Genomic DNA, 288,358 nt, shown 5'->3' with positions numbered 1-288,358 from the left:
AATACAAGTTACAATTATAAATAATTGTGCTATGAGTCGGCTTCATACATTACATAAAGTAATTAACTTTAATTACTTAACCTTCGAGAAATCCTTCGCTGACTGACTTAACTCGGTAAATACTACACAGAAAATAATTCCTATGTTAACCGACTGAGCTCAGTTAATACAGAGAATTTTGTGAAATCCTTCACTGACCGACTTAACTCGGTAAACACCGATTTCTCCAACTTTCCTTTGATGACCGAGTGAGCTCGGTTAACACTGTCTGCTACTTTTCTTCAATGACCGAGTGAGCTCGGTTAACACTGTCTGCTACTTTTCTTCGATGACCGAGTGAGCTCGGTTAACACTGTCTGCTACTTTTCTTCGATGACCGAGTGAGCTCGGTTAACACTGTCTGCTACTTTTCTTCGATGATCGAGTGAGCTCGGTTAACACTATCTAATGACTGATATGACATTTGTGTAACATCAAAGACAATCATGCAATTATCAATTGTATCCAACATATGTATAAGTTGTTCCATGATGGGATTATTGGACAATGAATCTAAAATATCAAAAGCATCTACAAAAATATATTTAATATCATGTGAAACCTATTTTTGGTTATGCTCTCTCCTAATCTTTTCTTGTCTTGATTTATTGATTTTACTAGTGATTTTTTTCCTTATCTTATAGGAACAAGTGGGGGCACAATAGATGTATCTAGATGTTTTTTCTCAGTGGATGGAATCTCAGCCTTAGGAGATTCAACAACCCTGACCAATATAGGATTTGTACATGGAATAGTTGTATTGGTGGATTCTTATTGCAATTTATTTATGTCATCATCACTGAGTCTTGTTGACTCTCTTTCTCTCCCTATAGAGGATTGGTGTTCATCACATTAACATTTGTATTCTCTTGAGTGTCATCATTTTTTGTTTCATCCTTCTCTTCCATTATCTTTGTGGTGAACCCATAGATTGATTTCCAAAGTAATGTACTTTGGATTACCACCTCTTCAACATGATTCCTTAAAATTTGAAAAGATCTATATTTAGGAGAAAATCTCCCTTTGTACTTCTCTATAACCTTTTTAATCATCTGCTTATCAAGAGCAAGTATAGCTTAAGCTAAAGTAGCTTCTCTAATCTATTTTTTAGTCATCGTACTGAACTTCCATTTTTTCTCTACTCTCTCATATAAAATTTTAGGTAATGAGTTAGAAATATCTAAAGGAGTGGTTTTGAAAGTAGCCATCATATCATAAATAGCTTTTTCAATGTTATCCTTATCTCCTCTATCTAACTTATCAAAATCAATATGTAGAAATCCTGACAGATCTGCATTATTCTTTACATTCTCACATAGATTATCTATATAGATGAGGAGTTATGGACTACCACTTTGAATTGACTTATGTCATCTAATTCATCTTGACATTTGTATTTCCTTCTTGGTTTCTTTGTAGGCTAGCTCAGCTCTATAGTATCATCCTTTCATTTGTCTTTACCTTGTGTCTTGTTTGCTAGTGTAGTGGCTTCCCTAATGCTTGACCTTGTCAAAGGTGCAGTAGGCTTCTATTATTTCTTTGTAATCTTCTTAGGCTTCTCCACTTTCTTTTTTTGTGCCTTCTTCTTCTTTCTAGTTTCCTTTGTCTCTTCCTTGACTTCCTCTTCATCATCTAAAACTTGATCCTCAACTAACCCTTGTGTCAACTATAGAGGTCCTTGGACTTCTTCTTCTTCATCATCAGCACCAAATTGTTCTTTCAAATTATTCATCAATTTTTTCTTCTTCCTATCAATGGTGGTAGTTTACAAGTTGATAGTAATTCTTGCCTTTGCCTCTTCATAATTTCCAAATGCCTTAGCATTCTTGTCAATGTCCTCTACTAATAATGCAATGATGGTTATAGATGCTTCATCAAGATTCACCTCATAAGACAAATGTTTCAACCATCTGACCCTTGGAATAACCTCTTGAACATATGTATAGTTGGCATCTACTATGAAAAAAACATCATTATAATTTTGCTCCACTAGAGATATAGGAATTCTTGATCTTTTCTTCATTGACTTCTTGAAGTCTTCAAAGTAACTAGTCATTACTGAATCAAAATTCTCTCTTAGTTGATCAATGTATTCCCCTATTTTTTGGGTAATGGATCGATTGGTCTTCCATACAACTTTACCAAATGTGGGAAATGTGTTTTTCACATAGAAGAATTTTTTTAAAAAAAAGTTATCCAAAATTTCATGAAGACTCCTTTTCTTTTTTGATAGCTTCAAGGTTTTCTAATAGTTGTTGAAGTTGTAGCTTGACTAGGTCATAATTATGATCTCTCTTGACAATCTTGAAACCTAGGTCAACAATAATGCATGAAATATTGTTGAGTCCTCTTTATTTATAGAATCTATGTGCTATCACACATACTAAAAATGCAATAAAAATGTCTGAAACTTTATCAATTGGCATTCCCCTTTTGTTCCAGTTAGCTCTTGTAGCCTTTTTAATTGCTTCCTTGGCATCACTCCTCATGGTCTTGTGTCTATCTAGGGTAGGATACCCTATTACCTTTTGAATTATTTTATTAGTAATTTTGATAGGACCATCCTCCAACCACAGCTATTTTTCATGAATTTGGCTCAACACGATCTTAATCCACTTCATCTTGAAATCCTGCAAAAAATCTAGGGCACATATTAACCCTTTTCATTCAACAATCTTGTTCTCTTCCTTTAGAATTTTATTTTCACATAACTTCTCATATGTCTCCCTAATATCTAGGTCTCCAACCTCTCCTACTTTACATATATAGCAACACCTCACATCATGTATCATTAGACCTTTCGCTAGAATTGTAAACAACGGGCTTGAAGGATCACCCTTGTATGCAATTTTAGGTATGACTCAAAACTTAGGAAGTTCTTATAAATCATTACTAATTAGTTGAACATTCATAAATTCTTTACTTTCTCTCCTCTCTAGTTTTGAAGAGCTCACTTCCATATTCACTTGTTAGGGTTTGAAAATTCTGAAACAATGTGACTCGACACAAGTGAAATACCTCTCAATTTGATGAAAATTATCATGTAGAAGTTGAATCTTGTTTTTAGTCACTGGAATCCTCTTTTAGAAATCACCTTCATGCTCTTTGATCATCTAGTAAATTCAAATGACCTAAAAAATTAACTATATAACCTTGAAAACCTTGCATTTAATGCTTAGTGCCTATGCAACTATAAACTTGGTAGTTATAAGTCTTTATAGTGTACTCAATCTATATAGCTAACTCAAAAACCATAGAAATTTCTCCATTACATGGAAAAAACATAGAAAATCTCATAATGATAGAATAACCCTTTCTTTTGCATCTTAATTTGTGATGATAAATTCTTTTCATACCTTAAAAGCTTGGAACTTATGCAAAATATATCATTTCAAATGGCAGTTCCATACTATTGCCCAAGTTTTAGTTCATATCTTTTTTCTTTAGATTAGAGTCATATTAGAGTGTTAATGTCTCAATTCCAAGTCTAGATTTCCCATAAGATGGCCTTTCTTCTCATCATTCCTTTGAGCTAACCTAATTCAAAAAATCATATGAGCAATGCACCAATCCATGGCTAGGTGATTAGATTTTGGGAGGGTTTGTTATGCATTTCTTGATGAGAAGAAGGTCTAGATTTTATAATGATCCCTCTTTCTTTGTTCCTAATCATGTTAAAGAAAAATATTCATACTATTTTGTAGTTTTCATGAAATATGTTATAGATGATCAAGATCAAAATGCGGAGAAAGCAATTGGTGTTGCTAAAAATGGTCAAAACCCTTGAAATCAAATATTTGTGAATGTGCATCATTGATTTAGTAAATGGATGGTTTAGATGGGATCATGACAAGCTATGTGAGTTGGTAAAAAGTCAAACTGACAAAAGAATGTACATCATTGGTCGGTTAAAAATTCAAATGCTTATCTGTCAGATAGGTCCCATTCATTTCATTTCAGGTGATGATTCAAAGTATTGTGAGATCACAAGCATGATTATAAAGGATTTTTAGTTTTGTATTGACCGCCAAATTTTAGTTGATCTATAGTTGGCATTTCTACACTTTTCAAAGATTGTTTAGGTTTAACTAATGTGGGAAAATGACCATTGGACACATGGAATAGGGGACCCACATTATAAAGTGAATGAGAAAGAAAAGGTTTCTTGAATCTCATATGTCTAATTTCAAGAGATCGACGATGCTTATATTCCCACTTTTTAGAGCTGTGTGAAAGATAATGAATGTAGGCAAACATGGTACTAACACATGTATGTAGAAGTACCCATAAGAGAAATTATAGAGGAAAAAAGAAGGTTTATATATTGATTTAATATGGACCATTGATTTGGAATCAATGATGGAAATTCAAGACTGCAGTGACTGTTGGAATATGAATCATATGGAGTTGGTGCCAAATAACAAAATATAAAGAAGAGGATTTTTTTATAGGATTCACAAAATTGCATGAAGCTAAATAGTCATCGTGTGTTTCCAAAAGTGTCATAGATTCAAAATCATCAACAGAGAAGATGCCACGTATTCCTACTATACTACAAATAAGATATTTTCCATGTTTTATTCTTATTTTCTTTCTGTTATGTGACTGTTGCTCTCCTAGAAATGAGAAATGATAGAAAAATATAAATATAATCTCTTTTGATAATACAACTGTCAAAAAACTTGATGATGAATTGGTCTGTAAGTCCATTTACCCTATTTTCTTGTCATGTTTTGTGGCCCATGCATAGATTAATTCTACATTAAGAGTTGAAAGACAATCATATGTCATTCTGTGAATAATCAGATGATTTCCATTTCACTTTGATGTTTGTAGTATAGTGATTCCATTTACTTTCTTCATATATGATTATGTTTCTTCTCTTTTTGGTTTTATAACATGTAAGATAGTTTCATTGGGAAATAAAAGATAAATGTGTGTGAATCTATTAGTTATTGGTTGGATTCTATTTCATTCAAGGCTAATAGTGAAAGCGATTCCATTTTCCCTCATGTACATATCTCTTCATTCCTCTTCTACATTTAGATGGTTAATCTACATTTAGAATACAAGTAAGGGTTAGAAATATCAAGATAATCTACTACAATCATTCCATTGAGTGTGATAAGTTATTCAAATCCATTTTTCCTAAATTGTTTGTGTCTATACAATTTGGTTTTCCTTTACTACTCTCAAGTTAAGAGCTTATAATGTTAAAACTTCTGATCTCATAAAAATATATTCATTGTGTATTCATTGCAAATCACAAGGGAGTTGTACTGAGTAATTCAGAGAGCAATGATAGAATACATGCGACCCATTTTTTGGTAAACATCCTTTTGTCTCTCCAAAACATTGGGTATCAAAGAGTCAGGTTATAAAATCAAATAGGAGGACAAATTATTAACCAATAGTTTTTGGTGACTCTGCTGGGGAGATTTAGATGAAAGCTCTAAAGAATTTTCCTTCATATTAGTTTACACTCTAGTTCTATATATCTTGAGTTGCAAATTAGGTCTTGTGGAAATTAGGTGTTTTTCATGAGAACTTAATACCAATTTTATAGGCTCAACCTACTAAGAACCAAAAGTTAATTTAAAGTTGAAGACTCGTAAAGTTTCCTTAATCACCACAGTTAAGGTAAACTAAAAAAAAAACCATTTTCTAAAATATTTTATATATCCTGGATTCTAAGTATACTAGGAGTGATACAGAAAGAGGAAGAATTGACCCAATATACAAGCAAATCAAGAAGGTTAACTTCCCTCTTCTAGAAGATATTTGCAAAAAAGGAAAAACATGTGCAAGGGAATTTGTAGTCAAACAAATTCAAGATACTCACTTGTCTGTAGTTGTTCCTACTAGAACAAAGAGAATTCAATCTTCTCCTACTCCTATTACTCAGACTTTTATTCCTCCCATTTTTTATTCTTTATTATTAATTGGCACAACACTTCTTCTTGTTGTTATCTTCAAAACAAATTAGATCATTGTACCAACAATTATGGTAGTCCCTTGGGGAAATGCTATTGGTCCTCTCACCTTCATAGAAAATAATGATTTTCCAAGAGCATCAAGGAAAAACTTTCCAAAATTTAATGGTTATGGAACTATACCTATAGAACAACATCTAAGTGCTTTCCATAAAGCCTATAGTGTAGTGAATCCCCAACACAGGAATGTGGCTATCAGAATGTTTGTAGATACCCTTGCAGATAATGTTTTTGATTTGTTCCAAGATTTACCTATAAGATGCATCATAGATTGGAATATTATGAAACAAAGGTTTGAATAATGTTACGAAAGTATAGAGGATGCACAAGTATTTCTACTACAATTGGCACAAATAAAGAAAGAATTATCAATTTCTATGAGAGATTTTAATAAAAAATTCAATAAAATTATGAAGAGAATACCTACTCTAAGTGCACCAATAGATGATAATAAGAATACCTTCTACATTATCTCTATGCCTCTTGATCTTGGATACCAAATTAGAAGAGCAAATGTAGCAAACTTACAAGCTACCTAGAAACTAGCCATAGAGATGGAGGATGACATGATAACCTCTGATAAGTAGAAAAGAGAACTTCAATCTAGAACCATGGGTAATATAGATTATACTTCAAATAACATAGAATCCATGCTTTAAAAATTGTCTAATGAAGTTATTTCATTGAAGAAACAAATCAATATGCCTACTCATTCTTTTTATCAACCTTATCAAGAAGGTTCTAGGTATCTAAATAGAGGAAAAGCATTGCAAATACCACCTATTCAATAGAGATTAGCAATTGAGGGTGCTCCAAAAAGACAAAATATGTGTGCTTTTCACCTAATGGTAGATCATGATGGAGATATATGTGCTAATATGATCATATATAGACAAATGGTGGATAATAAAGAACAAACAATTGAATATCCTAAAAGTGAGGATGATCATGTTCCTTGTGGCAACTCTAAAAATATTTTCTTGGAGTATGAATCAAATTCAAAGACAGGAGGTGACTGCTTTGCAACTCCTAAAGGACCTTAGTTGATAGTATTGACTAGAGGTTAGAAGACTAGTATTAACAATTCAGTCCCTGTCAAAAACAATGCACCATCAAACAAAACTAATAAAAACAATGGTACGGTACCTTTAACTTCGCAAAAGTCATCTAATTCTTTTGACTTAATACAATACTATGAAGAGACAAGAATTTAGATATCTCCACTAGATTACTTGAAAGCTAATCTTAATTAGTAAAAAAGGTTAGTTGAGCATTGCAATAATAAAGATAGAGGACAGGTTAGTATTAATGCTAATGTTGATTATCTCAGTAAAACTAATACTAGTGGATCTTCTTTGATTAATGAATATTTGGCACTTCCTAGGTTGTTCCAAGAAGAAGAAACCCTTGTATTAGCCACTTATCCAAATAAAAAACTAGATCCTTTCTATATTCTTTGTTTATCAATGGGAATAGATTGAGTAATTGCATCATAGATTCATAAGCTTCTGATAATGTAATGCATGCCTCTATAGCTAAATCCTTAGTCCTTACATTGACTAAGACTTTTTTAAGATTTTATTGAATGGATGCAAAACAAGTGCCCTTAGTTGGACAAATAAAAGATGTTCAAGTTGCCCTAGTTGCCTGTCCTTCAAATAGACCCAAACTCACAATCCTAGTAGCAGACATTCCTGCAAGCTATGGAATGCTCCTAAGCAAAATATTTTGCAAAGCCATGGTGGGGAGATAAAACTAGATTGGTCTTGTTCTACCATTCAAGTTTGAGATAAAAAGATGAAGCTAGAAGTAGAAGAGAAGGAAAAGTTTACTATCTTGAAATCAATTGATCCTACGTCTCAAATCTTATACCAAGAACTATTGTTTGGTAACTATATGTTATTTTTTAATATCCCTGATATTCAAGAAAAACCATAGGAGGTTGATAATGAATAGTTATGGGTTTTGAAATTGATAGCAGTTGTGCTAATGCTAATTCAGTTGTAGGAGTAGTGTTGATATCACCTAGTGAGGAGATGACTTTCTTGGCATATGAATTAGATTTCAAGAATACTAATAATAAAAAAGAGTATGAATCCCTTCTTCTTGGTATAATGGTAGAAAAATAAAAAGGGGTCAAGTTACTCAAAGTTCAAGGAGATGTAGAATTGGTGGTAAGACAAATCAAAAATAAATATGTAGTAAAGAACTCAATATTGAGGAATTACCATAACAAAGTGTAGGATGAAATTGAGAGTTTGGATGCTTTCTCAATTGTATCAGTACTAAGGGAATTCAATTCAAGAGCTAATTCTTTGGCAATCTCTACATCACTACTCTTACCACACCCCGATTTTAAGGATTAGATCTAAAAAGTAAAATTTCTTTCAGACCAAATGTTCCTAATAATGAAGAATCTTGGTAGGTGTTTGAGGATGAAAAACACATACAATAGTTCATTGAAGGAGAAGTACCTTTTGAGGGCTTGTATTTTGAAGGAAGCACTAATTCAAGGGGTAATCCCATGACAAATGATAAAAAGAAAATAGAGCCTGATATGATTCAATTGAAAGGTAATCAGATTCCCCCTCATCTAATTTCTTTGGAAAAACATTTTGGTAGGCATGATGTATACATTAAGAGAGAAAAATATTTAAAAAGGAAAGGCCTATGCTGAGTATGATGGAATCAATATAAGGTCAGAAATCAGTCTTAAAATGATAAACATAGGCAAGTGTTGCACATCGGAGGAGAGGGTAGAAATCCAAAAATTACTCATTAGATTTCAAGATGTATTTTCTTGGAGCTATGAAGATCTTAAAAAATTCATGGGTGGGAAGTTTAAACACAAAATACCTCTTAAATTAGAAGTAACACCATTCAAGAAAAAACAAAGAAACTATAACCCTATAGTTGAAGGAGAAATCTTCAAGGACATTGACAAAATGTTGTAGGCTAGGATTATATATTCTATTCATCATTCTACTTGGGTTGCTAACATTGTTCCTATAAGGAAGAATAATGGAGATATAAACATTTGTGTGGATTTTAGAAATCTAAATTAGGTTTCTCTCAAAGATAGCTTTGCACTTCCCAACATGGATCATCTATTGCGGATTGTTGCAGGGTTAGAGATGATGTCTATGCTAGATGGCTTTTCAAGATATAATTAGATTCAGGTATATGAAGAAGATCAAATTAAAATTTTATTTACCACACCATGGGATACTTTTGCCTACAATAGAATGTTTGTTGGCTTAATCAATGTAGGTGCAACCTTTGAACAAGGTATGAATCTTTTGGTGATTTGAAAGATAGAATCATTGTCATTCACCTTGATGATTTGATAACCTTTTCCAAGAAGAGAAAAGATCATATCAAAGAAGTCATTATTTTGTGTAATATAAGGAAAACTACTTGGGCATATTGTATCTCAATAAGAAGTGAAGATTAATCTAGACAATGTTAAAGCTATTTAGCAATTAAGTCTACCATTGAGCAAAACTAGAGTAAAAAAATTCTTTGGCCTGGTAAACTTCTTAAGGAGATTTTTGCTTGATTTATTAGAGATAGTTAAGTGAATAATTGATGTGATGAAAGGCAATAAAACTTTCAAATGAAGTGATATTGGAAGGAAGGCTTTTGAAGATATCAAAGATGTTATTGCCAATGCCCTTGTTCTTGTTCACCCAGATTACACTAAAGAATTCATTAGATATTATTATGCATAAGAACATACCATGTCATCCATATTGGTACAAGATTATAAAGAAGGAATACAAGCCCCAATTTCTTTTATGAGCATTCCATTAAAAAATTAAGAATTGAGATACTCACAAATGGAGAAACATGCATATGCAGTGGTGAGAGCCCTTAAGAATTTCATATTTTATATTTTGCATTCTCATTTAGTCATATATGTGCCAAATTCTATGGTTAAAATAATTTTGACACAAGAGGTTGGTTGTAATAATAGGGGAACTAAGATAGCAAAGGTTCAAGAATATGATTTTGAGATCAAGCTAACTAAACTTGTGAGAGGAACTGAACTTTGCAAAGATTTGGCAAAAGATCAACAAGTTGAAGAGGAGATACTCCAAAGGTTCTTATGGTAGGCCTTTATGATCCTTGGTTTTCAAATATTGCATACTTTTTGACATATGGTGAATGCCCTATTGGATTGACAACCAAGAAAAAGAGAGATCTAAAAACAAAAGTTTTAAAGTATGTAATTCATAATGATTTCTTATACAAGAGAGCTATTGATGGTACATTTTTAAGATGTGTTGATAAAGAGCATCAAGTGAAGTTGTTAACATCTTTTGATGATGAAGCATGCAGGGGAAATTTTTCTAGCACTGCCACTGCAATCATAATTTTGAGGCAATGTTATTATTGGCCTGGTATGTTTAAAGATGCATATAAGTGGGTTTCTAATTGTGAAAAATGTAAGATGTTTACTGGTAAACCTTAGCTAGTTGCCCTACCTCTTAGGCTAGTAGTGATTGAATCTCCTTTTCATCAATGGGGATTAGATTTTATAGGTCCAATCAATCCTCCTTCTAGTCAAGGACATTCTTCTATACTAAGTATCACAAATTATTTTAGTAAATGGGTAGCAGCCAAGCCAATGAAGAAGACTTCATCAGAAGTGGTATGTAAGTTTCTCATAGAACATATATTGGTCAGATTTGGAGTTCTAGTAAAATTGATAATGGATAATGCATCTTATTTTTCTTCCTCATAAATTATTGATTTTTTTATGATAATGGCATTCAAGTTGGCCATTCCTCTAATTATTTCCCACAAGGAAATATACAAGCTGGATGTAGTAATAAGAATCTGATTAATATTTTGAAGAAATTGGTCTCAAATAATTAGAAAAGTTGGTATAAGAAGATTCATAATGTTTTATGGTCTTACAAAACCACACCTAAAAGAGCTATAGGTATCTCACCTTTTGAATTAGTCTATAGAGTGGAAGCTAATTTTCCATTACCTTTAAAGCTTGTTGCTTGTAAATTAAAGACTATGATTGAAGAGGATGTTTTCAAAGATGGATTAGAGAAGAGGATCTTGTATCTTACCAAACTAAAATAAGAAAGAGAAGAGATGGGTTATTTTAGTGAAGATTCAAAAGGTTTTTTGATAGAAGAGAAAGGCCTAGAAATTTCATGGAAGGTGATTTGGTGTTGCTAAGGGATAAGAGACATGAGCCAAGAGGTATGCATTCCAAATTTCAATATTTGTGGAAAGGGTCATTTTAGATCATACAAGTGAATCAAAATAATTCTTTCAAGTTGGAATATCCCATTGGAGAAACCCTGTCATGTTCTTATAATAGGTAGGATTTTGAGTTGTATCAAATGCAAAATTGAAAGTAGGTAACCCCTGCATAGTAGCTAGATAGGTAAGTTTTCCTTTTTTGCGGTTTGATTTAGCTTATTTGTTTGCGTCCCTAGGTAGTTTATTGTTGTTTTCCTACTTTAGTTTATTATTTTTGTTTCCAAGTTGTCACCTTTTGTTCAGACTAGAGATTGCTAGAGTTCTTTAATCCCCAGACAGAGCTAGTTGTTGCCCAAGTTTCAGTTCATATCTTTTTTCTTTGGATTCAAGTTATATTAGAGTGTCAATGTCTCAAGTATAAGTCTAGATGTCCCATGGGATGGCCTTTCTTCTCATTATTCCTTTGAGCTAACCTAATGTAGGAAATCATATGAGCAATGCACTAGCCCATGGCCAGGTGATTAGATTTTCGGAGGGTTTGTTATGCATTTCCCAATGAGAAGAAGGTCTAAATTTTCTAATGATCCATATTTCTTTGTTCCTAATCATGTTGAAGAAAAAGATTCATACTATGTTGCAATTTTCATGGAAGATGTTGTAGATGATCAAGATTAGAATGTAGAGAAAGTAGTTTGTGTTGCTAAAAATGGTCAAAACCCTTGAAATCAAAGATTTGTGAATGTGCATCATCAATTTAGTAAATGGATGGTTTATATGCGATCATGAAAAGCTACTTAAGTTGGTGAAAAGCCAAATAGATGAAAGAATGCACATCATTGGTTAGTTGAAAAGTCAAATGCTTACTTGTCAGATAGGTCCTATTCATTTCATTTCAGATGATGATTCAAAGTATTGTGAGATCATAGGCATAATAACAAAGGATTTTTAGTTGCATATTGACTCTTAGATTTCAGTTGATCTATGGGTGGCATTTTTGCACTTTCCAAAGATGCCTAAGGTTTAACTAATGTGGGGAAATGACCATTGGACACATGGAATAGGGGACCCACATTGTAGAGTGAATAAGAAAGAAAAGGTTTCCCAAATCTCAAATGTCCAATTTTAGGAGATTGAGGATGCTTGTATTCTAGCTTTTCAAAGATGTGTGAAAGATAACGAATGTGGGAAAACATAGTACTAACATGTGTACATAGAAGGACTCATGGGGTAAATTGTAGAGGAAAACAAAGAAAGTTCATAATGATTTAATCTGGACGATTGATTTCTATAGGATTCCTGAAATTGCATGAAGTTGAATAGTCATTGTGTGTTTCCAGAAGTGTCATAGATTCATAATCATCAATGAAGAAGATGCCACATATTCCTACTATACTGCAAATAAGATATTTTCCATGTTTTATTCTTATTTTCTTTCTATTATGTGACTGTTGCTCTACCAAAAATGAGAAATGATAGAAAACTATAAATGTAATCTCTTTGGATAATAAAATGGTCAGAAAACTTGATGGCGAATTGGTCTATAATTCCATTTACCCTATTTTCTTGTCATGTTTTTTGGCCCATGCATAGATTAGTTCTACATTAAGAGTTGAAATAAAATCACATGTGATTCTGTGAATAATCAAATGAATTCCATTTCACTTTGATGTTTGTACTACAATGATTCCATTTACTTTCTTCATATATGGTTATGTCTCTTCTCTTGTTTCTTTCATAACATGTTAGATAGTTTTATTTGGAAATGAAAGATAAATGTGTATGAATCTATTAGTTATTGGTTGGATTCCATTTCATTCAAGGTTGATAATGAAAGCAATTCTATTTTCCCTCATGTGCATATCTCTTCATTCCTCTTCTACATTTAGAATAGAAGTAAGGATTAGAAATATTGAGATAATCTACTATAGTCATTCCATTGAGTGTGATAGGTTATTCAAATCCATTTTACCTAAAAAATTTGTGTCTACAAACAATTTGGTTATCCTTTACTACTCTCAAGTTAAGAGCTTATAATGTCAAAACTTTTGATCTTATAAAAGCATATTCATTGTGTATTCATTGCAAATCATAAGGGAGTTGTTCCTAGCAATTCAGAGGGTAGTGATAGAATACATGCACTCACCCATTTTTTGGTAAATATCCTTTTGTTTATCCAAAACATTGGGTATCAAATATTCAGTTTATGAAATCTAATAGGAGGACAAATTGTTAACCAACACATACATACCTTTGTTTGCCTAGTTGGGGGTGATGTGATCACCTAATCCATTGGACAAAGTGACCTCATATGGGCTTAATGTGCTACAATATTCCTTTTTTTGCCATGTCTTATTCATCTTCATCATTACCTTTTTAGCATCTGCCTTTGCTTTGCCTTTGTTGAATTCATTGCTTGGTACAGGTGACCAAGTTGGGCAATTTTTTTTTACATGACTAACCTTAAGACAACTAAAGAATACAATCTCATTAATCTCAGTAGTAAGAATTTCCATGATAATGTACCTTTGTTTGTTTTGTTTGATGTTCACTTAGGTTTGGATCTACATTCATATGCTTTGTGTCCATACTTCTAACAATTGTAATAATATCCTTCAAATTTATGAGTGATGATGGTCTTGGTTATACATTCATGTGCTTGATGTCCTTGCTTCTTGCATTTATACTAGTGTCCCCTATATTTCTACTTAGGGTTCTAATTGTTAGTGTAACGTCTTAAACATTTGATGCATGACCTAATTTTCCACAATGATGACAAGTGGGTTTGTTGGTCTTTCCCTTATTATTTCTTTATTTGCCACTTTTAGATGGTGCTCCTTTCTTAGTAGTAGAATATCCCAATCCAGTATTATCTTCATTTGTTCTTGGTGTTCTCATCAATTCTTCAAAGAACTTTATGGCTTCACTAGGCTTATTAAACCATTCAATGAATTCATTTTCTTCTCTGAATTCATTTTGTAGTAGGTCATTCTGTGATTTAAAATTTTTAATCTCAATTTCTTTCCTATTCAATTCTCAATTTGCAATCATTAATTGATTCATTTTTTCTAGTTGCATATTTGCAAATTTTGCATATCTGATGACTTCTCAAATCTATTTGCTAGTAATATTTTATCTTCTTCAATCATAAATTTATCTTCCTCATCTTTTTTAGTTTAGATATCTCACACAACATTATTGATTGAACTTCTTGTTCCCTTTTTAGATTCTTGACTTGTTCATTTAGGGCACTATTCTTTTCCATCAGATCTACAATTGTTGTATCAAATTCTTTGGAGTTCTTATCCTCCAACAATATTGTGGTATCTTCTTCTTGATATTGAGTGTCATTTTGCTAAATGGCCAGATCCTTTCTTCTCTTTAATGATTTTTACAGCTCATCTCTTACCTCCCTCAATTGATGTAGGGAAAGTTGTATTTCAATATTCTAGTTCTCAAGAGTCTTTCCCAATTTGTAGACTTCCATCTTCAAGATCTTTCCTCTCAAGTTATTAAACTTTACTTTCTAGAGAACAAGGCTTTAATACCAATTGTTGGAAATATAAATGGGAAAGTAAGTTTCTAGAAGGGGGGTGGGGGTGGGGGGGGGAGGGGGCTAGGGGGTGGTGAATTAGTACTTAAAACTTTTACCATAAAAACATTTCACCGTCATCCATCTTATAACTTTGTATATAAACTAAAATATGTAAGCATGCATCACATCCATAGCATAATGTAAATTAACACATAACACAAAACATTTTGGTTACCCAAAAATCCTCAAGGAGAAGTGAAACTAGGCTGGGGGTGACACCCACAAATCTTCACTATTGCAGCAATAAAGTGTGGTCAATTATGGCTACAAAGTTTTGATCATAAACTCTGACCTACCCTATGAGAGGTATGTCATGCTAAAGGCTTACAAAGACTATTAGGTCTCACTTTGACTAAAAGATTTAAACTTGTAATTAAGTAAGCACTCTATTTGGAGATTTACAATTGTCTGTTAGGACTACTTTGTTAAGAAATTTACCCTGTATCACCTATCAAAATGATTCTATACTTGATCCTTCAGTTAGCATCCTTTTTCTAGATATTGGATCTCCTCTTTATTGATTATATCTTGATCCTTCTGATCAAATGTATCTTCTCTGACCTTTCAATGCTTGTCTTCTCAACTAGTTTTGTTCTCATCAAATGGTTATGTAATACTTAACCTTCAATTAAGCATCTTCTCCATGTCTCCTTTCACACAAGATACTCCTCTTTGTATCTCTATCATTTCTCTACTCCCCCTTAGGGTTTACCTATTTAAATAGGAATTAGGAGATGATCTTATGTAATAATCAATGACTCTAGTTGATTCTTATTTTCACTTAATGCTTCTCATTTTCTAATTGGTTGCATGGGTCACATAGGGATGTCTGATATGACTTTGTCCTTATCTCTTAATATCAAAAATTCAAGATTATGTCAACCCAAAATGGTTTACATAGGATTTTGTGCCATTAAAAACTCCTATGTCATTGACTTGTTACTTGACATTAATAGGATTATGATGCTTGACCTTAACTATGCTCTTATATTGTTTACTCAGCTCCTAAATGGCTCAACACATACTATTTCTTAGCACTAGAATCACTTGGCACACATTATTTTCTCAGTACCTACTCTTTTCTCAACACCTAAATGACTCAAAAAACATTGACTGCTTGACACATACTAGTTCCCAACACTAATTATCATATCAATTGACATGTATTGTCTAGACACTTATGCTTGGCATGCACTATTCACTTGGTCTAAATAGTAGCTCAATCGTAGTGATGAGAAACTAACTTGCTAGATAATGACTAAGGGTTTTGTCACCACTTTGTCAAAACCACAATGAGATCAAAAAAAATTACTACATCCCACTTTGTTGTTGGAAATAGTTTTTCAATTATATATTATCATTGATGTTTACACAAATTTTAGTATTAATTGAGTAATGTAGAGTTTGTAGTATTAACCTTATATATCTCAGTATTAATCAAGCAGTTGCATAAAGAAGACTTACCAAGTAGTTGGTTAATAAATGGATTCCTACTTGCAATATTGATCGAGTGGTCAAGCATTAAATGGCTTGCAGTATTGATTGAATGGTTAGGGATCAAAGGAGTCACAGTGTTAACCAAGCATTCAATCCTAGTGTTGACCAAGTGACAACAGAATGCATTGTTCTAATATTTAATTGATTAAGGCCAACTATTTGGATGCTTATTGATTATTTAGAAGGGTAGTCAAGCTTACTTGTCCTAGCTTATGATATATAAGAAAGGTCAAGTCATAAGGATAAAATTGTAGAAGTGAAATATGAAATAAGATGGATATTTGAGAAAAGACAAAAGAAGAGCAAGAAATTGTGGAAGATAAGTTGCAAAAAGCATATGATCAGGAAAGATCCAGAGGTTGAGCTGGAATATATATTTGAATATGCAAAGGAAGTTGCTTCATAAATTAGGTCAAAATTGTTGTTACTTTCTAACCATTGTAATAGTAAAGAAATCTCTTAATAGAGTTGACTTAGTAATCACTTTATAAATCCTCTAACAAAGTAGAATTTCATTATTAAAGTGTTTAAAGACCTCTAAACATGCCACTCCTAATAGGGTGATCTGAATCCTCTAATAGGGTCATACTTAATAGTATGTTTTGTAACCTTTAACAGGATTGGATCCTAATAGGGCTCATTTTAGAAGAGTAAAAATTATTGTGACTAGTTGCAAGGTGGTTTTTCCCAAATTGGGTTTTCATGTTAAATCTTGGTGTCATATGTACTCATGTTATTTTCTAATGATTTATGTTTCTATAAATAAGTTACTTAAGGATAAAATAGATTGATAAATATTAATATTGCTTTGTTAACTGAGTATTAGTAATATTCTAATGTTAACTGAGTTGAACAGTATTGCATGAAAAATGGAAGTTTGTATTGACATCTAAAGGAAAAGGATTTTTTTTTTGGTAACTAATTCACCCCTCCCCTCTTAGTTACTCTGTTACATTTCCAACAATTCATATCAGAGATGTTGGTGCTTGTAGGAAAAGGTTTTAAGGACCTAAGCTAAAGATCAAGATGTCTTATAGAAGGGAGCTCCCTAAGCTCAACATAGATAACTTTTCAACATGGTAGGATTAGATGAAGTTTCACCTATCAAGCATTAGTGATGTTGGTTTGTTCAACTTGGATAGAAAATATGTGTCACCACCCAAACCTATGACCTTGGAGAAAATTAAAGAAGAAAAGGATCATATTTAATTGATGATTGATATAGCTTCCTCTTTGAACTATTCTTAATTTTATGAGGTCAAAGATTGTCCTACTGCATTTGATATGTGGAAAAAAATTGTAGAAAGTCAATGAAGGTGACAAAAATGTGCAAAGAGCCAAGGCAAAAATTTTAAGAGGTAAGTTTGACCGATTGAAAATGAAAGGTGAGAAAATTTCCCAATACAGTGAAAGGATCAATGAAATTGTAAGTGCAATTAGAGCTGCAAGAGGTAAAATTGATGATGAAATAGTAACAACAAGGTACTAATAAATCTCCTTCCTATTTATGCAATTAGATTTTTAGCTATTCAACAGATGAGATGCAATCTAGAAAATTATTTAACCTTAGATGCTCTTGTGGGAAGATTAACTACTTTTGAGTTGGATAACTTTGATAAATATGCTTCTACTTCTAACAATCTTGAATATGTATTCAAAGCCAAACTAACTCTTGGTAGAAAAGGAGGAAACTCAAAAATCAAGCAAGTTGATGATGAATAAGAAGACTAATTAGATGAAGACCTTGAAGTCATTGAAGCTCTTCTATAATAATAATAAAAAATAGCAAAAGGGAAAGGAAAATTCATAGGCAAAATTCTATTGATTTGTTTCTCATGTGAAGAGGTTGGTCATATTACTGGAAGGTGTCCAAAAAAATAATATAAAGATAATAAAAGGAATAAAAAATTCAAAGGAAAGAAAGACTTCAAATGCTACAAGGACTATAAAAACAAATTTAAGAAATCATGTTACATTGAAAAAGATTTTGATAGTGATAATGATGTAGATGAAGTAGTCTATATTGTTGTTAAAGATGAATCTAATAATGAGGAAAATGAAAAAATTGAAATTATCTCTCATATTAGAAAAAATTATACATGGATCATAGATAGTGGTTTTTCTCATCACATGATTGGTGATAAAACTAAATTTGAACATTTGGAACACTATGATGGTGGAAGTGTTATATTTGCAAATAATGAACAATGTTATGTAAAAGGAAAAGGAATCATAGCATTAACTGATGGAATCAAATATAAGAATTCCTACTAGATTGAATGATTATGACATAATCTACTCAATGTAGCATAGTTCAACAAAATTGGATACAAATTTGAATTCATGAATGACAAAGATAAACTATTGGATGGAAAAGGAAACCTGGTTGGAACTGGCAATCAAACAAATGGTAATTTTTTTTACCTAGATCTCACTGAAAATATATATTTTCTAGCTCAAATAGAGTAAAGTTGGTTATGAAACAAGAGGATGTGCCACATTAAATTTGATAACCTAATAACTATATTAAGTAAGAACAAATGAGTAAGAGGCATACCTTATCTGAAGAAACTTGAGATGGGCATGTGCAAACAATGTCAAATTGGAAAAAATGAGTAAAAAAAGTTTCAAAAGTAAGTCCTACAATTCTAAATAATTTTTGGAACTAGTTCATATAGATCTTTGTGGGCCAATAAGTGTGTAAATATACCATGGAGATATATATTTCATTATGTTCATTGATGATTATTCTAGAATGATGACTATAATGTTTTGAAAAGATAAGTCTAGTGATTTTCAAAAGTTCAAATGGTATTTGGCTAGGGTTAAGAAAGAAATAGGGAAGAATATTATGTTTGAGATTAGATAGAGAAGGAGAATTCATCTCAAAGGAATTCAATAAGTTCTACAATGAAAAAGGAATCAAAAGACAAGTGTCAACACCTATAACTCTAGAAAAAAATGGAATAGTAGAGAGAAGGAACACATCCATCATGAAGTGTGTAAGGACACTAATGTCAGAGAAAAATGTTGTACCAAAATATTGGAGGGAAGCAATCAACACAACAGTTCATACATTGAATCAAGTTCAACTAAAGAAAGGTACAAATAAAACTCTTTATGAATTATGGTATGGGTATAATCCTAATGTTTATTATCTTAGAGTATTTGGAAGAAAATGTTATGTCTTGAAAGACATAAGGAAAGGAAGGATTGAGGAAAAAATTGAGTAAGGTATATCCCTAGGTTACTCCAATGGAAGAGAGGCATACAAATGTTTGAATCTTACTACTCAAAAAGTTATAGAAAAAGTCCATGTAAAGGTTGATAATTTGCAGAAGGAAGTGAAGAATAGAGTAGCAAAGGACCTGAAGATTACAAAAATTTTGTTTATTATGAAGAGAAACATGAGACTTTACCTCAAAATGTTGAAGCCAATTAGAAACCAATTGTACATAACAACTCACTGGTAGTTCATCTCGAGCAACAAACAATGCAACCCGAGCAATAGGCAATGCAACCTGAGTTACAACCAGATCCATCAGAAGTGCCCAAGAAAAAGGATGAAGATCTTGAAGAATTAGGTGAACCAAATTTAGAATCAAGGAAGAAATATCCAAGACTTTTCAAACATGTCAAAAGGCATCATGCACCTGAACAAATAATTGGAGGAAAGACACAATATATACTAACAAGGAAAGAATTGAAAGGTACATGTTTGCTTAGTGAATTTGAGCCTAGATCTATAAATGATACTTTATAAAATGAAAGTTGGATAGAAGTGATGAATGAAGAGATTGAGAAAATAGAAAATAATAAAACTTAGTCTCTTGTTCCTAGACCTAAGGATAACAATGTGATTGGTACAAAATGGATATTAAAAAATAAGTTGAATGAGAAAGGAGAAGTGACAAGAAACAAGGGAAGACTTGTATGCAAAGGTTATGCTCAAGAAGAAGGTATTGAATATGGGGAAGCATTTTCTCCTATTGAAATACTTGAAGGATTTATAATACTTCTAGCATATGCAACACAAAAGGGATTCAAAGTATATCAGATGGATGTCAAATCAGCTTTCTTGAATGGAGTCCTAGAAGAAGTCTACATTGAATGACCTAAAGGTTTCTTTGATCCAATAAAAAGAAACATAGTATGTAAACTTCATCAAGATTTATATGGATTAAAACAAGCTCCTAGAGCACGGTATGAAAGACTACATGGATATATAGTAAAGATACATTTTGAGAAGACAAATGATAATAATAACTTGTATATTAAAGAAGGACCATAGGACAAGATATTACTTGTAGAAATATTTGTCATTGATATCATATTTGGTGGACATGAGATGTTATACAAGACATTTGTTCAAGAAATGAGAAGAGAATTTGAAATGTCCATGTTTGGTGAGATTAAATTATTTGTGGGTTTACAAGTTCATCATATGAAGGATGTGATATTCATCACTCAATCAAAGTACATCAAGGAGATACTAAAAGTATTTGGAATAGAATATTCCAAACTAGTTGGAACACCTATGTATATTGGACATAAGCTCTCAAAGAACGATGATTCAAAGGAGGTAAACCAGTCTACTTACATATCAATGATTGGGAAACTTCAATATGTGGTACACACTAGACCTAATATTGCATTAGCAATTGGCATAGTTGCAAGATTTTTTGCTAATCCTAAAGAAACTTGCATGATGGTAGTCAAAAGAATTTTGAGATATCTAAAAGGAACTAAAGAATATGAGTTATGGTATAAGAAAGGATTAAATCTTGAGTTGAGAGCCTTTACTGATGTAGATTGGGTTGGAAGCATTGATGAAATAAAATGTACTAGTGGAGGAGCATTCTTTCTTGGAAAGAAGCTAGTGTCTTGGACAAGCAAGAGGAAAAAGTGTATTTCCAAATCCATAGCAAAGGCAAAATATGTTGCTAGAATAGTCAATCATTCTAACATAATGTGGATCAAGTAATTAATGTCAAGAATGAAGGAAGAAATCAAGGAACCAGTGGTTATATATTGTGATAGCACAAGTGAAACCAATTTATCCAAAAATCCAGTGATGCACACAAAGATAAAACACTTTGCAATTAAATATCATTTCTTAAGGGAATTGGTTCAAGACAAAGAGGTGAGATTGGAATATGTGAACACCAAGGAGTAGATAACATATATATTTACTAGGGCTTTACCTAAGGATGCATTTATGTATCTAAGAGGTAAACTAGGGGTTATTCTCCTATTTGATGCTCACTAAAGCAAAAGATATTGAGGCATCAACAAAGATTCATTGAAGATCTATCAAGTTGATAAGGATTATCACACTTTAGGTGTGAAATATTGAGCATATTGCATATGAACTAGTACATAGGTACATTGTAACTTCAAAATTCTATATCCTTTGGTATTTGATGGCAAAGAGGGAGAATTCAATGTCAACATGGAAGATTGAGGGAAGTTTAGTGTTAAAGAGAAAGAGGGAAAGTTTTGTTTCTTGGTAGAAATAAAATATTCAGATGATGAGATGTACAACAAAGAGGGAGAAAATGATAGTAGTTCACAACAAAGTGTTGACAGGGAAGCATTAGAGACAAATCCATGCAAAATCTCAAAGGGAGTTAGTATGGATGAGAATCATAATCAAACTAAGGATATTATTCAATTTCTTATACTTCTATTAGTTTATTTTGACATGTTGTATTTCCATCAATACCAAAGAGGGAGTTTGTTAGAAATAATTCTTTAATTGTATATTGTCATTGATGTTTACACAAAGGTCAGTATTAATCAAGCAATGTAGAGTTTGCAGTATGAACCATGTATATCTCAGTATTAACTAAGTAGTCAAGCAAAGAAGACCTTTCAATATTAATCAAATAGTTGGTTAATAAAGGGATTTCTACTTGCAGTAGTGACTGAGTGGTCGGGCATCAAAGAAGTCATAGTGTTAACCAAGCATTCAATCCTAGTGTTGACCATGTGACAACATAATGCATATGTCTATCTTTAATTGATTGGGGCTGACTATTTGGATGTTCATTGATTATTTAGAAGGGTATTTAACCCAAATTTTTCTAGCTTATGATATATAAGAAATGTCAAATTGTGAGGGTAAAAGTCTAGAAGTGAAATATGAAATAAGATGGATATGTGAACGAAAGAAAAAGTAGAGTAGGAAAGTGTGGAAGATAAGCTACAAAGAACATCTGATCAGCAAGGATCCAAAGGTCATGCCAGAACAAAGATATGAATATAAAAAGGAAGTTGCTTCATTAATTAGGTCAAAATTTTTGTTTCTTTCTAACTATTTTAATAGTAAAGAAATCTCTTAAGAGAGTTGAGTTAACAATCATTTTGTAAATCCTCTAACAAGGTGAAATTTCATGATTGAAGTGCTTAAAGACCTCTAACTAGGCCATCCTAATAGGGTGATCTGAATCCTCTAATAGATTCATACTTAATAGTATAATTTTCAACCTTTAATAGTGTTGACTCCTAATAAGGATCACTTCAGAAGAGTGAAAATTATTGTGACAAGTTACTAGGTAGTTTTTCCCAAATTGGGTTTCCACATTAAACCTTGGTGTCATATTTGTTCATGCTATTTTCTTATGCTTTATTTTTTTGCAACTAAGTTACTTAAGGATAAAATAGATTGATAAATTTTAAGATTGCTTTGTTAACTGAGTACCAGTAATATTCTAATGTTAACCAAGTTGAACAGTATTGCATGAATAGTGGAAGTTTGTATTGACATCTAAAGGACAAGGATTTGTTTTGTGGTGACTTATTCACCCATCCCCTCTTGGTTACTTTCTTACATTTCCAATATTTGGTTCATCCCTCAAGATTATACCAATTTTAATACATGATAAAATATGATACCAATTTACACAACTCAATCAACTATCCCAAGGGTTCCAAGACATAGTTTCTTTTCACTAAATTAACTAAACTAATGAGATCAACCATATATAATCGCATGATAATTTATAAATTCATTTTAGAATCCCAAATTAAATATTTCTAATTCTTTAATCAACCATGATAAAATGAACACATATCAAGAAGTGAACTAATACCTACATATGGCATAGAAGGAATAAAAATGAATCTACCATATCCATACAAGCAAGGAAAAATTCATAAGATACAATGATACATCATGGAATACACTATCATACATCATCCATTGCATATGTTGTAAGGTTATAATCAATAATGCATCAATCCATGATACAATGCAAGTATAGTTGTAGATCACTTGAATTGATGTCACATAAAACTATGTCATAGAATACATGATATTATCTCATGAAGAACTATATGAAAGTATCCAAGTACTAAATAAGAAAATAGAAGTAGTAACAAGGATCTTCCAATAGAAATAACATAAACATTGGACATTAATGGTAAAAGAGTCACTACCACTTGACCATGTGGAACTTGAAAGGTCGCTCCCATTATGTTGATGAGATAACACTAGGCCTTACTAAAAGAAATAATCAATCAAGAAAGACTAATATAAATGGTACATTTTATAAAATGGTAATAAATGGTTATAAGGTTGTCAAAAATAAATTACCAAGACACAAATTAGATCAACCAATGCAATGTAGGAACCTAGAACACATATGAGGAAGTGTCATCACATAAGTCAACTCTAGAGTTACATTGGTAGTCTCTCTAGACCCCCAAACCCCTAGTTACTCAATGCAATATTAATCATCCTCCCATATAGACAAAAAAAACTAGCCATGCAAGACCTCAATCAAGTATCTTTTCCCACTTCCATTGTAGCCTATACTAGCACTCAAGGCATGGAGGAGGCATAAGTGGGGTCTTAATTTTATATTTACATTGATATAATATGTTTTCTAAGTAGGGGAAAAATATAATGACTTACATTTTACACCCCTATTTAAAATGTCATTTTTTCATTTCCCCTACCTTAGCCTAAGATCAAAACCCTTCAAAACCCTATCACTCGCTTGCATTAACTAACTCAAGATCCCAATTAAAAAATCTAGCTACATGGCTCCAATGATTTTGGAAAATTACATGTCATAGAGATGTCAGTGTGACATGCTCACATCCAAAAATACGCAAACACACACAAGTTGTCATTGGAGTGTTACAAACTATCAACCTACATTCCTATCACCACAATGATGAGCTTGTCCAGTAGGATTCCATTTGAATGAATTTTGTAACCAAAATTTGGCCTTATTTGGTCTTCTTAGTTATTCAATCAATCTCTTAGACACTTCTTATCTATTTATCCTTCTTCTTGGGAACATTCAATAGCCATTTTTTTTACTTGCAAGTTACACAATGTTCAAGTTTTAAAGCTCTTATTATTGCAATAATGTGAGCTCTATCACCTTCATTAGACTCTTTTATCATTTAGGGGATTCTTCTTTCTCATGTTGTGTATTGGATAGCATATTATTGTTGGATACAATTGTCTAATTGTGTGTTGTCTTTGATGTTACAAAAATGTCATATCATTTTTCAATCTGTGCTTACTGAGCTCACTTGGTCAGCAAGATTGTTTTTCTTATCTACCAAGCATTCCTAGAGATTACTCTGCAAAGACTATGTATACCGAGCTCATGCAAGAATCAAAGGAAATTCTAGCAGGAAGCAATATTAATCGAGTTCTCATGGTTAACAAAGGAAAGTTGGTCAAAGTTAGTGTTCACCAAGTTCACTGGGTTGACAAAGGATTTTGCAAGTTTGCAGTGTTAACCAAGCATCTATTGGTCAACACAAGAAATCATTTCAGGATCAGTGTTTACTGAGCTGGGTCATTTGTCAAAGGATTTTGTTGATTTGGGATATGAAGTTTAATTATTTCAAGTTTTGATTCCAGCCAACTATGGTAATGATTATTGGTTATTGCAAGTGGTAATTGAGTCGGCTTGATGATTTGGATGGTATAAATGAAAGGTCAAGTAAACACTCTAATGTGTGCTAGTACGCAAGTGTATTGATTGAAAAGGAAAGCGTGTGAGTGAATTTGAAGTATGGTTAGATATCCTTGTGGAGCAGAAAAGTAATATTCAATCAAGAAGGATCAAGCTTTCATGAACTGAACAGATATATAGATTCAACAATTCAGTTGCATCTCAAACAGGTCATTTCATTGTTACTTTCTTATCATTGTAGCAGTGATCCAAAATCTCTTAACAAAGTTGGTTTAATAGCTAGTTGTAAATCCTCTAACAACGTGAAAATTCCATTGAATTGCTGTAAGACCTCTTGCAAGGCCACTCCTAATAGAATGATTAAATCCTCTAAAAAGGTCACACCTAACAATGTGTTTTGTAACTTTTAACCAGGTTGGCTCCTAACCGGGCTCACTTTAGAAGAGTGAAAATCAGTAACTAGTTACATTGGTGCTTTTTCCCATATTGGGTTTCCATGTTAAATCTAGTGTCTCTTGTGTTCATTTATTTTCTCTCATGTTTGCAATTCATTACTATTGATGTTAGATCTGCCAAAGTTAAACATACTTTGCACTTATCGACTTACAACATTTTTCAATATGTTTACCGAGTGATAGCAGTAATTAGTTTTATCAGACATCTAAAGGATTTGTGAGAAAAAAATTTATTCTAACTGATTCACCCCCCCCCCCCCCCCCCCCCCCGCCCCCTCCCACTCTCAGTTACTCCATCTGCATTTCCAACAATTGGTATTAGAGCTTTTGGTGCTTGCAAGAAAGGTTTGAAGGACCTAAGCTAAAGATTAGGATGTCTTATAAGAGAGAAATTCCAAAGCTTAACAGAGAAAAATTTTCAGCATGGCAAGGACTTATGAGACTTCATCTAGCTTCCATTGGTGATTTAGGATGCAAATATCTTGATGAAGAATACACAACTTCTATTGGTACATTATCTGTTGGAGATAGTGCTGAGAAAAAGAGCCATAACACCATGATGATAGATATTGCATTTGCTCTTAGCTATGAAGAATTTGATGAGATCAAGGACTACAAAATTACTTTTGAAATGTGGAATAAGCTAGAGGACATCTATGGTGGTGATGACAATGTGAAGAGAACCAAAGCAGAAAGCCTTAGAGGATAGTTTGATTAGATGAGGATGAGAGAAGATGAAAATATTGCCAAATATGTGGAAAGAATCAAAGCCAATGTCAGTGCAATTAAAGCATCTGGAGGAGAAATCAAGGAAGAAACTATTGTAAGTAAATTTCTCAGAACATTGCTTCCTATCTATGCAATTGGAGTATCTATTATTCAAGAAAGAAGGTGTGAGACAAATCATAAGATAACTTTGGATACCTTAGTGGGAAGATTGATAGCCTTTGAGCTAGACAACTATGAAAATTATGTTCCATCTTCCAAGAATATTGAATCTACATTTGAGGCCAAGCTTTCACTTAAGGAGAAAGGCAAGAAAATAAAGGACATTCAGTAAAAAAGTGAAGAAGAATCAAAGGAAAGTTCTAATAGTGACCTTGAAATTGTTGAAGCTCTACTTGCAAGGAAATATTCTAGCGATAGAGGAAAATACAAAGGTAAAGCTCCCTTAATCTATTTTTCCTATGAAGAAGTTGTTCATATTGCTACTAGGTGCCCAAAAAAAGATAAGGATGAAAAGAAAAGTCACAAATACAAAGAAAAAAGGGATTTCAAAGGTCATAAATCATTCAAAAACAAAGGTAAGAAAACTTTTTTTATGGCTAAGGATTCTAATAATAGTGAAGATGAAATAGTTTGTGTTGTTGTAAAAGATGAATCTGATGATGAAGGAGATAAGATGGCACTTATCTCTCATGTTAGCAAAAATGATACATGGATCATAGATAGTGGATGTTCACATCATATGATTGGTGAAAAAAAAAAATTTTGAACACTTTGAAGACTACGATGGTGGTACTATAAGGTATGGAAATAATGAACCTTGTTGCATAAAAGGGAGAGGTCAAATCTCAATAACCAAAGAACTTGTATGTGACAATGCCTATTGGGTTGAAGGACTAAAACATAATCTGTTGAGTGTGGCATAGCTAATCAACATTGGATTCAAGGTGGAATTCATGCATGGCAAGGAAAGACTGCTAGATGACAAAGGAAAACTGATTGGATCAGGCAAACAAACAAAAGGTAACCTATTTTATCTTGATCTTGGTCATTGCTCATGTTTTATTGCTTAAGTTGAAGAAAGTTGGTTATGGCACAGAAGGTTATGTCATGTAAATTTTGATAACATGGTGAAAATAAGAAAATTCAAGAAAGTAAGAGGTATTCCTAGTTTGAAGAAACTAGATGTTGGTTTATGTAAGAATTGCTAGATTGGTTAAATGGGAAAGACTAGTTTTAAAGGAAAAAACTATCAGTCTGAAGATATCTTGGAAATTGTGCATACTGATTTCTGTGGACCTTTTAGAATAGAAAGATATAGTGGAGAAAAATTCTTTATTCTTTTTGTTGATGACTACTCTAGAATGATGATTGTTATGTATTTAAGAGAGAAGTTAGAAGCATTTAAAAAATTCAAATGGTATTTGGCAAGAATAGAGAAAGAAATAGGGAAAAGACTAAAATTCTTAAGATTAGACAGAGGTGGTGAATTCATCTCAAATGAATTTAACATTTTTTGCATTGAAAGAGGAATCAAAAGACAGGTATCAGCTCCTGAAACTCCCGAGAAAAATGGAATAGCCGAAAGGAGAAATAGATCCATCATGGATTGTGCAAGAACTTTGATGATTGAAAAGAACATTGCTATCAAATACTGGAAGGAAGATATCAGCATTGTAGTTCATACCTTAAACTGAGTACAGTTGAAGAAAGACTCATATAATACTCCCTATGAATTATGCTATGGCTACAACCCCAATGTAAGTTACTTGAAAGTATGTGGAAGTAAATGTTATATCTTGAAAGAATCTAGAAAATGCAAATTTGATGTAAGAGGTGATGAAGGTATATTCTTAGGATATTCTCGCAGAAGTAAGGCATATAGGTGTTTGAATTTGTCCACTCATAAAATCATAGAAAGTACACATGTAAGAATTGATGATTTTGTAGAAAGGACTGAAGAAGAAAGCAAAAATGAACTAGAAGACTATAGGAGATTTGTTTACATCAAACTTGATACATTGCCAGACACATCTGTCAATAAGGAGAATTCTACTCCCGAGTCTTCTTTAGTCACCGAGTTAGAAGAAGTTCAAACTGAGTCACAATGACTCGAGACACAATCTGAAGCTACCAAGCCAATGCCTACTGAGTCTGAAGGACCCGAGCCACAAACTAAACAACCAGAGCTAGAAGTTGAAATTCAAAATGAAGATAGTGGAATTCATTCAAAAGGCAAATAACCTATATTATCCAAGTCTAGTAGGAGGCATCATACACTAGACTAGATTATTGGAGATAAATTAGAAGGTACTATGACAAGAAGTAAGTTAAAAGGTACATGTTTACTTGCTGATTTTGAACCTACAAATGTTAAAGATGCATTGGAAAATGAAAGTTGGATTGAGGCTATGAATGAAGAAATAGAGCAAATAGAGAAGAACAAAACCTAGACTCTTGTACCTAGGCCTAAATATAAAAAAGTGATTGGAACAAAATGGGTATTTAGGAATAAGTTGAATGAAGATGGTAAGGTATCAAGAAATAAATCTAGATTGGTATGTAAAGGCTACTCTCAAGAAGAAGGCATTGATTATGGTGAGACTTTTGCTCCTATTACAAGATTGGAAGGTGTTAGGACCTTACTTGCATATGTAGCACATAAAGGATTTAAGGTATATCAAATGGATGTTAAATTTGTATTTCTCAATGGTATTCTTGATGAAGAAGTCTACATTGAACAACTAGAAGGTTTTGTTGATCTAGATAAAAGGGACATGGTTTGCAAGTTACACAAAGCATTGTATGGTCTAAAACAAGCTCCTAGAGCACGGTATGAAAGATTAGATAACTACCTTATACAGATTGGTTTCCAAAGAACTAATGATAACAGTAGTTTGTATATCAAAGAAGGACTAGATAACAAGATTGTATTGGCAGAAATATTTGTGGATGATACTTTATTTACAAGGAATGATTATCTATGCAAAGAATTTTCAAAGCAAATGAACAAAGAGTTTGAAATGTCTATGTTTGGTGAGATTAAATTCTTTTTCGGATTACAGATACAACAAAGCAGGAATGGTATCTACATCACTCAGTCTAAGTATATCAAGGAGATACTCAAGAAGTTTGGTATGGAAGATTCAAAACCAGTTAGAACCCCCATGTGTACTAGATTAAAACTTACCAAAGATGATAATTCAAAAGAGGTAGATCAGACCTTATATAGATCAATGATTGGAAAATTATAGTATATGGTTCATACCTGACATTGCTCTTGCAGTTGGTATAGTAGCAAGATTCTCAACTAAGCCAAGAGAAAATCATATGATGGCAATCAAAAGAATCTTGAGATATTTGAAAGGCACAAAAGACTATGGGCTATGGTATAAACTTGGAGGAAATCTAAATGTAAAAGTGTTTACTAATGCTGATTAGGCTAGAAATATGGATGACATAAAGAGCACAAGTGGTGGAGCATTCTTTCTTGGTAAAAGGTTGATATCTTGGACAAGAAAAAAGCAAAATTGCACTTCCCAATCCATAGCAAAAGAGGAATATGATACAGTAGCAATGAATTTTTCTAATATTGTTTGGTTTAAATAGTTGTTGGAAGGCATGAAGGTTGAGATCAAAGAACCAATTGTCATGTTTTGTGATAACATAGGTACAATTAACATATCTAAGAATCCAATGATGCATTCCAAAACCAAGCATATTGCTATAAAATATCATTTTGTTAGAGAATTGGTGCAGGACAAAGAAATTAGATTAGAATATGTGCATACAAAAGAATAGATTGCAAACATATTTACCAAGCCATTACCTAAGGATGATTTTGTGTATCTAAGAGTTAAGTTAGGGGTCATTTCCTTATCTGAAGCTCACTAAGTAAAGCTTTAAGTGATGCATCAACAAGAACTAAGTTGAAGATCAATTAGTTGATACTGCATAATCAAGAGAACATTGCATATGAATCAGTACTCAAGGTACATTGATACTCATTTCGTATGTGTTGTATTTGGCATGTGTTGTCAAAGAGGGAGAGTTTACTGTCATATCTTTCTGAAATTTATTTGAAGAAAGAAGTTATGTAATTCCTTCACAGAGGGAGATTACTACATGAAAGCAAAAGAAGCTTTTGCTAAAAATCTCATATTTTCAAATTTCATTGTGCTACAACATGTTGTGTTTCCATCAATGCCAAAGAGGGAGATTGTTGGATACAATTGTCTAATTGTCTGTTGTCTTTGATGTTACAAAAATGTCATATCAGTTGTCAGTCTATGCTTACCAAGCTGACTTGGTCAGCAAGATAGTTTTACTTATCTACCAAGCATTCTTGGAGATTACTCTATGAAGACTGTGTATACCAAGCTCACTCGAGTGTCGAAGGAAATTTTTGCAAGAAGTAGCATTAATCGAGTTCTCATAGTTAACGAAGGAAAGTTGGTTAGAGTTAGTGTTCACCGAGTTCACTCGGTTGCCAAAGGATTTTTCAAGTTCACAATGTTCACCAAGCATATGTTGGTCAACACAAGAAATCATTTTAGGATCAGTGTTTATCGAGCTAGATCGACTATCAAAGGATTTTGTTGATTTGGGATATGAAGTTAAATTATTTCAAGTATTGATTCCATTCAATTGTGGTAATGATTATTGGTCATTACAAGTTGTAATTGAGCTAACTTGATGATCTAGATGGTATAAATGAAAGGTCAAGTGAAGACTCTAGTGTGTGTGAGTATGCAAGTGTATTCATTGAAAAGGAAAGTGTGTGAGCTAATTTGATGGATGGTCAGATATCCTTGTGGAGTAGTAAAGTGATATTCAATCAAGAAGGATCAAGCTTTTGTGAACAAAATAGAGATCTGGATTTAGCAATTTAGTTGCATCTCAAATAGGTCATTTCATTATTACTTTCTTACCATTGTAGTAGTGATCCAAAATCTCTTAATAGAGTTGGTTTAACAGCCAGTTGTAAATCCTTTAACAAGGTGATAGTATCATTGAGTTGTTCTAAGATCTCTTGCAAGGCCACTCCTAATAGGGTGATTAAATCCTCTAACAAAGTCACACCTAACAGTGTTTTTTGTAACCTTTAACTAGGTTGGCTCCTAACAAGGCTCACTTCAGAAGAGTGAAAATTAGTAACTAGTTACATTGGTGGTTTTTCCCATATTGGGTTTCCAAATTAAATCTGGTGTCTCTTGTGTTCATTTCTTTTTTCTAATTTTTTCAATTCATTACTATTGATGTTAGATCTACCAGAGTTAGACATACTCTACACTTACCAAGTTACAACATTTTTCAATATGTTTACCGAGTGAGAGCAGTAATTAGTTTTATCAGACATCTAAAGGATCTGTGAGAAATGTTTTTGTGCTAACTGATTCACCCCCCCTCTCAATTACTCCATCTACATTTCCAACAATTATACTCTTTCTGTACTTCTTATTGTATTATAGTTTTTATCTTTTTGGTTATCTATCACTAATTTTTGTGTCTATTGGGTTCTCGCGGAGGTAGAGACACCAAAATAGGGATGCAAATGAGGTATGTCTCTAAACATCCACCTAATAATATCCTTGATTTCTTTGTGCATATGCTTCTTACAAGGACAATATCAATAGATTACTTCTTCAACCTTTGAAATTTGGTTTCATCTCATCTCCTTTCTCTTTTTCATTTACACTAGATAAAATATACTTCCATTATATCATAATTTTGTCTACTTGTATTGTACACTTTAGAATAGTATTCTATTATTATTTTTTTATATTTTTTTTCCTTTTTTCACCATGTTTGTACAATGTGCCAATGCATTGCATTGTGTCCAACTTTTACATTGTTGTACTAGACTCACAGTATTGCCCAAGACAATGAGCTTACAAAGTTTAATACTTACTCTTCATAGTTGGCTCTTTCATTTTTTATAATCTAAATATTTTTTGTTGTACATTTAATTTATCTATAATCACTTATTTTCTTTCAATTATTTAATCTTCATTGAATAGTTGCACTTAACACTTAGAAGTAACCAAGTAGATTTCCTATAATCAACATAGTTAATATCTATAGAGCTATGTGCTAGCATAAGTGAGGTGACACAAGAGAATATTCAATCCCTTAAGACTTTAATTGATCTATAGGTTACATTTTTTCCGTCTCCACAACAAAATACCAATCAAGCTTTACTTAAGCTTAGGAAATTACATAGGAGTAGTTGAAGCATTTCCACTTTGTGTGGACTTGTCATATTATCAATTTATCACTCTTTGACTTTGTTAAGATTATTTTATTATATGTTGGAGGATGATCCAATTCTACTAAAAATGTGATTCAACCTTAGGTTGGTGATAATTTGTCTCTTTATTATCATGTACAATATAATGATACTTGTTATTATCTCAATAACTCTAGCATTTTCAGCTTGGTCCATTTAATCAAGGGGTCTCCTATGCACTTTCAATTATTGTATTGCATTTTGTATGTGAATATAGTTTATTCTTGTCATGTTCATTCTCTCTTGTTATTTTGCTTTATGTTGCCTTTAGATCTTGGGTGGTTACCATTGTAGCAAAATCTTACACAACTTCGATCTTTTAAAATGTGTCTAGTTTATCATTTGAGAGAATTTTGGTACATCTTGATATATCTAGACCATTTTAAGGAGAAGGGTAATTGTCAGTCCTAGTAGCAATTCTAAACATTTTGGGTTTGGATGAGAATTTCTATTGTGTTCAAAAAGGCACAAAACCCCATAGTTAATTTTAAACTTTTCTAATATGGAGCATTTGACTAATGTCATAAAAAAAAGTTTCTCCTACCCAATTGTAATGACATAATGATTGCATATATCAAGTTTTCTAAAACATAAAAATATTTTATTCATTTTTGTGGGCTAATTTATTTCGAATCAATTTTTGTGAAAAAATTAAAATTTCAAAATTAGATCTTGTGAAAAAAATAGTTTTGATTTTAAAGTCACCAAGAAGGTACACTAATACCTAAAAATTTGTGCAAGGTACCTATTTGTAAGACCCCTCCTATTATGAACTCAGTAAAATTCTAACCTTATGAATATAGTCCTTATTGGAGAGTTAAATTATTCAAGAATTGGAGATAGAACTTGTATTGGGTTATAAGAGTTTGTGTGGTAAGGTTAGTGTATGATGTTAAATATGTCAAGTAAATCATTGAGTTGGTTAGGCCATGAGGGATATTTTTTATGGGATGTCAAAACTACCATGTTAATTTTTTTGTATGCTTTAGGTTATATGGACATCATAGGATATAAATTTTGTATCATTTGATTGATTAAAAAAATAATGTTGACATCATTATGCATGTATCCTGATTAACTGACTTAAGTGAATTTATAGATTATGCATCTTTTCCTAATATTTTCTATCTCATGATGGAAATTAATTTTCTTAATGATATCAATTAATTGATTTGAAAATACATCACATTGTAATGAATATGACCTACATGAGATGATTGAGATAATTATGAAAATCATAATTCAAAGCCCATTATGAGATTAAGATTCAACTGTAAATTATTTATGGTTATGCACCTCATCCTATAATTTCTATCTCTTGATGATAAATGAATATTCTTAGTATATTGCATTATGACTAATTGATTTGAATAAATCTTATAATGTGATGATTTTCATGTGATGTTATTAATCATGTTAGAACGTACTTACATATTTGGATTAAGATTTGTTTGTCATGATTATTTAATGGAAAGGAATTGAAATTCTGCATTTTATGTTTGATTCCTATATTGTCTATGTATATGTGAGGTGTCCTTGTAAATAAAAATAAGTAAGAATGATCATGATGTACTATATTTTGCAATAAATATTAGAGAATGTCAATGAATGTGAGAGATGTGATGCTAATTTATGCAACTTGATTTTGAGATGCTATAGTGACAAGTTTACATATTGTTTACTTTATCATGGAAATTGGGTTTTATGAGTTTAATGCTAGAGTTTCCATGTTTGTTGATTATATATGTCTCATATTGGACTACTGATATTTTTCATAAGTGTGCACGAAGTATAACCATGGACATATGGAGAACCTTTGCTAGGTAACTTGTGTGCTATCCTTGTGAAACCAAGGTTGACACTAAGGAAGTACATAACCTAATTGTAATTGTAATTGTATTTTTATTTTTGAAAATTATATTGGAGTGAATTATGTTCTTTGTTAAATATAATTGTGAATACCCATGTTGACATGCCTAGTGTTTGTAAAAGTGACGTGTTTAATGTGGTCTTAATTGACATGTGTATTGCGATGTGGCAAGTCATGTGAGTTGGGTAGGTAGTAGAGTGACCCTTGAGTGACCATATAGGTGTCCTAAGTGAGATTTCTTGTTTATAGAATCAAGATGGTTGTCTCATCACCCAATTTAGTAGGTCAACACTTAGTGAAATTTTGGAGGGCAAAAAATGACTCTAGGGGGCATCGTAGGCTTGAAATGACTGGTCTTATGGGTATACTATGGGTTAGGGGGTATTTCTAGGCCATTTGAGCTTCCCAAAGTCCAATTATGGCCTTCCAAAAATGCCTTAATAGAGAATGATGAATCTTGGGGTTAGAAAAAAGGGGTTCTTACCAAAACCAAGAAAAGTCACTCTCATGATGAGTAGTAGGTAAGAGTGGTTGGGAGCCTTCTTAGAGGTGTTATGGAGGAAATGGTAGGCTAATTCCCACTCTCCCATTTAAGAGACCACTAGTGAAGTTAGTAGATCTTAGGATGCAATGGACCTTGATTAGTATTCTTATTATTTATAAAATAATTGAATATCATATTGTTATAAATAAAAAATGAATCTCATTATGTTAGATTTAATATTAATTAGATCAGTTAAATACTAATATGGAAATTATAATATTAAATTATAATAATGCATGGAATATTGGTATACTAATGGTAATATAAATCATACATTACAAATCATCAATGAAATGGATGCAGTACATCTTTTTGACGTGGCATTCTACATGGCAATAAAAGACAAGCCACAAACATATTAAAGGTAGAAAAAGGAAAAAGGTGTTGTGGAGAAAAGGACACAAGTCAAATAGCAAATTTTCCACCTCAACAAGATACCACTCCATGTACACCTTCCAATCATCAAATTTGCAAGCACATCAACAAGGACACCTTGCCATTCACATTGTACTAGTCATGTCATCAGTCATAGTCAGCACTGATCCACCACAAGAGGTATAGACAATATTATTTTCCATGGCCCATACATATATTTGAATTAAAATTTATGTTAGGCATCCCCAAAGGTGATAGTTATTAAATGTTATAAATATTTATTAAATTCAGTTATAAATAATGCACATTAGTGGTAATCAATCCTATGCATGGAAAAATAAGCTTTAAGATCAAGTAATAATATATTAATCTATTAGGAGAATTATAAGACTCAAAGCATGGAGGTAGCAAGGTATTAACACCTTGAACCAACCACCATGGCTGAGAATTCTATGTGTTGCCAAAATATTTTGACATTGTCAAACATATGCATATGTCATTGGCCTTGGATAGAGGATGCCCATCCAAGAATAATCTTAAGGGGTGCACTCCCAAGATGATGGTGAAGTAGCTATGAGCTATGAATCCCAATCTGGAGAGATCCTTAAGATTGGGATTAACTTAGAGGGTAGAATAATATAGTTAGTTTTATTATTATAATGTTTAATTTTGCAGGTATTACTTCTCCTTAACTAACCCTATTAGTGGGGACATTACATAGGATTCTTAAGAATTTGGATAAGTCAAGGAGAAATATTGGAAAGGAAGGAGAGAAATCTTGGTAGGAGAGAGCTCAAATCAACCCCTATCATGTACATTTTATGTTCAAGAAAAAATTATGGCATTATACTCTTGTGTTTGTGTTGTATTCTCCTGCGTATTGCTACAAATATTTGTATTATGGTTGTTTCTTGTGATTTTTTTTAATCATGAAAATTTTATGGTGTTCATGTGAGTTTTCATGATATCTTTCCTTGATTTTACCAAGTGTTCAATGGGTTACAAGGTGAGACTCAACCTTGGGAGGGAAGAGAACCTTGTTGGTTGAAGGGTGTATGGGGAATGCATTTGGGTGGAGATTCTCTCCTTGTGAAGGAGATGGATTCCATATGGGTATTATGGGCCCCATATGCCACATTTTCTTGGGGGCCATAAGGGATATTTCTTGGGGGCCATAGGGTTTTGAATAAATGCCTTGTGAAGGCATGTGAGAGTGTATGTGTAGACTTATGAAGGCATCTATTTTTATATTCAATGTGGATTCTCCCCATTTGTTCATTTTCACCTTCACCCTTGAAATGGATCAATAGTTATCCTAAGTGCAAGCCTTTATTGGGAGTATTGTGTTGTGGTGTAAAATACACTATGTAAATATGTCTGTATGAATGGTTGCAATATATGTGTTTCCCCACCTAGCTAAGTTTCTCTCAGCTTGGGGGTGGCCTTGAAGAGCTCTATGACCAGGAGGTGAGCTTACCATGGGCATGTGTGAATTTGCATTGCAAGTTACTTATGGAGTTCATAGAGCTTGGGAGTGAAGATTGTTGTTGATATTCCTATTTTGTGCAAGAAAGTCAACAATTGTATTGTGTAACATAAATGGGAGAGTCTCCCATTATGTGTACCCTCTTTTGGTTCTTTTTTTCCAAGTATTTAAAAGAGTCTAGTTGCATTTTTTTGGGAAAATGAAATGTAGGAATAGACTTATTATTCTATTTCATTGAAAATACATAGTTGCAGATTTATAATTTAAAATGTTGGTAGATTTATTGTAATAACAATTTGTAGTTGTTGTCAAGTAGTAAAAAGGATAGAAATAAAAGATCCATATTTTTTAAAAGGAATGTAAAGTGTTGTATTAAAACAAATATGGTAATGTCTTCTTGCTGGATATAAAAGTTCTTATCATTTATATTCTATTTTTTTTTAAATTTTTATGTTTCTGAATTTGTTGTTCTATTTTATAAAATGAGATATAATGGATTTGATCTTTTTGTTAATATGTATGTTGTATAATAAAAGAGAGTTAAAATTTCCTTGAAATAGTACTATGAGTTATTTTGTTATTGTTTTACGAAAAAAATGGCAAGCAGTATTAGATAGTTATAGGCAACGTAGAAGGAAGCAAATACACTTTCTAGTTGCTAAATACATAACAAAAAGGAATTCTACAGTTAGTTCAAATATGATCGTAGTTCTTAAAAAGGGAAATAAAAATAGAACTTAGATTACATTTTAGTTCTTAAACCTCTGGAAATTAAATAGTAATCCAATTTTTTTATTTTTTTTAAATACACTTGGGGTATGACACTCTTGTTTTGTAGATTAGGTACCACTTGGCATGTTTGAATTGCACACCATTCAAGGTCAAAATGCACATGTGGTGGTATCTTAGCCAATCACGGTGGTTACATCAATAATAAATTTCCATGTGATGTTCTATTGTTTAACCACGTCACCATAACAACCCAATGTAACTAGTTGGGGCCTATATTGCACTTTTGTACATTCATCCTAGAGATGCACTTAAGAGGGATGTTAATGCATTTTTACTTTTTAAATTCACACCTAGATACTAATTACACTTTACTTAAGATTACTTATGGAATTGCATAGGAATAGTTAAAGCATTTCCACTTTATGTGGAATTATCATATTATCACTCTTCACCTTTATTATACATACTTTATTACACATTGGAGGATGATCCACCTCTAGTAAAATTGTGATTCCACCTTAGGTGGGTGATGAGTTATATCTTGATTATAATTTAATAAGATGATTTCACTTGTATTTCTCTCATTTACTCCTATATTTGTTTTTAGTCTATTAAAGATGGGGTCTCCTATGTGTAGACACATAAAATTGGCATGTCACCTATTGTAATTACTTGGAAACAAGTTAATCTAACTAAGAGGCCTCACTCAAAAAATTAATCAAAATTTCCTTAAATTAAATCAATCTCCTAACCGTGTTAGTACATTGAATCAATTTACTTGCATAATTCATCAAAAAAAATTAATCAAATAATCAGGCATCAAATCATAATCAAGATGATCAATCCATTAATTAATACTCCTATCCCAATTAATCAAATACCATAAAATGCATTGAAAATAGGTATAAATAAACTAAATTGATTTACATATCCTAACTTCCATCTTATCACTTGAGGAAAAATGACTTAAATCCTACCAAGCAAAGGATGATCACTTGTATCACTCACATGGATCAAGTGACAACTAATCTTAACCACTCTTTAAAGATAAATCCAAACCATGCCAATCAATCTCAAATATATTAAATAATCCTACTCAAAGCTCAAATCATTTAAGTTTGTATTACAAATGTTGTCAATTCACATCTAGCTTAATCATTACTTCATTATTGGCATAAACTAGCTTACTTTCTTTCTCATTTCATTCTTATAATAATATTTTAATGACACAATTGCATAATTACTCATTGAATCATCCATTCTAAGTTGTCTAGTCACTAATCTAGATTGAATTCTAAGAGCATAGCTTCATTAGTTCACACTCTTATTAGTTGGGAATTAATGAGATGGTCTCCTTTGTTTCATTTCTATTATTTGATTTCAATTCACTAACTAAGTAATTAATGTCTCATAAGTATTTGTGTCAGCAAGTGTAGGGGTAAATATAACACATTTTTGTCTCCCATAGTTGGGCCAAGCCCTTAATTTTACACATTTTTCATAATCATTTCCATGCCATTTTAAGATTTGACTATGTAGAGAGTCATACCTGATATCCTAAGTTGCATGAGGTTAATCATTAGTTGCATCCTAGATATCAACTCTTGCATGAGGTAAAAGTCAGATGTGTTGGTAGTATCTAAGCATCCCTCATGGGGATTCATAATTTGTTTAAAATCCTCCTCTATCTTTGATAAGTTTATTGCTTGTATTGATAATTAACATCTTGATCTTTTTCTACAATGAAAACTACCACTTCTAACAAGTAGTATTAGAGCTTGGTCAGAGGTTCAAATCCATGACTATCGAGAAAATTAAAACCAATAACCATCACAAGGATTCACAACATGGCTTGAGAATCTCTAGTTTCTTATATAATTCTAGTAGTTATAATAAGCATTAACATGTCAATATTTTGTTACAATGACAACTACTACTTCTAATAGGGTCATTAGGAAATTGGATCCTAGATTTATTGAGTCACATCTAGGGTCGTAATAGATTTTATTAATTTGATTATTATTATTTGGGACTAATGCTAATCATATGATGGTGTTTTATCCTTTACTGATTTACACAACTTAATTTTGTCTACTGGGCAATTATCAAAGACACGCTTACCAAAGAATCAAACACAAAACCTAAGAATACTAATGAATTCACTTGTAGGTTGCCTAGTGAAATAAAAACAAACCATGTGTTTTTATTAAATGATTTCTTGGTAACCTAATTGATACTCATATTTAGGGTTCAATTCAATGTTAGGGGAGTATGCCTATTTAGATAATTAGAAACCTGTACACATTAAATTGATTATTACAAATGGATTTGGTAAGTGGACATGCATCCATGATGTATTTGAGATTTCATTGAAGTATGAGAGTATTCTTTTTTCTTGTAAAATAAAATAAAAAATCCAAACATTTATCTTTCTCTATTTCGTTTATATGCTCACCTTTTAGAGGGATTACCATTGAGGAAAAATCTCATAGGAATGACCGAAGTGGGAACAAGAAAAGAAAGTTATTGAACTTATGCTAATAAAAAGCCTCTTAAAGATTAAAGGCTCAAAGGATGTGATTATCTTGTACCTTGTCTCATATAACTATAGACCTCATTCATGCTTGCATTCCTATGTTGCCTTGTATTAAAATTACAAGATGTATTCAAGAAAAAAAACTTACTATGAACTCTTAGGTTAGTAGATAATTGAATAATCTCTCAAATGTTGATCATATTTGTGCAAGTAATTTCCCCAAGACACTCTCCATATTATGCCTCTATTTAAAATTTGGAGTTATATAATACAACATTTTAAGACCCATTGTACGGTCTTCAATGACCATATACTAATTAGGTCTTAAGAGTTACCTAAGTTAGTGAGCAAAGGTTTTCAAAATATCTCAATTCCTATAGGGCTAGTGAAATGATAATGTTGAGCAAGGAACGAGAAACAATCCAAGTAAGTTAAGTGTGAAACAATGTTACCATAAGATAAGCAAACTCCAAGAGCATACACCAAGATGGTTCAACAATGGAGACAAGGATTTATAAGGGGAAAGCAAAGAAAACCCCTTGTGAGTATTATGAATGAAGGCAAATGCCTAGAGAAGAGAGAGAGAGAGAGAGAGTGTTGGAGCAAAAGTAGCTCAATACAATAACATCAAGTGCTAAGAGTGTTGAAGAAAGAAGGAGGAGCATCTCTTATATAGAGATGAGAGAGGAGTTGCATTTGTAACTCCCATTTCTATGAATGCCACATTCATAATAGGTGTGTACAAAGTGTCACAATCCTCTTAAGGAGGATAAACTAAATAAAGAGATAAACAAGAGTTGTCCTTACATGTGGAACAAAGGACAAATAATGACATGTCCTCCACATGTGTACAAGTGGACAAACTACATTTAGGGACCCTTGGAATATCCCAATTAATATATCCAAGGAAAGATTAACCTTTCTAACACCCCCCCTTAATCTTTACTTGGGGAGTTTACATCAACGTGTTGTAAACCCAAATTTTTACAATGAAACTGAAATCTCTCTTTAGAAAGTGGTTTGGTTAAAATATCAGCCACTTGATCTTCTCCTTTACAATAAAGAAGAATAATTTGATTTTCTTCAACTTGTTCTCGAATGAAGTGATGTTGAAGTGAAATATGTTTGGTGCGTGCATGATAAACTGGATTCTTTGCCAAGGCAATAGCACTTTGATTGTCACAATGAATAGGTGTAGGTGATTGTTGAGGTAGACCCAAATCGTCAAGAAGTCTTCAAATCCACAAAGCTTCCTTAGCAGCATTGGTACACCCTTTGTATTCAGCTTCAGTTGAGCATAGGGAAATAGAGTGTTCTTTTTTGCTTTTCCAAGAAATTGGACCTGAACCAACAAAGAAAAAATAACCACAAGTGGATTTCCCATCATTGGGATCTCCACCTAGATCAAAATCAATATAGCCATGTAAAATAAATTCATAATTTGCATCATAAAATAATCCCATATTAATAGTTCCTTTAATGTACCTTAAGATGCATTTAGCAACTTTAAAATGAGTTTGTTGAGGTTTAGACATAAATCGAGAAGCTAAACCAACACTATAAGCAATATCAGGTCTAGTAAGAGTTAAATAATTTAAACTTCCTACCAACTGTCTATACAAAGTTTCATCAACAAAAGGAGTATTCATATCATTCATTAATTTAGTTCCTAATTCACATGGAATTGAAACATGGTTAGAGTCATTCATCTTAAATTTTTCTAAAAGATCATACGCATACTTGCTTTGAGAAACAAAGATACCTTTAGGAGTTTGAAAAATTTGCATACCTAAGAAATAATGTAAGATACCTAAATCTGTCATTTGAAATTTTTGTTTAAGTTGGAATTTAATATCAGAAATCAAAACGTCTAAACTAGAAGTGAGTATTAGATCATCTACATAAACAATAACAATGATAATATCATCGTTAGTATGTTTAATATACAAATTAGGATCATTCTTACTTCTAGTAAAACCTTGAGAAACAAAGAAAGAATTAATTTTAGAATACCATTCTCTAGGTGATTGTTTAAGACCATAAATAGATTTGTTCAATTTGCAAACCAGATTTTCACTACCTTTTTTAACAAATCTAGGAGGTTGAGCCATATAGATTTCTTCATGTAAATCACCATTTAAGAAGGCACTTTTAACATCCATTTGATGAATGGGCCAATTCATTTTAGATGCTAAAGCAAGAACTAATTTGATAGTAGGCATCTTAGCAACAGGAGCAAAAGTTTCATTATAGTCTAATCCTTCAATTTGTGAAAAACCTCTAGCAACTAGTCTAGCCTTAAATTTACTAATTTCATTATTAGTATTCAATTTTGTTTTGTATAACCATTTACATGAAACTATATTCTTTCCATGAGGTAATTTGACTAAGTCCCAAGTTTGATTAGCAAGTAAAGAATCATATTCCTCTTGCATGGCTTTCTGCCAATGAGGTTGAGAGTTAGCTTGATCAAAAGACTTAGGATCGTTAGAATTCATAATAGTAGTCATCAAAGCATAATTACAATAATTAATCCTTCTATGTTTAATTCCACCAGATTTAGAAATATAATCATCAGCTTCATTGATTAGGTTTTGAGCCCATTTAGGTTTACGTTTAGTTGTAATGGAATTATCACTAGAGGAAGAATCATTAGTAATAAAAGTATCATTAGTATCTACTTGAGTATCATGAGTTGTAGGAGCAGAAATAATCGGTGGTACTTGATTTGAAGGACTAAGAGAAAGAGTAGGGTTAAAAGAAGGAGGTTGGTCCTCCACCAGCACAATTTTAGTGCCATTGAATTCTTCATCATGTGTAGTAGAGCAATCATGGACTCCATTTTTTGCAATACAAACATCTCTAGCAATTTGAACTTTGTTAGTAGTGGAATCATAAACACGATAACCCTTAGTGTTTTCATCATAGCCAACAAACATATAAGGAGATGACTTAGCATCTAATTTATGCCTTTTCTGTTTAGGCGTATGAACATAAGCAATAGAACCAAATATACGTAAATGATGTAAATTCGGTTTCCTACCAGACCAAGCCTCTTCTGGAGTGATAGCCTTGAGAGCTTTGGTAGGAGTCCGATTAAGAATATAAGTTGCACAAAACATGGCTTCAGCCCAAAATTTATAATGCAGATTCTTAGCATGCAACATGCTTCTAGCCATTTCAACAATGGTCCGATGCTTTCTTTCCGCCATACCATTTTGTTGTGGTGTATAAGGAATAGTAAGCTCGTGTTTAATTCCACATGATTTCAAATAAGAATGAAAAGCATTATTCACATATTCCTTCCCATTATCAGTTCTAAGAATTTTAAGTTTATACCCAGATTGCCTTTCAACATATAACTGAAATTCAATGAATATATCAAGAACTTGATCCTTGCTATGCAAAAAATAGATCCAAGTTCATCTAGAAAAATCATCAACAAAGGTAAGTGCATACCGAGAACCTTGGATGGAGGTATTCTCCATGGGGCCCAAAAGATCACTATGGACAAGATGCAACTTATGATTTTCCACTTGGAAAGGGCTCCCTATGCATCTTACCACTCATACAACCTATACAGGCAATCTTGGAAGGAATAATGTGAGGCAAGCCATCAACCATATTATGCTTTTGCATGAAAGTAATATAATCGAAATTTAAATGACCAAGTCTTTCATGCCATATATTGAAATCAATAGAAGTATGTAAAGAATATCGTGAACTAGCAAATTCATGGAATTTAAACAAATTGTCATTATCCATTTTAGCATGAGCAATCACTTTGAGAATTTGAGGATCTATGATATAACATGTATCTTTGTAGAATTCAACTTTATAGTTCTGACATAACTGTGAAATAGAAAGCAGATTAGTTTTCAAGTCAGGTACATATAAAACATCATGAAATTTACCATTAGGAATAGTAACATCACCTAATCTTTCAACTTTACAAGTCTGATTATTAGCTAACTGAATAGGAATGTTAGCAATATCAGGTTGTAAAGAATCAAAAATTTCTTTATGAGAAGTGACATGTTGTGATGCACCACTATCAACAATCCATTCTAAAGGTCTACAAAGATTAAAGCTACAAGTAAAAGCATGACAAGGATTAGAACTAGTCGAGTTACCTTTTTTATGGTTTGAGGTTTGATGATTGTTACTATGATTCATAGGTTTTTTATCATTTTGCTTTTTAAAACAGTTATTGACAAGATGACCATCTTTGCCACAATAAGAACAATGAGGTTTGGAATTGGAATGATTCCTTTGATTATTAGTATTACGAGTATTATTAGGATGATGGGTATTATTATTATATTTGGCATGAAATTTATTGTTGGAGTTATTTGAATTAGAATTATATTGTTTGTGATTATTATTATTATTATTGGAACGAAAATTATTAGTTGAATTTCTAGACACAAATGCATGTTCAGTTGATTTGAGGGTACCAAACTAAATTAGCTTAGCTTCTTCCTGTCTTAATAAAGTTTGAAAAATAACATAAGTTAACTAAGAAGTTAAAGTAGGAATAGCAAGCTGTGCATGAATATTAGTTATAAACTGTTGAAACTGTCTAGGAAGACATTTTTTAAGAATAAGATGAATTAAACGAATGTCCTCTAATTGAACACCTAAAGCCATAATTTGACTTTTAAGAGAATCAAATTTTAAGAGAAATTCATCCATACTTTTAAAATCTGCATACCTGAGATCTTCGAGTTGATCCTGCAATTGTATTTTGCGGTATTCATCGCCACTGTCATACTTGGTTTTCAAGATGGACCATGCATCATGAGCTTTAGAACAGTGAGCAATTAACACATATAAATCTGGAATAATGGAAATACCAATTAACCCTAAAGCTTCTTCATTTTTAGCTTTCCAAGTATCTTTCTCGTCTTGAGTAGCCGCTGAACCGGGTTCAAGAGAAGGGTCAGTGGCTATTTCGAAGAGGTGTTTAAAACAAAAAATAAATGAGATATGAGTTTTCCAAGAATGATAATTAGAATAATTAAGTTTGATTTCTAGAATTAATGTTGACATGATTAAGAAAAAATTCTTCTTTTTTTTTAAAAAAAAATTCCTTAATTTGAAAATCAGATTAATTGAAAAAATGTTGTTAAATGAGAAAAAATAATTTTAATTTTATTAATTGAAAAAAAAAAATTTTTTTTTTTTAATTTTTTTTTTTATAAAATTAAGAATATATTTTTTTAAATTTCAATTATTTATGTGAGAGAAAACAAGAAAAAATTATTTTAAAAATTTTATTTGTTAAAAAGAATAAAAACGATAATATAAAACACGTTTTATGAGTTTGATTTTTGTAAATAAAACAAAATTTGAAAAAAAATAAAAAAGTGGGCAAAGAGGGGGAAAAATTTTTAAAAGGGTTTAAAAAAAAGAGCGGAGCTTTGGCGGTGGTTGCCGCGTGGCCAAAGGGTAGCCCTGGTCGGTGGAAATGGCGGGTTAAAAGAGTTTTAAAAAAATGCGAAAAAGATAAGGACGCGGGCGCGGCTGCGCAGGCGGCGGTTGCCGCGTGGCCTGGTCGTAGGCCGCGCCAAAAGATTCACGCCGAGTTTTATGGGAGCGACGAAAGCGGGCAACGGGTTTTATATTGCGTGCGGTGTGTTGCAGACTCGCGGCGGAGGCAGGCAGCGACACAGACTCGCAGTGAAGAGGGCGTCGGCCGCGGTGCAGACTGGTGGCAGTGCGCGGCGGCGCAACTGGCTCGCGACGGCGAGAGGGTTTCACGCGATGGCGCGGCGGCTTTGCAAACTTGTGGCGGTTGTGTGCGGCGGTGCGGGGGCGCTACTGGCTCGCAGCGGTGACACGCAGTGGTGCGAGGGTGGCACGCGGGTGGCACATCCGCCCAACAAAAGTAATGCAAAAAAAATAAATGAGTGCTTTTTTTTTTTTTTTAAAACAAAGTTAATAGATTTATAAGGATGAAAATCCTATAAAAGATGCATGTTGTATGCTTGAAATTTTCAAGAGCATACATTAAATAAATGTAGAAGAATATATTAAAAAATTGTAAAGAGTAGGAAAATTTTTGTTTAAAAGTAGTATAAAAATTAGAGAGTTATTTAAAACTTTACTCATGTAATACTTTTTGTTTTGGTGGCATGCCATCCAAAACAAGAAAAAAAAATTGAAATTTACCAAGAAAACCCTTTGGCGGCAAGCCTTCCAAAGAGGGTTAGTAAAAAAAATATGAAACTTTACAAGAAAATCCTTTGGCGGCCAGCCTTCCAAAGAGGGTTAGTAAAAAAAATATGAAACCTGCATACACAAGATTTGTTAAAAAAGAGCTAAAATCACAACACAAACTTCTTCTCTCAATAACGTCTCCAAATAAGGTGTGCTCCAATGAATGGCAACCTTCACCACAAAATTTAAAACAAAGATTAGATAACCAAGCTCTGATACCATGTAAGAAATGATAATGTTGAGCAAGGAACGAGAAACAATCCAAGTAAGTTAAGTGTGAAACAATGTTACCATAAGATAAGCAAACTCCAAGAGCATACACCAAGATGGTTCAACAATGGAGACAAGGATTTATAAGGGGAAAGCAAAGAAAACCCCTTGTGAGTATTATGAATGAAGGCAAATGCCTAGAGAAGAGAGAGAGAGAGTGTTGGAGCAAAAGTAGCTCAATACAATAACATCAAGTGCTAAGAGTGTTGAAGAAAGAAGGAGGAGCATCTCTTATATAGAGATGAGAGAGGAGTTGCATTTGTAACTCCCATTTCTATGAATGCCACATTCATAATAGGTGTGTGCAAAGTGTCACAATCCTCTTAAGGAGGATAAACTAAATAAAGAGATAAACAAGAGTTGTCCTTACATGTGGAACAAAGGACAAATAATGACATGTCCTCCACATGTGTACAAGTGGACAAACTACATTTAGGGACCCTTGGAATATCCCAATTAATATATCCAAGGAAAGATTAACCTTTCTAACAGGATGTGAGTATCTTGTACCTTGTCTTATATAACTATAGACCTCATTCATGCTTGCATTACTATGTTGCCTTGTATTAAAATTACAAGATGTATTCAAGAAAAAAAACTTACTATGAACTCTTACGTTAGTAAGATAATTGAATAATCTCTCAAATGTTGATCATATTTGTGCAAGGAAGTAATTTCCCCAAGACACTCTCCATATTATGCCTCTATTTAAAATTTGGAGTTATATAGTACAACATTTTAAGACCCATTGTACAGTCTTCAATGACCATATACTAATTAGGTCTTAAGAGTTACCTAAGTTAGTGAGCAAAGGTTTTCAAAATATCTCAATTCCTATAGGGCTAGTGTATTATTGGTTTCCATTAATCACAAGTGTTTGATGTCCAAGATAATTGAGAATTTACTTAAGAACACCTTGAGACAATTCAAAACATCTCAAAGATAAATTGGAAACATCAAACAAACATGTTAAAAAAGTGGAAAATCAATTCTCTAACCACAAAAAATTAAACCTAGGATCTTGAGTTGTACCTATTAATCTTGGACCACATTGAGTAAAAAATTCATACATATGAAGTTTATAGTCGCACCCTAAGTTTCTCAAGTTACAAATTGGATAATATCTCAAATAATGGGTTTTTCCATATAGTTTGCAGAGAATTTGGTCCTTGATTTAAGTACCATTTTGGAAATTTTGTTAGGTCATATCATCACACTCAATAAAAAAAGGGGCTTACAATATTATTGTCATCATGTTCTATCCTATTATTGACTAGTTTCACATCCTACCTTTTTCATTTTCTTTCACATCATATTAATTAATCTAATTCTTAGAAGTCAATCATCGAAGCATACTAACCCTCATCTAGACAATTAAAACTAACATTACCCTCTCATCTAATCAATTTAATCATTCCAATCCTTGGCAAAAAAAAAATCAATCTCAACTACTTTACTCCTTATTAAGTGGGTTATACTTTGTTGGAAATATAAGAGGAGCAACTAAGAGGGGAGGGGTGAATCAGTTACTACTAAAATAAATCCTAGATCCCTTAGATGTCAAATAAAATTCAGATTGATAAAATTGATTGATGTTGATACTTGGTAAGCATACAGAAATTGTTGTAACTCAATAAATGCATAATGTGTTTAACTTAGCAAATCTTAAGATATTGTTAGTAATTTACTTGCAAGCATGAAAGAAATAACATGAACACATATGACACCAAGATTTAATGTGGAAACCCAATTTGAGAAAAACCACCAAATATAACTAGTTATTGTTTTTCACTCTTCTAAAGTGAGCCCTGTTAGGAGCCAACCCTGTTAAAGGTTACAAAACACACTGTTAGGTGTGACCTTGTTAAAGGATTTGATCACCCTATTAGAAGTGGCCTTGTAAGAGGTCTTGAAACAATTCAATGGAATTTCCATCTTGTTAGAGGATTTACAAATAGTTGTTAAACCAACTCTGTTAAGAGATTTTAGATCACTACTACAATGGTTAGAGAGTAACAATGAAATGACCTGATTGTGATGCAGCTAAATTTTTAATTACAAATCTTTGTTCTAGCTTATACTTGATCTTTCTTGATTAAATAACACTTTTTTGCTCCATAAGATACTTGCTTATCCTTCAAGTTTGCTTCTTCTCTTCTTATCTCTTTCAACTCATTCAACTTGCATACATTGAAATCACAAATTGACCTTTTAATTATACCTTCGAGATTATCAAGCCAGCTCAAATACAAATTAGAATAACCAATATTCATTACCATAGTTGGCTAGAATCAATAGGTAAAATAATTAAGCTTTACATGCCAAACTAAGAAAATCCTTTGGTAGCCAACCCATCTCGGTAGAAACTAGTTCTAAAGCAATTTCTTGTGTTAACCAACAAGAGCTCGGTTAACATTGTGAACTTACAAAATTCCTTTGGTAACCAAGTTAACTTGGTTAATACTATCTGAGTTCAATTTTCCTTTGATAACTAAGTGAACTTAGTTAACACTCTTTTCTACATAAATTCCTTCAGTGCTCGAGTGAGCTCAATAGATACTACCTTTTGTACAAAGTAGACATAGGAATGCTCAGTAGAAAAGGAAAACTATCTTCACTAACCAAGTGAGCTCGGCATGCACTGACTGTCAACTAATATGACATTTATGTAACATCAAAGACAACACACAATTAATTAATTGTATCCAAAAATACTTAACCAATAATCACAATTCTTAAGTTCCCTGTTTAATATAAGAACCAATCAATACCTCTTCACAATCCTCAAGTTCTCTGGTTAATATAAGAACCAATCAATATCTTGAATATCCTCCTTGACTAATCACTTTTCACCATGAAAAAATTCAAGAGCTAACACTTTGTTTGACCAAGAATATCCTAATTCTCAAAATCAAAAAGATAAAAATACTCCCTTAATTTCAAGCAATGAATATGATTGGAAAAGACACAACAACCAATATAATCAAGATGTGAACACAAAATTCAAGATAGTTTAGATAGTGATGCAAAACCAATTGAATATGAATATAGAAAATATCAATAAAGTAAGATATGAAAAACCAATTGAATATGAATATAGAAAATATCAATAAAGTAAGATATTAACAGTAATAGATTTCCACAATCCATTTTTAAAGTACTAAGTTTTCTAAAGTAAGATATTCCAAAAGATGATGGAAAATATTTTAGATGTTGACAAAGAATGATACTTTATGCACTCAACATCCTTGGGAGTTTAACTTCCTAAATATTTTGATGTCAAACAACTAAAAATAAGAGAAATGGAAACACGTTTTTCCATTATTTCTAAACAACAACTACTACAAATAGAAATGAAAGACCTCAAGAAAGAAAAGCACAAGCCCATGAAGAAACATTCATTGGAACTCATATGTCCTTTCCCATTTTATAAAGACTTACAAATGATACCATTTACAACTAATGTCAAGATACCAAAGTATGACAAATACACAAGAATATAGATCCTCAAGACCATGTAAGAGAATTTTTCACTCTTCACATGGATTTCATGCATGAGAATACATACTTGATGAGGTTGATTCATAGAGTCTTGGAAGGACAAGCTATAGAATGGTTCTCAAAATTACCACATGGAATCAAATTATTTCAAGAATTTATGAAGAAATTTATCTAGTATTATTTATACAATATACAATACACTAGTGCAATGCTATATCTTTTCAACTTAAAATAAAGAAGTTGAGAATCCTTTATTACTTTCCTACAAAGGTCGAGTAAAATATTTGTAAGATATCCCAAAAAATTACTAAAAAATGAGACAATGGACATATATGTCAATACCTTGATTACTAAGATGAACTATGTCTAAAATTAAAATTTTTATGGTCAAGTAAGGAGAGATTACCATCTACAAAGACACCAAGTAGTTGAACAAATATAACAACAAATGTAAGTTCAATTATGGAATCAGAATAAAAATCTGGTGAATGATGGAGTTGTAGAAGCACCAAATGTACAATCTAAAATAATTGTATTCCATCTTTCAACTAGTATTCAAGAAAACAAGAATTTAAACACTACAAAAGCTCCAAGAGTAAATAATGAATAAAAAATGAAAAACATTGGTTTACAAATACCAAGTGTAATATTACTCCTCTCATATAGTATCTTGAATTATTATTTTAGAGACTCTTTTAGAGAACAAGATTATAACTCTACAAAAGTCCAGACCGTGGGAACTATAAGTTATGCCAAAATGGTGGAATAGTAAGTATTATTGTGATTTCCATAGGAACAAAAGACATAAGACGAATGAATATATAAATTTCAAACATGTGATTCAAGACTTGATTGATAATCATAACATCAAGGTGTATGTATATCAATCAAATAGTGATCATACAATAGTCAAACTATAATATCTTGCTTGAGGACATTATTTATTTACCTTTTAATTTGTATAAGTTGGAAAATATTTATATGATATCCTTTTCATTGTTTGATATTCTATATAAACATGTGTATTTCAAAGAGTCACGTCCTCTCATAATAATAATTAAATTATATTAATAATAATATTATTATATTAATTAAGTATTTATTTTAGTTATATTAATTAATATCATAAGATATATTACACTAATAATTATAGCATAACATATATTATTTTAATAATATATCATTTGATTCTTTAATAATATATTATATTATTAAATGTATTTTTATAATTATATTTATTCATCATTGTAATATATTTATATATAGTCATTTGCTCTAATAATTTAATATTTTTATTTATCTAAAATAATTAAACTATTTTATTTCATTCACATATATTACCATAATTAGGGGACATCACACAAACAAATATTACCTAATTATGAGAAAGGAGAATATTCGATATCCAAAGGTATCAATATTAGCTATACATGATAAACTAATGATGGTAATGTTATCAACATGCTAGAACCAAGTGAACAATTAGTGAACGTGATTATCATCAAAGGTAGAGATGAAAATGATAAATCTTCCAACATGGTTACAAAAAGTTAAGAACAAATTTATAATTAAGGAAGTTGATTCCTCATCTAAGAAATTGAGTATTTCTATCTCAAATACATCTACATCTAGACAACTTGCTATATTAGTTTCAAAAATGTCGACATCTAAACAACTAATAAATTCATCATCTTCAACTAACTACAACTTGCTAGAGTAGTTACAGTGTAATTATTCTTAAATATAAATATTTCAATTGCTAAAAATATCTTCCAATCACAAAGAGATGATTGACCAAACCCTACTTGTAACTAGTGTTTGAAAAGATTTAGATGTGGATAGGTTCCAAGAAATGGTTTGTCACCTAACCTCACCTCATTATTTGTATTTTTCTAACGAATATGGAAAACCCTTGAATCATCCACATAATCAATTTTTTTAAATTGAGGTTCTAATTCACTAATATAGAGTCCAAAATATCTTGATAGATGGAGGGACTAGTTTAACCATCTTCACATTTAATCTTGTCAAAGAATTGGGCATTTCAAAACATGTAATTGACCCCAAGAGAACTATGAAGAAATGTGATGGGGAATAGAGAACATCAAAAGGATTAGTTTTATTTCCTAATAGAGTGGGACTAGTGGAAAAAGATGTCATTTTTCAAGTACTATATTTACCATTGGTCTAAAATATCTTACTAAGAAAGCATTGGATGCATGCCATATAAACTATCTTGTTAACATATCATCAATGTGTGAAGTTTCTATATAATGGAGTAAAGATTACCATACCATCAAGTATGAGCTACTCTTGAAAAATCATTAAAAAAAAGATTATAGTTAATGCAGGTAATGCCCTCCTTTGCAAGGTGTCCCATATTCATAGTGATGATTCTTGCTTTATCTTAAATCTTTATGCTTCCAATTCTAAAAGGGAGAGAAAGGTCTTCTGGGCTAAGATTCTAGAGGTTATTAGCATTAATAACATAAATAAAGGGATTGTAATGAGGGATTTCAATTCCCCCATCTCTAATGCTGATAAATGTGGAGAGCTTGCCCTAGATCAAGAAAGTAAGTTAGACCTTTCGAATTTCATTAACAATTCAGCTTTTATGGATGTCGATCTCCTGGGGGGTAGATATACTTGGTCAAATAGGAGAGTTGGGGGCAAACGCATTCAAATCTATCTTGACAGAGCCTTTATCTCCCCTATTTGGTTGCAAACCCAGTCCTATAAACTCTCCCTTCTCTCTAGAGTGGGATCAGACCACTCCCCCATCAGTCTTTGCAACTCTTTCTACAAAATCATATCCAAAGTCCTAACCACCAAGATCCTTAGTGTTCTTTACCTAATTATCTCCCCTCAGTAAATTGGTTTTATCCTAGGGAGATAGATTCTAGACTCTATTATCATGGTGCATTAGGTTATTCACTCTCTTGAAGCTATTAAGAAGGAAGGTTTTTTTCTCAAGCTAGATATGTCTAAAGCTTATGACAAGGTGGACTGGAATTTCTTGATGGCTATCCTCCAAGCTTTTGGTTTTGATACCCAAGCCTGTAAACTTATCCTTTAGCTTGTTTCTTCCCTTTCTTTATCTATTTTGGTTAATGGTTCCCCTTCCAATTTATTTTTCCCTTCAACAGGGCTAAGACAAGGTGATCCCCTATCCCCTATTCTCTTTATCATTTTGGTTGAATTCTTGGGAAGGCTAATTATGAGAAAAAGATAGGACTAGAGTTTGAAAGGTCTCAAGCCTTCATCTAGTCATTTTTCTTTCACCCACCAGCAATTTGTGGATGATACTATTCTGGGGGGAGATGCTTTGGTCCAGGAGGCCAGAGTGTTTAAGGGTTTGTTGAATACTTATACTAGGGGTTCTAGCTAGGCTATTAACTAGGATAAGAGCTTAGTCTACTTCATCAACACACCATCGAAGAGACAGAGTAATATTGTTCATATCCTGAGAAGTGGTATTGGGACCCTTCCAAAAAGTTATCTTGGTATGCCTTTGGGGTCCAAACCCCCAGAATCTTTTTGGAACAACATCATTGATAGATTCAACAAGAAATTAGTTGGTTGGAAAGGTGCCACCCTTAGCCAAGTTGGCAAATGCACTTTGGTGAAATCTATATTCCAAAATCTCTCCCCTTATGCCTTAAGTCTCTTTGGGATACTGGCTAATAAAGCTGATAGAATGGAGAAGATTTAGAGGAACTTTCTCTATACAAGGGTTGAAGAGCACAAGAGATATCATCTTGTTTCTTGGGACCATGTTTGCCTCACCAAATGTTATGGGGGTCTTGGTATTATAAAATTTAGACACCTCAATAATGCCCTTTTAGCCAAACAAATCTGGCTTATTTTTTAGAGCACCGGAGAATGGAGGGAAATCATGATTGAGAAATACCTATGAAGGCAGTCTCTCATCTTTTTGCTTCATGAGGTTGAGATTCCTCAAGGATCTTACGTATGGAATAGGATCCCAAAAGAAAAATCCCTGGCTAAGTCCAAGGCTAAATGGAAAGTTGGAAAAGGTGAAAATATCTTATTTTGGCAAGACAATTGGATGAACCAAGGTCCTCTTATTGATCACCCTAATTATGGAAGATGGGCAAAGCCATGCATAAGAAGATATGGTCTGAAAGTCAATGATTATAGAACTGGTCATGGATGGCAAGACCTTTCTTTGATATCCCTAGACCTTAGTTCTTTGATATCCCCAGACCTTAATTCTTTGATGATTAGCCTGAATGCTTTAATCGTTAATAACAAGAAGGATGAAGTCATTTGGGGAGATAACTTGAATGGACAATACTCTGTCGCCTCTGGGTATTTTTTATTGTGGGATAGAATGGAGAAACCCATCTAGGCTAAGGCCTGGACTCCTACCCTTACCCCAAAAATTAACATCTTCTTCTGGCTTCTGGTCTAAGACAAAATCCTTACTTTGGATAATTTAGCTAAGAGAGGTCAGATTATCCTCCAAGGCACCTTCTAACCAGGGACTTTAGGGTCAGCTGGTGTCCCCCAACTAACATCCAAGAATTCTTCAACCAATGGAAGAGCTCACACTTTGGTATGATAACCTAGTTAATTTTCTCATGGTCCCTTCTACACTTCTGTTGGGAAATTCGAAAAGAATGGAATAACCAAATTTTTAGAGATAGGGAATCCCCTGAGTTTGTTATTGCTGAGAAAATTGAAGGGTTAATGAAGGAGAACTTTTCCATCACAAAGGATGGAAACATTGAAGAAGGTGGGAATAGCAGAGAAAGGAAAAAGGTCAGGGACAGGAAAAGATAGGAGGCCAGGTGGTTCTTCCCCCCTAAAAATTGGTACAAAGCCAATTTTGATAGAGCTTCCAAAGGGAACCCTGGCCCTTCTAGTAGTGGAGGCATCATTAGAAATAGATTTGGAGGAGGTGTTGTAGCTTTTTCCTACCCTCTTGGACATCAGACAAATCATTTCACATAAGCTAGTGTGGCTAGTCACATTGTTAAACTGGCCCTAGCTTATGGGATTAAGAACCTCTGGCTGGAGGCAGAATCTTTAAATATCATAAATTGTCTAAATGGTCACTCTATGCCTTCTTGGACCATAGTGAATGTGATCAAGGAGTTAAAGTCCAACCTGGGTAAATTCAACAAGATCTATACCAGCCATGTGTACAAGGAGGCCAATTCAACTAGTGACTAGTTCGCAAATGAAGTGGTCGCCAAAAATTTGGTGATGACATGGCATGTCGATGACAACTTTTTGATGGTAGTGAATAATTTTATTCTGATGGATCACATCCAAGGAAGTACTAAAATAATCCAAAATTAATAATGGGAAGATTTGGAAGATTGTACATCAGATTGGGAGTTAATGAAAATCATGCGAAGCTCTTTTCAAACCATAATAGCATATACGTATGGCATGCTTTATGGGTTGTCTTGTATACTATGATTCAAATTGATAAATGCAAAAACATTCTCAAGTTTCACATTTTGTAGGAGGCCAAAGTCTGTAAGAGAACTGTGAGTAGGTGGGGGCTTAGTGAACCTGAGGAAACCATGGTAGGGGAGAGAAGTAGGAGGGAGTTATCAGAGGAGGCAGAGAACTAGAAGGAGAAACAGAAGGTTTGGCATAAGTTGGAAAAGGGTAGTATCACTAGATTCTTGGAGAAGCTCCATGGATTTGATGTGGGCATCACCAAGCTTATGGTGGATTCCTAGAAAAATGGGAGAGTTAAAATCAATGGGGCCACCCACCAAGTCAATGTGGAATTGATAGCCCAAGTTACGGAGATCCCTCTAGAAGGAATTAACTTCTTCAGAGATAAGAAAATGTCGACCAATGTTGTCAAAGATTTTGTGAAAGATGAAGATGAGAGGAACAAACTCGTAAAGGCAGAGACGTATTATGAGATGGAGTCAATCAAAAAGCTTTGGAGGTATGTCTTAAGGGTTATCATTGAATATATTTCTCTAGCTCCTAGATTTGATAGGATTAGAATGCATCATTTCGTTCTGCTTAATCATTTTAGGCATGGAATAAAAATCTCTTTTCCTTTTTATCTTTTTACCTCCATGAGAAAGATTATCGAGGGTTTTAAGAGGAAACCTATTGCCAACCCAGATTTTCATGAGAGATTACTTCTCTTGGTCTATAAGTATCTGAAGATTCAAACTAGGGGAAAATCCCTCAGTGATACTAGGTGTTCTTCTGAGGAAACTGGGAGTTCGGATTTAGAGGATGAGCATTGCATAAAATTGGAAGAAGAGGATAATACTTCCTCTAAAGGTAAAACCCCTAAGGAGGAAAGGAAAGTCACTCCTTCTACTCTCATTCCCTATAGAAAAAGCTCAAGAGGCTTAACCCCCAATCCCCCTAAGCTTGAGCTTTAGGAAGAGGAGGAGGATAATGATGAAGAAGAGGATACAGAATCAAAGGAAGAGAAGAAGGGGGAGGATGATATGGAGGAGGAGAAGGGGAGGGAAAGTGAAAAGGAGGAGGATTTAGCTTCCATGTCTGGGAATCCCAAGAAAAGGAAAGAAAATGAGGCTTTGCTACTGGAAGAAACCAACAACTAGATTCCTGAGACTCCAGGCCCTGACCCCTCTATTTCTCCATTTGAGGGGAAGATAGAAATTATGGTCAAAGAGAGTGGGGAGGTGATAATGAAAAACAAGAGGAGGTCTTGGAGAAATTTTAATATGAATACTGTGAAATTGGGGATAGTCAAGGAGCTAATGAATCTCCAAGTAATGGAAGACAATGATGACAAAGCCCACTTTGATGAGCTCATAGACCCTATTCTATATGTTATCTCTGATAATGCGAGGGAAACTGGGCTTAATCTTCTAAACAATGCAAAGAACAACATGATAGACAATTTTTGATCTATCAAATGGTTGTTCCATGAAATTGAAGATCTTAAGGGGAAAAAAAGCCAGGAAAGAAGCTAGGGAATCAGCAGCAACCAGGGGCACAATGAAGAGAAGAGAAGCTAGGATGGAAGCCAATGGCATTGCAACGTCCAAGGACACAATGCTGACCAAGAGGATAGAATCACCAAGGTTGAACAAAGAGTCCAAAGGATGGAGTTCTCCCATCAAAACCTGGATAATCAGGTGATTGCTACATTGAACACCCTAAATGAGAATATTAATAGTCTGGGTGAATCACTGATGAGTGCTAGGATTGGTAGGGATAAGATAGAGAAGGCTACCTTGGACATTGGGCAGGTTGAGGATGATTTGAAAGAAACCAAGGATCTGGTAGATGCTCAAAACCAGGACCAGGAGGACGTGGATAATCAGAAGACCAATGAAGCTGTAGAGACCCTGCAGGTTCTTGATAGGGAGAACTAATATTTAGTGCTTTCTTTTTGTCTCATCTATTTCTAGTGTAGCTGGTTTTTTGTATCCTGGCTGCAGCCCTATCATGGGTTTGGCTTTTGATAAGAAGATGTATTGTAGCTGGACTTTATTTAATATTTCTATTTCATATATGTTGTAAAAACTTTTGGGTTTTAGGATCCCTATAAAACCTATTTTACTTAATCAAAAACATTGTTGAAGGTTCTAAACACTAGTAAACCACCATAAAGAAAGTCACCCTTTAGGACCAAATGAAAGCAAGAGTTATAATAGATTCACATTCAAAAGAGAACTTAGTGTCAATAGAAATGGTAGAAAAAATAAAATTGAGAAAAATCCCTAACCCATTTCTATATAAATTCTCTTGGATTACTAAAGGAAAGAAAGCCTTGGTAGAAGATAAGTTATGGGTTGAATTTCAAAAAGGTCCATACAAGGATAATGTTCTATTTGATATTATTGAAATGGACGCATGTCATCTTCTTTTTAGAATTCCATGTCATAACAATCTCAAGGCTCATCATGATGGATAGAGGAACACTTATTCCATTAAAAATATTGGGAAAGTAATTGAGTTGCTACCAATATCTTACAATAGTGAATATCACAAGGATAAAGAAGCCAAAATCATGATTGTAGAATACATAGATTTCCTTAAGGTAATCAAGGAAGAAGGATCACCCTATTTTGTATTACTTCTAATACTACATCAAGAAGAAGAACCTATTATTGATGGGATAGTAGAGAAGAAGAAAGTGTTGGTCCTTCAGGTGATTAAGGAAATTATATACAAGAACCAAGATATCATTTTAGAAGAGTAGCCAAAGGCACTATAACCCATCAAGGAAATGAGCCATTACATAAATTTCATTCATGGTACCACTTTTCCAAATAAACTTTCATACAAAAAGACCACACAAAAAAATGAAGAAGTTTTAAGGAAGACTGAAGAACTTATTGATAAAGGTATTATAGGGAAGATCTTGAGCCTTATGGAGTCCCAATTATCTTAGCAAAAAAGGAGGGATCATGGAGGCTATGCACTAAGTCTTGGACCATTAACAAAATAACCACCAAATATATATTCCATTTTCCTATAATATAATAGTTTCTTATTATTTAGGTGGTGCAAGGTATTATTCTAAAATTTATTTAAAAAGTGGCTATCACTAAATAAGGATTATGAGAATTAATGAGTGGAAAATATCCTTTAAAACCAATGGCAGGTTGTATGAGTGGAAAGTAATACCCTTTGGGCTATCCAATTCCTTTAACATGTTCATGAGACTCATGAATGAAGTGTTGAAGGATTTCATTGGTAATTTTGTTATAGTTTATATTGATGAAATTTTGGTGTTTAACAAGACAAGACAAGATAATCTAAAACATTTGGATGTGGTGTTAAGAAGGTTGAATAAGGAGAAACTAATTTTAAACATGGAAAAGCATATGTTCTTGTAGGAATAACTGACTCATCTTGGGTTTTATATTTCTTACGGGAACCTAAAAAGGGACTTTGACAAGGTGAAGGAAAATCTCTCATGGCTAACTCCTAGGACTTTTCGAGATTTAAGGAGCTTCTGTGGCCTTGATACATTCTATAGGAAGTTTATCAAGAATTTTAGCCAGATTTGTATTCTCATTCTATAGACCATCAAAGGTGGAAAACAATGCAAATTATCATGGACCAAGCGAGTAAATGAAGCTTTTCAAATTCTAAAACAAAAGATATACCAACAACATGTTCTAAATTTTCCCAATTTCAACAAGTTATTTAGGTAAAATGTGATGCAAGTAAGTTGGAAATAGTGGTAGTAGATGGCCAAGAAGGTAAACCAATTGCATTTTTTAGTGAAATTCTTATCTATAAATGTATGCATTGGTTCAAGCACTAAATAAGTGGAGGAATTACTTGCTCCCCAATTTTTTTTTTTATGTACAAAGATAATCAAGAACTTAGCTTCCTAAAAATTTAAGAAAAAATTAAGTCATAGGAAGATCAAATGGGTTGAATCACTCTAGCATTATACATTTACCATATAACATAAGAAAGGTGTTTCCAATAAAGTTGATGTCACTCTTAGTAGGAGGGCATTTATGGTCTCATAAATCTAGTTGGAAAGTGTGAGAGTTAAATCTCTCAAAGTCATGTATGTTGCATATGAAGACTTCAAAGAAATATATAAGGTATGAATTGAATTTGGTAGAAGGTATCATACTGAATACTCTAATTACTTGATTCAAGATGGTCTTTCTTTCCAAAGGTTGTCATTTATGAACCCCAAAATGGTCAATAAGGGATGATATTATATAGGAAAAACATAGTGGTTACATGGGGGGACACTTTGGGTTAGATAAGACCCTCAAATTGGTGAGAAGATACTATCACTAGCCAAAATTGTAGAATTATGTCAAAAAAATTATGGATTCATGTATGGTATGTCAAAAGGCCAAACAAAAAGAAACAAATGCAAGACAATATTAACCACTTCCCATTCCTTCAAGACCATGGGAAAGTTTGAGCATGGAATTTTTGTTAGGTTTACCAAAAAACTCAAAAGGGGTTTGATAATATTTGTGTGGTTGTGGACAAGTTTAAAGCAAGATGACAAATTGCTTGCCACGTAAAACTATTAGTAATGCTTCATATGTTGCCAATACCTTCTTCAAAGATATAGTGAGGATACATCACCTTCCTTTGAATGTTGTGTAAGATAGGGATGCAAAGTTTTCTTAGTAGTTTTGGAGAACTTTATGGATAAATCTATGTAAAAACTCATCATCTATTAAAGAGAACAAATTTCCACAATCCATTATATTGTACTGATATGTTTCTAGATTCAATTGTGTTAAGATTTTTACCATCAACGTTTTGAATCACACTACGTGATCCATCATCAGGATGAAGAGAAACTATGTTTTTTGCATCTCTTTCTCTTCATCTTGATGATGGATCATGTAGTGTGATTTGAAACGTTGATGGTAAAAATCTTAACACAATTGAATCTAGAAACATATCAGTACAACTCATCATCTAGTTCATTTTATGACCCCAAAATAGATCGCCAAACAAATTTGGTCAAATATATGGCCAAACAAAATCGGCCAATTGTTAGAATGTTTAGAATAACTGAGAGTTGGGAGGGGGTGAATCAGTTACTCAAGGTCTTTTTGTCAATTAGGATTGTTCCTTAAGAAAGATTAAATATCTAGCTATCCTATTCAAACATGAAAACTCTCTCGGGTGGTGGGTTATCCTAAAATGAGAGATAAATCTTTGGGAGCTAGGTTAGTTCCTATATAGTGATCACCTAAAAAACTTAGTTGTATGTGGGAAAAGGGATGAGAAGTGAATGAAAATAATGAATGATAAACCAAAATGAGGTGATACACTAATTATTTGTATGCAACTTCAATTAAGTCAACACAAATTACCCACAATATGAATGATTCATAATACCCAAACAAGCGTGCAATTACAAAAGTATTTCTATGCAAGGACCCATAAACTTTTTCTTTGAAAGGAAAACTTAGGCTTTACCAATTTCTGCAAAAAATAATGACACAAACATAGACCTACAATTACAAGTATTGAGATTATAACATTCAATAAGGAATATAGATTGAATGAAGGATGAACACAACATAAAGGCAAAGAACCCACAATATTGCAAACAAGAATCAATGAGAAGGAATCACTGAATCTGTATAATCAATGCTGAAAAAATATCTACTACAAAGTACTCCTACAATCAACTCAAAATTTTGCAATGTACAAATAATTTGAGTGAGAAAGAAGGGACCTTGAAAATGAGGTGAATGTACAATAAATAGAGCTCAAAACCCTAATTTGGATATGAGAAAAGTGCATGAAAAATAAGACTCAAAATTACTATAATCTTTGAAGAAACCCTTCAAATCTTCCCTCAAACACTTGTCCAACTAATAGGCAACTGAAAAATTATCTCTATCTTCTCAAAAGCATGCACAAAACCCTAGGTTAGATCTCAAAACTAACCCAAAAAATAGCATGTCAAACTACTCAAAAATATGAAAAATATGTATAAAAGAGGCTCCCAAAATGAACTGCATGTAAAATTGGCCTCAACTGCATCATAGTTGGCTAAAATAGCACTTAAGTGCTCAATAATTATTGACACAAAAGCTTTGACAGATTCAAGCTAACCCTATTTATTTTGTTGTAAATATAAATTTTTGGGTCTCTTTATATAGTTATTGGAATGAGGTTTCTGATCAAATATATCCAAGTTTTGAATCATACTCAAATACTATGTATTGCTAGGAAGATATCCAACATTAATAATGTCAAAGTTTTAAGGAGCTAATGAAGGTATGAATATATTTATCATGATGCATGACTTATTTTAAGTTATGTAGGAACTATTAGAAACATTTGGGTATTTTTCTAGGGCTATCATTAACTTATAAAGATGTTTGTATTTTTTTACTAACCATGTTGTTTATGAAGTCAAGGAGCAGGGATGAGTGATCTGCTTGGCAATGGGAGGAGTGTAAAGTAAAATGGCAAGACTAGTTCTTCTAAAATTGGTCACATCTACTTTTAAGTACTCCTAATGATTGTATTGATCTATTTTGTAATCTTCTCTATTGTAAACATAAAATATGTTGTAATTTGACTAGGGTATGCCCTTTTTATGATGTAATAATAAAGGACATTAGTCCAGAGCTAGACTAGAGGTTTTCTTCTCCTTCCTTTCCTATCAGTGCCCATTTGAACAGAGAAATGTTGTTGTAAATTATTAATTTGAATTAATAAATATAATCAAGGCCTTCGTTGTTTATTGATAAATAAAAAATAGTCACACAAAAGTTTGTACCCTTGCTTGAGGTATGACCCTCAAGTGACCTTGTGTAACATGGAAATGACCTCCAAGTGTGGGACTTATGCTCTGAGGTTGAACCTCAAGAGAAGGTCAGCTTCCTTACAATCAGGATGCACCTAACTACTCTTGAGAGGAAAAGGGAGAAAGAATGTATGAAAGAAAACTACCTAATCTAATCTAGAGGGGGGTGATACACCAAAATAGTTTGTTTGGTCTTATCTCTACCTAACAATGCATTATTCACTAATATAATCTTAAAATACATTGATTCAGCCTTTACATTAGTTCAACAATCACATATAGATCAAAAACCAAATAAGATTCTATAAGGATGGAACTTCACTCTATATTATTCAAGGTCAAATAGATATTTTCATGTAGATTGAAGAATGGAGGTAATACACTAACAAAGGAAAGAAGGTTTTGTACTTATATTAATGGGAGAACAAGGTACAACAGAGAAATGCATCCATTCATAGGCAAAAGGAAATTATAGTAATAGAGAATATGATACAATTGCTATGGAATCAAAGAAAAAATACTGACCCTTGGAGGGATTAGAAAACTTGCTTTTATAGTTCAAGCATAATTGAGAAACTTCTTCCTTAAGCCAAAGCTCAAGTATTATCATTAAATTCCTAGAGAACAATCACTGTTTATCCAAAGAAGATTTGATTAAGTGCATGCCCATACACAAAAATCATGTCTTCATACTGATTTTGACCTTGAAGAGATAGAAATGATGGTCATAACTGCGTAGCTCACTAAGAAAACTAACTTAGAGTGGTGATGGGGTGTCCTTTGTATCAAATAGGCTTGGAGATCAGCAAAAAGTAGTTACAGATGATCAAGGAATTAGTTCATCATTAAAGAGCTACCTCTGAGAGTGATTTGATGCACCAAATTAGATATGTCATCAATTCAACCATCAAACCTTCCCACATGGATCAATAATACAAAATCATTTTGCCACCTTGTTTAGACATTCAACTATTTGTTGACACATGCTCATCACTTATTTCATGGTTTTGCAACTTATTTCCTTCATTAGTTGTCTAACCCTGTGAAACCATGAAGTACTTCATTTTATGTTTATTGTTGGTTCATAGCTTACCTTTGCTATATTCCCTTTAATGTCATGACCCTATGAGAAATGTACAATTGGTTGTTTGCACCATTGCCACAGTTTAGACTTAACAACCCTCTAACCATGCGATGGTGTGAAAATAGTTAGTTTTCCCTTAGTCACTCCTTCACAGTCTATTTCCTAGCTGACATCAAATGCTTGTGACCCTATGATTGATGTTATCTTCATTGCATGTGTTGCCTTTCGCATGGTCGTGACTTAAACATGAACCACAAAATAAATACATGCAACTCCATGAAGACTACCATTTAACCATAATCAAACCATTGCAACTTGATCAGTTAAATTTGATGTTAACTCAGCAACAATGTGATAAAGGCATTTTGCTACTTCACAGCTCTAACTCTAGTTATCCCCTAACTCCTTGTGATTGTGCAACCCATAGCAATTCGCAACATTGTTGCTTGAATTGTCAACCCATCTCTTAACTCTATAAACATGTGATCAAGGCAATCACAACATCATAGCCCAAACTAGGGTTTAGCCTTTTAACTATGCGATGAGGTGACCAAAGGTTTTTTCCATGTCATAGTCTAAACTATGGTTATCTATTAACCCTTTACAACTGTGTGATCCATAACCCATTAGTAGCATCACCACTTGAATTGTTAACTCAGATGTCAACCATGTGAATGAGCGATAAAGGGAATCATTGCATTGCACCCTTAACCATGGGTTAGGCTTAACCACTTGTGACCATGCAATGACTGACATCATGAATTGTTGGAGTTAGAGATCATGACATCACACCTTGAAAATGAAATTTAGCCTTTTGACCTATGAAGTTGCATTAATGGTTTGAGCTAACTATTTTGCACCTTCATGACTTGATTGATAGTTACTCCTTAATTGCCTACAACCATATAAAGAGGAATGATCACATTGTTGTAGCTCAGAAATGCTCATTCAGTATAAAATTTCTAAGGATTGGGAATAAAATAAAATTCAAAGACTTTTTTCATATTCCCATTGGCCTACGTGGAAGAACGAATAGTTCAATGAACATGAACATGGCTACCACCTTGAAAACTGGATCTTGGAAGGAGGGGAAAAAATGGTGAACATTTATGGTGTACTCAGAGAGGATTCTTATCAACTAAGCATGAGATCAGTGGTCTTAAGCAATTTGTTGGGCTAGAGTCACCAAAAAATGAACCTTACATTTTGTCTATATTCTCACAAAAAGTTGCCTCTTCTCTACAACTGTAAAAGCTTCAAAACTTTTCTATCTCCTACAGAGAAGCCCATGCCAATGCACTTATTGAAAAAATGAAAACTAACCTACTATATATAGAAAACCTTAACCTTCTCTAGAAGTAAGGCTTAAGGTAAATTCCATTTATTGGAATTGGTAGAATATCACCATTAGGCCTAGATAGCTAGAAAGCATTGGCCTATTTATAACTAGTGATAACATAAGAACCACTCCACGTAGCATCAAACTTGGAGTGCCTACCAAGTTTAGCTCTATCTACATCCCACTTGAGAACAAGGTCTCCTTCTTTGAAAACTTTGGCTATAGCCCTTTTATCAAAGCTTCTCTTGACCTTTTGTTGATGAGCCTCAAGTTTATGCATAGCTTGTTGTCTCTTCTCTTCTAATTCAATTAGTTTTACTAACCTGATTGTCATGGGGTCATTTTCCTCTAGCTCCAATTGATAAGCCAACTCAAGAGAGGGGAACTCTAGTGGAATAGGAAGCCTGGCTTCTCTTTCATATACCAGCATGAAGGGTGAGTTCCCAATTGCTCTCTTGGGTGTAATTATATCATCCCAAATGGAAATCTTCAACTTGGCATGCCAACTCCTTTGGTTATCTTCAATTTTCCTCTTCATGATTTTGATGAGGTTCTTATTGGAGGATTCAACCAAGCCATTCCCTTGGGGATAGTAATTTGAGAAAGGGCTCAAATATATCCCATGTTCTAGAGCCCAAGAGCATATATGAGCTCCAACAAAAGATTTGGCATTATTAGATATGATAGTTGATGGAACACCAAATCTGGTCACAATTCTATCAAGGAATTCAACCACTGAAGCTTCTATTGCATCTTTCAAAGCCACTATCTATGTCCACCTTGTGAAGTAGTCAATAGCTACCAAGATCCATTTGTGACCAACACTAGAGGGTGGATTTATTGGGCCAATAAAATCCAAAACCCATTGAGCAAAGGGTTGGTCAACTTGGATGGAATGGAGAGGAAGGGCAGCTAGTCTTCACTTTCCTGAGAAGAAATCCCATTTATCACATTTCCTCACCTACCTATTACAATCATTGAATATGGTTGGCCAATAATAGCCAACCCTCATTATTTTCATTGCAGTAATTATGGCTGAGAAATGACCACCAACAGGGCCATCATGGAACTCTTTTAACAATTTGTTGATCTAGTCAGTCTGTATACACCTTAGTAGGACTCCATCAAAGTCCTTCCTAAATAATATTCCATCCACCAAGACATAGGGAATGGACTATAATCTGAATTGTCTTCTATTGGCTCTATCTAGGCCTTGGGGATATCTTCCTTCTATAAAGAAGGTAGTCATGTCATGCAACCAATAAATCTGGTCTTCATTCTCCACTACTTGCTCACCTTGAATCAAGAGGGTAGCCTCTTCACATTTCAAAAGATGAAGCCATCTACTTACACAATCCCTTGCCTCTAAAAAGCTTGGTGGTCTTGATATCAATGTCATATTCCATGACTTTGGTAATCCATCTAACTCTCTTTTCATTGATATCCTTGTTCAGCAATAACTCTTTCAGACTAGCATGTGGGACCAAAAGTTTGATCTTATTATGAGACAGAAGATGTCTAAACATTTTTGGATCCATTACAATAAGAAGGACTTTCTTCTCAACATACTTGTATCTACCCTCATAATCTTTAAGCCCTTCACCAAAGAAAGAAATGGGCTATATTCCAAATTCTCATCATTTGGCTATGTGAGGACAATTGAAATGCTTGATTCTCCTCCAAGAGAGTAGAAGATGAAATCCCTATCAAAGTTGGGGTTGACAAGAGTAGGAGTTGATGCAATTGATTGCCTGGTCTCTTCAAAGGTAGTCTTCCCTTCCTTAGTCCAAGTGAACATCAGATTCTTCTTCAACATAGTTGTGAGAGATTTCACCATGGAGGTGAGATCAGGGAGAACCTTCTTACAAAATTGATCCTACCAAGGAAGCTCTATAATCCCTTCTTATGGCTAGGAAATGGGAGAGAGAGAATTGCTTCTACCCTCTTTGGATCTATTGTTAGCCCATTTCTTGACATAATGTGTCCTAGGAGCTTTCCTTGATCAGTGACAAACACACACTTCTTGGGATTCAGGGACACACCATACTCTCTACATCTGATGAATACCAGTCTCAAATGATCAAAATGATTTGCTACATGTCTAGATAAGATAGTTATATCATCAAGGTCAACCAACACAAAATTTTCCAATACACCTTTGAAGGCCATCTCTATTGTCTTCTAAAATGTGGCACCTACATTGGTTAGTCCAAATGGCATTCTACAATAAGCATAGGTACACCACTTGGTAGTGAATGTTGTCTTATACCTGTCTCACTCCTAGACTAACAAGTAATTGTAGCCTGATAAACCATCTAAGAAAGAAAATCTTTATGAACCACTAACCTTGGATAATATTTTTTCCATAGAAGGAAGGGGATGGTGATCTTTAAAAGAAGCCTTATTAAGGTCCCTAAAATCTACACATAGTCTAATTTCTCCACTTTTCTTCCTAATAGGAACAAGATTAACCACCCATGAGGAGTGCTTGACAGGGAAAATAATGTTAGCCTCTATGAGTGTTCAACCTTAGGGTTAACTGGCCTTTGTTTCTACCTAACAAGCTTAGCATCATGGTTTAAATCTATGGTATGCTGAAATAAACTTGGGTCAAAACCCTTTAAGTCTTCATATGTCCAAGAAATAACATCATTGAATTCTTAACATAATTTAATGAATACTTCTTGTTCAATATTAGTGCATACCTTTCTCTAGTTAAGAGTCCTTCCATCAAGAATAGTGACAGGTGTGTAGTCATCCTTCCTTGCAGTCAAGTTTGAACCATTTCCTCTTGCTTGATCATCAGAGTTGAAAATGCCTTCCAAGGTGATTAGACCTTTAGGTGGTTTCTTGGAGCTAAGGTTCATGATTTGGTCCCCATACTAGATTTGTAGCTTGGACTAGTTTCTAGCAGAGAATTCTACTTCATTTTGCAAGAAATTGACAATTTGTACATTAGAATCAAACACTTGCCAATTTGTGCAATTTTTGGGACAATAGGCCTTATAAAAATTCTAATTTATTGCTCCTTTTCATCAACAATGTGCTCTGGTATATGTAATGGACACCCAGGAATGCCCAAAAGCTGAACCAAGGCTGAAATTATATTAATGTTGAGAATGCTGCAATCAATTACAAAGAGATGTATTCCAAAGGCCAAACCCTAAGGGAATGACGTCTAGAATGTTACAATAGAGAATGAATGTCCTATATTTCCCAAAAAGGAGTGTAATTCACACATCCAAGATCTTATCAAATGCAAGTCATAATCATTTGATGATTAGCAATGAGACTTTTAGCCCTATTTATCCTTTTCTTCATCCTTCTAGAAGGAACTAAAATATTAATTAATTGCAAGAGCTAGAAGCTTCTCCTTCCAATAATTAATGCATACCCCAAAAATTCCTCCTTGGCAATAATTAATTAAATCACGAGAGGCTTCCATCCTTCCAATAATTAATACATACCCTAGAAGCTACTCCCTTGTAACTAATATTTAAATTAATTAAATACAAAGTCACCTTTAAATTGAATGACTTTATAAGAAATTAATTTAATTTCTTCTTATCCTCCACTTAGACTTTGGAGAACATGAAGGGAAAAAGATGAGATCATTACAAATCCGCCCTCCTTGAAATTGCTTGTCCTCAAGCAATTAAGTAACATAATGGACTCCAACCTCCACCTAGATCCCAATATGTGATATCCATATGGAAGTTAAACCAACTACAAACCTGCATCATCAAGACCAACCCCTGTAGCCTAACATTCAAAACTTGTGCTAATGAAGTTAGAATGTCACCATAAGGCAACTCCATACAAGATTTATGAAATGTCTTCTTCCCTATATCCATCCACATAGTATATATTGGTCTGGAATGCATATTATCACCATCATGCATTGAAAAAGATGTAGTTGTAGGTGAACCATATGTACTCTTGCTATCTATATCAACAATAGGTGTTGCCGCATCGAAATATATGGACATAGGAACAACATTAACTGTTGCAACAAAAAATTGAACCAAATTTGTAGTTGATGAAAACTCATAATCATCAACATGTGTGTCTGCATTAGAAAATAAATCAACCATTGCATTCACCTTTAAATTGAATGACTTTATAAGAAATTAATTTAATTTCTTCTTATCCTCCACTTAGACTTTGGAGAACGTGAAGGCCAAAAGATGGGATCATTATAGTATATCATAATGAGCACCAATGGTTATAAGCCTATCAGCATGTTTATTTTTATTTCTTGGGACACTTTGAATATTGAAAGTCTAAAAGCCTTCAAGTATATCCCACACTCTATACTTGTATGATTTTAGAAGGTTGTTCTTTCTGACATTCCAATTTTTTATTTGATTAAAAACCAACTCACTATCCCCAAATACCTTCAAGAGCTTGATGCCTCTTCTTTGTGCAAGTTAGAGACCTTGGACCAGAGCTTCATACTCTACCACATTATTGGTGGAGCTAAATTGGAGTCTATAAGAAAATTAGTATTTCTCTAATTCAGGGGAAATGAAGACGACACCAGCTCCTAAACTATTTTTGTTAATTGAACCATCAAAGAACATATTCCACAATCCACTTGTATTTTCCTTTTTTTCATAAGATTGGGAATAGGGACATTCTCCTCAAATATGCAATAGGTTCCAAGACCCGTCTCCCTAGCTTCTTGTATTGGGTCAAATTGACAAGCAGTGGCCCACTCATCTAAAAGATAATTAGGCACTTCTACCAAAGAAGTAGTAGGCTCATGTGTTATGCCTTTATCATCTACTTCATGAATTATGAAATTCATGTTATGGGACGAGGAGCATAGGTTTCTATATGATTGAGGGGTAGAGGCTCTTCCCTTATGGAAGCTTTTGTTCCTTAACTTGTTCTAAAAAACATGTAGGACCAGTCAAATGCAACATAGCCACCTATTTGTGCAGAGAAATCCCTAGAAAGGCATATGGCAAAGTGTGGTTTGACCTTAGCTACTGATATGTCTTGTGTGATAGTACAACTAGGGCATGCATGCAATGTAATTTCCATATTCTTTAATATTCCTAATGTCTTGATAGAGCTACCATATAACTGAAGCACATCCTTAACCATTGGCTCATATTTAATACCAAGGAAATCAACTATAAACTTAGGCGTTACAAAACTACTAACCCCTGAATCAATCATGCAATTACAGACTAGCTTGTCCCCTATGGTCAAAGAGACATAAAAAAGAGGAGGTCTATTTTTCTTACTTGATTCTCCTTCTTTTATTGGCTACACCAAGCTTGTTGCATTATCTTTTCTGATTAGTTGATCTTCCACTCCTATTCCTTCTAACTCTTGCTGCAATTGTTTCTTCTATGATGGTATAGTGGCATCAGCATCCCATATGAACCATAGCCTAGACACATGTGACTCTACGAAGACTATCATTTAACCATAATTGTGCCATCATGACTTGATCTGTTAACTTTGATGCTTACTCAAGGATGATGCAATAAAGGTGTTTTGTTTCTTTGCAACTACAACTCTAGTTAACCCCTAACTCCTTACAACCATGCAACCCATAACCATTCACAACATCATGGCCTAAACTATCAACCCATCTCTTAACTTTATGAACATGCGATTAAGGAAGTCATAGCATCGCAACCCAAACTAGGGTTTATCCTTTTAATTGTGTGATGATGTGACCAAAGGTTTTTGCCACTTTGTAGTTTGAACCATAGTTATCTATTAACACTTTGTGACTGTGCAATCCATAACCCACTCGCAACATTGCCACTTTAATTGTTAACCCAGATTTCAACCATGCAAATGAGAAATAAAGGGAATCTATGCATCACATACCTGACCATGGGTTAGGGTTAACTACCCATGACCATGCAATTACTGTCATCATGAACTGTTGGAGTTAGAGATAATGAGATCACACCCTCAAAAGGAAAGTTAGTCTTCTAACCTATGAAGCTACACTGACAATTTGAGTTGATTGCTTCGCACCTTCACAACTTGATTGGCATTTACTCCTTAACTACTTACAATTGCATGAAGAGGAATGATTTCATTATCACAACACAAAAATGCTTATTTGATATAAACTTTCTCAGGGTTAGGAATAAAAGAAAAGTCAAAGACTTTCTTTGTATTTTCTTTGGCCTGCATGGCAGAATGAACAATTCAACAAATGTGAACATGGCTTCCACCTTGAAAAATGGATTTTGGAAGGAGGGGCAAAAATGGTGAACAATAACTACATAAGAAAGTCAAACTGCCCCTTGACTAAAAAAGAAGTCCCTATAATATGTAGTTGACTGGAAAAGTATTCCTTTGCTGAAAATGGAACTCTATGCTAAACTCCAAGTCAGTTTACATCTTCTTTATTATTATTACATTCAAAACTCAACATTAACAAATCTATTCATATTTTATCAATTCATTAATATTGATCACATATTATCTACAAATAATAATAAATCTATTCCTTTTGAATGAATACTTGTTCATTTTAAAATTTATTATTATTAGTTGACTTATAGAATATCAACTAAAATAATATTTACAAAAAATGTCATGCGACAAATATCTGATAAAAGTAATTACATGTTTATTAATATAATAGTATGTGACTTATATATTAATATAAAGTCATATATTATTACATTAATAAATATATAATTCCTTTGATCTCAAAAGGTCAAACCCAAAAAGGCATTTCAACTTGTTTGAGGAGTATATTAAGACTCAAAAAATGAGAATCATTTGCTCATCTGCAAAGCATGAAAGTTAGGAAGATGAAATATTGAATAAGGGTTTAGAAATGCTTGTCATAATATGGAGACTTACTGGTTCCATGGGACTATTTTCTGGCATTTTCAACACAAGTTATGGAGATGTTCTTCATTTGAACTAGAGACCTATACTCATGCTATGAATCATCTTTATATGTTGTATGTGATGGCTTGAATTGTTATTATTTTGGCCTCTGTGAAGGAGCTAAATTATGGGTTTTCTTTGCATTCATCTATGTTGTTGATAACTCCATGACAAGAAGGTCTTTCTTATAGTTGTGAATTGATTTTGATGCTTTAAGAACTTTTCTTTCCTTTCCCTATGAGATTTTGATGTAATGAGTCTGAGGATGCTTTCATTTATTTCTCATTATTGAACAAATCTACTTTAAAATCATTTCATCTATTTTTCACCTATAGCTGGTCATTTTAAGCTATATGCTTATTTTTCACAATTTATAGCTTAGTTGTAATAAAAAAACTAGTGAATGTTGCACTCAGAAAATAACTAAAATCTATTCACCCATTGATCTTCTGATGATTCTTCTCATGCAATGCATGTTATTTTGGACAAAACACAAAAAAAAAAATTCATGATTCTTTCTCAGTTGCCCAAAAAATTCCTCTAAATATGACTGCACTATTTTGTTACTGATTTTCTTATTTTAAATAAATAAATCTTATGTTATTTCCTCTAATTGTATTTCAGTCATCTTGTCATGAGGGTTTTGAATTGCCTTTTATTATTGTAAATCATAAAATCTAAAAGTCTGTTTCATTATTTGTTCTAACTGGACAACTCTAGGTATGCTTTTGGAGACTCAAGCCTACACCTATAATGATGAATGGCATGTTATCTAAACAAAAAAAATAAGGAAATTTTATATTATTGCAGCATCTCTAAGATCTAAGGTGTTCTTTTTAGAATGTTGTTCTTGACTAGAAATAAACAAATACTATCACTTTTGGTGATGAACTTGTATTTCTTGATAAATGTTCACTAAAAACACATGTATTTCCATATTACATTGATGGCCTTGATGTTCACATATATTACAACCTTTATGTGTCTTGATGCATTCCTTCATATAGCTGGAATAGTTGTTCTCTAAATGCTCTTTGATCATTTAATTATGCTCTTGAAGCTTTTATTTCACTAAAGCATGAACACTTTCTGATTGAGCAATAGGTAAACATTCATATGTCATGATGGAGAAATCTTTCATATAAGAAAGATTGTAGTGTTATTCTCTTTCTTGTAAATATAAAGCTGAAAATAGTTCCTTACTTTTGTAGACTTCACATTCTCATGTAGATATATATTTGTTCTTGATGTGCACATTATTGCTCTAAAATTTATACTTTGTTAAGTCTCTCTTTTATTTTGGATTTTGCAACTATACCATTCTTTGATGTTTGGAAGATGCTATAATTCCTAATATTTGAAAAAAACTCCTCTAATGAATATATTTTCTTGGAATACACTAGTTTCTACTACAAGTTGCAGAGACTCATTTAAAAGATGCCATGTATGTAATAAACTTGATATACCTGTGATTTCTCCTTTGTTGTCTTTTAACTACCATTATGATTATCATTTTTTCTATAATTGTATCATTTTCTGAAATGTGCTTCCCTCTTACTATTCTTTCCTATAAGTACAAGTTGAAAACAATCCTTTAATTCATGTTCAAGGATATAATGCAATATTTGAACTGTCTATTTGCAATGCTCTTCCTATAGCATATTGTTTGTCCTCTAGGAATTAACACTTCATGTAGCAATAAAAACTTTATATAGTTTTATAAACTAAGCCAAAAGGTTTCATGAAAAATTGTCATGTCCCTTCAACAACCAGTCTTATACAACTCATTAATTCAGTTAGAAGGTATCATGCCTATAATGTATGTATGCCCCCTCTACAGCCTTCTTAATCAATCTTTGCCTCTACATGACTTCAGTTAGAAAGTTTCACGCCTGTATGTATGTGTGTCCCTTCAACAACCTACTTGGTCTTCATACCTAAATCTACACATGAAGCAAACAACATTAGCATAAAATCAATTTTCTTTCTTCTTCATTCCTTTATGCATATGGCTAATGTATGCTACTCTTGTTCAACAAGAATAGAAATATTGATTGATATTTCTTTTTTTCCTAAGCACGGTCATTTCATGTGACTAACACCATTCTTCTTTTCTATATAGGTTGCAATAAGGATGTGGGAATCTGAGTACTTCATCAAATTCAACATGGTTCCCTCCCTATTAGGCATTGACAAAAACATTGATCTCTTTCAATGTTTTTTGTTCTTTTTTGAATGATCAGTGTTCATTGCTCATTTGTAGATTTTGTACTTTCTTGAGAATGTATTCAAAAGAATCTAAAGTTGAAATAAAACTTGTTTGTTTTAAAATAACTACCACGACTTGTGTGGAACAAACAATATGAACTTTCCTATAATGAAATTAAATATCTTTTGTTCATGTATTATTTTCTAATTTTTTTACAAACTTTAGACCTTCTAGATACTTTGAAATTAATAATGTTCAAAACTATTTTAACAATTCAAATTAGCATGAAACAATGCAATTCCATAACCTATTGTGCTTAGCCAGCAATGATGTTTGAATTCAATCTAGAGCTATTTTCACATAGGCAATAAATTTAAGAAAACTTTAAAATAAGTTGCATATGTAGTAAAAATAGTTAACATTTTTGGTGACCTCTGAGGGGTGTTTGCCTACTAAACAGTAATATACCAATTGCCTTATGCATATCCATTGGGCATGGAGTCTTTCTCAATATTAGAAAATTGAACCTTCTTAATTTGTAGAAAACTATCAAACTTCTAACAACTGAAAATCTTGCTGAAATAAACACACAACACCACACCAAATTGAAATTGAAACTAAAAACTAGAACAAATTGAAACTTGTAGCTATGGTAGGGAACTGCATTTGCTTGCCATTATTGGCATGATGTAGCTAGTGTACCCGATATGATGAAGTGAGTGTTACCTCCTTGTTGTCGTCTTCTGTTTTATGGGTTTACATCAGCCACCTTATGATGATAGTGATTGTCATGTGTTGTTTCCTATCATTTCTTGTAGAGATTGTGTTTGTAAACACTTATTGAAAAGTTATAAAAAATGACTACTTTGGAAACAAAACATGAATCAATCTTTCTATTTATGAGATTAGATTGATTAGAACCATTTTATTGATGTAAGATAGAAGAATAGATTCCATGCCTTATGTTGATGGACTTATTCTAACCAATGGTGTCTTATCTTGTACTAGCAATGTTATTCTAAAAAAATTGTTCTCTAACAGCTAAAAACTAAAAGTTATGTTATGTCATTGCTAAACTTCCATGAAATTATAGAGTTATGTATAGTTCTAAACATTGGAATGTGTTCCATTCTCTCTATTATATGTAATTCTTATTTTATTGTAGTTTGTCAACAATGTAATGCAACTTCTAGTAATAACTAAAAATTGAAATAGAACATGCAAATCTATACTTATTGAAATCTTAAACTAATTCACACCCCTAACCTACCCTAAGCTAATCAATTAGCAAGATCTTCAAATACATCCATTTACTGACTAATTGAAATAGATTCCTTTTCTAATCAACAAAGGGTAGGTTTCATGAATGCATACAGCTAAAATGGTATAGCATGTGACTAAAACTATCAGCTATAATTGAATCATATTCTAAAAGTAATAGGCTAGTTCACCTACCTCTTGAATTTGATCAAAATCAACACATGTCTGAGATGTGTATGCAAGTGGGATCTTCTCTTTAATGTTTGAAACTCTATGTTTGAGATCCACTTGAGAAAAATGTTTGATTGGCAACCCCTTGAAATGACAAAGTTTGGAATATGATGGCTAGTTTTAACCTATTTGACTATTATTTCCGTTGACCCACTAATTTGACCAGCCACAATCAGCTCATGAAAATTTGCATATTTTGAATTATTTTGCTCAATCTCATCTTTTACGTCAAATAGATGAAATCTTTATTCATGGATCAAAAATTTATTAATATTATTTTTCTTAACATGTTGATCACAACTAAGAAAATATGTTATCTCATGCATGTTTTTCTTATTATTGCTATTAGATAGAGAGGTTTCGATAGACAAAATAACTTGTTCTTTAGACTTCATGTCCAATTTTTTAACAACTTTTTGTTCTTGGTTTGTCCCATCCAATTATGATATAAAAAATTCTAAATCATCCCAAAATGCAACATCATCATCATCATTTTCAATCTTAGTAGAAATAGGACTGTTACATACATTATGAGGACTATCATGAATTGCCAGAATAGTTAAATCATCATCCTCTTCTTATTGTCCTAAAGTCAATGTGAGCATTTTTTTGTTTTCCTCTTGTTCAACATGAACCTCATCTTCTTCCTCACTCAAAAAACTAGGAAACTCATCAAACTAATCAAGTGGACCTTGAAAACTGTCAACTTTTTCTATATGAGAAACTTCTTGTGGTGGATCATATTTTTCAATTTCAACATGTTGTTTAGGAAGGAAATAATTAAAACTTGAAAATTCAAAATTATAAACTTCCTTTATATGTTGATTTCAAACATCTAGAACTAATTCAACTTCTAGAATGATTCTTTCATATGTCAATATTTGCTAAAGTACTGGTTCTTCTTCCTGATTAGGCTTGATGAAGCATGGGTAAATTGAATCTTGAGTTTGATCTCTTTCTTTAAGGGATCTTGCACAAAATTTGGAATTATAATCATGGAAGATTGTTTCTCAGCAAGTTTTACTAGTATATATGCCAATGTTCTACAATTTGATCATCAAGATTCTTTTCAAATTTTATTTTTTATACTTCATATTGCTGATCAAAAATTTGAACTAGCATTAAAGGAGATTGAGCCTCCTCTTGAGTAGATGTATTCTTTTGAATTGGTTGATTATTTGGGGATGTGCTTTGTCTTTCTTTACTGATTTAAAATATTGTTACTTGTTTGAGATTCCTTTTTTTTTTTATATGAGGCAGCCAATCTTTTGATCATAATCTTTTGATCTTATAGCTCCTCATGGAATTCCTCATGTTCTCTCAACTTTCTTTTAAAAATTTCCTTATACTTCCACTTTTGTGCTTCATACTAACATTTTTTTTAGCAAGAATCTCTTTGTATTTTCTCCCTTCTTCAACCATTTGATTACCAAAAATTCCATTCATTTTATCACAAGTTTCTTTCATTTCTTGTTCATGGATATGTACTTGATGAGCTAACCAATCTTGCTCATGAAGATATGCTTGATAAGAACACTCATCCAGTTGTACTTGAAAGTCTTGTTGTTTTCTAGACTTGATTATTCTGAAAAATTATTGTTGTAGGAGTAAAACTAGCATTTTGACTATGTGTATATGACTAATAAGGATCTTGATATACATTTTTGTCATAATATGGAGATGGGTATGTTGACTGATCATAATAATTGGACATATCTTCTCATATACCAAGCTAGAAATATGAATAAAAAATAGTTTGAAAATACCAAGAATTGATCTTGAAACCAATGAATTTTTCCTTTTTCGAGTCTCAAGGTGTGTGTGAATTACACCTCCAAAGGCTATAATATTGATCTTCACACCAAAAATCAATAAAATTATGTAACTCAAATGAACTAAGAATTAGTGTGTGTCCCACCAAGCGTGCCAAAAAATTGTTGTCAATCAGGATTGCACCTTTAGCAAGATTAAATGTCTAGCTATCTTATTGAAAAATGGAAACTCTCTCGGGTGGTGGGTTGTCATAAAATGAGAGATTAATCATCAAGAGCTAAGTTGTTTCCTATACAGTGATCACCTAAAAAACTTAATTGTATGTAGGCAAATGGATAAGAAGTGAATGAAAATAATGAATACTAAACCTAAATGAGGTGATACTCCAATGATTTATATGTAACTTTAATTAAATATACACAAATTATGCACAATATGAATGATTCACAATACCCAGACAAGCCTACAGTTACAAAAGTATTTCTATGCAAGGACCTAGAAACTTTTGCTTTGAAAGGAAAACCTAGGATTTACCAATTTTCTATGAAAAAGAATAAGAAGAAAAACAATAGACTTGCAATTACAAGTATCAAGATTCTAACATGCAATAAGAAATATAGCTTGAATGAAGGATGAACACAACATTAAAGCAAAGAACCCACAATATTGCAAATAAGAATCAATGAGAAGGAACCGTTGAATCTGTATAATCAATGCTGAAAAAATATCTGCTACAAAATGCTCCTACAATCAACTCAAAAATTTGCAATGTGCAAAAAATCTAAGCAAGAAAGAAGAGACCTCAAAAATGAGGTGAATGTACAATAAATAGAGCTCAAAACCCTAATTCAAAAATGAGAAAAATGCATGAAAAATAAGACTCAAAACTACTCTAATCTATAAAGAAACCCATCAAATCTGCCCTCAAAAACCTATCCAACTAATAGCCAACTAAAAAATTGCCTCTATCTCCTCAAAAGCATGCACAAAACCCTAGGTCAAATCTCAAAACCAACCCAAAAAATAGCATCTCAAACTGCTCAAAAATATGCAAAATATGCATAAAAGAAGCTCCCAAACTACATGTAGAATTGGCCTCAACTGCATCATAGTTGGCTAATAATAGCATTTAAGTGCTCAATAACTGCATGAGAAAGTCAAACTACCCCTTAACTAAAAAAGAAGTCCCTATAGCATGCACTTGACTGGAAAGGTCTTCCTTTGGTGAAAATGGAACTCTATGCTAAACTCCAAGTTAGTTTAAGTCTTCTTTATTATTATTGCATCAAAACTCAACTTTAAAAAATTGTTTCGTATTTTATCAATTCATTAATATTGATCACATATTATATGCAAATAATAATAAATCTATGCCTTTTGAATAAATACTTGTTCTTATTAAAATTTATTATTTTTACTTGACTTATAGAATATCAACTAAAATAATATTTACAAAAAATGTCATGAAAAAAATATCTGAAAAAAGTAATTGCATATTTATTAATATAATAGTATTTGACTTATATATTAATATAAAGTCATATATTATTATATTAATAAATATATAATTCCTTTAATCTCAAAAAGTTGGACCCAAAAAGGCATTTCAACTTGTTTGAAGAGTACATTAAAACTCAAAAAATGAGAATCATTTGCTCATCTACAAAGCATGAAAGTTGGAAAGAAGAAATATTGAGTAAGGGTTTGGAAACCCTAGCCATAATATGGAGACTTACTGGTTCCATGGGACTATTTTTTGGCATTTTCAACATGAGTTATGGAGATGTTCTTCATTTGAACTGGAGAGTTGTACTTATGCCATGAATCCTCTTTATTTGTTGTATGTGATGGCTTCAAATTTTGTTATTTTGGTCACCATGAAGGAGATAAATCGTGGGTTTTCCTTGCATTCATCTCTATTGTTGATAAGTCCATGATAGGAAGGTCTTTCTTATACTTGTGAGTTGATTTTGATGCTTTTAGAACTTTTCTTTCCCTTTACTATGAGATTTTGATGTAATGAGTCTGAGGATGCTTTCATTTATTTCTCATTATATTGTATACCTTTGCCTAAAAATCATTACATCTATTTTTCACCTGTAGCTGGTCATTCTAAGGTATATGCTTATTCTTCACAATTTATAGCTTAGTTGTAATGAAAAAAATAATGAATGTTGCACTCATTAAATAACTAAAATCTATTCACCCATTGATCTTCCAATGATTTTTCTCATGTTACTGCCTAATTCACACTATTCTAGACGAAACCCATAAAACATTTTTCATGACTCATTCTCAATTGCCCAGAAAATTCCCCAAAATATGACTGCACTTTTTTCTTACTGATTTGCTTATTTTAAATAAATACATCTTATGTTATTTCCTCTCAAATTATTTTAGTCATCTTGTCAAGAGGATTTTGAAGTGTCTTTCATTGTTGTAAATCATAAAATCAAAAAGTCTATTTCATTATTTTTTCTAATTGGATAGCTTTAGGTATGCTTTTGGAGACTCAAGCCTACAACTATAATGATGAATGACATGTTATCTAAACAAAAAATTAGGAAATTTTTTATTCCTGCAACATCTCTAAGATTTGAGATCTTCTTTTTAGAATGTTGTTCTTGACTAGAAACAAATAAATACTCTCACTTTTGGTGATGAACTTGTATTTCTTGAGATATGTTCATTGAAAACACATGTATTTCCATATGATATTGATGGCCTTGTTGTTGACATATATTACAATCTTTATTTCTCTTGATGGATTCCTTTGTATAGTTGAAGCTGTTGTTCTCTTGAAGCTTTTATTTTGCTAATTCATGAACACTTGCCAATTGAGCAATAGATAGACATTCATATGTCATGATGGAGAACCCTTTAGTGTAAGAAAGGTTGTAGTGTTATTCTCTTTCTTGTAAATATAAAGTTGAAACGGTTCCTTACTTTTGGAGCTTTCACACTGTCATGTGTGTGTGTGTATTCTCTTATTGTGCACATTATTGCTCTACAAATTATACATTGTTAAGTCTCTCTTTTGTTTTGCATTTTGCAACTGTATCATCCTTTGATGTTTGGAAGACATTTTAATTCCTTATATTTGAAACAAACTCCTTTGATGACTATATTTTCCCAAAATACACCAGTTACCTTCACAATTTGCAGGCACTCGTTTGAAAGATATCATGTCTATAATAAACTTGATATATCTATGATTTCTCTTTCATTGTCTTTTAACTGCCATTATGATTATTAGTTTTTTTTTGTAATTGTATCATTTTCTAAAATTTTCTTTCCTCTTACTATTCTTTCCTGTAAGTACAAGTTGAAAATAATCCTTTAATTCATGTTCAAGGATATAATGTAATATATGAACTATCTACTTCTAACGCTCTTCCTTTAGCATATTGCTTGTCCGATGGCAATTAAAACTTCATGTAGCAGTAAAAACTTTTATGTGGTTTTATAAATTAAGTCAAAAGGTTTCATGAAAAATTGTCATGTCCTTTCAATAGCCAGTCTTCTATAGCTCCATTAATTCAGTTGGAAGGTCCCATACCTTTAATGTATGTATGCCCCCTCTACAACCTCCTTAATCAATATTTGCCTCTATATGAATTTAGTCAAAAAATTTCACACCTGTATGTCTATGTGTCCCTTCAATAACCTACTTGGTCTTCATACTTGAATCTACACATGAAGCAAGCAACATTAGCATTAAATCAAATTTCTTTCTCCTTCATTCCTTTATGCATATGGCTAATGTATGCTACTTTTATTCAACTGGAATAGAAACATTGATTGATATTTCTTTATTTCTTGAGCTCAATCATTTCATGTGACAGACATCATTCTTCTTTTTTATGTATAGGTTGTAGCAAGGATGCAAGAATCTAAGTACTTCATAAAATTCAACATGGCTACCTCCCTACTAGGAAATGATGGAACCATTGATCTCTTTCAATGTTTTATGTTCTTTGTTGAATGATCAATGTTCATTACTCATTTGTAGAATTTTTACTTTCTTAAGAATGTATTCAAAGAATCTAAAGTTGAAATAGAACTTTTTTGATTTAAAATAGCTACCACAACTTGTGTGGAACAAACAATATGAACTTTTCTTTAATGAAATAAAAATATATTTTGTTCATGTATTATTTTCTAATTTTTCTACAAACTTTACACCTTTTGGATACTTTGAAATTAATAATATTCAAAACCATTTTAGCAATTCAAATTCACATAATACAATGCAATTCCATAACTTTTTGTGCTTAACCAGCAACGATGTATGAATTCAATCTGAAGCTATTTTCACATAGGCAATAAATTGAAGAAAACTTTAGAATAATTTGTATATGTAATGAAAATAGTTAACAAATCCATAAGTACTAATTGAATAATCAAATAATTAAACACTTTTATGTCTTACTTATCTTGTTGCAAATCGGTCTCTACTGTAAACTTAGTTAAAAAATTAACTAGTAGTTTATTTGTCCTAATACAACATACTCGTTGAACGTAAACATTTGAAATGTAAAACACATAAAACATTCAACACAAGTGTGATACTAGGATTTATCATGGAAACCTAATTTGGGAAAAATCACCTGTAACATGTCACCATGTTTTTATTCTTCTAAAGTAAGCCCTGTTAGGAGCCAACCCTAATAAAATTTTGCAATACACATTGTTAAATGTGACCTAGTTAAAGGATTTAATCGCCCTATTAAGAGTGGCCTTGTCAAACAACTTTCAATCATTCCATTAGAACATCATCTTGTTAAAGGATTTACATAGACTATTAGGTCCTGAATGATTGTTAGGTCAACCTTTGATTAAAAGGATTTCAATACAAAGTGTTTATAATGATTAGAAATAAAATAGTAGGGTTTGATCTGTATGAGTATTACTCACTTTGCTATTTTAGATCTCTATTTAGTTCATGTGCTAATTATCTAATAATCCTTCCTTGTCACCTCTATCTTTGATTTTCTTGGCAACCCCTTCAAGAAATCAACCTGCTCTTCACAAAAGATTTAAGCATGCTGATTAGATTTTCTTATCAACCTTAGTAGATTTGTTTCATCTTACTAGAAACATGTACAGCTTCTCTATTGTATTCTCTTCTTTGCATATCTCATTTCACTTTTCTCACCCTTTCATAATTTTTTTTTCTATATACCTTCTTAAATAGGTAATTTTGGTCCTTTTTCATTTTCACAATCACTGCAGATCTTAGGGTTTATGATTTGATTCATCAGGTTTATTGTATCTATTCATCTTCCTTCTCTTCTCAAAATTTCTCATCGAATTCATTCATTAGGTATCTTACCTAATCCTCTCATTTAATTAAATGATCCAACTCATCAATCTTATCTTAAATACACTTTCCATATCCTAAGAAATCAACCGAGTCGGCTAGGAATCAAGATTTCTAATATGCATTCAAAATATTGTCACTCAACAATTACCAAGTTCTAACACTCGGTCATTGTTTACCATTTTTTTCCTCCTTCCAAAATTTGAATATCTAGGGTGATAGCCACATTCACATCCATTATCTCATTCATTAATCCCCATACAAGCCAATAGGGATATGCAAAAAACTTTGACTTTTCCTTTTTTATCCCTAAAGCCTTATATATTTTCATGTCAAAGGACACATTTGACTTGTGATGATGTAAAACCTTATTTTTGCTCAATTGCTCTAGTTAAGGCTTAACTATTAAAGGTGGTCATGAAGGTTTGATGCAGTCAATTTAATTACCTGTGCAGCTTTGTAGTTCAAAAGACTAGCATCCAGTTCTAGGTTGTAATGAAGCGGATTAACTTGAATCTCATGATCGTAGGTAGCTTCAAGTTTAGGTAGATCCATGCTATGACTGTGTGAAGTTAACTACAATAGTCAAGTTTTTTGTGCTTTCACATCATCACAAGTGGTCAAATCTAACCCATAGCTAAGGTTTTGATACAATGATTGTCTTGTTCATTCATTTGCAGGGTTAGAAGATGAGTTAATAGTCCAAGTGGAAAAGTTGTGAAAAGGTCTTATTCACACTATCGCAAAAATTAAGGGGAAAACTAGAGTTGAGGCAAAATAATTAAATACATGGAGCACACCATTGTATGGTTAATATTGAGGTTGATAATTTAAGCCATGATGGCAGTTAGTCTGATGGTTGTCATAGCATCGCTTGCAATTCAGCTTGACCAAGGATTCAAGATGCAAAACAACAATCCCCTCCATTGCATCATCAAAAGGTTATGAGATAGTTAATGTGATCCATTCAGAGAAATTCCATTTTGATAAATATAGCTTAGCTTCAATCGATATCACTCCATCAATGAGATTTAGTGTTTCAAGTTGCAACCATGCAATATTCAACATCCCTAGTCAAATCCAATTTTTGCACCATTGCACATGAGTCAAGGCAAACCTTGGTTTAGGAAAAAAAGTGGTGATTCCCCTTTATCATGTTCTTCCATGGTCAAATGATGGGTTATGAGTAAAGTTTTTGGTAGAGTGATCAATGCTCAAAGATAGAGGCTTCAAAGTTTTGCAGGTAACTAAATGTTAAAGCCCATACTATTGTGAGGGTGTGAAGTAGACATTTGATGGTCATCCCAGGGTTGCAACTATTTATGAACTAAAGTGTTTTCAATCTACAAAGCAATGATATGGCATATAGTGAAGTGGTCATAGTTTCATATGACCAAGCCGATAATGAAGGAGGGTCGGTTACGAAGTTGTGAACAAAGAAGGCAACAATCAACATAATAGGAAGAAAGTTGGGAAAGGTGGAAAAATGTTTGAAGGATAGGGCCATGTGGTAGAGGTAAATGGTTGAATGAAATTGATTTCCTAACATGGCTGATCTGGCATGATGTACATACATTTCATGCAACAGTTGGAAAGATTAAGGAGAAGAATTATTTGTTTGTCTGCAACCATTTTTTGATACCCTCAGCATTGTTGCACTCCATGCCTCTTAAATGCATATCATGATCAATTCTACTTGGATTTGTTCTCTTGCGGCTGAGTGCACACTTTCCCTTGTTCTTTATCTTATTTATAGTGGGTAATTGCACTTCATGACTGGATTTCTGCATAAGAATGTGCACCTAATCAAGTTTCTTCTCTGATTCTTAGTTATAGCTCTCTTCTATGACTTAACCCCACTTGGTTGGGGTTTAAACTCAATATAACATCAGAGTTATGCCTAAACTCTATAAAAGGAAATTGTACATATATTTTAGGGGTTCTGCTATGTTCTTTTTTGGTTCATGACAATAGCCTTATGCTCTATTTTTTATAATCTTTTTACCTTACATGAAAAGGAATTTCAATTTTACTTCTCACATCTAGTTGTATGTGCATATTTCTTGACTTTCATTGAATGCCTTCTTCTTGTCTTTCCACTTTAGATGTTGTGTCAACTGTCTCATGAATGCTACATTGTAAAAGTTATTTTCCTTATATCAGCTCATTAGTTTTGACATGTGTGTGGGTTTTGCGAGATAAAAAGAACTATGATTTGTGTATTTGGGCTTTGTATTAATATTTTATGCATGTATAGGAAGAGTTGTAACCATTGTTCTATCTTGGTGCATCACCCCCATTTCCCTTTTAGCATTTTAACTGTTTCTATCTCTCTCCCTTTTCCTCTCAAGTAATAATTTAGGTGCATCTTGATAGTAAGGAAGTTAGCCTCCTCCAAAGATTCAACCTTAGAGTGCAAGTCCCACATTTGGAGGTTTTTTTCATGTTACATGAGGTTTCTTGAGGATCATACCTCAAGAAAGGGTGTAAACTTTCATGTCAACAATTTTTGGCACACCCGGTTGAACATACATTTCAGCCACATAAGTCCATTGGTTAGCCAATTGATCTTTATCCATTGAGAAATTGGATGTTTTTCTTAGTTTCATCAACCTTTGGAAGCATTCATTCAACACCATGGTGACTCTATGTATCTACTAGTTTCAAAATGAAACAATTCTGGTATGTAAAATCATTCTTGATCTTTTGTGTTTTTTTTGAAAGTTTTTTGTGAAATGTAGTGTTTATGAAACTCTAACCATGGACCCATTTCATAGAAAAAATTACTATTTTCCCCCATATCATGAAAATTCTATTCCTCAGCCCTCACATGGCCAATTTCAATCTCAGCCCCAAGTCAATTATAGCTAGTATGCTCAAGGTTATTCCTATCCTCCTCCCCCTATTCCACCAGTCCCAACATACCCATATGAGAAGCTTAAAGATATGATATTGGAGTTCCAAAGGTAGATTGACTGCAAATTCTAGGAGAAGAGTATGAGAATAGACCAAATGATGCATGAGCAAGATAAGCAATTTTTGTCATGTGATAGGTAGCTTGATGAGGTTGCAAGGTAGAAAGAGATAGAAACACAATAGGAGGAGATGGCATACGAGGCCTATCTCCAACAACAACAAGATGAGAGAGAGAAATAGAGATATTTTGAGGAGAATCTTGAAAGGAAAGTTGATATAGTAAAAGAAGAGAAAATGATGCTCAAGTTATCTCATTTTAAAACCAATAAAGAAGAGATAGCCCCTTCTCCAAAATATGTCACCCCAAGCTTCAAGAAGCCCACCCCCTCCATTACAAAAGCCTATTGCTATAACTTCTCCACTCCCTGTGCAAAAAAGATGGTCTCACGAGCCTTCCATAATTATTACCATTTTACTCTTTAAGGTTGGACTGACTATATGAACTCCTAATGGTCCAACAATAGAATATTGAAAGAGAGTAGCAGAGCCTGCAAAGCTTTCATTAGAGGAATTATAGGCTACTGAGGAGAACAAAGAGGTAGCTATTGAGAAGAAGGGAGAGGACCCAATCCTCTTATGTCAAGAGCTCCCCTCTTTTGTTGAGGAAGAAGAGGAATAAAATGTTGTTGCCTCTCTTGAGGAACAAGTCATGGCTTTTTAGCCTTTACAAGAGAATGAGGATCTATTGCAAGCTGGGCAAGAAGAAGATCATTCATTGTAGCAAAAATTCCTCCATGATATGGCTGAGGGAGAAGAGGATTTCAAGGATAACTCTATTCTTGAGGAGGAATATGTTGACATGCATGAGGTTTCCACTCAACCTATGCATATTACTACAATTATGATGGAGTAGATCAATGATGAGGATGACCTTTTGGATGAGTTTGATGCTTTCTTCTCTTCCATAGAGGTTGAGTGATTATCTCCTATGAATGAAGAGCATGTTCTTCATGAATAGAAAATGGAGAGTCACACCATATCAGTAGCCCCAGAGGAGGTGGTTTATGAACAATATGAAGACAAGGTAGAGAGTTTTTCTTCACATGAAGAGGAACCACTTCCAAATCATTTGGATGCTACCATTGTAGAATACATCAACATGGTCAAGATTGATTTCCTAGACTTTACACCATCAAGAGGATGCCTCGTAAGGCATCTAACTCTACAACAATGCAAGTTGCCCCCACCCATGCTTACTCATGAGCATGATGATGAAGATAATGAAGAAGAGCTAGAATACTTTTCTCAAGTCATCAATGTCCCAATGTTGGAAAGCTTCTGGAAAGATTCATTGTTTTCAGTATTGGAAAGGTGCTTCAAGTTGTAGCAGCATGTTTGTCATGCTTGTTTTTTTTTTAGCTGCTCTTGTGCATGAAACAAGAAATCAATTGGTGAGCAAGGGAAACTACTTCAAAAAACCAATCAATGAGTTTTTTTGGTTCTCATATCTATAAATTTTTGTACATAATAGAGTAGGTGTTTTCTAGTTTCTCAAGAAGTGCACAAGCACAAGTTGTTTCTCTGTGAGATAGAAAAGTTTTGAATTTTCTTAGTTGCAAGAGGTTGTAGTTTTCTTGTTTTTTGGAGAGAAGGTTCCATTTTTTGTGACTCTATAGCCCAATGGATTGCTTAAGGCCATTGATCTTATGCTTAGCAGGCAAGCATCCCCCTAAGTCACTAGAAATGTTTACCATTTTTTCCCCCCTTCCAAAATTTGAATATCCAAGATTACAGCCATGTTCACATCCATTATCTCATTCATTAACCTCCATACAAGCCAATAGGGATATTCAAAAAGCTTTTCATTTTCCTTTTCTATCCCTAAATCCTTATAAATTTTCATGTCAAAGGAAGCATTTGAGTTGCAATGATGTGAAACCTCTTTTTTACTTGATCACTCTAATTAAGGCTTAACTGTCAAAGGTGGTCAAAAAGGTGTGATGCAATCAATTTTAATGTGAGTGCAACTTCACATCTCAGAAGGCTAGCATCCAATTTTAGGTTGTGATGGGGTGAATAACTTGAATCTCATGATCGCAGGCAACTTCAAGTTTAGGCAGATTCATGTTGTGATCGTGTGAAGTTAACTGCAACATTTAGTTTTTTGTGCTTGCACATCATCACAAGTGGTCAAAGCTAACCCAAAGTCAAGGTGGTGACTCAAAAATTTTCTTTTTTGATCATTCATAGGGTTAGAAAATGGGTTAACAATTCAAGTGGTGAAGTTGTGAAAAGCTCTTGTCCGCACTATCTCAGAAGGTTAGGGGCAGACCAGGGTTGAGGTTGTGAAGAAGTGAAATACATAGAGCACACCATCATAGGTTAACATTGAGATTAATAATTTAAGCCATGATGGTATGATGGTAGTCATTTTGATGGTCATTACAGCATCACTTGCAGTTAAGCTTGACTGAGGATTCAAGATGTGAAACAAAGATCCCCTTCATCACGTCATCTCAAGGTTATGAGATAATTAATGTGACTAGTCCAGAAGAATGCCCTTTTGATAAATACAGCTCAGCTTCAATCAATATCACTCCATCAATGAGCTTCAGCATTACAACCATGTTATAGTAAACATAACCAGTCAAATCCATTTTTTTCACTATTGCACATGAGTCAAGGTAGTGAAGTGGAGATTCCCCTTTATCATGCTCTTGCATGGTTAAATGATGTGTGAAGAGTTAAGGTTGTGACAAAGTGATCAATGGTCAAAGATAGAGGCTTTGTAGTTTCACAAGTAAATAAATATTAAAGCCTAGACTATTTTAAGGGTGCAAAGTAGTCAGTTGATGATCATTGCAAGGTTGTAATTTTCTATGAACTAAAGTGTTTTGAAGTTGTGAAGCAGTGATAAGGCATATAATAAAGTGGTCATAGTTTCACATGACCAAGCAGGTCATGAAGGAGGGTCAGTTATGAAGCCACAAATAAAGCAGGCACTGGTCAACATAATAGGAAGAAAGTTGGGAAAGGTGGTAGAATGTTTAAAGGAAAGGGTCACATGGTTGAGGTAAATTGTTGAATGCAACTGACTTGATGACATGACTGATCTAGCATGACATAAATACATTTCATGCAGCAGTTACAAAGATTAAGGAAAAGAATGATTTGTTCATCTATAACCATTTTTTGATATCGTCAACATCACTGCACTCCATGCCTTTTAAATGCATATCATGATCAATTATGCTCAGATTTGATCTCTTGCAATTGAGCACACACTTTCCCTTGTTCTTTATGTCATTTCTTGTGGGCGATTGCACTTCATGACCGGATTTTATGCATGGGAATGTGAACCTAATTAGATTTCTTCTTTGATTCTCAATTATTGCTCTCTTTTGCAACTCAACCCCACTTGGTTGGGGTTTGAACTTAATGTAACATCAGAGTTATGCATGAACTCTATAAAAGGAAGTTGTAACTATTTTTTAGGGGTTCTTCTCTATTCTTTTTTTGTTCATGAAAATAGCCTTATGCTCTATTTTTTTATAATCTTTTTGTGTTACATGAATAGAAATTTTAGTTTTACTTCTTCTCACATTTAGCTATATGTGCATATTTCTTGCCTTACATTGAATGCCTTCTTCCTGTCTTTCCACTTTACATGTTGTGTCAACTGTCTCATGAATGCTACATTGTGAAAGTTATTTTCCTTATATCAGCTCATTAGTTTTGACATGTGTGTAGGTTTTGGGAGATAAATAAAATTGAGATTTGTTTATCTAGGCTTTGTATTCATGTTTTATGCATGTATAGGCAGAGTTGTAACCACTATTCTATCTTGGTGCCTCAACCCCCTTTCCCTTTCAGCATTTTAATTTTTGCAATATATCTTCCTTTTCCTCTAAAGCAATAGTTTAGGTGCATCCTGATAGTAAGGAAGCTAGCCTTCTCTAGAGATTCATCCTCAAAGAAAAAGTCCCACACTTGGAGGTTGTTTCCATGTTATATGAGGTTGCCTAAGGGTCATACCTCAAGAAAGGGTGCAGACTTTCATGTCAACAGTTTTTGGCACACCTAGTGGGACATATATTTCAGCTACATAAGTATGTTGGTTAGCTAGTTGATCTTTATCCATTGAGAAATTGGGTGTTTTTCTTAGTGCTATAAAATTTTGGAGGCATTCATTCATTATCATGGTGACTCTATGTATCTACTAGTTTCAAGATGAAGCAGTGCTGGTATGTAAAGATCATTCTTGATCTTTTGTATTTTTTTTAAGTTTTCTGTGAAATGTAATGTTTATGAAACTCTAACCATGGACCCATTTCATAGAAATAATTACTATTCCATCGCATATCATGAAAATCATATTCCTTAGCCCGCACATGGCCAATTTCAATCTCTACCCCAAGTTGGTTATAACTAGTATGCTCAAGGTTATGCCTATCCCCCTCCCCCTGCTCCACCAATCCCAACATCCCCATGTGAGAATCTTAAAGATATGATGTTGGAGTTTCAAAGGCAGATTGCCTGCAAGTTCCAAGAGAGGAGTATGAGAATGAACCAGATATTGTTTGAGCAAGATATGAAATTGTTGGTCTGTCATAAGAAGCTTGATGAGGTTGCAAGGCAGTAAGAGATAGAAAGATAGTAGCAAGAGATGGCGTACCAAGCCTATCTCCAACAACAACAAGATGAGAGGGAGAAACAAAGTGATTTTGAGGAGAATCTTGCAAGGCAATTTGATACAATAAAAGAAGAGGAAATGAGGCTCAAGTCAGCTCATTTTCAAACTAGTAAAGAAGAGATAACCCCCCTTCTCCAGAATATGTCATCCCAAGCTTCAAGAAGCCCCCCACCCATTGCATGACCCTACTATTTTAACTTCTCCACTCTCTATGCAAAAAAGATGGCCTCATGAGCCTTCCATACCTATTACCATTTCACTCATTAAGAGTGGATTGATTGTATGGACTACTAATGGTCCAACTATGGAATATTGGGAGAGTCTAGCAAAGCCTACAAAGCTACCATTGGAGGAATTACAACTTGCTACAAAGAACAAAGAGGTAGCTAATGAGAAGAAGGGAGAGGACCCAATCCTCTTATGTGAAGAGCTCCCCACTTTTTTAAGGAAGAAGAGGAAGAAAATGTTGTTCCCTCTCTTAAGGAACAAGTCATGGATTTTGAGCATTTACAAGTGAATGAGGATCTGCTACAAGCTGAGAAAGAAGAAGATCATTCATTGTAGTAGAAAATCCTCCATGATATGGTGGAGGGAGAAGAGGATTTCAAGGATAGCTCTATCCTTGAGGAGGAATATTCTAAACCTATGCATATTTCTATAGTTATGATGGAGGAGATCAATGATGAGGATGACCTATTGGGTTATTTTGATGTTATCTACTCTTCCATAGATGTTGAATCATTATCTCCTATGAATGAAGAGCATGTTCTTCATGAACAACAAATGGAGAGTCAAACCATACTAGTAGCCCCAGAGGAGGTGGTTCCTGAACAATATGAAGACAAGGTGGAGATTTTTTCTTTACAAGAAGAGGAGCCACTTCCAAATCAGTTAGATGCTATCATTGCAAAATACATCAACATGGTTGATGAGAGCCAATTATAACCTATTTAATGCTCCATTTTAATCTATCTTATGCACTTTCCTACATACTTCTATATTCCATTTGTATCCCATTTCATTCCATTTTACCATTATAATGTTGCATATAGTTTAATATAATTAAGTAGTATTTAATATTTTTTTGAGACTAAAATATGGAAAATTCAATATTGATTATGTTTTACTAATCTTTACTACTACAGCATGTTGATTCATTGTTGTAGATCTTCCTATTATTTAACAACCTCCTATCGCCTGTCAGTTAGGACTGCAACTTCCTGTCGCCTTCTTCACCTTCTATGGAGGACTCTTATTGGTATTTATTTGGAGTATTTTCTATTCCATCAATATTGACTAAGGAACATGTTGAAGAAAATATAATGATATTATTAGAATTTTGCAAGAAATCACAATTCAAACATTTTCTATAGTCAATATTGGGTGGCAGTTTCTGAGAAAATGAAGACGAATCTGAAAAATCCGTGATATGGGTTTTGTCCAGAATAGAGCCAATTTGGTTCTCGCACAAAAAAATCTTCAGAAAGTGAACAAAAAAGGAGTTATGAGTGGTTCTCTAAAGGCCAAAATTTCAGACTTACCATTTCGGCCAGATTTTCATATTGTTTGTTTGTTATATTATTAGAAAATTAGTTTGCAAATAATTAGTATATTGTTAAGAAATTAGTTTATTGTGTTATAGAAAGAGTGGTCATATATTTAACACTCTTTATTAAAAATAAAACAATAAGTTTCAGCCATAAAGACTGAACTTCCATGATAAAAATGGAATTGTTTGTTTTATATGTAAAAGGCTATATAAGCCATCACATATTCAAGAGAGGAGGAGAAGAATGTATCAATTATAATATCAGAAATATATTATTGTGCTGAGCTGATTTAAGAGTTCTTTGAGAATTTTCTTCAATCAGTTTGTTGGGAGGAAGGGCGCCCACTCTCCAGCAGCTGATAGACTGTAAATAATTTATTCTAGTGTGTTTGGCATTTGTTTATTATGTTTTATATTGTTATGTTTGATAGTTTAATAATTTTTGTTGGTTAATATCATATTTCTAAATTCAATGAGTGTTAATAATCTATTTTTATTTCAATGTTACAGATCTAGTTAATATGGATTTCAAATTTGATTTCTATTATAATTTGTCTTAATTTGTATACTGTAGTTCCTGTCGCATTCCTATATTGTAGTTTATGTTGAATTTTCATCACAGAATTAGAAGAGAAATAATTGTGCATTAAGCAATTATGTTATCAGATTAACCATCCATATCTTATGCACATTTATGGTTTGTAGATCCATATGGTTTGTATTTGAGAGTTTTGTTTTTAGATTATTAGATCTATTGAAACTATTATTGCTAGAAAATTATAGTTCTTTTCGCCAGGAAGTGACAGTTCCTGTCGCCAGAATTACTTTAGTTTGCTACAGATTTATTCTTGTGCATTCTAGATGCATTCATAATCCCTCATATCATAAGCAACATCCCTTGATAGCATATTGCTCGGACACCTTTCACAAGCTTAGGCTCTAGAATTGACACGAATAGACCAAGCTGAATTTCATCATAAATTGTTAATTATTTCCTAATTATTTGCCCCAGTGTTGGCCTATCATTTTGGCACCGTTGTCGGGGAAAGGTTTCAAAGGCATGTTAGTTTGATGATTTGAGTTAGGAACAATGCATTAGGATGAAAGCTTTTGCAATTGCTAGCCTTGCTTAAGTAATTAATCTTAATTTGTGTTCGTTAAATCATATAGATGCATTGCTTTATAGTTTTTTTTGAGAGTTTGCATGTATGCATTAGAAATTAGATTCATTAGTTTCTTTAGAAGTTAATTAAATTTTACATTATCATAAGTTGTTGTGAGTTATTAACAAGCAAATTTTGAAGAAAAATGATTAAAATGATGCCTTTTCAATGTTGTTCAAGTATATCAATTTTGCTTGAAAATTGTTTCAAAAATGCAAAATCTAAAGGGAATGCAAGAGGAAAAATGTGTGAGTGCACCTTGGGCACTACCCCAGGACCCCACAAGGGGCTTTACCCCTTGACCCCACTGGTGCCTGCCACCCCCAGGCCCCCTCCTTCAAATTTAAAAACAAATGAAGAACTTGATAGGGAAATGATGCTGACCAAAAGTGATGCTTTAATACCCTCTCTACCTAATGAGTGCATCCTAAACGATATTGATCTTCCATCATCACATGTATGTACAAATGATATCCTTATTGCTAACCAAGAAGATATCATTGATGAATTTTTAGAGCAATGTAATTTTGATGATGCTAATTTAACCACTTGTTGTTCTCTTTGCTATAGGAAAGATGACCAATGCATATGCCTAAACAATCAAGAGCAAGTGGTGAATGAAGTACAATTCTTTTGTGATCCCTATCAAAATAAGGGAGGAAGTGACCAAGTATTCCTTATAATGGATGAACAATCTCAAGTACCAACCCAAGAAGATCAAGGTATGCATTATGTTGGTAGCATGTATTGTCACTCTAATTCATTACAAATTCAACATATTTCTTCAAAATGTACTTCTCCACCTAACATGCACAATGAATGTAATCATGCATGCTCAAAACAACCCATATATACCTCTTATATTCCACCATATCCATCCTTACCATCTACCTTTCAACCATCCTTCTTATTCCCATCTACTTTATCTCCTCCACACTTCTTACCATATTCATTATCTCATTCATATCATATTCTACCCACTCCACCATATCCACCAAATGAAACTATATTGCCTCATACAAGACTTCATAATAAGGTGGTTAATAAAGTTTCACGGATCCCTTTACCATATAATGATGTGCTTGAAATTGATAAATCAACATTGGAATATATCGATGGACTTAAGGAATGGGATTTTGGTTTAATTAAATTAGAAGAACAATATTATTATTTATTGAAATATAATCAACTTTGTTCTTCTTTTCTACTTAGTGAATTCTAAATACCTACAAATGAGCCCATACTTCAAATTGCATCAATTTTAATTAATGGACTCATGAGTAGTTGTGTTAATATCAATCACGCACTAAGTAATATTAAACCATATGTATTCCATATTCCACAAATGTGTTGCCAGATACTCCAAGATCTATATTCTATTACTTTTGTACTTACACATATTGATATTTGGAGGCCTATGATTAAACTGTGCATTCCTCATATACTTTTTGATCTGGGACCAATAATTGATTAAGCATTATCATAAGGGATTCTATGCATTAATGGCCAAAATGTTAAAACCTGGATGATTGTTAATCCTCATTGTTGATACTTCCCATTGTCCTAAGAAGACCAAGTAAATTATGGATGATTCATTTATTTAACAAGGATCAAAGTATTAATATCCATATTTTCTTTATTCTTGGTTCTTGTATCTTATAATGATCATTCATTGATTATACATGCTAATTTCTTGATTCCTTGGATGAGGTGACTTCTTTCCGCTTTTATAGCCTATAGTTCATTTGGGAATCCATCCATTGAATTGTTGAAATATTTGATTTATCTATCATTCAATAAGGCTCACAAAATTCTAAAGATGTGTTACCTCTTCAGGTTACCTAATTTCTTTGGTTATCCTAATGATTTCATGACCTTGTAGCATGAAGTTAAGTTGGGGGGGAATCCCTCGAATCTTGTGGTACTTGGATGATTTCAAATCAAGCTTCATTGATTGTTTTGTTGGTCCTTTTTGCAAACCTCAACATGTGATGTCTCCACAATTCAAGGTATGTGCTCTAGTGTTAAATTTGCATTGCTATTATATGAACAGAAGAATTTATTTTTATTTATCCATTCTATCAAGTATCTATTCATAGTAATAACTTTATCTATCATTTGTAAAACTAAATAACCTACTTAATGGTAGAGTTATTGAATGGATGATATTTATTTACTATACTTGATATGCTTGGTTTAGAGAATGTGGTTACAGGTCTCTTGTTGTGGTGTGATAATCTTAGAATCAATACCAATTGATGATGCTTCTCTACACAAGCATTGCATAACACACTATGTTGGCTTTGTTCATGTTGTGTGGGCTTGCTAGCTATCTGGTGCATGTATGTTTCACTTGTGGTTCACTATTCAAGATCACAAGAAGATTATGGCATAAGGTGTTTACCACATGGAGATGAGATTTATTTTCTTTGGTGATTTATCACATGGAGGAAAAATATACAACTTGGTCTATGAGATTCATGATTATTCCACAACACATCATACTTTGAAGATATGTACAAGAATCTAGAGCATCTTGCTAGCTACCACATTCCTCTCTAAAGTTCTATGGACACATTGGAGACTATCATTGGTATTTCACTCTATGACCTTGTCCTTGATAATGAAGGTGTGTTTTATTTCAAAAAGTGGATATCTCTCATTCTTTACAAGGATTGGATATGTAGCACAACTTCATGCCAAGTGATCCAGTTTTATCATCATCAAAACACTATGTCATATAAGTATCATCATCCTTGTGAGTACTTCTTTCATCCAAGTGTGCCAATGTGTTCTAAAGTTGTCCAAGAAGCTTTCAAATTCAGTGGCATGAGACACATAGATCAAGGTTGATTGGTGCAGTGTTCCCAACTTTGTGGAGATTATTCTTGGTCATCATTTCAAGTTCCTTATGCACTCAAGTTTTAACAATGCCTTCTACGAGGTCATGGACAAAACTCAAACTTTGGATGGTATCATTTTTCATCATCCATGTCAGGATTTCATTTCTTTGGTCATTCTATGTAGTTATTGGAAAATTGAAAAAAAAAAAGGAAAAAAATAATAATAAAAGATCCAACAATGAATACCTTCAAGCGTTGTTGGCCAGTTAATATCTGAAAATCAATTTTCGGCAGATGTTAACTGCAAAATAAATTCTTAGTGGTGAAAATTTTTTTTACAGTACCATTAAGCAGTGAGTGATTGAAAACTGGCTTGCCAGCAATCACATGTCGTTATCAAAATTTATTCAAAAAAAAAAGAAGAAGCAATAATTGGTGTTCTTGGTTTTTCTACTAATCATTCTTTTCAGGAACACTCATTGGTTTCAGTGGTTTTTTTCACCTCTTGTCACTCACTTCTACAACTCTGCTCCTCTTCAACATGATCCTCACATCTTTGATCACCCCGAGTACGTGTTGCAAGATCTGTTGAGGTGTTTCAGTGGATTTTGGTACCTACTATATGATCTCCAGTGCTTCATTTGATAATGGTGGCCCCACAGATTGCCCTCTTTGTCCCATGTTCTATGATTGCTTCCAATGGTCTTCTCTTTGCTACTTTCAGTCAGATTGTGGTCTTCTGTAGTGTTGCAATATGGTTTTGGGTGCCTTTCTCCATTCATTTTTAGTTGATTCATCGCTTTTGGTGGCGATAGTTGCTGAGTTACTCCATCTTCCCACCTTGGTCTCTCTACTCATGCATGTTGGTAAAATAATCGATTTTGTTTTTTTTCCTTATTTTATCTCTTAACTTTATTTGTATTGCTTATTATATTGATCACTAGGCAACACACCTACATACCCTCTCCTTGTTTCCCGTGGACGATCAACCTTTAAGTTGGGGGGAGGAATGTCACCCTATTATCTTCCATCTATCACCCTTACTAAACCCACTATATTATACATTATATCCATCCTATAAGAACCTTTTCTTAATCTCTCATCTCTCCTATTTCACCCATTTAAATTCCTCTTGTGCAAATTGAGATAAATTCTCCTATATTAAACCTTTTGAACCATGATGATATAAAAAATGAAAAGAAATGAAAAAGAAAAGAGAAAAGAAAAATAATTTATGAGATATCCCTATTGAGGAAGAAAAATAACAAAGCTTGTCATGTAAGGCAAAGAAAGAGATTTGTGTTTGTCTATGAGTTATCATGGTTTAGAGTGCAGACAAAGTCTAATCCAAGTGCTTTTAATTCAAACTAAAGGCCTCATGATCATAATGATTGCATGAGGATGTGCAATAAGCTAAGTTGGGAGGAATGATGAGAGCCAAATATAACCTATTTAATGCTCCATTTTAATCTATCTTATGCACTTTCCTACATACTTCTATATTCCATTTGTATCCCATTTCATTCCATTTTACCATTATAATGTTGCATATAGTTTAATATAATTAAGTAGTATTTAATATTTTTTTGAGACTAAAATATGGAAAATTTAATATTGATTATGTTTTACTAATCTTTACTACTACAGCATGTTGATTCGTTGTTGTAGATCTTCCAATTATTTAACAACCTCCTATTGCCTGTCAATCGGGACTGCAACTTCCTATGGCCTTCTTCACCTTCTATGGAGGACTCTTATTGGTATTTATTTGGAGTATTTTCTATTCCATCAATATTGACTAAGGAATATGTTGAAGAAAATATAATGATATTATTAGAATTTTGCAAGAAATCACAATTCAAACATTTTCTATAGTCAATATTGCATGGCAGTTTTTTAGAAAATGAAGACAAATCTGAAAAATCCGTGATATGGGTTTTGTCCAGAATAGAGCCAATTTGGTTCTTGCGCGAAAAAATCTTCAGAAAGTGAATGAAAAAGGAGTTATGAGTGGTTCTCTAAAGGCCAAAATTTTGGACTTACCATTTCGGCCAGATTTTCATATTGTTTGTTTGTTATATTATTAGAAAATTAGTTTGCAAATAATTAGTATATTGTTCAAAAATTAGTTTACTGTGTTATAGAAAGAGTGGTCATATATTTAACACTCTTTATTAAAAATAAAACAATAAGTTTCAGCCATAAAGACTGAACTTCCATGATAAAAATGGAATTGTTTGTTTTATATGTAAAAGGCTATATAAGCCATCACATATCCAAGAGAGGAGGAGAAGAATGTATGAATTATAATATCAGAAATATATTATTGTGCTGAGCTTATTTAAGAGTTCTTTGAGCATTTTATTCAATTAGTTTGTTGGGAGGAAGGGCGCCCACTCTCCAACAGCTGATAGACTGTAAATAATTTATTCTAGTGTGTTTGGCATTTGTTTATTATGTTTTATATTGTTATGTTTGATAGTTTAATAATTTTTGTTGGTTAATATCATATTTCTATATTCAATGAGTGTTAATAATCTATTTTTATTTCAATGATGCAGATCTAGTTGATATAGATTTCAAATTTGATTTCTATTATAATTTGTCTTAATTTCTATATTGTAGTTCTTCTCACATTCCTGTATTGTAGTTTATGTAGAATTTTCATCACATAATTAGAAGAGAAATAATTGTGCATTAAGAAATTATGTTATCAAATTAACCATCCATATCTTATGCACATTTATGGTTTGTAGATCAGTTTGGTTTGTATTTGAGAGTTTTGTTTTTAGATTATTAGATCTATTGAAACTGTTATTTCCAGAAAATTATAGTTCCTGTCACCAGGAAGTGACAGTTCCAATCGCCAGAATTACTTTAGTTTGCTACAAATTTATTCTTGTGTGTTCTAGATGCATTCATAATCCCTCATATCATAAGCAACATCCCTTGATAGCATATGGCTCGGACACCTTTTGCAAGCTTACACTCTCGGATTGACACGAATAGACCAAGCTGAATTTCATCATAACTTGTTAATTATTTCCTAATTATTTGCCCTAGTGTTGGCCTATCAATGGTCAGGGCTGATTTCCTAGACCCAACACCATCAAGAGGATGCCCCATAAGGCATCTAACTTTGCAACAATGCAAGTTGTCCCAGTCACACTTACTCACGAGCATGAGGATGAAGATAATGAAGAAGAGAAAGCATGTTTTTATCAGGTTGACAATGTCCCAATGTTCGAAAGCCTCATTATTTTTAGCATTGGAAAGGTTCTTCAAGTTGTAGCAGCATGCTTTTCATGCTTGCTATGTTTTTCTACTACCCTCATGCGTGAAAGAATAAATAAACTAGTGAGGAAGGGTAGCTACTTCAAAAAACCAATCAATGAGTTTTTTTAGCTCTCATATCTATAAATTTTTGTACATAGTAGAGTAGGCATTTTCTAGTTTTTCAAGAAGTGCACGAGCACAAACTATTTCTCTATGAGATAGCAAAATTTTGAATTTTTGTAGTTGCAAGAGGTTGCAATTTTCTAGTTGTTTCCAGAGTGAGTTCCATTTTTTGTGACTTTATAGCCCAATGGATTTCTTAAGGCCGCTGATGTTATGCTTAATAGAAAAGCATCCCCCCTGAATCACCAGAAATGTTTACCATTTTTCCCTCTCTTCCAAAATTTAAATATTCAGGGTGACAACCATGTTCACATCCATTATCTCATTCATTAATCACTATGCAAGCCAATAGGTATATGTGAAAAAATTTGACTTTATCTTTTTTATCCCTAAAGCCTTATAAATTTTCATGTCAAAGGAATCATTTGAGTTGCGACAATGTGAAACCTTCTTTTCACTCAATCACTCTTGTTAAGGCTTAACTATCAAAGGTGGTTGCGAAGGTGTGATGCAATCAATTTCAATGTTAGTGCAACATTGTAGCTCAGAAGGATAGCATCCAGTTCTAGGTTATGATGTAGCAATTAACTTGAATCTCATGATCATGTGTAGCTTCAAATTCAAGTAGATTCATGCTACGATCATGTGAAGTTAACTACAATAGTCAAGTTTTTATTGCTTTTGCATCATCATAGGTGGTCGAAGCCAACCTAGAGTCAAGGTGGCAATGCATTTATTGTCTTATTTTCTCATTTGTAGGGTTAGAATATGGGTTAACTATTCAAGTGGTGAAGTTGTTGAAAGGTCTTGTTTGCACTATTGCTGAAAGTTAGGGGAAAACCAGGGTTGAGATTGCGAAGTAGTGAAATACATGGAGCACACCATCACAGGGTTAACATTAAGGTTGATAATTCAAGCTACAATGGTGTGGTGGCAGTCAGTCTGATTGTTCTCATAGGATCGCTTGTAGTTAAGATTGACCAAGGATTTAGGATGTGAAATAATGATCCCCTTCATCACATTATCGTAAGGTTGAGACAGTTAATGTGACCAATTTGGAGGAACACCCTTTCGATAAATACAACACAGCATCAATCGATATCAACCCATCAATGAGCTTCAGTGTTACAAGTTGTGACCACGCGATAGTCAACATCCATAGTCAAATCCATCTTTTGCATCATTGCACATGAGTCAAGGAAACCCCTAGTTTAGACAATGAAGTGGCAATTCCCCTTTATTGTGCTCTCACATGGTTAGATGATGGGTTAAGAGTTAAGGTTATGAAAAAGAGATCAATGGTTAAAGATAGAGGCTTCACTGTTTCATAGGTAAATAAGGTTTTAAATCCCAAATTGTTCTGAGGTTGCAAAGTAGTCAGTTGATGATCATTGTGGGGTTGCAAATGCCTATGAAGTAAAGTGTTTTCAAGTAGTAAAGTAGTGATATGGAATATAATGAAGTGGTCACAGTTTCACATGACCAAGTGGGTAATGAAGGAGGTTTAGTTACAAAGTCACAAAAAAAGTAGGCATCGGTCAACATAATAGAAAGAAAGTTGGGCAAAATGGAAAAATGTTTAAAGGATAGGGCTACGTGGCAAAGGTAAATGGTTGAATGCAGTTGAATTGCTGACATGACTAATCTAGCATGACATAAATACATTTCATGTAGCCATTGGAAAGATTAAGGAGAAGAATGATTTGTTCAGCTACAACCACTTTTTGATATCCTCAATGCCACTACACTTCATGCCTCTTAAATGCATATCATGATCAATTATGCTTAGATTTGATCTCTTTCAATTGAGTGCATGTTTTCCCTTATTCTTTTTGTCATTTCTTGTGGGCAATTACACTTCATGACTACATTTTCTACATGGGAATGTGCACCTGATTAGATTTCTTCTTTAATTCTTAGTTATTTCTCTCTTTTGCAACTCAACCCCACTTTGTTGTGGTTTGAACTTAATGTAACATCAGATTTAGGCCTAAACTCTATAAAAGGTAGTTCTAAATATGTTTTAGGGGTTCTTCTTTATTCTTTTCTAGTTTATGACAGTAGCCTTGTGCTTTATTTTTTGTAATCACTTTGCATTACATGAATAGAAATTTCAGTTTTACTTCTCCTCACATTTAGTTGTATGTGCATATTTCTTGCCTTACGTTGAATGCCTTCTTCTTGTCTTTCCACTTTACATGTTGTGTCATCTGTCTCATGAATGCTACATTGTGAAAGTTATTTTCCTTGTATTAGCTCATTAGTTTTGACTTGTGTGTAGGTTTTCGAAGATAAATAGAACTAAGATTTATGTATTTGGGATTTGTATTCATGTTTCATGCATGTATAGGCAAAGTTGTAACTACTGTTTTATCTTAGTGCATCACCCCCCTTTCCCTTTCAGCATTTTAATTTCTACAATCTCTCTCCCTCTTCCTCTCAAGTAGTAGTTTAGGTGCATCTTGATAGTAAGGAAGTCGGCCTTCTCTGGAGGTTCATCCTCACAGCACAAGTCTCACACTTGGAGGTCATTCCATGTTACACAAGGTTTCTTAAGGGTCATACATCAAGCAAGGGTGTAGAATTTCATGTCAATAGTCATCACTAAATTTCTCAGTCACTGTAGAACTTCTAGCTTGGCATCAACATTGTTTTCTTAGTCGATATTGATGCTCAATCAATAGTAAATTTGCTTGGCACTTACTGTGGCTTGGTTAACACTAGAATCACTCAGAATAGACTATAAAATTCCTTGATCTTTTACTTCGTTTCTCAATCTAGTCTTACATAAGTGATATATCTTGACTTGTACTATCAAGGCTTGAACATAAACATGAATTAAACAATCACTTTGGCTTGTCAAATTCTAACTAAGTAGATCTCTATTGTAGCTTCCCTTTCATAACTCAACCTTTCCTCTAGGTTCTTTTGTTATGAGAAACTTCTCAAATCCTCTTCATCAACCAAATAGATATAACATTTAGATCAAATAGAAACATGTCTCATTAGTAGATTTGACATAAATAATAATACAACAATTGTTCCTATTGTAGTTTCCAATAATCTCCCTCTTTGGAATTAATGGCAATACCTCAAATATTATATAAATACAATCTCCCTCATTTTTACCATGCAATCCAAAAGATTTCACTTCCAATATCCTTAGTTTTATTTTGATTCTCATTCATAGAAATTTAGAAACTCCCTATAAGTTTTGAGTTCATACTTTCTCTTATTACTGGTATACATACTCTCCCTCTAGTATTTTATACATCAATCTTATAAAAAAAATTATTCAAGTCTCTCCCTTTTACATCTATCATGCATATTCTCCTAATTGCATTATGTATCTCACCCTCTTTGAGAACAATGCCAAAGACACTATCTTTATACTTCATACATCTTGATTATGTAGATATTTGCATGTCTGGTTGAAATTTGTTACTTGTCATCTATCTATGACTGATCTTTTCTTCATCTTCTTGACTAATTTAGGCACATCCTAGAGTAGAACTATTTAGGTATTCTGATTAGCACATTCGATGCAATGCACCATTTCTCCTTAAGTTGCTTTGCTTAGGGGAATCACCCCTAGTTTACCACTAAGATACTCATGAGCATCTTTAGGTAAGGATTTAGTGAATATGTTAGCAATTTGTTCTTTGGTGTGCACATATTCTAACTTCACTTCTTTGTCTTGAACTAGTTCTCTCAAGTAGTGATACTTGATAGCATTATGTTTTGTTTTAGTGTGCATCATAAGATTCTTTGGTATGTTGATAGAACTTGGGTTATCACAATAGACAACCATTGGATATGTAATTTCTTCTTTATTTATTGTTAGCAATTATTTGATCCATGTAATGTTTGAATAGTTCATTGCAGCTACCACATACTCAGCCTTAGCCATTGATTGGAAAATACAATTTTGTTTCTTGTTTTTCCATGACACCAATTTCTTCCCTAGAAAGAATGCATCTCTACTAGTTTTTTTTGTGTCATCAATATTTTTGGAAATGTAATATAAACTAGGTGACTGAGAGGGGGGGTGAATCTAGAACCAATAAAACTTTAAACTTAATTCACCAATTAGATATTCACCATGTAATTTGATCTACTTGCATGCATGAAAGACTGAAAGCAATAAAACATTCATAACACTTTGACACAATATTGGTAATCCAAAAACCTTCCAAATAGAAAGTAAAATTGGAGTGGGGATGATACCCAAAAGCTTTATTGCTATAGTGTAAAGTTAGTCTGTTAAATCTTATAATTGACCACTTCTGGTGGTTTTCCCTGTTAGGAGCAATAAGGATAGTTAGGTCCACCTTGTTAAAGGATTTACGAACATACAACAAAATATGAACTCTATTAGAAGATTTGGAGTGAGACTGTTAAGTCCACCTTACGAAAGGATTTGCCTTATGTACCTGTTAGGATGAATCAATGGCTGATATCTAATCTACAACATAGTTTATTGAATGAGATTCCTTTGAATAACAATGATCACCTAACTGTGATAGATAAGTCTCTACTTTTCCTTATATTTCTTGTAGCTTTCTTCAATTTGCACTCATCTACTTCTTACTTGTTTTCATACATTCTACTACATATGGATATGATATAATACATTACAAATATACCAATCCACTTAATTACCTTCTAGAGTCGGCTACAATACCAAATTTATCAATATTCACCAAGTCAGTCCACTACTCTAATTCAGGTTCTGAAGACAACTCGGTGATGTTGTGACACTCAATAAACACTATCAACACTTGATAGACTTTGGCACTCAATTCAGATTGAAGCTCAGTCCATACTGATCACTTCGAGTAGTAGGAACTCGATCAGTACTATATGACTCAATGAACACTAAGAAACATGGTGTATATTGAATTACTCACTTGATTCTGCATGGCTCAATCAACATTGTATTCACTTTGTTAACACTCTGAGCTTAGTAGAAATTACAAAGCTCAGTAAACATTGTGCTCTGTTGCAAATGGTTGGTAGACACTATGAAGATTGGCATGAACTACAATCTATTTGACTGGCTCAATAGCAATTGAAACACTTGTATAACATTACTAGAGTCATGGTAAGCTTGGTAGCAATTGTAGAGCTCAATAGCAATGAAACCAACTGACTAAGTGTTAACTCACTAATAGAAAAATGTTTTGACCATAAGGTCAACAATCTCCCCCTTTGGAATTAGTATAAAAAAACTTATCACACAAATATTTGAATGCTCAAAATCCAAGTCAAAACTCCTTATGTTCACAATCTGGGTCTTCAACTTAGTTTTGACTGTTGTCTATTATTGTTGCTCAGTAACCTCTTACTCTATTTTTTGATTTTTCAAAATTACTTTTGTAAACATATTTTCTATTATTTGTACATGTGTTTTCTTTCTTATTACAACTCCCCCATACATGTATATCTTTCCCTTATACATATATCTAGAGTAAGATAATATTCTCCCCCTTTTTGACATAAATGTCAAAGGTGCAAAATATTTACCAGTTAATATCAAAATGTGACAAGAAATCATTGTGTACCTTCAAAATGATTGTCATAGTCTTGTCCCAATTTTCTTGCAATACCTTGGATGCATGTAAGGCTATCTACACTTTTGCTGAAAGTCCCATCATATGATCAGCAATGGAGAAATTATTGTAATGGATTTATGTCTTTGCATGTGCAATATGTTTTTGCATTGCATCCATGTTGGGAAGGATTATGTTTTGAATATTTGCAAGTTGAGCCCTTATCCTGGCTTCTTCCCTTCACAATTTTTCCTGAAGATCTATCAAGTATCTAATCTTCACAAAATGTGCAAAGCTGCTACTAGGATCAAGTGACAATTATTGTGCATTTGCCTTCAAGTCCTCATCTATCTTGGATAGTTTATCCTTTATTTTATTAGTGAAGATAGATGTGTCACTTAACTTAACAAACAAAGAAACAACATTACTTATAGAAGTTTTAAATGTAGCAAGAATAGTAGATAATTCTACTTGGTCGATAACTATCTTCTATGCTACTTGCTCCAAAACTTTATTATCAAACTTTCTTTCTGATCTCTGTAGAAGTTTTTCTTGTCCATTCAACTCCTCATTATACTTTTGAACAATATCAACAAGTTTATCCAAAATTGGTTGTTTCTCATCAACCTCAATGCTCAGTGCATCGAAAAATATGCATTTTATATCCTTAAGTACTTAGTTCCTCTATTTCCTTTCAGCTTTGTTCACTTGCTCTTTTCTTTCAAAGCTCACCAATGGTATTCATATCTTTAGAGGTGAGGTTAGATCTATCCCAATTTGGAATAACAATGTCCTCATCCAGATTAATCTCTTCCTCTTTACCATTTTCTATAGCAGAAGAAACATGTTCATTTCCTTTGTTCTTGACTTCTGCACTCGGTTGAGGCTTGACCTCAACTATCATTGCACTTATTGCGGATATACTCAGTATAAAAACAATAGTTTAATCAGTAGAAACAACAAAAAATGTAGAAGAAACAATACTAACAATAGGAATACCTTGTTGTAGCTTGGTAATACTTGATGTTGCAATAATTAAAGCCTATTGCTTGGTAGATGAGGTGACAATAACTTCACTCATTATAGCACTTGGTAATGTTACTCTAGAGATTAGTTGGATGAATGGTGATGTAGTTGTTACCACAAAAAACCTTGTAGAAGCCTTCTCAGAGCTAGGTTGCACTAAGGCTTTTCTCAGAGAATTGGAAAGAGAGACCATTACCTCTGCAACTATCTTCTTACGATCTAAGTCTTTAATAATCTAAATCTTAGGAAGATCTCCTCCTATAGCTTCTTACTCTTCTTCACTATTAGCATCATTTCCTTCTACATTATCAATCTCATCAATTTCTTCATCATCTATTTCTTCATTTTCTTTCTCAACACCTTCTTCATCATCAATTTGCACAACCTAATCACTGGGTTTGTGCAGCCCATAAATGGTCTTCCATGCAATAGTATTTGATTTCACAACAAATTTTATGTCTTTTGATAGGATTAGTAATGCATTGAATCTAGGGAAAAGCTTGTGTTCGTTATCCTTTAATGATTCCTTTGTTTTCTTATCAAAAAGACTTGGCATAAGATGCCTGAGAGTTTGTTATCTGATGTCTTGGGCAATTTCCAATGTATTGTCTCATTGTAGTACAACTTCCTTCAGTAAGTCATCAAGAACCTTTGATTTTGGCTCATTAATGGAATACTTCCACTTATCCATCTTTTCCATAAGGGAATCCTCAATTGGTTTCTTCTCTTCCTTGGTTATGGTTTTGTACTTTACAAATATGAAATCAGCTATACCTCCACCTTCTTCAAGTCTTTTTAATCTATGGTCAAAGGTGGGTGTAGTTCCTCTCGTATTTGCAGTCTATACCTTGTTATATTTTGATCCAAGAGATACTTGTTACTCATGTTATTTTTATAGTTGAGATGACCTAAGGGTCATATGTTATACTTTGATTTCTAGTATCATAGATGTTATATTACTATGTTGTTTAGGTGATCATATTTGCATGATGATACCATTTTGAGATGACAATAGGTTTATGATGATATTTAGTTATCTAGTATTTGGACATATCTCTAATTATGTTATGTATTGGATTAATGGTATGGTAATTTAATTCATTCCTACTTTTTTATGCTTTATGCAAACATGAGTGATGTAAATGGGTTATTTCAATATAATTAAATAAATGGCTAAATTAGGTTATATAATGCATTTATTGCTTTGGCTATGTTATTATATGCAATTGCACTTGATCATGTGTTTTAGTGTGCAGGGTTTATATCCCTAGCAGTGGCACATGGAGTTAGTGATTTAACTATTCATATTAACCAATCTCATGCCTGTATGGTCGACATATCTTATTTAATTATTTAAATTAAACCCTGTAGTGATTTGATAAATCTTGACTCATTTGCATTATGTGAATCAACCCATGAGCATGTCTGTGCATTTTGAGATTCTCATTTGTTGCGAAAGTTGGTAAGAAATTTCTATGATTTTGGGTTTTCAAGCTTTTTTTTTATTAATTTTAATTTCTGGCAACTTTTCCATGGATGAATTCCAATTGGTTAGAATAGTCTATTTGTGTTTGGGTTGATTTGAGATTTAACTAGTTCTCTTGGTTATTTGCTCTAATCAATTATTCACTCAAAAAGTGAATAAGTATCCAAAGAGGAAATTAATTCCTCACTTCTCACTTTTGTAAATTAATTATTTCAGAGCTTTTTCCAAAAACCTATTATGAAGGATTGTGTTTTTGTTCATTGTGAGAGCTACGGGTATGGGATCTTCATGAGATTAGTCTCGTTGGATCCAACTCAAGGAGACCTTGCTTTGCCACAAATTTTGGCAGCTTCCATGAGATATTTATTTTATCATGTTGATTCTTGTTTTAGCCCTTTTGGTTGTTAGGTAGGGTACTCCTTCTTTTGTATTTCAGCTCTATTTCTATTTCTAGTAGCTGTATGTTAGGAGGTTGAGAACTAGTGTTCCCTCCATTTTTTATTGTTAGTTTTTCTTGGTTGGATGGGTATGAACATTTTCCTAATTTTTGGGATGAGGGTTTGGGGTTTTGCACCGTTATGCTAGTCATTTTTCCATACAGTGTCCAAACCTAAATATTATTGGATTTTTGTGGCTTATGTGCCCAAAGACCAAATGAGTTTTATTTTCTAAGTTTTTGAGTTTTGGGTTTTCCACCTCAATTTGTGTGTACCCAGTTTTCTCAAGTTTTCTTGGCATGAAGTTGGTTGTGGACGTAGATTATCTGTAGGATGTTAGTCGAACCATTGTTGTACTTTTATGTTGCATTGGGATGTATGTTGCATCCATCCTCCCAAGCTTGTATTCAGTTGAGTGTTATTTTGCTTGTGTTCTCATTTAACCCTTATGTTATGATCTTTGTGATGGTGGTGCACCACACACAAGCATGTGCACATGCATTTTTTGGGTGACGTGTGAGGCCCAATCTCCCATTTGTATTTTAGTCAAGTTATGTTCATTTGGGGCTAAGTTGGGAATATGCATGCCTACGGGCACTCATCGTTGGATTAGTATGGGTAGGGTAAGGTAGCATAAAGGGGGCTTCTCTCTCGCAACCTAGTGATCATTGTGCCTAGAGGGTTAGCGAGAAGAAGTTCTAAACAAGTGATAACTAAATAAATTAGTTGGGTAATAATTTAAGATAATAAAATGTTGTGAGCACCTGGTTAAGTCTGAAGACTTAGGATTGTACTCCTCGCCAAGGAGTGCGAGCTGCCATTACTAGCTTGGGCTACACAATGCCAAGCTATTTCCCCTCCAAGTGAGCCCCAATATAGTTACCCATTGAGTGTCTAACCAAGACCTATTATACTTGCATTTTCTCCTAATCTTGGTTTCAATTTTCATATTGTTTAGCATAGGTTTTAGCCATGGATGTTTGCTTTATGTGTGTTTATGGTTGGATCCTTATCTCCATTGGCATGGTGGGAGTGGACCTATGGGTTCCACATGGTTGGGAGGCATATCTACCTATACTACTACTAGGGACTAGTGTATAAAGATGGTCTTTTATTCCAGTGTAACAAGTTCTTGATGTTTCACTTGGTATATTCGAGATTTCAGAGTATACTTCCTTGTGATTTATGCTTTTATTGGAATGCTTGAATATCATGTTTAGATGATGTTAATTTATTTGACGCATTCCTATATTATGATCTTTAGCATATGATTAGATGGTGTAATTTACTTAGTTGGAACATCTATTGTTTTACTAGATTAGTATGTTAGATTCCTTGTTCTTATGATGTTATTACGTTTTAGTAGTGACGTCCTCTTAAGATAGCTCTAACTATCTAATCAACAGTTTGAGATGTTATGCATGGGGGATAGCTAGGAACTTCAAGGTCTCATAATGCTATTATGGTTGGGAGGAACTTCACATGAGTTTGGTTATATTTTTTCATTGCAATGTTGCTTTCAGTACCTTTCCTTTGTTGTTATGTTTTAGATGATTAGTTTCTTGCTCCATCGTACTATTTATTTCACCTTGCTATTATGGGGTTTGAGTGTCCAAGCCTCTATTTGTGGATCCAGTACTCCCTAGTGTGGAGGATTTTTTTCCCTATCTTTTCATCCTCTATTTTCCTTGCTTTTTGTAGTGATTGCTCATGAGAGATTGTACTCTCTCAAGTGAGAGTTTGTTGTCTTGCATGGAGGCTTGCAATTCTTTGTGTTGTTCTTTGTACTTCCTCACATGAGCCTCAGCATTAGTGTAGTGCTTTTGGTGGCTAGGCCAAGCATTCCTTCATGTGAGAAGGTAGTTCCTCATATGGCCTGGTGCACTTCCTTGCACAAGACTATCAATTATGTTTACTTGCATGGAAAATAAGGGGCATCTTCGTTATTTTTCAAAGAATTTTATTTGGTGTTTCGAGTACCCTTTTGGATTGTTTGAATTTCCAAGCTTTGATAGATCAGAGATTTTACATTCTATTGTCGTCCTAGGTTTTCATCCTTTAGTTTGAGTATGTTAGTTGGTAGTGACATTTGGAGATTCATTTGTCGTCAGAATTATTGGTTAAGTCCTTCCATTGTGATCTTTATGATCCTTGAATGTTGATTGTCATGTGCATCCTATTGGGCATTCATTTTACACAAGGTCAATGGTAGGAATCCATTGCATAATTCCTCTCTTGAAAAGAAAATCTTTTAAGAATCCACTCCAAGGTTCAGTATTTGTCTTGTGACGTACCAAAATCCACTTAGTAGAAGATAAATGTGAGTGTTCACAAGGAGGCCTTTGCTGGTTCTAAAAACTCTTTTATCTTGGAATTGAAGTAAAATATGTTCGTTGTCTCAAAATATCACACCAAAAGAACAATATTTTTCTATTTTTCTATTTTTTCAATGCATGCAACTCTAACAATGTAGCTACTATGAGGTCCTATTCTAATAGGGGGTTAGCAAAGCAAATAACAAAACTGAAAGCAAATAACATGAAATCAAATGACTTAAAATTGAAATTCCTAAACGGGCATAAGCTACAAAACACAACACGCTGCGAGTTAAACCTTTGAAGAAATCGGTAGAAGACCAATGAAAATAGGAGCAACGCTTCCTAGAATCCACTGAGGCAATCGTCGATGAGAATCTTTAACAAGTCAAATGATGTTTCACTCTTCATCAAATTACAAGGCCACAAAAAGTGAGGTCATGCGAGACAAAAAGCTATGTAGACACAATTGAGTGATCTCTTCTCAAGCTCGTTACATCAATGGAATTCATATATTTGTAGCAAACACCAAAACTAAAAGATCACACAACCAAAAACAATGCAATAAACCTTTGGCTCAATCACAATCTCATGAATAAAAATCCACAAAACAATGACTCATTCAGGCAAGAATAACTACACTCTGAATGCTAGCACCACAAGCATGATTTTATTGCATAATAATGGTGGCCTTTGTTACATTTTACAATGGGGTATTTATAAGAAATCATCTCCTCAATTTGTGTTGAGAGTGAGAGATATCTCGATGCAATAAAATTCTTTTAAAACATTAAAACAAACTAAATATATACGAACTGACAATCTAACAGGTGCTTAGAGGGACTCCATCTATATTTTATTCATTGATTGGATGCGTGAGCCCTTTACATGTCAAAAAAAATAAAAGCATGAGAGAGAAAGTAGGAGACAGCCATCAATCGAAGTGGAAGTGCATGGAGACAAAAAAAAATAGAAGTTGGTCCTTCACTAGGTGTGTGTCGGAGTTAAACTGCCATCAGAATGCACTCCCAATGCATGGAAAGTGCTATTTTTGGAATTGGAAATCAACTTTCGGTGCACCTCTGAATCGCAAAGATATGGAGCTATAGATCTACTGGGCTATGGAGCTATGGACCTCAACTAGGTCAAAATCTCAAAATTTTAGTAAGTGTCAAAATTGAAATTCTGGCATCTGGGTTTTGTTCATCTTTATCCTAAAGCTATGTTTGGATGTTTGCCCTTGAATTTCTCTATAATCTCAGTAATATTAGTAGAATGTAGAAGATCCAAATCCTCATACTTTTCTTTGAGCTTTTGTTTGTAGTTGTCCACCTCAATTCTAGTCTGCCAAATCTCTGAGTTTGGTGTCCAAGTCTAACAGTGCTTCCTCTATCCTGAAGGCTTGTCTGATGTCTTCATCATTGGATGCTTCCTCTAAAGTCTTTCTAAAATTTTCCACAACTACCTCAACTAGCAACAACTTCTCTCATTCTTCATCTTCAAAAATTTCCAAGCATGCATCACTGTATAACTTTTTTGCTTCCAAAATTTTCTCTCGGGCTTGGTCCTTGAGCCTATGTATCTCATCATGCAATGTTTCCATCACTTTATTTCCATTTGCAATCTTTTCTATCTAATCATCTATCATGTCTAACTCCTCTCTGGTATATACATCAATTAGAATGCGGTACCTTTGCCCTTTTATGGCTCGTAGAGTTTGTAAATCCTTGCTCCATGCCCGTACCTCATCCATTATGCTGAAGTCCTACCTCAAAATAGCCACGATCTTATCAACATTATCTTGTGTAGCATGCAATAACTTTAGACTTCCTATGATTATAGTGACACCATTATCCTCAAGGCTATCTTGCCAATCCTGAAAAGCTCTCAAAAATGGACTGAGCCGTACACCTTCCCTTTCTCTAAGAATGGTATTCAAAGTCTCCTCAGGGTGTTCAGAATCAAGAAGTCCAATAACTTCAGCTAGATATCCCTTTAAGATCTCAACTTGCCTTCGAAGTGTTCTGATTTCAATTTCATCCTATTCCATATGGTTGAGAACCTCCTTGACTCCCATAGTCATCATTTGTTGAGATGTATCTAGTGTAGGCTTTCCTAACATGACATCTTTCACTTCATAGTCCTCAAGGCTAACAGCTTCTGCATCTGTACCTTCGAAAGGGTGAGCCACTTGTGCAAATAAGTCCTACTTTCGTGTAGGAGTAATGAATGCAAATGGTGTTGCATCATGTAATGAAGAGTCAGACTTGTTCAAAATCTTCACAATGTCACAAATATCATCCTCTGAAGCATGAAATTGATGCTTGGCACTTCTCATTATTTCCTTCTGAAACCATCTTGGAATATGTCTTTCTATAATCTTGGCTCTAGATGATGAAGGGATGTGTTCAACTACCTCCTTCCCTCTATCACTCTTTCTTGGAGTCTCCTGTTGTGGGGATTCTTCTTCCGTAGTCTCAATTTTTGTAGATCTTGTAGTTTGATCCTCAACTTCCTGAGAAGGTTGTTGTATACATTCTACTATCTACACCTCTTTTGATGGCTCATCAGTAACCCTTGGTTCTAGTTTCCCTTGTAATGACAGTTCCTTCTGAACATGTTCTTCTGAACTCAAAGGTGGAGATGTTACTAAAACCTTATCTACCATCATAACCTGAGGTGAAGATGGGGGAGTGAGATGAGGACCTTCTATCTCAAGTGGCATTTGCATCCAATCTTATTATTGAAGTTCACCTGTAGGGGTATCTCTGATCTTATCTCCAACTAATTCTATACCCATAGGCATGAAATCAAAATCTTGGATGGAGAGAACATCATCACCTAGCTCCCTTTTCTCATTCACCCATCATTGTACTTCATCTTCTGAAGAAGAGAGTTCTACCATTTTAGCTTGGGTGGGTGGTGGGGTATTTGTGACATTCTTCCTTCTTTCCAATTCTGTGGCTTTGGCCAGCCGAGTTCTCCTTTGTAGAGGCACTTGCTCCTCCTCTTCATCTAACTCTATTTCCCCCTCATTTGATTCTTCCTAAGGAATGGTTTCAGGAATAGATGGATTAGGCACCAATCTTTTACGAACTCTTTGCCTCTTGTTCATTCTAACCTTGATCCTCTTTTGTTTCTGTGGAATCATAGGAGAAGCAAGCTCTTCATGCACCGAATGAATGGATGTCTCTAAAATCTCTCTCTCTTCTTGTTGACTCAACAAAATAGGAGGCAATGGAAATTCAACCTGAATATGAGAAGCTCCACCATCTTGGGGCTCTTGGGGACTGGATCCCAATTGCTGGGAAGGGGCCTATTCTTCAACATGCTCTGCTCGAAACCTCTGAGGAGAGGCTTTCTTCCTCTTTCCCTTCTTCTTTGGAGGGTGGTAGTATCCCACTAGATGATCAAGCTGGTAGACTTTTTCTATCTTGATAGGAGATTGGAGCACAAAGATAGGAACTATGACTTTCTTTCCCTTTCCCCTTTATGGGGCGAGCATGTGCATGGAAGATCACTATATCTGGAATTGGATCAAGTGGAAAGGGTTTCTTGATCCAACTCTTTGTCATTCTAATGACATGTCTCGCTTGATGATTAATATCATATCCTTCCTCTATCAACTTTTACAGTTAGAATGGGCCTCTCACCAACTTTATCTATATCGAATAAGGGATCCAATAGCTCCTGCGAGTCTTGTAGCCTTATCTCATCTGGGATGGTCAAATGGAGAGCCTTCTCTGCTAAATATAAATTCATTCTACAATAGTCTCTGATGCAAACATCATAGTCATTTGTGGCGTTCATCCAATGATCTTCAATGGCATCCTCATGATAGAACTCTTTTCCTGCCAGGTTTTCCACTTTACCAATATTGTCAAAGAATGGCTAGGGAGAGTTATATTCTTCAAGAGGATAATTCTCCCATTCCCACTCGAAAGTCGAGATATCCTATTTTCTCTTTACTTGGTATGCTCCTATTACAAAAGGTCATTCCCAAAAAGGCCTCCATTGTCTTTTGATCCTCTCATAAGCTGACTAAATCTATCAGGATATTTTCATCAGGACCAAATTTTCACTTGGGTACCTTGGGAGTTTCTTTGGATTGATGGATGCACCACCTACCCGAATGTATGCAAATTTCTGGAACTAGATGAAATATGCATTGAGAGTTGTGATATATGTCTTGGCCTCATCGGACAATCTCTTCCCATAATCCCCTTCAATGAATTGAATGATGGCAAAGATGAAGGCATCATTCACAATTCTGTACTCCTTGCTCTGTGGTGAGAGCTTCATCTTCACCAGTTGAGGATAAACTATATACAGCCATGCATTAGGGTCCTACATACTACCCTTCTTGTACAACCTGGGATAGTCGGTTGTCCTTGCTACAAGTAGATACACCACATAAGAAGTCATATAGAACTTCTTCTTGTCCTTTACCATCCACAATTGGTCACACAAGTTCTTACTAAGTGTAGTGGCCCAATCCAGTGGCATCTTTGCATGTCTGATGGTCTTAATGAAGTTGACCATGAATGAAGCGAGATGACCCACTATAGGAAATCTCATAACTTTGCTTAGGAGAATGATTGAATATCCGATGTCATCCTTCATGTATCCTCGAGTCATATCCACTTTGTTGATTGTCTTCCCCCTGAGGTGGCTTCTCAATGAAGTATAAGGAATATATGATGTTGATGGCCTCCTGGTAATGATCTTTATGCCACCTCTCAGCTGCTTCATGCGAAAGTCTAATGAACTGATTGGCTCTGGGTAGATGAAAAACCCTCTCGATATTATCAGGTCACAAATCTAAGACCACTTCCCCAGTGACACTCTTTACCACCCTTTCATCAGGAACAAAATGCCAAGATAGGGTCATAATCAATTCAGTTGACTGTACAATCTTGAGATGTGATGCTACATTTACTAATCCAAAATAGATTAGAGCGGACCTCAAGGATGACCTTTTGGTTGGACTGTTACAAACTCTCAAGAACTCTCCCAAGTCTGTGTGTCTGAGGTCCATGTCTTCGATCTCAGCGTACTCATTGTGTAACCATGATTTTGGGGTTACGCCTTGGAACTTGTAAACAACTAGTTTTGCTACTGATCCAGATGTGGACACCATTTGATTATATTACCTGCGCATCACAGGAAAAAAAATATATGATTAATCATTGGATATTGAAAAAGAAAAAACGTAAAAAAAGGAAAAAAAAAATCACCCTTAGGGACTTTTTTTTTTTGTTTTGTTTTTTTTTAATTTTAATTTTATTATTTTATTATTATGTTTATTTAATTTCTTTTTTGATTTTCTATATCTTATATTTTAAAATTTTTTTTAAAATAAAAAATAAAAGATGGAGTAGGCGTAGGCGTGAGCGCATGTACAAGGGTGTGGGCGCATGCACACAGCACTGCAAGGGCACTCGCACAAGTGCTAGCGTGGCGGCACAAAGGCTTGGCACCACAAGCACACCCAAAAAGGGGCATGGTTGGGTGCGCCACACATTGGCGCTTGCACGGTAGTGCATGGGTGAGGGTACCGTGCACGTATCGCGCATGCACCCAAAAAGGGGCATGGGTGCAAGCACTGTGCGGGCACCACTCATGTGCGTAGAAGGGCATGACACACCACACGTGGGCATCGCGTGTGCGCCCAAAAAGGGTGCTTCTTGCAGTGCTGCTGAAGCATAACGCACACCTATGAGGGCACACACCTAACTAGAAAGGGGGGAGGGGAGTGTTCTTACCTCTCCCTCCCTGCTTTAGTGAAAATGAGTAAGAAAAAAGGGGGAGGGAAGGTTTTATAACCTTCTTTCTCTCTTGTAAAATGTAAAGCGCGATGTGCCTCGATGCACGTGCATGAGAGTTTTTTTTTTTTTAAATGAATTTATTTATTTATTTATTATTTATTTTCTGACTCTAAAACTCTAATTCTAATACTAATTTCTTCTCTCGACTCTCAAATAGTGAGTCCGAGAGTCAAAAATGGTAGGGGGTCCCCATTCCTAGATGAGGAATGGGGCGTGTGTTGTGGACACCACAACACATCCATCCTTGTTTTAAAAATATATATCTTAGTTTTTATTTATCCTTGTGCCAATGATCTATGGGCAAGGTATTACATGTGGTATCAAAGCCCATGTTGCAACATTGGGATCTCTATGTTATGCTTCCACTATGTTATTGTTTTCAGTGTGTATGTTGTTATCTTATGTATACTTATTATGATAGCTTGTTGTGGCTCATGCTTGTGACTCTTATGTTTTGATATGTGATTATGACCTTATCTTGTTGCTTCCATAGTGATACCTCATGTATGTAGGCCTGGTGGTCAGAGTTGTAACCGATGGAATAACCGTGAAGAAGAACACCATGAGGATGAACATCAGGATGGTGGGGGAGAGTAGGGTAATTATGATCAGGGTGGCATTGGGTCACTTATGCCCTTGCTACAAGAGATCATAGCTTGGTTGGGACCTCATATAGAGGAAAAGCAATGCAACCATAGTTAGGAAGAGGGATCTCATCATGGAGATTCCCACATGTCTAAGCATAGAGAAGAGGAATGTGAGTGTGAATGCTCCCATACACCACATAGTGATAGAAGGCACCATCAGGGTGGTAGGAACTACAATGATGAAGATTCCATCCATTTGGACATTATGAAGTCTCTTTAGTAGTTTAAACCACCACTCTATGATGGCAAGGGAGGTGGCCTTAGGGCAGAGACTTGGTTATTAGACATGGAACATTATTTCTCCATGTATCCATATGCAACCAATCTAAGGTCCCATTATGTAGTTATGTATCTAAGGGACCACACATCTATTTGGTGGAATATTGAGGTGTAGAAACTTCAGATTAGCATCACAGATCTCACCTAGGAGATTTTTGATGAGAGATTCAAAGAAAGATTTTTATCTCCTCAGTTTAGAGAGGCTCGTGCAGATGAGTTACATGAGATTAGATAAAGGAACATGTCAATGGACCAATATGAGATTAGATTCTTTAAACTTAGGTATTACTCATGCTATAATTATGATAAGATACTCCTTACTTAGCATTATGTCTGAGGTCTAGAGGACTCCCTTATTGGAGAGGTTCGGATGTATCAACCTAGGACACTTATCCTTGTTGTAAAGAAGGTACAGATTATAGAGAGTAATTTGGCTAGAGGTTTCAATGGTAACTCAAGTTTGCAAAACCACATTGCATGGTATTCAAGGTAGGATGCATAGTTTACTCAGTCCTCTGGAAAGAGCCAGACTCAGTCAACACCCTCACAAGGTGGACATTGTCACAAGAATCAAAAAGGGTTTTGGTCAAAGGGTGTATAGAATTTAGGTGCCTCAAGGAAGAAAGGAGATGAATAGAGTCAAGGAAAAAATTCTTAGCATGATCACCCTCCTTAGAGTAGTTAGAAGAACTCTAGCAAGGGAGGTGCAACATATTCCGGTGCTACTCAGGGTGGTCGTGGAACTATTTCCAGCTTTGTGGAAAAATTTTACTCTAGTGGCCAATCCAGCCATAAAGCATTGGGATGTCCTATTAAACCTTCTTTGGGACCTAAGAGGTGAAGCTAGATTGGAGCCTACTATGGGAGATGTGGGTAGAAGCCATCAAGTCTTTGTGATGGTTGATAACTATCAAGCTGAGCACCAGGGTACCATAGTTGAGGATATAGGTATGTTGCATGGTATTTCATCTTCAATATTATTTGACTTAGGTGTTTTAGATTCTTTTATTTCACCATCTCTTGTTCAATGATATGGGCTAGTGGCAGCATGATAGGTCAATAGGTGGCAAGTTGAGTTAGCCATAGGATCCAAAGTGGTCATAGACTCCTTGGTCAGTGGTTGTAGATTGAACTTAGGTACCTTCACCATCACAACGGATCTTCATATCCTACCTTTGGGATCATATGATATTGTGTTGGCCATGAATTGGTTAGCCACCCATCAAGCGAATATGGATTGTCACTGTAAGTCGGTGCTTTGTGTTGATGACATAGGTGGGTAGGTGGAACTTTTAGGAGTCTAGAGACTGTCTCACTTCAGATGATTTCAGCTAACTAGCTAAAGTAGGGTGTGTGGAAGAGATGTCAGATGTTTGTTATTTATGTTAGTGATCTTGAGAAAGTTGAGAGTCATACGGTGACACTTGATGATCACCCACTCCTTCATGAGTATGCAGATGTATTTCCTAATGAGATACTAGGTATGCCACCATAGTGTGACATTGATTTTCGGATTGATCTCATATCAAGAGCAGAGCTAATTTCACGAGCTCCTTATCACATGATTACTCAGGAGTTGAGTGAGCTCAGATTGTAGCTAGAGGAACTATTGGCAAGAGCCATATTCATCCTAGTGTATCCCCGTGGGGTGCACCAGTCATCTTTGTGAAGAAGAAAGATGGATTATTGCATTTGAACATTGACTACCGATAATTAAATAAGGTGATAGTGAAGAACTAGTGTCCTTTGTCAAGGATAGATGACTTGTACGATCAGATGAAGGGAGCATGAGTGTTCTTGAAGATTGATCTTAAGTTGGGATACCACCAGCTTTGTACTCAGGAGGTTGACATTCATCAGACAGCTTTTTGTACATGATATGGGCATTATGAGTTCACAGGTGTACCCTTTGTGTTAACCAATGTGCCACCAGTGTTCATGAGTTTGATGAATGGGGTATTTCTTACATACCTCAATTAGTGTGTCATTGTATTCTTGGATGACATATTAATCTATTTGAAGACTCTTGAGGAATATGAAGTCCATTTATGCCAGATGTTGCAATGCTTGTGAGATCATTAGTTGTATGGCAACTTGGGTAAATGCAGATTCTTCTAGTTGGAGGTGAAGTATTTGGGGCATATCATCACTATGGATGGTAGTGTGGTTGATCCAGAGAAAATTAAAACTATCATGGGTTGGTTAGTGCGCACCAATGTTTCTAAGGTTCGTAGTTTCATGGGATTGTTAGGTCATTACAGTCACTTTGTGAAGGATTTTTCATGTATAGCCCATCCCATCACTTCTCTTCAGTGAAAAGGGAAGATTTTTGGTTAGACCAATGTGAGATAGCATTTATTACTCTTAAGGAGTGTTTGACTAGAGCACCAGTCCTTGCAGTGCCTAATCTTGTAGGCAATTTTATGGTTTCCACAAATGCTTCATTGGAAGGTGTTGGTGCGGTGTTGATATAGGATGGTTGAGTAATTGCATATGAGTCTAGAAAACTCAAGCACCATGATCTTAACTAACCCACTCATGATTTGGAGCTCATGGACATAGTTCATGCTCTTATTCATTGGAGGCATTTCCTTTCAGGACACAGGTTTGAGTTGCATACTGATCATAGGAGTGTGCAATATATCTTTACTCAACCAAACCTGAATGCATGATAGCATCGCTAGATGGAGTTCCTGTGTGAGTATGACTTTTATGTTCACTACATTTAAGAGAAAGAGAATTTCATAATGGATGCTTTGAATAGGAGTGACATGAGATATTAGTATTGTCATTGGGAGTGGATTTGTGAGGCCGTATCTTGGAGGCCTTGCCTAGTGAGACATGGTATCAGGAGGTGAGGGCAAAGATCAAGTCTAGATGTACCCTTAAGGAGAGGTTATCATGTTACTTGTTAAATTCTAATGGTCTACTGAGACACTTAGGGCATATTTATGTACCAATTTTGGGTGATCTTTGTACCTTGGTTTTATCGGAAGTGCATTGTGCATGGTATTTTGTACATCCTAGCATCAAGAAGATGCATGTTGATCTTAAAAAAATGTACTTTTGGGTAGGGATGAGGTATAATGTTGCTGATTTTGTTGTTCAATGTCTTGAGTGCCAGAGAGTGAAGCCAGAGCATCAACATTTGGTAGTTCTTTTATAGCCACATACCATTCTAGAGTGGAAGTGGGATACGATATCTATTGATTGTATCACATGGTTTCCTATGTCATCACATCAATATGAGTGTATCATGGTGACAATGGACAAGTTGTCCAAGGTAGCACATTTTTCACCCATGAGTACATCCTACACAGCTTCTATAGTAGATGTTTTCCTAGAAGATATTGTTCGATTGCATGGGATCCCTCGTCAGATTATTTTGGATAGAGATCCAGTGTTTACTTTAGCACTACGGATGTCTCTCCAACATGCTTTCAGCATGTAGCTCAATTTTAGTTCAACTTATCACCCAAAGATTGATGGTTAGACTAAGAGAGTGAACCAAGTTTTAGAAGATATACTTTACATGTATGTGATGGACAAGCAGGTGAAGTGGGATGATTATTAATACCTTGTTGAGTTTTCTTATAACAATGGGTATCATAGTTTTCTTGGCATGTCACCTTTTCAGGCCTTGTACAATAGACCGTGTCATACCCCTTTAAGTTGGGATCATTTAGAAGATCAAGTAATTCTAGGTCTAGAGATGCTTGAGGATATGGAGTAGTAGGTTGTTTGTATTAGAGAGCATTTATTTACTACTCAGGATAGGCAGAAGAAGTATGCAGATGCCCATAGGTTGGATCATCACTTTTTTGTTGGTGACAGGGTATTTTTGAGAGTGCATCCAAGGAAGAGCCCCATCCATTATGGGAAAGGGTCTAAGTTGGCGCCATGTTTTTTTGGACCAATTGAGATCCTTGAGAGGATCGGTCTTGTTTCTTATCGACTAGCATTACCACCTAGCCTATCGCGCATTCATGATTTTTTCATATTTCTATTTTGAGATAGTATATTCTTGATGTGAACCATGTTCTTGATTGGGATGCTTTATAGGTGGAGGACATGAAACTTTCTTTGGAGCCCATTCATATCCTTTAGCATCAGAGACTGAGTTTGTGAGGTTGGGACATAGAGCAGGTAAGGGTCTAGTGGGACCTGAGCAATGAGACCTATGCTACTTGGGAGGATGCTACACAATTGAGAGGATTGTACCCCTATCTTTTTATAGGCTTCTAGGAGTAAGCTTATGCCTAGTGGGGGAGGATGTAGTGTCTCTCGTGTTTGTAGCCTGTACCTTGTTATATTTTGATTTGAGAGATACTTGTTACTCGTGTTATTTTTACATTTGAGATGACCTAAGGGTCATATGTTATACTTTGATTTCCAGTATCATAAATGTTAGATTACTATGTTGTTCAGTTCATCATATTTTCATGATGATGCCATTTGAGATGATAGTGGCTCTATGATGATATCTGGTTATTAGGTATTTGGACATATCTCTAATTATGTTATGTGTTGGATTTAATGCTATGGAAACTTACTTCATTCTTTCTTTGTTATGCTTTATGCGAAGTGATGTAAATGGGTTATTTTAGTATAATTAAATAAATGGCTAAATTAGGTTATCAAATGTATTTATTACTTCAGCTATGTTATTATATGCAATTGCACTTGATCATTTGTTTTAGTGTATATGATTTATATCCTTGGCAGTGGAACATGGAGTTAGTAATTCAACCATTCATATTAACCACTGTCATCCCTATATGGTCGACATATCTTATTTAATTGTTTAAGTTAAACCTTCCAGTGATTTGATAAATCTGGACTCATTTGCATTATGTGATTAGACCCATGAGCATGTTTATGTATTTAGAGGTTCACATCTATTACAAAAGTTGCTAAGGAATTTTTGTGATTTTGGGTTTTTGAGCTTTATTTTTATTGATTTAATTTCTGATAGCTTTTCCATAAATGAATTTCAATTACTTAGAATATTTTGTTTTTGTTTGGGTTGATTTGGGATTTAACTAGTTATACTGGTTATTTGCCCTAATCAATTATTCACTTGAAAAGTGAATAAGTATCCAAAGAGGAAATTAATTCCTCACTTCTCACTTTTGAAAATTACAAATTTGAGAGCTTTTTCCAAAATCCTATTCTCAAGGAATGTGTTTCTATTTTTTGTGAGAGCTACAAGTGTAGGATCTTTGCGAGATCAGTCTTGTTAGTTCCAACTTGGGAAGACCTTGCTTTGCTATTACTCTTGGTAGCTTTTGTAGGATATTTATTTTGTCTACTTGATTCCTATTTTAGCCCTTTTGGCTATAAGGTAGGGTACTTCCATTTTTTTATTTCACCTTCATTTTTGCTTTCATTTCTAGTAGTTGTATGTTAGGAGGCTGAGAACTAGTGTTTCCCTCCATTTCTGATATTAGTTATGCCTAGTTGGATGAGTATGAACGTTTTCCTAATTTTTGGGATGAGGATTTGGGGTTTCACACCGTTATGCTAGCCATTTTTGCATACAATGTCTAAACCTTAAATTTTATTGGATTTTCGTGGCTTTTTTGCCTAAAGACCAAATGGGTTTTATTTTTTAATTTTTTGAGTTTTGGGGTTTTCACCTCGATTTGCATACTGCCCAATTTTCTCAAGTTTTCTTGGCATGATATTGGTCGTGGACTTGGATTATCTATAGGATGACAGTCAAACCATTGTTGCACTTTTATGTTGCATTGGGATGCATGTTGCATTCATCCTCCCAAGCTTGTATTCGATTGAGTGTTAATTTTCTTGTGTTCTCATTTAGCCCTTGTGTTATGATCTTCGTAATGGTGGTATGCCATACATGAGCATGTGCACATGCATTTGTCGGGTGACTTGCAAGGCCTAATCTCTTGTTTGTATTTTGGTTGAGTTATGTTCATTTGGGGTTGGGTTGGGAATATGCATGCCTATGTGCACTCATCATTGGATGAGTATGGGTAGGGTAGGGTAGCATGGAGGGGGTTTCTCTCTTGTAGCCTAGTGACCATTGTGCCCAGAGGGTTGGTGAGAAGAAGTTCTAAACAAGTGATAACTAAATAAATTAACCAGATAATAATTTAATATAATAAAATATTGTGAGCACTCAGTTAAATCCAAAGACACAAGATTTTTCTCCTCCTCAAGGATTGCAAATTTTCATTACTAGCTTGGGCTATGCGATGCCAAGCTATGCCCCCTCCAGGTGAGCCCCTACATAGTTACCCATTGAGTGTCTAACCAAGACCTATTGTACTTGAAAAGTCTCTTGATCTTGGTTTTAGTTTTCATACTGTCTGGTGTGGGTGTTAGCTATAAATGTTTTATTTATGTGTGTTGGTTGTTGGATCCTTATCTCCATCAGCATGGTGAGAGTGGACCTATGGGTTCCACATGGTTGGGAGGTGTAGCTACCTATACCACTACTGGGTATTGGTGTACAAAGATGATATTTTATTCCAATGCGACCAGTGCTTGATCTTTGACTTGTTATATTTGGGATTCTAGAGTATGTTTCCTTTTGATTTATGCTTTTATTGGAATTATTGGATATCATGTTTAGATGATGTTAGTTTATTTGACACATTCCTATATTATGATGTTTAGCATATGATTAGATGATGTTATTTACTTAGTTGGAATATCTATTGCTTTATTGGATTAGCATGTTAGATTCCTTGTTCTTATGATGTTATTACATTTTAGTAGTGGCATCCTCTTAAGACAATTCTAACTATCTAGTTGGCAGTTAGAGATGTTATGTGTGAGGGATGGCTAGGACCTTTGAGGTCTCATGATGCTATTATAGTTGGGAGGAACCACTCATGAGTTTCATTATATTTGTTCATTTTGATGTTGCTTTTAGTACATTTCCTTTTCTGTTATGTTTTAGATGATTAGTTGCTTGTTTCATCTTACTATTTATTTCACCTTGCTATTATGCTTTTGGAGTGTCCAAGCCTCAATTTTTGGATCCAGTACTCTTGGGTGTGGAGGAATTGTTTTCCCTATCTTTTCATGCTCTATTTTCTTGTTTGTTGTAGTGATTCCTCACGAGAGATTTTACTATCTTGCATGAGAGTTTGTTGTCTCGCGTAGCTCTTTGTACTTCCTCACATGAGCCTCAGCATTAGTGTAGTGGCTTTTGTGGCTAGGCCAAGTATTCCTTTGTGCAAAAAGGTAGTTCCTCGTGTGGCCTGGCATACTGCCACATGCGAGACTATTATGTGTGTTTGCTCATACAAAAAATAGCAAGCATCTCCATTATTTTTTGGAGAACATAATTTGGTGTTTTAAGTACCCTTTAGGATTACTTGAATTACTAGGCTTTGACAGATTGGAGATTTAACATTTTGTTGTCATCCTTGATTTTTTTCCTTCAATTTGAGCATGTCATTTGGTAGTGATATTTGGAGATTTATTGGTAGTCAGGATTGTTGGTTAAGTCTTCTATTATGATGTTTATAATCCTTGTATGTTGATTTTCCTGTGCATCCATACTTGTTTTAAAAATATATGTCTTGTCTTTTATTTATCCTTATGCTAAGGATCTTTAGGTAGTGCATTACAATGGGGGTAGATCTTTTGAATGTGATATGCTCATCTTCATCATCATCATCACCTAAGTTTTGTTTCTTTCTGGATTTTGATGATCTTCTTGTGAACACAGTAGGGGAAGACTTTTCATGTTTGGTTATAATTACCTTCCCCTTCTTCTTGGGAGGTTCCTCTTCTTCAGATTCTTCTTCCTCTACATTCTCTTCTTCCCCTTCTTTTTCCACTTGGTCATCCCCTTGTCCTTCAGTTATCAAGAGATGAGAATTGGATGATTTGGTGTTCGTTAGTAACTTATCCACTTTCTTTCTTCTTCTCTTCACTGCTTGGGAAAGCTTGATTTCCAGTTCAATTCTAGCCTTTGCTTCCTCATAGGTTCCAAAATATGGAACCTTGGGATCTATTGGATCATTCAAGAGAGCTTAAATTACGTCTTTAGTGTCATCAATATTGACCTCATATCCTAGAGGTTTGACCCATGCCACTCTAGGCCTAACTACTTGGATATGAACCTTGTCAAAATCAACAAGAAAAAAAATATCCTTCTCATAATACTCTACAAAATTCCTTGGTATTCCAAATCTAACTTGAATTTTCTCTTTGAAGGACTCAAAATAGTTATCCATTATACTTTCAAAATTTTCTCCCATCTCTGCTATAAATTCATTTATTTAATATAATACTAGAGTCTTTCTTTCATACCACATTTCCTTTTGAAGGGAAAAACTTTTGCACGTAGAAAAATAAATAGGTTAACAAGGAACCAAACTTACATGGATTATTCTTTGAAACTTTGATACTTCCCATGTTCTTGCTAAATTGGCTCAATTGCAGCGTGGCAAGCTCGAAGGATAGATTGTTCTTCACCACCTTGTAATCCAAATAAACAACTTTGCAGGAAACGTTCTTTAGACAGCTTGAGTTGTATATCTTGTGCATAATAACATGGATTCCAAACTTAATTTCCATGTCAATTACTCTATTCAACTCCATGCCTCTGCCATCCCACTCAGTAAGAGTTCTCTTAGCTAGTTCAACCTGACCTATGGTTTTTGTGGTCTTTGCCTTGTTTAACATCGGCAATCTAGTTATCTTGTGGATCATATTCTTTGTAATCTAGATAGGGTGATCCAACCACAAATGTATTTCATGGACTGGCTCACAATGAACCTAATACACTTTCCTTGGAAATCCCTTGACATATGTAGAATATACGTTAAACCCTTAGTCTCCAAATGCTTGTGCTCGAGTTTCAAAACACCATCCACACATAGCTCATTGAATGTCTGGTTCATTTCTAGGGTTCTGAGTTCTTGAATTGAACAATGGTAAAATGACTAGATATCATGAATAAGGAGTACCTTTGGAGGAATCTATGATTGCTCACCAGTAGGATCAAGTGCTTCTGCAACTGCTAGACTTTGAACGTGGGAGCCTTACAATCAACTCCTCAAATTTGTTAGGAATAAGGTGTATCGATCTTGGATAATTCCTATTCTTATTATTTGTTTTGTAAATGTATTTTTTGCAAATAATGTAATTAAGTGTGAGTGTACATGTCTAGTTGTCATGTTGATGTGTCACTCCACTTGTATGTGTCGACATCTTGAATGGTGTGTAAGGAGATCATGGTTTAAATGATTATGATGGATTCCTATGATGCATAAGAGCTATCTCTAGAAGATTCAATGATTGGTGAAGACTTGAAGACATGTGGAAATTGATCATTGAGTATTGTACACTTGAGCCTCCAACTCACACGCCCTAAAAGGGAAAGCACATGATATAAGAATTGGAGTGTGAGAAAGTGTATTGTTGGTATGGTATGTTGCTACTGGATTGGTCTTCTTTGTTATTGTTCTCCTAAAAGAACTGGTTGTAACCTTCTATGTTGAAGATAATACATTGTGCAGGTTTTGGAGGGGTGGGGTTGTTTTACCAAAAGGTTTTTCCCCACTAGCATATCTTTGTGTTTATGTGTTTTCTTTCTCTATCTATTTTTTGTATCCATGGTTGACTGCAATATTATTGTTTACATACTATCGAATCTAAAATTGTAAGGATCTAATGGGAATTTGCACAATACTTTCCTTAAGGGATTAGTGTAGGAAGTTGTTTTTGCACTTGAGTTTCCTTATAGAATCAACATCTCATAACCCTTTTTCACCTTGCTTCTAGAGGATGTCATTCACTCAGTTAAAATTTGAACATGGAAGTAAAATTCAACAATTATTGCTTCAAATCGCTTGAGGGCTCTAAAATTTCTCTTCTCTCCTAGCTCTAAAACTTCACAGTGAAATGATTTGATTGATTTCCTCCTTTTAACAAAATTTTATCTTTACAATCACCATTAATGCTTCGTACGAATTTTCACTCGATGACAGGCTATCCTCCACTTGGTTTATTCTTCAATTCTTAGAAGACACCTTCAACTTGGGAAGGAATCTTGACTCAATAGGAACTATCAATTTAGAGAGAACTTTGAACTCAATAAAGTTACCACCACTCAATCTAAACTTGGTACTTGGTAGAGTCACCAACTCGACATCTGCATCCAAAAATCTGTAAGGTTATGAATCCTGACCTTACTCAGTAAGGTCTTGCAACCTAACCTTTCTTGTTAAGGTCTTCAACTATCATCTTCACTCGGTGGTCCTCGTGCATTTTGAATGTTGGTATGGATCTTTTTCTTGCCAACTAGAATTGATATTAGATGTCTTCTTATGAATCATAATTCTAGTAATATCTATATAGAACTAGGTTTAAATGGTTGATTCACCCAACTCATTGACTTGGGTGTCAACACTTTCATTACTTTGATTTTCATCCTTAGGATATTTCCTTACCCATTGTTTCCTCATTTGTTTTATAATATTGTCAACCTTAACTTTCTTTTCATCTTCAACTCTTTCTCGATTCATATAGTTCTTGGCAAGATGTCCAATTTTTGTACATACAAAACATTTCTTTGTAGTATCTCTCTTCCTTGTGTAATGTTTTATGCAATTTTCTCCAATGTGCTTGAACTCACCACAGTAGTGACATCTACACCATGTATTGTAATCCCAACCAAATATAGCTTTAACAATTTGTTCTGTTGGGTGTCATTGTGATGCAAGGAGGGTAAGGAATCACCAGGGCCAAAGGCACACCCAACAATCCAAACCAACCTTGCAAGATTCAACACACTGGAAACAGAACACAAGAATGGCAACCAATGGAGGGAGAAGAGAAAAACACTTTTATTGATTCATCAGATAATCAGCATACATGCCCAGCTACAAGGCCTTCTGGGTTACGGCCAATTACAATATATGACATACAGATCCACTATCCAACTTCAAGTTCGCATTTCAGACTCATATCCCTTTCAATCCTCTGAGTTCTAAGTTCTACCTCCTTGTCTAAAATTGTTGGTGTAAATAATTAATTATTATTACACTTAAGTTTACTTAGGTTAAATGCATTATTTTATTATTTATCATTTAGACACCTAGGAGTATGCGTACTCATATGAGTTGTCTTGTTGACAAAACAAGAGTTAGCAACTCATTTTAGCACATGGTGTCTACAACATAGGAGTTTGCATAATCAACTAAGTTGTCATGTAGACAACATAGTTGTTCACACTCTAATTAAGCACATGGTGCCTACAACATCTTTTTATGTGAGACACCTATGTAAGATTATCCTCTCATCATCGCACAAAATTCTATGCTCAATGGAGGATAATCCATTCTTAGTGGACATGTGCTTAGTTGTGAGGCTTATCACTTTGCTAACTCCTAGTCATTCTATAGGCCATTATATACAAGTACTTCTAGTGTACATGTACATTCATTCATTCTCATATTTTTATTATGATCATACATCATTTGGTCCATATTGTGCTTTGTTCTGAGCTTCTTGATCTTGGCATCATTTTTTCCTAAGGAAAATTATTACAAAAATTCAATCCTAGATCTCCTTAAATACTTGCCAAAATGGCTTATAGAAGATTCTAGAACATAGGAAATCCACAAGTTAGCTCACAATAGTTATTAAGTACATAAATTAAATACAATCAAGGTTGGCCCAAATAGGAACCAGATACAGATAACTCAACAAATGAAAGCTTCACAAAACATTGGCACTCAACATTTGAACAACCACTTGGCATCCACATGAACTTGGCATCAACTATGAACTCGAAATCCTGCAATTCTTAGTAACCAAAGTAATGACTCAACATCCAAGGGAACTCAACAACCAAAAGAATAATTTGGAAACCAAAGAATCACTCAACATCAACTAAACACTCAACATCCACTAAGAACTTAGTAGCAACTAGCAGAATAAATAGAAGTGCAGGATTACAAGGAACTAGACATAGATAACTTAGGAAATGAAATCTTCACATAACACTGGCACTCGACACTTGAATAACCACTTGGCAACCACATGAGCTCGGCATCCACAAGAATCACTTGGCATCAACTATGAAATTGGCATCCTCCAATGCTCGGTAACCAAAGTAATGACTCGGCATCCAAGGGAACTCGACAACCAAAGGAATCACTCAAAAACCAAAAGAATAAATTGGCAACCAAAGAATCACTCAATATCAACTAAACGCTCGACATCCACTAAGAACTCGGTAGCAACTGGCAGAATAAATAGAAGTGCAGGATTACAAGGAAACCTAGGATGCTACTAGGGAATCACCAAGGCCAAAGGCACACCCACCAATCCAAAGCAACCTTGCAAGAGTCAACACAATGAAAACACAACACAAGAATGGCAACCAATGGAGGGAGAAGAGAAAAATACTTTATTAATTCATCAGAAAATCAACATACATGCCCAACTATAAGGCCTTCTAGGCTATGACCAATTACAATATATAACATACAAATCCATAATCCAACTTCAAGTTCGCATTCAAGACTCATATCCCTTTCAATCCTATGAGTTCTAATTTATACTTCCTTATCTAAAACTCAATCCTAGACCTCTTTGAATACTTGCCAAAATGGCTTACATAAGATTCTAGAACATAGGAAAGCTACAAGTTGGCTCACAATAGTTATTAACTACATAAATTAAATACAAGCAAGGTTGGCCCAAACAAAAACCAAACATAGATAACTTGGCAAATGAAAGCTTCACAAAACACTAGCACTCGACATCTGAACAACCACTTGGCAACCACATGAGTTCGTTATCCACAGGAATCACTTGGTATCAACTATGAACTCAACATCCTCCAAAACATGGCAACCAAAGGAATGACTTGGCATCCAAGGGAACTTGATAACCAAAGGAATCACTTAGCAACCAAAAAAATAATTTAGCAACCAAAGAATCACTCGACATCAACTGAATGCTCGGCATCCACTAAGAACTCAGTAGGAACTAGCAGAATGAACAAAAGTGTAGGATTACAAGGCAACCTAGGATGCTCCTACATCAGATGACCAAGGTTGGAAGAAACGATTCTCCTAAATCATCGAGATGTCACAACCTAAGTTGAATCCAACTCAAATTAGTAAATCCATGAAGCATCTTTAATAGGTCTCTTCTTCCACTTCGCCAAATATTTATAGTAATATTTTCCTCTTGTGCTCTTACAAACTCTTTGATCCAATATCTATTTAACTTCTTCAATCTACTTAGGATAATCATCTAATATAACGACTTCATCATCTGACTCGTGATACTTATATAAATCAACAACATTGAACATAGGAGATATATCTATGTCATTAGGTAACTCAACTTCATAAGCATTACCACTATCAGACTTCTTCAAGATCTTACAAGGTTCGAACTTCTTCATCTTCAACTTACTATATGTTCCAACAAGAAATTTTTCTTTCTTCAAATGAACCATCACCTCATCACCAACTTCAAAAATATAATGTCTTCTAGACTTGTTAGCATTCTCCTTATACTTCTAATTACTTTGTTCCAACCTCAACTTCACTTCCTTATGTAAAGAATCCATAAAATCATCAAATTCTTCTCTTGTAGCACTTCTCTTTTCTTTGCCAGCAACATCTCTTAAATCTAATACTCCTCTAGGCTTCATTCCAGTAACAATCTCAAAAGGTGTTTTCCCTGTACTTCTAATCACAAAATTATTATGTGCCAACACTACTTCCTAGTTACTTGGCTTATCTCCCACTAAACATCTCAACAACCTCTGTATGTCCATCTATCTCTGGATGGAATGTATAACTAAACTTCAACTCTATACCCATCTTCTTCTACAAAGTCTTCCAAAAATAACCAGCAAACTTACTGTCTCTATTAGAAATGATACTTCTTGGTAATCACTGCAATCTAACAATCTCTTTAAAGAAAATTTCAGCAACATGTTCAGCATCTAATGTCTTCTTATATGGTATGAAATGAGCCATCTTAGAAAATCTATCCACAACAACAAATATAGAATCATACCCCTTCACTATTTTAGCCAATCCAAGAACAAAATCCACATTGATGTCACTCCAAGATTTCTTAGAAACAACAATAGGTGTGTACAAACTAGTATTCTAACTTAATTCTTTTGCAACTTGAAAAACTTCACAACTCTTCACAAATTTTTGAACATCCTTATACATTTGTGGCCAATAATACTTATCCTTCAACAAACTCAATGTCTTATCAATTCCAAAATGTCCAGTCAATCCACCACTATGCTTTTCCTTAATTAGATTCAACCTCATAGAACTTCTAAGAATACACAACTAAATACCTTTGAACAACATACCTTCTTGAATGAAATACTCATCATACTTACTTATGTGATCTATTAGATTTGGTGCTCTACACTCTCTCCATGCCTCAGAATAATCAAAATCAGTATCATACAACTCTTTCATTTCCTCAAAACCAAGAACTTCAACCTTCATCTCAGTCAATAAAGAACATCTTCTACTCAATGCATCAACAACTCTATTAGTAACTCCACTCTTATGCTTAATCACAAATATGAAACTCTTTAAGTACTCAACCCATTTCATATTTCTCTTATTCAATTTGTGTTGACTTCCCAAGTATTGTAAAATTTTATGATTAGTATACAACACAAACTGCTTAGGAATCAAATAATGTCCCCACTTCTTCAAGGCTTGGATAATAGCATAAAACTCTTGATCATACACAGAATACTTCCTTTTAGCATCATTCAACTTTTCACTAAAAAAAGCAATAGGTTTACCTTCTTGACTTAACATAGCTCCTATTGCACTACCACTTACATCACATTCAACTTGAAATACTTTGTTGAAATTAGGTAAAGCTAATATAGGTAATTCAACAACCTTTTGTTTCAAAGTCTCAAAACTCTTATCAACTCCATGTGTCCACTTGAATTCCTTTTTATCTCCTCTCATTGTCTCAATCATAGCACTACAAACAGAACTAAAATTTCTTATGAACTTTCTGTAGAAACTAGCCAAACCATGAAATGATCTTACCTCACCCACATTCTTAGGTGTAGGCCATTCCAAAATTTATTTAACCTTCTCTAGGTCCATTCTCAAACCATTAGCTAAAATCACAAATCTCAAATACACAATCTCCTCATGCATAAAAGAATGCTTTTTATATTAATCAACAAATTCTCCTCTTTCAAGCTCTACAATACTTGTCGAACATGCTCAAGATGTTCTTTCTTAGTCTTACTGATTATCAAAATATCATCCAAATAAGCAATCATAAACTTACTCAAGAATCTTTTCAAAACTTCATTCATTAACCTCATGAAAGTACTAGGTGCATTAGTCAAACCAAAAGGCATAACCAACCATTCATACAAACCATCTTTTGTTTGAAAGTTTTCTTCCATTCATCACCTTTTTGGATTCTGATATGATGATAGCCACTCTTTAAATCAATCTTGCTAAAATACTTTGCTCCACCCAAATAATCCATTATGTCATCCATCCTTAGCATAGGAAACCTATATTTCACTGTAATCTTGTTAATAGCTCTAGAATTAGTACACATTCTCCATTCTCCATTCTTCTTAGGTGCTAATACATTAGGTAAAACACATGGACTCAAGATTTCTTTGATCTAACCTTTCTACAATGCTCAATTTAAATGGTACAAAGGCAAGACAAAGTGGAAAAAATAATAGAACATTCTTCTTAGGTGCTAATACAGTAGGTACAAAGGCAAGATTGAGTGGAAAGGTGGTCATTTTTACTGAGGAGGTACTAGTTCTTACCGAGGAAGAAGTAATTCTTATTCTAGAGGTAATTGTTTAAGATGTGTTAAAGAGGGACACAGATTTTTTGAATATAGATCCTCTAAAAGTAGATTAGGTAACAAAAAATGTTTTGATCCAAGGAGATGATGAGGGTCTGCCAAGTGGACCTGAGGCTAGTGAAAATCTAATGGTGAGAAGAACCTTATATAATAAGGGAAGTGATGAGGAGCCTATTTTGAGAAGAAGTCTTTTCAAGACCAGATGTAAAATGACTAGAAAATGCTACAAAGTGATCATTGATAGTGGAAGTTCTACAAAATTGGTATCAGAAGAGCTAGTTACAAAGCTACAATTATAGAGGCTGAAACACCCTTAACTCTATCATGTTTCATGGGTCAAAGACGAGCAAAGATATTGGTAAGTGAACAATGTATTGTGAAGTTCAAGATTGGACACTATTTTGATGAAGTGTTGTGTGATATTATGCCTATGGATTCTTGTCATATTTTGTTGGGTAGACCTTGGAAATATGATAGATATGCTATGCATGATGGAAGATTGAATCAATATACTCTTTGGGTAAATGGGAAGAAGCAAATATTGTTGCCTTTGATTGAAAGTCTAGATGAGGTTAGTTGTACTACAGTAAAAGTCTACATGGTTAATGGAAAGCAATTTGAAAAGGAAGTAAAGAAAAATAAAGTTTGTTTTGCTATAATTCCAAAGAAATCGAGTTGTGTCAATAGTAACCGAGTACCAGAAAATAGTGTTAACTAAGTGCCAGTCAATGTTGATCGAGTGACAGATGATAGTATTGACTAAGTACTAGAAGAAATTGTAGAGTTGTTGAATGAGCATAAAGAGATTATTGTTGAGGATATTCTTGATGGTTTACCGCCAGTGAGAAGCATAAGTCATTATATGGATCTGATTCTTGGAGCTAGTTTGCCAAATAAAGCACCATATAGACTGACACCTACAAAGAATGAAGAACTTAACAGACAAGTGCATGACTTGTTGTAGAAAGGTTTGATCAAAGAAATCTTGAGTCCATGTGTTGTACTTGATGTATTAGCACCTAAGAAGAATGGAGAATGGAGAATGTGTACTGATTCTAGAGCTATTGACAAGATTACAGTGAAATATAGGTTTCCTATGTCGAGGATGGATGATATAATGGATTGTTTGGGTGGAGGAAAGTATTTTACCAAGATTAATTTAAAGAGTGGCTATCATCATATCAGAATCCGAGAAGGTGATGAATGAAAGACAACTTTCAAAACAAAAGATAGTTTGTATGAATGTTTGGTTATGCCTTTTGGTTTGACTAATGCACCTAGTACTTTCATGAGGTTAATGAATAAAGTTCTAAAAAGATTTTTGGGTAAGTTTTTGACTGTTTATTTGGATGATATTTTGATATTTAGTAAGACCAAGGAAGAACATCTTGAGCATGTTAGACAAGTATTGCAGAGCTTGAAAGAAGAGGAGTTGTTGATTAATCTGAAAAAGTGTTCTTTTATGCAAGAGGAGATTGTGTATTTGGGATTTGTGATTTCAGTTGATGGTTTAAGAATGGATCCAAAGAAGGTTAAAGCAATTTTGGAATGGCCTACCCCTAAGAATGTGGGTGAGGTAAGATCATTTCATGGTTTGGCTAGTTTCTATAGAAAGTTCATAATAAATTTTAGTTCTGTTTGTAATGCTATGACTAAGACAATGAGGGGAGATAAAAAGGAATTCAAGTGGACACATGGAGCTAATAAGAGTTTTGAGATTTTGAAACAAAAGGTTTTTGAATTACCTGTATTGGCTTTACCTGATTTCAACAAAGTATTTCAAGTTGAATGTGATCCAAGTGGTAGTGCAATAGGAGCTTTATTAAGTCAAGAAGGTAAACCTGTTGCTTTCTTTAGTGAAAAGTTGAATGATGCTAAAAAAGGAGTTTGTGTTGTATACTAATCATAAAGCTTTACAATACTTGGAAAGTCAAAACAAATTGAATCAGAGACACATGAAATGGGTTGAGTACTTGTAGAGTTTCACATTTGTGATTAAGCATAAGAACGAAGTTACTAACAAAGTTGTTGATGCATTAAGTAGAAGACATTCTTTATTGACTGAGATGAAGGTTGAAGTTCTTGGTTTTGATGAAATGAAAGAGTTGTATGATACTGATCTTGATTTTTCTGAGGCATGGAGAGAGTGCAGATCACCAAATCTGATAGATCACATAAGTAAGTATGATGAATATTTCATTCAAGAAGGTATGTTGTTCAAAGGTATTTAGTTGTGTATTCCTAGAAGTTCTATGAGGTTGAATCTAATTAAGGAAAAGCATAGTGGTGGATTGGCTGGACATTTTGGAATTGATAAGACATTGAGTTTGTTGAAGGATAAGTATTATTGGCCACAAAAGTATACGGATTTTCAATTTTTTTTGAAGAGTTGTGGAGTTTGTCAAGTTGCAAAAGGAGTAAGTTAGAATACTGGTTTGTACACACTTATTGTTGTTCCTGAGAAACCTTGGAGTGACATCAGTATGGATTTTGTTCTTGGATTTCCTAAAACAGTGAAGGGGTATAATTCTATATTTGTTGTTGTAGATAGATTTTCTAAGATGGCTCATTTTATACCATGTAAGAAGACATCAGATGCCAAACATGTTGCTGAAATTTTCTTTAAAGAGATTGTTAGATTGCATGGATTACCAAGAAGTATCATTTCTGACAGAGATAGTAAGTTTGTTGGTTATTTTTGGAAGACTTTGTGGAAGAAGATGAGTACTAAGTTGAACTTTAGTTCTACATTCCATCCACAAACAGATGGATAGATAGAGGTTGTGAATAGAAGCTTGGGTAATTTGTTGAGATGTTTAGTGGGAGATAAGCCAAGGAATTGGGAAGTAGTGTTGGCACAAGCTGAGTTTACATATGATAATTTTGTGAATAGAAGTATAGGGAAAACACCTTTTGAGATTGTTACTAGAATGAAGCCTAGAGGAGTATTAGATTTAGGAGATGTTTCTAGCAAAGAAAAGAGAAGTGTTGCAAGAGAAGAATTTTCTAATTTTATGGAATCTTTGCATAAGGAAATGAAGTTGAGGTTGGAACAAAGTAATCAGAAGTATAAGGAGAATGATGACAAGTCTAGAAGATATTATATTTTTGAAGTTGGTGATGAGGTGATGGTTCATTTGAAGAAAGGAAGATTTCTGGTTGGAACATACAGTAAGTTGAAGATGAAGAAGTTTGGACCTTGTAAGATCTTGAAGAGGTTTAATAGTGGTAATGCTTATGAAGTTGAGTTACCTGATGACATGGATATATCTCCTATATTCAATGTTGTTGATTTATATAAGTATCATGAGTCAAATGATGAAGTTGTTGTATCAGATGATTATCCTAAGAAGTAGATTGAAGAAATTGAACAGATATTGGATTAGAGAGTTAGTAGGAGCACAGGAGGAAAATATTACTATGAATATTTGGTGAAGTGGAAGAAGAGACCTATTGAAGATGCTTCATGGATTTCTCAATTTAAGACGGATTCAACTTAGGTTGTGACATCTCGATGATTCAGGAGAATCATTTCTTCCAACCCTAGTTGTCTGATGTAGGAGCATCCTAGGTTGCCTTGTAATCCTACACTTTTGTTCATTCTGTCAGTTGCTACCAAGTTCTTAGTGGATGTCGAGCATTTAGTTGATGCCAAGTGATTCTTTGGTTGCCGAGTTATTCTTTTGGTTGCCGAGTGATTCCTTTGGTTGTCCAATTGCCTTGGATGACGAGTCATTCCTTTGGTGTCAGAGCATTGGAGGATGTCAAGTTCATAGTTGATGTTGAGTGATTCTTGTAGATGCCAAGCTCTTTTGGTTGCCGAGTGGTTGTTCAAATGTCAAGTGTCAATATTTTGTGAAGCTTTTGTTTGCCGAGCTATCTATGTTTGGTTCCTATTTGGGCTAACCTTGCTTATATTTAATTTATGGAGTTAATAACTATTGTGAGAAAAGTTGTGGCTTTCCTATGTACTAGAATATTTTGTAAGTCATTTTGGCAAGTATTTAAGGAGGTCTAGGATTGAGTTTTAGACAAGGAGGTAGAACCTAGAACTCAGAGGATTGAAAGATATATGAGTTTGAAATACAAACTTGAAGTTGAATTATGGATCTGTATGTTATTTATTGTAATTGACCATAACCCATAACACCTTATAGTTGGGCATGTATGCTAATTATCTGATGAATCAATAAAGTGTTTTGCTCTTCTCCCTCCATTGGTTGTCATTCTTGTATTGTGTTTCTATTGTATTGACTCTTGCAAGGTTGGTTTGGATTGCTAGGTGTTCCTTTGGCCCTGGTGTTTCCCTACCCTCCTTGCATCGCATTTCTTGGTCTTGCACATTGAAGATTTGTGTCCTTGTTTGCTATAATTGTGACACTTTCCTTCAAACTTAGTTTTCTCTATGCATTCACTTTCTCTATGTCTTGGTATGTTGCAACTATAACACTTTCCATTAAACTTTGATTTACCATTTCTCCAACACTTGTTTGATGTATCTCATATCTTTCCATAATGACTACATGTAGGCCTTTTGTTCTTTTTAGCTCCTTGCTGAGATAATTCATGTTCTTCTATGTATCTTAATCTAGCTTTACCTTTGTGTCTGAATTGAGTTTTCTTATCCACCTAATTCATGCTTTCTTGTGAATTCATTATCCTCCCATTGGTCTAATTTTCTATGCTGAGATCATTCTTCAATCTTTCATTTTTTGTCCTCAACTTGAGAAGCTCTTGATTTGCACCATTAAGTTGATCAATCAAATCTGATTGCTAAAGAGATAGTTAATTAATTTCATTTTCCATTTCTTCTATTTCTTCATTGGCTTTGTCTTTTTGTTCCATGACTTCACATAATCTGATTGATTGAATTTCTTGTTCTCTTTTCAACTTTCTGACTTCTTCATGAAGATTAAGATTATTTTCAAATAGATCTATGATTGTTGCATTGACTTCATCTGAACTTCTTTCTTGACAAATGTCTTCAATTCTTTCTTCAGTGTAGACATTTTCATCCATCTGTGTTACAAGATCTTTTCTTCTTTTTAGAGATTGAGAGAATTTCTCCTTTTCTTTCTTCAGTTGATCCATGGCTAATTGCAGATTCAACTTTTCATTTTCAATAGCTTTCTCTTGTCTATAGACTTCCATTGTCTCTAATATTTTCTCAAGCTATTAAACTTATGATGTGAGAACCAAAGCTCTGATACCAATTATTGGAAATGTATTATAGTTTAGGCGATTGAGAGGTGGGTGGAGGGCGGGGGGGGGGGGGGGGGGGGGGTGAATCAGGAACCAATAAAACTTTACACTTAATTCACCAATTAAACATTCACTATGTAATCTGATATAGTTGCATGCATGAAAAACTGAAAGCAATAAAAGATTCATAACACTTTGAAACAATATTGGTAACCCAAAAACCTTCCAAATAGAAAGTAAAATTGGGGTGGGGATGATACCCACAAGCTTTATTAATGAAGTATAAATTTAGACTGTTAAAGCTTATAATTGACCACTTCTGGTGATCTACCCTGTTAGGAGCAATAAGGACTATTAGGTCCACCTTGTTAAAGGATTACAAACATACAACAAAGTATGCACTCTATTAGGAGATTTGGAATGAGATTGTTAAGTCCACCTTGTGAAAGAATTTGACTGATGCACCTTTTAGGATGAATTAGTAGTTGATCTCTGATTTGCAACTCGATTTGCTAAATGAGATTCCTTTGAATAACAATGATCACCTGACTGTGATAGAGAAGTCTCTACTTTTCCTTATATTTCTTATAGCCCTCTTCATTTCATACTCATCTACTTCTTACTTGTTTTCATACATTCTACTACATATGGATATGATATAATACGTTAGATATATACCAATCCACTTAATTACCTTCTAGAGTTGGATACAATACCAAATTTATCATAATTCACTAAGTTGGCCCATTGTTGTAACTCGGGTTCTGAAGACAACTCGGTGATGTTCTGACACTCAACAAACACTGTCAACACTCGACGAACTCTAGTACTCGATTGATGTTGAAGCTCGATCCATATCGATCACTTCGAATAGTAGGAACTTGATCAATACTGTATGAATCGGTGAACACTAAGAAAATTAGTGGGAACTAAATTACTCAGTTGACATTCCATGGCTCGGTCAACACTAAATTCACTTTGTTAACACTATGAGCTTGATAGATACTACAGAGCTTGGTTAACATTGTACTCTGTCTCAGATGCTCGGTAGACACTATGAAGCTTGGCATGAACTGCAATTTGTCTAAATGGCTCGATAGCAACTGAAACTCTTGGTTAACATTGCTAGATTCATGGTAAGCTTGGTAGCAACTATAGATATTGGTAGCAATAAAACTGACTGACTAAGTGTTAAGTCACTAATAGAAAATTGTTTTGACCATAAGGTCAACAAATGTTTCATGCCCAATTAGAGTCACTGAATACATTTAGTTCAAAGTTGTCACTCCTATTGTTATACAGTTCATAATCTTCTATACCTTTCATATATCTCAATATCATTTTCACTATGATCATATGATTCTCCTTAGGATTTGTTGAAAAACTAGCAACTATCCCAACAACTAATGCAATATTAGTTTTTCTAGGAACAACATTTTGCAATTTTCCAATCGTGGATATGTATAGTGTTCGGTTGACATCAATAGATTCATCATTTTTAGATAACTTATATCATGTAGACATAGGTGTGCTCCTTGGTCTTGATTCTTCCATTCCAAAAGTTTTTAGTATCTCCTTGTTATATTTATATTGGGTAATAAAAATACCTCTTCATTTGACATACTTGCAAGCCAACAAAGAATTTGATTTTACCAAACATTGGCATTTCAAATTCCTTCTTCATTTCATCAACAAATGATTTGTATAATGCTTCTTTTCCTCCAAATATAATGTCATCAACAAAAAATTTAGATAGTAGTACTTCATTGTTCTTACCAGTCTTCAAGTATAGATTTTTGTTATCATAATTTGTCCTTTCAACACCAATCTTCATCAAATAATTGTGTAGGCTTTCATAGAATGCTCTTGGAGCTTGTTTCAATCCATATAGAGCTTTTTTTAGTTTACATACCATATTATTCTTGTCTAGGTCCACAAATCCTTTAGGTTGTTCTATGTACACTTCTTCCTCAAGTATACCATTCAAAAATGTAGATTTGACATCCATCTGATATACCTTAAAGTTTTTGTAGGCTAAATATGCAAATAGAGTTTTGACTCCTTCTAGTTTTGTTACATGAGAAAAAATTTCTCCATAGAAAACTCCTTCTTCTTGAGCATATCCTTTGTATACCAATCTAGCCTCATTCCTTGTAACTTCACCATTTTCATTTAGCTTATTTTTGAAAACCCACTTTGTTCTAATTACATTTTTGTCTTTTGGTCTAGGTATTAGGGTCCAAGTATTATTCTTCTCAATTTGTTCAATTTCTTGATTCCTTGTTTGGATCCAATATTCATTGTCTAGAGCATCTTTCATTGATTTGGGCTCAAATTCACAAAGTAAGCATGTATTATTTCTGAGTCTCTTTCTTGTGAGGACACTAGATTTTGCATCTCCAATGATTTTTTTAGGTTTATGATGTCTTCTTACATAATTGGCTAGCACAGGTGGTCTCCTTCTTTGTTCTTCAACAAGTTCATCTTGAAAAATAATCTTAGGCTCATTAACTCTCTCTTGTTCAGGTTATGGTTATGGTTATGGTTTTTCAAGCTCAACAGTGTCTACCTTATGGTTGACATTGTCTATCTGAGACTCGACATCTTATGCCTATTGCTCAGCACCCACTATTTGTTGCTCAACAACCTATTTTTGTACCTTGTCATTTCATATTAGCTAGGAATTTGTAACTTTTTTTACTTGCTCACTAGGAGTGCTAAGAGCACCATCATCCACATATATGAATGTATTGTAATCTTTAGGTTTTTTCTTACATTCAACATCATTTCTTTCTACAAATTCATCAACTTTCACATTTACACTTTCCACAACTTTGTTAGTGTTAGAGTTTAAACACTTGTAAGCTTTACTCTTAGTGGAGTATCCTAGGAATATAACTTCATCACTCTTGGCATCAAGTTTTCCATTCTTATTATCTTTAAATACATAGTATTTGCTTCCAAAGATTTTGAAATATTTCACATTATGAGCATATCCATACCATAGTTCAAAAGGTGTAGCATTTGTACCTTTCTTGACTTATACTCTATTTAAGGTGAAGACAACAGTTTTGATAGCTTCTCTCCAATATTTTGTGATACATTCTTCTCCATAATCAATGTTTTGGCACAATCCATTATTGAGCTATTTCTCCTTTCAGCTATCCCATTCTGAGGAGGGGTCCTTGGTTTTGACATCTGTCTTTAATTCCTCTTGCTAAAAATTATAAGACTAAAAATATATATAATATAATCTCATTTTGTTCTTTAAATATTCAAATATCATCTCAAAAATACATACAACTTGAACATTATAAATCATCATAAAAAATTTTAATAGCCATATTTTTAAATTTAAAACAAAATTTCTTACATTTATGTTTAACAAGCTAATGTTTCTTCATTTATATTTTTTTCTAAAAAGAAATCTTTTATTATAAAGTTACATTTCCGTTATATATTCTAAAAAAGTTAAAATTTAATGACTTATTATAAGACTAAAAATATATATAATATAATCTCATTTTGTTCTTTAAATATTCAAATATCATCTCAAAAATACATACAACTTGAACATTATAAATCATCATAAAAAATTTTAATAGCCATATTTTTAAATTTAAAACAAATTTTCTTACATTTATGTTTAACAAGCTAATGTTTCTTCATTTATACTTTTTCTAAAAAGAAATCTTTTATTATAAAGTTACATTTCGATTATATATTCTAAAAAGTTAAAATTTAATGACTTATTATAAGACTAAAAATATATATAATATAATCTCACTTTGTTATTTAAATATTCAAATATCATCTCAGAAATACATACAACTTGAACATTATAAATCATCATGCATAAACCAACAAAAAAACTAAAACGAATATAATTTTTTATTAATATATATATTAGAAAATAAAAGCTACCACATTAAATGAATTTGAGATATGTTTGCAATTGAAATGATAAAAAAATCATCATATATACATATGTGTGTGTATATATATATACGTATATGTATACATAATATGTATATGTATATGTATACACACACACATGAATGTATAAACAAATTTTATATGAAAATTGTAAAACTTAGAGGTAATACTTTCAAATTTATAAGAGCATTTCATTGGGATTGAAACTCATCACCATTTTTTAGATGATTGGATAATTTGGGTATCCAACATGGAAAGATTGAAATTACTCTCATCTCTTTCCCATATTATATTAAGGTATTTGAATGAATGCATTCATACCACACTAGAACATATAACTTTTTACGACATAGAAGTATTAGTCTAAATGTGTAGCAAATGGAAAATATCTTCTTTCAAAAGAAAGAAAAAAGATAATGTAGCCACCATCGTCCCAAGAAAATATCGAGACCAATCAATCCAACAATCTCTTTAATTTGTTATCTTGTCTTTCAAATCTCTTGCATAAAAATCAATTTGTAAAAAAATATAATGTTGTTTTTTAAACATGAGACCTAGGTTGAGTCTTATATCTAATATTGCTAATTCAACCTAGGCCATGGTATAATGATCTTCATAATGCATCTTGTAATCTTTCGTAACCCATAAAATTAAAAACTTTTACTTTTGTTATATAAATATATTCCTATAAAATTTGTCAACAAATACACAAACATAGAATATGAAAAAAGAGGTTGAGTATGCAAAAAATAAACCTATATAATTTATGTTTTGAGATTATATTCAATGCCCAAATCTCACTCCTCCAATCAATGTGTGATTTTTTCAAAAAAATTCAAGAACAAATTTGTATGGTAATAAATATTGTTTAGGAAAGCTTATATTCTACAACTATAGGTCTCTATATTTTATATCTTCCTCATAATTCTTGTCAATTCACAACCATGCTATCAACCTGTAAGAACCAAATTTACGCAACAAAAGCCACATAAGCACAATTTACCCAAAAAATGCAGAAATAAAGTTTGAAAGTCAAGACAAACGATATATTGCAAAATTTATTCCATTTAAATTGAAGTTGGAAATTATACATAATTACGACACTTGTCAAATTGAAACTGATATCACATGTCATCATTACATAAGCACAATAATCTTCCAATCAATTGATATTACATTGTTGACCACATGTTAGTTTAAAAAATAAAGAAATGTCTATTCAACTACTATGTCTTACCATTTATATACATAAAAAATGTTAGACTTAGTTGTTTACTACATTTTCCAATACCTAGCTTGTCCAGCATGGAACTTAGAACAAATCTTTTATTGAAAACAGATTTTCCTGAACAAGATTCAATAACTTACTATTCTAACTAATAGAGAATGCTAAAATGAAATAGCTAAGTACTATGGGTTTTCTTCTGACTAAACAAAAAAATACACCCATTTCGTTTCACATACAAACCAAAACTTGCATCTAATAAGAAAATTTGATTGAAACTAAACCATTTAAAGGTTCATTCAAAGAACAACGAAACACATGACAGAGAAAATGGAGTTAAGGAACCTAGAATATAATATGCTTCTATTATTGTCCTTTTGCACACTCTTGCATACTCCCTCCTTCACACACAGGGCTCCTATCAAGCCCTCACTCGAACACAATAGAAACACCCAAGATTGGGTTCTCCTATGAAGTTCTTCGTCACCTCCCTTTCTGCAAAAACCATCTTCTTCCAATGTCAATATTTTGCCCTTCTCTGCTGCTGCATATGTTTTCCCAAAATCCCATTCATGCTAGAAAAATCCCTTCTTTCCCAATTGCGGCTCCTTCATTGCTATATTTTTGATGGGATGATTCATAAATTAAAACTAGAACATTTAATTATTCCACCATTTAGGGTCTTTCAATCAAGTTAAATGTTTATGAGTCATGGAGAGCTAAATTATTATGGTTGTACATCTTTAAACTATTCTCTAGTTTTTAACTCCACTCTTCCAATCACTTTAAATTTTCACACATAACAATAAAATAAGAAAAGAAAATAACACTTTTATATCATACCAATTATTTGTACTCCAACTAATAAACAAACAATTTTTGCCAAAAACATGTTCACCAATCTATCTTTAAAAGTTTTCATGCTTCGAACTAGATTTACGATAAAAGATTGTAATGTAGAGAAAAATAAAACAATTAAGTGTGTGTGTGTGTGTGTGTGTGACTACACCATACAAATTCTAGGCCAACCCTGCCGAGGAGCTAAACTCCTCTAGCTCAACCACTCTTCTGCCTTTAGTACATGCACACTCGCAACTCGACATCACCCATTGAGTCAATATTGTCATCATCATGATAAATAAAATAACATCTTAAATACAATATCTCTTATCAAAATTCATAACCTCATTTACATTTAAATAATACAAATTTTAAACATTCATCATTCATCACAAGATATAAACATGTAAATACAACCAAAATTTTAACAATCATGTTGAAATCTCATAAGCTCAAACATATAACAACTATCATAATGACAAATAAATTAAATTACCCATCTAATAACATCAACAATAATAATCTAATCAGTGTCTATAATGTATGCGACTCAAGTTGAGTCATAACATAGTCAAACATAGTCTAAGAGTCGAACTCATAACATGTCGTAATAAATAACATGTTAAAAAATGAGTCATGACACAACCACATATAATAGACACACACATTGCAACAACAAAAAATATTCATCCAGGGCACAATCTTGACCTCATTCCTTATTGTCTCACTTGATCGTTGGTGGTTCATAACCATTCAAATTCACCAACAAACCAAGATCCATTGATATTTTTTGTATTTTTTTACAGAGGTCATCCACAAAATCTTTTCAACAACCAAGGCGCGATCATGACCCCGTCCATGTTTTTTTTATGTTGGAGCCTTACACTCAACGAGACTTGATATTTGACAAGCTCTTTAAGAACCTTTCAACTTCACCAACAAACCAAGGACCCAATGATATTTTTTGTACTTTAATTCTTCATTTACTTTTATTTCTAATTTGATTTTAAATTCTTTGAATTATGATGATTCTTCAAATAAAAAATAAATTTGAGAAGTCCTTTCAAATTCATCAGACTTAAGAGCATCAAGTAATCTTCTTGTTTAACTGTCAAATATTTTATTATTATTTATGTGAAGTATAGACAATCAATTTTCTTTGACTAAATTGTTTACAACCAAAGTTAATGTCATCATAAGAAATCATTAAGCTTAAAGAGCATTACCATAAGATCTTCCCTTTCTCTTTGAATTTTTTTCAATAAATATATAGCTTTTTAGGATGTGCATCTATATGCTGGTTTGGTGGTATTGCTTTTATGATAATCCTATGTGATAGAACTTTGTGATAGAATCCTAATGATTGGCTTGAAATTCCTCAAGCCTTAAAAATGAGACTATACTCCATTTTCTATTTATGCTTGCACACCAATTTTTGTCTTATATTGTGCTTTATGTCATCACCTTGTATAAGTTCTCATATGCTTTGCCAATGTTGTTACAGTCACCATAGTGTTCAAATGGTTGTTACCTCAACATTTTCTTGTTGTGCTCTTTTTTCTACAAAGTCTTCCCTCTACAATGATACATGTTTGTAGATCGACACTTATATGCAATTCTATTTAATATCTAAAGCTTTACTTATACTTTCAAATCAAACACCTATCGACATATCCGACATATCCCTTGCACCTCCTTCTGATGCAAGTGCTAGTTTAATTTTATTTTCACTTTATATAAAACTATCAAATAAATAAACATTTAATAATCTACTAAATCTCCATAGATTATGTCCTTTAACGGACTCCTCTATTAAGCCAACTACTTTCTATCCATAGAACATTATCTTTCTTTCTTTTATATAAAAGATTACAATCCTACCTTAAGCCAACCACTTTGGATCCATCGAACGTTCTGTTTCTTAATAAATAATAAAATAATATTTAGAGTCCTCTTGTGAAACCAACTACTTTCCCATACATAGAATGTTCTATGCAATTTATGATATGCCGCCTTTTGACTGAAGTGCTACTTCTAATACATATATCGTCGCCTGATTTGAAAGTCAAATCCGCCTGCGAACTTTCGTGCAGGTGGAATTTTTTAAAAACATAAATAGCGTCTCCAGATTGAAAAGAATGTCACACGCTACTACTCAGGAACGGGCTCTCGGAAAATTTTACGGTGCAAGGGGAAGAAGTGATGGGAGGTGCAGAGAGAAATGAAGATGTTAAAGGGGAGCTTGTTGAGGAGATCAGAAATGGAGATAAAGGAGCTGTAAGATCTACAATCCTATTTTTTAGAACTGTTTTTAATTAGCAGTTCAATTTTTAGATGAGGAATACCGTGTTTCCTGTTCATATCTTATTAGCGTCTCGCATGCTGGAATCGAATGGATTGAATGACGTGTTAGACCATAACTGAAACCATGTTATTTTGGCTATTTCGAATTTCTTTATATTCAGATTATTCTATACTCTTTGATCTTTGATGTGAATACAGATTGTGTTAAAAAACATCTCAGGTGTATATAGTACGTATGTATGTATGTTTCAAGGCAGCGTGGGAGAAGCGAGCGTACATTAAAAAAAAACAATTTTTGTGTATGTTGCCTTGGTAGGATCAGTCGAACTTTTTTCCATGATTGCTTTCCCTTAGGAATGTTTTAGGGCAGATGAAGCTTTCAGGTGCCTTCAGTGCGTGTCATGTAAGCTTGGATCACTTGTATCCCGAATTCTTTAAACCATCATTTCAGCCAGGTGCAACCGCGTATGACCTATTTTCTCGGGGAGAAGTATCTTTTTCTGTTTTCCCTATTACATCACAAAATTATTTTGCATTTTTTTTTGGCTTGTTGACTGTGAGAAATAATAAATTTCAATCACTTACAACCCTAAAAGTTAATTTTACCACCTTAAAAGTTGCTCGGCAACAACTATTACCGAGTGACAGTTTTTGCTCGGTAACCAAAGAAACCAAGTGGCAGGAGTGTTTACCGAGTGAGCTCGGTAAATGAAGAGAAAACAACTCGGTAGCCAAAGGATGCCAAGTGAGCTCGGTAGTGTGATTATTGAGTGAACTTGGTAGCCAGCTCGGTAGAAGAAAGCACCGAGTGAGGTCGGTAGAAGAGCAACTCGGTAGCCACAGGAGAGTGGAACTCGGTAGAAGAAGGCACCAAGTGAACTCGGTAGCCACTGCAGAGAAACTTCCACCAAAGACAATACCGAGTGCAGACTTATGATGTAAATATTTTCACCATTAAAACCAGAGACCCAAAGCTTGAAATATTGAACAATAAACTTATCAAATGCAATAAATAAAGAGAAGAGTAATGGATTCAAGTATGCCTACTTGCTTTACTATTCAACTTGATTAAACCATTACAAAATCTGGGAGCATTCGGCTTCAACCAAAAAATCCTAAAATAACTCTAAAATTTCAAACTGGAAAACTTCAAACTTTAAACTTCAAAACTTACAACTCTAATGGCTGCATACTACAATGCTTGGAGCAATCATTGCTTTAACAGGTCGAATCAAACAACAAATTACATACTACAATGCCTGGAGCAGTTACTGCTTTAACAGGTCGAATCAAACAACAAATTACGAACTTACAGGAATGACACAAAGAAAGCACATGCCACTACAGTCACGGAATGAGTTTCCTCTGTCTCTACAACAACCAGATCTGCTGATCACTTCCTTTCCACTTTGTTCTGCTCTACAACTTCTCTGCTCTGCTGAACTCTCTCTTTTTCTGTCTAGTCGAATGAATCTGATCATTCCTTTTTGTCATCTACCACAAATGTTTTCCCCCTCATTTGGAAATTTGAAAAACTCACCTTCTTGTGATAAATGTTTATGACTGTTTTGCAATCCGTCAGGGGTGGTAGGTGGGAGTTTGGCTCCAGGGAGAAATGACCAACTGCATTTAATATTCCAACACTCCCCCTTTATCTCGAGCCAAACAAACAAGGATCACTACTGATCCAAATCAACTACACCAAGACACTCTCTTAGGTGTACAAAAGTTTCAATCCCTAATGGCTTGGTAAAAATGTCTGCTAGCTGCTGCTCAGACTTACAAAATTCTATTTTGATATCTCCATTCTCCACCAACTCCCTAATGAAGTGATATCTGATCTCTATATGTTTGCTTCTCCCATGGAAGATTGGATTCTTGGACAATGCAATAGATGAGATGTTGTCACAATAAATTGTGGTTCCATCCTCTTGCCTTTCATTCAAATCTGTCAAGATCCTCCTTAACCAAATAGCTTGACATGCTGCTGCATTTGCTGCTATATATTCAGCCTCTGCTGTAGATTGAGCAACAATAGGTTGCTTCTTAGATGCCCATGAAATTGCACCCGATCCCATATGAAACATGTATTCGGAAGTGCTCTTCCTGTCATCAATACTTCCAACCCAATCACTATCTGTGTATCCCACCAACTTGAAATCATCATTTGCAGTATACAAAATTCCAAATCCCTTGGTACCTTTCACATAACTTAGGATCCTCTTTCCCGCTTGCCAATGGGAATCCTTTGGTGTTTCCATAAATCTGGAAATCAAACTTACTGCATGCATTAGGTCTGGTCGAGTTGCAGTCAAATACATTAAACTTCCAACCATACTCTTGTATAGTGTTGGATCCACTCTCTTGCTAGAGTCTTCCTTGCTCAACTTCAGACCTACTACTATTGGTGTGGGGGCTGCCTTACTGTTCTGCATTTTGAATCTCTCCAAGATCTGCCCTGCATACTTTTCTTGAGAGATGAAGATGCCATCATGCATTTGTTTTACTTCTATGCCTAGAAAATATTTCAAGAGACCTAGGTTTGTCATTTCAAATTCACTTTTCATGACCTCTTTGAACTCACCAATTAGAGCCTTGTCATTACCAGTAAAAATTAAATCATCTACATACAAGATAATAATTAACACATTTCCATTTGCCACTTTGATGTAGAGAGTAGGCTCACCATTGCTTTTGCTAAAGCCATTGCTCATCAAATATGAGTCAATCCTACTGTACCATGCCCTTGGAGCTTGCTTGAGCCCATAAAGATCTCTCTTCAATCTATATACTTTGTTCTCTTCACCTGCAACTTCATAACTAAGTGGCTGCTCCACATAGACTTCTTCCTTCAATACACCATTTAGGAAGGCGGATTTCACATCCATTTGGAATACTTTCCATTTGTGCAGAGCTGCAATTGTTATGACAGCACGCACGGTTTCCATTCTTGCAACCAGGGCATATGTCTCATCATAATCTCTGCCATACTGCTGTTTGTAGCCCTTGACTGCCAGCCTTGCCTTATGCCTATCAATCTTGCCTTCAGCATTGCATTTGGTCTTGTAGACCCATTTCACTCCAATCACTTGCTTCCTTGGGGGCAATTCAGTTAGCTCCCATGTCTCATTCCTTTCTATAGCATCTATCTCCTCATCCATGGCTTTACACCATTTCTTCTCTTTAATAGCTTCTTCAAAATATATTGGATCACTATGAGAAAATAGTGCAAAATTAACACTCTCATCATAATCTTCATACCTTTCATCTTGGTATATCTCCCTAAGACTCTTGGTCTTTCTTGGTAACAGGGGGGAGAGTGTGAGATTAGAATCTTCGTTGCTGCTGCTTGGCACTAACACTCGCTCATGCCTAGAGGAGCTCGGTAATGACTGAGGCTGCTTGCCTTTTCTTCTATCTGCTCCTTCTTGCTGTTCATTAGCTTCCTCTTCACTCATAATTGGCACTTTACTTGATGTGCTAAGTGACTCATCAATTGAACCATACCAAGACTGATTTTCAAAAAATTCCACATCTCTTGAAAGAGTCATCTTGTTGTTCAATGGGTCATACAATCTGTATGTCTTTGATTCTGAGCTGTACCCTATGAAGATGCACTTCACTCCTTTGTCATCTAATTTCTGCCTTTTCTTTTTAGGCACATGTGCATATGCAACACATCCAAACACCCTTAGGTGTTCAACTGTCCATCTTCCTCGTGACCATGCTTCCATTGGAATTCTATCACGGACTGCCTTTGTAGGACACCTATTAATTAGGTAAACTGCTATTGCCACAACCTCTCCTCAAAATTCAGTTGGGAGACCTTTCTCTTTCATCGTGCTCCTTGCCATTTCAACAATGGTCCTGTTTTTTCTTTCAGCCACTCCATTCTGTTGTGGTGTATAGCTGGCTGTGAGTTCTTTCTTTATGCCATGTTTCCTACAAAAATTTACAAAAGAATTGGAGGTATACTCCTCTCCTTTATCTGATCTTAGGACTTTGATATAGTGTCCACATTCTCTCTCAGCCTAGGCTTTAAATTCTACAAATTTATCAAATGCTTTAGATTTATTCTTTAAGAAATACACCCATGTCCTAGGACTGAAATCATCAATAAATGTCATGAAATAAGTACTCCCCCCAATGGAAGTAACTTGCATAGGATCAACTAGGTCAGTATGCACTAACTTTAATGGATATCTAGCCCTCCTAGAATTTCCAAAATTAAAGGGAAGCCTATAAAAATACAAGCCTCACACTTGTCACATGAATTTCCTATGCGTGGCAAACCTTCTACCATTCTTTTATTTGACAATAAATTTAAACCAGCATAGCGAAGGTGACCATACCTGAGGTGCCATAGCCGTGAGGGGTCTTCAATCACACTCCTTAGAGCTGATTGTGTGGGAGGTGCAACACAAACTTGAGATGAGAAACATGTCTCTATCCTCAAGGGAAACATTCTGTTCTTTGTCATTTGAACTGCTGCAAGTAAGTTCTTGCTCCCATCCTTTTCATGAATGACACATGTGTCATTTTCCATCAGCACTTTGTATCCATTTTGAATGAGCTGACCAATGTTCATCAAATTGTGCTTCATGCCACGGGCAAAATACACATTTTGTATTTCCTTCTTCTCACCTTTCTTGGTGCGGACCATAATAGATCCTTTGCCCACTATTGGTAGGGTTCCATTATTACCCATTTTAATTTCAGATTTGAACTCTTGTCAATGAATGAAAACAAGGTTTCATTACCACTCATGTGGTTGCTACATCCACTGTCGAGGTACCAAACCTTAGGGCTTCCTTCATCACCAACATTACACATGATGAAGGCAGTGGCATTGTTTCCACTTCCCATGTTCACATCAGCCACATTTGCTTGTACTGACTGATCATTTTGCTTCTTCCAGCATTCACTTGCATAATGCCCATATTTATGACAGTAGTAGCATTCTACATTACTCCTATTTGAGTTGTAGTTTTTCTTACCTCCTCTTGAGGTATTTTGTGAGCTACTTGCTCCATCTGCTCTTCCTAAGCTTTCTGTTGCAGCATTTCTTTGTCCTCCATTTCCTCGGCCTCTGCCTCTGGAGTTTCTGCCTGAGCCATTTCTTCCTTTCCCCCTTCCTCTTGGATTTGATTGAGCCTTGAATGCTTGCACTTGGGAAGAAGAAGATGTAGATCTGTTGATCCTATGCTCATGGGTTTGAAGAGTACCCATCAACTCATCCATTGTCAAAACAGTGAGGTCTTTTGCCTCTTCTATGGTCATGACCAAATTGTCATATTTATGAAGTAAACTCCTCAATATCTTTTCCACTATCCTTTTCTCTTGATAGTCTTCTCCATTTGACTTTAGTTGGTTAATCACATTGGAGGTCCTTGAACTAAAGTCTGCAACTGATTCATTTTCCTTCATCTGAAGGTTTTCAAACTCCCTCCTTATGTTCTGTAGCTTTACTGTACGGACTTTATCAGTCCCCTTGAAATTCGTCTCGAGGATATCCCATGCTTCTTTTGCATAATTTGCTGCTGCAATTTTTGGGAATACTGTCTCTGTTATTGCTGCTTCAATCAAACTTAATGCCTTAGCATCCTTCCTCCTTGACTCTTCAAATGAGTCTTTTGTGCATTTGTGAGGGTAGCATACTGAGCTGGGTTTGTCACATCATTGAACCCATTAACTACGAACTCCCACAAATCATTTGCAACCATAATGGTTTTCATTTTCTTTGCCCATGTATCATAATTTTGTCGATTGAATGATGGTGGCTGCTACCAGATCTTTCCTGCATCTCCTGCCATGATAAATATCCCAGAAAACAAATGCCCTAACTCACTGTGGATGTGGGGCCTCAAAGCTCTGATACCATGTGAGAAATAATAAATTTCAATCACCTACAACCCTAAAAGTTAATTTTACCACCCTAAAAGTTGCTCGGCAACAACTATTACCGAGTGACAGTATTTGCTCGGTAACCAAAGAAACCAAGTGGCAGGAGTGTTTGCCGAGTGAGCTCAGTAAATGAAGAGAAAACAACTCGGTAGCCAAAGGATGCCGAGTGAGCTCGGTAGTGTGATTATCGAGTGAACTCGGTAGCCACAGGAGGTTGGAGCTCGATAGAAGAAGGCACCGAGTGAGGTCGGTAGAAGAGCAACTCAGTAGCCATAGGAGAGTGGAACTCGGTAGAAGAAGGCACCAAGTGAACTCGATAGCCACTGTAGAGAATTTTCCACCAAAGACAATACCGAGTGCAGACTTATGATGTAAATATTTTCACCATTAAAAATGGAGACCCAAAGCTTGAAATATTCAACAATAAACTTATCAAATGCAATAAATAAAGGGAAGAGTAATGGATTCAAGTATGCCTGCTTGCTTTACTATTCAACTTGATTAAACCATTACAAAATCTGGAAGCATTCGACTTCAATCAGAAAACTCTAAAATAACCCTAAAACTTCAAACTAGAAAACTTCAAAACTTACAGCTCTAATGGCTGCATACTACAATGCTTGGAGCAACCACTGCTTCAACAGGTCGAATCAAACAACAAAATACGAACTTACAAGAATGACACAAAGAAAGCACGTGCCACTGCAGTCATGGAATAAGCTTCCTCTGTCTTTGCAACAACCAGATCTGTTGATCGCTTCCTTTTCACTTTGTTCTGCTCTGCAACTTCTCTGCTCTGCTGAACTCTCTCTTTTTCTGTCTAGTCAAATGAATCTGATCATTCCTTTTTGTCATCTACCACAAATGTTTTCCCCCTCATTTGCAAATTTGAAAAACTCACCTACCTGTGATAAATGTTTATGACTTTTCTGCAATCCGTCAGGGGTGGTAGGTGGGCGTTTGGCTCCAGGGAGAAACGACCAACTGCATTTAATATTCCAACATTGACTTCTTTGGATTCAGTGAGTTTATAGGCTGGTATGAGTGTGGTGGTCAGGAAGCTTGGACTGCGCGTAACCAATTCATTGAACCATATTAGCATTAATAGGGATTGGGATTGACTCAGTAAGCCAAACGTATAATCAAAATGCTTTTCTATTATAGGTTCATGCATACACACTTTTTAAGCCCAGAGTGTGGTTTGGGGTGGCGAACATATTTGAGGGCCTTTCCCTTGCACATTCTTTGCTGTGATATAGGGTGAGCTTGAGGCCAGAATCCCTGCTATCGAGTCTAGAAAAAGATCTTTCAGCTAAAGGGGTTCTATAATCAATGATTTATAAGGTACAACACTTGTTGAAGGCTTTGCAAATGGGGTAGAAGCTAAGTTGGGGAAAACTCCATGGTTAAGTAAACTTGAATTGGAGTAATAGTGCGATGGGTGACTTCCTAGGAAGGCATGATGCGTGAGTGTCACCTAGATACAATGACCTAAGCGTCCCATTCATTCTTATGAGGGACGAGTTCTTGTGAGCCATTGCTCATGAAATATGTGTCAATATTTTCGATTCAAAAACAAAAAAGTTGAATCCTACTAGCAATATCATAATTTGACTTGCTTTGGAAAATGTCTCCAACTTACCAACTAATGAGCTAAAGAGTCTCTATAATGAATGGTTCATAGGGCACAATGCTTGTTGAAGGTTTTGCAAATGAGATAGCAAGCTAGGTGTGCTTAACCTTGGGAGAAATCCCATGGTTAGTATGCTTGAATTGGAGTAATATTGGGATGGATGACCTCTGAGGAAGACCCAATGCTTCTCTCATATGAGCATGACCTAGATGTAATGAGTGCTAAGTTTTGTTCATTCTTATGGGAGACGAGTTCTTGTGAATCACTACTAATGAAACACGAGTAAATAAGTTTGACCCAAAAACTACAAAATCATAATTTGACTTGTTGTGGAGATTATCCCCTACTTCATTGATTTTATAACAAGATGTCATGCCCTTGGAAAAACTGTAATACAAATTGTTCTTTCAAAACAACACTTCTTTTGAGGATCGATTCCAGTATTATCAGCAGTGATCAGCATGACACACCATTGACTAATGTATTAGACAAAGTTGAAATCAAAGGACTTGTTGGTTTCCAAATTAACATGTCATTAAATCCTAAAGATTAGCCAAGCTTTATGCTGGATATTGCCAACAAACGAGAATCAATCCTGAAAATGATTTACTTCTCTTACACTTCCAATTCAGCTAGACCAATGTGCAAACCTTTCTCATCCTCATGTAATAACTCTCCAAATGATTAAACAATGATGTTCAAGTAAAAATAAAAGCTCACACAATTTTTAGAGGTTTCTTTAATTAAAATCTTCATTGAATACCTCCTTTATTCTCTTTTATGTACTTGGATCTCATCACACTATACTGAAGCTATTAGATTATTTTTAGTATCTTTAGTTCTTTCTATATTTGGTCTGTTCTTGTAGAACCTCAGTGAACCTCAGTTAATTCTTAGTCAATGGTCTTTTAGGCTTTCTTTTTAGTTTTTTTCAGTTAAGTCTATTTTTAGACTATGCTACAATTAGCATTTGTAAACTCTACGAGTTCATTGTTAATGCAATGTATGATGGTAGTCTAAAAGAAGAAGAGCTGTTAGATTGGATAACAAATATGGATGCATATTTTGGATGAGAAGAAGTGCCTGGTGATCAGGAGGTCAGGTTGGCAAAGACAAAGCTTAAAGGACATGCTCTCCTATGGTGGGATCATGAAGAAGCAGATAGGGGGAAAAGAGGAAAAACCAAGATTACTTCTTGGGATCGGATGGTGACAAGTTAAAAGGTAATTTTCTCCCTAAAGACTATCAAGTTCAATTGTATAAGAAATTGCAAGGACTAAGGCAAATAGATCAAGATGTGAAAGCTTATACCGATGAATTTTACAAGTTGAGTATAAGATCAGGTAGGAAAGAAGATGAAGTGGCTAAGGTTGCTAGATACCTAGGAGGCCTAAGTTTTAATATTCGGGATGAATTGGTTGTTGCTAATCGAAGTGCAGTTAAAGAATGCTATCAATTGGCCCTAAAGGTGGAAGAGAAGATGAAGAGAAGGCAGGAAAAGCCTGTCAGAGGAAGAGGTAGCAATAATAACAGAGGTAGGGGTACATTTCCTTCACACAAGCCCACTAATGAAGAACAAGTTGATACCAACAAAGACAAGGAACAATTCTTTTCTGATTTTAGAGGAGGTTTTGGTAATAGTAGAGGCAGATTTGGTAGGGGTTCTAATCAGTCTTCTGGAAGATGTTTTGACTGTAATGAATATGGACATCCTCCCTTTAAATGTCCTAACAAGACAGTAGCATCATCATCATCCTCTAAGAGGGTTGCCTATGCTCAAGCGGAAGAGGTTAATAGTGGATCAAAGGAGGTTGAGTGCCTTTGTAAAGGTGAGTGCTCGATAATCAAAAGGAATATCTTGAAGGCATCTCAAGGACATGAACTCATTCAGAGGAGAAGGCTCTTCAAAACCAAATGTCAATGCAAAGAAAAGTAAGTTTGTACTATTGTAGTTGATTCTGGTTCAACTCATAATATGGTCTCTACTTAAATGGTAGATAAGTTGCAATTGGAAAAAATGTCTCATAAGAATCCTTACAAAATTTCTTAGGTCAATGACAATGTCAGTTTGTTGGTAACAAAACAAGAAAGTGTTGATTTCCAGATTGGTAAGTATAAAGACAGTGTTTTTTGTGACATTTTACCTATGGAGTGTAGCCATATTCTACTTGGTAGGCCATGAAAATATGATAACAATACAATCTACAATGGTAGGAAGAATACCTATACTTTTGAAAAGAATGGAGTGAAGTATACATTGTTGCCTGTAACTGATGATGTCAAGGAGAAGGGTAAGATAGTAGTGTTTGGTAAGAACCACCTTTACAACGTGAGAATATTGAAAGACCTCCTAAGGATAGGAAGATGGAATTCAAACCAGTGCAAGGGAAGGTAGAATGTAATGATGGAGCAGGAGTGGTGATTGGGACAATCTGGTGGCCTATTGTGTATAATCAAAGCAATACACCAACTGTGGAATCTGATTCAAAACAGGACAATAATAAGAAGCATTATGTTACAAGGAAACTGGTTCAAGCCCCCATGAATACTTATGCAACTTCTTCACCAATGAGGATGTTATTTCCAAATCCATATTTGATGAACTGGTATGCTGGTGGATATTCTTTTTATACAAGAATACAAATATTTCCAAGTTCCTATGGTATAGATTACTCATGGGACATGAGTCTTTTCCAGGGGGGGAGTATGGTCAAGAGCACCTGACAAGATTGTTAGCGTCATAGCTTCAGTCGGATTGATGCTCTCAGTAAATCACAGTAAAATATATGTATGACTGCAAGCAAATCATATTATACATATACATATACATAGATAGATAGATAGATAGATATAGATATATAATATGATACATTCAGAGCTTGTGCTTTATCATAAATCAATGGTGTAACTGATTTACTATATCTGCTCTCTGACTTAAACTGCACATTATATTTAATCATGCCCGATCAGGCATTATATTGTAAAGTCACCAAAGATCACATTAGTGGTTTGTATATAGTGATCTGGACTTTACTATTTCAGATTGCCGTTGATTTAAAGGCAAGCATTTGTTATGCAATCATAGCAAATTTGTTTAGTGTTAACCAAGTAATACTAAGGGGCATGACCATGTAAGGTTATGACCCTATGTGGCTCATGCCATGTAAGGGTCGTGCCCTTACGTTGTCATGACCCTTCACATAAGTATATATATGCTGTGCGGTCAAGCAGAAAGGACATCAATCAAATTGACAATCTCCTGTATGCATTATATATATTCAGCAATAATCTTCATCAGCAAATATAACATTATTCTGAATATTCAGAATTATAATTTTAGTGGCAGTAGATATATATATATCCGCTAAAAGGGCAATCACAGACCTCCAGATCCAAGAAGAATTCATTAGTATCTGAAGAACAAACTAAATCTGAAATTAGCCTATCTCTATCTGTGATCTTCCATTCCTTTACAAAGATAAGAGGACACATGGAGTTATCAGCACATGAAGAAAGCATTAAAGGGTCCATAAGACCTAATTATGATACATTGAGGCCAATAATGGCTTTTGAATATATTAAGGATAATAAATTGAATGTATGTCCTAATGGTCCTGAAGGGACCATAGGATTAAAAAGCTGTAATTGGGGAAACTATGTTGCGTGGGGGTTAGAAGGGTTTTAGGGATGATCACTAATGTAATAAGGTCAATTGAAAGGCCTTTGATTTGATTTGAGGTTGAAAGGAATTAGTTTATTAACATTTACAAATTTGAAAATGCAAATTGTAACGGTTAGCTTCTAGTTGGTGGGTGTAACCATATTTGGTTGTTTTGGTTAATATAATGACTCAAACCGATCATAATCTGTTGAAGAAGCTAGAAGAAAAGTCTATAAAGCCTTGGGAAGGCCTGGATGTAAGGAGGGGAAGATTTTATATGGAAGAATCAGTCTGCAATTGAATAAAACTCAGGTTTCTCACATTTTGTGTTTTCATTTTGATTGTTTTTCCCAAATTCTTGGTTAGAATCTGATAACCTAAACAATGGGAAATAAAGTAACAATGTTCTTTATGTTATCTATGTTCTGATAAAGTGATCTAAGTCTCTAAACAGGCAAACTTCTATTCATTTTGGTGATTGGTCTGTAACAGAACACTTCTTTATAACTTTGAGGGTCAAATGAAGTAAGGATCCATTTCTCTTTATTTCAGTACTGTAACTTGAGGAATGGATCTCACTTGATGTAATATCAGAATTACTAACCCTAATAGATGCAGATTTAATAAACTGAAGGTGGTCACCATGAGTTTTGTATTGTGAAATGATCAAGTTTGATGCTACAAGTATAGCAGCAGAAGAAGTAGCATAAGGAGGTGTTTTTGTGGTGGATTGTGATTGGACATTCCCAAGAGGCAGTATAGCAACTTTGATGAAGGCCTGGAAGCAAGTTCTGGGTTGGGTGAAAAAGTGGAAAGAACAGACATTTTGCAGTTTTGCAACTTGCTGAATTTCACCCTTGCAAAATAGTGAAATTTCACTGTTTTGCAACCAGCCTAATTATCTACTTGCAAAATAGCGAAATTTCGCAGTTTTGCAATCAGTCTTATTGCTTACCTGCAAACTAATGACAAGACTGAAGTCTTGAATGCATTGAGCCATTTGGAAGGTTGGGTGAATTTGGGTCAAGGAGTCCAAAGTCAGAAGGGATCACATTGAGACCTAGTAAAGAGTTGAGATCCAGAACTAAATTGAGAGTGATTGAAGGAGTTATGTGAAAAGATCAGAGGGTACTACCTTCGCATCACTTCGATTGTTTCATCATACAATGGGTTTGAAAAAATTTGAAATTCATTCTCAAATATATATATACCTCTTTATTTCATTGTTGATGCATTCCTTGTTTTACCAGAAAAGTAGGGGAAATCTCTATGTGGTATATTCTCAACAACATCTTCCTATTGCATTCTTCTTTCAAGGCGATAATTTGGTTTTCCAAGAATTATTTCATTTAAATAAAAATCTGAAATACCATCGTTGCAGTCTTCACCTGCACATGTCACTTCTATAGGTTGCATTGTATAATTGTTTTCGTCATATCCATTAGTGATATCACCATTTCAACATTATGAGATTTAGCATTGCTGACCTATTCATTCCTGATCTTCTCAATGGTACCAACCAATTCACATATTTGATCAAGAGTAGCCAGCCTGGAAGATTCAATCCAATAAACTGAATTAGGCTTGTATGTTCCCATAAACAATTCAAGGCACATTAATTCATCATGCCTGAAATTATCCGGTATTTGCATATATGTGATGGCTACTCCTGTTTTTTCGTGTTGTTCTGTAGAAGACTGTATTTGACATACAATACTTTGCCAATATATAGGAAGACTAACAATTTGTAGAACACAGTTTTACTACTAAGGAGGGGAGAGGGATGAGTTAGTAGTAAATAAAACTTGAATTTATATCCAATCCAATTTTTAATCAATTACTGCAACTGCATAATGAAATGGAAGCACCAAATTGGAAAGAAGTGAAGCACCACAAGACAAGAACACAGTGCACAAGAATATGATGTCGAAACCTGGAATGGGAAAAGGTTAAAAACCATGGTGAGTAATGCTGCTAGGATCTACTGGCCTAATCCAGCATCACAAGTAATAACTATTACAGTTGTTTTAGGGTATAAACCCAAGGAATCTCCCAACACTTCTTTCTTCCAAAAGCACCAACTTTTCAGATACAAACTTTTCGAGATGAGCGTCAACTTGAATATTCTTAGAGAACCAACTATGAATTGTACAGTAAGAATATGAATCACCAATCTGAGAATTAACTCAGAACTTACAAGTGAAAGATACAATCTTTGAGTTGTTTATTTTACAAATATCAAATAACGATCAAACATCTGAAAATGGAATTCAATCTGAGATATTTTTAAACCTTCTCAATTTAGACAAACATAGTAAGAGTATCTATTAATTTCAGACTCCTTTTCAACTCGTCTGCATATTTAACTATTCAGAAGTAGAATTTCTGCATATGCATAATGCAGAAAACTCGTAATCAGATAAAAAATCAGAACTTAAGTCTTATAATTTTTCAGTCACAATATTCTTCTTTCAGCACATTACTGCATTAGAATCATTAAACACCTGCAATGACTTGTACTCTTCTTCCTTTCATAGAAAAAGTATGTATGACATTATATATTCACACTAACTTTTTAATCTTTTTGAACATAGCCTAAACCAATGCCTTTCTTTGTTCCACACATCATCTTGATCCACAAATAAAGTGCATATAGAAGGTAGCATGATGAAATTAGAACTGTGCGGTTGCAACTATACCTGTCATCATTGTTTTAGCTTGCAAACTAATTACCTTTTATAACATACAAACCCTGTGGATTGCGGTTGTAACTTTCAACTAATTCAATATGTGTGATTGTTGTTGACTAACAAAATGGAACATTTGAACCATGTATATTTGTTTTTGTTTATAATAACTTTGGAAGACAAAACATGGCTCTTAGCTTGGAATTCATGCTGACAAGATTGTCCATTTTTGTTGGCAGAAAGATAAATCCACTATTTATTCAATTTCCAAAACAAGCAAATTACACGAATTCAAACGCATACCTTGAATTGTGAAAGAAAGTAAGAGAGGAAGATCATTAGAGTCATCACTAAAAAAATTTTCACCCCTTAGTGGATTCTCGCCTCCAAAAACATAATCCCAACTCCCTTCCCCCATGAAAAATGGATAAAAGGAAACTATATGCAGTTTTTATAAGGGATGCCTCTCTCCAAAACTAGCCAGTACCATCCCCTTGACCCTGAGAGGTAACACTAGTAAATGCAAAGAAGGATGGCATTGAACACTTCCCACACAAGGATATGAAATGGCCTGCCAGTGGCTAACTAGCCAACATAATTCCTATTATTTCAAGTTAGCATGTAAGAAAGAACATCTTGAGGAAACATATTGATTTAAAATAGCATTCAATATTCATTAAGAACCGAACAATGAGTTAACAACTTACAACTAGATAGAATACATGTTACAATCTTAAGCACGATGATCACTATAGATTCTAAATGCAAAGCCAAGCCATAATTATATGGAAGGGTATTACATGATAATTGTACTCACTTCTACATGCATGAAAAACTTGCAATGGTTTGCAATGATTAATTTTCCAATATGGGTTATGATGAACAAGTATTACTCCTCTAACATAAATAGATGAAATATTAAATATAATTTAATGATTCGTTAGTCATTCATTTATAATTGATTTTATGATAATATCTTGAATCTATATCTTACTATTCATGATCATCATCCACTTAAATATCTAAATAAGTCAATGAAAATTAATTACTCTCATAACATATATTTTAACTAATAGAATGACATTAAATTAAAGTTAATAATAATGGTCGATGATGATTAATGTGCCTTAAACAAATTTGCATTATTCTACAATATTAATAATAAGAATACTTATTATATTACACTAATTAACTAAAATTAAATTATTAAACATTGTGTTGCTAAGCTAACACAAAGAAGACATTAAGAATGTCCTAACTTGAAATCCTAGATGCACTTACACACAAACAAAAAAATGTTTTTCAAGGTTCCAAACTTAAATTAGAAGCATGATCATCTTGAGGGGTACTGCATCCTTCCCCCTTAGAGTTCGACTTACTCCTAGAAGTCGCAAGTCTTGGACAATTTTATATAACACACAATCTATATATAGAGGCTATGATCCTAGATTAGGTGCCATATCAAGATAAAATTATCAATGCAAAAGACCAAAGACGACTAACAATTGAATAACCACAAGATCAAAACAATCGCAAACGTTGCCACCAACTTGACCTAAATGAAATGATCCAAAAGATGATAAGATGACATCAAAATCCAACACTAGCACAACAAACCCAACTAAGCACTCAAATCATCAGCAACTCAACGGGAAGCAATATTAAAGAAAAAGCATAGACAAGGAACAATAGGGATTTGGTGATGTCTACCCAACACCCCAAATTGGTGGCACAAGTAATAAGAAAGATGAGTGGGCTAAGTCACAAAGGTTAGGGTCAAAAGAGCAGGACCTTATGCTATCTCCCTATCAACAACAAGTCCGTTGAGTAAAGGCACGCTCAATCCCGCCAATTTAGGGGAGTTGATGGCTAGTACTTGCAAGTTGCATCACAAAGACGAGAATACCTGCATATGCATAAGCATACAATAACATATAAGGAGGGGGAGCACGACATTATTAGATCTCCCAAAGAAGTGACTATGACTCCCTCCCCACATCCTATAGGCATACCAAACATGATGAACATACAAGGCAAAAACCAAGATATGTTAGTATTCTTAGTACATCAATAATTGCATTCATATATTCATAAGAAAAACATATAAATCATCTTCCATAACATTACAAAGATAGCAGATTAGCATTGAATCCATAATGCAACATATGCATAACTATCAAGTATCTCAAGAATACTAAAGCGATCATGACATCAAATGTAACAATATCAACATAGGTAACAAGACATGAATAATCTAGAACAATCAATATGAGTACCATCGTATGCTTGCAGCTCAAAACAAAAATGAGACTAAACACCTAAAACCTAAACCAAGATAACCACACAAAGGGGCACTATATATATACAATGATAAAAAGATGACATATTGATATAATTGATTGTCTTACTAGTATTCTAACCATAGATTGTTGAAATGATCAAGCAAATACATTTACATATATCCAATTTGAAATTATATTCCTATCACTCACAAATTTTAACCTTATTCTACAATAGGTGGTACAAAAATTTCCTTCCAAGAAAGCAAGGATTAACATCGCAACCGAGTCTATAGATAGGTAAAATGTCAATATATAACAACCAATCATCTTTCTTAAATTAAGACAATAATGGACTTGAAGTTTCACTTTACGTACCTTTCACGTTTGTATAATCCAAGCTTATACTGTAAATGCATCCTTCTTTCTTCAACTACACATGATAAATCATAGTAATGAGACTCGCTGCGAGTCACGTGAGTCACCCAATAATGGACTTGAAGTTTCACTTTACGTACCTTTCAAGTTTGTATAATCCAAGCTTATACTGTAAATGCATCCTTCTTTCTTCAACTACACATATGATAAATCATAGTAATGAGACTTGCTGTGAGTCACGCGAGTCACCCGGTTCGGCGAGTCAAGTTACCCCTGCCCGGTCAAAATGATCCGTGAACCTGACCCGCCAAGTCATCAAATATTTAATATTTCTCTAAGGTTTTTCTATTAATATACCCTGATTCGCCGAGTCACTGCCAAGTCATGACCGAGTCCGAGTTGGGTCACGAGTCGAATTGCCCTTGCCGAGTCAGAGCTGAGTCCGAGTCTCGTTACTTTGTGATAAATACACCAACTTGCACAACAACACATGATTATATTTTATCAATGCCAAATTAAGTAATAACATAAAATGCCTATTTTTTAATACAGGTTATTTTCTTGTTTTTTCCAATTGGACTGTTGTTGCTGTTTCTAAGATTGGATTTTTATGCATGTTATTTTGTATTGCTGGTTTATAATGTAATTACAAATTCTGAGATATTTTGCATGCATATTTTACTGGTCATTTGTTGGTTTACATTTTATTAAATATATGTTTATAGTCTGAAAATTTCAGTAAGAGAAAATTGTTGAAAATATCCATTCGGGTTACTACATATCAAAGCATCGTACCTGCGAGCCTATGGAACATATTTACAAAAAGGGTTTATCATTTTGAGAGCAGGAAATTATTTATTAGAATTTCTTATCTAGTTGGTTTTCCACCAGCATGTGAAGGTTTATCATAAACAAATTTACCAGAAGGTTAATTAGAAGTGGGTTTCCTGCAAGATTTTCAAGTAACAAAAATAAAATCTGCATAGTTCTGATAAATTTATGAGAGTTCTGATAAATTTATGAGACCGAAGAATAAGCAATTGAACTCAAAATATTTAATATTTCTGAGTATTGTAGCCAAGACTGTTTATTGGGTTGAGTTTCATAGCGTTCAATATTTTTTAGTAACCAAGCAAAATATTTATACAAAAACTTGAGTTGAATGTTGATGGTTATCTGGGAAGCTTGATGTATCATCTGAAGGGCAATTTTATTGTTTTTTCCCTAGTTACTTACATTGAAGATATGCATGGGCCTGACTCACAATTATGCTATATGGTGATTTAATTAATTTCTGAATGGATATGTTCATTGAAGAAATAATTAAATAATTCACTGTAAAGCTATGAGAATAGACAGGATATTACAGAAATCTGTTGTGATTTCCCTATGGTTGGAGAAGATGCATTTAACAGATAAATTTTGATTAAATTTATAGTTATACAGTGGAAGATGCAAAATACATTGCCGTCTATGTTATTTATTCAAAACGAAGGATCTATAAGACCCCCTTAAACCGTCAAGACTTCTGGAAGCATGCCTTGAGTGTTTGTATTTGAAGTTGTTTGGGAAATTCAATGGCAATACTGAAAATAGCTACAAATAGTTTGTGGATTGACAGGTATTTTGTTTATAGTGGAGACTCTACAGTCATTCCCAATACCAAATGTAAGCTGCAAGAACATTGCAAACTTGTGCACAACAGTCATGATGTTACTATTTTTTCTGTGAGTGAGACAACTCTAACCGAACCTTGAAGCATTAATTCGAGGACGATTCATCCTGTATCTGTGGGGAGTTTGGTTTCAAAGGAGTGGTGAACAAAACTTCTAGGGTATCAGTAATTACTGGTGTAGTTGGAAGATTCGATGGAACCAGTCAGGTGGGTTGTCTATCAGAGTTGAACATCGTGCCTGAACAAATGATGAGATGTAACTCCTCTTCTTTCATTCGTGTCTCCTTTCAGTAACATAACCGGCCTTACATGGACATAAGCGAACAATGCAACATTAGTTTTATTACTACAAGTGTTAAGAACAAGAACGTAACCGAAGGACGAGATTCTTCATTTTGGCAATCTCGGGTGAAGAAATGGCACATCAAAAATGATGAAGATAATAGTTGGTATTTCTAGCAATCATTTTTGTAAATTGAGTGCATGAACAACTCAATGCTTAATCTTTCATTGGAACCGATTATGGCCTTCTCACAAGACAATAATAGTTTTAGTTCTAAGAGTCTCTTCAATTGATTTCAACAAAGATCAAATTTAGTCACGCCGTATGGAGGTAAATATTTATAGAGTTGATTATAGCCTTTCCAAATACTTGAATAATCGGGTTTAAAGACTTAGCTGGGCATACTCGTTTAGTTTGCAATAGGAGAAGAAAGATGACAAAACTTGGATTTGCAAAGCTTGGTGAATTCCCCATCTTTGGCATTGAGAAAGTGCCCAACTCAAGCTCAATTTCAGAGAAGTTGGAGAATCTTTCAAAATAAATTATCAAATCCTAAGTTCATTGGGTATCCAATTTCTAGTAGTTGATGATGAACTCCTTGATAGTAGCGGTGCATGATGTAATGTCCCCTTCTTGGGACATTAAGAATTCTAAAGTCAAATTCATGAAATATTTGATTTGGCTTATGAGAGCTTAATGCAAATTTATAAAAGGGTCAACTTATATTAGAGGGGCATAAATAAGAGACAAAATGACAAAATGACAAGGAGACAGGGTAGAGGAAGCTGAAGAGTCATGGCATTGGGCAATAAAATGAGGAGAGATGGTTTCTTTTGAGCATGCTTGGGTATGAGACTTATTTTCTGGTTTCTCTTTGGAGAGCTTTGGGAAGCTGGTAGCTTTCTCTTGCTGAGGATCTTGAGGACAAAAACCTTCGGGCCCTTCTTGGGTGGATTGGATGTAGTCCTGATTCATCTTTGTGGTGGATTCATATCAGAAATCACACTTGGGATTACATGTGTATTTTTATTGTTATTTCTACTCTGACTGTGTTTTTTGTATTTAAGATTGGACTTGATATCCAATTATTGTATTGCTGATGTATAATGCAATAACATATTTTGAGTCATTTTAATGAGAATTTACTAGTTATATTGCTGTTTTACATTGCACTATTTATTTGTTTTGTTACCCCACTTTTCATTTTCTAATCGATTAGCAAAAGTGAATACTTGTGTAATATTGAGAAGAGTGAATTCTTGGTCGTGATTGAGTCTAAGTCTAAACCCTCTTAGGTCGAACGAGTCTTCATCTAATTTTCCCTTTTCTCCTTCTCCTCATTCATAGTCAGGTGGTTCTTAATTTTGTCGAGTGATCTTGCGGGTAGGATAGTGTCGAGTCCGATGGAGATTCATGTTACTCATTCAATGATCAATTACAAGTTATATTCGCTTACGGCCTACCACTATTTCAAAAAAATAGAAACTTGCAGAAAGTCAGACATTGCCTTCTGCTTGGCGGGTTTCCTACCCATGAAGATGATTTCCCGTAAAAGACACTAAATGATGCACACACATTTTTTTAAAAAAAACACAAAAATAACAAGGCATCATGTGGCGGATCCATGCTCACTTTGCGATTATGACTTCAGAAAATATTTAAGATTTGTCACGGTTCTCATAATCATCCTCGGTGGAAAACTTAGAACTAACTTCTCCTCTGCGGGTTTTCAACCCATGAAGTTGGTTTTCCAGAAAGGCAGTTTCGAATGAAAAGGGATGATAAGTGGTCTCTTACAAGATCCTCGCACCTTACTTAGACATTTCCGATTCCAAGAAGGGCAATGCTCTAAAGTTTAATTAAGAAAGGAAACGATGGCGGAGAAACGAAAATCGTCTTCTGCTCAGCGGGTTTTCAACCCATGAAGACAATTCTCCGAATCTCAAAGAAAATCAAGCCGATGATGAGGTTAGATTCACAATTCTTGCATAAAACATCTTAGAATGATAATAGAAAGAATCTAACCATTATGTAAAGGAGTTAATGATCAAAATCCAACTTAGCGGACATTTTCCCACGGAGTACTCTATTAGTAACTTCCCGAAACCTAAAGGAAAACGGGAAAGTAAGTTATGGGGAGATAGAAAGTTACCGTTGAACCAACGAAACAGTGAAAAGACCCCTAGATGCTTGTTAAACCCTCACATTTACTATTTCAATGAATCTCTCCTTCAATTCATTCGTGTGGCGTGAATTCTGAAGATCAATGGATGAATCGAGACTCCCATATATATGGAAACATAAACAGTTGAACAAACTACCACTCTTTCTTTGAACTGCTATTTCTATTAGTGTGCATAACTTTTTCAAAAAGCCAGTATTTGTTGTATTAGCCATTCCTTTCATTTTCTTAATTCAAATCTTGCTCTCCAAACCATGGCCACTAGGTTTGCAGGTTTTGATGGTTTGAACGGAATCAAATCCCAATTGCAGAATTTCATAGATACCTCTCTTCATTTCTACGACATAGAGGATTTTCAAAAGAGATTGAAGTATGAGCGGATTCATCCCATAATTGAGAAGCTTCGAGGACGTGGGTTGGTCGAGGAAGCTAGTTTTTCGATTGCAATCCAGGCCCCAGAGTTAATCTACGAATGTATACATCATTACAACCCATAGACAAGGCAAATTGTGCTACCAAATGACATGGTGTTGATTTCAATTGACAGACAAACTGTGGTGAATTGTCTTCGAGTACTGGAACGGGAGGAATTCTCAGACTTGACCTTTGGAGGAGCTATTTCCGAGTTCTCCGCAAAGAAATGATCTAGAGGAAAGAAATCATGCAAACATGGTTCCAGAAAACACAGAGTGCTAAGAGTAAGGTTCCTAAGATCCTGTTTGGGACTAATCTAAAACTTGAGATTATCGATATCTTGGTCCTCCTACACAGATTGAAAGGTAAGGTAGAAGCTTTGAATTTCGTTGAGCAATATTTCTTTTTAGTGCAAGTCATTTGCTTTGACACCCAATATATTGATTGGGCTTATGAGGTAAGCGAAATTTTGTCCAATGCTCTCCATGCTGCAAAAGTTTACAATACTTTCTCATCTATATGTTGGCCTCATTACAATTATGGCCAGATCTCGCAAGAGTGGAAAGTTTTCCCGATGATGTGAAATCTTATGAGTTTTACCCATGCTTACAGTTGGAAAATAGCTATGCAGAGTATGTGAAAGTTAATGATGCATTCAATATGAGGATTTACAGGGAGCTACAGGAATGTCCAGAAAGGAGATTCAGTCCTGAAGCCATGGTAGCCATCAACCAATTTGGGAGTTATTTCATCCAATTCTCATCCTTTTCTTATTTGCATCTTGTAGCTTTCGACGAGTTCCCCTTGAAGCTACCAAGATATCCCAGTGACATAATCGTGTTGATTGAGATCGTGCGGCAGGCCATTCAAGTGAACGTGTTGAGCAGGAGCTTGAAGAAGAAAGGGTATGAATTCCCCATGAAGGTGGGAGCTTTTAGCTGTGACACCCGCTCTGATGCCAAGAACATGTTGAAGGTGTTTGAGGTGAAGTATAAATTGGACATGTACGAAGTCCTGAGGCCCATGTTCGACCCAAATGTGTATGCAAAGGATGTTTTGCAAATTGGGAGCATAATCAAGCACGTTACCACCATTGAAGATTACTGGGCCAATTGCAAGAATGAGTTTGAGAGCCGAGATCAAGCCTTCGCCAGACTAACAGTTGATTAGGTGAAAATGTACAAAGTCAATATTGATGTAGGAGTAGAGGATGATGGCTAGAACATGTATAGCAATACTTACCTGACCAAGCTAAGAGGCACTCCAATAAGCTCAGAGCCTTATTTAGATTTCGGGGAAGAGCTAGATATAATGATGGCTTGAATCTACAAAAGAATTGGAAAATGGGTCGAATGGACCACAGCTAGAAGGAGTCGAAGCAAAGGCACATCCACCCAAGCTTCCCCAAAGGTTGCGGCGGCTTCTTCCTCCCAGGGTGGCACATCAGGTGCAACCTTGGCCATTACCCAAGGATGGGCGCAACCATCAGATGGAGGTGATCAGCCTCTCAACGAAAGCATTCCCCTAGCTAGAACTTGTCTGGATGTTTCTCTACCAGTGATCGAACTCCTATGGAGGCCGAGAAGAAGAATGTGGAGGTATTAAAGGATGGTGCAGTCACTCTTGCTCTCTCACCCCATAGCTGTCAGATCCCATCTGTAAGTGCTGCACTACTCCTTCCCAGTAGCCCCAAGTGCAAGTACTGGATCTTGGAGATGGTGGAAGTAGTGAGAGTGAGTCTACTGAGTCCGACGAGACAACAAAGAAGGCTACAGAGGCAGAGAAAGGAAAAGCTCATCTCACAAGCCTCGAAGAATCCTTTCTCTTCGGCCACGAAAACACTCACCTCGGTCAAGAGAAAGATGTTTAGTATAGAGACACTTGGGACTGCATCCAAGGTGATCAACATAGATTCATGGTTGGAGGACACCTTGGACAGAAATAGAAAGAGGAGAGAGGAAGGAGCTCCTAACAAAGAGACTTTATCTCTGGCTATCTGCTCTGGATCAGCACTGAGCAAAGTCAAAAAGAAGAAGATCTTGTCCATTCTTGGACAAGATCCTGACACAGTGCATCTGACGATGGAAATTGCCAAACCTACTAAACAAGGAAGAATCAAAGATATGTCTGCGGATGACTTTGCCCTACATTTTGTGGATCTCAGGGAAGCCAGACATGACTCTAAAGTTGGCTTATGGAAGTCAACAAATGATGTAATAGAGGCGCAACTTGAAAACCTTAAATTGTCAAAAATCATATTGAAGGTGGAAATCCATGAACTTGTCATGTCCCCAATTTTCGGTGGCAGTCTGATTAATTAATTTGATTAACTTGGTTGTCCAAAATAATGAATATTTTATGAGGACGACTAATTAATCATTTTAATTAAATAAATAAATGATATTAAGTTAATTACTTATAAAGTTATCAAATAAATAAATATTAAAAGATAACTTTATATTTAATTAATTTAATAAAGTGACTTGGATTATAAAATATTTAATAAAGTCACTTAAGAGATAAGATCAAAATTGTTCTAGAAGTCTCTGGAGAAGGTGGAGAGAAAAGAATAAATAGGCACCCCGGGGCTCCATTCGAATCAAGCAGTTGTTTATTTCTCTCTTGTTATCAGATTGTGATTCAATCACATGTGCATTGTGGAACCTAGGGTTTTTGCAATTGTCATAATTGGCCATTGAGAACGATAACTCTCAATAGGTACGCAATTTTGAGGGTGTGAAATATCATCTGAATTATTGCAGATTGGAGGTGACATTCAGTCATTTCATCAGGGCATTAATTTGGGTCTAAGGCCAATTTTTGTGGTTTTTGCATCACTAGTCGTGGAAGGATCAGCTAGTGCGGAATTAATTGCCGCCTACACAAGCATTGCAGAATTGAAGACTTGTAACTCATTGATCAGTCTGAGGGTTTAAGGAAATTATAAACAACAATCTACTCTACCAAGCAGGTAAGAACTTGTTATCCATAATAATTCCGTTATCTTTTGAAGAGCAGCATGGCATCACAGGATTGGAGAGTTTGTGGGCATTTGTATTGAAGACGAACTCCAGTCATCACATCGGTGCATAGATATGGGCCTAAGGTCGGATCACTAGATGGAGACTGCCGCACTTGAAGTGTATATTATGGTCGATCCATATTAATTATTGAAGACGCGACGCAAGGAGTAGCGAAAACAATGAATAGACACGGGTCGGAATATATGTAAGGTCTGACTCAGTATCAACGCAAGCAGAGGTGATAGGTTGCGATTCATAAAATCGTAGAGTAATTGCAGGGCAATTTAACCGAGAGTTAGGCGAGCAATTTTCCTAAGGCCAGCCTCCTATATAGCAGTGCTTCCGTGGAGCATGAAATAAGGGAACGAATTTGCAAGCTGCTGAACTAAGGATGAAGTCATACCAGTTCAAAAATACTGGTTCATCGCATTGTATAATTCCGTAGCTGAAATATACCTTCGCCAAGTGATCAAACTCGGGGGTGAGTCAGCGGCATTGGTTTTTCCTCTACCAGCCGGTGAATTTTTACTGTTCCTATTCCATCCACGTTTTTTCTGGCCATTCCAAGCAGCTCAGGTCAGAATCACCAAACCAAGGAAAGAGTGCAAGTCAGAGACCTGGTGGAGTTTTGCGTGCTCTTCATAATCCAAGAGTTACAACTGCTATGCAACATTGTCCTCTGTTAACTGCATCACTTTCTCATACTAAACGCAGTACCATTATAGTACGTGGTTCTCAGGATGGTTATGCCATCATAGGATCAAGTAAAAATGTAAAATCCGGTTCATTGTCCAATATCCATACAGAAAATATTGGCAAGGGCTCTGCTGTGGCGGACTCAAAAAGGTTTAAGTTCATTGAAAGTTTAGACTGGCAGAATTCCTGTTACAAATTATATCTGGAGAAATTGTGCTCAGACTGGACAGAGGGTGGTAGTAAGTTGGCGGCAATCTCAGGTTTTTATTCCTTACAGTCCAGGTCTATTGTTTGATTATTGAATTATGGTTAAGCATTGAAACATTTGATTGTAATAGGAATTCTTTCCTGAACATCATTGGTATTATTATCTACTACAATTGTCATATCTATATTGGCGAATTATTTGAGATATTACCCTTTTGCATGACAAATTTTATAGTACATTGTCTTTCTTAGTATAACTCAGACTACAAGAATAGAATTTGTCTCAGTTTATCACTGGTTCTTAGCGACCTTGCTTGCAAAGTGTTTGACGAAACGTCTAACCCCTGAAGTATTAAGATTTCGGTGTTAAAATAAGCAATAATCCTGTTGGGGTTATTTCAGTGGTATCAGAGCGGTTTTCTTGCCATCCTGTGGGGTGAGAACCGAATTACATGAGTGATCAGCACTCTACTTCAACCAAGATGGACAGGTACAGCACAAAGTCTCCGAGGACACAATCTTGGACAAGTAATAGACACAGTATTCAGAGTCGGAATTGTGGAAAGGAGGACTATTCAGACATTCAGGATGAGCTCAGGAAAATAAGGCATAACATGTCTGAACTGTTGGTTAAGCACCACCGTATGAATGACAGGCTGTCCGACCCAGCTAAGGTGAATAAGTCAACTGGATTTCGATTCGGAAAATCTTCTCGCAAAACACTAGCTGATACAGTGGGCGATGTTACTAGGAACCTTAATGAGGAGTTCGAGAAACAAGTGTGCAACCGGTCAGAGGTTTCAGTTCGGTCACAGGAAGAAGTGGTGAAGGATATTACGGTGATGGATAGTAACTGTCAACTTGATACTCAAGTTGAGACAGTTGAATACGAGTTTCCCAAGGGTGATGTCTCAGGTACTCAGGGTAGTTTGGTTCCGACAAGCAATGATTACAGTGGAGTGAGTTCAGATGATGATAAGGATGTTGATGGTGAGATACCTGGTAGAGTTGAGCAGCCATTGAGCATTCATGATTTTGCTGACAGAGAGTACCAGGCTCAGTTAGACGCTTTGTCACATGAGGTTGAGACTGGTAGTACTTCACATAAGTTGACTAGTCAGCTAAAGGTAAGCAAAGATAGTGTTGTGACTTCTTTATCTCATCATGACAGGATGCGGGAGATGATAGAAGAGCACATCCGAATGATTCAGTCACAAGGAAGACATAAGGGAGTTCAGGCAAAATCTTCTTGCTTTGACTTACAGGCAATTAGTGAAGGAATGGGAACAATGAAGTTGAGTTATCTACATCTTCTATCAGATCGGGACCATCTTCTTAGACTTGTCAGAGACTACTCAGATGCCTTGAGAAGGAAGGAGGAAATTGACAAGGTTTCTCGCGAGCTTGAGGACACTCGAGCAACTTTGGCTTTACAGGACTGGGAGAGACATGAGAATGAGCATGGCATGGAGCTAAGCTTAGTTTCATCTGGCACGTTTGACACTCAGCTTTCTACATTTGATGGGTCATATGTGGTTGTTGATAATGTTGCGCATTCATCTAGCATTCACATCCAGGATACAAGGACAAGGTCAGACAGGTTTGTAGAGCCAGTTGGTCACATTACTCAGGTAAGGATTTTGCTTGAGTTACCGACTGTCCCTTGTTCACAGATATGGACTCGAGAATGTTTCAGCAGCATTTGGGATTCAGTTAACTGGAGATCTTTAACACTTAATCGTAGCAATGTTTGTTTGAGTGCTATCATGGATTTGATTAGCAGAATACACGGTGTTGTCTTTCCTTGTGCCAGCAGCTTGTCCGATGTTGGTATTGGTTTTTATACACCGGTATTGGGTTTGGTTTATATATGCAGACGACCGTTCTTGCTAGAAGGTGTTGAAGATTTTTCATATTTGGAAGCATGTACAGATGAGTCCTAGGATCGTTTTGGCCTTGATGACATCCGGGAGAATGAAGTGAACAGTTTTGAAGATTCAGCTTCCTTGACAAATTCTTTGGGTACAGGGGAGTTTAACAGCAGTACTACAAATTTTGACACTCCGGATGAGGATATGAGTTTTGGAGATGATTCGCGAGATATGAATGATAATATTCTAGAAACCAGTGACCTTGAGGATACTCTTTTAGAAAGGGCACCAGAAGAGGTTTGTAGGAGACAGTTCAGCCAGAGCCATCATGTGACTAGTCAATTGAAAGTTAGTAAGCGAGACATTGCTATCGCTTGTGAGCATTTTGATACTGCTCGTCAGTTGTTGGCCGTTACTGGGTGGGGTACTGCTATGACAGACGAGTCCAGTGGTGGTTACTTTCCTTTGGCAGAGATTCATGCCTTGAGTGAAGCTGTCCAAATTTTGAAGCAGGATTACTTACGATTGGTAGCCGACCGTGATCACCTGGTTGAGTGGGGGAGTACAGCATATGAGGCACTCTTGGATCGTGAAGAGGAGGTGAGTGAGCTTTCCCAGGAGCTCATAGCGACTACTGAGGCGTTAGAGGACACACAGCGAGATCTACAAAAGTCGCAACTTCAGTTAAAAGAGGTGACCGTGGAGTTGGAGCATTTGCGGTCAAAACCAGCCCCAGACCCAGTTCATTTGACTATTGAGGGGGATGATGGTAAGAACACTTCCGCAGTTGCTACTAAGGAGCATATTGTTGAGGCTGACACACATTCAGGATTTGGTAGTAGCTGGTTCTAATGAGTTCGGGATACCGGTAGAGTCAAGTTTCCAGATTGATTCTTCTCAGATAGTTGATAGTGTGGTACAGTTGAGTACGCCACCCTTACAGGAGGACCATTTGTGGTGTAAAGGGGAGTATGTTAATGTTTCCTCATATAATTTTTACTGCACTGAACCGTTCATGGAGTATTTGCTGGATAGTGCATGTGTTCATTTGGACTCGCATAAAGTGACAGAAGGTGTTCTCATCCAAGATACTAGTATTATTTGCAGATTGGTTGAGAAGATTATAATGGTCCTCTCTACTATGCTACCCCGCAGGGATCTCGAGGAGGGATTTGTTGAGTAGAGTGCACAGGGACCTATCCGACCTACAGTCACTCAGAATCAGAAATTGGAGCCATCTGTTGATTCCCAGTTCAGTGATGATGAGTCAGCAGCAGAGTTTGGAGGTTCTTATCAGCGTTATGCAGTAGGGTACGCTCATCATTTTTCTTTTGACACAGAGATAGAAGATTTTATTTCACGCAGATGTAGATTGGCTCCAGTTTCTTACCATCCATTAGGGGATAGATTGGCACCATCTTTTGAAAATAAAATTGGTAGTAGCAAGTTACTCAGCCTGCAGCATCGACACACCCGGACCAGTTTTTCAGAGATTGGATTTGATGGCAGTGATTCAGGTACCTATGGCTGTTGTCATATCTACAGTGCAGTTGGGTGCAGGTGTCATTTTGACAGGGGTTTGAGTTTTGATAGAGTTGATGTTTCAGTTGGCTTGAGTTCCACAGAATGGTTTCTTCTACCAACATCTACAGTTGGTTTTCAGATGATTTCATCAGAGTTGTCAAGTCGTTTGGTATTGAGTACAGTTTCTCAGTTGTTGATATTGATGATTTCTCCACGGGAGTATGGTGAGGATTGGGATGATACACAGATTTACATTTGGGATCCAGGCAGACTGATTGGTTCATGGTTCAGCCATTGCTTGGGGACAAGCAATTTTAGGAAGGGCGGACTGTCATGTCCCCAATTTTCGGTGGCAGTCTGATTAATTAATTTGATTAACTTGGTTGTCCAAAATAATGAATATTTTATGAGGACGACTAATTAATCATTTTAATTAAATAAATAAATGATATTAAGTTAATTACTTATAAAGTTATCAAATAAATAAATATTAAAAGATAACTTTATATTTAATTAATTTAATAAAGTGACTTGGATTATAAAATATTTAATAAAGTCACTTAAGAGATAAGATCAAAATTGTTCTAGAAGTCTCTGGAGAAGGTGGAGAGAAAAGAATAAATAGGCACCCCGGGGCTCCATTCGAATCAAGCAGTTGTTTATTTCTCTCTTGTTATCAGATTGTGATTCAATCACATGTGCATTGTGGAACCTAGGGTTTTTGCAATTGTCATAACTGGCCATTGAGAACGATAACTCTCAATAGGTACGCAATTTTGAGGGTGTGAAATATCATCTGAATTATTGCAGATTGGAGGTGACATTCAGTCATTTCATCAAGGCATTAATTTGGGTCTAAGGCCAATTTTTGTGGTTTTTGCATCACTAGTCGTGGAAGGATCAGCTAGTGCGGAATTAATTGCCGCCTACACAAGCATTGCAGAATTGAAGACTTGTAACTCATTGATCAGTCTGAGGGTTTAAGGAAATTATAAACAACAATCTACTCTACCAAGCAGGTAAGAACTTGTTATCCATAATAATTCCGTTATCTTTTGAAGAGCAGCATGGCATCGCAAGATTGGAGAGTTTGTGGGCATTTGTATTGAATACGAACTCCAGTCATCACATCGGCGCATAGATATGGGCCTAAGGTCGGATCACTAGACGGAGACTGCCGCACTTGAAGTGTATATTATGGTCGATCCATATTAATTATTGAAGACGCGACGCAAGGAGTAGCGAAAACAATGAATAGACACGGGTCGGAATATATGTAAGGTCTGACTCAGTATCAACGCAAGCAGAGGTGATAGGTTGCGATTCATAAAATCGCAGAGTAATTGCAGGGCAATTTAACCGAGAGTTAGGCGAGCAATTTTCCTAAGGCCAGCCTCCTATATAGCAGTGCTTCCGTGGAGCATGAAATAAGGGAACGAATTTGCAAGCTGCCGAACTAAGGATGAAGTCGTACTAGTTCAAGAATACTGGTTCATCGCATTGTATAATTCCGTAGCTGAAATATACCTTCGCCAAGTGATCAAACTCGGGGGTGAGTCAGCGGCATCGGTTTTTCCTCTACCAGCCGGTGAATTTTTACTGTTCCTATTCCATCCACGTTTTTTCTGGCCATTCCAAGCGGCTCAGGTCGGAATCACCAAACCAAGGAAAGAGTGCAAGTCAGAGACCTGGTGGAGTTTTGCGTGCTCTTCATAATCCAAGAGTTACAACTGCTATGCAACATTGTCCTCTGTTAACTGCATCACTTTCTAATACTAAACGCAGTACCATTATAGTACGTGGTTCTCAGGATGGTTATGCCATCACAGGATCGAGTAAAAATGTAAAATCCGGTTCATTGTCCAATATCCATACAGAAAATACTGGCAAGGGCTCTGCTGTGGCGGACTCAAAAAGGTTTAAGTTCATTGAAAGTTTAGACTGGCAGAATTCCTGTTACAAATTATATCTGGAGAAATTGTGCTCAGACTGGACAGAGGGTGGTAGTAAGTTGGTGGCAATCTCAGGTTTTTATTCCTTACAGTCCAGGTCTATTGTTTGATTATTGAATTATGGTTAAGCATTGAAACATTTGATTGTAATAGGAATTCTTTCCTGAACATCGTTGGTATTATTATCTACTGCAATTGTCATATCTATATTGGCGAATTATTTGAGATATTACCCTTTTGCATGACAAATTTTATAGTACATTGTCTTTCTTAGTATAACTCAGACTACAAGAATAGAATTTGTCTCAGTTTATCATTGGTTCTTAGCGATCTTGCTTGCAAAGTGTTTGACGAAATGTCTAACCCCTGAAGTATTAAGATTTCGGTGTTAAAATAAGCAATAATCCTGTTGGGGTTATTTCAGAACTTAATGGCTTTATCAAGCAGTTAGTCACCTTGTTGGCAAGCATCTCCGGAATTCCAATCACTAGTGATCCTACTACTACTGATGTCCAGGCACTCATCTCTCAGCTCCAAGAAGATAAACATTTTGGGCAAATCGGTAGAGAGTGGAGCAGGAAACTCAAGTTGGAAGGACTCGCCGTTATAGAACAGATCGAAAATGCAATACTGAGGCTCGAAATAGAGAAGGACAACATTTCAGCAAATAGAGCTACGTTGGCGACAGAGAAGATAATAGTGAAGATTGTGTTTCTTTACTAAAGATGATTGTTCATATGAAGGTTAAGGAGGCTATGGAAGTAAAGATTCTGCCTAAGGGAGATGAGCCTTTATTTGAGTGGCTTTAGAGCATGCAATTCAAGTCTGAGATGATCCTGGCGGCAAAGGAAGGACTTAAAGAAACAAAAGCCAAAGTGAAAAAGGATCAAGACAGAGACTATGAACTCTTAAGAGGTCTACATACAGATTCCCAGACTAGTGGACAAGGAAAGGGGATCATTGGAGTATCGTCATGCAAAAGAACTTCTCCAGTTATATAGATGGCTTGACGGGGATATCTTCCGATCACTAGAATAGAGTTTCCGAGCTCCAAAAACTTGGCGCGTGTGTACATGTGGCAATGGAGGAGATAGAAGAGCGATTAAGTGCCATCAAAGATTTAGCCGAAGAGCATTCCAAGTGTCTTTTGAGATACACTAATGTACATGTTCATAGACATGAAGAATTGATTCCAATCATTGTCGAGGCCAAGGCCTATTAAGGTAAAATCAAAAAAAGAAAAGAAGGTGAAGTGATTCATATCCCGCCCCTTTCATATTTTGATGTAATGATTGTAATGGACAAATTGGCTCCTCGCCATTTGTCAATTTTGAGGAGATGAACCAATTTAAGTTCCTTTTTGTAACGGTCATCTCAAAATCCTATATGTACCAAATTGAAAGATCAATAAAAGGTTGGCTAATTTTTGGTGTGAAATACTTGATGTTGCAGAGATAATTGATGGTATTTGGTGTCAATTATTTTCTGTTCCATTTTGCTTTATGTTAAGTTTTACGTTTTCTCTTTTGTTTGAATTTAATCAAGGAATAAACGGAGTTTTATGCCCCTGTTTCGAAACAAAAAACCAAAGATAATAGTATTGTTATCATAGGTTCAAGAGAAATCCCTTTTGTGTTTTCTTTCAAGTTAGTCTTTCAATCTCTGTAGTTAGTTCATGTTGGTATTAGTTTAGTTTTAGTTCGCATGCATTGCTGAATCGTTAAGCTTTACGGGTTCATAAGATTTGTGAATCTATAAAATTAATTAATCTTAAAATACCAACTTTTACCTAAGTTAGTTCCTGTTTAGGCCTAGCTTGGTTTACCTTTCCTGTTCTCGGGTTAAGAACACACCTCATTTTAGATTTAGAAGCAAACAAAATTTATTGCAAATTACTATGCAATAGGGAACTGTACCTAAGAATTCAAAGGGAAGTTATTCATTTCATAACAACTTTTCAACTGTTGTAACCATATGTTGTTCACAAATTTGGGCGTTTAAGAGTTAAATTGAAAGGACAATCTATTTACCAACATGTTTATGTTCTGAAAATTATTTTTGAGAAAGTTTGGAGATAATATCCTACTAGGATATTATAGTTGTATCAAAGCGGTGTATCTTGCCGTCCTATGAGGTTTCATTAGAGTTAAATTTTAAAAGAGAATTCATCAAAAACATTTTTAAAGGAAGGTTTTTTTAGCCTGTAGACAATTAACATTTGCAGAAAATAAATATCTATAGTTCACTGATTTATTTGTCTGCTAGAGGATTTTATGTTGAAGCATTTTCTGAGGTGACTTTCCATCTACACGAATAGTAAAGGTATTTTATATCTTTGTTGGGGAAGAGATGTTTATGTTCCAAATTCTCAAATCCTCTTGAATATTATGAGAGGTGTGTTTGATGTGAATGCATTCAGAATGAGGTTGCAAATAGTTTTATATGCATAGTAGAAATTATAAAATGTGGGACCTGACATGTGGTTGCCACCAAGTTGAGTATGTGCAAATTGATTAAAACTGGTTCACAAGATTAAAATTTTATAACAGGGGAAGTTATACGATTCTACTAATTGATTGGTTTTTGGTCCTACAAGCGGAGAGAGTATTGCAAATACGAATTGTTGGAGCTTGTAAATACTAAATTGTGATTGTGAGGAAACATTTGAAGACAAAATGGTTTAAAGTGAGATATTCAATGAGAGATAGTTAAAGTCGATGCACTTTAAGTCATTACACTTGAGCAATATTAAATTTTGGTGCGAATGCAGACATTGCCAATAGATTTAATCGAGTATCCTGAAGCAACAACTGCTATTTATCAATCAAATTATGTCCATTTGTAACAGGGGATCATTACTTCAGTCTTCCCTGGACTGGAATCATTTGATTTTTGTGTGTGAGCTTGTGCTGAAATTCGACAAATCTCCCTTGAGGTGTGAGTTGTATGGTTGAAGGTTGCACTTGCACTTGCAGAAAATAGTAGATATAAGGATCAATGTCATAACAGACCGCATGGGTCTTGAAAAAAATGAAATTTATTTTTTCCGAAGAAGTAACGCCACCTTCATTTTTAGACTCGGCAGGTAGCCGAAGGAGTTACAGTATGATGCATAGTTTTCCTTGTTTATAGAATGATGGGCCTTGACACGGGCCTTTCACTGGCTGAATCTTGTCATTTGTAATATCATTGTGTGCATTATAGCAGTGCAAGACATAACCATGATTTCCGTATGGCGAAGTGTGTGGAGTTTGAGCCATTTTGCGTCTGCGTGGAGTTGGAAGTATTAAGAAGATTGCAGAGAAATTTATAGAGGGGAGCTACAAGATTTAAACTACTTGAATTAGTGCCACATTTGCATATTGAAGGAACCAACTGCAAATGACCAAGTCATTGAAGTGAAAAACACTTCATACCTTACAACAATGAATTTTGTAAAGCGGCTAAGGCAAGTGGGGGATCGGAAAAATCCAAATATGCCACACAGAACAAATATTGATTGCATTTGAGTTCATGAGGCTAATGTGAAGAAACGTATCATGTCGTGGCATCATTTGTCAATTAGTTACACGTTGGAGATTCGCTTTTTTTCCTGAAACCGATAATGAGAATAAAGGCATTGGCATAGAGGTAGTCACATGTCAATGCTGAGTCAAGGATCCAAAAGTGGCTAGAAAACAAATGATTTTCAATTAGTCTGGAATGCAAAGGGATTAAGCAAATGCTTGTAGTATTTGGCTGCCATCAATAATTCTAAAGGAATAATCAAGATTTATAGCCATCTACAATTTGAGTGGTAAAAAATGTAAGGCTTGCAAATTGGGCTTCCCTATTTGTTGTGGCTATTCATGTGACTCACTCAAAGGTAGAGATTACGGTGGCACAGTGGAAACAAACTATTACAGTACGATGGTCCATCATGCCCAGGTGATAATCACTCAGACTAAGATGTGCGACCATTTAGTAAATTTCATACATTGCTAGATATTATAGGTAACAATATTTTTGTTGTTTGCCATACGTTATCTTGTTGTCCTTGATTGCAGAGAACATATGGAATATGAAGTTTAATATTCAGAAGAAGAGCGTTTCAACTATTGAGGCTTTATTCTACTTTACAGAGCAAGTTAGTGTGTTGGAAGAGTGCGAGTCGTGGTGTACATCAAATTTGGAAACAACTCAATATAGTTCTAAATATTTTGGGAGTTTGAAATCACCAGATTTGCACGATTTAACATCTTGATGTGTATTTGGAAGTCAAAGAGGAGCCATGTTTTGAAATAGACACAAAAGATTAGTGGAAGGGAGCTTCGTGGAGCTTAGAAAAAAGTTATGTATATCGCACAGTATCGTCCAATTTCCCTAGTTTAATCTCAGCAAAATAACATAGTCACAGATTACTTAGGAATTCAAAATACGTATTACTCACTGCAGAGGCCTGCTAATTGTTGACAGAATCCCCCAGTTGTCTTTGGTGAAAGAAATTAATTAAAACTTGTGATAGAACAAGGTAACACCTTGAAGCTGGAAAAATCAAAATGGAGAAATTGGCAAGTTTGAAAAATGATCTTTTTTCAAAATTTTAAATGACAAATTTAACAGTGAGCAGCCAAGGGTTTTGAAGAAAGAAATTGAGATAGGGAATTGGTTGTATATGATTGGCTTACAATTGAAGTTCATGGAAATCCAATTTGACATTTGTTCCAAGCTAGAAGATTTAGAAACATATTTGTCCAAAGTAGACCAGGTAGGCTGCAGGCTTCTTAATTGGGCCTTGCAGTCTTCAATGGTTTCTTTAGTTCGACACAAGTTAATAGAGCATCCCTGTGAAGATGTGAGATTAATAGTTGTTGCGTGCCTTGACAAAACTATTAGAATTACAGCACCAGTTTCACCCTACAACGACAACATATTTAGAAGTGTATTACAACTGATTGTGGACAGCCTATAGGGGTTACATAATGACAAGGATTCTATTTGTGGAAAGAAGGAAAAACTTCTAGAACTAATGAAAAAACCTGATTTTCCATTCTAACGTTGGACTTTGGTTGTGAAGAGATGATTTGACAACTGTTCCAAATTCCCTTAAGAGAATTTAGTAACCATCATCTGGACAATGTGAGAGCTTGCATAAAAACCATCATGTCATTAATTCTTAATGAGAACGATGACATATGCAAGCAAACTAAAGCTGGTTTGTTGTATGTGGAGAGAGGATAATATAATTTCTACCTATGGCTTACGAGCTAGCGCAAGAATTGATTGAACATAAGTTCGACATGTTCAAGGAGTTCATGACTAAGTGGGAGTTAACATCAGCAGGCAAACAAGTTGCAGGATCTTTGAAAATCAGCAAGAACCAAATGAGGAAAGAGAAGATTTGTCTTACTTGCAAGGATTTTTGGTCAGTTGGTCACATTTGTGGGGAAAACAAGTTGGAAGAGATAACTCAAGAAGTGCAGATCAACATTGAGAAAGTTGAGGACTCATTGGTCCAACTTCAACATAACGAGGTGTTAAGCATGAATGCTCATGGTATTCCTATGGGGGAGTATCCTAGCATTGTTGGAGACATGACTCAGAGGTTGTGTGTTGCATTCATGAGAGAGTTTGTCATTGATGTCAACATATTGGTTATACTGTGAAGATTGGTAGAACAACAGATTGAGTTTGGCTTTGCGTGGTTTGAGGAATGAAGATGAGCTTATGTGAACTTGGGGTAAAGTTATACAGAGTATCTACATTCTACGTTTAAGATAACGTACAAAAATATGAAGACTGAACTAAGTTATTATGGATTTAGTAAAGGCAGCATTCTGAAAGAGTTTCTCTATAGCAGTTACCGTTGTTTGGATTGTATCTCCTAACAAAGATAGAATCTGGTCATGCGGACTTGAACATAGGTAGAAGACATGATGAAGATGTTGTGGTTAATCATGCACATCCAGATGAGCATCAAGTGAAGATTTACGAAGATTGTGAGCCGACAGTTGTGTGGAATTGTGAAAATGTTGTAATATTGTAAACGTGTAAAGTAATATCTTAGGTTAGTCCTATATTATTATTGTAAATTGGAAAAGCCTCAAGGTCAACTCAATAATTTGTTTTAGGACTTGGTATAAAGGAAAGATGTTTTCGTTGTGGTAGAGTGTGCATTGTATCACCCAGTGCAAATATTTGTGTAATGCGAGTATGCAAACTTGCATGTGAGATCTAGTGAACTTGGTAATGAATATCTTTTGATCAGAGAAGTGTTTGGTGTAGTGAGGTGTATTTCATTGACTTCTAATAGGGTCCATCCTCTAACAAGGAACTTTTATATTAGTACATCATTTTGTGGGTACCATCCGCATCAGGGTTTTCCCTTTGATCAAGGGTTTCCCCAGTTAACAGATCTGGTGTTGTTCTGTATGGTTATGTTTTTGTTGTTGTTGCATCTACTGTTTACATGTTTTAGAATTAATAAGGATATTAAGAGTTATTTTAGTTGCATAATTGATTCACCCCCACTCAGTTATCTTGGTGGACTTTACTTTCTAACAATTGGTATCAGAGCATCAAGTCCTTGAAGGAAAAGCTTAAAACTTAAGGAGATATATCATGCAGTTCAGGAAAGAAAGTCTAAAGTTTGATGGAGTTAAATATGACAGTTGGAAGAAAAAGATGAAGACACATTTGATATGCATGGGTCTGGGTTATTGGTTGATTACTAAGACTAAAAGGATGTGATTGAAGAAAAGGATCTTGAAAGTTGTTGTGAATCTCAGAGAGATGTATTCATGCTAAATATGCTTGCAAGAGAAGCACTATTATCAGCTCTTCTAGAAATTGAATTCACTCAGGTAAAAACTTTAAGATTAGCTCATGAAATTTGGATTGCTTTGCAAGTTACATTTGAAGGTGATGATCATGCTCAGAAGGTTAGACTACAAAATTGGATATGCCTATATCAAGATGCTAAGATGAATCTATAAGAAGTTATTTTTATAGAATAACAGAAATTGTTGCAGGATTTAAGACTTGTGGAGGATCTAAATTTGAAGATGAGGTTATATGGAAGATAATGGAGACTTTGACAACTGCATACAGACAGACAACACAAATGATTGAACAAGTTATTCCCTTATCACCGAAATTTGCAAGAGAGACTCTCTTTGGGAGATTATAGTCAATAGAAATGTGGATGAGACAGAGTGGAGAATTGCGTAATGTTGAAACTGCTTTCAGAGCATTGAGTATTAAACCTATGTTGCTAAGGAGTGCAAGTACAATGGAGATTATGCTAATAGCATTTGGACAAAAATTGAAGAAGAAAAGAAGATTAAGGAAGGACTTGCCTTGCTTATGAAGAGAGAACCTAAAGGTAACAAAATCTTGAAATGTTGGACTTGTAATGAATATGGTCATTATTCTTCTAAATGTCCTAAGAGAGTAAGAAAGACTATAAATCACTACAAATCAAGAAAAACTAAGGAATGTCTATTTGCAAATGATGGGGATGAATTAAATGCTAAGGTAGAAGAAATATTGAGTGAAAGTGATGATGAAATAGAATTTGTTGCTATTAAGGAAGAAAGGCTTGAAAAAGAGGAAGTTAGAGAAGAAAAAGCATTTGTATCACAAGTTGAAAAGAATAAATCTGATTGGATTATTGACAGAGGTTGTTCCCATCACATGAGTGGAGATATGAATAAGTTTGTTGAATTCAATAGCTATGATGGAGGAATTGTTAGAGTTGGAAATAATGCATCCTGTCATATAAAAGGAAAATGATTTGTTACACTTGATGGAAAGACTAACATTGATGATGTTTACTTTTTTGATGGTTTGAAACATAATATTTTGAGTGTTGGACAGCTAGTGGACAAGGGATATCGGATGCAATTTATAGAGAACACTTGTATTATCAAAAGAAAAGATGGCACATTGATTGGTACTGGTACAAGGACACGAGGTAATGTATTTCAGCTGAATCTTACAGAGATGACATGTTTAGTTGCTAAGGTGGATGATGGTTGGTTGGGGCATAAGAGATTTTGTAATATAAACATTGATAACATTGTGAAGGTCAGTACTCCATTTGCAATTAGAGATTTGCCTAAAATTGTGAAACCTGCTAACATGGTGTGTAAGGAATGTGCAATGGAAAAATAGAAGAAAAGTTCATTTCCAAGCAAGATATTTACCACATTTGTGAAGTTGGACACAGATTTGAGTGGTCCTACTAAGACGAGCATTCTATGGTGAAAGTAATTTATGATTCTTGTTGATGATTTCAGTAGAATGATGTGGGTAGCATTTTTGAGAGAGAAATCTAAAGCTTTTGAGAAATTCAAGATATTTAAGAGTAGAGTTGAAAATGAATCTAGTTTGAAAATTAAATGCTTGAGATTTGATAGAGGTGGAGAGTTTACTTCAAATGAGTTAAACAATTTTTGTGAAGAAATTAAAAGACAACTTTGAGCACCTAAGATACCTAAACAAAATGGAATAGCAGAAAGGAAGAATAGAATAGTGACAGAGGCAACAAGAGCGATGGTGCTTGAAAACAATGTATCTAAGATCTTTTGGAGAGAAGCAATAAATACAACAATATATATTATGAAGAGAGTACAAATCAGAGAAAACACTAGTAAGACACCTTATGAACTTTGGTTTGGACATACACCCTCAATTAAATATTTTAGAATCTTTGGAAGTAAATGTTAATCAAGAGAGATGATGATGTTGGAAAGTTTGATTCAAGGAGTGATGAAGGTATGCTTCTTGGATATTCATTGAAAAGTAAAGCATATAAATGTTTTAATTAGAGAACTAAGACTATTGTTGAGAGTAAAAATGTGAGAGTTGATGAGAAGTTTAGAATTTAGGAAAGAATACTTGATTACGATTTTGATGAAGAGACTAATCCAAGGCCTAACAGAGAAAATGTTGATCAATAATTATTTTATGAGACTAACATTGATTTGTAGAATGAAATTCAGAGAGAAGAACAAAGAGAAGAACCAAGATGTGAACCTAGAGTTAGAGTTGAAGTGGTGACACCTAATAGAAATTTGATAAAGAATCACCCTGTTGATCAGATTATTGGAAGTAAAGACAAAGGAGTTATGAGAAGAAACAATGTACAATAAGAACTATGTTTGATTTCTCAAATTGAATGTAAAAATGCTGATAAAGCTAGTAAAGATGATTTTTGGATTAACGCTATGAAAGAAGAACTAAAGCAGATTGAAAAGAACAATACATTGGAATTGGTTCTTATACCTAAGGAGAAGAATGTTATTAGAACTAAGTGGGTATTCAGAAACAAGATGAATGACCAAGCTAACAAAAATTTCAAAGTGTATCAAATGGATGTCAAATCAGCTTTTTTGAATGGTGAATTAGAAGTATACATTGATTAGTCTAATGGTTTTCCTTTGACAGATCAATGAGATATGGTTTGCAAATTGAAGAAAGCATTGTATGGATTGAAACAAGCACCTAGAGGCTGGTATGTGAGATTGGATAAGTATCGGATAAGTTTGGAATTTGCAAATGGTAATGCTGACAACAATTTATATTTGAAGGAGATTGACAATGGCTAACTAATTATTGAGGTATTTGTGGATGACAATCTTTTGAGGTGATGATTGAGCAAGTGAAGCGTTTGTAGTAGAAATGAAGAAGGAATTTGAGATGAGTATGATTGGCGAGATGAAGTATTTCTTGGTATTGTAGATTGTTTAGAACAAAGATGGTATCTTCATATCACAAGCTAAGTATCTTAAAAACTTGTTGACAAGATTTGGTTTGGAAAGTTGTAAACCTGTTGGAACACCTATAGTAACTGGTCACAAATTGTCTAGCAAAGATGAAACCCCTACTGTTGAGCAAAGAAAGTACAGATCTATGATTGGTAGATTGTAATACTTGACACAAACTAGACTTGATATATCTAATGTAGTTAGAATTGTGGCAAGATTTCAAGCTGATCCTAAAGAAACACATTATGCAACAGTATAGAGAATTTTCAGAGATTTGAAGGGTACACCTCATTTTGGATTATGGTATGATAGATCAAATGATTTTACTTTATGTGCATACATTGATGTGGATTGGGCAAGAAGTGTAGATGACAAAAAGAGCACTAGTGGTGGAGCATTCTTCTTAGGAGGAAGATTGGTTTCTTGGCTAATAAGAAACAAGACTGTATTTCACAGAGCATGGAAGAAGCAGAGTATGTAGTAGCATCAAACAATTGTAATCAGATTATATGGATGAAACAAGTGCTGAAAGACATTGGGATTGAGTTAACATAGCCTTTTATCATACGTTGTAATAACACAAGTACAATGAGTATGTCAAAGAATCTAGTTTTACATTCAAAGACAAAGCATATATCTATTAAGTATCACTTTTTTGAGAGAGAAAGTTGCAGAGAAAGAGATTAGACTAGAGTATGTTAGCACAAAGGAGCAGATATAAAACATATTTACAAAGCCTTTGCTGAAGGAGACATTGAGTACTTGAGAGGTATGCTTGGGGTTATGCCCCAACCTACTTTTGAGAAGTTGATGTAGAGATTGCATCAATCAAGTGGTAATAGAGCACTATCTCTTTTGTTTGGATTGGATGCTTGATGCTTCCTCTATGGGGAGTATCTTTGTTTGAGCTGAGTCATTAAGGATTCTTGGTAACTGGAATTTAATAGTGTCTTTGGACACTTGATCTTATTGAAGAACTTATGAAGAGAATTGACATAATGATACCTTTTCCATCGATGTCAATGGGAGAGAGTAATACATGAAAAACATCCTTGTATACTGATTGATATCAATAGGGGAGAGATACACATGAAATATCCTTGTGTATTGATGTCAATGGGGGAAGAATATCCTTTGGGGGAGAGTTGTTCCTGAAGGAGAGATAAGATTAATGAAGAGGATTTGAAAAGATGCTGATATATGGGGGAGATTAACACCTTCCTCATGCATGTTGGTTATAGTACAATAGTCATTCATGGTCAGCATGAATGGGGGAGCAGTTGCAATAGAGACATTTGGTATTCATGGAACTTAGATATTTTTCATCTATGTTGCCATCAATACCAAAAGGGGAGATTGTTAAGCATGAATGCTGATGGTATTCCTATGGGGGAGTATCCTAGCATTGTTGGAGACATGATTCAGAGGTTGTGTGTTGCATTCAAGACAGTTTGTTATTGATGTCAACATACTAGTTATTTTGTGAAGATTGATAGAACAACAGATTGAGTTTGGCTTTGCGCGGTTCAAGGAATGAAAATGAGCTTAAGTAGACTTAGGATAATGTTCTACAAAGTGTCTACATGCTACAATCTAGAGTGTGTACGGAAATATGAAGACCAAATAGAGTTATGATGGATTTAGTGAAGGCAACGTTCAGACAAAGTTTTTGTGTAGCAGTTACCGTTGTTTGGATTGTATCTCCTTTTAGAGAGAATCTAGTCATGTGGACTTGAACAGAGGTAGAAGACATAATGAAGATGTTGTGGTTAATCATACACATCCAAATGAGCATCAAGTGAAGAGTTATGAAGACTGTGAGCCGATAGTTGTGTGTAATTGTGAAAATGTAGTAATATTGTAATGTAATGTGTAAATGTAATATCTTAAATTGGTCCTAAATTTATTATTGTAAATTGGAAAAGCCTCAAGGCCGACCCAATAATTCTTTTTAGGACTTGGTATAAAGAAACAATGTTTTCCTTGTGGTAGAGTGTGTATTTTATCATCCAGTGCGGATATTTGTGTAATTGAGTATGTAGATTTGTATGTGAGATCTAGTGAACCTGATAACGAATATCTTTTGATTAGAGAAGTGTTTAGTGCAATAAGGCACGATGATTTGAAAAAGAATTGTATTTAGCTTGCTGGACAGTGTTGATGAACAATTGTATTGTTCTGTGAGGATAGTATTGAAGCTCTATGGATAGTGGGTCCATCAGTCTTCCTATTACAACTCCTAACAGGGTTGGCACAACTCCTAACAAGGTTGGCATTGCCTAACAGGGATTCAAAGTCTCCTAATAGGGATTGATATATATTGAATGTATTCCATTGACTTCTAACAGGGTCCATCCTTTAACAAGAAACTTTTATATTAGTAAATCATTTTGTGGGTACCATCCCCATTGGGGTTTTCTTTCTGATCAAGGGTTTCCTTAGTTAACAGATCTAATGTTATTGTGTATGGTTATCTTTTTGTGGCTATTGCATCTATTGTTTACATGTTTCAAAATTAATAAAGAAATTGAGAGTTGTTTTAATTGCATAATTGATTCACCCCCCTCTCAGTTATCTTGGTGGACTTTACTTTCTACCGTGAGGAACATGAGAGGGAACCTGATATGGATGATGGTAAGATTTGTAGTGGCATCTTATTTGGTGAATTGGAGGTTTTTATTGAAAAACATTATGGTAATCATAAGGCTAAAACTGAATCTCTCCATGAGGATGAATCATGTGGAGACAGAGACATAATAGTTGAGGAGACAATACATTTGGAGATGGAGGAAGGTGGTGCTGTTGAAAAGGTAGATGGATCTAGCATTCAAGAACTCCAGCAAGTTGATGTTACTATAGGAGCTGATTTGAAGAACCAATCAAAAATTCCATTTCTAGATGATGATTTTGGAGTGTATAGTTTGGAGGATAAGCTGAAAGTATCAAGTGATATGATTATTGCAACCTTAGTTCATTCTGACACAACCCATAAAAACGTTGAAGAATCCATTTGGGAAGTTAAAGGTGTTGAAAAGGACAATGGAATAATGAATGAAATCAATAGTACATACCTCCATACTCTTAAAGGGGCACTTGAAAGAATGAAATCAGACTACTTGAAGTTGTTCAAAGATAGGGATATAGGTATCAAACATCTTGAAGATTAAGAGGAGATAGATAAGTTATGTCTCCAACTAAGTATGGCATATTACTTCTTATATCAGGCTGAAAATCAGAATCCTATTGCAGCTATTCACAAGGAAGGTGATAAAAAAAATTGAACTATGGAGATGACACAAATTGTTGAAGGAATCAATACCAATCGTGGGCATGAAAACTAGAACAATGTTTCCACCATTCCCCATCCTAATGAGTAATCGTTGTCACAAAAGCTTGCACCCTTGCCTAAACTCTTACCTAAAGGCAGCCTCGTGTAACATGGAAACAATCTCCAAGCTGTGGGACTTGAAAGGCCAACTTCCTTTCTATTAGGGTGCACCTATCTACTCTTTAAGAGGAAAAGGGAGAAGGATTGCATGGAAGCAAACTACCTAATCTGATCTAAAGGGGTGATACACCAAAATAGTTTGTTCAATCTTGTCTTTGCCTAGGAAATGCACAGTTTACCAATATAATCTCAAAGTATACAGACTCAATCCTTGCTTGACTCAACAACTACATGCAGATTAGACACCAAAAGGAATGCTATAAGGAAGAGACTTCACTCTATATCACTCAAAAGGCCAAATAGATACAATTATACAGTTGAAGAATAAAGACAATACATTAACACAAGGCAAGAAGGTATTGCACAATATATTAATGGAAGAAAGAGATACAACAGAGAATTATATTAACTCAGAGGCAAAGGAAATTACAGTAGCAAAGAATAGATTACAATGCTAAAGAATCAGAGATAAGATCGACCCTAAGAAGGGTTACAAATTTTGCTTTTATAGTGCAAGCATAACTCGGATAGCTTCTACCTTAAGACAAAGCACAACAACTCCATTTAAGGTTGCAAATCTGAAGAAGATCCGATCTTGGTACACGTCCAGATGCAGGAAAATCATATCTCTCACCAAATAGAGCCTTGAAAAGATAGAAACGACGACCATTAATGCTTCAACCAAGTAGATGGATAACTAGTCAGTGATGGAGTGTCCCTTTACATTTATTAGGCATAGAGAATGTTCATAAGAGTGGTTGTGGAAAATCAAGAAGATCAGATTTGCCATTAAAATGCTGCTTCCTTTGTTATCAGCATGCCAAGTCAAAAAATTAGCAAGTCAATGGAAGTCAATTTCCACATGGACAAATAAAACTTCATTATTCCGCCGCCTTGCCAGCCCTCATATTTTCTGTTTGACCCTTGACTGCACATGATCACTGCTTCGCAACCCTTTACCCTTATTTGTTGTTATTCCTTGCGAAATCGTGACCAACTATCTATCACTGCTTCGTAGCTTACCCTTAACATCTTCCCCTGACTGTCGCAACCCTGTGACCGCATGATTCTAACCCTTCGCATAGTCGCAGCTGAAACTAGCTCTTGACATAAAATGTCTGCGACCATGCGACTGGTGTTATCTTTATTGGATGTGCTATCTTCGCTTGGTCGCAGCTTGATCTTTTAACTATGATTCTAACCTCACGAATGCGATCAAGACAATCACAACGTCACAACTCAAACTAGGGTTAATCATAACCTTATTGCAACTGCGCAAATAAAGAAAAGCACGGCTTGACCATACTAACCATGGGTTAAGCTTAACACTCTGCGACCAAGCAATCAAAGCAATCGCTCCATCGCCTCTTAACTGGATGTCATCATTTTAAAACCGCGACCTTGCGCCCAACTGTGATCCAAACTGCCACCCGCTCAGTTGCCACCTTAACCATAGTTAATTTTAATCCCTTGCGACCCTGCAAATGAAGGAAGGTGCGGCTTCGCCACTCAAACCCCGAGTTAAGATCATAACCTTGCGACTGAGCAATAAAGGGAATTGATGCATCGCTACTCTTGATTGGATTTTAACCTTCTGAACTGCGACCCTACGGCAACTGCTGAGAAGACCGTGTCGCACATTTGCGGCTAAAAGTATGGAGGAGCCTTGACTGTGTGTGATTGGGTGATGAAGGGTTATCGCATAGTCGCGACTTGTTTGATGGTTAGGACATGATATCCTGGGACTAGGCAATGGAAGGTAGTCACATGGTCGTGACTTAAAACTCCAAGGGATAAAGCATAAAAAACTTGAGACATAGGATAACAAGGAATAAGCCAAAGTTTTAAATGTAAACTTATGTCATTTGAATAATTTGAATAATTGAAAATATGATCGTTGGCCATGCTGTAGGAAAAATTCAAAATTTTGGCGGGAGGGCAAATATGGCTAACAGTCATGTTTTTCTAATGAAGACCATAAGGACAAGCGAGAAGTCAAATACATAAGTTCTGATTTTTACAACAGCAGTGACATTATCTCACCATTTCATGTGGTTGAAAATGAATCATTTCACTTCACTTCGAGAACTATGTGTGGAGGTAATCATTTCACTCATGTAGATGTTGATTTTAGTGATGATACTTATGGTGAAGCAAATAATTCAAAGTTGTCCTTAGTGTGCTCTGAGGGTTTTTACAACTTACCTAGAGATTTATCACCAAGTTCTTATGATTTGGTAGCTGCAAGCTTATTGATCAGTGATTTTTATCTTTTTTCATACTCCAGTTATCAGAGGCTGCCCTACTTGGACTATTAGTACATTTTCAAAGTTGGCTTGGCCTATGTCATGTCCCCTTTCTAGCAACCATAACTTTAACAAGGAATTTGCCTATTAATGACTCTCGTAGGCAAATGATTCTGGAAAGAGAGTCATTTTATTTCCAGATGATTACATTTTTGTTCTCGGAGAATGATAGTTCAGCAAGTGGGACCTACTCACTCTAATATTAAATTAAGGTTGTACTTTAACTTTATAAAGTTATTTATTTAATTTTATAAAGTTTAATAATAAAAGTACATTATAAAAGATAATTCCGGAAAACTTCCGGTAACTTCTCAACCAAGTGAATAAATAGAGGACATGAGGCACCCATTTGGACAGGCGATTTTGTGGATTCTACTTCTTCTTCAGTTGGAGCAATTTGTAGTCATTTTGGTCTGCGAATTCTCAATTTATCTTTGGGAACGAAAACTCCCATCGATAAGCAATTTTGAGGGTGTGAGATATCACCTGAATTATTGCAAAACAGGAGGTGGCATTACAGTCATCTCATCAGAGCGGAAATCTGTGGCCTAAGGCTAAATTGGAGAACTCTTGTTTTTTTTGATTATCTGAAAGAAATCATCTGCCCTCTACGAATCATTGCAGAACTAGGTAAAAATTCGGGTCTGAGCTAGGGTTATTTGCCGCATAACCACATTGGAGGTCGGAGGGAATTCGCATGAGCCGGCGGCTATTTCGGACCCCATTCTCGACTCTGTCTAGGAACCGTTCTTCCGCAGCTAATTAAGGACTGATGGCGGGTGAAGACACATTAACCTTAAGCGGGTTCTTTCACTCAAGCGGCGCACAAAATCATCAGCGATTTTATACCTTGTTGAGACATACGTCCGCAGCGGCAACAATATCGAAGGTTATGAAATATTATTGATTAATCACTGCAGGTGGTCAAATCGGTTTCGAAGGCTCTCAAAACTCTAAGTCGCACCCATTGGCGGCGTCGCAGGACAAAACTCTGGAAGCAAGCAGTATTAGAATAGAACCATTTTCGGGTAACCACGGCTCAGTCAGTTATCACCCAAACCATGTGGTAGGTGATATCGGTGTCAACGCGGTCTGAGAAAGTGAAATATAAATCGCACAAGACCAGGGTTTTCATACGGGAGTTCCCAGGAAGATGGCGATAGTATGAAATGCATGAGTAATTACTGCACGGGTCCAGAAAAAAAAAAAGGCAGTTTGGAATGAATCAGGTTTGAAAATTTCATGAAATGGCAGATATTTAAGTACTGTTTGTTATGGATATTGTTATTCAGTTTGTTAATCTCTGTTATTACCGTGACACTTGCAATAAAATTATTTGAATTTTCAATTACTACTATCAATTTGTATTTGGATAAGTTTTATGCCAAGTGTTTGTCGAAATACTACAATCAGAATTGTTATTTAGTGACTCTTTAAGAGAGGGTCATTTCAGTGGTATCAGAGCAGTATTCCTACCATCCTGTTGGGTAGGACATCTTATGCAATCATATTCCAGATATTATATTCATAAGAGGACTAGATATAAAGGTAGAGATATGGGGGAAAGACAATCACAGAGTCCACCGAGATTTCCCAGAATTGATGATGATGAAACTAGAGAGTTTTACAAAATCATGACTACAAGACAGCAAGAAATAGCTCAGTCACTACAGGCTTTGAATACCATAATGGAAAGAGTTGTTCAGCCCAGGATTCAGGAACAAGGAAGAGGTACATCTGATCATGATAATAGAAGTGTGGCAGGCTCACAGGGGGCTCCTAGGCGCAGATCATGGACATCGAATAGGCCTACTCATCCCACTTTCCTAAGGGAAGAGGCTCAGGAGACAGGAGAAGATGATTTGCCGGATGATTTCCAGGATGATCTTAGGGCTGCTACTGTAGAATGGCAGGCATTACCCCCGCATGTGCGTGAACTATTGAACTTTGATCGCTATCTAAACCAAAGGAGAGAACATATGAGGAACAACCGCCAAAATAGGAGGTCTAGAGGAGGTCATGATAGTGAGTTACAGCGAGCTGTTAGCAAACTCACTTTACCAATTTTCGATGGTAGTGGTCAGATGACAACGCAAGCTTGGGTTCACAAGTTGGATACATTCTTGGCATTGAGGCCTATGACAGAGATAGATGCCATTAGGTACACCACCCTGCATCTGGAAGGCGCAGCTCATGATTGGTGGTCACATGGGATGGTTACCTTGCAACACAATCAGGTAACATCTTACCAAGACTTTGTGGATAGATTGGTTGAGCGTTTTGATAAGAAGGATCCAGAGATTTATTTTCGCGACCTAGCACAGTTGAGACAGTCTGGCAATTTGGAGGTTTATATTAGTGAATTTCAGCGGTTGTCAGTCATGGTACAGGATGTGTCTGAACGAAGGTTAGTTATCTTATTTACAGAAGGATTGTTTGAACCTCTCAAGGGATGGATTAAGGCATTTAACCCACCAACACTGCAGGAAGCTATGAGGAAAGCACGGAGTATGGAGTTTACAGCACCTTCTAGAAGGTTCACCTCTCGGAGTACTACCTCTTTTAGAGACAATAAGAGGTTTGATAAGAATAAAGGGAAGGGCATTGAAACCCAAGGAAAATCTACTATAACCCTGGATGCAGAAACATTAAACGACTTACGCAGGAAAAAATTATGCTTCTATTGCAAAGGTCCATATGATAGGGATCATGATTGTCCTTTGAGACCTAAAGGAAAAGCCAATAGAGTTATGTGGGCATATTACGAAGGATCAGATTCTGACAGTACAGCGCATGAGGATGATCACAGTAATTCAGAGCCTGAGGGAGAAACAGGGAATTCAGAGCAAAAAGAGGAACCTGAGTTGCATTTACAGCAGGGGTGTTTGTCAAGCATTCAGCAGGAGGGATCCTTTAGGTTACGTGGTGTTCTAGCAGGACAGAAGGTGATCACCTTGGTTGATACAGGCGCAACGCACAATTTTATTGATGCACGACTGGTTGAGCGCCGTGGTATTAAGACAGAAGAATTTGAAGGTCTTCGAGTACAGGTTGCTGATGGTTACACTCTTAAGTGTAACAAGATGGTTAGAGACATGCTGTTACGCCTGAATAATTATGAGTTCAAAGCAGATTACCATGTGGTCAATATGGGTGACTTGGATATTGTTTTGGGTATGACATGGTTACGTTTATTGGGTGAGGTCACTTTTCGACTCAAGGACATGGAGATCAAGTTTGAAGTAGATGGGAAACAACATGTGTTGAGAGCTATCCGGAATAGTGACATCCGAACGATTTCTCTCAGACGATTAGAAAGATTGGTGAGACATGAGGATATTGAATGGGCAGCCATGTGTACTCTCATGCCTACACAGGAGGAACAACAAAAGACAAAATATCATCCTGACATACAGATATTGAGGGAAAAGTATAGTAAGGTATTTAGCGATATTCCACCTGGTACACCACCTGATAGAGGGATTGAGCACATCATCGAATTAGAAGAAGGTGCTAAACCAGTCATGATCACTCCATACAGGCATCCAAAGAGGCTCAAAGATGAAATAGAGAAAACCATCAAAGAGCTTCTCGCGATGGGACACATCAGACCTAGTAAGTCTCCTTTTGCTTCTTCAGTAGTTTTGGTTAAGAAGAAAGATGGTTCATTACGGATGTGTATAGATTACAGGATGCTGAATAAGAAAACCATTAAGAATAGATATCCTATTCCACGTATTGATGAGCTAATAGATGAACTACATGGGGCATGCTACTTTAGTAAGATTGATTTGAGATCAGGTTACCACCAGATTAGAGTCAGAGAACAGGACATAGAGAAGACTGCATTCAGATGTCACTGTGGGCATTTTTAGTTTGTAGTGATGCCATTCGGGTTGACCAATGCACCAGCTACTTTTCAATCTACCATGAATAAGGTCTTCCATCATCAGCTGAGAAAATTCGTGTTGATATTCTTTGATGATATCTTAGTATACAGTCGAACATGGCATGAGCACATGGAGCATCTAGAGACAGTATTGAAGACCTTGCAAGCAGAGTCCTTGTATGCAAAAGAGTCTAAATGTGATTTAGGCATGACCGAATTATTATACTTGGGACATATTATCAGTAAAGAAGGAGTACGGATGGACCCTGATAAGATTCGTGCTATTATGGAGTGGCCCACTCCTGAGAACCTGACACAGCTGAGAGGGTTCCTTGGTTTATGTGGCTTCTACTGCAGATTTGTTTGCGGATATTCACGACACGCGGTTCCTATGACTGATTTGCTGAAAAAGGAAGCTTTCGTTTGGACAGCAAAGGCATAGGCTTGTTTTGACAGATTTAAGGAGATCATGACTTCATGCCCGGTACTAGCATTGCCTGATTTCTCGAAGCCATTTGAACTCCAGTGTAATGCTTCAGGAGATGGTATTGGGGCCGTTTTGATGCAAGACAAACACCCAATTGCATATGAGAGCAGAAAACTCCGTGGGCCAAAGAAAACATTCAGCATTTATGACAAGGAGATGTTAGTTATCATGCATGCATTAGCTAAGTTCAGGCAGTACTTAGTAGGTGGTAAGTTTCGTATAAAAACTGACCACAACAGTTTGAGACATTTCCTTGGGCAAAGGGATCTCAATGATAGACATCAGAAATGGGTAAGTAAGCTACAAGCATATGATTTTGATATATCTTATGTTAAGGGTACGTAGAATGTGGTAGCAGATGCCTTGTCACGCAGACCACATCTTAGTTCGATGATTGAGATCTCTGAGGACTGGAAGCATCTGATTATTGCAGAATATGTTAGAGACCCATGGGCATCTGGGATAGTTGATGGGACAATTGTTGATGCCAAGTATACGCTTGTGGATGAATTGATTATTTACAAGAGCAGGATATTTTTAGTCCCAGGATCGAAGGTGAAGCAGTCTATTATGCGAGCTCTTCATGATGCACCTATAGCTGGTCACCCCGGATACTTCAAAACATATAGACAGGTGCGAGAACGATTCACTTGGAAAGGACTCAAGGCAGATGTATTGCAGTATGTCCGTGAGTGTTCTGTTTGTCAGCAAAATAAGCAAGAACACACCTTCCCAGCAGGACTCCTATAGCCACTTCCTATTCCAGATTAGAAGTGGGAATGCATATCCATGGATTTCATTACCGAGTTGCCCAAGGCTTAGGGTCGTGATTGCATTTATGTGGTGGTAGATAGACTAACGAAATATGCTCATTTCTTTCCCATCACCACTACCTATACCGCAGTCCAGGTAGCCGAGGTATTCTTCAGAGAGGTTTTCAGGTTACATGGGATACCCCGCAGTGTTGTCAGTGACAGGGATAGTAGATTCTTGAGTCATTTTTGGCAAGAGGTGTTCTGATTATGTGGTACTAAGCTCACACCCAGTACCAGTTATCATCCGCAAACTGATGGACAGACAGAGATAGTAAACAAATGGGTGGAAGGCTACTTGAGGAATTACGTGGCAGATCAGCAGAAGACATGGGTAAAATGGATTTATTTGTGTGAATATTGCTACAATACCACTTTCCACATGTCTATTCAGATGACACCTTTCCGAGCATTATATGGATATGATGCACCAAGTTTCATTGACTTGTTAATGGGTGATGTTCGGGTTCCACGTGCCGGGGATTTGATTCAAGAAAGTAAAGACATTATTAGCACTCTACGGGATAACATAGCTCGGGCACAGAATCAGTATAAGCAATATGCAGATCAAAAGAGGACGGAGAGGAGTTTTGAGGTGGGTGACATGGTTTACCTAATGCTTCAGCCATTTCGACAATCTACTCTCAAAAATAGTGTGTCAGAGAAGCTTAAGCCTAAGTATTATGGGCCTTTCAGGATCACTAGGCGAATAGGGGAATTGGCTTATGAGCTTGAGCTTCCAGCAGATAGAAAAGTGTATAATGTGTTTCATGTATCATGCCTCAAAAAAGCGTTGGGACAGAATGTGATACCTTTTGCAGTATTACCTCCCTTGGATGATGAAGGGAAATTGATCTTAGTACCGGAATTCATTCTAGAAAGCAGGAAAAAACAGCTCCGCAGAAGGGTAATCAGAGAATATTTGGTCAAATGGAGAGATCTACCAGTTGAAGATGCTACTTGGGAAAATGAAACAATTTTGCAGCATCCAGCTTTGAGATTGCTTGAGGGCAAGCAATTTCAGGAAGGGCAAACTGTCATGTCCCCTTTCTAGTAACCATAACTTTAACAAGGAATTTGCCTATTAATGACTCTCGTAGGCAAATGATTCTGGAAAGAGAGTCATTTTATTTCCGGATGATTACATTTTTGTTCTCGGAGAATGATAGTTCAGCAAGTGGGACCTACTCGCTCTAATATTAAATTAAGGTTGTACTTTAACTTTATAAAGTTATTTATTTAATTTTATAAAGTTTAATAATAAAAGTACATTATAAAAGATAATTCCGGAAAACTTTCGGTAACTTCTCAACCAAGTGAATAAATAGAGGACATGAGGCACCCATTTGGACAGGCGATTTTGTGGATTCTACTTCTTCTTCAGTTGGAGCAATTTGTAGTCATTTTGGTCTGCGAATTCTCAATTTATCTTTGGGAACGAAAACTCCCATCGATAAGCAATTTTGAGGGTGTGAGATATCGCCTGAATTATTGCAAAACAGGAGGTGGCATTACAGTCATCTCATCAGAGCGGAAATCTGTGGCCTAAGGCTGAATTGGAGAACTCTTGTTTTTTTTGATTATCTGAAAGAAATCATCTGCCCTCTACGAATCATTGCAGAACTAGGTAAAAATTCGGGTCTGAGCTAGGGTTATTTGCCGCATAACCACATTGGAGGTCGGAGGGAATTCGCATGAGCCGGCGGCTATTTCGGACCCCATTCTCGACTCTGTCTGGGAACCGTTCTTTCGTAGCTAATTAAGGACTGATAGCGGGTGAAGACACATTAACCTTAAGCGGGTTCTTTCACTCAAGCGGCGCACAAAATCATCAGCGATTTTATACCTTGTTGAGACATACGTCCACAGCGGCAACAATATCGAAGGTTATCAAATATTATTGATTAATCACTGCAGGTGGTCAAATCGGTTTCGAAGGCTCTCAAAACTCTAAGTTGCACCCATTGGCGGCGTCGCAGGACAAAACTTTGGAAGCAAGTAGTATTAGAACAGAACCATTTTCGGGTAACCATGGCTCAGTCAGTTATCACCCAAACCGTGTGGTAGGTGATATTGGTGTCAACGCGGTCTGAGAAAGTGAAATATAAATCGCACAAGACTAGGGTTTTCATACGGGAGTTCCCAGGAAGATGGCGATAGTATGAAATGCATGAGTAATTACCGCACGGGTCCAGAAAAAAAAAAACGGCAGTTTGGAATGAATCAGGTTTGAAAATTTCATGAAATGGCAAATATTTAAGTACTGTTTGTTATGGATATTGTTATTCAGTTTGTTAACCTCTGTTATTACCGTGACACTTGCAATAAAATTATTTGAATTTTCAATTACTACTATCAATTTGTATTTGGATAAGTTTTATGCCAAGTGTTTGTCGAAATACTACAATCAGAATTGTTATTTAGTGATTCTTTAAGAGAGGGTCATTTCAGCCTACAAGGGTTAGTGAGTTGCATGCAAATGACTGGGAACTAACCTTTCCAGTTCAACGACATATTGGTGAAAACATTGTCATTCTTGACGCAGATCCGAGTTATGATAGCCACTTCTTGAGTCATGATGATTTGGTTTCCCTGCATATGGGTAGTGTGTTGGACATCTATTCATTCAGCTGGCTGATTCAGGAGGTTGGAGATTCATCAATCATCTATTTCTACACCTAGGATCGTGTTGATAGGTTGGTTTGTGATCCAGGTGCTAACAAGATGTATGTTTTACACTTTGGGGATTATGTTGTGATGCTACATAGCTGTAGATTTATGATCAGAGTTGTGCAACCTACAAATGTAGCAGTACTTCACATATTGACTTGGGATCTAGGGATCATAGTGATAGACGGGTTGCATTCCCACTTCGGGTATTACAACGTGGCTGATCATGACTTTAGAGTTACTAGATAGATATGGGACCCTGGTATTAGTTTGTGGACTCATGATTGCTTGAGGGCAAGCAATCTTGAGGAGGGAGGACTTGTAATGTCCCCTTTTTGGGACATTAAGAATTCTAAAGTCAAATTCAGGAAATATTTAATTTGGCTTATGAGAGCTTAATACAAATTTATAAAAGGGTCAGTTTAATATTAAAGGGGCATTAGTAAGAGACAAAATGACAAGATGATGAGGAGTTAGGGTAAAGGAAGCTGAAGAGTCATGACATTGGGCAACAAAAGTAGGAGAGATGGTTTCTTTTGAGCATGCTTGGATATGAAACTTATTTTTTGGTTTCTCTTTGGAGAACTTTGGGAAGCTGCTAACTTTTTCATGTTGAGGATCCTAAGGATGAAAACCTTCAGGCTCTTCCTTGGTGGATTGGACATAGCCCCGATTCATCCTTTTAGTGGATTTATATCAGAATTCGCACTTGGGATTATAGGTGCATTTTTATTGTTATTTCCAATTTGACTATATTTTTTGTTTTTAAGATTGGACTTGATATTTGGTTGTTGTATTGCTGATGTATAATGCAATAACATATTCTTAGGCATTTTAATGTTAATTTACTGGTTATACTACTGGTTTACATTGCACTATTTATTTGTTTATGTTGTGAAAATTATTTTTGACAAAGTTTGGAGATAATATCCTACTGAGATATTATACATGAAGAGATTTGGAAAAAGCTTCGATTAACATTAGAGATTGAAGAATTTTGAATACAGAAGGTTCAAACACAATAAAAACTTTTTACAAGTGTTGACAAGCTCCATTGGTATTCTTTCGAAGACAAAAATAAACCATTGCTATTGTTACTCCAAGATTGGGCCATCTTAGTAATATTAATCTCCAACTAGCAAAATTTCAGGTTATGAATTATAGGTAATGAAAAATTGTTGGAAAGGAGATATTGCGGGTTTGTAGACTTACCATGAGTTGAATCTAAAAACTAAGGGGTATGTGTTGAATATTAAGTAGTCTGAAGCCTTCGGGTAGGACATAATTAGTTTGTTAATAAGCCATGGTACATTTTGGGTGGAGTTCATATCTTCACAAGGAGTCATTGATTAATGTTTTCTGGACCTGCGTTTGAAATTGGAGGAGTTTTGAAAAGGTCAATCTGTTGAGACTTATTGGCTCAAAGCTTAGAATTGGAAAGCATCAAGGATTCACGCCGCTGAGATTGACATTGTCACAAAGTATAGAACATTTCCTTTCATAGCAGACCTCGTAGATGCTGGAGCCTTTGTAAGTGTATACAATTTCATAGACACACGCCAACAGATTAGAGAAAATCCAAGAGCTGCTCCAAGCAAGTGGTGTGCAAACAATAATTGTAGGAAATCATTTTGGCAAACTTGATCAGTCAAGGGAAGTGAACTTTAAATGGAGAATTTTTAAGGGTTATGTGGTTGGGAGTCATGCTACAGATTTTCAGTATGCCTATTTTAAACTGGCCTTTGTTACTACTCCTGAAAAATATATGTCATTAATCTGAACATTATTCTTGTCATTACAAATTCATTGTTGAGTATTGATTGGCCTGGAGTGAGAGGAGGTGAAGTCTAGAACACACCAGTTAAAACCCATTTTTCCACATCTGAAAGAAAATCTGTAGCAAACAAAGTTAGAAAACTGGATGTGTTCAATCATGAAAAAACTCAGGGACATTGTTGCTTATTGATCATTGAAGGTGTCTGACAACCTTTGTATTTCAAGTTGAAGACATGATATTTAATTGACCTAAGTAATCAATTTTGAAAACTGGGTGGAGTCATTCGTCCTAAGGCATATTATTATTGGTTCTGGGTTGTTCTTATCTATACTCTGTCTACAATAGTCTAAGATATAATTCTGGAAGTTACTAGAATGGTGCAAGGTTTTTAATCAAATTAGGGTCAGATTTGAATATCTTAGTGCCATCATTCTCATATCTACTTTATTAGGTTTTGTTTTCAAGTCTGAAAGAAAATATGTTTAGGCAACTATCTACATTTGTTGCTAACAACAAGGAACAAATTCTTGAAGAAAAGCTCTTCAATATAGAAAGGAAACTAGCAAATTTGCCGAAATCAAAGCATAAATTACTTTTTGAATTGGATGCAATTGAGAAATGTTTATCCATGATAGAACAACTAGGTTCTGAGAGTAAAAAATTGAGCATCCTTTGTTGTGATTCCTTTTGTTAAGTCTACGTTGTTGAGACATCCTAATAGAGACATAAGACTTGTAGTTACTCTGTGTATTGTTGAGGTTATGAGGATAACAACACCACATGATCCATACAATAGGGAAGTGATGAAAGAGGTATTCCAGCTGATCGTAGAAAGTTTTCAGGGATTAAGTGATATACATAATCCATCCTTCGGTAAGGGAGTTCAAATTTTAAAATCGGTTGCAAGACTTAGAGCTTGTGTGATTATGATAGATCTTGATTGTGAAGACTTCATTCTTGATAAGTTCCATCAATTTCTATTTGTCATTAAAAGAAATCACAAGTGAAATGTTTTATCTTTCATGCTGTCCATCATGCCTTTGATCATTGAGGAAAGTGATGACAACCCATAAGTAGGCATTGTTTTCTTCTTCTTGGGTTTTTTGGAGGTTCTTGCACTTGCATCTGTTCTTTCTCAACTATGGGAACAAGAGGTTGTGTTTGTATCCGAGACATGTAGGAGTAGAAGAAACAATGAGTTGAGGTTGCTCCTCAGTTATTGGTTGGGAATCATCACCCTTAGGATCTTCCATATCCCGTTCTGCTCCTATCTCTCCCTCTTCAAGGGCCTCACCTTGTTCCTACTGGATCTCCTCAGTTATCTCCTTTTCAGGTTCCTATTGAATATTAGGAACTATGCCCTGAGGAGGTTTAACTAACATTTGTGTCTATCTTGCAACCTTGGAAATGTTGATGTATCTTGAGACTTCCCTTGTGCGGACACATATTTAACCACCAGTTCTTGTGTACATTGCAATGCTGCACTAGTAGGTCGAAGAAAATTAGGATTGTGGAACACTCTGGGAGGAGGTGGAAGAGAATCAAAATCTGATACATCAAACATGTCCGATCCCAACCCCTCGCTTGTCTCCTCTCCTTTTGTAGCCTCATCCACTTTGATGGTCTCTCTTGCTTGCTAAGAAGGCATAACAACTTGTTTCTTTCTCTTAGTTGCCTTTGTGGTTTTCTGCTTGATTCTTCTTATCAATGGAACATCTTCTTCCTTTGGCTCCTCCGGCATAACACCCATGTGTGGCGGATCTCTTCCATTTATATACCTTCCCTTGCACCATCTTCTTTGACTCCTATTCTGCAGTAGCTTCTCCTGAAGCAGATGTGGATGTTGAAGTCCCTTTGAATTTTATGATGGTAGACTTATTTGGAGCTATCATAGGGACTTCTTCCTCCTGAAAAAGGATCTTATTTTTCCTCCTGAACAAGGATCTTATTTTTCTTACCCTAATTTCTCCCTGTCTTTGTCCTTACCTCATAAACCACATGCCTTGTGCCCATATATAGTCTCTAGCCTCAAGGGAGTCGTGGGCTTGAAAGTTGGAATATTGACCTTCTCGTGTTTACCCTTGTCTATCTTTGATGGAGCCGCCAATTGTGGCCTCTCTGGCACATGATCTAGAGGAAAAGGCTTTCCAACCCTTCAAAGAGTTAGGTCAGTGATGTGCCTAACCCAATGATTAATGCCATCATTTTCAGATTTTGCCTCATCGGCATTCAACACTGGTTGCTTGTAAGCTTCATCTCTATTGTACAAAGGATCCAATTCATCTTCATAATCCTTATCCCAAGCCTTTGGTGGTTCTCAATTTGTAGAGCATACTCAACCAACTCTAGATTTGTTTTGTAGTAGTCCCTTTTTCAAACCTCATAATCATCTATGCAACTAATCCAATGGTCCTCTAGATGTGGCTCATGCACATATGTTTTCCCTTCCACCTTGCTGAAGAAATCCACAGTCTCAAATACTGGCTTCATGAGCTTAAAATCATCTAATGTTTACCCTATTCTCATGCTATGCTCCTGATGACCTTGATATCCTGAATTGTGTGGACCCCAATGGAGGTAGGGATGTCCCAACAATGTTTCTTCTTTCCTTTTATATTCTCATAAGATTTTTCCAATTGTCGCCCAATCTCTAGTAACACCAGCCTATCCAAGGGATAGCATGGGAGCTTCTTTGGATAAAGAGTGCACCGCGACACTTTGATGTATGCGAAAGTCCGAAATTGGATATAGTATGCTCCAATTTGGCAAACTCTAGCAACAACTTCCACATAGAGTCTCTTTGCGTAATCACCCTCAATATGATGGATGATTGCCAATATGAATGCATCATTTACAGTTCTGAACTCTAGGCTTCTTGCATTCTTTACTTGCTGGGGATACACAATATGTGGCCATGCTTGTGGATCCTAGGTTGATCCTCACTTAGTTAAACCCAGATAATCTTCTCTTGCAGCCAACAAATACACTATGTAAGAAGACATATAGAACTTAGGGTCATCCTTGACCGCCTGGAGTTGATCGTACAAATTCTCTTATGAGGGTGGCCCAATCAATCCTGTTCCTTCTGCTCTTTATCTTTTAAATGAAATGAACAATCAATGGTTCAAATGTTTGTGCAAACGGTAGCCCAAAGACCCTTCTCAGTAATACAACTGCATACCTAGTATCATCCACCATGTAACCACGATGCATATCAATCTTGTCTAGCCGGGCTCTCAGCACTGGGGTGATCAAATACTTCTCATTCACCAACTTGAAAGCAGCATCGACATTTTCCTGGAACCATCTGACAACACTCTCAAAAGTAATTTGGTAGAAGGTGTCCGCCTTGGGAATGTGGAACACCTTTTCAATGATGTTAGGTTGGATATCTAGGACCACTTCTCCAACAACGTTCTTTATTACTTTCTCATTTGCAACATAGTTGTTTTCCAATGCCATTATCAGATCTAAAGGCTGTACTTCCATAGGATGTGCCCACTGATTACATTGTGGTACACATTTTAGATCAGTTGTTTGGTTGAGCACTATGGACAGCTAATCAGTATGCTAATTGATAATAATGATAGCAGATGTCCCCTTACATAAAACCCAGCTCCCTTTAATGTTGATGGTTCAAAAAATATTTACCCCAAGAACAGGGCTTATTATTAAATATTTTTTTCCTTGACATATTTGGATATTCATAAAATTTGGTTGGTAGAAAATCTTGATTGTTGGGATACTAAGGGAAGAATGTCATCTTAAATTTGTTTAGGTTTTGAAGAAAGTTCCCTCGGAAAAAAACTTCTGACATTTGTTTAACGAGTACTTTTTCCTTGGCATGTTTGGATTATTCAAATATCAATACATAGAATCTCTTGATTTTGGGATACCAGTGAACAATATCATCTTAAATTTTCTGCCATGGGCTTGGGTAAATATGCTTTCATGAAAATCTAAATGAACCAATTGGTCTGTTTTGTATTTTTTTCCTTCTTTCTCTTTCATATTGTTTTTAATTTGCCTTTGAACTGGCAATTTGCAAGCATTATTTTTTATGTAATAGCAACAGTTCCCCGTTGAGGTGTTCAATTTATATAATAAAATGTTTTTCCAGGCCTAGATGTAATTTTTTTCTTAGTTTAGTGTATTAGAGACTTAAAAGAGGGGATTGTTGAGGGTGGGGGTAAAGTGAATACTGCTTTTTGGAAACCTTTGAGGAAGATTCAAATGTGCCTTTTAAAGTATAACTATGTAAATTGAAAAGACTGTATAATAGTTACATGTCATTAGGCATTGATAACCAGTTGGAAGCAGTTTCAATCTAATTTAGATTTTGCCTTATCATATTATGTTTGATTAGGATTCAGTGGAGACAAAGAAAAAGAAGAAAAAGAAGTCTGGGGTGCGCAAGCAAGAGCCCCTAGGTTCATCATCTTTAAATGGCACAGAGGAAGTTGTTGCTGCTGGAATTTCGAAGGAAGATGACAAAGAAGTTGGGCAGGTGGAGAATGAAGCTGTAGATAGCCAATCAGGTTGTTTTCTATCTTAGAGCATTTTGCCTTATTGTTTCAATTCAGGAAGATAATGGTTTTTAGTTTTACTATTTCTGCCATGGTAATGTAATACTCTTGAAGAGAGACATTAGAGAACCGCACGATTTAAGTACTGTTCTTGTTGCTAAGTATTAGCAGTTATTTCTGGTTAGTTCTGACAGCCAACCACAGCACTTCTCTTGTTTCTTCTACTCCAATGCTACCTTTTATACAAGGGTGCCAGAGATAGGACATGTACCATTCAATCATTTTTTTGGTTACAGAGGTTCCTACAGGATTCTAAAGATTATGTACAATCATGATAGTATAGGTTAAGTGATTATATTTACAATTATATTCTTAAGTTAGTGGTAAATTATAATGGATAGTTGTTTAGGAAGGAGCAACTCTAACATTGGGGAAAATATTCTACAAGTGGTGTGGACATTTGTAATGTTTGCAGCTGCAGGGACCGTGCACAATATATTCACATGGGTGGTAATCAGTCTATTTAAATTTCTCAGAAATGGCTGTAAAGGATATATCTTTGTATTTAAGCATAATCAGCAAAATTAGTGTATCCCATGCATGTTATGAACTGATTGTTCTCCACAAACAAACATGATAGTGAGAGAAGAGGAGATTGTAGGTGAAGATATCTAAATTGTTAAAATACTGATTTGGGTTTACGTTTGGATATGCTGGTATGGAAAAATATTTGTGGGGGTTTAGTTTAGTTTTGTAACTTCCGTACAAACAATAAATTAAAATCATAAATACATACATATTTGCAGCTTACAAAAAAGAACTAAGTTCAGAATACCACATAACATGCATATAATAAACAACATTACCATTAGAATGTTTTTTTCCTTGATGCCAATTTAACTCAAATGCCATGATAGATATTAGTTTTTCAATATGAAAGTAATAATAAATTCAACAATCAGTGTACATAAGATGATCAAGGTACACTAGAACAACCACAAGGAGCGCCACTAAATTTTAGACTAAAAGTATATTGGCTATTCAACAAATCCAAATAATGAAGATTGTTGGGAAGTGGTAGCATCTAACTCCTTAAAAATCTTTTGATGTCATTTTGTTATGCTTAGTTGGAATAACACTCCAATTCTACTCAGATGAAGATGAAATTAAAATCTATAAATCAAAATTTAAACTCAAAAAATAAATTAAAATTATGAAAATTTGAAACTCAAGTTTAGAGAGTTTCAAAAAAAACTTCCATCTAATAAAACATTAGGTCTTAGAATGCTTTTCCATAAAGACACTGCCAATTGTGAGCATTGTTGTTATGCATGTCACAGAACAACAGTTCTTTGACTATTGAAGTATACAAGATTAACAAACTATTTTGTAACTACATACACTACATGAGGATAAGGAAAGAGTCTTAAAGGCGAAATCCTTTGACATAGGAAGGACCTTGGTGCTATTATATTTTGGAGTCAATGTAAAGACAAGAAGATGTAGCGGGGTGGTCATTTTGTTCCACCACTCAACCAAAATTATTGACTATTGAAGTAGGATTAACAAACTATTTTGTAACTACAAGTACTATCTCTAAGGCAGAATCCTCATTGACATAGGAAGGACCTTGGTGCTATTATATTTTGGAGTCAATGCAAAGACATTAAGATGTAGCGGGGTGGTCATTTTGTTCCACCATTCAACCATAATTATGTGCATTTATTTGAAGAAAGCTCTTTTAGGACCTTGCTCTTTCTCAATTACGATGTTTGCCATTTTTTGAATCCTTGTGTAACATGCTATCTTACCATCGCTAATAAACAATTAAAAGTAAATAAAAGATGCATTTGTATTCATATTCACATGAATGAAGGACAGTTATAACAACTATTTTACATATTCAGTTGAAGGGATTTAACGAATTTAACAATACATGCTAGATTTACATGTTACATCCCAAAATTTGACCTAATTTAAAATATAACCGTTGAGGTTCACATGAAGTTAGTTGATAGTTAATTTGGTTATAATCCTGTGAAATGGTAAGATGGTTAGTCATTATAATTTCAAGTGAAGATAACAAGCTAGTTGATCATTTATCATGAATTCATGGAATTGAGAAGATGGTTAACCATTATGATTATTTATGATTAAGTAATTTATTATGATAGTATAATTTAACTGCGGAGAATTTCCTTCTAGGAAACACGTCGAAGGGGTGGAAGCATTGTCAAAAAAGAATTAGGCAGGAGCATCTCCGTCACTGGGCAAATGGGTTGAGGACCTAGCGACTTGGAATAGGTTACATTTGTGGGACCCGCATGAGCTATTAAATAAATAATTTAAAATGTAAAATAATTTAATTAAAATAATGTAGTTGAAATATAAAACATACCTCAAAGGATTTTTGATCTTTCATCATATTATTTTAATAAATATTTATATACATGCATATAAATATAAAAATGAGTTGGCATTATTATAATTAAATAATTTAATAAAGTGATGTTTACATGTACATATAAGATTATAATAATATTCAAAATATAATAACATTTGAATTATAATATTCGAATTATAATCTTCCAACTCTATTTTTTCCAATTTAATATTCTTGTTTTTAACTGATTAATACTTGGCATGATAAATCGATTTAATACTTGGAAATTCGAATTGACAATAATCTTTCCAACTTTATCTTCCAACCTTGTGTTTTCCTCTTTTTGTTCTAATTGAATTAAACACTTGGGAATTTGAATGGACATCTTGGAAACTGATAGAAGCTGAGGAGTCTCGACTAGCCTTTATGAAGCCGTGAATCGACCAAGGCAGATCAGTCTTCTCTCCTTTTCATTATTTGAAATGTTTTCATTTTAAGCCAAGCATAGTCATTCTCAGGAAAACATTCTTCCAGCTTCTCAGTCCAAAATACCCTGCTCTTCCTTACACTACCGGTGTCTGAAATTTGTAAACAAGTCTCAATTTGCGGGTGAGCAAGAAGCCAACAGGAGTTTTGGCCTAGGGACAGGAGGAGCCACATCAAAGCGCAATCACAGATCACAAATGTATGTAATCGCATGTCATAAATTTCTTCCTTCCTTTAAGTATAAACCCGACTGTAGTTGGCTACACATTGCTAGGGATGAAAGAAATACAATCTAAGCATTTGTAATTTATAGTTCTTCCTTCAATGAGTATAATGTCTGAATTACAGCCAGCTACATAATGATAGGATTGAGAATAAAACAATATATGTTTTCATGATCATAACTTCTTCCTTTTCTAATTAGAATATCCGACTATAGCCGACTGTGCATTGCTAGAGTGAGAATAAATTTATAATGCTTTGCTGTTGGTCCCCTGCATTACATAGAGATCACTGAAGATCTCCATCGAATTTCCTTGTGATTTACATCATTTATGAATTCATATGGTAGCTATAGAAACTTGATTGATTGTGTGAACTGACATCAATGACCTTGCTATCATAATTTCCGAACATGATCAAAATACTTACAAACACTGAGAAATTCACCTGCAAGATGCCATAGAAAGGTGAAGAGGTGTAAATTATATCAGAATGCTTATAATCTTATAGACATTGAGGAATTCACCGGCAAAGAAACCATGAAATAGTGAAGAGGTGGAATGAATCTGCAAGAATGTAGAAGAGAAATCAGATATGATTAAGTTAATTATTTAAACAATAAATTCTGCAATCCTTAAGAATATCCGTTTCAAATTATAAATTGTGAACATATATGTTATTCATGAATTTGTTGGAAATCAATAGACAAAGTTGATTGCTGTGAGATCTGAACACCTAGGATTCACCGGCTATATAGCCATGGAAAGGGTGAAGAGATGAGATGGAGTCTGTAATGACTTAAAATAAAAGTTAGATTTGATACATTAAATCTAGAATAATATCATGCATGATCCTGTTAATGTAACTCCTGCTGTCAAGTCTAGTGGTGTGGTTAGATACTAGGATGCTTAGTAGATGACAGATGATCCAAGTCCAATTCTAGGTAGGGAGGGCCTTTCTCATTGGAGATTGTGTGGGGAATAAGTTAAGGGCCGAGGTTGGGCGGTTAAGCCCCTAACAATGTTTCACCTCTCCCAAATTTGTTGGACATACAACATACAAAGATAAGTTATACGTTCAATTGTTTGTCGAAAATAGGTAATACCACTTTTATGATGTATATGCAAGAGGTAAGATTAATTGAGTTATTTCATCATTACAGTTATTTTACACCTAGATTTGAGGAATAGAATTATGGATTGTTTTTCATTTATATGAATATCGAATATGAGCATATCTTCTAATCTTGAGTTATTGCCATAGTTAAGTAATCGGAAGGAAAGAAATGACACAATGGTATCTGGAAGCCCTAATTGATTTAGTGATATCTGATGCCCTAAATGATCCAGTGGTAATTGAAGCCCTAAACGATACAGTGGTATTTGAAGCCCTAAATGATCCATTGGAAATTGATGCCCTAATTGATACAGTGGTATGAGATGCCCTAATTTTATATAGTGGTATTTAATGGTAATCGTCATTTGATTTTGATATAGCGGTAGTGGATGGAAGTCATTATATGATAATGTTATAGTGGTAATTGTGGACTAATTTGGGTGATTGCAGAAGCATTCTGACAATGACTTATCGATTCAAATTCCATGGTATGTGGATTTTAATTTCTATAGTAAATTCCTTGATGGTGATTTAAGTTCTTAGTTAAGAAAATTTGTTAAATTGTTTTTAACCGTCAATTCCTTTTCACATGAACATGATTGATATAACTGTCTTCCTATGAAATGAAATAATAACTAAATTTATCGAGTATGTTAGTTGTTAATTAAGACCCGAGAAAGTGGTTGTTACATTACATATCCCAAATCTATTGATTTAACTGAAGGAAAATAACATTTCTTTTGAGTCACGTCAAAGACCTTTATAACTGCCATTTGATAAGCATATCTCATGCATACAATTACTTTACATATTCAATTGAAAGATCAACTGATTTAAGTGATTTCTAATACATTGGAAGGAAAAATTGATTTCTAAACATTCAAAGGAATAACTGATTTAACTACTATTTACCGATCCAACATGCATCAAATTGGAAATGCGGAAACATAAAGTACCCAATATGTGTGCATGATTATGTCCTTGTGTTGTGCAAGCCTTGGCATTTGGAAGAGAGAAGCATTGCCATGGGTTTAACTGGTGTAGAGGCACCTAAATTTCAAGAGAACAAGGAGGTTTAGAGTCCTTCAGTCATATGTTAAATTAATGTGATCCATTTATGATATATTTGAGTCTTTTGAGTCAAGATGTAAAGGCCAAAGAAGCCATTTGTAATAAGTTGTCAAAATTGTAAAAGGAGGTCTTAATATGATCAATAATGTCAAAAATTTTATTTAATAGATGAATGGATCTATTTGTATCCATCTAAAGTCATTTCAGTCATAATTTTGGTCTAGGTTGTGTTTATGTGAAAGTTGTAATGCAAAAAAGCATAAAGTGCATAAAATGTCGTCAAAAATGCAAAAGGATTAAAAGAATGTAATGGGTTGGTTTAAAAGGTGGTTGGGAAGTTGTAAACCACCACAACCACTATAAAAAAATTGTATTGGTCGTTCCAAAGGGAAATGAATGAATGAGAAAAAAAAGATCATTTTGAATCAATTGGTTTCTTAAGAGCTTGCCATTTTGATTGCTGTTAACTATTTTTGTGTTGGTTCCAGGTCTTGTACGGCCATTTACAGCTTGGAACCCATGTATATTCTATACATCTGAATAGTAGGATGATTAATATTCCTTCTCTTTTTGGTTTGGAGCAATTTCATTAAGTTTTGAAGAAGTTATGCAAGTTTTGGTAAAAGTGATTATTTTCAGATTTGAGGATGCCCAACTACAGTCGGATTGCAATATTTGGTACAGACACATTTGGATGAAACAAGAATTCTATTTATATTCATTGGTAAGATATGTGAACTAGCTTTCATTTCCAATTGGTTTGAGTCGTTTTCATTCAGATTGTGTAAGTTATGTGTAATTGAGTAAAGACTTTTTTTTTAAAGATCTCCATTGAAGTTGCAGACAATGATTTGTGCTTGTAGAACGATTTATGAATTGGAAGAATCAATGGCTTAAATATTATGAAAATAGTTTCATAGAGGATCAATGTGAAATTGGTTTGGTTTCATTTGGAGTGATTTTGAGGAAGTTATTGGATGCCCTAGTTAGGGTTACTGGTTTTACTTCTAATTTATGACAGAGAAAATGAGTCTAAGTGCAGAGACTATAACTTGTAATGGATTTATTGTTTTTGGCTCAGCTTTGGATATGTTTTAGTATTCCTAATTTGGAACAATTTATCAAAGGGTTTGGCAAGAAAAGTTCAGGATTAAAAGTTATGAATAATGTAATCAAACATAGAAATCTGATTTTTTGAATGAAGATGTTGTCTTAGTTGCCTAAATTTCAGGTTCTCTGTTGTAATCTTTGAGATGTTCTTGGTTCCTTGAGGTTGTACCAGCCTATTGTGAATCCCTTGAGTTGAACTAAGATTCCTTGGAGGTAAATACAAAGGGCACTGCATCATTAACCTCCCAAACCGCATACCCTTAAGTATCCCCAGACATTCTCTATTGAGAAAGGCCCTCCCTACATTGGGATTAGGCTTGGGACACCACTATCCTGCCACTAAGCATCCTGGTGTTAGAGTGTTGACTAGTTAGCTAGCTAGGCTATGGATACCTTCCATCAACCTATCTATCAACTACTAGCACTTTGATCTCTTGTGATCACAAGAAGAAGCATGCCACTAACCTACCTTGGCCAAGGATTTGTGTGGGCACTGTTTACCCAATCACCCACCACTCGACTTGACAAACAAAATCTAAACTTTGGACTACCATGAGCCGACTCAGTTTTTTATTTGCTTACATTCATTATTTTTATTAGCTACTTATTTCGTTCTCTTTATCTTGCAGGATTAGCCCGCTATTCAGTTATTATCATTTCACTCCCTTCATCTTGACCTTATTGGTCATCCTTGATGAATTCCTGTGAGCAAGCATTTTTGCACTGTATATAAACACAACCATTTATATTCAGCCCAACTTGGCTTATGGCTTAGAAAAAGATGTATAATGCTTTGTAAAAATTACTTGTTGGCTCTTCTTGAGTGTGTTGTTGCTTATCTCAGAGGCATATGAGAGATGCCACTGTATAAACTTGCACGGAAAGGAATTCTTTTTAAACAAATTTCGATAAAGATCACAAGAGAAAAAGGTTCCATAATTCTTATATTTGAACTCAAATAATCATGAATAAGAAAATAGATTCATTTTAGGGTTAGACTCTTTCTGTGTTATTGTCACTCTCCTTTTCCAACTGAAAATTGAGAACCTCATGTATCAAATTGAGAGAAACAGAGTATTAGAAAGAAAAATGCATTACCTGAATAAGTATTGCCCCCTTATGGTAGAGGAACGTTGCTTGCAGAGAGTATGTAAGACAGGAATTGTACACTTGTGGAGCTCCAACTTAGCACACGACACAGTGTGTAGATTTCACTCACAAGATATACATCACTGTAGATAGCGATTCCTTGCAGAGATATAAACTATATAGTAAACCAGTTCTATACAATTGCAATTGTGAGACAAAGATCTTCGAGGTGAGAAAATGCAGAGCTAAGTGGCTGTATGGAGAACACACAATTGCAGAGAAAATAGGTGACTTGAGAAAAAATGTAAGGTAGTCTATTCAAGATGAAACAAGACCATCGTGTATGTGATGTGCTCCCTTGCGTTCTTAGTTATGAGCAAGAGCAAGATGGAAGGTGGCATGAGAGTTATAAAGAAAACAAGGGTCAAGGTTAAAACCGGTTCGGGTTATTACAATTTACCACAAATTTAACATATCTCCCACCATGTGTAACTTTTATTTTGTTAATATACTTCCACAATGGTTAATTTGGGTCAGCTTGGAACTAGGTTTGGACCATGGAGCTAGAGTTGGCTATCATTGTAATCCCTATGGCAAGCAGTTTAGAAAACATCATTTGCTGAACAAATGAAAAAAAGAATACAGTTTAATATATTTAGTCTTTTAAACATAGAAGAACAAAATAAAACAAAATAATCGATTTGTATAAGCAAAGATGAAAGTAAACCAAAAAACCTTAACTTTTTTCCAGAAATCTCTGTATGTTCCCCTTGGTAGTGAATGGGCTCTTTCCTATGCAAATGAATAACAGTATATTCACTTTGGAAGTTTGGAGCCTTCAATGATCAATTATCAGCTCTATTTGTATAATGAAAAGCCAAGAATGGAAGACTGGGAAGCTTATATGTTTTTTGTCTTTGGCATTAAGTAGCTAATATATTTTATGTTCACTGTTAATTATACGTATTTACTTCATTTCTCTATTTCCTCAATTAATTTTAGTTATCCATCTCCTAATGTCCTGAATTTCTCAATATTTTGAAATTTGCTAAAAGCTCCAATTCATTGAAAGCTACAGTTTATTCAAGTTCTTGATTCATTCTAGTCTGCAATGTAATAATAATCATATGCAGCTCATTGAAGATGTCGACTCTCTGAAAAGTAAATTACATTATGCAATATGCATACATCAAAATATGATGTGATTTTTCTGTAGTTTATTTCTCTTCCTGCTTAAAGAATGTTAATTAGGCTTACTTTGCTGTTACTAAATTCACTGTATGTATGTATGTTAATTAGATGCTGCAAAGAAGAAGAACAAAAAAAAGAATAAGTGAGTTGTTTTATCTCTGTACCTATTACTTATTTCTAAATTTGCTGGACCCCTTTAAGTTTTAAGGATATGTCATACAGTATCTAGATCCAAGCCCTTTAAAATGTTTAATCAGACTTACTAATGACACTTACTTGGCTATCTTTGATGGGCAGGAAGAAAAAGGAACCTTTACAGCAGACTGATCCACCCTCAATTCCTGTAGCTAGTCTTTTTCCATCGGGAGATTTTCCAGAGGGTGAAATTCAGCATTATAAGGACAAGTGAGTGCATGGCATTTTATTGATAATTCATCTGATCGTATATATAACCATATCTTCAAATTTTCAGTCCATGTTAGTTAATTGTCATATTATCTGTTCATTTCTACAACTTTTACACTTGCTCTCCCTCCTTGTATGACATTGGATTGAAGACTTAAGGTAGCCAGAGCTCAACTTTCATCACTTTGTGTTCCTTAGGTTTTGCATTTGATTTGATTTGGATTAGGTACCTGTTTACAGCAAAATGATTTTTGTCACTTTGTGGCATGATGAAATATGGGCTGAAATAAAAAATGATATTATGCATTAGAGTTGGTTTAAGATGTTTAGAGAAAAGAATGTTGAAAAACCTGACATCTGTCATATTGAAGCTGAAAAATGCATGAAATGAGCATTTGAAGTTTCCATGCTGAATGTGTGCCTACACCCCATAGTTTGATATTAAAAAATGACCAGTGTGTACATTTGCCTGGGAAAGTCTGAGGATTTTCTTACAGGTAGTACGTACAAAGGCTTTATAAACTAAAAACTGCACCCATTATGAAAATTGCCAAATTTTAAATACGTTCTTTTCCTTTGATTGTTGACTTAACCTGGGTTTGACTGGGTATGAATTACCTGGGTGTGTGTATAAGACCTTGCACGGACAGATGATTACTAGTAGTAAACCACCAGTATTTCCTGGTTTCTGCTGCTATAGTAATATATTAAACTCTAATTACATTTTTTATAAGTAGGAAAAAAGAAAAAGTGGAGTAAAGATAACATCTATCATTTTTCTCAACTTTTCTGGACAGGCCCAACTATTGCCAATATTTTGTCGTGCTCAATAGGGAAGATATTAAAGACTTATCATTTTTTTCTATGAATAATTAACAAAGTTTTTAATGCAAATAACCATTTAAATAGCACATGCTAAGATGCAAATAATATCATAGGAGTTTCTATTAGTATTAATCACTTCAATTTTGGGTACTATACTCCATTGTTGGAATTCTAACTCATTGGTGAATCCAAATTTAGAAAAAAATGATGAAGAATTATATAAACTGTTGAAAACAGCCTATAGAGCTTTCTCTGATTTACTACTTGTAGTGCCTCTCCATTTGATTTCTATAAGTCATCCTAATGGATGCAACCTTGTTGATCTTTTGTTGTGATGGATTGTGATTAGGACCATGAGTGGTCTACACCCTTGAGGTGATTGGATTTATGTTATTGTATTAGTTGCTTTGATTATGCTTTTGGCTGATTTATGAGATTATGATGTGTTAGATGGTTCATTGAGGTTTGTGCCAGTGGTTACCAGGATTGATGTGGTATCATGATGATGTTCCATGATTACCCAGAGATGTGTGCAGAGATTGCACTGTGTACTATTACCTTGCTACACTGGACTAGGTTCCTATAGCAATGGTTAGTCATGTTTATGGCTGTGTTCGCTTATGTGTTTTAAGTGCCTTTTCATGTTGTGTAACTACCATTATTAAATACTTAAATAATTAGAAATGGATTGTCCATGTTGGATTCATTGGTTATGTGTTGCGGATATTTACCTTGTGATATTTTGATCTAAGAGATACTTGTTACTCATGTTATGGTTTACATTTGAGATGACTTGAGGGTCAGATGTTATACCTTGACTTCAGTATCGTAGATGCTTTACTGCTATGTTGTTCAGTTTATCATATTTGCATGTTGATGCCATTTTGAGATGATAGTGTGTTTTATGATGATATCTGGTTATCCAGTGTTTGGACATATCTCTGATTATGTTATGTGATGGATTTAATGCTATGGTTATTTACTTCATTCCTACGTTGTTATGCTATATGTGAACATGAGTGATGTAAATAGATTGTTTTACTATAATTGAATAAATGGCTAAATTAGGTGATTTAATGCATTTATTGCTTCGGCTATGTTGTTATATACAATTGCACTTGATTGTGTTGTTTAGAGTGCAGGATTTATATCCCTGGAGTGCTACATGGAGTTAGTGGTTCAGCCATTAATATTTTACCAATGTCGTCCCTGTATGGTCGATGTATCCTTATTTGAATTGTTTAATTAATCTTTTCGGTGATTATTAAATCTAAACTCATTTACATTATGTGATTAGACCAGTGAGCGTGTGCGCATTTAGATATTCGCATCGTTGCAAAAGTTGTTAAGGAAATTTCTGTGGTTTTGGGTTTTCGGGCTTTTAATTTAATTGAATTTAATTTCTGGCAGCTTTGCCATAGATGAATTCCTATTTCTAGGAATAGCCTGTTTTTGTTTGGGTCAAGTCCGAGTTTAACTAGGTCAGCTGGTTATTTTCCCTAATCGATTATTCACTGGAAAAGTGAAAAGTATCCAAAAAGGAATTTAACTCCTCACTTCTCACTTTTGAATTAGAAAGTTTGAGAGTAAACCCCAAAATCCTCTTCATGAGGATTTACTGTTTTGTTCATTGTGGGAGCTATGGGCGTGGGATCGTCGCGAGGTTGGTCTCGTTGGATCCAGCTTGGGGAGACCTTGGATTGCTACAGTTTTTGGCTACTTCTGCGGGATTTTTATTTTATAGTTTAGATTCCTGTTTTGCCCTTTTGGCTGTGAGGTAGGGCTCTCCTATTTTATTGTTTCTGCTCCATTTCAGCTTCTATTTTGGTAGCCGTTTGTTAGAGGCTAAGAATTAGTGTTTCCCTTCGTTTCTGTTTGCTAGTTCTGCCCAGTTGGTTGGGTATGAACATTTTCCCTGTTTTTGGGATGGAGGTTTGGGGTTTCGCGCTGTTATATGGCTGTTTTTGCATACGGTGTCGGAACCCAAATTTTATTGGATTTTTGGGGTTTTTGTGCCCAAAGACCAAATGGGTTTTAATTTCGAAGTTTTCCAATTTTTGGGGTTTTTACCTCATTTTGCATGCTGCCCTGTTTTCTCGAGTTTTCTTAGCATAAGCTTGGTCGTGGACTTGGATCATTTTTTTGGATGTCAATCAAACCATTGTTGCACTTTTTTTGTTTGTATTGGGATGTGTGCCACATCCATACTCTTGACTTTGTGTTTGGTTGAGTGATTTTATACTTGCTGTTATTGTTTCTTTTGGACCTTTGTTATGGTTTCATGGACACTAGGATTCATGTAGAATCTGTACTCCCGGATTGAGGTCAGTTGAGTGAGTTCATGATGTTTGGTCTTGTTACATCATTGGGATTCGTGTAGAATCCATACTCTTGGATTGAGACCGGTTGAGTGGTTCATGATGTATGGTTTTATTGTTCTTGGGATTCGTGTAAAATCCGTCCTCCCGAGCTTGTTTTGGTTGAGTGATATTTTGCTTGTGTTCTCATGCAGTCCTTGTGTTATGATCTTGGTGATGGTGGTGCGCCACACACGAGTACGTGCATGTACATGTGTTGGGTGACTTGCGGGGGCCGATCTTCCATGGTACTTCCAGAAGTTATGATCATTGGGGTTGGATTGGGAATTTGTATGCCTACAGACACTCATTGTTGGATGAGCATGGGTAGGATAGGGTAGCATATGGCGATCATGGCGCCATAGGTTGGCAGAGGGAGCTTGAAGTAAGTGATAACTAAATAAAATGTGAGTGGTAATAGAATTGAAGATAATAAAATGTGTGAGCACTCGATTAAATTTGAGGAGACAATGTGTGAGCACCCGTTTAAGTTTGAGGACACACGATCCGAGCTTAGGCTTGTCGATGCCAAACGACTCTCCATGATGTCAGCTCCTACTTAGTAGCCCATTGAGTGTCTGACCAGGACCTATAGTTTATGCATTGTTTATGTTTTTGGTTTTAGTCATCATATTGTCTGGCATGAGTGTTAGCCATGGACATTGTGCTTTATGTGTGTTTGTGGTTGGATCATTATCTCCATCAGCACGACAGTAGTGGACCTACGGGCTCCATGTGGTTGAGAGGCGTAGCTACCTATACCACTGCTAGGGACCGGTGTATAGAGACGGTCTACTACCCCAGTGCGATTGTTGCTAGATGTTTTCACTTGATACTTCGGGTTCCAGAGTATGCTTTCTTGTGATTTATGCATTCATTGGAATGCTTGGATATCATGTTAAGATGATGCTTGTTTATTTGACGCATTCCTATATTATGATGTTTAGCATATGATTGGATGATGTGAATTGCTTCGTTGGTTTATCTATTGCTTATTGGTTTAGCATGTTAGATTTCCTATTTTTATGATGTTTAGCATATGATAGATGATAAGTTTGATTTGTAGGATTATCTTATGCTTTATTTTTAGCATGTTGGATTTCCTTAGTCTTATGTTCTAGCACATTTTAGTAGTGATGTCCTCATAAGATAGCACCAACGATCTGGTTAGTAGTTTGGGATGTTATGCGCAGGGGATGGCTAGGACCCGCAATGGTCTTATGATGCTATTAACGGTTGGGAGGAACTGCGTACTTAGTTTGGTTGTTCAGTTATTCCGATGTTTTTTTTGTACATTGTGATGTTGCTTCTGTACACTGTTATGTTGCTTTCAGTATGTTCTTTTTACTACTATGGTTTAGATGGATAGATGTTCCTCTTTCTTGTTCATGGCATCTTGTTGTTAATGCACTCGAGTGTTCATTCCTTGATCTACGTGGATCTGGTACTCCCCGGTGTGGAGGTTTGTTTTTTCGTTTCATCCCTTGTTTTGGCCCTTAGAGTAATTCTTTCTTTTTCTAGGTGACCATGCATTAGCATTGGGCGATACTTTAAAGTATCGCACGTCCAAAGGAGAAGAATCGTGCGATATTGGAAAGTATCGCATGCCCTTGTAAACTCTATCGTGTGACACTTTGTTGTATCGCAAGCCTCTTGGAGAAAGGTCATACGATACTGGTAAAGTATCGCACGCCTTTTTGAGAAGTGTCGCCCAAATGCTGATTGTATTGCATGCCTTCATTAGAAAGGTCGTATGATACTGGAAAGTATCGTATTGTGCTGATTTAAAGTATCACTTGGGTTTTGGAAAAACCTGTCTGGGCGGACAGCGGGCGCTTTTTGGTTTGTCCAAAAGTCTTTCTGAGGTGTTTTGGATACTCTTTATGGTGTTCTCAAATATCTTGGGATTGCATTTCAAATTTAGTATGTTATCAGATTTGTATTTGTTTGCGTACTTCCATGGTTTGTCGTTTATGTTTGGTAGTGGTGTTTGGAGATTTGTTGGTTGCTTGGATTGTTGGTGAAGTCTTTTGTTGTGATCTTTGTGATCCCTATATGATGTTGTCATGTGTATTCATACTTGTAAAAAAATATATCTTGGCTTGAATTGAATCCTTGTTCCAAGGATCTCTGGGTGGGGCATTATACTACTCCCTACTACTTTAGCACCCTAGGGCCTATACCACTATAGGTTTCTTTTGATGTGTATGTATTGTTTCGTGATCACTGGGAAAATGTCTCTATGTGTTGAACTATTCGTGCCAGTGAAATATTAAATGACAGATTCAAAACTTTTGTCTATATGTGTGACCAAACTTTCACATGCTTTGTTGCTTGACAAAATCAATACACAGGCCTACTTTAGATCATTTAAGATGATCACTTATATCTGTCAAGGTTATTGGTATTTGTTTAGTCAATTTGATCAGAATATATTTGTGGTTATTCTCACACAACTTATTATGGATGTTCTTCTGAAACAGGATTGAAATAGGCATTGTTTGTAGTTTCTAGCATTGATTTACCCTTATAATATTCCTACTTTGAGTTGATTGTTTGTAGCAATATTTGAATGCTAACTCCATTTAAGAATTAACAGTAATTTATGGCGAGTAACATCTGAAGAGAAGCGGGAACAAGAACGATTAGAGAAGCCTATCTACAATGCTGTCCGTCAAGCAGCAGAAGTGCATCGTCAGGTTGTGCACAATGATTTGAAATGTACTTGTCATGTGGAAGATCTTACTAGTTAATTACTTATAGTATTTGTCTGAATGTGCCACTATCATAATCTTCATATTTATAAGGTTCTCTTGTGAGTAATTTATTGGTAGGCTACAGGCTCATCTATTTTTGGAGATACGCAATTTTTTAACTCTTTTGTTTGGCATCTATGTTTTGGAAGGTCCGAAAGTACATGAGGAATTATATAAAGCCAGGAATCCTTATGATTGATTTGTGTGAAACATTGGAAAACATGGTGCGCAAATTAATTCAAGAAAATGGACTCCAAGCAGGCATTGGCTTTCCTACCGGTTGTTCACTGAACTGGTACATTTAAAAGAACACTTTCTCGGTGTTGAAAACATGTAAACAAATTTGAGATCTTTTTATTGTTTATGATTGTGCTGCCATTCGTGATAGGGTTGCTGCACATTGGACACCAAACTCAGGTGATAAGACTGTTCTTCAGTATGATGATGTCATGAAATTGGACTTTGGAACACACGTTGAAGGTACATGCATGTAAATCACATCTTTGTATTGTAAGTTTCCGTGCTTATTATCTCACAGTATCATATTATTGTGATATAATAAAGGAAGAAATCCTTCACATTGATTTAATTTGGTATATTGTGAAAATGGCTGTTTTGTCACTTTTTGCTCACTTTTCTTGTTATTAATGGCTTCCTTATTTACCCCAGGACATATTATTGATTGTGCCTTTACAGTAGCATTCAATCCAATGTTTAACCCACTCCTTGAGGCTGCAAAGGAGGCTACAAATACTGGCATTAAGGTGTGTCTAACTGGATACTCAAAAGTTGTATTGACCTGTTCACAGAGGCTGGGTGCTCTAGTTTGATTGACTTGACAATTTTGACAGAATGTTATTTCTAAATGTGGAAAAATTAAATATATTGTTCAGGCAGTATAAATAGTTTCCTTCTATTATTTCCATTTTAAGTACACATATGTAATAGCTAATGGTCTCCATCATTGGAGCAGTTGTATGCTTGATGTTTTTTGAATATCTCTAATCATGATAAATTTCTAGCAAAAGTAGCAATGATTGAGAATAAAGGAATTACAACTTTTAGTACAAGGGTTATGTGTATAAGGATTTCAGTGAAAATAAAAGTCGGAAACTCTTACATATACCGCTCATATCCTAGAAGTGGTACAATATTCTACGGCATTTTTATTGAACACCCATAAACTAAAAGTCTTCTTATGAATGTAGCAACAATATACCACCTGCTAAGGGAGGACTTTGGCAACCTCCTCAGGAACAGAATTATAATACAGCCACACTGATCACTCCTCAAGTTAAAGATCAAAAGTTGAGGTGACTGAAGAATGGGTGTTATTCTGTGGTGGCTTGGGTGTGAATATATTGTTTGAGCATAGGTCAAGTTGAAAGAGAAAGAACTTGTGTTCACTATATTTTTTGAATGTGCAGTAAATTGGTGTCAGGATTCATGGTGATGGAGATAATAATTTAGAGCATTGGGCTCCTTGTCTGCCTTTCTGATTGCAACCAAGTTATGATTGGGAACCACAAATTTGAAGCTTGTTAATTTTTGGTGAGAGGTTTGTGATTGAGAAAATAATATATCAACAGTAAAGTATCCAGGTCATCCTTAGAATGGTAGCTTCTGAAATTTTTAAGGAACATGTAAAATGTTGTGTGTCAAAGAAAATTGCAAACTTTAATGAACATTGCTGTCAGGATGAAATGCTTTCAGACAATAATCTTTTGAACAAGAAAATAGAGGATTGAAAGTTATCTGACATATTAAGAGACAATATCCTAGTGAAGGAATTAACATATTATAGGCAGCAATTCAAAAACATGTAAGCAATAAAAGATCTACAATTATTGAACAACTGAACAAAATACAGTCTTATTTCAACAAAGTGTTAAAATTTTGATCAGACTGATGCAATGAGGGCTGTTTGCACATTTGAGGTATACTAATACTTAGTTTTGTTTTGCAGATGACAATCAGATATGTGTGGATCTGAATCGCAATTATATTGCAGACTGTATAACAAATCTGGATGTATCAAACTTGAACTCTTATATTGCTGATCTAAAGAGAATAATGCATTTATATATTTCAATGCTTAGTCTCTTGGATTCTGTCCATATATATATTCATCCTAAGAGACACATAATGGGTGGACTTGTCTGTTCATTATATGTCTCTTGGTGAAAGGGCACGAAGTCACATTTTAATATCTCTAAAAGACCCATTCCATAATTGGACATGATTACTTAATAAACAAATTATTATTGTGACCTCCGATCTACATAAGGAGATGGATCATAATCTTGATCCAATCTAATAAACATTTGATCGATATTTTGTAAGCAAACATTGATCGATCTCCAAGAGAATTATAATCTGACTGCAAAGATTTGGCATGCTTAGTTTGTTATGATAGTTTCAGTACAAGGAGAATCACCTATTATATTCAATGGCAAGACAAAAATAATAACTACATATATGTGTGTGTATGCATGTATATCAGTTCACATAGTGAACTGATATGCATACATCCACATATCTATACAGTTGCCTTAACCAGTTTATTCTTATATCTGGCCGACGCTATCATAAATCAACACTAAGATTTTGCACCTTTGTTACACCATATTTCAAGGATGGGGATGGCAGGGAATAGGGAGAGGTGTTTCTGAGGCAGTTTTTTAGGCAGCCATCTTTTAGGGGATGGCAGGGGATGTGTATTAAAAAATGGAAAAATTTAAAAACTATAGAAAATTTGAAACATTTGTATGATGACATTGACAAGGCATTCGTCAAATACATACTAGACCTTAATAAATACATTACAATTGAATTGAAAATTCACATAAGAGTTGGAATCGTTCCCTATGCTGCTTTAGAAAATTTTAAATGATAAAATATTGAATTGACTTTTAATGTCAACCCATTAGAAGTTTATATAAGAAGAACAACCTAAATAATATAATGAAAAGTCTATTACATTTAAATTCTACCAATTAACTCATCAAATGAGTTTCTCATGCCATTCAATAAATTTGTCAATCTTGATGTCAAATTTAGACTATTACTTTGTCATGTCCCCAAATTTTAATGTAATTTTTAAATAAAATTAATTAATTAACTGGTCTTAGAATTTAAATAATATAAGGACCTTTAATTAATTACTTTAATTAATTAATATGGGGCCCAAGTTAATATTTGTATTTGTGGTTCCGGTTGATTTAATATATCTCGGACCTATTTTTATTTTAGTTTCCATTGGTAAGTGTTGCCATTGGCTATCTTTTTACACCCTCAGAGAGGTTTTCCCTGACGGATATTTAAGCATGGCTTGTAGGTAGTCGTAGATATGCATTCTGATTATTTATTTTGTATTGGGAATTTTCGTTGGGATTCTCTGTTGTTCGCCATTTTGGAAGTGAAAGATCTTCCCTACTTGGCTTATTCGGTTTTGGTGGGATTCAACCCTCACCCTATTCCGTTGCATGTAATAATTCGCTCGGATCTGGCAAATCAGAGCACCATCTTATTGCAAATATTAATTGAAGGATAGTCGCGTTCAATCTCCATTCTTGTTTGGTTTATTAATGAATTCGGATCTATAAATTTATGGTTGCATAACTCAACATTCCTCCTCTATCCGTACACTATCCATCACCCACATCACGAAGTGTATCTTCCGTATTGTAACCGTACGACTTGGACAACTTTGTAAGTGTACTGTTGCTATCATACCATATGACTTGTCTTCTCCCCACATCGTACGGCCATTGCACCTCCATCTCATACAACCATAAATTCCACCGTACGACCTCCAAGGGAGAACCGTACAACCTTCAGGCATCCACCGTACGGTCACTTACACTATTGTACGACTTTTAAGAGAACACTGTACCACCCTCAATCCTACACCATACGGCCATATGCTCTACTGTACGACCATCAAGATAATATACCATACTACCTGAAGCACTAGCCACCCGAAGCACTGAGAGAGAACTACTTGAAGCACTGGCCACCTGAAGCACTAAGGGAGAACTACTTGAAGCACTGGCCAGCTGAAGCATTGACCTGAAGCACTAGCCACCCGAAGCACTAACTTGAAGTACCTAAAGCATACTGCGGGACTTCATAAGGAAACTCTAGAACGAAACATTATAGTGGTATTAGAGCTGGTGATCTTGCCAGCTTGCTAGGATGATTGAGAGATTTTGGTACTTGGATCACACTATGGCTTCGAACAATGATGGAGAGTGGTGGTTGAAAGAACTACAAAAGATTGGCAAAGAGCTCAGTGAAGGTGTTGATCTTCCATTAGATATATTAGAAGTTTGTTTGTGTTAGGTGAACCAATTACCTTCAAGATTTATACAAAGAATCCTCTCCCCGATTAAGGAGGCCTTAAGTCAACCCAGGCTTTTGAGACACCATGACAAGGATAAAAAATTGACAGTTGTAGCATGTCTTAGTGAGGTCTTGAGAATTTTGGCTTGTAAAGCACCGTATGATGATAACACCATGATAGAGATATTGCAATTGATAGTTGACAGCTTTCAGAGTCTTAATGACTTCAGTAGTGACCCTTTTGGTAGGAGATCTACAATATTGGAGAATTGTGCAAATGTCAAAGTAAGTAACCTTCTCTTAGATCTTGAATTGCAAAATTTGGTCCATGATATGTTTCATCACTTCTTGGTCACCATCAAGGAAGATCATGACAGTAGATTTTAGTTGCTATGGAGTGTCTTATGATTTCATGCATTAAAGAGATGGATGAAATATCCCAACCCATCACATCTATGTTATGGATTGTTCGTAATTTAGAACGTATTCCCTCTATAGCAGCATATAGATTGGTCAGTAATGTTTTCAAACATTGTGAAGAAAAACTAATATCTCATTTGCACAAGTGGGAGAAAATGGATGATAATGATATGGGTGATGCTTTACATGAGGAGAATGAAGGCATGATTATAGGGCCGCTCTAGGAGGATTTGCTAAATCTTTCTACTACACCAACATGGGGAGAACACCAAAACAATGAAGAAGTTTCTTGCATGGATCTTGTGAAGACATGGATGGATCAAGTTGTGCCCGAGGCTGTGTCTATTACGGAGGTTGTGTTTCTTGTCGAGGCTATGTCTGTTACCGAAGCAATGTCCATCATCGTGGTCTTTCCCATCGTTGAGGTTGTGTGTCCCTCACCGTCATCGTGTCTGTCACCCTTGTGCTTCTCATCGACGCCAAGTTTGTGTCTGTCACCATCATGCTCGTCACCATCGTGTCCATCACCGTCATGTCTATCACCGACGTCAAGTTTGTGCCCGTCACCACCATGTCCACTGTCATGTCCATCACTGACGTTGAGTTTGTGTCCGTCATCGATGCCGAGTCCATGTTTGTCATCAAGTTTGTGTCTGTCACTGTCGTCGTGTCTGTCACCGTCGTGTTCACCATTGTGTCTGTCATTGTCGTGTTCATCACCGTCGTGTTTGTCACCGTCGTGTTAGTCACCATTGTGTCCATCACCGTTATGTCCGTCACTGACACCAAGTTCGTATCCGACATCGTTGTGTCTGTCACGGACGCCAAGTCTGTGTCCATCATCGAGTTTGTGTTCATCACCGTCATGTCTGTCACTATCGTGTCCATCACCGTCATGTCCGTCACCGACGCCAAGTTCATGTTTGTCACTGTCATGTCAGTCATCAACGAGAGTTCATATTTGTCACTGTTGTATCCGTCACCGACGCTGAGTCCGTGTCCGTCACCAAGTTCGTGTCCATCACTGTCGTTGTGTCTGTCACCGTCTTGTTCATCACCGTTGTGTCTGCCACCGTTGTGTTCATCATTGTCATGTTCATCACCATCGTGTTTGTCACCATCGTATTCGTCACCATTGTGTTTGTCACCATCGTCATGTCTGTCACCGACGCCAAGTTCGTGTCCAACACCATCATGTCCGTCATCGACGCTGAGTTCGTGTCCATCGTCAAGTTCGTATCCATCACTGTTGTCATATCTATCACCAATGTGTTCGTCATCGAAGCTAGGTTCGTGTCCATCGTCGAGTTCGTATCTGCCACGAAAGTCGAGTTTGTGTCCATCATTGAGTTCATATCCATCACCGACGCCGAGTCCGTATCCATCGTTGTAGTTGTGTTCGTCGACGGCATCATGGATGTCTCCATCATCATTGTGTGCCTATCATTGTGGTTGCATTAGTCGCAATAGCTACGTTTGTCACCATTGAGACATTGCTCATTGTCGAGGCTCTATCCATCATCGAGGCTTCAATCGGGGTTTTGTGTGCCATGGAGGTTTTATCTGCAGCTGAAATTTTATTTGATGCTGAGGTACTCTTTGTTGAAATTTTTTCTGTCAAGGTTCCCTTTACTGGGGCTCCCATCATCGCGACACCCTTCATTGAAGCTCCTGACACCTAGGTACTCATAGTCGAGGCCCCCTTCGTCGACATTCTCACCACTGAAGCTCTCTTTGTCAAGGTTTCATTCGTTAGGAATATAATAGTGATCGTTGTGGTTGTGTCAATGGGTAAGTTTGTGCTAGCATCAGTGTTTGTGTGCATGACCATATCCAAAGAGATTTTCGAACATAATGACATGAAAGATTTCATCAATTTGTGTCATTGGGATCCTGGTGAAGGCTACGACAATGTTTATATCAGAGTGACACAACAAATGCTTAATGACAGTGGGTTGCAAGGGGGGTTTGATGACAATTCACTCTTTTCGCCTGTGTCTTTGGTTTGGGATCCTAGTGACTCAAGATACAATAATATTTATATTAGAGTGGCACAATGAAAGTTTGATAGCAATGTGGTGTTGTAGAGGATTGATGTCATTTCACTTGTTTTGCCTACGCGTTTGATTTGGGACCTTGGAGCTCTTGGTGTTTCGTCAGATGATGGATTGCTTGAGGGCAAGCAATCTTTCGACAGAGAGGATTTGTCATGTCCCCAAGTTTCAATGTAATTTTTTAATTAAATTAATTAATTAATTGGTCCCTAAATTTAAATAATATAAGGACTTTTAATTAGTTACTTTAATTAATTAATATGGGGCCCAAGTTAATATTTGTATCTGTGGTTCCGATTGATTTAATATATCTCGGACCTATTTTTATTTTAGTTTTCGTTGGTAAGTGTTGCTGTCGGCTATCTTTGTACACCCTCGGAAAGGTTTTTCTCGACGGGTATTTAAACATGGCTTGTAGGTAGTCATAGATATGCATTCTGATTATTTATTTTGTACTAGGAATTCCCGTTGGGATTCTCTGTTGTTCACCATTTCGGAAGTGAAAGAACTTCCCTACTTGGCTTATTTGGTTTCTGTGTGATTCAACCCTCACTCTATTCTGTTGCATGTAATAATTCGCTCAGATCTGGCAAATCAGAGCACCATCTTATTGCAAATATTAATTGAAGGATATTTGTGTTCAATCTCCATTCTTGTTTGGTTTATTGATGTATTCGGATCTATAAATTTATGGTTGCATAACTCAGCATTCCTCCTCTATCCGTACACCATCCATCACCCACATCACGAAGTGCATCTTTTGTACTACAACCGTACGACTTGGACAACTCCGTAAGTGTATTGCTGCTATCATACTGTACGACTTGTCTTCTCCCCACACCGTACGACCATTGCACCTCCATCCCATACAACCATAGTGACATTCCACTGTACGGCCACCACACTACCGTACGACCTCTAAGGGAGAACCATACAACCTTCAGGCATCCACCGTATGGTCACTTACACTGCTGCACGACCTTCAAGAGAACACTGTACCACCCTCAGGCCTACACTGTACGGCCATACACTCAAGTGTACGACCATCAAGATAATACTATACTACCTAACGCACTAGCCACCTGAAGCACTAAGAGAGAACTACTTGAAGCACTGGCCACCCGAAGCACTAAGGGAGAACTACTGGAAGCACTGGCCACCCGAAGCACTAAGGGAGAACTACTGGAAGCACTGGCCACCCAAAGCATTGTTCCGAAGCACTGACTTGAAGCACTGACCTGAAGCACTGACCCGAAGCACTGGCCACTCGAAGCACTAAGGGAGAACTACCTGAAGCACTGAAGGAGAACTACCTGAAGCACTGGCCACCGAAAGCACTGACCTGAAGCACTGGCCACTCGAAGCACTTACCCAAAGCACTGACCTGAAGCACTAGCCACCCAAAGCACTGACCTGAACTACCTGAAGCACTGAGGGATACTACTTGGAGCACACAACTAAACTACCTGAAGCACACAAGACTACCTAAAGCATACTACGAAACTTCATAAGGAAACTCTAGAATGAGACATTACATACTTAAAATGTTGGACTGTAGAGAAGACAGTAAATATGATATCTCTTAGTTAAATATTAATATTAGTCTAATAGATTTCAATCAAATGTAACACGAAACTGATATCTTTTTGTCAGATAAAAGGAAATGATTTTTTATGTTACGTGAGTAAACATGTTCCCTTATCGAAACACACACATCAACACAATTTACAAACACAATAGTTTGGGATGTAATAAATGTTGTTTTCATAGTCAATCATTGTATGCAATTTCTTGCTCATTCATACATATTGATAGATTTACTAGATTATGAGATTTGCCTATTTTATTTGGAAGCAATTATATTTACATGTTTAGTTATGAAAGGTAGTATATTTGGTAAGAAACCATTGTTGTATAAAGACAACGTCGATATTCTAGTGATGTCCATGCACTATATAGATTCCAAGTACAAGGCTAAAATGACACATATTGATAGCATGCCACTAGCTTAACAAATGAAACATAGGTTAATCTAAGCATTGAATGAATTCACTTTCAATGGTGTCTTCCTTTGCTTTCTTTGTTGCTTTGTTCTATCACAGGCACCATTTGGTGTCCCTGCTACGGGTGGTTTCCCTTGTTTGTAGACTTTCAATCCCTTCGACCCTTGTTGGTGTCTTGTTGGACATTAATAAATTTATCTTATCTTTTAACAAATAGCTGGGAAATAAAGGTCCTATAGATAATTATCATATTTAGGAATAAGTCTGTAGTATTTAGCTAGAATAAGGCAAATCAGTTCCCAATTAGCATTTTCGTTTTTGTTTCAGTTAGTGTAAGCTTTCGCTATTGAGTTAGCCACCCAAGATCTAGAGGCCTATTGGAAAGCACTATGAATAGAGTAAATTGTATTCTTACAAGAATGCAATAGACTAGATGACAGTTAATAGGAGACCCCTTGGTTAAATAGGCCACAGTGAGTCGAAGGAAGGGATATGAGTATGACCAAGTTTTTAATCTTATTTGCGATAACTTATCAGCCACCTAAGGTAACACACCCACCAAAGGTGGAACACACACGTAAGGTGGAAAAGTGAAAGTGATAAGTCCACCAAAGGTAGAAGTCCCAGTTAAGGTGAAAAAGTGATAATGTGACAAAACCATTGGAAATGGGAATATTCCTATGGTGTCCCCAAGTAAAGTAACATGTGTTTAGGACCTATGAGAAGAACTTACACTAGGTACAACACATAAACACACCAACCTCCCCAGCCCCCCAAGTGCAACTTAGGGAGAATGTTTGCAAACAAAGAAAGATGGGTCTTGACTAGTAGACTATATTAGGTTCCCATGTACAATTGCAATACAATACCTTGCAAATAGAGAAAATGAGAAAACCCAATGGACAAAACTCCTCCCCAAAAGAGAGATGAAAATATGCTCAAATAAGAATGAGGAGAATAATGGTCCATGTGAGGAAAAAGTCCCTTCCATAAGAGAGAATGGAGAAGTCAAGTGACCCTCCCTCAATGTAGAAACTCATAAATGTTGAAAATGATCCAATGATGTCGAACAACATTCCTCCCCTTAGGAAGACAGAGAGCTAATGTTTTGATGTCCCCATCCAACCCAAACAAATAAAACATGATTAGAAAAAGAAGGAAGTCAGCGATAAAACAATTATCATCATCAAATTGAGTACAAGAGGACAAAAACTTGAATGTCATATTTAGTAATCCATTAATTGACGTTGACATGGAACAAATATGCTCAACTTGATAAACAAAATCTTTATATATTGACATATCCATAAGATGGCATTCCACATATCAATCACGAAGTTCATTTCGCCAATACTCCCAATACAAACATGGTATTGATAATATAGCTACAAAGGAAGTATGATGCAGGTTTGAAATATTGATTTGTTCATATGATGCAATAAGAAAACATATTGATCTCATCATCTCCAAAAATACAAAAATGACAAACCTCCATAAAATGATATATAATATTCATGTTCACATTGAGTAAGAGGAAGGTTCAGCAAACAATCAATGATGGTGTTGTACCAAGCAAATATCATTATTGCCACCAAAAGGAGGATTATAATGACTACAATATCAATTGTAAGGAATGATTGATTCATTACTTAGTTCAACTGGTTACGAGGATTAATGCTCATCAATGAAGAGGTGTGATTTGTTTAATTAATAATAGCAGGCAACCCAAGTTCATATCTTTTCATGGTATATTAAAAGGTGGCGAAACATCGACTCAAATCATCATCGAGCATTTTCTTATTTTTATTTTTATATCCATATTTGGATTGCTCAGGTGAGCACCAACCTTCTTAGGTTCAGTTGCATACATTGAGAGATATTGATCAGGAACAGCACCAAGAGATTATTGCCATTATAATCAGTTACATCAGTCAAGTGATAACATTAAAGTGAGAGGTCTTATCAGATAAAAACGCATCACGTTGTATACTTATTGAGCACTATCAAAAAGAACAATCATTATTTCATCGCTAAGCAATAAGAAGGAGATCATTTGAATACTCATACATTGATATCTGAAACAAAAATATCCTTTTATTATCCATGAGTTTGCAAGACAGATTCCATAACATCAACTCAATAAGGTTGATATACTACAGATCAGACAAAAGATATCATTGACATACATCTTGAGTAGATATTTGATCGATTTATTGGTATTGATATCATCGTTATATCTTGCATGATACAAAACTCATAGTGATAGAATAATTCAGATGTATCTTTTACATCTGATTATAGTACATTCAATGTATGTATATGTTCACAAGTTCGGATTATTGATTGAGCATAAAGATCATCATCATACAAGAAGTGTCAAACAATCTAATTCTTGCATAGTATAAATATATTTAATTTTTCTTTGTAAGTAAAGATTTTGATAGAAAGAAGTCTCTTGCGGTTGAAGAAAGTAGCCCAAGACCTAAGAGATTAATTAAGTGGACATAACAAGTGGTATCAGAGCTAATGAACTTGATAGATTTTGGGGGAACATTTCAGATAAACAGAAGATAAGGAAAATTCAAGAGTTGGTATCAGAATTGAAACAGACTCAATGATAAAATGAATTGATCCATGGCAGAACATAGAAACACTTAGAAGAGACTAGCTCAGTTGTTGGACAGGCCAACATAAGTAAACAATAAGAACAGTTGTAATGGCAACAAAGGAGGCAATGTAGGAAATGGAGATCAAGCCATCAACAAATAAACTTCAAATAGTCACACTACAACAAATTCAAGGCCAAAAGTATCAACATTCCCATCTAGAGTAGAACATCAAGAAGGCAATGAACCCTCGGTTGATCTACAAGATCAATTTTGACAGGACTGGATAGACGGAGGATTACAACATGGTACACCTCTAAGAGAGTACATAGACCTAAGGATAAAGCACTTGCCTAAAAGAGATAGAGATCATCACTTTGGCCCAAGGAGAAGAATTGGAAAGCTAAATTTGTTGTACTCTGATGGCTCATAGAAGTCTACCACATGAGCTTGGGATCAAAAAGTGGCAGACAATGATTTGTAGTTTTAATTCTATTCTTACCTCTTCTCAAGAGTCAGGGATTGAAGAATATATTAAAGAGATTAGATCTATTGAAGTTAAATTATGTCAGATCTCCTACAAGGAAGACATGGACTCCTCCAATTAGGCAATGATTTGTGATGAGAAGAATACTCCCTCTAATTAGAGTAAATCAAAAGATAGTAAAAAGTTTGATGGCTGCAAGTCACGAAGCCTTAGACAAGGTTAAATCGATAAACAATCATTAAGCACCACAAGAAAATCAGAATATAGTCACTAACATTTTCAAGGAGCCAAAGGTACAAGGAGAGGAAATATTTTTCAACACTACTAAAGAAATATAAACAATTGATTTGTCATGTGTTCCTTCTATCACAAATGAACTAAGTATATGGATTCATAAGATTGTGAGATTGATTTTTATGCTATCTCAAGGATCATGCACTGACGATGTCATGGTATGGATTGAATCTAGGTATCCTAACACTATTGGAGCTTCTTAGTGATAGGGATATTGGGCAAGATTCTCCGTCACCTCTTGAAGAGTACATGGAATCCACTAACAAGTTAAGGGTTGTGAATGAGAAGAGTAATACTTCTAGTGAAAAAGAAGCAGATAAAAGGAAGGTTTGTAAATAGATAGGCCTAATTTTGGAACAAAGGATAAAATTCAATTTGTGAAGTTGATTAAGCTTGAAGCTTATATGTCCTATGAAAATCCACCTTTTGAATTAGATAAGTTGTTATGGAATCTTATGATAAGATTGAAGATGAACATAAAACTTGGGACCTCGATGCATTTCCTATTAATGAAGCGGAGAAATGAACATGGAGCATTGAGACTGAACCTAGTAATGTTATCACCTATAGTTTGCAAACTCTACAAATACCTTTTGAGTTTCTGAGTACTCTATTGTTTTTGTTGGACGAGTTTTTACAAGTTTAACTCTTATGTTTTTATTAACATGGGAAAAGCATGAATAAAGATGCCAAGATCACATGTTTTTGCTATAAAACCATGCATTTCTGTTCCAAGATATCAATTTTTAATTTGTTCCATTTTGTAATTGAATTTTGCAAAAATATATGTTTCTTTAAGAGAATTTAGTTTCTAGTACTTTCTAAGTTCCTAATTTCTTGCTGGGATTTTGTTAGGTTGAAAATTTTGGGCTTTTTGAGTAATGTTTGAGTCCGAGTCTACAAAATATGTTACCACCAATCACTCTCCAATCAAATTACAATAAATTGCGCTTCAGATCTGGTTAATAAAGAAGATTCCTTCCTTCTATCAAAGATCAAAAGTTGAATGTTTGAGATGGGTAGAAAGGAGAATTAACACTTCCTATATAAATCCTAAACTAAATAGTTATTATTTTCCTATAGGGGTTAACAACCAAGTGGTTGTTGCCCCATCGTTATACCTTCCTCCAACACTATAATGATTACAATAAGGTGGAATAATTGGGATTATCCTCTTGACTTCTTGAGGAAATGTAAGTTTGTGGTCCTATGGTTGAACTCAGTATGGATGTGAACACCAAATATTCCCTAGGATTCCATGGGAGGAAAACACAATTTGGGTATGAAAAATATATTGATGAACTCAGAGTAGTATTGCTTCACTATGATGATTCATTTATAAGGTTGACTTGGAACCCTAGAATTATATGGAACTCAATAATTGTTTTTCATAGGTATGTAAAGTCTATCCAAGAATATGACTTGGGAAAGTCCATCCGATATTGGAGTGATCTTCCTATTAGCAAACTTCAAAAGATCACTAGTGTTCAAATCAACTACATTATGAATAAATTGAATGATATGGAACTGCTTCATGATCAAATAGGGTCTAATAAACTTTGTGAATTCCATGTGAAGCAATGGAGAGGCATTGGAACACTCCATAGGTTTAATTGGGATCTAGAAATTGTCATGATGATTCAAGATTGCTTGTGGGTAAAGTAGTTTCAAGGAGGTTTTGAGATGTCATTTTGCACGATGCATAACGATAGGAATCCTTTCGAACTCCTCTCTTAAAAAGCTAATTTGGGATCAACTCCAAGGTTCTGGGCGATCTTGCGACCTACTGGAATCTACTCAATTGAAGATAAATGTTTTTGTTCATAGGAAGGCCTTTGTTGGTTCTGACCAATTTTGTATAAGATGTTCAATTTGCTTGCTGTCTCAAAAAGTAACCACAAAAGAGATATGTTTTTGGTATTTTCTGTTTTATGATGAATGCAATCTAACAATGCAACTATATAAATTCCTAATTTAACCAAGTGTTAGTAAAGCAAATAACAAAGATAAGGTAACGAGAGATGAAAGCAAATAACTTGAAAGGGAAATTCCTAACGGACATAAACCATGGTAACAACAAAGATCAGGTAGGAAACCAATGAAAATAGGAGCAGCGCTTCCTCAAATCGATTGATGCAATCGTCGATGGGAAATTAGTAAAAATCGAAGGATGTTTCACTTCTCATTGAATTGCAAGGCCACAAAAAGTGCTCTCATGCGAGACAAGAAGCTATGTAGGAACAATAGGGTGATCTCCTCTCCAACTTGGTACATTAGCGCAATTTGTCAACACACAACAAACACCAGAATTAAAAGATCACACAATCAACTCAACACAACAAAACCATAGGTTCTATTATTATTCATGAATGAGAATTCTCAAAAATAACACACTCCAAGAATAACTACACTTAGAATGAGAGCACCAGTAGCATATATTATTGCATCAAAATAAGGGCTTGGAATACATGTTACATTCCTGAATTTATAAGAAATCATCTATTCAATTTGTGCTGAGAATGAGAGATCTCTTAATGCAAACATATGCTTAAACTTAATAAAACAAGGCTAATTATATACAAACTGACTCTCTCAATGGTGCTAAGTAGGACTCCACCCTTGTTTTTATCAATTAATGGGTGCACGAGCCTTTACATGTCTTAAAAAGAAAGAAAGGAGAAGTAGATAAGAAGAAGGAAGCTGCAGGAGGATCTAAGAGTCACTGGAAGCTCTAAAAATAGAAGCTTGACCTTCTCTAGGTGTTTCTAGAGTTGAACTATCATCAAAATGCATTTCCAGTGCATGGAAAGCTTTAAATTAGCAATTGGTAGTTAATTGTTGGTGCACTGTTACTTCTTCAAAATTGCCGGCACACCTCTGTGAAAAGCGCACCTTGCGTACCTTGGTGGCAAGTTCAAAAAATCCAAAATTTCCCCAAGTGTCAAAACTGAATTTCTAGCTTTTGGGTTTTCTTTCCCTTTATGCTAGAGCAATGTATGGATGTTTTCTCTTGAATTTATCTATAATCTCTGTCACTTGAGTAGAATCCGACAAATCCAAAGCTTCATACTTCTCTTTTACTACAAGCTGGTAATTACCAACTTCTATACACGTGGCCGCAAAATCCTTAAGTTTAGTGTCCAGCTCCAACAGTACCTCTTTCGTTTTGAATGCTTGTCTGATATCTTCTTCTAACGAAGCACCTTCAAAGGTTTTTCAGAATTGTTGGACAACTGATTGCACTGAAATGAGTTTGGCCTTCGACTCATCTTCAAAAATGTCAAGGCAGGCATTGTTGTAATACTTCTCAACTTCCAAAATCTGCTCCTTTTCTTGATCCTTCAACTTATGTATCCCCTTATGTAATGTTTCCATTACTTTACTACTAGCAGCAATTTTCTCTATCCAATCCTCCAATTTATCAAGCTCTTCTACTGAGTACACCTCCATGAGGGTACGATACCTTTGACCTTTTATTGATTGGAGTGATTGAAGGTCCTTCCCCCAGGTATGTACCTCATCCATAAGCCCAAAATCCTGGTTCAATATAGATACCAGTTTATCTACACTAGACTAAATATGGTGTAACAGGTTCAAATTAGCCTGTATAATCTGTACACCTTTGTCCTCAAAATTGTCACGCCATTTCTAACATGCGCCCAAAAATGAATCTATTTGTACACTCCCCTTATCTCTCCTTTCTAATGCTGCAACGAGAGTAATCTTTGGATTATCTAGGTCAATGGGGCCTACTACTTCATGTAAATAGCCTCTCATAAGCTTGTTTTGTCTCCTCAGCATTATCAACTCAGACTCATCTTCGTCCATGTGCCGGAACACTTCCTTTATATCCGTACTGATTAATACCTTGGTTGTATCTACTGTGGGTCTCCCCAGTAGGACCTTCTTGATTTGATAATCTGTAGCGGTCAAGTCCTCAGGGTCAGCATGTGGAGGAGGGATGGCAATATGTGCAAGCAAGTCCTGATCTCGGTTCTTCATTACAAAGGCCAATGTTCGCACATCACCAGTAGGTGGCTCAGGCTTCTTAATAGCTTAGACTAACTCCTCCATTCCCTTGTCTACAGTTACATTTAGCTGCCTCTTTTGCTGGACCATAACCTCCCACTTCAACTAGCCTGGTGTAGTGCCCATGGGAGACATGTATTTGGCTGAAGAGGAGGTTTGCATTGCTGGCCCTTTTCCCTTATTATTCCTTTCTAGAGTCTTCTCCTTTTGAGAGAGATCTATGTTGGGCATTCCTATATCCGTTGTAGCCAAAGTCGTTGCCTCTATATCATGAGAGGTTTGATGAGGTTCTTCAGGTATCTATCCCTCCTCTGATACTTCGTCAGTAGGCATCTGTTCAGGCTCTTCTTCATCTACTCTTGTGCCTCTTCATTAGTGATAGGAGGGAGAGGAGTGACTGAGCCTTTATCCAAAAAAGACAAGTCCTGAAATGGTGATGGTGGTATACCTAGAGACCCTTGTGGTAGAGGTGGTCTTTGGTTCCAATCCTCTCCCAAAGGTTGGTTTGTAGGTGTATCACGTATCTTATCACCCATCATTTCCGTGCCCACAGGCATAAAATCGAAATAAAAAATGTTAAAGACATTTGTTTCTTGCCCCTCCTGTTCTTCAATCCATTGTTGTTGCTCATCATCTGAAGTCATAACCTGAATAGGTTGCTTAGGAATGGATGGCGGCATTATGGTCGAGCTTCTCCTCCACTCTTCTTTTGTAGCCCTGGCTAAACGAGTCCTTTGACTCAAGGGGAGATTATCTTTTTCGTCTTCATCTTCTTTTGCATCTACCTCAGGGATGGTCTTTGGAATTTGAGGGATGTAAATGACTTTCTTCTGTAACTTCCCTCTTGTCTTTTTCACTGTAGGCTCAACCCTAGCCTTCTTGGCTACTGAAGGGGAGGCTTCTTCCTCTGAACCAACTGGTGGTGCTTCTTGTGCTTCTTCTTCCCACTCGTGTTCTTGTTCTTGTCTAGGTGGGGGCACTTGTTCAGTATCTTGGTCTTGAGCCACCTTTTCATCTTGAGGCTCTCCAGTCTCAAGCTTAGCTCATTTTAGGGACTCTCTTTTACTCTTATTCTTCCCTTTATCTGCCTTAAAGTACCCAACATCCCTCTCATGTTGATATACCATTTCTAGCCTAATTGGGGATTGAGCAGGGAAAGTTGGTACTGTAACTTTAGCACCTTTACCCTTAATTAGGCGTGTTGTGGCTTGAAGGGTAACAACCTGTGGAACTAGGTCAAGGTTAAAAGGCTTCTTGATCCATTCCCTTGTCAATTGAATTATGTGCCTTGCCATGTGATTTATATCCGCATTCATGATCGGCCTATCATAGATTTTGTCGCGGTTGTACAATGGATCCAAGACATCTTGAGTGTCTTTCTGAACAACCTTGAGCGGGATCTTTATTTTTAAGGCCTTTTCTGCCAAATATAGAGTCATCCTACAATAATCCCTTATTGGATATCTTAGTCATTTATTGCATTCATCCAATGGTCTTCTATAGCATTTTTGTGCAGAAATTGCTTTCCTGCCAAATGTTGAACTCTGCCAATATTATCAAAATAAGGGTGAGGAGAGTTGTAATCCTCCAAGGGATATTGATCCTACTCTAAATCAAAGGTCATAATATCTTGTTTCTGCTTGACCTCAAATGCACCTATAGTAATAGGTCATACCCATGTCTTCTTATGTTGCTTTCTCACTCTATCATATGCAAATGTGAGTTGTCTAGCAATCTCCAATAAGATGAGCCTATCCAATGGATATCTCGGGAGTTTCTTCAGATTCGTGACAGTACTAGCTACCCTTAGGTAAGTGAATGTTTTGAACTGGATGTAGTAGGCATCGATCTTTGCGATCCTTTCTGCTACCTCTACTGACATCTGTTTAGCATAATCACCCTCTATAAATTGGCTGATTGCAAATAGAAAAACATCATTCCCTATTCAGTACTCCTTGCTCTAATTTGAGAGCTTCTTCTTTACCAACTGAGGATATACCGCATAAGGCTAGGTGTTGGCATCTTGCATGCTTCCCTTCTTATATAGTCCTGGGTAATCAGTTGTCCTTGCTGCCAATAAGTACCCCAAATATGATGTCATATAAAACTTGGGGTCGGCTTTAACTCCTACTAGTTGTTCATCTAGGTTTTCACTCAGCATTGTGGCCCAATCAATTGGCATTTTGGCTAATTCTAATGGTCTCTATGAAATGGACCATCCAGATATGAAAATGCCCAGTTGTCGGTAGACCCATAATTTTGCTCAAAAGTACAATGGCATATCTGATGTCGTCCTTCATATATCACCTAGTCATGTCTACCTTTCTGGCTCTACATCCTACCGGTGTTCTATCAATCAAAAATGATTATTGTATGATTTTTGTGGCCTTCTTGTCATTCCCCCTATACCATCTTTCTGCTTGATAATAAGTTATCTTCACAAATTGATTAGTTCTAGGGAGATGGAATACTTTCTCAATATTCCTAGGTCTAAGGTCCAGGACTCTCCCCCCCGTGACACTTTTAACATTTCTTTCTTCCAACACATAGTTTTCTGCCAATGCCATGATGAGCTCAGAAGACTGCACCGATGTAGGATAAGATGCTGCATTGACCAACTCGGATCAAATAAGTGCAGAGACCATTGTGGACCTCTCTTTAGGCTTATTGCAGAGTACAAGGAATGTGTTCTAGTCTATGTGTCCCAACTCAGTATCTCTGAATGTCTATCCTGAAAGCATGATTTCTTTGGTACACCTTGAAACTTGAAGACAATAGATTTTGGAGCAATCTTTTCTGCAAGAAGCAAGGATGATGAGGAAGCCATTTTATCTGCACACAAGAGGAAAACATTAGTCTAGAAAGCTGAAAATTAAACCCTAAACAAACCCTAATTACCAAAAAATCAAACCTAGAACACCAAAACAGTAGAAAACCTACTCAAATCCCCTTTTTAACCCCTAAAATGCAAATTTGTGCACCTTGCACACCTTGACAGGTGTGCTAGGTGGTTTAATGACCCTCACATGGTCATTTTGTGCGCAGTTGCGCACCTGCGTAGGTGCGCACCTTGATGGGGTGCGCATGTGCGCACATGCATTTGCATTGTGCAAGATAGGAGAATTCAAGTTATGTTCTCATGGTTTTTGTTAAGGGTGTACACATGCGCACCCTTAATAGTCTTTGTGCAAGGGGGAAAAAATGGTGTGCAGATGTGCACCTTGACAAGGTGCGCATCTGCGCACCATAATCTTGTGTCTTATTATAAAAAGGTGCGCATGTGCACACCTTGAATAGGTGCGCACATGCACACCTTTTCTTTAGGTTCATTAGGTTGCTTTTAGGTTTTTAGGTTGTGAAAAAAGGTGCGCACATGCAGGTGCGCCTTTGGGTGTTAACACTTGGTTGTTTTTGTGTGTGAAGGCTGGATTGCACACCTTGAAGGATGTAGACGTGCGGTTCCGGAGGCGTCGTTGAGAATAATGAAGAAGGGGAGGAGGGGGACCTGGTATTTATAGGCATGGGCAGATTGCACCCTTTGGAGGTGTGCACCTGTGCAGGTGCACATATCCAAAGGGAGATAGAAGCGCACTTGTGCATCTATGGTAGGTGTGCATGTGTGCTAGTGAGGACTTTAGCATTAAATTCACCCTTTCAGCTCAAATTCTCTAGTTCTGACACCTGGGTTTCTCAGTTAGAGGACTAGGGCTTGACCCAGACTCTAGGTGGAGTTCCAAAAATGATCCCAGGCCCCGGACTAGGGGTCTGGGAGACAAAAAAATTTACTAGGGGGTCCCCATTTCTATGAGAAATGGGGCGTGCGTTGTGAAACCACAATAGGAGGGGAGACCATGATGTCCCTATCCAAACCAAACAAAGAAAACACAACTATTAAAAGAAGGAATTTAGTGATAAAACAATTATAACATCAAATTAAGTATAAGAGGACAAGAACTCAAATGTCACATTAAGTAATCCATGAATTGACATCGACATGGAGCAAGTATGGTCAACTTAATAAACAAAAACTTCATATACTGACATATCCATACGACGACATTCCACATATCAATCATGAAGTCTATTCATCGATACTCCCATGACAAACATGGTATTGACAATATGACCTCCAAGGAAGTACGATGCAGGTTTGAAATATTACATTGTTCAAGCAAATCAATCAGCAAACATAACATTGATGCCATCATCTCCAAGGATGCAGAAATAACAAGCCTCCATAAAACGATATTTAATATTCATGTTTACATTGAGCAAGAGAAAGGTTCACAAACAATCAATCATGGTGTCGAACCAAGCAAATATCATTATTGCTGCCAAAAGGAGGATTATAATTGCTATAATATCAATTGTAAGAAATGATTAATTTAGTCTAAGCTGTTACGAGGATTAGATATTCATCAATCAGGAGGTGTGATTTATTTATTTAATTAAGGCAGCAACCCAAGTTTGTATGCTTTCATGACATACTAAAAGGTTTTGAAACATCGACTCAAAGCATCATTGAACATTTTCTTATTCTTATTTTTATATCCATATTTGAATCACTCAAGTGACCAGTAGCCTTCTTAGGTTTGGTTGCATAAATTCAGAAATTTTTATCAGGAACAGTGGTGAGAGAATATCACCATTATAATCAACTACATCAGGCATGCGATAACATTAAAATGGGAGGTATCACCAGATCAAACAGCTGCACCTTGCATCCTTATTAAATACCATCAGAAACAACAATCGTTATTTCATTGCCATTTTATAGGATTATCTCTGATAAAAGATAAAAAGGATATCATTTGCATACTCATACCTAGATATCTGAAACAGAAATATCCTTATATTTATCCAAGATTTTGCAAGGCAAATTCCAGAACATCGAGTTTATATACTGCAGATCAGAATATAGTTATCATATTGAAAAATATCATTTACATACATCTTGATTAAATATTTGATTGATGTATTGATATCAATATAATCATTAAATCTTTGCGTGATACAAGACTCATAGTGATAGACTAATTCAGATTCATCTTGTACATCGGATTATAATACATTCAATATATGTATGTACACACATTTAATTATCAAGATATTTAATTTTTCTTTGTAAGTGAAGATTTTGATAGAAAAAAGTCTCTTGCAACAAGATTGTAGTTTCAAAACCTGAGAGATAGACTAAGGGGACATTACAATTGCTGCACCAAGAATGTCAAAGGACCACTGTATCATCTGTCAATGAATAATTGTTGCAGAACCACAACTGGAATAAAATCAGAAACAAAGAGACACCTGCATGAGCATCAACTGGATACTCTCAAAGTGCAGATTTGTACATTCTATTCCCAATGGGAGACATGTATCAAATATTACAATATGGAGCCTAATCTACTGAATACATGAAGATCACATCAAAACATTCATAAAATGATAGAGTCCGCTAAAGATTTTGTCACTTTATGATAGTGCATTTATAATATAGCTCATACAAGAGATTAAAACAATGATGATGCAAATCTGGAAAGAAGATGAAGAAGTGACACAAAATATTTCCCTGAGGTAGTTGATCATTGAAGATACCTCTGATTGAGATGTTGCCAAAAATTGTCATGCCCAAAATTTCAGGGCATAAACGCAATTTAAAAATAAATAAAAATAAAACCTAGCATAATGCATATGGTTCTATATACTGTCATCATGGTTATCGAGTAACAACTACATTTGCAGGGTTGTGGCATACTGCAACTACTATCTAAATGGTTCTCTAATAGGTTGGTGGACAGTTATTACTAATTTGGCACTATGATGTGATATCTTAATTTGTTAGAACAAAATCTTAAGTTTGATCCATCCAATTATGTTCTTATAAATCCTCATTATCGACATTCACCAAGGGTGGATAGCTTGTCTGCCATGATATATCGACTGGTTGACAATTCTCCAAAGGGGAATTTTTACTAGCAAGGGCTTAAGTTTTTCCTTGACGATAGAGTGCCTAATTAATTGCACCATCAAAAGGAGTATTGAACCACATTGAAATTTGGAACACATAATATGGTATGTGAAGGAGGATTATGCAACAATGTTCAACTACATTCCAGCTTAAGCATTGATACTTAATTATTTATGTTCATAGCATTCAGATACAATCATTTTTCCTACTCAACTAATTGATTTGTTACGACTATGGCTATACACTTTACAACTTGCCAAGTCTAATGCTTCTAATTAACGTATAGGTTTCCTCGTATTTATGTACTACCCATTATGTAGAAAGACAAATAATAAATCATTTTATCTTCTTATTTATTATATATATATATATAATTTTATCCATTAACTACCATGCTTTATACCTTTCATTAAATGTTCTTATAGAATATAACCAATCCATAATTCTTCTACCTTTACTAAATTTCAATATTTAATAACACCATCTTAGCATTACACATTTTATTAATCTCTACTCCATATAATTTTAAATCTCAAATACAAGCATAAAAGATAAGTCCAAATCACCTGATAATCCCTTAATACTAAGCGTTAATCTTATCCATTAATTCATAATCAAAGCTATAATTAGCATTAGCCATGTCAATCATTTATGGTCAAACATACTATTAATACTTTTAATAATTAATCTACTATCATATGTTGCCTACCGATTTGACCTTATGCAAATCTACAACCATACATTTTCCTAACTTTTTCACATGCCATAAATTTACTAAATCCAATTTTCACATTAATATCTATGCTACCCTAACCACATTTTTCTCCTAAACAAATAACAACTAACTAGTTGTCCTAACTAGCAATGTTCCAAATACCCATATCAAAATCACTGACGCCTACCACCTGCACAAAGCTAACTTACAAAAAAAAAAAATCACCAGCCCAAGCGCATGACTTGGGCAGCTTTCCCAAGCGCTTGTCTTGGGTGGCTTTCCCAAGCACCAATCTTGGGTGCATTTTCAAATAGTTGACTTGGGCGCATAGTGCCTTAACCAAGGTTTACCTGCTGGCCTTTTTTTTGCTCTATGACCCGTGAGGGGACATGGCATGGATCGGAAGGGAGCCGTTTTCTACATCGGGCAGCGTACTAGGAGACGTGGCAAAGGGAGGATGGAGGGGACCACTAAACCCCAAAAGGCACCTACTAACTTTTAAATGCATGTTTTCTTTTAAAAAGTATTCTACTATAGGGGTGAATCGACTTCCTTAAAGGACCTATAGAGGTTAAGGAAATATAAAAAAAACTAGTTGTTATTTTATTTTATTTTTAGATAAGTGCCTGCTGATATAGGAGGAAAGGACATATATATATATATATTTATTTATTTATTTTTTTAATTTTTAATTTTTTTTTTTTTTGTTTTGAACAAGAAAATGTGACACAAGGGTCACATGATTCTCATATGACTATTTGTTTGTACTAAGGGATTGTCATAGATTAAAAAGCTATAAGTTTTCTATTATTTTATTAACTTATCTAGGTGAGAAGATGCTTGGGTATATTTCGTTTGAATATAATATTGGACTGTATTAGATAGTAGAATCCTTCCACTTCTCATACAAAATCCAGAGGACTAAATATGCATGTACAGGTTGTCTCTAATAGTATTTGATGTAACTTTCCTATGCATTTATGATGTTGTTAGTGTTGGTTTAGCAATAGTCTGATTTTGCTTCCATATCCCAATATAAATATATAAATGAATGAGTCTCTTTATAATTTGTTTGAACAAAACTTAACATGAATTGCTTGAAACCAAGATCAATCATGAAAAACTATAGATTTGTATTTTATTTTATTTTTTACTAATGGGACTAAAATGGTATCTCTTGCGGGATTAATGTATACTGAAATTTCTTCAAATAATCAATCCTTGAAAAAAAACATTATCTTGAATTGATCTTAATTTCAAATGAGTAAGATGCAGCAATACCTATTTTCCTTCAAAAAAAAAATGGTTATTCTCTAAAATGAAATCTTTCCATACCCAAACTATGATACCAATCAATCTCCCTTTTACCATTACATCTAAATGCATAATCAAGATTTTACAATGAAATCACATATGATAATGTCTCCAAATTCTTTATTCCTTAATGGATCATTTCTTCACACAAAGTACATAAGGTGACAAACTCACTCTTACAATACAATACCATGCACAAGAACACAAGTGAAGGTTACAACTTTTGCAATGCAATATACAATAACATGGATAACTATTTCATCCTTTTAACTGCATTACCAATTGCTGTATTCCTTCCTTGATACTATGCAATCTTTCATTTCAACAACATAAATGAGATGGAGAGGGGTTCTCCATTACGTATATAATGCACAAGGAAAAAGTTTTCTCCTTCAAGCACATCTACAAGATGACCATTTCAAGCTTGTTTCCGTTCCTCCCATGAGTTCAAAATCTGCAAACACATCACAAAGGAAACAACAAGGACCATGGGTGCTCTCCACCCAACCATAGGCCTCCAAAGAGGCCACCCCCGTGCTAGGGGAACAAGGCTCAAACCGGGATTCACATACAATCTTGCAAGAACATACACATTACATCTCAAAACTAGAACAATCCCATCCCAAGGATAAATCACAATGGTTCACCAATGGAACCATAACATAGGGGGAAGGTGTGCTTCAAAAATGGAGATTTGCCATATCAAACAATATCTGCAATAAACAATTTTCATGCCCTTTCGGGGCTATCACAACTCAGAAAATTTCATGCCCTTTCAGGGCTATCACAAATCAGCAAATTTCATGCCCTTTCGGGGCTTCCTCAAATCATCCTCCAACCCCACTACCATCAGTTGTACCTCCTTGGAAACACATACTCCATAAATTTCCTCTCTACACCATACTTCCCTTATCACCCCCAACAAGATATGAATGATTATGGCATACAATGGAGCCCATACTCCAAGGTTCTCAACACATTTTCAAGCCCAGCTAAGCCCTTCACCCTGGACTTCTCTTCCCTTCCCAAAGGGTGAGTGAAGCCCTCACACCCATAACAACACTCATGCACAAATAATGGAAAATCAAGAAAAATAAGAGAACAATGAAAACCCAAACTCCATGCTCATCACAACACAATATGACACAACAAGCTACAAGATGATATCACATAATTCTTCTTACAATGGCATTCTCCTTACCTACATACTCATGAATGCAATACCAAGATTTAATTTCAAAATGGAATCAAACTAACTACATGGTAAGAACCCCATTCAAACATTTACATGAATACTACATCACAATACAATGCCATGAAATCCACTCACAATATGAACTCACACCCCTACAAGCTCATGAATGTAATACCATTATGCAAGTTTGAAAAGAAAAAAAGATACATGGGCAAGAAGAAACCAACCTTGAATCCTTTTACAAAATGGTAATGAATGGTTGTAGAAGATCTCCCTCCCAAACTTACAAACCCAAGAGTCTCTAAAGTTAGAGAGTGGGTAGACAACCCACTAATTTTCTCCCAACCCCTCTAAAAGGCCTCCAAATTCTCACTCAGCTAAAAATGGCCCAAACAAGAAGCCTCCCTTTTCTTACATCCTTGCCTGTTTCTAAAATTGTACCTTGACCAAGTGGAAGAAAACTTGTGAACTCTTCAATTTCGAAATTCTAAGAAAGTGACATGTTTGGAGGGTTCCCAAGGTCATCCAGGCCTACTAAAGGTTAGATTTAGACCCCCAACCCATACTATTATCATGTGGGCACTTATTTTTCACCATGGTAACCCCCTAGGACCACTTTTTGGTCCCCAAAAGTTAATGGAAAGTTGGAATTCGAACCTTAAAGGATAGGGACTTATCCCAACACTTTTCAATGTGGGGTTAACTTGGGTACTATGCTGGGGTTATGTTTAGGTTAGTTACTTTCCCAAAACCCTAAATGCCAAGCCATCCCCACATGGACAAAACAAGTGTCAAGTGACACAACACAACATATTACATTTAAAATGACCTATCTCCAATAATACATACATTCAACTATCACCCACATACCATTCACATTACGAAATAAAACACATTACAAAGAGGTTTGAATCCTTCCACAGATCTAACCTCGGCCATGTCATGTTTCACATGGGTTTGAGCCTTGGCCCCCTGTTAAATCCCATGGTCAATTCCTACACACCAAAATCAAGCATGAGTAGTCCAAGAAAATCATATAAGCAATATATAAAAAAGTACAATAAATCACTTTCTCATTCAACACTAGGCTTGCATATTTCATCATTGCCTATTAATTTTCCCTTTTCTAATCATTTTCTTATAAAACATTCAAAACATTAAACTACCAATCCCTGCATATCAACATTGACTCTTATGTGACATGATCAGATTAACACTCTCAACAACCTCATAATCTATTTTCTATCATGGTGATGAAATATTGAATTTATGACTATTAAGTTACGAGGCATGTGAGTTAGGTTCGTTTGCATATCTAAATCTATCCTTTGGCACTAATTTTCACTTAACATTACAATTGAACATTTTAAATATTTCTACAATTTAGTTTCCATTAAGGCAAGTTGAAATAGTTTAGAACATGAACTGAAATCATTAAATATACCAATTAGGTCCTAATATACAGACATCAATGCGGATCATCAATATGCAGATATTAAAATGACATCACCCTATAGTCTCAAAAGTGTATCAAAACATAGAATTAGAAGTATCCTAATGCAATTGTGTCATCGATACCATGACAGTTCGGGTGAGGCCTCACAAAAATAAAGGAGCAATTGGCCCTTGATGGTTGTTGAGAAACATGGATTAGTTTCTGCAAATGTAATTACACTGCCATTGTTATAAGTGTATTCCAAATGCAGATTTGGATCTCATATAAATATGAGAGGATGAGACATGTCTCTAAGGTTTAATCATCATTTAATTAATATATTTAATAATAATAATTTGTATAATATATATTTTTATAATAACACGAGTATGTATATATAGGAAATGATGATTTACCAATAACTATAATGTATAGCGAATCAGTCCAATTGAAGCTACAACTTTAACACTCCCTCTTAGCTAGGGAGGATTTGTAGAACACGTTATGTTCTCAAGTATATGAAGAGATATCATCTCAGTATGATATTCCATTCAATATAAGGCTAAAATTCTAAACACTCCCTCTTTAGCAAAAAAAAAGAATTTAAGTAATTATAATACAAGATTTGAACACCACTTTAAGTGTGGTCTATGACAGATTTAAGTTATTGTGTCTGGCAAGATCCGACCCGAAGAACCATAACAATTGATTTTCATGGTGTCCGGCAAAATCTGACCCAAAGAACCATGATGAGTTGATTATCAAGGTGTTCGGCAAGATCCGTCCTGAAGAACCATGATAAGTTTGTTATCAAAGTGTCCGGCAAAATCCATCCCGAAGAACCATGATAACACTTGCTCCAACACATTTTGGTGTTAGGAGATAGATCAACTATTGATAAAGTCGTCACCTTACAATAGTTACCTTCTAGTTGATACGTTTGTTATCACAACTTCCAACACTCTGGGACAACTTAATGAAATATGTCATGATAATAGGTCTACCATTTATAAGATCGTCACCTTGCAATGGTTACCTTCTGTTTATATATGTCAATGAAAGATCGTCACCTTTTATTACATATCATATGTGAAATAGTAACCACCATGAACCAAGTCAGAGGGTGGTACAAAGACTTTCACCTCAATTCTATCTCATAGAGAAGAATACATTACAGTAAATTTTACTTAGAACTTCTCCTCATAGAGAAGATATCATTTACAAAGGATTGCACCACAAAATTCTCCCTCTGAACATCAATCCTAAGAAGTCAGGTCCTTTAGTTACTTCCTCAGAAGCTCTCTTCACCCAAGGATGCCTGTCGAACTCACTCTGAATTTGATATTAATTTTCTGATTTTCTGGTTACAAGTCATCACTTCCTCATGATATACATAGGAGTAGGCCCATCAACATCATGCAGTCACACACATGTATTTCTAGACTCCCTCTGAGTATCAATCTTCTAAGCTCCTGCGTTGCCATTAGAAGAAGTGTCATACTCCCTCTTAATGTAGAAGGATCTTATAATCCTAGTCATCAATGATGTTTGCTTCAAGAACCTCACTTTATCCATCTTGATTCTTGATCATTAGGTTCTTTGGAGCTACTATCATTAGATTGAGTCTACCCAATATTTAGTAGTATGTGTAAAGTACCAACATTCTTTTCTTGTAAGAACATCCTCAAACATAAAGGAAAAAATCAAGGCAAATAACCCTTATAGTATGTATAGAATTACAAATAAGAGAGACTATAATGAGTGGATAAATGTAAAAGATAGGAAAATTTATCTGCACATTGGAACATCTCCTTTCTAAAGATGGTTCAAGTGGGAATAAAACATTGTTTATTATATTTCCCCCCTACAATGTGAAATTCCCACTCTTATGCTCTCAAACAATTTTGCATTACATTCAAGGTCTACACAAAAGCCTTGGCTTTCTAGAATACCTAATGTATGATTTGATGATCTCAAAGATCAACGTATTATTGTGAATGATATTGTTGATACAATATCCTGAGTATATTCATGCTTAAAAAGCTCGTGTTTATGAATGACTCTCTTATCCAAATGTACTTGTTTGATTTTATAGTAACATGAGTGAAAATAATAAAAGATAATATGCTTCCCTTCTAAAGCTTCAAGTATACGTAGTATCAACATCGTGTCCTCTTTGTCCAAGGTTGCCTGTAATGGACTATCAAACTCCCTCTGATTCTCAATCTCCCTCTTTCTGCAATAACATTCTAGGAGGAAAAGATTGAGGCACATATCTCATATAGAAATAACAATGTTAACTTTTAATTAGAATGTTAGTAATTTAACTCGTGCTTATTACTAACAATAGCATAAATGGTAGTAACATAACTCTTTATTTTGTATTTTCAATAATGGAAGTAAGATGACAAATTATTCAATATCATTTTGAATTAAAATGTCATCATTTCCTAGTACATCATGATTATTCATTTACTTTGCATATAAATAGAAATCATTCACAAAATGAAATATTCATGCCTTCCTTATAAATAATCTTCCTTAATCAAACATTCATAAAGCAATAAATTATAATGTTCCCCTACATTCTTACCTTCCTTAGTAATAGTGGAACATTTATACCTAAATAGGTGCTCGAAATTGTGCTTGGTGAGACACAGTCTTCTATTAATGTGATGCTCTTCCAATTCTTTCTCCATATTTATCTATGTTTAACTCCAAGGATATACAATCTGCGGTCTGGGATAATGCTCTGATCTTCTCATTAGATATAGGTGAACTTGTGTCTCATTTTATTTGAAATTGTATCCCTTCTTAGTAAAGTTATCTATTAACTAAGCGTCACCAATTTTCTTTGTGAGTTAGTTTTAACTTATTTATGTGGTATCCACGTGGACATGTGATAGTAGAGTGCAATGGCATTTGAGATGGCATGAGCCCGAGTGGAGCTTTAAATTATGTGCCATTTTTAGATAGGATTTCAGTCATATATTTTGGTTCTTTATCTCTGTGCTTTTATCCCATGTCATTTCTATTATGCTATTGAAGCATATTCTGACATTGAGATAAGGTTTTGTGATCTTGAAAGATGTCACTTGATGTGAAATGCCACATGTAAGTGATGCTACCCCATAGGCATGAGTAAATTCTACCAAGACACTACCTCCATCCCCCAACTTTATTATAATGAGATCGGTGTGTTTGAGGTATTTATTACCTTAGAACTGCTTTGAATTCAGTCCCACCAAATTAATAATGGACATGTACCCATGCAGACATTGGAATTCTTTTAACGGTATCCTTTATTTTGAATGATTATTCTTCCATGTTAGTTCCTTCTTTCTCTATGAAAAAAATGTGTGGTGGGAACTTTGTTTGTGTGGCAAGTAAAGTCGGACTTTTGGTAGTATCCACATTGGTGCCAATGCAAGTCAAACTAGATTATGCATCAGCCTATTAGCCACATACATCACCTTTTTATAAATATTATTGTCTTCCTTTCTTCGATCACACTACTTGCCTTGGCATCTATAACGAAATATGCAATAATATCAACTCAAGCTACGAATGTGATTGCTGCTTTGAGCATGTGTTTCATTGTTATCCTCCTTGTGGCTACAAAGCAACCAATATAATTCTTGTTTCCACTATCCTTTATTTTATGGAAATATTCTTGTGATTGGATGGTTGTAGCAGATATGATAGTCATTGACATGTGCTTTGATCCCCGAGTCTAACCAAGACTATGTATGCGATGACTGTATTTGCTCCTCTTTAAGGCTGACTATGCATCGATCTGTACAATGAGTGTCTGACTTGTGTGAAAGCTCCCTTGCTAAATTCTATTAATAAGGTTGTAGAAAGAGACAACCTGTCAACACTATGAATTAAAATCCATGTAGGAATGGTTCCTAATTTCCTACTATGTGATATACCCGACTCTCTTTCTTCTCTAGGTATAGACGTTGGCATTCGAATTATCTTCTACTCCTTCACAAAAAAAAAATACATTGCATATTTATATGGAGTCTCTTAATACAGCATTCGATAATACTTTATTACTAATGGAATTTTTTTTCTGTTTTACTTCCTTTAAGGCTTAGACAATATTGTGATTCCTTTTGAACACTATCATCCCCATCGATTACTCATTACTTAATGGTTGTTGATGAATTGCTTCTACCTAATCTAGACGATAGCCATCATAGCAAATCGATATATTTCTCACTGTCTATTGGGATTTCTAACTGTATATTCCTTAAATCATGTTCGCTACTTCCTATATATTATATCCATTTATGTTACTTCCTCATCTAATCCCACTGATGAATACTCAGAGATGTCTATGAATATCTTTCCGTAACCACTATTTGGATAGTATAAAGTGCATCTGAGATGTAATGGTTTGAATAGTATAATTTGTATACATTATAGTTGTTGCTTAAAATGTGAGAATGTGGGATGCATTAGAAAGTGTCCTTTGTAGATCTATAATGGCTCTATTGAATTGGTCCTCTTATTTTGTCTGCAACTCATGTATATTCTGATTATATGGTTTTCCCTTCCTCCTACACTGTACATTGAGGTGATGCGGCCTGAGAATCTTCTTTTAATGTGGTCAGTTCCTGTCTATGTCAAGATCTCTTTATTCTCTCTTACCACTACTAGTTTTTGTTCTTCTATTAGGAAAGACTTGCAAGCACATGGACCAAATTGAAGTTCATGTGTTATCCAACCTTCTTTGTATGGAAATAATTTTGTTTTGTTGCATTTGTAGTTAGGCTCTGATACCATGTTGAGAAACATGGATTGGTTTAATCATCATCTAATTAATATATTTAATAATAATTTGTATAATAGATATATATGTATATATATGTGTGTGTATGTATGTATGTATGTATGTATGTATGTATGTATGTATGTATATATATATATATATATATATATTATTACATGAGTATGTATATATAGGAAATGATGATTTACCAATATCAATAATGTATATCGAATCAATCCAACTGAAGTACAACTTTAACAATGACTACCACATGGGATATCTAACAGTCACTCACTACGAGCTTAGTAGGTAGACAAGAATTGTTTTTGAATTTGTTTATTAAAAAAAGTAATTTCTTTTAAAAAAATTATTAAAGTTTAAAAATACTTTTAAGTAATAAAGAAAATATAAATTTACTTTTTAAAAACTCTATTAAAAATTATAATAAAGAAAAAATAAAGTTTTGATTAAAATTTCTAAATATATTTTTTAAATCTTTAATTAAACATTAACTAATTTGTAAAGGTTTTATTTCAAAACTAAAAAAGTATTTTTTTTATTAAAACTTTACATAGAAAACATATGTAATAATTTGACTTTAAAAACCTATAATTTTTTTAAAGTGTGGCCCTGCACAGCAATGTGACTTTGCATAGCAGTGTGGGCTTAACTTGTAAGATTTGGCTATGGGGATAGCCACCCAAGATCTCGATATGCAATAGACTAGATAATCATATGTAGGAGACCGCTTGGCTAAAGAGGCCAAGGTGAGTTACGAAGTAAGATTATAACTAGTGTCATAATCTTATGGTACGATACATAAATTGGAAACTTATCATCCCCTTGGTCACCCACCTAAGGTGGAAGAGTGATTGTGCAACACCTCCACTAAAATTCAAAGTCCCACTTAAGGTGGAAAAAGGGTAATGTGATAATGCCACTTAAGTGGGAATGTTCTTATGTGGTCCCTATGTAAACTTGAGTAACATATGTGTTTAGGACCTAGGAGAAGAACCTACTAGGTACAACACTTAAACACACCAACGACTAGAATCAATTTTGTTTTAGTTAGACACCCTTGATGGTGGAATTGATGACCATTGTTGTAAATTGTTCTAGTCTACATTTATATGAAATGGTAATAGGGTAGCTAAGTGCTAGAAATTATTGACAGAAATGATTAGTTAGTTTTAGCTAGATACTTTTAAATAAGGAATTAACTTCCATTAATTGTAGATCACTAGATTTAGGGTGTTATTTAGTGGTAGAAATGAAGAGGAAAGTCATTCAATTGATCATTACAACAACAAAAAAACTTCATTCTATTTTAAAACTTGGGTGCTACCATAGTAGTATGTTTGTGTGAGATGAAGAGATCAAGCTCCAAATCAACATCTCATGAGGACATAAACTCTCCAAGACACTTAATATAACACATGATTGCAACAAGGTTATTTGAGACACTTAGTAGTTCTAGGCAATAGAAAAGAATATACAGAAAGATGGCAGATTCTAAGTAGTAATAATTATTCTAGGATTTTTGGTAGATGTACTTTAGAAGACAAAAGACTCTCTCTCTCTCTCTCTCTCTCTCTCTCTCTCTCTCTCCCCTATATATATATCTGTGTGTTTTTTACATTTTTTTACAAACCAACCCAAACCCACGATCTATATCCATAAACCCAAACAAGGATCAGTACCAGAATGGATAACTTAAAGCAAAAATGTATAAACATATTGAAATTTCTTTCCTTTTTCATAAATATTCAAAATGCTGTCAAAACTGCCACACGATGGAAAGTGCATCCAAATTTTCATACATTTTTTAAGGAAATTGGAAGGCAGTGAGGAGGTGAGGGTGGATGGCAAAGAACAGAAAGACCGTTTTCAAGCTTTTTAAAGAAGTTAAATGAAATATTGAATTCAAGATGAGAACAATCTTTTTGTTTCCAATGTAAGAAGAGATTTGACACAAAGTGTCTTCCAAGATGCATTTTAACTTGGGATAAGACCTAAACAGATAAGTAGTATCAAAGGGGCATTTACTGAACCTACAAATATTATTGTTGGTTATTGGTTTTAATCCAATAATATTGTCATAGTTTTATCAGAAATGCATAGAAGGATGATTATGAAACATTTGAGACTATATATGAGGAACTTTATCATTGGCTATCAGTTCTTATGAAGAAACATTGTCATGGTTCAATTTCTACTCCTTAGGCAGATTGTTGCGTTATAAACAAATCATAATTGCAGAGGCGGTCATGCTGGTGACCACTTTTATGAACGATTGAGAGTCTAAACATACAATTTTTTGTCATTCGAATCTAATGGCTGCAGGAGGGGCTAAAGTGTTCATAGATGGATTATAGTTAATTACAGAGTTATAATGATGGCTTTGGCCATTTTACACCACTACAATATTGGGCAAAATGATAAATTCATATGCTGAGCTACAATTTTGTTTTTGGGTTGCAAGTTGTTTTTATGACTAAGATTTTAGCTGATGTATGACATTTTTTTGGTCTGGGAAGGGTAATTAATGTGTTGCACTTGCAACATATATCATCCAATATAAATTCTAAAGAATTTCAAAACACTCTGATGTTTTAATTTTGTGGGATTTTCGGACTCCCTGCAGCAATACTCGTAACATCCAGAGTGATCAATTTTCCACCAGTCATCTCTTCTACCTTTCTTCATGCATGTTAGAAATACTCACAAAGCAAGGGACTTACACAGCACACAAACATATTTCTCTGCAAATTTTAATATTAACTTCATTTTATATACATATCAATTGTAATAGTTTACTAATTTTCAATTCAGGAAGCTGGCATCGATGTTCGTTTATGTGATGTTGGTGCAGCAATCCAAGAAGTTATGGAGTCCTATGAAGTTGAAATTAATGGCAAGATGTTTCAAGGTACAAAAATCATTTTCAAGGTTAATGTGCGTGTACTTTTCTGCCTTGTGTTTCTATACTCTATCTTAAAATTGCCAAACAGTCTCTGGTTTTGATCCAATCAATATGCCAGTCTGTTGGCGAATATCCAGAATTGACCAAGATACTAGACTGAGGTTTATGAAGGGCAAGTATAGGCTGGCCCAAAACTGATAAGAATTTAGACTCTGTACTGGAGGACACAATGTGAATGTACAATCAATCCTCCTATGCATATTGTCAATTTTACGTCAGGTCAAATTGAGTTCCTTTCCTTGAATCTTCATTCCATTTTCATGCTTTGTTGAAGCATGAGATATAGTTATTCACTTCTCATTTCTCCTGTAGATGCTTTACATTTTAATAATGTATTTGGGCTTCACTGAGGAAATCTTGTGTGCATGGATATTTGCATCCCACATTCTTGGAAATATTTAACGTTCTTCATGGTTTTGGATTATTGTTTTTTTTCTGTACCATAGCTCTAGTTTAGTCCTTATGATACCGCCAATGTGATACCAGTTTCTTGAAAATGTTTTGTGCTAAGGAATAGGGCAAATGTTATGTCAAAGACTCAAAAGTGACATATGAGACACCCGTGGGCAGATAATTTAATATTTCTTTATCACAGACATTTCTATGCAAACTTGTCTTAGTTGTTTGTTTGGTTGAACATATTTATTTTTCTCTCATTTACAATTGTACAGTGACAATGAAGTTCTCAATATCTAATATTTATGCATGGATGATGGTTTTAAAGTTTATGGATGGTATGAGCCTACAATATTTTGATCCACTCAAAATCTGCTTCAACCAACAATGAAACAGTATCTTCTCATGTACCTATAGAAAACGGCATTAGAGCACTTATTTGCATATAATATTTACTCAAGAAACTCTGGATTCATAAATTCCACGGCTCTAGATTCCTAACTTGGAGAAAATCATGTCCTCTTCCATATCACACTTGGTATGCTTTTTAATATGTAGACCTGGGCCATTGTGACAACGAATTCCTCACCTTAGTGATATCCTGCAGTCTAATCAATGTGAGTAGATTTCAATCTTGATTTTACTAATGTGATTATATTGTGCTCCTATCCATGTTTGAGCTTATCTTCTGTCTTGTCTTAATGTTGTGTTTTCTTTCTTTGTTACTATCTCGTTACTGTGTAATTTGATTTCCATTCTGTTACATATTTTAGATTTTATTTTATTCATTTAAGAAAATATCCGATCTATGATGTGCATGCTTTATAAATTCTTATATTTTAAAGAATTCCATACTATCAATTAGCTATAGGTACTTCCAAATTGGCATTCTTTTAGAATTTTCTTATTTTATTTTTTAGAAAATTTGTCATTTACAAAAGATGCAATTATGATACACAGTTCTTAATACCTCATATAATTTTAGGGACTTTTAACTATATTTGTTTAGCAAGTGTTCAAAATCTTTCATGTCTTTAAATGCATTTTTCCCTTCCAAATTATTTCATAGTTTTTCCTGTAAGAATTTGTAACTAATTGAACAAAAGCTGCAGTAATTATTTGAAGAAACCATTCAGTGATAATCTTGCCATGCGCCATCTATGTGGTATTGCCATTGAGCAATAAAGATAAACAGATGGTAGAATATTAGAATTAGATTATAGAGTCAAGATGATTGCTACGTTGAAAATAACATGATATTAGAATTTGTATTGTATGACACTAAGAGGTCAGATGGAACTGTATAAATGTTCAAACCATGTTGTTTGGGTAGTATAAGCTTTAGCTGGAATGAAACCATATTCATCACACATGAAACAGTAGTAAAATTTCTGTTCTAACAATGTTTCCTCCATCAAGACTATTGTTTCATATGAGCATCAAACAACACTTTTGTTGGGTGGATATTTTGCAACCGACAGTTTGTTCAAATTTGCTCACAAAATAGGATGACCAGCCACAGCGTGTGAGACAAAGTCTCTCCTACCTTGAAGGGAAGGCTCTCCCTTCTCACTTAAGGGAAGGCTCTCCATTCCCACTTTTCCTTAGATCAACTCAAGGTAAGCAAGAAGTCAGAGGTATTTTGAAGGGTGTTACTAATATTTTTTCCTCTTGTTTTAGGAAAGAATCCACTTACTTGTGGAGCAGGTAATGGGCAAGGAAAATCTCTAAATAGCACTTCTATCTAGGAGTTGGAAACAATGATACCGGCTTGGATCTAAGTCCTGTTGTTCTATACTAGTAAAGTAAATCACTGCTATTGGTGTGCAAAGGCTTCTAGAAGTAGATGATTTCTATGCTATAATCCTATAAGTTATTTTAGTTAAAGACATGAAAGTAAGTTAAACTTAACAAAGTGCATGAATATCAGATAGTAATATAACCTACAGCCAAAGCTTCTAGTTTTATGTTACCACAATTGCTCCAAGTCAAAGTTTCGGCTTTATTTGCTTCTTTTACTCACTCTAATAAACATACAATAGTAACATGAATCAAAGACAATAGACACAAATCACAGTCAAAGCTTCTAATTTTCTCTCTCACAATTGCTTCTTTGTATTCACTTTTCTTCCAAATTGGTACTATACAATCAAAGTTATTTCTTGCACAAGTTTGGCAGAACTCTCTTGCATAAAATAAAAGATGATTTTTACAATGAGGGGGAACTCCTCAAATAGAAAAAAGGAGTGAGAATAAGCAAAAAAAAGGTGGGAAAAACTCAACCACCTTGACCAAGTCAAACTAGGAAAGAAGATTTATTGGATTACATGCATTGAACATTCGTGTAATCAAATTACATGCAATCGAATTACACGTAATCTATCTTCTGGAACTACAAAGCTGAAAATACACTTGAAGAAAATGTTGAAACTGTTGATTTTGAATGAATCGATCATGTAGATTGCCTGCAAACGCCTTGTACTTGATGATGCAATTGTGGATGATCGCTAGATCGGGAGTCCTTGTATTTCGTGCCATTGCATTCACCTTGATAACCATGGTGTTGCATCTTTTAATAGCCTTTGACTCTCTTTGATGAATTGCTCGTTGTCATTTGAAAACTTGATGTAATCAAGCTTTTCCTCATTTCACAATTGTTGTGAGTTCTCCTTTTTCAAATTTACACATTTTGAAACTTTTGAGACTCTGCAAACCTCCTCAATGATGTCTAGATGCAAACTTAAAACAACTTTCCCATTAGCATCTTTTACTAAAAAAAAATTCGGATCAAAATGCTTGGTGCGTTCCCATAGGAACTTGAGTTCCAAGGATTCCACTGGGAAAATGGAGACTACATGAATAATTGCTTCCTGAGAATCAAAACATGTCTTCTTGACAGGATGTCTCTATTCTTTGAAGAAATTGTGGCAATCTTGACTTGAAGAGATCACTGTAACATAGAATTCTAAAGAGGGAAAACATCTTTTAATGGAATTGAATCCATGAAGGCTTTGGGCTTTTGAATGGCCAAGAATGCAAGTTGGATGCTTATGGATATGCACAAAATGATCGTTTTGGTATTTCAAAGTGTGACCTTTCACCAAAATTGAGTTTATGAGAGGCAATTACATGTGGTAAAAATTCATCATTTTTACTCGAGGTAAATATGCAATCGGATTTGGAAGATGCAATTGCATATGTAGGAAGATGGAGTTGGATTGTATTTGGAAAATGGATTGACATGGAAGATAAAAGAATGGATATGCACTTGCATTCTTGGGTGAAAATTCTTAACTTTTCTCCAAAAACAAACCAAAATAAGCAACAAGATATATACAAAAACTAGAAACAAAAAGAAAGACATACCCCTTGCTTTGACTCAAACTTTGACAACTTCAAAACTTCTCTTTGCATTCAATTTTTTTTTTCAAATGAAAGAGCTTTGCATTTGCAACAAAGATAAAGATTTCAAGATTATTCAATAATTTAATGCAAAAAACTAGGGCCACATTTGAACAAATGGATAGCAATGAGCCAAAGAACGCAACAAATTAGCAAAACAAGTAAGAAATGCAAGCAAAATCGAATCCTTACACCTACTTGGAGATGAATGAGAAAAATCTGGAAGAAAGAGAAGTTAGGATGAATTTGTCTTCTTCAAAATCGAGTTCTCCAAGTGTGTTTGCATATGGTAACCAAAGATCTTTGAAAAATTCAAAGTTTAGCTTCAAATCGTGGTCTCCAAGGGCAAACGCATGTGCATGTAATTGGCCAAATGATTTGAAAATCCTTTTCCCTTCAACGTTTTGTGCAAGGTTGGTGTTAGAATGCCCTATTGCATCAACCTTTTTGGCTTTGGTGCGGCAAATTGTGGTCTTGGAGGCCAAACACATGTATTTGATATGCAAGGTAAATGCATATACTTCCTTCCCAAGTCCAAATTGACTTCTTTGGAGGCTAATACATGTCACTTTTTTGATGTAAATGAATGCCTTCAATGTGAATCCGGGTCTTCAAGCCTCTTAGCATGTTTTAAAATTTGCATTGGTATTGCTCAAGTTCAAACGTTTTCCCTTGGAGAGCAAAAACGGACTCTTGGAGACCAAACACATGCCATGTATTTGCATGGAAAGTAAAAACGATTTCCACAAAGGCATTTACATGCAGCATTTTGAGTGCAGGAGGAGAATCACACTCTCCAAGGGCATTTGCATGCTTTAAAATGTGCAAAGGAAAGACGTGTTTGGGTGTTTTTGGAGTTGAAGGCCGAAATCGGGGTCCCCATATGCAATATGAATGCATGTAAATTATGCCCAAGCCAAAATCGGGTTTACAAGGATGATTCCATGTGCATGTAATGCAGTAAATGCATTTTCAAGACTTTTTCTTTCCAACGTTTTGGGTTCTTGGAAGGTTAAATTAGCATGTTTTAAATATGCAATAAGTCCAAGCATTTTTCTTAAAAGAGCAAAATCGGGTTGTTGAGGAGCCTCTACATGTCATGCATTTGGATTTTAGAGCAAAATGAACTCTCCAGCTCAAACACATGTAGGAAATGGTCATGCAAATGCATGGATTTGACTTGGAAGCCAAAATTGCACTCTCTAGATGCATTTACATGTGACGTTTTTTGGATATAGATGCAAATTTCGGTTTAGAATGGTCAATGCAAGTTTAAAATGTGCAAGGCAAATGCATATAACCCATGTGTAGACCAAAATCGGGGTTAGAAGGGCCCATTGCATGTAATGTTTTCTTGCCTTACATTTACATGTTATGCACTTACATGCATTTTGACCAAAACTTCACCTCCAAGCCAAAATCGCACTCTCTAGGAGTGATTGCATGTTTTAAATGTGCAAAGCATTTACATATCCAAGCCAAAAATGGGTTCTCTAGATGCATTTACATGTAACTCATTTCAAAAAAGAACATGTAATGGAGTTGCACCACTTAAGCTTTCTATTTAGCACATGTCTAATTGATTTATTGAGCAGATATCACTTAAAGGTGTCATATATCATATTTACACCATATATTTTATATGTTCTGTGCAAATATGTTTCAAAAAGTAACATTTCACTTAAATGTTTTAAAATAGAACATTAAAGTCAATCTCAACATTAAATTTGACTAAATTATAACATAAAGTGCACTATAGTCACTTAAATCACTTAAGTGATAAATCAAGAGTGATAAAGTAACTTTAAAACATAACATAAAGTCATTTTAAGTTATAGTTGTCAAAAAGTGCAGCTCAACATTAGAATTTAAGACCAATATTTTAAATATGCAATTGGACTTGGAGATCCTACCTTTTAGGCACTTAAACCTTGATATCTTTTGATTAATAACTCCAATTAAGCTCCAAGAGACATCGAATCGAAGGGAAAACTGAAAGCAAGCGACAAGAGACTGAAGGAAACAAAAAGACTAAAACAATCTAACAAACACTCAAAAACTTAAAAGGGACTTTGAAGGCCTCAAAAATCAAGTATAGGCTAACAAATTGAAAAAACAGAAAAGACTTGATGGTAACCTGAAGCCGATCAAATAATGAATTATCTCAAAGAAACATGAAACTAATTGGAAAAGTTTTGTAATGTTACCTACATTTTTTTAGTGACAAAATGCAGGACAACAACTTCAAGACTAGTTTGTAGATAATATTTTTTAAGTGTCTCCAAAATTGAAATGCTATTTTGAAAAAGAAAAGATGAGATGTTGCATCCAAAATATAAATTATGTTTTTTCATTTTGTTTTTTTCCAACTTTTTTACGTATAAAACATACAAAAGAACCCATACAAAACCTAATGTGAATTATATTTTTCTATATTGTGTGGTAATAGGAATGAAGTTACAGATCTAATGAGGAGCAAAGTTTTCTTATTTTTTATTCTCTTCTTTGATTATGCCAGTAAAAAGCATCCGGAATTTGAATGGGCACAGTATTGCACCTTATCGGATTCATGCTGGAAAATCTGTTCCAATGGTGAAAGGAGGAGAGGCCACAAAGATGGAAGAGGGGGAGTTGTTTGCGATAGAGACATTTGGTTCAACAGGTATATAAATGTATGTTGCACTTAATTTTTATTAGTATGTTCTTACTGCTCAAAAATTGATGTTAACAAACTAATGCTAAGACAGTTCTGCTATTCTAATACATACTTATGTAATTTTTCCTTAAACAGGAAAAGGGTATGTCAGGGAAGACTTGGAATGCAGCCATTACATGAAAAACTTTGAAGCTGGGCATGTTCCTTTAAGATTAACCCGCGCAAAGCAACTTCTAGCGACAATAGATAAGAATTTTTCAACATTACCTTTCTGCCGACGCTATCTTGATCGCCTGGGAGAAACAAAATATCTGATGGGACTGAAGAGCTTATGTGATGCAGGAATAGTTCAGGTTTGTGTGGTTCAATTTGGTTAAAATGTTTTTAATGTGTCTTAAGATGTCCTGGCAGATTGTTTTTATCTTAAATTTATTATTTTCAATTCTTTTTTAAGGTGACAATGAAACTTCATTTTTCATTCATTTCCTTTATTTCATTCTGTGATATTATATTATGGCAGTAGGATATTGCATGATGTGCTGTTATGATATTTGATCTACAAGATTGCAAGGAGGCTGTCAGGCTTCTGGTATATTTGTGGTGTGTGATCTATTAAATTAGCTTTGATTATCTGAGTTCATACATAGCTCCTCCAATTGAGATATTTTCTCTGAGGTTCTGTGGAATTTCTACATTTCAATGTCTATTTTAAAAAATTACGAGTATAAAATGCCACTTGGACCATTACTTGCAATCCATATGTTATGACTGTTTCTTTCTGTTCTTTTTAGTGACTGCTATTTACATAAGTAGTCAAGTCTATCAGTTTGAGTGTAGATTTGATGTTACTAAGAATAAGCTTTGAAAGGTTCGACTTGTCTTCATTTCTTTGTGGCAGTGCATATTTTCATGAGATTTTTGAGTGATGGTGCAGAGCCTGAAGCTCCTTCTGATTTTTAATTGAGTATCTTGTTCAGATCACCAAATTAGATTGTTTATTTAGCTGAGTTCACTTGGATGCCAGAGTGCAATGCTTTGGTATTTTCAATTCAAATTATAAGTTTTTCTCAATCTTGGCATTTAGCTTTGTTCAGACTGTATTGATTCGTATTCTCCTGTAGATGTAATATTACTAGGAAGAAGCTTTTAAAGGTTGGATTTGTCTTCATTTCTGTGTGGTGGTGGTGCATGTTTTCAAGAGATTTTCGAGTGATGATGCTAATCCCAAAGTTTATTGTAATCTTTAACTGAATATCTTTGTTTAAATCACTAAACTAGATTGTGTCTATTTCGCTGAGTTCGCTTGGTTGCCAAAGTGCAATGCTTTAGTATTTTTTATTCAAATTATAAGCTTTCTCAATATTTGCATTGACCTTTGTTCACACTGCATCAGTTTGCATTCCCATGAAGATACTGACTGAAAAATTGTGCCTAAAAAAATTGTTTTCTTGTCCTTTTGGGTACCTTGCTTGGTTGCTTTATATACATGTGCAACATTTTTCACTCAGCTCGATTTTCGCAGATGAGCATTTTTCATTTTGATTTCCCATTCTGTCTACTGATGAAAACTTGTGGCTTGCATGCCTTCTTATCTATCTGCAGCCAAACCCTCCTCTATGTGATATAAAGGGAAGTTATATTGCACAATTTGAACATACTATTCTGCTTCGACCAACCTGCAAAGAGGTTATATCCAGAGGTGATGATTATTGATGAGTTTTCCTTTCCAGTTGTCATCTAATACTTCACAAGCATCTATTAAACGTTGCTGAGTGGGCATTTTAAATTGTCACACTGCTGGTAAGGATTGTGCTGATGTTCATGGTCATGGTTGTAAGATATATAACATTCGTACAAGTCTCTATCTAGCCGGAGGGCTTGTAAATGCTAGTAAATCATCTCCATTGTCTTGTCAATTCTAAAGCTTTCATTCATTTTAGATTATGATATAAAAACTGTCTATTGTATCCGAACAAGTGATACAAGATGATGTGCAGAAAATTCAGTAGATTCATTTTTATATATCTATGTGCACTGGGGCATTGAGCAGTGTCCTGCTAATCATAAACTCTTCTTTTATTCCTTGCTAATGGTTTTAGACAAGAAGGTAATGGAATCCCTTATTCAAGCACCACTGTATACTATTACAACAGACGTATTATGTCTTATTTATTTACTGTCAAGAGGTTTGATATGTTTTTTGGTTTCTGTTTTATTTTCTTGAGTCACTGGATAAGATCTTTGACTGTATGCATCAGTAACTATACTATATATGTTTGATTACCCTAGCTTTTCTGAAAAAATAATAATTTGCATCTCCTGAGGTCACTGTGTCATGATCGTAGTGTAGTATGGTATGTACAAATGGCCAAAGTAAATATCTGGATAATATAGAAATTCTCATAGTTTACTCTTTTTTGATAGCCAAGGTTCTGCTTGGAATGAGTTCTCCCTAAAAACCACAGAACTTTGAGTTAACGACATTTAATTGTGGAAAAGTATTGAAGACAAGTTTTAAGTAGGATGGATTTTTTATTTATTACCTTTTACAGTTATTTTTTGTAGATCTATGTAGATTTTGATAATTTCGCACTAAACATAATATTGATGAGTGGAAAATTTAGACACCTAAACAATTCCCCTTTACCTATAGTTCACACTTAATTAAATCATTTGTATTATTGAATTAAACATTATTTTACATCCTCCCAAATCAAATAAATAAATACTAATTGTTTCCACATATAACAACCTTATCCATGTGGTTAAAATAATTAATATTATGTTTTAATTACATATATATACCCTAAACACAATCTGTGAATAAAGGGGAAGCAAGAACACTTTGCTTTTTCCCTTTTCCCTTCAACAAACCCAAGAATCTAGTCTCACTAGATGCACATATTCCTTATTCCCTTCAAATCCTATTAGGAGGTAGGGTATGAACGCCTTGTTTAACATAGTTAGGTCCTCTTGCAAAGAGTATGGGGTAGTCCATATTGCTGTCACCATATGTAGACCTAAACAAACATGGTTTGTACTGTGGACTATAAAAGGACATTTCCTTTCCTTTCCTTTCCTTTCCTTTTATGGTCAAATCCATTGGCTAAAGTCGGTCAATCCTAGTCACTCACATTCCAACTACCTCCATCTTATCCTTCATTTTGTCTTTGATATGAGGAAAGTCTCTCAAGAAGCATCTACCATTGATCTCATCCTTAAATCATAGCCATCTCTTCATCATTCCCAAAATCTATGAATTCATGCATTTCCTCTTCATTTCTACCGCATTCTTATCTTGGTAAATATATGTTATCAAATTACATAATCTTCAAGCAAATGAGTATCCATGTATCACCATTGATTGGAATCTTTCAACAATGGAGCTTTTGGGTAACATTGAGCTGTTTATTTGATATTTTGTTTTGTTTGCACTTTCTTGCTAAGCTCTATCTAGACTTCTTGCTTCATTTGAAAGGAAAACTTACATTCTCTTTTGCCTCTATTTGCATTGAAATTTTTAGGCACTCGTCATGACCCAATATCTATAAATTTAAGCGTTTTCTCTTCATTTTCGTCCATTCTCATCTTGCTGAGTATGTGCTATCAAATTATGTGATGTGTGTGTGTGTGTGTCTTTTTTTATCGCCTACAATGTTTCTAGCCTAGACCATAACAAGGTAAGACCACAAATAGGGGAGCTTGACCTCGACATTAGCACAACAAGAGCCCAAACTTAGGAGTATGGTGGCCCAACAAAGACACTATTATGAGAGGGGGAAAAGGGGGGGGATAATAGATATAAAATATATTAGAGGATATAACCACAAAAGATTCTACTCTATGTATCAATTCCTATCTCATGCAAGAAAGAAAGAAAACATGATACATGTATCTTAACATAATTCAAATAAAACAAAGCAAAGAGATCACCAAAGTTCTTCTTTGTCTCTCTTCTTTCCGAGTTCTTAGATTTTCTCTTTGATATGATAACACAGATTCGAGAGTTGTGGTTAGAAAACAATAAAGAATAACTTTCATTTTATAGATTTTTGGACTTCAACAAATTAAGCGATGTCGACTGATAATGGATGGCTAAGATTGATTGTGACAATGATTATTGGACAGAGTACTTAGACTGATTAACAAATGACTAGCTACATAATGGGCTAATTGAATAGATTATTTGACTGGTTAATTGACAACAAGTTCCATGACTAAAGGTCAAATATGTAACTAATTGCATGACTCAAAAGACTGACTTGATTGAGAAGATAAACTATTAGTCATGAGAGTTAAAGAGGCAAAGTAAAAAAACTATGCTCAGGCTTCAAAGATATCATAGCAATAATAACAACTCACAAAAGTTGGTTCTCAGCTAGGCGGGAAACCGGTAGGGGAGAACTTGGCAGGAGGTACTGACCCTGGAGGAACAGTAGGGCGTATAGAGAAGAATCTGGCAAAAGCTGATGGGATAGAAAGCATTTTTTCGAATAATGTGGAATCTGGACAGACTGTCTGAAGTAGGTACCACTAGTTGTGGGGTCCGGGACCCCTCCTTGGATTCTTCTTTTGCATTTCACATGCATGGGTAGGTTTTTGAAAAGGAAAAGAATCCTTTGGATAATGTAGAGGCTAATATTGAGAAGAATTCAGAAGGGTCAAAGTTAGGGTTTTTGGATCAAAAGACATGGTCTTCCTTGTTTGGTAGAAATCCTGGTGGAAAATCATCCTTCCTACCGATGACCTCTAAATCCTGCTGGGAGAAAGGTGAGTTTCAAATTTTTATTCCAAATCCTATAGTTGATTTTTTTGTGTCTTCCATGGAATTCACTCTTGTGGGTAAATTTTTGGGGGCTAGACCAGATTTAGACTCTTTGAAAAAAATGATTAAATGGAAACGTGTTATCCGTGGTGATGTTGATATAGCTCCTATGTTGAATGGATTCTTCTCTTTTATTTTCAATTGTAAGGAAGACATGAATATGGTTCTGTGTGGAGGCCCGCGGCCATTTGGAAAAAGCTCTCACTATTAAAAAATGGGAGCGAAATATGGATTTATCAGATGCTTTTTTCTTAACCACTCCGATCTGGACAAGACTCCCTAGCCTTCCTTTAGAATTTTGGCATGAAGATATTTTTAAAGGAATCGCTAGTTCATTTGGTGAACTAGTGGCTTTAGATAATGCTACGGCTTCAAGATCTAAACTTCAAAGTGCTAGACTATATGTTAAAGTGGCAAATTTGAATCATCTTCCAGAAAAGGTGGAATTAATCTCAAAGTCAGGAAAAAGAATACAAGAAATTGTTTATGAAGATCTTTCAAATTCCTACTATGCCTGTAAAAAAAAGGGTCATTTGGTCAAAAACTGTCCTAATAAAAGTAAGAATCTTCCAAACATTGAAAAGGAAGTGAAGAAGACTAAAGTTTAGAAGAAAGTGTGGAAACCTAAACTCGCTCACAAAGAGAAGCGGGAGAAACTGGATTTGGTTTCTCAAGATGAAGTGACTGTAAAAGAAAGTGAGAATATTGAAAAGAAAAGGGGATTCTGTGATGCCTGAGCAAAATAAAGAAGATATGGTGGATTTAACGAAACAAATGGCTATTTATCAAAAGATGGATGAAAGATGGGAAGATCTAGTTAAGATGGATGTTCTAGAAGAAGGGGAAATCCAGTTTGATTCTAGAAATATGATGGAGAAGGGAGAATCCCAAAATACCCATGCGACTGATTATCAGAAATCTGACTCAATGCCTTAGGAGATGCCTGATTGTAAAGATATTGTTCCCTTTAGGAATGATCTTGATATTGAAGAAACAAAGGAGGAAGGGAACGATCCAAAACATAAATTGAATCAAAGGAAAAACATTGAAAAGAAGACTAATACAGCCCCCAAGGGAGTGGAGACAAGAAGCAATAAAGTGGACCAGCAAGATAAGGTAAAACCAAATGTTGGTACTTCAGATAAACCTGGAAGAAGATCCTATAGGAAAACTAGGGAAATGGAAAGCATGCAGAATATTGCTAATGGTAGACAGGCAATTATTCTGGATTTTACCCCTAAAAAATAGAAATGAAAATTATTATTTGGAATATTAGGGGTTTGAATAGTATCCATAAACTTGATGTTGTTAGGAATTTTGTTAGAGAGCAGAAGCCGGATTTTCTTCTTTTGCAAGAAACAAAGATGGAAAAAAAGAAAGCTGAACAAATTAAATCTTTTAAAGATTATTGTTTAAAAGCTAGCAATTCAGAAGGAGCTTTAGGGGAACTTTGATGTTATGGAAGAAGAATTATTACTCAAGAATTGCTTTGAATACTAGTAAACATCTTATGGTTGTTAAAATTACTAGTATTGATCACAATAAGGAGTGGTATATTGTCAATATGTACGCTCCCAATACTAAGAACCCTAGAAAAAAGGTATGGTATACTCTCTCACATATAAAAAGTAATGACTATTTTGGGCAATGGATCATTATGGGAGATTTTAATGTTCCTCTTTGTGAACATGAAAAAAAGGGAGGAAATGTGAGTCAGTTGGAAGGAAGACTGGATCTCATGGATTTTATTAATAAGGAGGGTTTAATGGATATGGATCTTCATGGAAAGTAATGACTATTTTGGGCAATGGATCATTATGGGAGATTTCAATGTTCCTCTTTATGAACATGAAAAAAAAGGAGGAAATGTGAGTCAGTTGGAAGGAAGATTGGTTCTCATGGATTTTATTAATAAGGAGGGTTTAATGGATATGGATTTGCATGGAATTTAGTATACTTGGAGCAATAAGAGAATTGGCAATGATTGTGTTCAGGCTCATCTTGATAGAGTTCTTATCTCACTTGATTGGACTAAAGAGTTTATTTTTAAGTTGGAAACTTTTTAGAAAATTGGGTCAGATCATTTCCCTCTGATCTTTACTGCTACAAAGATTAATAGTAAGAAAAACTTCCCTTTCAGATTTGAAAAAATGTGGATGCAACACCCACAGTTTGAAAGTAAACTGGTTGAATGGTGGAACATAGATGTTGAATTCTGCTCTTTGTAGAGTAGCCTCTAGGCTTAGAAATGTTAAAAAGAAGGTTAAAATATGGAACAAATATTGTTTGGGTAGCATTTTTGAGAATAAAGCAGGTATAAAGGAAGAACTTCAAACCATTTAGGATAACATACAGAAGGAAGGATATACTCCTAACCTTGTTACTAAAGAAAATGAAAAATTGACCCAATATCATGATATTATCACTAAAGAAGAAATCTGGATTGATATCGCTGAATGAAGGAGATAAAAACACAAGATTTTTCCATCTTTCTACTCTAAAGCACAAAGCCAAAACTCATAGTTCACACCTTAAAAAGGGAGATTTGAAGATTTCTGCAGATAAGGATATTATGGAAGAAATGGTATCATTTTTCTCTTCTTTAATGACACTTGATCCTAACATTAATCCTCTTCACCAAGCTGATCTTCTAAAGGTGATCCCACCTTTAGTTACGAGGGAGAAGAATAAATTGTTAAGATCTATTCCCAAGGAAGAAGAAATCTTTAAAGTTGTGTGTTCCCTAGGAGGAGACAAAGCACCTAGTCCAGATGGATTTCCCATGTTCTTTTTCTATAAGTCATGGGGACTGGTTGGAAAAGATGTGTGTGACGCTGTGAAGGAATTTTTTGGAGCAAAACAAATGCTAAAGGAAATCAATTCCGCATTCCTTTGTCGGATTCCCAAAAAGATTGGGGTTGATTCTCCAGACCAGTTTAGACCAATTAGTTTGTGTAATTCCTTCTACAAGATTATTTCAAAAGTCCTTACTTCTAGGTTGCTCCTTGTGCTTCCATCTCTTATTGTTGGTCAACAAAATGGCTTCATCCCAGGTAGACAAATTCTTAATTCAGTTATTGCGGGTCATGAGATTATTCACTTTTTGTCTTGCTCTAATAATCAAGGGTTTATTATGAAAGTTGATATTGTTAAAGCCTATGATAGAGTTGAATGGGTCTTCCTTGCTAAAATTTTACAAGCCTTTGGTTTTGATCATAAGGTTGTTGGAGTTATTTATCAGTTGATCTCAACTTCATCCATAGCTGTCTTGGTCAATGGAAGTTCTTCTCATTTTTAAAATCCTTCTAGAGCTATGAGACAGGGAGACCCCTTATCCCCCATGCTCTTTGTTATTATGGCTAATTGTCTAGGGAGATATATAGGGGATTTGGTTCAAAAATGAGTTATTAAAGGACTGCAACCTTCTTGTCAACCCCTAACTTGTTCTCATGGTCAATTTGTAGATGATACCATTTTCATGGGTAAATCTGAAGTTAATGAAGCCAAAGACCTTAAGCAAGCCCTTAATTTGTACTCTTCTACCTCAGGTCAATTGATTAATTGGAATAAAAGTACTGTGTTTTTTATTAATACCCCTATCCCCAAACTAAACAAAATTGCTAAAATTCTAGGGTGCTCAATAGGTTCTTTTCCCTTGATTTATTTGGGTCTCCCTCTAGGTTCGAAGGTTCCTAATTCCTTTTGGGAAGATCTCATTGAGAAATTTAATAGGAAGTTGGCTTGTTGGAAAGGTAATCTTTTGAGTCAACCAGGTAAAATTACTCTTCTTAAAGCATGTCTTCAAAGTATCCCTACTTATGCTTTGTGTCTTTTTAGAATTCCAGTGAAATTTGCAGATACTATTGAAAAAATTTAGAGAAATTTTTTATGGACTGGTACTGAGGAAAAGAAGAGAATAGCTCTAATTGCATGGGATCAAATCTGTAAGTCTATTAGAGATGGTGGATTGGGAATTCGGTCTATAAGAAGCATGAACAAAGCTCTTTTGGCAAAACAAGGATGGAGAACTTATCATGATGATAAGGAATGGAGTACTATATGGAAACATAAATACCTTTTTAATGCTAACTCTTTAGCTGATTTCCTTTCATCTCCTGATGTACTTTCTCCATCTGCTATATTGGGAGCTGTTCAAGGAACACAGAACATTCTAGGCAAGGATTGTTCCTGGAAAATTGGAAATGGGCAAAAAGTGAGATTTTGGGAAGATGTTTGGTTACTGGACCATCCTTTGATTGATGATTTTCAAGACACCACCCACATTGACAGATGTAAGCAAATGTATGACACTTTAGTGGGACATTACTGGCATGACAATACTTGGGTGAACTTGATCAATGTTGACCAAGTTTTTAACAATATGTAGTTAAGTTTGAATGCTTTTTCTCTATATCCTAACCATGAGGATGAGATGATATGGAATGTTGATCCTAGTGGTCAATTTAAAGTATCTTCTTTGTTTACTTCTAAAGAGAAAGGTATTCAACCTTTATGGTCTAAAGCTTGGATAAAGGGTCTCATACCTAAAATAAACATCTTCTATTGGATATTGCTTCAAAACAAAATCCTCACTCAGGATAACCTACAAAAAAGTGGTATTAATGTAGTAAACATATGTACTTTATGTAAAGATGGATTTGAAGACAGAAATCACTTGTTCTTGAATTGCTCTTACAGTCAACAAGTGTAGAATGTTGTTCTCATCTACTGGAATGTAACTTGTGTCCATCAAAATAATGTTGAACTTTGTTTTAAAAGTTGGAGGTGTCCTTCTAAGGATCCTGATGTGGATTTCCTATCGAAAATTACTCTACCCCATCTTTGGTGGGGCATCTGGAAAGAAAGAAATAACAGAATCTTTAGAAACAAAGAATTGCTAGGATGGTTGCTTGGACAAAATATTGTTAGAGCCATAAAGAAAATTTTCAAGTCTCAGAGGAAAAGTGATCAAACTTTTCAAATTGTTACTCTGATGCGATCACAAGGTTCTCATTTGAAAAAAGATAACCCAAGATTGATGACCAGATGGAAGGCTCCTCCTATTGGATGGATCAAAGGAAACTTCAATGGTGCTGCTAAGGGTAATCCGTGCAGAGCAGGGTGTGGAGGAGTCTTAAGAGATCATATAGGTAATATAATTGATGTCATTGCAATTCCAATAGGTAATTCAAACAGCCACATAGTAGAGGCTATTGCTGCTTTATATACTATAAGGTTAGTAGTTGAAACTGGTTGTCCTCATCTTTGGTTGGAAGGTGACTCATTAGATATTATAAATATGCTTAATAATAAAAATTCAATCACTTGGTCAATTGAGGCAAGTGTTATGGAGATTAAAACTTTAATAAATAAATTTGAAAAAGTGATTATATCCCACACTTACTGTGAAGGTAATGGGGTGACTGATTGGGTTGCCAACTATGCGGTCCAAATGGGATATAAGATGACGTGGAATGGTGACCTCAGGAAAAACGTGGATCTCAAAGCCCTCATTAATTATGATGCTACTCATGCGATGGTGGGAAGGATTTGCTAAGATTAGCAAATTAATGATTTTTGGAAGTGGGCCTAAGGCTGTCAGTGTTCCTTCCCTGAGGAAGTACATTTATTTGATAGCAATCCTGACAATGCATGTATCAGGCGCAAAGTGGGTTTTATTTGTTTAAATGAATGAATCGTATATGTTTAATTCTCCTGCTTTCCGCCTTCTGCTGAATTTTTTTTGGTATAGTATTTTGAGTTCTCTAAAAATGGGAGGAGAGCCATGAAAATAGGAACCCCCAAATTGCAAGGCATGGAAGGACAAAGAGGATGTATGGAAGATTCTACAAAAGGGGAAGGTGACTAATTTTCTAGAGCATCTGCATGGGTTTAAACCTCATGTTACCATGACCTTCAAAAATTGGACAAAGGACAAGGTTTCTTTGCATGGCGTCACTGTGCAATTGATAGAGAATTTCATAGCGGAGATAACGGGCTTACCTATGGAAGGCATTAAGTTCAACAAAAAAACAAGCATTTCAAATGTTGCATTCAAGAAGTTTCCCAAAACGGAAGCAGAGGAGAAAAACTTGGAGAAAAATGGGGATTTCTATGAATTGGACCAGATAAAGACCATATGGCAGGATGTGCTTTCATGTACTCATGAGTATTTTATCCTTCATGGTAGAAATAAACGAGTGCATAAGTTTCACTTTGTCTTCCTCAATCATTTTAGGCATAAGGATAGACTTTCTTTTCCTTTTTACTTGAGATTCTCTCTTCTCCAAAGTTTGCAAGCTCATAGGAAAAAAGAGTCGCATCCTATATTGCATGAAGGGTTGATTCTTCTTATAGAGGGTCACTGTAAAAATATGGCTATTGTGTCTTCTCCCTCGTTAGATAAAAAGAAGGGTTCGGCCACTGAAACCTACTCTAGGAAGAATAAGGGTGATGAGACTGTTAAGGGTAAGAAGAGGAGTTTGCAACATGAAACCCAAAAATCTCCTCAGCATAATGTGGAAGAGGCCACTGAATTTGAGAACTCGAAAAATAACAAGGAGAAAAACCTAGACGAAGAGGAAAACACAAATGAGGGAGATTTTAGTTCCAATTTGGAAGGCTGCCCGGATAGCAAGGAAAAAAGCGGGAAGGAGGATGAGGAAGATAATAGTGAGGAGAATACAGAGATAGGTAATGTTGGTGATGAGGGAAACTAGAGTGACCATTTGAAGGAAGCAAGAGATGATAAAGAGAAGATGGAGCAGGCTAAGGAGGATCTTGTAAATATGAAGGAGGAGGAACAAACTGAAAAGGTTGTTTCTTTTGCCAGAGAAGATGTGGAGAAGGATAAAAATGACTCACCTCATAGGGATACTATGCTCTCCTTTTTGCACACTGCAAAACTAAAAGCTGATACCATGCTGCAAGCTGACTCATGGATGTATAACAAGTTAATGAGTCTCAAAAGGAAAATGGAAAATATGCAACAAAATTAGGATATGGACCGAGTTAAGCTCAATCAGATGGAAATCTAGGTGGGAAACATACCAGACAAACTCAAGGACTATGAACAAAACCTTCGGCTACTTATCAAGGAAAGTGGAAATAAAATGGAATAGGTTACCTCCAATATCTGTGCTACTACTACGAATCTAGGAAAGCATACCAATGAAGAAATTATGTCACCAGGGGGTCTTAGTAAGGGAACGAGGTAGAGTTCCAGGAAGAGGGCTATGGAGGCTGCTGGTGGATCGGCTGCTAATTCCATCCAAGCTACTGCAGAGATTGGTAAAGAAGTGGTCAAAATGATCAAAGAGCTGCAATAGTAGCTTTTACTGGTCTTTGGTCTCTGGTTTTTGTTCTTGTCCTGGTTTTATTTATTGGTCCTGGTAAATGTTTTCTATTTTTGGTAGTGATATTTGGTTTTTATCAGTGGTTTAAACTAGGTTCCAGGTCCTTGTAAAACTTGGGTTCAATTTTTGGATATTTTCTGTGGTTTCAGGTCCCTGTAAAACTTGATTTTGATTCAGTTTAAAGAGCAAGTTTCAGGTCCTTGTAAAACTTGGTTGTGCTTCATGTTTTATCTTTTTTGCTTTTGTTAAAGGGTTTCGGGGTCCTTTCAAAACCTATTTTTACCATAATCTAAAAAAAAGAGGCAAAGTAAAAGATTACAAACAAAAGAGCATCACAATGTAATAGTTGTATACATTAAGTGGGAGTTGTCAATTCCTCGAATTGTAATACTAAATGTGTGTGTGTGCATTCTTTCTTGCTTAACTGTGTTCTTTCCTATAGGTGCCCACATTAAACGAAGGTGTACAATTTAAGATTTATTTAACAAAACTATTGGCTTCAACCTCTTACCTTTCCAAAAAAAAACCATCAAATTTTAGTAATTTGGGGGGAAAATTAGAAGAATAACACAAAGTAATTAAATTGCTTCCTTCCTTGCTTGCTTGTTATCTTAACTTCATTCTTTCCTATAGGTGCCCACATTGAACAAAGGTGTACAATTTAAGGTTTATTTAACAAAACTATTGGCTTCAACCTCTTACTTAAAAAAAAAAAAAGCCCCATCAAATTTTAGTAATTTGAAGGGAAAACTAGAAGAATAACGCAAAGTAATTAAATAATTAAAGATCATTTAATTAGTTTAGACAAAAATTAGCATAAAGATCATACACAAGCAATAAGATAATTTTAGGTGTCTATATTTTGCCTCTCTTTGAGATAATGCCTTTTTGAGGATTGTTTCAAAGAATAAATAGCTAGAATATTGCCCCAATATGCCCCAACAAGATCTTGGTAGCACCTAGGTAATATGTTGTCCTCTCAAAAAATTGAGCGAAAAATACAAACAGAAGCTCAATATGTTGACAAAGAGATCGAGATGAACGAATCAAAAAATGTATATGTTTGGCAAAAGCTGTGTTATCTTAATTAAGTATTGTATTTTGACATGTACTAAATAGGATATTCATGAACACATGATTGGCTTTATAGGCATATGCATTTTGAGTGATTATAGGAACAATTTTTGGTGTCTACAGTTAGATAAACAAAAAAAATCACAAAACATCCAACTTGAGAAGAGCGCGCAAATGCTAAATGTATTCCTTTTAATTTATTCATGTCTTGGCGATGCCAAATTTGACCCATCCTTCATATATAGTAGTCAGGTGTCCCATATTCATATCCAACAATTAGAAATAGTTGATCCTTATTTGAATTGATATCTAACAATGTCAAATTTGACAAAGTAATTAGATCTCCACCCCACACATGTTGCAACTTGAAAACTTTAGCATTCTCTTCACCATATTTCACATTAGCAAAGAATTAAGGCACTTCATGCCTAGTCAAGTTGTAAAGGTCTAATAGTTCTACTTCAATGACCTTTGTATATAATTGATGCTTTGAAAATATCTAAGACTAAATCTTAAACTTCCAACCCATCATTTTCAAGTTGTTCTGGGGGGGTGGCTTGAGTGAAACTATTTTGAATAAAACTTGAAACCCTTAATCAATCTATTCAGAAGGGCAAGAGAGCAAGAAAGACACCTTTGCACTTGGAGGTGGACATATTGAAAGTTAAAAAACTCTATGTGTTGAGCCCATACCCCATCAATTTTCTTGTGATTAAAATCACTCTAATTTCAACAAAAGACTAAATATTTTTTGTTGTGGTCTTTATCTCAATTTCTTAAAAATCACAAAATAGATTGTAATAGAAACCATGGTTTTGGATTCTAGGCTCAATTATTCCTTCTAGGGAAAAAAAAAAAGGATTCTAATGCAAAAAACTAACCTCAATACAAGCTTCTTCAAGCCACGAATAAAATGGAACAAATGTCGGAGGACATGGGCTTTGTTACAATATATTTGGAAGGAATAATGGATTGCATCTACCTTTTGATAATGACCAAGAAATGTCTAGGGTTTCAATGCTAAAAGAGTCCAAAAGTGAGAACTCTCATGACCCCTTCATCAAAAATAGTCTCGATGGATTTAGATGCTACTTTGGAAACATAAATCAATTACAATGTCTTTGTTTTCTCTAAATTTGGGGTAAGATTGTTTTAGAGGACCGTGGCTAAGTTTGCATGTTCTACATACATGGATTTTTGAACATTGGGAACTCATCCTTAATGGGTATGTTCATATTTATCCTACGATAAAGGTTTCTTCATTGTTGTTTCAAATATATTAAGGACACAAATAAGATTTTGTGTGAGCATTTTTGGAGCTAGGAGTGATTTACTTTTATGATAAAACCCTAGTGTTCATTTTTTATACATCTAGGAAGTTATTGATAAGATCCCAATATTGGTAAGGCTCCCACATCTTCCATTAAACTTTTTGTTTGACTCTCTTTTAGAAGTGATTAGAAAATTTTAAGGGAAATTTTTCATGGTTGATGAAGGATCTTCTAACCTCCTTTATTCTACCATACTCGAATTTCTTTTGAAATGGATGTTTATAATGGGCTTCCTATTGATATCACAATAAAATCTTCAAAATGGTTTTGGGTCCAACCTTTAGATCATAAAGGAATGCCATTTAGATGCATAAAATGCTTCCAAATAGGCCATATGGAAGCATTATGTGGAAAAGAGAAATAATTTAAGGAGGCTTCTTGGTGCAATAATGTATCTCAAAAGCACTATATCAAGTTGAGAAGAAGGTTGAGAAGCAAAGGAGCTTCTCTCAAGTATTTGTTTAGTTTCAATATAATTGACCTCTCAGTAAGAACAAGTTTTGGAGCATGATATCAATATTGGCATGGTTAAAGAGGCTAGGGATTCAACACAAGCCAATGTTATTGGTACCCCTTAAGGTAGGGATAAGAATAGACCAATGGGATCCCATGATATGGTGATGGATTCAAAGATAGTTGGTGATCTGGTCCAGAATGTGAGTGCATGTGTGGAAGAGGTTACAACAGTATCAAAGGTGACTCCTTTGGATTGGAAAAAGGAGGCAAAGTTCTAAATTTGAAGATGGTTGGCACATGATGAGAAGGAAAAAAGATAAGTTGTCAAAGAAATATTCCTTTGATATGGTCCTTTGATCCCACTGTAAAGGTAGTGTTGAACTTACCAATTAGATTCTATATGGATCTTAGGAGTTTTATGTCATTTGCATTGTTGATGAGGTTTCATGTCTTTACTAATCTCTTTATGGTTCTTTTTTTTAAATTCTCCCTAGATAGTGGTACCCTTTGATGTTTCCACCCTTGGCATGGGCTAAGTTTTTGCTAGTATTGAATAATAAGCTAATATTACCAAGCAAGAAAATATTTAATTATCAAAGTTACATGTTGTTAATATGCTAGGAATAATAATTATCAATTAAAATATTACTGTACAATTTATTTTCACATGCAATTGGTGAATTAAATTATAAATATTTGCATTAGGAAAGATTATTAATTAAAATAATTCTTTTATTTTATTTTTAAGTTGAGGTCTCCCTTTTTAGGTTTTGAATGTTCTAGAAATCCTAAGAGAATATGTTTTCTTTATTGGAGTTATTTTGGCCATTTTCAAAAAAAGTTGGGCAAGTTATTAGGGCTATGGAGATTACTATTGTTTTGATCATTTTAGGCATAGGGTTTACATGTTACGAGTTTCTTGTAGTATTTTGGAATTGTGTTTTAGTTTGTGTTATTAGAGATCAATTGGTGGAATTAAGGTGGGTTTTGAAACCTTACGTAATAATTCTTTTCAAAAATATTGTCTTCTTCATTTCTATAAGGTTGTGCATTAATTTAGAGTTGGAAATTTTCAATTGGTCTTGTTGTGAATTGTAGGAAGAAATGATTATTTTGGGTTTTCATGTTCTTTTTGAAAAACAATGGATGAATAATTGTTGATTTCTTTGTATAGGATTTTTTGGTAAACACTCATATCTACAAACCCCTATATTCAAATTAGAAAAAACCATGTTGCATAAAACATGTCATAATACTCAACAAAAGAAGAAATTAGTCAATATCATATTGTGCAAAGAAGAGAAGTAGGATTGTTTAAAAATAAATAAAAAATCAGTCAATGTCTAAGACAGACATAAAACTCAAAAATGAAATGCACCCTAATAATTAGGAACTCATTCATTGCCCTAGAAGGGGAAAACCCTAGAAAGGTAGATCACAATAACGACCATGCTAAGAATTTTGGATTCCAAAAAACCAATTTGATTCTTAAGAGAAATAGTGTTGAAAAAGAAATGGGTTGGAGAGTTGTTCATAGAAGAAATTGAAACCTTTTTAGTTTACGAGAAAAACTCCAAATTTTGCCTCAAGAGCGAACAAGTTGACTCTTGACTCTTCCAACAATGGAATTCCAAATCACAATACTCAAAAAAGCTCTAATCTTGCGCCATAAAAATAGAAGGATAGTTTCGTTCCTATTCCAAACCCTAGCATGGAGACAAAGATTTTTATTACCAATAAGGTTGGGGTCCCATGGGCACCCGCTTCCTTAAAAATAGAGCAGGTGCTGCTGAGATTTTTTTGGGATATTTAAAAAGGGAAGTGGTCCTATGGATTTATAAGTGAATCTGCTTTAAAAAAAACATAGCTGCTAAATTTAAGGAAGCTTTTGTCTCATGAATTTTCAAAAAATTAAATTAAATTTATTCATAATTTTTTTTGGTGGGAAAATGAAGTGTAGATTGTTGACAAATGGCATAATTCCTCCCTAAGTTGGTGGGGCTAAATTCAGCCCCACCCCTTCTTCACCCACTCAAATTGAGAGGGCTAAAAATTCAGGGCTCCTATTTTATAGGAAAATATTCCAATTAACCCTTTAGCCCCCCCCTAAAAAAGTATCATGGAGCCACTCGCTCCACAAAAATAGAGCCCAAGCCCCTCCCATGGGACCGTTGCCTAATACTTACTCAAATGGTCTCTGGAACACTACAAAAATAATGGCCTTTTCACCTTTTCAGGCGGCACCTTCATAGCGAAATTTAATTTTTCAAGTTGGATTGAAGATAAATTTAAAGGCTATGTAGGTACCATAATGCTAGATGGTAAATTCATTTACATTGAATGCAAAAGTAAAATTTTAAAGGATGGATTGTTGTTTGGATCTCCCATACAATCTAGAGGTCTCTTAGTAAATTTTGTTAACTAGAGCTCAAATCTTAATATTGCTAAATATGACTGCTTATTTATCCCTTGCTGGATTTCAATCCCTAATTTCCCTATAAAGCTTCTTCATAGTAAAATAATTGTCCACGTTGGAGATCTTCTAGGGGGGCTATGAGGGTTTATGAGGGAATTTTGTTTCATCAAGTAATCTAAAAAATTTGGTTAAGGTTTTGATTTTCAAGAAACTTAAGCCATTATAATTATTTTGAATAACTCTTGAGAAACCATTGATTGAACTCATCTCCTAAACATCAGACAACTCTGTTACTCCCCTTTGTCAATATGAAAATATAAACATAGATCTTAGCAATGCATTATCTAATTTCACTGATCTCCAAACTATTCCTGCTCTGATAACTTCACCCCCTCCCCTAGAAAATCATGACCATCCCATGTTAGAGCCACCCCTACTTCCCCAACTTCTATCAATGTTCCCAATGAAATTATCCATGACAAGGACCCCAGTAACGAAGCAATTAATAATGAATCCCCATCAACCAAAGACCTAGTCTTAATGAATCTTTTAGAGAAAGAAATACTAGTTAAGAATATGGAAAATAAAATGGGAGATATTAGCATTCTACTAAGGGATATTTTAGTAAAACAAAATGAAATTAGTGAAGAACTACTATCGAGGCATTCTCTCAAAGAATGGTTAGAAAACATTAAAAAATTCACGGAAATCAAAACCACAGAAACTAGCATATGAACAAGATATACCCCCTCAATCTAAAATTTATCTAAAACTAGAGAATGCATATGACATGATGGGGATCAATGTTGACATTAAGAATTTTGAAATAAATGCAGACACAACTCCCTCCCAAAACAATACAACTCTAGCTAAGTTTATAAAAGAAGTGGAACAAGATAGCTCATAATTTAACATAGATATGGAGCAAGCCATATTTGCAAATGAATGTAATAATAAAGTTGGCATCACTCTTCCCAAGGAAGGTATTGTCACCCCAAATTGTAGCAAGTCTCTAAAAAAAGAGGCAAAAAGCCATATTTTCAAATGAATGTAATAATAGAGTTGGCATCACTCTTCCCAAGGAAGGTATTGTCACCCCAAATTGTAGCAAGCCTCTAAAAAAAGAGGCAGAAAATCCACATTTGAATTTATAAAGAAAGTCAGGGAGCCTGGTAGGCAAGTCAATATTTCTAGTATGCTCAATATAGGGAAGGGGAATTTCCTTCCTACAAAGCCATGAGACTCTTAATGTGGAATGTTAGGGGTTTGAATGCCCCTAGCAAACAATTACTTCTAAAACGTTGTCTAAACTCTTTACATTTCAATGATATTATTCTAATTCAAGAAACTAAAGTGACTAGTAAAGAAATGAATAAATTTAGTAGCTAACTTAGTATCTAAAAAATTGATGGTGTTGCCACTAATGCGACTTCTAGAGGTTTAGCCCTATTATGGGACCTAAAAGAATTGAGTTGGAAATTACTATTAAAAATAAAATTTGGATGGGTGGATGTTGGTATGTTTGTCATTGCACCAAAAGCTCAAGCTATCAATGAATATCACAAACATCAGACTTAACCAGATCCATGAGAGGCAGTTAAGGCATGTCGTGAAACTTGAAGGAGGTGTTGACCACCAAGTCAACAATCTCCCCCTCAGCACCAATTGAGGGTTTCACACTAATGGAATGAAGGAGACCTCCCGAGATTCAAACCCGTGACCTAAGGTTTTGATACCAATTGTTGGTATGTTTGTTGTTGTGCCAAAAGCTCAAGCTATCAACGAATGTCACAAACACCAAAATTACCCATATCCATGGGAGGCAGTTAAGCCATGTAGCAAAACCTCGAAGGAGGTGCTGACCACAAAGTCAACAATGGATGGGTTAGAAGTATTTACAGTCAACTCTCATTTTATCTCATAAATATATATGGGTCTATGATAACCTTTGGAAGGGCTAATGTATGGGTTGATTTGGTTATTTATTCATCAAAAATAACAATTTTAATTTTATAATAGGAGGACATTTCAATGCAATCAGAAATCTCATTGAGAAGAAAGGCGATATTTATTCAACCACGTAGTCTATGACTGATTTCAATCAATGGATCAATGAAAACTACCAATTAAATTTCTCAATTTCAAATTTAAATTTTACTTGGAATAATAAAAGATCGGGTTTAGACAAAATTGCAAAAAAAATTGATAGATTCGTATATGCAAGTAATATGTCTACCTTTGATTAAAACATCATGTCCTCTCTAATCCCCATATCAAGGCCAGGTCACATTCCTATCATATTGGAAATGATCAAAGACTAAACCCAATAAGAGATCCTTCAAGTTCAAAAACACATGGTATCTAGATATAACTTTATGTCCTTGTCAGAGACTTGGTGGATGGAGGAGTCTTATGACGACTGAAAAATGTATTGCTTTCTATCTAAACTTAAAACACTTAAAAATAAAATTCCAATGGAATAAGCACCACTTCAAGAATATTTTTGAAGACAAATAAAAAGTGGATATTGGGATTCAAGAATTAAATCATGATATCCTTAACCTGGGGATGGATAATGAGAGATATTAAAAAGAAAAAGAATTGCTAAACAAGAAAAAATCACGTCAATCAAAGGATGAAACTTTTCAGAAATGAAAGTCTAGAGAGGATTGGTTGTCTAAAGGAGATAGAAATACCAAGTGTTTTCTTAATAACACTAAAGTAAGAAGAAAAATATTAAGAATGCCAAAGGAACCTCTCTTGAAGATCCCAAGGAAATAGTAAAGGAAGAAGTTTCATTTTTTTCTTAACAAATTTAATAATTGGGGATCTTATGATTTAAACACCTAGAACGCTTTCCCAAGTTTCATCACAAAAATTATTAATTATTAAGATAATAAGATGCTAAATCAACTATTTTCTATTTTAAAAATTAAAAAAAACTTTATTTCGTACAAAGCCAGTTAAGGGCCCTAGCCCAAGCAGATCCCCTCCTATATTTTTAAAGAAATGTTGGAACTTCATGGGCTTAGATCTATGGGAGGCCATAGAGAAAACTAGAAAATTTGGGAATGCTTTGAGGCAATAAAATGATACCTTTTTAGCTTAGTCTCTAAAATGATTGAAACATAGGCATTCAATGCTATAATACAATATACAAAATCATGTCTAAACCAATGAAAAATAGATTAAAAATACTACTATCAAACATCATCTCAGAGGAACAAACGGGCTTTGTCCCAGGTATATCTATTTTTAATGGAATAATAATTATTCAAGAAGTCATCCACTTGATACAAAATAATATGCAACATACAATGTTAATAAAATTAGACATTCAAAAAGCATATGACAAGGTAGATTGGCGCTTCCTTTGTAAATGTTTGGAGGTGTTTGGATTTTTACGAAGATGGATTAACATTATTTATAACTTTATATCTACACCAAAAAAATCCATTCTTGTTAATGGATCTTTGAAAGGATTTTTTGACATCTCAAGTGGTTTGAGGCAAGGTGATCTAATCTCCCCTTTTCTTTTTTTTCATAATGACTGCAACCTATAGTATTATGATTAAAAATTACCACTCACTAAATCAATCTCAAGGGGTCAAAGTTACTTAGGGTGTCCCAAATATCATCCACCAATAGTTTTTCGATGATACCATCCTACCAGCTCAATCTTTCAAAAATGAAGCTTTAAAGCATAAAAAAACCTCAAATCATATATGAAGGCCTTTGGCCAATAGGTTAATGCTAAAACCATTGAAATTTTCTCTAAAAATACGAACCCCTCAGTGGAAAAGAACATATGTAATATTTTAGGATACAAAAATGAGCCTTCCCCTATAAGTACCTAGACATCCCAATTGAAAAGGACAACATATCAACAAATTTTTGGGACCCAACTATTAACAAATTCAATCAAAAAGTAGAAAATCAGAAAGGTAAGTGGCTTTCCAATGCATGACATCTTACTATGATATAAGTTATCCTATCAGCATTACCATCATACCAAATTTCTTGTATGCCATTAGTGGCTAAGGACAAGTCATCTATAGAAAAAATAGATGAAAACCTTTTTGGAAAGGAGTATTTGACTAAATATAAAATGGCTCTTATCAGTTGGGATAAAATGTGCAAACTAGTTATTAACGAAGGTCTTGGCATTAAAAAAATTCATTGGTACAATAAAGAAATGGGAGCCAGATTAGTGTAATGTCCCCATCTTTTTAGCGACTCAATGGAGTTCTTAGCCTTTACGTTCTCCAAAGGCTAAGTGGAGAAATAAGAAATTGATTAAATTCTTATAAAGTCATTAAATAAATTAAAATTAAAAGGTGACTTTATATTTAATTAATTTAATTTTCTAGAAGCAAAATTAATTATTGTATTGCAAGGAGAAGCTTCTAGATAGTGCATTAATTATTGGAAAGGGGGAAGCCTCTAGTAATTTAATTTTCTAGAAGCACAATTAATTATTGTATTGCAAGGAAGAAGTTTCTAGAGAGTGCATTAATTATTGGAAGGGGGAAGCTTCTAGTAAATGAAATTAATTAATATTTTATTTCCTTCTAGAAGGATGAAGGAAAAATATAAATAGATGTGGGAGCTTCATTTTTTAGCATTCGATTATTGTGAATGGCATTTGATAAGAACTTGGATGTGTGCATTACAGATTTGTTTTTGGCATTAGAGGACGCCTATCCTCTCTTGTGACATTCTAGACGTCATTCCCTTGGGGTTTGGCCTTTGGAATTCATTGCTATCAATTGATTAACAGGTAGCTTGGATGCATTTCCAACTATAGGTAGATTGAGTGTAATTAGTGAGTTGAAGAGTTAATATTATTTCAGCAATGGTTCAATCTTCAGTTTGCATAAATTCCTTCTTGTTCATGTTATGTGGTTTCAAAATCTATGTAAAAGCATTAGAATCTTTATCAGTAGTTGGCTCTGATACCATTGTAATGGGCACCTTGGAAATGCCCAAGAATTGAACGAACTACTGATGAAGATTCTAATGTTTTTGCATAGATTTTGAAACCACATAACATGAACAAGAAGGAATTTATGCAAACTGAAGTTTGAACCACTGTTGAAATAATATTAACTCTTCAACTCACTAATTCCACCCAATTTGCTTGTAGCTGAAAATGTGTCCAAGCTGCTTGTTAATGAGTTGATAGTAATGAATTCAAAAGGCCAAACCCCAAGGGAATGATGTCTAGAATGTCACAAGAGAGGACAGATATCCTCTAATGCTAAGAACAAATCTATAACTCACACATCCAAGTTATTATCAAATGCCATTCACAATAATTGGATGCTAAACAATGAAGCTCCCACATCTATTTATACTTTTCCTTCACCCTTCTAGAAGGAAATAAAATATTAATTAATTACATTTACTAGAAGCTTACCCCTTCCAATAATTAATGAACTCTCTAGAAACTTCTCCCTTGCAATACAATAATTAATTGTGCTTCTAGAAAATTAAATTACTAGAGGCTTCCCCCTTTTCAATAATTAATGCACTGTTTAGAAGATTAAATTAATTAAATATAGTCACCTTTTAATTTTAACTTATTTAATGACTTTATAAGAAATTAATTTAATCAATTTCTTATTTCCCCACTTAGCGTTTGGAGAATGTAAAGGGTAAGAACTCCACTGCATTGCTAAAAAGATGGGGACATTACAGTCTACCCTCCTTGAAATTGCTTGTCCTCAAGCAATCCAACAACACAATGAACTCCAACCTCTACCTAGATCCCAAATGAAGTAGTATGTGACATCCCTGTGGACATTAAACTAACTGCAAACTAGCATCATCAAGACCAACCACATGTCTTGCAGCCTAGCACCCAAAACTTGTGTTGATGATGTAGAAGTCAGAATGTCACCAGAAGGCAACTCTGTAGAAGATCTATGAAACCTCTTTTTCCCTGTATCTACACACACAATATATATTAGACTAGAATCCTTATCATCACCAACATGCATTGAAACAGATGTAGCTACAGGTGAACCATATACACTCATGCCAACTATATCAACAATAGGTGTAGCCACATCAAAACATATGGACACAGGAACAACACTAACTACCTCAACATAAAACTGAATCGGATCTGTAGTTGATGAAAACTCATAATCATCAATATGTGTTCCATAATTAGAATACACATCAAAAACTATATGCATATTGCTAAACTCCTCGTTGGATGGTTCAACTGACACAGAAGTGGCTGCTGATATGACAGTATCCTCCCATTCTCCTAATCCAACTATCATTGCATCACCACCCCCTAACAAAGCCTCATACGTGGAGTCTTGAATCTACACAAATGACTCAACACCAAATTGTGAATCAATAATAATAGAGCATAAACCCACATCTACTGACTCTGTTGAAACACCCACATCACCAACATTTGCATCAAGGACTCCTATTGTGGAAAACTCAAACTTCCCTGCAACCTTGATCTCTACCTTCTAAAAGAAAAAACCATATACCTTGTTGCACTTTCGAGTGTCTCTAGATCCAAAAAACTATCCCTCAATTTCTATGGATGAAGCTCAAGTTTCACCATACTCTCCTGCAAAGCATTCATCTTTGCACTAACTTCCTCATTACTCCACCGACTTCTAGAACTGTCAGTCCTCTTATGTTTTTCCATGGCTAGAAAATGCTAGAGTGTTGGTCACTCCAAATGCAACAACAAATTTGACAATAATATAAATTTTCTACTCCATGGGATGGCAGGAAACCGCGCTCTAATACCACTGCAATGGGCTCTGATACCACTGTAATGGGCACCTTGAAAAATGCCCAAGAACTGAACCAACTACTGATAAAGATTCATTTTTTTGCATATATTTTGAAACCACATAACAAGAACAAGAAGGAATTTATGCAAACTGAAAATTGAACCACTTTTGAAATAATATTAACTTTTCAACTCACTAAATACACCCAACCTGCTTGTAGCTAGAAATGCATTGAAGTTACCTGATAATGAGTAGATAGTAATGAATTCCAAAGGCCAAACCCTAAGGGAATGATGTCTACAATTTCATAAGAGAGGATAGACATCCTCTAATTCCAAGAACAAATCTGTAACTCATACATCAAAGTTCTTATCAAATGCCATTCATAATAATCGAATGCTAAACAATGAAGCTCCCACCTCTATTTATACTTTTCCTTCACCCTTCTAGAAGGAAATAAAATATTAATTAGTTGCATTTTACTAGAAGCTTCCCCCTTCTAATAAATAATGTACTCTCTAAAAACTTCTCCCTTGCAATACAATAATTAATTGTGCTTCTAGAAAATTAAATTGCCAGAGGCTTCCCCCTTTCCAATAATTAATGCACTGTCTAGAAGCTTCTCCTTGCAATAAAATAATTAATTGTGCTTCTAGAAAATTAAATTAGTTAAATATAAAGTCACCTTTTAATTTTAATTTATTTAATGACTTTATAAGAAATTTATTTTATCAATTTCTTATTTCTTCACTTAGCCTTTGGAGAATGTAAAGGGTAAGAACTCCACTGAGTTGCTAAAAAGATGGGGACATTGTAATTAGCTTGGAAAATGTAACAAAGTCCAAACAAGAAATGGGAAAAAATCCTATACCACAAATATCTTGACCCAAGTGAGTGTATAAATAGTTTTAGAACCAATAACCACCCCCCCCCCGCCCAAAGGATCTAGGGTCTAGAACTTCATGCTAGAATGCATTAACATAATAGTAGATAAACTTTTATGGGATATTGGACAAGGTAATAAAGCCCTATTCTGGGATGATTCTTGGGGTGGTTACACTCCTCTATCTAAAATAATATCACCAAATATTAAAAACACTCTTACCAATATTGTTAGAAAACAAAGTCCACCAATCCAAATTAGAGAGGGGGGGGAGGGTGAACTAGTCATATGATTTTTTAAAAAATTATCAACTTTAAAAAGTATGAAACATGTAATTAAGAGATACAAAAACCACATAATAACCATGCAAAGTGACACAAGATATGTTAACTAGGAAAACCCTTGATGAGAGGGAAAACTCTAGTGGGAACGATGCCCACAAGATGATGTACCAATATAAAATTCCTTGCGAAAGGGTATAACCATGTTAGGAGTTAATTAAATACAAGTAGTACATATGAGTCCCTATTAAGAGACTTTGAATCCCTATTAAGATATTCCAAACCTATTAGGAACTATTCCAACCCTATTAGGAGTTAATAGGAAGACAATTGAACCCATTATCCAAATTGTTTCAGAATTGTTCTCACTAAAGAATTTAGGATAACATATCCAAGAAAATGAACTGACTTATACAAATTTTCTTTTCAATATAGGCACTTTGAAGTTCACAACTTATCCTTAGCATCAATCACTACTTTGACCTTCACAAATTAATATCCAAAGCTCACATAACAATACACATGACCACATATGATCTCATTGATAAAAAAAACAATTTTTACAATTAAGAAAACATCTTTCCTCTACACTAAGTCCTAATAACTAATTGATTCGGTCTTGAAGATTTCAATATAGAACGAATAATATAGGTCTATCATAATATATTACAATTAGGTTCCACGCATTATAAAAAAACATATTA

The 288,358-nt window shown here is 35.0% G+C and overlaps 1 protein-coding gene across 1 annotated transcript; it reads left to right on the top strand.

Annotated features, from left to right (window-relative positions):
- The first annotated feature begins 145,974 nt into the window (after nucleotides 1-145,974).
- Nucleotides 145,975-264,457, top strand: LOC149535197 (methionine aminopeptidase 2B-like). Its single transcript, XM_089807599.1, has 12 exons — nucleotides 145,975-146,111; nucleotides 206,012-206,183; nucleotides 214,948-214,981; nucleotides 215,137-215,244; nucleotides 221,026-221,125; nucleotides 221,332-221,477; nucleotides 221,571-221,662; nucleotides 221,852-221,946; nucleotides 255,659-255,755; nucleotides 262,126-262,269; nucleotides 262,399-262,616; nucleotides 263,866-264,457. Exons 1-12 carry the CDS (start codon nucleotides 146,037-146,039, stop codon nucleotides 263,974-263,976), a joined length of 1,392 nt encoding a protein of 463 aa, XP_089663725.1. The 5' UTR covers nucleotides 145,975-146,036; the 3' UTR covers nucleotides 263,977-264,457.
- Nucleotides 264,458-288,358: the final 23,901 nt, after the last annotated feature.

The sequence above is a fragment of the Cupressus sempervirens genome, chromosome 10 (genome assembly GCF_028749045.1).
Source record: "Cupressus sempervirens isolate cs-2001-9-10 chromosome 10, ASM2874904v1, whole genome shotgun sequence".
Lineage (NCBI taxonomy): Eukaryota > Viridiplantae > Streptophyta > Pinopsida > Cupressales > Cupressaceae > Cupressus > Cupressus sempervirens.
The sequence above is the reverse complement of the archived record's forward strand: the minus strand, read 5'-3'. Positions and strand labels throughout refer to the sequence as shown.

Coding starts and splice junctions, on each gene's coding strand:
- LOC149535197 (XM_089807599.1), top strand. CDS start 146,037: ATGGGAGGTGCAGAGAGAAATGAAGATGTTAAAGGGGAGCTTGTTGAG. Junction 221,478..221,570: donor ACCGGTTGTTCACTGAACTG/GTACATTTAAAA, acceptor CATTCGTGATAG/GGTTGCTGCACATTGGACAC. Junction 262,617..263,865: donor GTGATGCAGGAATAGTTCAG/GTTTGTGTGGTT, acceptor ATCTATCTGCAG/CCAAACCCTCCTCTATGTGA.